The sequence below is a fragment of the Eumetopias jubatus genome, unplaced genomic scaffold (genome assembly GCF_037043125.1).
Source record: "Eumetopias jubatus isolate StellerSeaLion01/CBP00866 unplaced genomic scaffold, mEumJub1_p1.0 scaffold_15, whole genome shotgun sequence".
NCBI lineage: Eukaryota > Metazoa > Chordata > Mammalia > Carnivora > Otariidae > Eumetopias > Eumetopias jubatus.
The window spans coordinates 60,679,278-60,966,711 of record NW_028274821.1 but is presented as its reverse complement, the minus strand read 5'-3'; the positions used below and the strand labels follow the sequence as shown (position 1 = coordinate 60,966,711).

Sequence of the window (287,434 nt, the reverse complement as noted above, 5' to 3'; positions counted from 1 at the left end):
CACAGGGGCAGCTGTCTCACAAAAGCAAATGGCCCTGTGTGGTCAAGTGGCAACACCCATCTTCCTCTAGTGCTTCCCTTTGGGCCTGAACAGGAAGACTGCTTCCTATCACAAAGCTAAATTCCCAAGATAAAAACACCCAGGCCTCAGACTACTGGAAGGGAGGAACCAGTTTCACAGAGCAGTGTGTGCAAACCAGAAAGGAGGCTTGTGGACCCCACTCCCAGTCTGCAGCTAGCTCACAGAGCCTTGTCAGAAAGGCAGCAGACATGGTGGCATTCTAGAACCCTCTGGGCTGCGGTGGGCCATTACGAAAGGAGAGTTTGGAGCAGGTCTCTCAAGGACCCCCAGTTTCATGGCTCTTTAACCCTGTGAAAGTCTTTTGGGGCACTGGGCTGACCCAAGGTCTCCAGTTTTATTTGAAAGCAAGAAAAGCCTTGCCTAGGGTTTTAGCCATAACTCTCCTTTGTCGGAGAGGGACCATTGCACCCATCCCAGGAAGCCAGAAAAGCGAACGTGACTCACTGGCTTGACAGGCTCCAACAGCCTGCGTTTCTGCTGCTACCTAGCTCCTTAGTGGAGTGGTGAGACCAGTGGCCTGGGACCCCCTCTCAGCTCTGCGCCTGCCCCGTGGGACCATGAGCGGGCCACATTGAAGGGGTCTGATGCCTGTCAATCCAAGTTTGAAATCAAGGAAAGCTTCTTTTGTGCCTATGTGGCCTGACCCGCAGCCTGACAACTCGCTCCCTTTTGGTTGAATTGTTCAGTTAGATTGGAGGACATTTTAAAAGTACAGCGGAGTCAGCCCCAGCAGGAACCCAAACCCACATCTGGGGAAACTCATTCCCTTTCTTTTAACTCAGAAAATCATCAGCCTCCACTCAAGCCCCCTGCTGGCCTTCCTGACTTGCAGGGAGCCCTGGGTAGCTTGGACAGCGGTCACACTGCCCAGTGCTGGTGGCTGGGGCCTGTGGCAAGCCGCTTGGCGTGCTGGATAACTGCCTGCTCCACTCTCTTAGCACCTGGTTAAACTTTTACTCCAAAAACCAGGACATAATTTTGCGGAAAGGTCAGGCAGCTCAGTGAGTGTTTGCCAAGTTTCAGGTTGCTCAAACCTCAAATTCCCTCCCCTCCACCAACCTCACTTTGAAGCTGGAAAGCAAATTGATTAAATATACATTTTAGGAACCTTCCGATTTGCTTCTTAAACTAACAGAATTGTAAACTTCTTTTTTTTTTAATGGAAGGATTTTCAACTGTCAGCAGGTATATAACTGGAACCATATGTCAGCAGGGACCAGGGGCTTTTCCTGGTTTTAGGATTTGTAAATTCTTATTGAAACGGAAGTAAGCAGGGCAGGCAGCTGGGGTCCCCCTTGACAACCTGAGCTCAGATCTCATTTTAATTAGAAAATACAGATAGTGTCTGCTGAACTGAAGGCCTCCCAGAGCTCCTGTCCCAGGGCGAACAAAGATTTGGTTTATATCCTGCAAGCCTTCCCTGTTTGCAAATTACAGAGCACTTCCGAGAGGAGCTGGAATGTTGATTTCTAGATTGTGGAGACTGCAGCCCACTCCCTCCCCTGTCCTCCCCTTCCTCAGCTAATCCCCCCAAAATGATTTGCTTTTCTTGGAGAAATATTTGCTCCCTTCCTAGAGTAGATGGAAGCCGTTCATGTTGAAAAGAGAGGGTAAGGAAATCCAGGATGAGAGAAATGAGAGTAGAGGTCATCTCCAGTGGGCTTGTCATTTTCTCCATTTGGACTTCTGGTTCCTTGAACTCTTAGACACAAAACCCTAGATCAGATCAGCCTCTTAGCTCTTCTGACAGTGGTTCACATGTGTAATTTTCTCCCTAATGTATTCTGCAAATGGTAGAGTAGAAATATCAAAGGAAAGACATTGCCAGACCCAGTGCTCCCCCACCCCCATCTTTCCCCTGCCTGGTGTTATTTGAGCTCAGTGAGTCTCAGGCCACGATGACAATGTCAGCATCTGGAAGTGTCCCCTCTGGGACTCCGAGCCTGACCCACAGCCGTGATGAAGCAGTGGCAGGCGGTGGCAGGCGCTCTGGCCCCGGGTCGTTCACTGATAAGCTTGCTCTTGTTCGGGGAGCGGTGGCGGCTGTGTGCCACACCTCCCATCAGCCCCCAGCCACACTCCCGTGACGGGGCTCCTGCCCGCTGTCCCTCTGCGGGCATCACATTCCTGGCAGCTGAAGGTCACTCGCTCACCCTGCCAGGGCTGCCGCCACGAGCTGCCATTTACCAGGCAGACAAAGGGTGATTTTCCCTTCCCCTGGGTTTATAGGCCCCTCAAATGCTTTACATTCCAGGAGCTGGGAGAGAGAGAAGGCTCCTGTGGTTTCTAATTAAACCTACAATTTAAATAACAATTCATGTAACCCCAAGGGTTGAGAGAAATGCTAACCTATCCCCTCCCAAGAGAGGCAGCTGGGTGGCCCAGGCTGAGAGGCTGAGGACTTGCCCTTTGCCAGGTGTGACCAAGGGGGCAAAGAACTCAACAGAGGTCACAGCGAGTTTGCGGTGGAGCTAGGGTGCTGTGACAGGGAACGGGTTGGATGGGTTCCTGTCCTATCCCCACTGGTAAGTGTGCCCTTCATGAAGCTTAGGAAGTTAGAAATGGGAGGAAAAACTGCCATGTTTACTCTTAGCCCAAGAATTTTTATCCTCCTCCAGGGAAAATGTGGAACTTTGTCTCTGCAACGTTCAAATCTCAGATTCTGGCATAGTCCTAGGACTCACCTCCCTGCTCTGACTGCCTACCCCAGGGGGACCCTGTCTGTCTGTTTGCCATGGGACTTTGATATATTCTTAAATATGGACAAGTGAGGAGTCCAGGAGAATGACCCTGGGAGGCAGAGGATCTGGCTGAGGGTCTTAGTCAAGCCCCTTCTCTCTCTCGACCTCAGTTTCCCCATCTGTTATAGAAGGCCCTTTCTCGCCATGGCAGTCTGTCCTTCCCTGAGCTGCTTTTGTGTTTTCATTGGGTCTGCCTGCGGCCATGGTCATGTTTGCAGTTTGCGCTGATCTCACCAAATTGTTGTCCGATTACCCAAGGCATGCTTGTGTTCCAGATTCGGGGAAGATGGAACGCTGAACATAATTATCTCTAGACAGACCAGTAGGACTCAGCCAGCACCAGGAGCCTGTCAGCATCTCTGGGCTTTCTGCTATCTCATTTCCAACTTTCCTCCATTTCCATTCCTTTAAATTGAGCAACTCACATTCCCCAAAGACACCCTCCAGGTTCTTGCCTTTGTGCTTCTCTACCCAGATGCCCTTCTGTTCTCACGGGGCTGTGCCTGGAGCAGCCAGGCTGCAGGCATAGGCTCAGAGGCAAGGAGCTCTGCCAGTGTGGGTCTCTCTGATACCCGTCCGAGAATGGGAGCTCCCCAAGGATGGGCACCAGCTCTGTTTCCTGTCTCCAACCCCTGCTCCTTGCTGGTATGATGCAGGCTCCATTTATGTTTGTTGGAGCGAAGCCTGGCTGTGAAAGAAGTGAAGCAGAAAGCCAGAAGTGGACTCATACTCCTGCCATCTTGCTCCTTGCAGGTGACCATCGCTGATGACTATTCGGATCCCTTTGATGCCAAGAATGATCTCAGGAGCAAAGCAGGAAAGGGAGAGAGTGCTGGTTACATGGAACCCTACGAGGCCCAGAGGATCATGACAGGTAAGCAGACTCGCAACTCAGCAGGGAGGCAGAGGGGACACTCTTGGGTGGTCCCCAGCTAGCATCAGCAGGGGAAGGTTTGTGCTCTCATCATGGTGCTTGGAGGGCAGTGCTGTGTTGAGTCTTCACCCCAGTTCACCAGTTCATGTTTCACCTACATCAGGAAGTACCTGGCAGGGCACAGTGGAAGTCCATGTACACGGTACCAAGTACAGTTAACCAAGTCACCCCCCCCCAAAATGGGGAATTTCTATTGAAGAAAAATACAGCATTTGAGATAGAAAACTTCCCTGGAGCTTCCTAGCAGCCAGGGCAATAAAAGAAGCATGCAGGGTCACCTTGCTTTCAGTATCTAGCAGAAGGAGGTAGGTTAGATCACTGGGGACAGAATTATCCCTCGCCCCTTACCAGGAAATCTTTGACATGTGGCTGGAAGCAGCGTAAAGTCCCTTGGACTATGTGGCAGGTTTATAGAAAATACAGAGACTTTCCTCCTGTGGCTGTTTTCCTGTTGGCCCCTGACGACAAAACCTCGTCCAAGCAATTGTATGGGACCCAGAAGAAAGTGGCCATGCGTGCAGTATCCTGAGGGTCTGTTTTCATCAGGATAATGCCTGGAGCATCTTTAAGGAGTGAATGGTTATTAGGTTATCTGCCATCTCAGACAGACCCTGGGCATGAGCAGTGCAGTGGGGAGAAACCACCCATGTGGATCCTCCTGACTCAGGAGGACAGTCCAGAGACAGAAGAACAGTTGTGTGGGTTGGTCCCCTCTGACCCCACACAAGACAGGCACATGAACAGGGGCACCACATGGGTCTAGAGGGCAGGAAGGTGGCCAGGAGTAGATTGGGAGCCCCTCTGAATTTTGAGGCTTAGTGCATTGGTGCCCTGTGTGTCTTGGGACTTGGGGTACAGATGCCACTTTCTGTGGCCCTCTTACTGTTCACTTGGTGTTCATGTCTTTGAGCACATTCTCTTGATTCCTCTTGAATTAGAAGAAAGGAAGCAACATTGACTGCGTGCTTAGTGTATGCTGGGCCCGTGCTAAGTGCTAGCTCATGGGGCTGCAGAGACCTCATAGGACACTTGCTAAAGGAGATGGGTACACATTCAGACCCTGCCTCTAGGACTCTGCCTTGTGCTCTCCTGTTCCTGGAGGTTGATTGTCTGACCACCAGTGTGGCCTCCAGAACGCTTGGCCACTTTGTAAGGGGCCAAGGCAGGGAGCGATGAGGCCAGACTTCTGTAGGGCCTCATGCTCTCTCCTGATCTCTCCTGGCAGAGTGGCCTCTGTGGGCAGCAAGAGGGAGCCGGGGCTGAGGTCGGTGTCCCTCCAGTGACTTAAGGAAGCAAGTCTGCTGGTGGGATGTTCTTCACCTCAGGACTGTAGTGACACCCACCCCCGCTGCCGCATCCCATCACCTCTGCCGGGCTTGGTGAAACATCAGCTCTGTGGGAGTGCTAGGGGGTGCCAGCCCGGGGCCCTGCTCCAGCCAGTCTTGCATTCGGCAGGTGTTGGCCTGGGGTTAAAGGAATGGTGGTTACAAGAGTGCCTTTGGGGCCCTCTGGCACGTTCAGACGTCAGGCAGCAAAGGATCCTTCAAGGTCATTTGAACCCAACAGCCTTGTGTGATAGATGGGGAAACTAAGTCTATGGAGGGAAAGGGACTTGCCTGAAGACACATAGTAAGGTGGCAGAAAGGCAAGGTGGCCTGTGCCTGGCAGGGCAGTCTGGGGTGGAGCACCGGGGGAAGTGTATGTTTGTGCTTGATGCTGGGAGATCTGGGACACGAGGAAATGGCAGGAGCCATCTGAGGCTGGAACCCTTGCCAGGTTCCAGGCTCTGTACTGGGCCCTTTAACAGACATGGTTTTAAGCTTCACCCATGTCCGTGCAAAGGAAGTGGTGCTTCATTTTCCACGTGAGAAAAACAGGACAAGTCACTTCTCGAGTCACACAAGTAGAAGCGAGGGGCTCAGACCTGCATCTGCAGATCGTGGGACCAGGGGGGAAGGGGACCTCTGGGAACCCAGATTTTGTGGACACTACCTGGTGTCTTCAGAATGCAGCTGGTTCCTTCTGGGTGCTGCCATGGACCTCAGTGTCAATTAGCCACTTAGCTGAATAGAACTGTCCTGTGGGACTTTGGCTTTTTAATGAGACACACCCACAGCGGCCGGGTCCAAGGCAGGGCAGATTGATTTAGAGATCTGTTAAGATCTCATGCATTCTGTCTCCAAAGAGGCATCCTTACTTTTGCTGTTCTGGACTTTCTTCTGAGCTTAGAGGCTATGCCCAAATTTACTCACATTTTCTGTTTCTCAGGAAATAGGTGGTTAAACAGAATGTTTTCTGGCTGTAACGACCTCACTACAGCTCCCTTCGACTCAAAATTCTTTGTGTGTAACGTCACTGCGGTGACTGATGGCAGGGCTAGGGGGCTGGGATGATCCAGCGCCGTGTAAATGTTCCAGGAAGCAGCTCACTGAGCTGCCATGAAGGTCCTCAGGGAGAAGGGGGGCAGTGGAGCACGGGGGTGGCACAGAATAAGCTACGTTCCATCTTTAGGTTGACCTTTATTTGATGCCGTAACATTTATGTGTGCACGTAACTTCTAGGAACAGGGCAGGCACCTTTCGTAGATAAGAATAACCCTGCTGGGAAGAGCATGCCCTCTCTGCCCGAGATGGCATGCCTCTGTATGGTGCGGAAGGGGCCCAGGCTGGAGTCAGTCAAGCAGATCTGAGATGGCCACTTGCCACCTGAATGATCCTGAGCCTCAGTTCCCCTTGTAAAGCAGTAGCCTTAGGGCAGGCAGTTGGTCATAGTTCTAGCTACTTTGGGCTGCAAACTGGCTGTGTGACCTTGGGCAGCATAGTTTGTGCCTCTGTTTTTCCCTACATGTAGCATGATGGGTCAGTAATGACAGCAACAGCAATGGGGGCCACTGCTAGGCTCCCACACCCATTGACAGCACTTGATGTGAATTCTTGTATCCTCACCATCACCCTTTAAAGTGTAGTGCCTTTTTACTGATGCAGAAACTAAGGCACAGAGAAATAAGTAGCCCAAGGCAACCGAGCTGGGTCGTGAATTGTGGGGCTGATTGCCAAGGCAGTGTTTCTGCACTGAGCCCTGGGGTGCCCCAGCTTGATTTTCAGACCCCCCCCACCAGGTGGCTGACCTGGTCTGTGATTAACTGATAAGGTTTTGTTCTTGTGTCCTTGGTTCCATGCAGCAGGTGGGGCGCAGAGGGAGTGCTTGGGGAGGTGTGCTTTTGTGAACAGAGAACTCAGCCCAGCCCCATAGGCTGTGGCTACAAAGGAGGGTGGGGAGAAGTGTGCCCATTTTCTCAGGGGCTCCTCTCACCTCTTCCCTCTGCCTGCCTCAGTTTCCCTCTCCACAGACTCCCATTTGTGTCACCCACAGGAATTAGGTTCTGGCTCCAGATGGAGGTATAGCTGTCCATAGAACCTCACAACCCAGATACCCATGGATTGCCTGGATCTCATTCTCTGCCCCCATTGCCTCTCTCATCCCAAAAGTAGCTTCAGAGTAGCTCCTGAAAACCCCAGGGCTCTATGGAACCCAATGGGGAAGCTAGCGACCCAGTTCAAGCTTTCCATTTTATAGGTAGAGAAACGGGGGCTCAAAAAAGTCATAATCCTTTAGAAATGCTTTTTATTTTTTTATTTTTTCAAAGATTTTATTTATTTATCTTAGAGCAGGAGCAAGGGGAGGAAGAGAGGAAGGGCGAGAAAGAGGAACAGGGAGAAGCAGACTCCCTGCTGAGCAGGGAACCTGATGCAGAACTCAATCCCAGGATCCTGGGATCATGAACTGAGCCAAAGGCAGACACTTAACAGACTGAGCCACCCAGGCATCCCTGAGATGTTTTTTTAACCCACTGATTAACTATGAAGCTGGCCCACGAGGCCATGTGTTGCCCATCCCTAGAGGTATCCAAGCCAAAGCAAGACAGCCTGCATTAGGAGATGACAAAGGTAGTTAGGTTACACATGGGTGGTTGGCTCAAACCACCTCTGAAATTTAGTCACTGTGCATTGCATCATCATTAGACACCCAAGACCAGCCCCACAAAAGGGAGTACCTGAGACCAACTCTGAATAGGAGAGGATCTGGTTGGGGCTGGCAGCTTCCCTTCTCAGACCAGCCTGGCTTGTGCTAACTGTTCAGCCCTAGTTCTCCTTTTCATCTTGCTTGGCCCCTCCCTTGAGGTCACATTCTGGCCTTGGCCTTTTCCACACTACCTGGGCCTCAGATTGCTCCTGTGTCAATTGAAGCGGAAGAATCAGAGGACTTCTCGTGTCTTTCGTGTCCCCAGGTTAACCCTCCCTCCAAAGCCCTACCTCACAGCCCATTCTTACCCTCTTCCCTGAGTCTTCATCCCAGGTTTGAGGGCCGGAGGTGCTTGGAGGCTGCTGATTTGGTGAGAACGGCTCTGAGCTCCCAGTCAGACTGACTTTTGCTTAGCCTCTTGAGGGCCACAGCATCCTCTTTGTAAAATAGGGCACGCAACACTGATGTGAGTCTCAGGGGGAAGAACAGCTTTGCATGTGTGCGGGAGATTGTTACTGGGGCATTCTGTGCTGGTGAGTTCTCTGGCTGTTCTTTGTAGGGGCCCCTGCGCACCTGGAGGTGGGCAGTCAAAGCAGCAGGACAGTGGGGCAGGTGGAAATCAGGCCCTCTGCAGTGCACTTGGTTGTCCAGCCTGGAGCCCTTGCCCTGCCCTATTGTGCCGAGGACTTGACCTTGTCAACTAGGCGGATATTGCCACTGCCTCCACCCGTCCATGAAGCAGGGAGCCGGGCCTGGACCCAGGTGGTCAGTGGTGGGTGCACGGAGGAGATGAGTGGGTGAATCTCCAGGAGCTCGGAGGAGGGACGAGGGCTTCTGTGTGAGGTGGCGGGGGAGTGGGGGTGGGGAGAGAGGTGGTAGGTGGTGGTGATGAGAGCCAGGGCTGGCAGCCCAGGCAGAGGGAAGGGCTGGAGCAAAGGCATATGGAGGCGTGGGTTCTTTCTGCTGGAGAGGAGTGGCAGGAAATGAGGCTTTTGATAGGATAATGACTGAAAAAACACATGGGGCAACAGCTTGTAAAGACTGATTGGATCATGAGGCCCTAGTGGACCTAAAGGCACAGAATATTTCTCAACCGGGACCCTTTCTCCCCAGGCCTTCAGCCCAGGCACTCTCAGAGGTACCCAAGGCAGGGGTGGCAACTGGGATGGTGGTCATTCATCTGTATGGAAGGCACTGCTCCAAGGATTAGCTCATTTAATCCTCATAAGGAACCTGTAAGGTAGAGGTACTTCTGTCATCCCCATTTTACAGACAAGTCTACTGAGTCTCAGAAAGGTTAAGTAAGGGGCAAAAGTAATGCTCTTAGCTGCAAATAAAACACACACATCTGTCCTGTACTCCCAGAGGGTCTGCAGAAATAACTGGGGATTGTACACTCACTTAGGCCCCCCTTTTAGGTATAATTCCCCCATCATCCTTTATAAAGTTGTGCAAAGTATCATTTCACAGGATGAATCACATAAACATTAATTGAAAGCATTTTCCCATAATTTTTATTATTATAAGCAATTACACATTAAAAAGTCTTTAGGATGTTTTCATTATTAAATCAATTTTATAGCATAATAAGGAATTTAAAAGAAAGCCATTTCACACAGAACCCTGCTGCCTTGACATGGCCATTTTCCTTGCTCACAACTTGCCTGCTCCTCTTTCCTATGTGCTAGCAGGTACGTCCAGGTAAAACCAGTCACGGATTTTTAAAGGCAAGGTGGGGATAGCCTTCCGTATCTTCTCATCCTCTGGTACAACCTCTTCCAGTGGTAGTGTGCTTTCTGAGAATGGGGCTACGTACCATGTTCAAGTCTCTGCGTTCCAGCTGTGACCTGTTTTCTGGAGGAAGGAGGCGGGCAGTGGGGTCTGTCTCTGCCCTGGTCTGCTGTGTGACCTGAGGCAGGTTGCTTCCCCTCTCTGGGCCTCCATTACCTCCTCTGAAAAATCAGATTTTGCCTTCTTCCCTGGGTGCCTGCCTTCCCTGGGTGCCATGAGGGCCTTTATAAACCCTTCGATTCCCTGCTGCTGTGGTCATGTTGGGCTTCTCCATCCTGGTCAAAACTGTACGTCCTCTCACCCCACCCCCATTACTTCCATGTGGCACCAGCCCACGCCTTGCCAGATGGGAGGAAGAGCTGGCCCTAGCAGCCTCCCAGGAGCATGCATGCTGTCCTCTCTACTCTCAGAACAGACAGGGCTGGGAGCTACAGGTCTGTACTCTGAAAGACCTGCAAACACTCCTCAGAGAAGGGGGCTTTTGAGTTTTGACTAGGTGTAAGAGAGGCCGATTCTGGCTACCCTACCTCAGATTTCCACCTTCCTTGTGTTTGACATCATCTCTGCCCCCTGATTCCGGGCAGCACTGTTCTCCCTGTCCTGATAGCTGTGAAAGTAAAGGGCCTTTCTGCTGGGCCCCTGAGTCTAGGCCCTTCCCAGCTCTGCAGTACCTGTGGACTCTGCTCCCAGAATGTCCATGCATTTGTCTCTTCTTCGCCTAGCCTGCTCTGCACAGCTCAGCTCCCCAAACCATTACTCCCTCTCACCGACCTGCCTCTCACCCTCAGCAGGCCCTTTACCGCCCCGCCCCCAGCCCTTCTGCCCTCTCCCCATGCTGTCTCAGGCTTCAGCCTGCCCTGGTGGTCGCAGCAGCTCTCCCGGAGCTGAGAGGTGTCAGGATAGAACTGTCCTTGAAGAGCAGTCCTTTTTTCCACCCAGAATCATTTTCCTGCTTGAGGCCCAGAGAGGAGCTCGAGCTGGTCAAGGTCACACATCAGCAAGCTACAGAATGGGTCTCCCCACTTCTAACCTAGGGCTTCTGGGCCTTGTTTTGAAATGTTTTGAAACCTGCCCTTCCACCCTCTCACCTGGCTTGTCATGGATTGTGCAGAGTTCCCTAGCTGGTCTATCATTTACCAGAATGACTTACCTACTGGACAGGAAGGAGATAATCAAGTGTAAATAGATTTTGTATTAGTCACCCAATGACTTTCCTGTTCTTGAGAAACAGCAGGGCTCACACACCCAGCCCGGTGGTGCTCACCTGCTGAGTTCCCCAGTGGGGAGCGGAGATCGAGGACCCTGAAGCCTGGGTTTCCGTGGTGACCACTGGGCCCACTCTGGCAGCCCCTTGCCTGTTCTCTCACTCCACACGCACCTCTCCCTTTGATCCCCCCACTCCCGGAAGACACTCAGCTTGCCCACCTTTTTAGGAAAGTTGGCAACAGGACTGGTACAGGCCTCAGAAAGCTAACAGTTACTGACAGCACACCTGCTGTGTGCCAGACATTGGTCCCTGGTGCCCCCTGTCATGTGGGGGAGGTTGACAAGGACTGATGTCTGTAGTATAAAACAGGCAAAGAGGAGTGTCCCTGCTGGGAGACAGAGGAAGGGGTAGTACTGTCTCCCGAAGACCAGTGTAGATGGCACCAAGAAGGTGGCATTGAGCAAGGCCACACTTAAGGTCTTGACTCAAAATGACCTTTCCACCAAGTCCTTCCTTGGCCACTTGTCTTAAATTTCAACCCATCCTCAACACTTCCCACCCCCTTTCCCTGTTTAATTTTGTTCCTTAATAACACTGGTCGCTATTTAGCACACTCTGTATTTTACTTATCCTTTCTCTTGTTTATAGTCTCTCTACCACTAAGATGTGGGTTTAACAAGGGCAAAACATTGTTCCCTGCTGGAACCTCAGCACCTAAAGTAGTACCTGGCACAAAGTTGGTGCTCAGTAAATAGTTGTTGAGTGCATGAGTGTGTTAATCAATTCCAGGGACCCAGGGCCGGTGTCCAGACATGCTGGGGCCCCCTCAGGATCCCAGGGACCTCCCACCCTCCTCGGAAGATTGCCAGATCTGGAAAGTCTGAGTTTAACCACTTGCTGAATGGCTGGGGAGTTGGGAAAGGAGCTCATTTGGCCTTTGGGTGGGAGTCAGGCACTGCTCTGTCTCCATGCTGGGGGACTGCGTGGGGGTGCCTGGTGGCACCTCTTCTCCCCGCCTCCCTCCCTGGGCCGAGAGCTCCATGGAAGAAAGGCCTGGGTCTCACCCATCTTCCTGTCTCCTCTGGGCCCAGGAAATATTCATCAGCAGAATGACTGAGGGTAGGAATAAAAGTCTATATGGAGAATAAAGAATATATAAAGAAAAGAAAAGGAACAAACAGTAAAAAACTACTTGCTGTAAACAGCTTTTCCCATTTTGCCAAGAATCACTTGCCTGAAGTTACAGGCCCTTAGTGAGCGAGGTGTGATGCATTTAATCATTGAATGGGTGTTTGTGGGCATCTGGTACGTGTCTCTGGGCACATGTTCTGTGTTCTAGGGGTTGTGAACAAAACAAAGTCCCTGTTCTCATGAAGCTTACACTTGAGGATCAAGGGAGAAGTGTTAGCAAATTGTAATTCTCATAAACTCATTTCTGGAAATGCTGGTATGGCAAGGTCTGTTTCTAAGACACTGCTGCCTCTGGTCACAGCAGCTGTAGGTTACTGAGGCCTAGAAGTTAGAGGCTTGCTCAAAGTCAAGAGCAGGGTGGAGATTGTCCCCAGGGCCCTGGCCACCTTCAGGAGGCAGGATGGTCTCCATGGATGAGGGGCTCCGCTTTGGCCCAGTGGCTGGCAACTGTATTCCTCTCTTACTGGCTTTGGTGCAGGCCAGGACTCTAGGAGTTGCCATGGATTTTTCCAGAGCAGTGAGTGTCGTCCTATGCTGCTGGCACCTACCCTCATAGGTGTGAGGGCCCCTAATATCCTCCTGGGGACTTGGCAGTAAGGGCCCAGACCCCCAGGAAAATGGCCCATAACCCCTTTTCTTTCCTGGAAGCTCAGAAAGAAGCCAGCATTCTCCCACAGGAAGAAAAAAAGGAGAAGGAACGTGAAATAGAGGAGCTTACCTCCCCACCCCTGCCCTTTGCCTTTCAGAATCCCAGAGAGACATTAAAAGATCTGAAGGCACAGAAACTGTTGGTAATGCCTGTCCAGAAATGGATTCAGGGAGACTCATGTGGATCGGCAGCCAAGCTCCTGGCACCCTTTAGCCACCCAGCAGCACCCCGTGTGGGGCAGACTGTGGAGGCTGTGGGGAAGCACTTGCCTGTTCCCAAGCAGAGGTGTAAAAGCATTAGGAAGTTGTTCAGGAAGTCATGCCTTCCTGGGTGCGTAGGGTGGATTAGAGCCGAGACAAGCAAGAGGCAGAGGGACTGGTTCTGTGGTTGTGTGGCTACAATAGTCATCTAGGCCAAGGGGTGGGGTGGAAGAGCTTGCCAGCCATTGGGGTGCAGTGGGTAAGGGAGGGGCCGGGATCCTGGTGAGTGATGAGAGAGTTGGTTACCCCAGAATGGGGAGGACAGTTCTTGGGGAGAAGTCAGTGCATTCAGATGTGGGTACTTTTGCATTCAGGTGTTCAAGAGGTCCTGGAGTCAGGTCAGAGAGGGGGCCGGGATCCTGGTGAGTGATGAGAGAGTCGGTTACCCCAGAAGGGGGAGGACAGTTGTTGGGGAGAAGTCAGTGCGTTCAGATGTGGGTGCTTTTGCATTCAGGTGTTCAAGAGGTCCCAGAGTCAGGTCAGAGAGGGGCCCTGAAGTGCTCCAGTGGCCTGAGGAGAGGAGCTGGTTGGCAAGGGCTATCCAAGGAGACCACGGGCCCTGGTTCCTGTCCCTCCAGAAGTCTTGAAGAAGGAGATTCAGTGATTTGCCCTACACCCTATTATTTGACTGATTAATTAGTACCCTCCTCTAACTCGGGCTCAGGCCAGCTTTCTGGAAGCTTATAGAGATGACAGAGGGCTGTATTTAAGGGCACCTTTTGTAGATTATGCCAGGAATCTCCCTAAGGCTCTGGGAGGAAACAGTGTGATTATTTCCATTTTGCAGATGAGAAAGCTGAGTCATGGATGCAGACTGGAACTGTGCCCCATTCTGAGCCCCCCCTCTCCCTGCAGGGCCTCTGCCTGGCTGTGTGAGGGAGGGATGCGGAGGATCAGCAGGTTTAGTACCACCCCCTCCCCCGTAGCCCTGCCTTTCAGCTTCTTTCACCTGGCTCGGTCCACGTGTTTTAATGTGGTACACTGCCTCAGGTTCTTTCCCAAAACAGGCAGCATGAGCATAAATAAAGAAAATGCCACTTCTCTGCCTTCCAGAACCCAGGCTTGTAATTATACCTGGCAACCTAAAAAATGATGCACTGGAAGAAGGTCATCTCCCGGGCCCACGCTTCGTTGTGGGTCCTCCCCGTTTTAGCTGCCACGATCACTCTTTGTACAATCACGCTGATACAGCACTTAACTGTGCGGCGGCATCATTCATCTGCCAGACTGGGGGCCTCTGGAGGGCAAGGACCACAGGGCTTAGAACTCTTGCCCCCAGACTGTCGGCGCCCAGTGTTTGAGATATTGGCCTGGACCTTTGCAGCAAAGAATGTCCCCAGGTCAGAACTTGCTGGTTCTGGTGGAGTGTTGTGCAAATGATCGTAAACTCTTCCCTGAAGATTAAAGGCTCTCAGGAACTAGGATTGTCTCCCTAGCCTGCTCACCTCTCAGTCCTTGCCAGCAACTCCACATGTTCCTCCCTTGGGTCCTGGCCTCACGCCCTCTGGCCTGGGCCTCTGTAGGTTCACACCTGTCACCTTGAGTCCCCATGAAGGGACTGGCACCTGACACTCATGTCCCTGAGCCCCAACCACTGAGCCCTCCATGAAGCCACCATCTCTAGCATCCTGTTAGCAGCCTGGGGGTCCTTTCAAGTCTTGGCACTGTCCTCACTGCCCTCCTGTGGCCCCCAGTGTCGCCACCTTCCCCTTCCTGTCCCCTTCTAGCCGAGTCCCTGAGCCCTGCTCATCCTCACCTTTCACCAGGCCTTTCTTCAAACTAGCATCTTGCCTGCCAAAGCTGGAACAGCCTCTGCCCTGACCCCACCTGGCCTTCCCAGCCAACAATCGTGGCACATAGTGGGGTCACAGGGAGAGTTTGTCCTGTTGATGTCTTCCTCACTTGGCTCCATCCCCGTATCTTTGCTCACGTTCTGCCTTTCCCTTCTAAAACCCACCTGGCCTGCCAGCTCAGGGTCACCTTCCCTTAAAGCTCTTCTGCATGCTTCTGTCCTCCTGCCCTGTTTCCCCACACTCCTGCAACTCCAACCAGAACCAGCCCAGTTCACATTCATTCAGGAACCCTGCCTTCATAGCACCTGTCCTCCGCTTCCCTGAGGCCCAGAGGAGGCCATTTGTGGGACTGTTTTCCATTTCACCGATGAGAAAGCAGGAGTAGAGCCTCGAGCAACTGCTCTGGTCATGAGGGAGGATTTCTGGCATCCTGGGAACTGTGTTCTGAAAGCCAAGCAGGAGCAGGTCAGGCGGTCAGTGGGGTAGGAGGAGGATCCCAGGCTGAGGGAACTCTGTGGGTCTGAGCATGGTGGTGACAGGGACAGGCAGCTGTGGGGTCAGATGGGCTGCAGCTGTGGGGTCAGATGGGCTACATCCATGGGGGCCAGTTCTGCCCTCCCCAGTAACAAAAAGCAGAAGCCTGAAGTGGGACAGGAGACCACACTAGCAGCAACTTCACAATCCAGCCAAACTGAGGAACAGCCAGTGGGTGACAGCCTCCCCACCACTCCACCCTATTCCAGCCCCAGCTTCCTTGGCCTCTTCTACAGCTTTATTCCAGTTCCCTTGTTCAGCTGCTTCTGCTGAGTCTTTGCTAAGGAAGAGTTAATGCTGAGCTACCACTGGGGGAAGGGAATGGGACTGGTTGGAGACTGTGTCAGAGCCTAGTCAAATAGAGAAGGGGCAGCCCACCCCAAGTTCCTCTCCCCGCCCTTCAAGGTGAAGCTGAGGAGGTAGCTTTGCCTAGCGTCTGTTGAGGCCCTGCTGTGCTGGGAGCTGGAGCCCACCTGGGCCTTGCCCCCAGGAGGGTCACTCTAGTGGGAGGTGGCCATGTGATGTGTAATGGTAGTCAGTCTTTGAGGTAGGTCAGGTGTGGGCATGGAAGCCTGTACCTGGGGGCTAAAGGGGAGGGGATGGTCTGGTCCGCTTGGGTTGGGGGATGTAGGTTAGAACAGACTTCATCTGGAGACTGGGCTGGCAAGGGTGGTAAGAGCAGGGGCAGCGAGGGGGATGGCCTAGCCCCATGATCTAAGGGTGGACCTGGAAGGAAGAGCTGATGGACTGTCCTCAGTAGGACCCAGGGAGGCCCCTGTGTTGTGCTAAGGGGGCCTTATCATTGAGAAAATTTTCCCCCAGGACAGTTGCTTCAACTGTTGGCTTACCCACCTCTGCCCCATCCCAGCCCCAAGCCCCAGCCCCAGCTCAAGGAAAGGAGCCTTGTTGAATGGAGCCTCAGAGGAAACTAGGCCATGTTTCCTTTATTTTCATGATTTACACCCAGAGATTAGGAGGAAAGGTTTGTTTGTTATTAATGTACTAAGCCTGTTTACCCCCTAGCCTTGAAATTAGTTTTCATCTGGACCAAGATTTACTATAAATTCCCAAGGCTCCCGGTGCTGGGCTAGGGCGCCTGGGTGGCTCAGTCGTTAAGCATCTGCCTTCGGCTCAGGTCATGATCCCAGGGTCCTGGGATCAAGCCCCGCATCGGGCTCCCTGCTCGGCAGGAAGCCTGCTTCTCCTTCTCCCACTCCCCCTGCTTGTGTTCCCTCTCTCGCTGTGTCTCTGTCAAATAAATAAATAAAATCTTAAAAAAAAAAAAAAAAGAAAAGAAAAACCCTGGGCTGCCTTTATGGGCTCCAGCCCCATGCCCCGTGCTCGGTCCCAAACATTGGCAGAGGTGGCGAGTCTCTGGGACTAACGCTGAGTTGGGGTTGCCTTTGGTTCCATCAAGCTCTCAGGCCTCACAGCCTCCATGGGGGGACTTGATGCCGTATCCTAGAGGCCCGGGAGCTGGTGTCACTGACTTTGGCCTGCACTGCCTGTGACTGTTTGGAAAGCTCGTACTCAGGTGGTAAGACCTTTCCACTCTCCGGAAATCTTCCTGCAGAGAGGGCGGGTTGTGGAGCCAGGACTGTGTGGTCACCCCCTTGTCTTATTATGAAGAAACAGACGGCCTGGGGGTGTGGTGGGGGCTGCCTGGGGCTGCCAGGTGAGCAGTGGAGAGGGGAAGTCCTAGCCCAGGCCTCCCTCTGGTCCCCACTATGTGGTTCCGTAACTGGTCAAGGCCTCCTGCAGCCAGTGTCCCCTTGCTTCTGGGGAGTTCGTTACCTATAAACCACTTGTCTTCTTTCCTTCATGCATACCTGGGACTTTGCCATGCTCAGACCCTTGGGAGTTGTCACCTCTGCCCAGTCATGAGAGAGAATGAAGCAGGCCCTCTCCCCACTCCATCCCCTCCCAGGAGCCCCATCTAGGTGGGTCCATCGCTCTGCCACTAGAGCCCCTTGTGGTCTGCAGGGAGTGATGTGTTTTTCCTCTTCCAGGGCTTGAGAGTCGGAGGAAAGCATCTTCGTTTCAGCAAATCCGTTGGTCTGTGTATATTTCTAATTAATGCCGTCAGATTAGTTAGCCTTTCTCTTAATTTTTTCAGGACCTCCGCTATCGGTTATATGTGTAGGGTTATTGTCATTACAGTTGATATTGACTTTTCCTTTTACTGACGGCAAGATGCTTTCTTTTTTTTTTTTTTTAAAGATTTTATTTATTTATTTATGAGAGAGAGAGAGAGAAGCAGAGGGAGAAGCAGGCTCCCAAGGAGCAGGGAGCCCAATGCAGGACTCGATCCCAGGACTCTGGGATCATGACCCGAGCCGAAGGCATACGCTTAACCATCTGAGCCACCCAGGTGCCCGCAAGATGCTTTCTTAGACATTAACTCATTTCATCCTCAGAACCCTGACAGCAGCCCGCCCAAGGTCACCCAGCAGCAGGACTGGGGTGTGACCCCCCCCCCCCAAGTCCAGTGCTCATTTTGCTGTATCACATCAGTCTCTGAGCCAGATCTTTTGGGGAGGGTTTGAGGGGATTAAAGACAGTCACAGAAACTCCTGCTCTCCAGAACTCACAGAATGGATGGGAAGGGGTCCTCTTATCTACAGAGGCTTCAGTGGCTCTGTGTGGGGACCTGTTGAGTTGCTTGAGTCCTTGGTGGATGCTGGGGGAGAGAGAGAGAGCCCTGTGTGCCGGTAAGCATGTGGTGTTCAGTGGAGCTAACAACCGTCTGGAGCTGGCCAGTCCTTTTCCCTATCTCAGGTCAGGGATTGCCTGTCGCCTCTGTGTCCCCAGCAAGGGAGGACTGCAGAGGACCCAGCTCAGCGCCTATCTAGCCCAACTCTCCTAGATGAGGCTTCCAGGTAAAAGCATCCAAAGGGCTTGGCCCCTAGAAGCCACCCTTGGCTACAGGGTGGAGCTGTGCAGGCTCTCCCCATCCACAAAGAGCCTTGTGTGTTTTCGAACACAGGACGAGAAAGCCGCAGTCATGTCTGGAAAGAGCCCTGGGTTTGACACTAGACGCAGAGCTATAATTATCATCTTTAATTACATGACAGTGCCTCTGCCAGGGAAACGTGCTTGACGATTATCTCCTCTCCTGACATGGGTGGTTCTGTCTGCCTTTATAAGTACTGACATAAACATACATGCTCACTTGGGATTTCAGAATTATAAAGGGCCATTCAGAGTTACCTACTGAGGATGCCTGGCTTCTTTTCCAGGAGCAATGGGCAAGCCAGTGAGCCACACAGGTGCCTTCTTGCGTACTGCAGGAAAATAGTTACCTCTGAGTTGACTTGATCTCTAAAACTGGAAGAAAAGAATAAACCTTTTCCTGAAGCTTAAAAAAAAATACATAAGGAGAGCAAAAATCTGTGTAATAGGGTGCCTGGGTGGCTCAGTCGGTTAAGTGTCTGCCTCCGGCTCAGTTCACGATCCCAGAGTCCTAGGATTGAGTCCTGCATCGGCTCCCTGCTCAGTGGGGAGCCTGCTTCTCCCTCTGACCCTCCCTCATCTCATGCACTCTCTCTCTCTCTTACTCTCTCTCTCTCAAATAAATAAATCTTTTTTTTTAAAAATCTGTGTAATAGTAATATTGTCTTCTCATTGATAACACTGAGTAAATCTGCTCTCCTTTGATTTTCACCCCACCCCCACCCCCCCGCCAGGAGGTAGGCCTGGCATGCAGTCCATCCCTGTTCCATAGCGGGAAGAGGAAGGCTCAGAGAGGGTAAGGGACCCCCCTTTTAGTCCCCGTAAGCCAGGCTTCCACACTCAGAGGGCAGTTTTGTGTGGTTCCTTTTGTGAGCTGTATTCCCGACTTACTTTGGGCCTCGAGTATGGTGAGTAAAGTTTGGAAGGCAAATTGTACCTGCGTCCCCAGATGGACGGTACACCTTAGCTGCAAGTTATAGGCAGAAGTGGTCTGCCCGGCTTCAGAGCAGGAGTACACAGTGCAGGGATGTGGAGGCTCAGGGGGACACCTGCCTTTGCCATCTGCCCTCTTCTGCTTTCTCAGAGGCCCCTCACCCCAGCCAGTCTCTAAAACTTAAGGAGTGTTGGTCTGGCACCCTGTCCATCACCCTGAGTCAGGGTGAAGGTCAAGCTGCCCTGAAGATCCATGAGTGCAGGGCCTTCCAACACCCATTTGTACCATACTCACATGGGGAAGCGAGGGTGAGGTATGTGGTCAATGTTGAGAATACGAGTCCCTAGCTCTGCCCCTTACAGGCTCTCAGTGGAGCCTAGGGATCTGCATTTTAATACAGGACTCCATGATTATGGGGCAGATGGTCCCATGGTTTAAGGGGCCCTGCTTTAGCCTAGGATCTCCTTAAATTCCTGATGCCCTGGTCTGTTCTGCCAGCTACATTGTTCTCCCTGACTTCTTGGCTCATTCTCTTTCTGCCTCCATTGCAGGGGCATGGACATGCATTCTGGTGTCTCCTTGACATTCCCCATGCACGTCCTGAGCACCTGGGCCTGTGGAGAGGAGCAGAAACCCCCATCCTGGTAGTGTGGGAGTGAGGGCCCAGCTTTGCGAGATCACCTTGTTAGCTTCTCAGAGCTGTGATCTTATAGCTAGAACCTTGTAAATCTTTGAATGGCCAAATAGAGCAGGGTTGGGTGCAGGCTGTGGTATGGTTAGGGGGAAGAATCTCACGATCTCAGCAGGTCATCCCAGCTCATCCACTGATTGCTGATTTGAGCGTGGATAAGGCATTGCCCCTCTTGGGCCTCAATGTCCCCATTTCTAATGTCAAGGCTCTGACCTGATCCTAGGGTGACTTTAGTGCTAACCTGTTCCAGTGGCAATGAGACAGATCCTACTCGGCTCAGAGACAGGAACTCCCACAAACAAAAGCCTTTCGTGTGCTGACCATTGGGTCTGGGTAAGTCCCTGGGTGCCTTTCTGATCAGACCTCTGTACAGCACGTGACACTTGGTGTTGGCAGCTTCCACCCAGCACCTTGGAAACCTGTTTCCGAGCTAAAGTCACACTAGACTCCCTGGGGGATGTCTTTCCACAGAAGACTGCTTCCAAATGGAGCATAATTTCACTGTGCCTACTTAACAAAAATTTTTTTTCTTATGTATTTTAAAGAGCTGTCATTCTGCACGTGCATCATCCTCGTCAACAGGAGCAGCCCTTGAGCTCCTGAGTACCCCATATGTACACCACTGTCTCTCATCTTCACGGGGGGCGGCTCTCAGAGAGGGGAGCAAAGCCAGATGGGGGGGTTCAAGGACCAAGGAAGGGGCCATGTGCCATTGCTCCCCCTCATTGTCACCAGATGATTTTCCCAGGCATGGCCTGCATTATTCTCCTGCTCAGAGACCTTCATTGGGTCCCACAGATCGAAGTGCAGACTTCCTAGGCCTTGCGCAAGCCACACCTCCCTCTGTATCCCCCTTCGCAGGGCCCCAGGGTACCAGGCAGCACCTCCAATAGCTCTCTGCTCTCCTGTGTCAATTCTCAACGTCGCCTCCTTCCAGGAGCCTTCCCCAGGCTCCTTGCTCCCACGGCTCACTGAATACTTACCCTCCCCCTCTCTCATTCTTGTTCTTAGGTCTAAGTCCCGAGCCAGCCTCTGTCTCCCCCAGCAGCATGGGCAGGGCCTGAGTCACTTGGTTCCTTAGAGGCCAGCACAGGGCCTGGCACTTGGGCAGAGCTCGTTGAAATGGGATGAAAATGAGCCTTTCCTCTGCTTCCATCTTAGCCTTGCCTTTGAAGTTGATTAAGCAGTTGGACTTTTGGATCTCCTGTTTGTCCCTGAAAAATGAGCCACACACACAGAAAAAGGAATGATTTTGAAGCTATCGGAGCACATGCTCTCCTGAATTTGAAAACAGGCAATGCAGAGATGGTTTGTCTCGCTCTGGGGGGAAATGTTGTGAGTCTCTAGGGCGCCTGTGGTTCTGGGAAGTTTACAGTGTATGGAGCTATTCGTGGTTGGGAAGCTTAGGCCAGCAGGGTAATGGTCTGGTCTGGCGCTGTCCCTAGTGCTTCTCCTCCCCCACGTTCCCTCCTTCCCTCCTCCCTCCTCCCTCTTAGCTGGTCAGTGGTGCCTTGGAATTATAAATCTGAGACCTTAGAGCAGTAGGAATGCTGTAAATCCCCATCGCCTTCCCCTTTACAAGAAGGCAGGTGAGCAGGGTTTTGCTTTACAAGGGAAAGAAGCTCTGCCACAGCAAAATGAAAGTGCCTGTCCCACAGCTTTCCCGCCTCCTGTTTCTCCTTGCTTTGTTGAATTCAGTGGGCACCATGAGCCAGGAAGAGGCATAGCTCATATTCGTCCTCACCCTTGTTTCAGGGCCCTCTGTTCCTCAGCAGGGTCTCCTGCTGTGACCTGGGGTCCCCAAGGCCCTGTTGTCTGTTCTCCCACTTGCCCTTGTCACAGTGAGAAGTTTCTGTCCACTGTGGTCAAACTGACTATCAGCTTTGGGGTGAAGGAGCAGAGATACCTCTTTCTGTGTGTGGCATGAAAGGCACAGGACTCCGGGCACTAGACAAGAGGAAGATGGAGCTGGACATCACTGCTGGGGCTTCTCAGGTCAACCACAAAGATAGATGATTTGGGGGGTGTCATGGCAGTACTCCAGGAGAGCCTGGTCCATTCAGTGGTCATTTTGCAGCCCCCATGTGCCAGGCACCAAGGGCACTAACATAAACGGGACCCTGGGAGGCAGCCGTGGACCAGGTCAGGCACCAAAGTGTCTCAGACTTCATTTTGTCGGGTGCAAGTCCCCACCCAGAGATGGCGTGATCATACAGGTTCCAAGGGAGAAGGCAGGAAAGGCTTCCCAGGAGTTGAAGCTTGACCCAAGTCTTGAAAGACAAGCAGGTGGGGAGGAGGGGATCAACATGGTGGCCCTGGGGACCCAGCAGCAGGTTTCCCAGAGGCGGGTGCTCTGGGGGGGGTGGGGAGAGGGAGAAGGGGGGGGATGGCCTTGCCAGGGGAGAGGGAGACAGCTTGTGGCATGCCCAGAAGTAAAGAGGGCCACCCAAGTAGCCAGTGTGCCTGCAGCATCGAGGCACATGGGGAGGGGTGCAGCTGCCAGGTTGTTTGACCCTCCATTCATGGAGGGCTGTGCTAGCCCCTGGAAGGAGTTTGGGCTTTACCCTGGGGACCGTTGGGAGTTTTTGAACTGTAAACGGCCCCCAACCACTTCCCATCCATCAGCTTATCTTTTTCCTAAATCAAATCATTGAGCTCATTGAGACCCCACTGATACCATGTAAGCGCTGGGCCACTTGGGGCACACAGATGGATTCCACAGAGCCTCTGTTTTAAAACTGAGGTCAGGTTAGAAAGTTAGTCCAGGTAATGAGGTTGGAGACATAGAGTCACATGGGAGTTAAAGCCAGCACTGAAAGAAATGTCTTAAGGCCTCGTATGATTAATTGACATATGAATTGGACGAATAATCATTGCTAGAGTGGGCAGCAAAGGGGCAAAATGCCTGCCTGGGGTGGCTAGGGTCATTACTTGAAGGAGGTAAGATGTAAGCCCAGCCCTGAAGGCCTTTGGTATTGAAAGAAGGAGCTGAAAGGAAAAGTCATTGCTGGTCAGGGCGGTGGGGAAAGGGCTCTGCCCTTGGCCCAGGGCCTGGCACAGAGTGACGTGCTGATGTTTGTGATTCCAAATCTGTATAGCATTCAAGGGATGCGGAGCCAGCCAGTGTTGAAGAGATGAGAGTTTTATTTTTTTTTTAATGTTTTATTTATTTATTTGAGAGAGAGAAAGAGAGCATGAGCTGGGGGTGGGGCAGAGGGAGAGGGAGAAGCAGACTCCCCACTGAGCAGGGAGCCTGACGTGGGGCTCTATCCCAGGGCCCCGAGATCACAACCCTAGCGGAAGGCAGATGCTTAACTGACTGAGCCACCCAGGTGTTAGTTGAATTAAAGAACTATTGCAGTACTTAAAATAAGGCTATACAGAGAGGACACCGTATGCATTAATCACAGACTCTGCACACAACCCAGGCCTTGGGATCTGGTTTAGGGACCCTCCATCCCAGGCTGGCCAGGCTGCAAGGCCATCGTCCCAATGTGCTGCTGCTCCCCCTTGAGCAGGCTTCCCCTGGGAGCCTCAGCAGGGCTCAGAGGTTGTGAGGAGAACCAGAGGTGAAAGCCTGGGACAGAGGTGGGCTTCAGAGCCTCCTGAAAATTGAGATGCTCAACCAAGCCTGTGGATGGGAGGTCACCCTGTTTCTGCTCCCACCGGGAAACCATGGCTGGCCTTGGGCACACAGAATGACAGCAGTCAATTCTAGCTTGGACACTTCAAAACAGCCATTTCAGGTGGTCCACCAGAAAGAAAAATTTTCGGGCGCCTGGGTGGCTCAGTTGGTTAAGCGACTGCCTTCAGCTCAGGTCATGATCCTGGAGTCCCAGGATCGAGTCCCACATCGGGCTCCCTGCTCAGCAGGGAGTCTGCTTCTCCCTCTGACCCTCTTCCCTCTCGTGCTCTCTATCTCTCATTCTCTCTCTCTCAAATAAATAAATAAAATCTTTTAAAAAAATTAAAAAAAAAAGAGAAAAATTTTCACAAAGCACCCCAGTATGTATTTAAAACAGCAGGAGCTTCCTGGTGAACCCTGTAAAGAGAATTAGTTGCAAATTAAACCCCCCAGGAAACAGAATGATTTGACCTATTGTATAGAACTGTTGGATGTGAGCCAATTAGATGTTGAAAGACATCTGCCTAAGATGATGATTTGGCTCTTAGAGTAATTGATCTTAAGCCGTTCCCTCTGGTAGATGTAAGGGAGTGCAACTGAGAGTCCTGACAACAGCGACCTTCTCCACAGATAGATAAGAATGACAGGAAATTAGCCGGCTCCCTTTCGGTGTATAACTAGAGCCCCTGCCTGTGCTTGTGGGTTTTCTCCATACATTTGTTCTCCTCTTGATTTGAGCGCCCCTCTTCTCTCTGCTGCTCCTGCCCTGTCCCCCCACTCTATTATTCCGACCATTAATTGTACTCGACATTATCCCTGAGGAAAGCAAGATAGGCTGAGGAAGCCTTCTTTCAAGTGGAGACGAATGAGATTTTAAAGTGGACCTTGGTGGCAGGAGTCTCCTCAGCAGGCTCCCTGAGGTCCTGTCCTGCCTCAGGCTTGGAGCACACTGTGACCGCTGCCTTTGGAGGAGCCTCTCCCAGACTGCAGCCAGCCCCCAGCCCCTCTGAGTTGGTAGTGAGACTCAGCACAGCACAGCCTTCTCCCAGGCAGCGGGGGGCAGGTGGCTGACACATCCGGCCCAGAGGCCAACAGGTTTAAACACCAGAGGGGAGCTTGCACTAACAGGGAGTCGAGAGATTCCTTGAGAGGCTGGGACCTCTCTGGGGGAGGCACAGCCTCTTTGTCTCACTAGGAGGACGAGCGTGTGGAGTCCCCAGTCATGTGGCCTGTGGCTGGTGCCTCATCAGGGGGACGTGAGTGAAATCTGAAGTGCGTGTCTGCGTGGCGCGGCTGTACCATGACAGCTGCCGCCCTCCCCCCACTTCTTCCTGGCTCTTGCTGCCCCCACCCCATTTCCGAGCGAGGAAGCCTGTCTGGCAGCACCGACTCAGCTGTCATACCACATCAGTTTTTGTAGGTTCCCAGCTAGTGGAAGAGTGCCAAAAGCGAGCAGATGATCTACTTAATGAAACGCTCAGGAAGAAAGCTTCAGTTCCAGTTATTAGGGGGTTTACACATGACATAAAGGCACTCCTTTTCCCAGAGCCTTTCCGAATTGTTTGTGGTAGGTGCTGTACAAAAACCGTGTCATGTTTCTGAACCCTGGAATCCGATCGTGCCTTCTCAGAACCCTGTCACACATTGCGGGGTCCTTCCTTTTGGGGGCAAACATTGAAAATATTGAATAGCGAGGTAGAAGTTGATTCTATTTGTTCATCCTCAGTGAAAGGCACAGTATACAACTGATACTACAAAAGAAAAATGAAATGAGATGTCTCCTTGTGGACATAAACCAATTGAACAGCGAGTCATTTATACCAGATGTCAGCTCAAAATCAGGTCGTGTATCTATCTCTGCACATGTATGTGTATGCTGCTCTAATCTGTAACATCTGCATAGGGTTTTATGGTTTACAAGACTCTTTTATATCCTTTGTCTGGTTTTATTTTATAACAGCCCCATGGAGTTGGTATTAGTATTCTCCCCACCACACAGCTGAGGCTGCCGAGGCTCTGCTGGGACAAGTCACTCCCCACAGGGTGTGAGCTGGTAAATGACAGGGCCCAGGCTCGAAGTGAAATCTCCCAAGTCCGGTTCCAGAATGTACATACCAGTATACAGAGTTGCGGATGTATTCGGTACCTGGGATTGAAGCACACTGTGTTCTTGGGCAACGTAAGAAGTTAATCATTTGCATTACATTTGCATTTATTCCAAGATGGTCAAGGTGTGAAACATACTAGAGTGAGGGGTGGGGCAGAAGACGCATGCACAGTGCTCTTCGTTTGTTATTCTTACTTGGTGAGGTCTAAGTACATCATTTGGCTGTTGAGAAGCTGGAGGCCCAGAGGGGTTGGAGGACTCACTAAGGTCACCCAGGTCAGAAGCAGCCATCCGATCCCGTGGACACTTTGTACTCTCCCATGGTACTGGGTTGCCACAACCATATAGAAGTATAAAATGGAAATACATTTTATATGAAGAAACAAAATGAAAAGGGGGGAGTTCAGTAAATCAGTGGGCCCTTTTCCAGATGAGAAAGCAGTGAGGAGAGGCCTGCTTGGGGTCTGCTAGCAGTGAGCTTGAGACAGGCTCCTACCTGGGCCCCCCCGACCCCCGCCGCCCTGCCTGAGTTGGGCCCATTGCCTCCTGGGTCTCAGCTTCAGACAAAACTTTGGGTGCTGAGTTTTCTGTAGGTCTTTGAGCTGGCAGGTAGGAATGCTCCTGAGGTTGATCCTGTTCTCTATCGCCAGCTTCACAGTTGGAAGAGAACCCTCTATTCCATACTGCAGCAACCCTCCCTACCAAGTGAGACTGCAATCTCAAGCTCATATCAAAAGTTCCATATTTCTCAATGGTGAGTCCGTATTAGGACTCCCAGTTATTTTTAGACGGGAACTTGATATTTTCTGTTCTGTCCCACTTTGTTTTCCCGCCTAGCTGGGGTTATATTTTCTGTCTAGCAATAATTTGGAACTGCCTTATTTTTAGCTTTGTTTTTCTTCCCGTGATTTCCTTTCTCTTCCAATTTAGTACACACTCAAATAGGCTTCCTTTCCCACCCCACCTTCCCCAGTTCTCATTCACTGGGTCACAGAACCTAATCCAGAAGGCAAGTGCTCAGCCTCATCTCACTGTAGGCAAAAGCAAGAGGAAGAATCTTCAGCAAGCCCTGAGTAGCTGCTTGTGACCTGGGCTGCAACTTGTCACTTTATGAAAGCTGCTTCACCTGTCATGCACCCCATGTGTCCCTGACTCCCTACATGTGTATGCACCTGAGAAAAAATGCTTCCGGCCCCTGCACCAGAGTGAAGGGGGTGGGTCCGAGGGGCTCCAGCATTAGGCTGCTAGAGCACCTCACGTGTGAGCGTGTAATTCTGTGCATGCGTGTACGTACATAAAGTACACACACCCATACACGTACCTTTATATACTCTGGTGCTCCTTAAGCCCTGTCTCCATTCTCAAACCAGTAACATTTGACTCTGGCTCATGGCCACTTCACAGATACCACTTGCCATAGGACCCGTGGTTGTTACAGCACATTGCCTTTGTTTACTTCATTTTTGGTGCCCCGTGTGCAGTGGCAAGGCAGCACTGAGAATCCAGTTTAAAACTTGAGGAAACAGGCCCAGGGACGCCAGACTAGCCCAGCCCCAGGCACGAGATAAAGACCTGGGGCCCATCCACACCACTTGGCGTCTCCCAAGCCTTTGACGGCGCCCTGTTGCCTCACCACTAAAATACGAGACTCTTAGGCTAGCAGTACTTTGAAAAGGTTGTGTTTTAGGCTGTGAGCTTCTTTAGGGCAGGCACCAGGGTTGATTGACCAACATTTCCCCGTCAACCAGCAACACAAGAGCTCAGGAGGGTGAGGGAGTAAAAGAACGAACTAGTTAAACTAGTTGCCGTATCTGGTCCTCCTCCCTTGTGCCCTCTAACCCCGGGGATTTCCAGAGTCTCGGCTCTCAGTCCATTTCCCAAAGTACATTTCTTGTGTTGGGACCTGGAGTCCTGTGGATAAGAACCCTTGTACTGCTTGTAATCCCTTCTGATCCCCTCGGCAAGGAGCCATCTTTCAGGAAGCAATCACTTCTGTAACTGGGCATCAAGGTGTAAACCCCATTCATCCCAGAGCATGCCCCCCCTCCCCAAAGGGCAACCTGTATGCTTATCACCCATCGAGTTGATTCGGACTCACAGCTTGCTGATCACAACATTGGTTGATGGGAATTACCTTGGCTTGTGACCTAGAAGGATGGATAACAAACTCCCGGGAGGGTGGGGACCCTTTGCAGTGAAACCATGGGCCCCCAAAAGCGATCAGACCTACTCTCACGGCTGTGTGTCTTGGGAAAGCTTTCATCTTTTGTGGTGCCCAGACTGTAACTGCAGATCTTTCCTGCATCTTTAAAACTCACGTGCCTCCGTGGACGACCAGGGCTCCATTTGGGGGTCATGTTATAATTAAAACGCACGTCTTAGAGTGAAAAACCGAGACAGAACTTCCTCTGAACTCTATTTCCTAAACTTCAAGTGTGTAAACATGACATGAAATGGAAATTGTTTAGAAAGAGTCACAAAAGCAGAAGCTGTTGATCTAAAAGCCTGTTCCACCGGAATGTTAAGTTGAAGATGAGGGAGTCCCACAGCTGGTGCTTCCCGAAAGCAGCAGAAAGCAGCAGGGAGCGAGTGATAAGGACTGTGTGCAGGGGCTCTGACAAAAGCAGATGTGGCAGATCCCACCTCCCCGAGCAGCCCGAGTTACCTGCTCATTCCAATGCCCCCGTTTCCTCATCTGTCCTGGAAAACTCCTGGCACAGTGCCCGGTGCAAAGCAGATCTCAACAAGTGTCGTCCCCACCACCACTAACAATAACAATAAGGAGGACGGTTTCACGTGCCACGTCGGCACATGAAACTTCCTTTTTAAATGTCTTCAATTTTTAAAAAACTTTAAATTAAAAAAATAATGTGCTCTGTGTGAGAAGATTCAGCATATAGGCAAAGAGGAAGTAAAAGGTGAAATCTCTCTCCAGAGACAAAGATTGTCGTTAATAACCTGTGTATTCATTTGGCCTTCGCCCATTCGCTTCCAAAACTACACATCTCTGCATATTACAAGCATGTTTTCTACATAAATGCTCTCCTACTAAACACTGTTCTGTATCACAGACCTTGTCCAAGGTCATCCATTGTTTTTGTCTTTTTAAAAATATTATTTGAGCGAGAAAGGGCATGAGCGGGAGGGGCAGAGAGACAATCTCAAGCAGATGCCTCACTGAGTGTGGAGCTGGACTTGGGGCTCAGTCTCACAACCCTGAGATCACGACCTGAACTGAAACCAGGAGTTGGACGCCTAACCGACTGCACCACCCAAGAGCCCCACGAGGTCGTCCTTTCTTTTGAGTGCTTTTCTATTGTGACTGTGGCACAGTGTATTCCGTCATTCCCCTACTTGTAGACTTTTAACTTATTTCCAGTTTTTTGTTCTTATATTCTGAAGCAAACACCCATGTATATATACTTCTGCATGAGGGTCTGGGTATTTCTGTAGGATCGATTTCCAGAAGTGGAACTTCAAGCCATGGGATCTTTAATTTTTGTTATGTCCACCAATTTTATCTCTGAGAAGGCCATTTCCAGTTTCTGCTCCCTCCACTGGTCTATGAATAACGTTCCTTTCCTCAGGTAGACAAATATTTTTAAAATATTTTTTTTCTGTGCTAAATTATGAATTTGCAAAAGGCTCTTTGTTTCTGTTCCTCAAGCAGTATTTACAGAGCATCTGCAGAGCCAGATTCTGTGCTAGGAATTGCAGGGGATGTGTCTAGAGAGATTGGAGTTGAACTTGGCCCTCAGCAGCTGGGGCGGGCATGGGAGCCAAGCATGCAAATGGCTAGAACCATGGTAGAGCGTCCCAGGGTCCCTGGGCTGACTGCTGATGTTGAGGATGCGGGGCGGCAGGGGTGAGGGGAGTGGTAATAGACCTCAGGGACCCCATCCCGGCTTCTTGAAGGGAAGTGCTAGCGAGAGGCTTGGGTGCACGTTTTAGCTGCCGCATCGCCACTAGCACACTGAGGGGGTTCAGTACATAGTGCCCCAAACTGAGCAGACACCTGGGACTTGGGGCTCTGAGGCAGCCGTTGCAGGCCTGGGCACCCCGGATGGAGCCAGTGGAAGAGGCACCAGTGGTGAGGGGGCTGTCTCCACCAAGCATCTCAAGGTGCCTTTGCTCTCATGTTCTCAGCGTTGATGGCACCCGTGTGAACACGGTATGGAGTCTCTTGGGACACCTTCTTAGGGTTTTGAGGAGGGGCTGTTCTTGGGCTTCCCAGCACAAAAACATCCATTCTGCAGATGTTTCTTTCCAAATACTTCTTGGGATGGCTGTATGGATGGTATAGTCTGTAGTAGCTGCTCAGTGGAAATCAGTGCTTGGAAGTAATTCTGGACAGTGGCGGTTTTCAGGTCCCTAAGTCTTGTGTGTAGCAGCACCCACACACCTTCCCCTTGCCCACTTTTCTTTCAAACAGAACAAAAAACACCTCCTTGGGTTGCTGTTCTATGACACCAAGAAATACAAGATGTGACAGTAAAGTTGTAAAAACCAGTCAGGTGGGAATCATGCTGATTTCTCACTCTGACTTTGGCAAGTCCTTTCCATCCTGGGTCTCCCATTTGCCCTGTTAAATGGGGGTTCTGGCTCTGCCTACCAGGATCTGTCTGCAGTTCAGTGGTTATAAGGTTCAAATAACAAAGGGCTTGGGCAGCCAGAAAGTGCTGTATGGAAGGAAGGGAATCTTGCTGTTGTTTTTTTTTTAATTGAATTTGGGTTGACTCCTGGGCCGGGTAGGGATCCCTGCCAAAATTCCTGGTCTCATGGTGGCAGGATTCTCCTTGCATATTGTGGTTGAATTTTGGAGGAGTTTGCTGGAAGTTAAGTTAGGACGCCAAGGTCAGGGACCCCACACACTGGTAGGATGGGTACTCTCGTTTATGTCCCCTTCTTGGCATGCCGAAGCCACAGCACTGGAACAAGAAGCATGTGTGAGCATCCACACTTACCGAAAAAGACCAAGGGACTCTGGAGCCAGAAAGGCTTCCAGGATCTCTGCATCACTCCCTCCCACCTCACCTGTAGGAATCTTAGCCCCTATGGATCAGGCAGCTGGCCAGGGTCACAGTTGGTGAGCGGAGGCCAGGCTGGTCCCAGGCTGGCCGCCTTATCATCACCATCCAGAAGGCTAAGGTTGTCTAAGTCCCCAGGGGGATTAGTTCCTCTTGAAGCAGTTCCAGGTTGACGAAGGCAGAGAGCTTGCCAGATCTCAGCAAGTTGCTTCCGGCCAGGCAGCTGCACCGGCCACAGGGCACAATGCCAACAACACCCCTCAGCATGAGGCAGTGACCCCCATGGCTGGCTTCAGGGCTGCCACCACCACCAAGTGGGTATGGGTGAGGTTTGACCAATTTGGCTACCAACCTGGCATGTGGCAAGGGGTGCTGTCAGGTAAAGGTGGAGGGAAGGGTTGTGCCTGGAAGAAGTCTCTGGCTCTGCCCTGGGAGGCCGGCACCCTATACGTTGCTTAGGACCAACCAGACTGGAGCCAGAGCCTGTGTTGGCCACCCCTCTAAAGATGAGGATGCACTTGAATACCTCTTTAATGGTCATTCCTCTTCCTCATGACACCTCCCTGTGCTTTCTTTTCTTTTTTTAAAGATTTTAAGAGAGCAGGAGCGGTGGGGTGGGGGGTATGACGGGAAAGGGAGAAGCAGGCTCCCCACTGAGGAGGGAGCCTGATACAGGGCTCCATCCCAGGACCCTGGGATCATGACCTGAGCCAAAGGCAGACTCTTAACTGAGCCACCCAGGTGCCCCCGCCCTGTGCTTTCTGCTTAAAGTGCCTGACCACAATGATTACTTTAGGGACCTGTGTGTGGTCCTAGTCAGATAAACCCTGAGATGACCCAGGTACCCTTCCTAGTGAGCAAACCGATGACCAGAGGGAGGAAGTGGCCTGCAGGCATCACTCGGCCACAGTGGAGCCAGAACTCTGCTCTTCTGCTGCTTTCTTCCCTTGCTGACCTGAACTCATTCATGCGATTGTGGACCCAGAGGAGTGCAGGGAGCCCCGACTTGGCTGGCAAAAGCAGCGTAAATCGTTGCACAGTTCAGAACTTGGACTTTGGAGCCAGACTGGCTCCATCACTGGCTTGCTATGTGATGGCCTTTAAGACGGTGATGTCAGCAGCACCCCCTGGTAGAGCTCTTGTGGGAATGAAACAAGGAGCCAGATGCAGTGCACCTAGCACAGACCCCACACACAGCACGCACCTCCGCACAGCCTGCACCCAGCACTCAGTCATTCTTAGTGTGCATTGTAAAGAGTGGAGCCTTTGAGACCGAGGATGAACCGGTCAGCTTGCCTGACCTGCGGATTTCTTACCAGTCAGGTGGGGAGGGAGCTTGGGTTTGGTCATGGCCCTTCCAAGACTTGCTCTCTGAGGTTCCATGAAAATGGGCCAGAGACACTGCTCGGCTGAGGGATGTAGCCGTGACTGGTCTGGCGTGAAAGTCTGTCCCCTGTGGCTTTATCACATTAGTGTGTGGCTGGAGGCCTCTGTGGAAGCTGGGACCTCACTGCACCCAGCAGACTGGAAGATTGCACGGCGGAGGTGGGGGTGATGGGCCCTCTTTATAAGTACTGTCCTTCAATACCCAGAGGACGTAAGATGGGGCTTGTGTCTGCCTCCATTTGCTAAGGCCCCAGGTGGTCCCTGCAGGGCCCTGGCCTCTGTCTGCAGCACAGGGGTCAAGGGAAACCTGCCCCTCTCAGGATTGACTTGAGAAGGCTGGTGCCACCCTCACCTCTGCCCCTCATCTGGTGGAAATGCTTGCATTTGGGTTGTTTGCAGAAGCATGTCTGTCTTTCTGGAGCACTGGGCATCCTCTATCCACTTCTTGAAAGGGTGGAGCCCTAATTGTTTGCAGGGTCAGACCCTCAGATCATCAGCAGCTGATTGCCTCACCCTGGTATTTCCTGTCAGCTTCTGAAAAAGGCTTTTTGGGTAAAAGTGCAAACCTGCTCAGTGCACCTGATCCACTTTTTCCAGTTTCCTGCCCTTTCAAGTATGCACCCCTCCTGGCATTTAGGGCCCTCCGTAGCCCAGCTCCAGTCTCTTTATCTAGCCACTCCCTGTCCCTTCTTTCTCATGAGCACTGAGCCCAAGGCAGCTCACAATATGTCGCTCTACCTCAGAACCCCTCGAGCTTTCCTCTGTCCACGACTGCTGGTGCTTGACATGCCTGGGATGCCCTTCTCCTGGTGCCCCTCATCTTTATCTGTCTGTCCTTTCCTTGACTCTACCCAGGGCTCACCATTCACTGTCTGTGAGACCAGGCAGATCCCTGGCCCTTGAGGGGCCTCCTTGCACTAAGACTTGAGATTCTGTGAAATGCCATCTCCCTGAAGGTTTGCAAAGTCCCTGGGACAGCATTTGCTTTCTGCCTCCACGAAGTTGCCACTGTCTGTACCAGTTTAGGGTACTTGGGGCCTGTTGGAACTGGGTTGGTCCCAGCTGGGCCTCTGAACCCGAGCCTCAGTTTCTGCATTCTAAAATACGGTAGCCCTTGCCTCTCTGTGCTGTGGGGATGAGGAATGATATACAGCCAATGCCCCGGTCCGTGCCTGGCCTCGGCAGGTGCTCAGTAACTCATAACTGTTAATCACTCAGTGCTTATGGATGTTGGCATCCTGATTCTCCTTCTAAACCGTGAGGTCTGGTGGGGAGCGGGAAGGAGCCTTGTCTCACACCCTGTGAGTGTTCAGCATTTGGCCTGGGGCCCACCTTAGTGCACAGTAAGGGCTCAGTGGATGCTAGAGAAAGAAGAGCAGGCAGGCTTCCTTGATTGCCTGTGAATTTGGGTCTTGCAGTTAATGTGGAGTCAGAAAGCTGTCTCTTGAGGAAGTTGCCGCTCTAAATGGAGACTTGTTTATGCACTGCTTTGAGCCTAGAAGCAGCCAAGATCCTGGAGCAGCAAGTTCGCCTCAGTGAGTCTCCACAGGGGATGGCGACAGAACTCTGGCCTGCAGCTTCTCTGAGGCCTCGGCACGCCAAAGCTGTCTCTGGAAGAGCGCAGAGTGACAGGCCGCACTGAAGGACTCAGCCATTATTGCAGAGAAGGCCTGAGAGCTCTGGGAGGAGGCCCATGTGGCTTTTGAAATCATGAGGGAAGCATATGTGGTGTCACCAGGTGTGCGTGCTTGTCTCCCCGCTGGTGCCACACAACGGATCCTCAAGGGAAGACCCCATCACTGCAGCTGACCGAGGGAAGGGAGCAAGCTGGGCACCCTGGCTCAGACCAGGGCCTTGCCCTCGCCCTTGCGCTGAGCATAAAAGAGCAAGTGGTGCAGGTTCTGGCGGGCATCGGGCAGCGACAGCCCTCTCTGCTCCCTCCAACATGACCATTGTTCTTGAGCCCTTTCCCCTGCGTCCACAAAGCGCGCCCTCCACGTCTTGGGTGTTTCTGTGCAGGTCTGGAAAAGATGGTAAGAGAACTCCAGTTAGTCAGCCTCCTGGCTTCTAGACAGCTCCGGAAACCAGACTAGATAGAGGAGGAGGAGGTGGGGCCTCCTGCATGTGTTGTGTTGGGTTTATCTCCAGGCTCCATCTCCGAGCCTCCCTGCCCCGCCCTTGCTGGCCTGCAGCATCCTCCCAGGATGATTCCTGCTGCACCATGCCGCCACCTCAGCCTCAAAGGGCTACCTGAACTCCGACATCCGTTGAAGCACCTCAGTCGGGAGTCGGGCCTTTCTCCAGCAAATGTTTTAACAGTTCAGATGGGGATGAACGTCCCCTGTCTTCCCTTTGATGTGGTGCCCTGGAACTTGGCTGATTTTCAGCTGCATGCCTAATTAGGAACAGCACCCCGCCACTCCTGAGCAGCTCCTTGCTCGGTCTGTGGTGCTGGGTGTGATTTTAACACCTCAGACCTGACTGAAATAGATGCCCCTGCCTCCAGAAGATTAAGAACTAGGCAGTCTGATAAAAGAGATGTCAGGGAGCGTCTGGGAAAGGCAGGAGGAGGAGTCCTGGTCCAGGATTTAGAGGACCCCTGGCCTCATCCCTGGTACTTTTTTCCCATCCCAGGTCTCAGTTTCCCCATCTGTAAAATGTAGTGATTAGACTGCTGATCATTGACACCTCCCCTGTGTGCTTCGTGTGATGCATGAGAGTCGATCCAGAGCAGGGGTCCCCCGTGGAGGCATGAGATTGCCAAAGCAGCAGCGAAAATCAGAAGTTTGTATCCAGAAATGGAAGTAGGTTTGGAGGTTGGTGTTGAAACCCTTCCATTTCGAGTGCACGGTTGGCCTGTCGGATTTCAGGAAGCAGACCTTCCATGGTTTTGAGGGATGAAGGGCAATCTCCGAGGAGGAGGGGTCTTGGGCTGGTGTTCCAAGGAAGCCCAGTAGTAGTAACTTGAATAACAGCCACATCTCCAGAGTGCTTTCTGTGCGCCAGGCCCCGTTCTAGACGCTGAATGCATGTGAGTTCATTTAACTCTCATATAACATCCTTCCAAGGTGGATACTGTCATTCCCCGCCCTCCAGAGATGTGGAAACAGGGGCGACTAGCCTGGGTCCTCCGCTGGAGCCAGGCCTCGACCCCAAGCAGTCTGGTGGAATCTGTGTTTTCAGCCACTACACTGTTCTGTGGAACCTGTCACTCACCCGGACAGGGCTTCGCCTCCCTCCAGGTGGATGGTACAGGCAGTCAGTGGAAGGTTCATTGTTCTAGTAATGCAGCCCCGAACTTCTGAGTCTAGTCTGCCCCCAGCCCTGGCATCTCAAGCATGGGTACTGGTGCCTTCCACGCCGTGATGTGGGAGAGGTCTGGTGGCACAGCCAGGCACGCCCACCGCTGGCTGAGGAGAGGTTTTTTTGGCCTGGGATGGAGGCCTCGTGGGCCACACGTCCCTGCTGAGCTCCCAAAGCCCTATGCTTTGGGATCGAGTGTCTGTTCTCAGGCAAGCCCAGCGGGGACAATGATAGGTGAGGGGCCTGACGGCCAGCGTCTCTCGTTTCCAGTTAGGCTTCTGCACGCCTGTGCCTGCATCTCCCCGCCCAGCTGCGCCCTGCCCGGAGGGTCTGAGGCACCTCTCCTTAGACACTCTTGGGGGTGCCATCCCGTGGCAGCCAAGAGCATCCAGAACCCACTTCCACCTGCCTCCAGCTGCCTCTCCCACTGGGCCCCCTGGACGGTCCACCTCCCCCACATACACCTTGTGCTTCCAGCTCCTGTGCCTTTACTTCAGTCCTTCCCGCAGCAAACGTCCACTTTCCCTGCCGCGCACCACTGTGCTATGACCTCATGTCCAGATTCCTTAAAAGTCCCTCCCAGGCTTCTCCCAGCTGAGTGATAGTAATCACATCTGCTCTGGCCCTCCCTTGCCAAGGGCTTCTTGAAAACCAGGATCGTGTCTCCCTCTGGCTCTTGTGCCAGGCTTCGGTAGATGCCTGGCTGGGTACGAGGAGGGGTGGATACCAGTGCTGCTGGAGGAGACTGGGTGTGCCAGGGATGCACACGGATTTCCCCGGCCTTGGTCTCCCAGAGACCTCCTTTTCCTGTTCCTCAAGGGAAGGTAAAGAGGTAAAGAAAAGGTTTCTTTTCTTCTAGTCTTTTTATTAGTAAAAGATATTTACCATAAGGTGTGTTACACATTTTTTCATTTAGATGTGTATCTATCTGCTTCCAAAATAGAGATTTGAGGTTGTCCATCATTTTTTTAAACGTCTATAATGAGGCCATTATAATAGAAATCAAAATCCATATAGAAGGAAGGGCGAATGAATCTATACAGTATCTAAGACAACATACTTACTGAAGTTAAGCAAAATTAACTCTGAGCTTCCTGGCAGCCAAAGCAAAGAAAAGGAGGGTGAGAAGGCAGTGGCACAGAGCTGGTGAACCCTGGAGTAAAGTGTCGCTTGTTGCTGTGGACTGAGGGAACTGTAAACCCTCATCCAGTCCCTTGGAGTTTGCGCCAAGCTCTGTCCTGGGCTCCTCACTCAGACAATCCCCTGGCCCTCGCCTCTCCACCTGCCTGCCGCAGCCCTTCGTCAGCACACCTGCCTCACCTCCTGGCTCTGTGCCTTTGGTGAGTGCTTCCAGGGTCCCTTCCAGATCTAACATTCTCTGATTCTAGAGAAAGTGCTGATTAATTAATTGATTGAGTGATTATTTTTTTTCTCTTTCTCTATATGTAATTGCACTTGACAACCTTTCTATTCCAGAGGTCAACAGAAATCCCCACCCTGTCAATTTAATGTTTCTGCTCCCTGCCGAAGAGGCATGAAATCACAGCCTGCCACTGATATTAAAGGTCATTTTCCATGAATTTATAGATGGTAATGTCCAGATAACTTGTGACTTAAAACATATGGTCACCAGCTCCCCTATTAAATTAGTCTCTCGACCCTCACAGATCAGTCTGGGTAATAAGGAGGGGTGGGCCCGGTCATTAGGCAGGAGGCAGTGACGTCTGGTGAGCTGGCCTGGTGCAGCGGCCCTTGACTTCCCAGGGCCCTGGGCGAGCCTCTCTGGGGAGAGAAGATGCTCCCGAAATGAGCGTTTTCTCAGGGAAGGGCAGCTGCTTCCGAAATGCACATAGCTCCTGGAAGCCCAATCTTGCTTCAAACCATATTTACTTTCACGGTCTCCTGTCTGTAATTACATTTTTTCTTTCCTGGCGTCCCAATTCATTATTTAAAACAACTTTCAAAAATAATTACACAATAATTCCTTCCCCCATGCACAGTAGCTGCTTACCTGTGTCAGGTTGTTGGCCCTTTATTCATGCGTAGCTGTTCTGACAACATTGCTGTCATCAGAGTCTGCGTATTGTGGGCCAAGTGTGTGATGACAGTGCTCAGTAACTCCTAAACAAGGAGTAGAATTCCCTTTGGGGCCTCGTCCACGGTGGCCAGGACTTGTTTAGAAAGCCCACATTATGCAGTTTGCTCAACACATAAACAATCTTGTATTTTACTTTTTAACTTAGCATAATTTCATGCACGCTTTTCCATGTAGCTACATAATCTTCTGATTTATCATTTTAATGCCTGCTTAATATTCCATCCAGTTAGCGTGCCATAATTTACTTAACTGTTCCCTATTGTTGCAGCCTTAATGAAAATTTGAATTCACCATGTACTACAGGGGGAAGCTCATTTTAATGATTACCATTATAACATCCCCTGACCTAACTGCATGCCATTACTAACCCAGCTGTAGGAAGGCACAGATGCCTTTGGAACAATAAATTCTGTATGAGAGGTGTAGGCACAAGTCGCTCTGATTTAATAGCTAATCTGTTCACTGCACATGTTTTCCTTTTATGCTGGTGTTTATATAGAATATCCATCTCTTCTGCATATTGTGTAATACTAAACTATGCATTTGGCATATTGCTCCACATACTTTATCACTGCTCTCAGGGACTTCCATAAATTAACAGGAATTTGGGGGTAAGGAGTGAGTTTCTGGCTGTCAGTTGTCATTCATTTATCCCACCCACACTCATTGAATACCTGCTTGCAACCAGGCTCTATGAGGGAGAGAGCAAGGGCACACCTGATTATTGGAAGCCCACAGATGTGCATCTGTGAATTGCTTTGTGGTACCCAAGATTAAATGGTGATTCTCACGCAAAGTGCTTTATAAACTGTAGAGTGCATTACTGGTCGCTGGTCCTGCTTGTAAAGTAGGGTGAAGAGGAAGGTGGTTTTCCTGGGGCAGTCAATGCCCATCAGGTGCAGCCCCATTGTCCTCAGACCTCGGAATTTTCCAAGGACAGGAGGCTAGAGTGCACTCGTAGAACCAGTGAGAGTAACGCGGATGATGACAACCCCACAGAACAGATTAGATAGTTTGGTGGGTTTAGTGAGTCACAGAGTCATCTCTGGTGTCTTAGTCGGTGTTCACTTTCAAGTGACCAAGTCCTACCTTTTATAGCTCTTCTCTTTTCTTCTCCCTCCCCCATAAAAAGGGAAACATCATCCTTAAAACTAATAAATGATCCCAATTTACTCAGGGGACCCAGTAAAGCCATGTTTTGCCAAAGTATGGGACATCTTCTCGGAGGGGATGGGATTTTAGGAGCCCTGAGAACCATATAGTGAGAAGGCTTTTTCCATTTTGTTCCTCTCTCTTTCTAAAAAGAGAAAGTGACTATTTGCCAAAGAAAGTATCTCTGCGTCCTGCTTGCACCCCACTGGCTCACTAGCACTTGCTCGTGTCCCTTCTCAGCAGATGGAAAGCGGGCTCTGCGCTAGCTCCCCAGTGGGCCAGAGGACCTACCTGCTTGGTTTTGTTCTCATTCATTTTACGCTTATCAACTTTTTAGTAAAGGATAACGACTCGTGGGTGGTGATAATAAAATTTTTATCATAAACTTACAAACTCTAAAAAGTGAGGCAACATAAGTAAAAATAGAAAAGAATAACCCAAGCGGTACTTGAAAATAGCAAAATCATGAAGTTGGTGTGTGAGTTAATGAAGTCTGGGAAACACTACCGTAATGTTGGTTAATGTCAACACTAAGCACTGGCACAGCGTCAGCTGGCTTCTGTTGTATCAGGGTGTGTGCGTGGGGATTTTTGTCATCCCCGTGAGCTGGCCCTGGAACGTGAAGCCCAGCCTGAAAACAATGGTCTTGCTCAGAAGGGCTGACGTCACCGGGTGTTTTATCAGCTGCTCTTCAAGGCACGTAAGTCCTAGGGGCTTCTACCGTGTCTTTATGCCATTTGAACTCTGATTTGGAGAATGCCTCAAGAGTCCTTTTAGGGGGCGCCTGGGTGGCTCAGTCAGTTAAGCGTCTGCCTTCAGCTCAGGTCATGATCCCAGGGTCCTGGGATCGAGCCCCACATGAGGCTCCCTGCTTGGTGGGGAGCCTGCTTCTCCCTCTCCCTCTGCCTGTCGCTCCCCGCTGCTCATGCTTGCTCGCTCGCTCGCTCTCTCTCTGTCAAATAAGTAAAATCCTTTTTTTTTTTTTTTTTTTTTTTAAACAGCTCACTCTCAACGACCCTCACTCCTTTAATGTCAAACCTTACCTCTCCCCTCTCACCTCCTTGGACCCAGTGCTCCAGCAAAAGTGGACAGTGAATAGACCTACAGTTTGATTCCACCTCAAAAAGAAACAAAATTCTGACACATGCTACAACATGGAAGAACCTTACAAACATTATGCTAAGTGAAAAAAGGCTGTCACAGAAGGACAAGTACCATATGATTCTCCTTATATAAGGTGTCAGATTCATGGAGACAGAAAGTAGCCTGGTGGCTGCCAGGGCCTGGGGGAGGGGGAAATGGGGAGTTAGCGTTTAATAGGTACAGAGTTTCAGTTTGGGAAGATGAAAAAGTTCTGGAGATGGGTTGTGATGATGGCTGCATAACAGTGTGAATGTACTTAATGCCACTGGACTATATAATTAAAAATGGTTAAAATGGCAAAGTGATGTTATGTACATTACCACAGTGAAACCGAAAGGCAGTGAGCCTGTCCGTCCGCTCCAGCCATACCGCCTTGGCTCGCCTCGGTCCCACCACAGAGAATGCCAACCCTCCTGTGTTCAGTTGTCAAGAGTTCACGTGTCCTCTCTCTCCTTCTGCCTCGTCCCTTACAGGCCCTGCACTGAGCCCCTTTGCCAGGGGAATTATAGTGATTTAGGTGCCTGTTATACCTCTTCTGGAAGCAGTGGGCTTCCTGAGAGCAGCCTCTCCAGTGAGCCCTCCCTTCCATATGTCCCATGCAGGCCCTTCACACAGTCAAGCAGGTAAAGTGTCACTCTTTGACTCAGAAGCACCTGATTCTAGCATCCTGGCATCCATCTTCAAGCCACCACTGGCCTCTCAGAAATGAGCAGCAGCTGACATGATGTCCCCTGCCTGGGGCCTGGTCTAGACAGGCGGTCACCCCTCAGCCCACAGAGGGCCAGGCCTTGGCATCCTCTCCAGAGGATTAAGAGTTTTCCCCCTTTATTTAGCAGTGAAACTGGACACGTGCTCTCAAGTCCCTCGGATGTGCTCAGTGTGTTAGAAGACAGGCAGGCTCTGGGGGAGGCAGAAACACAGGGAAGGGGGTGCTCATGGGGCTTTATAGAGGAGAGGATGGTGGCCCTGGGAAGGCTCTTGACTTGTTAGCTGAAGGAAAACTTGAGGATCATTTGGCCTAATTTCATTTTTCAGGTAGAGAATGGAAGTCCAGAGGATGGGGAACAGTCCTAGTGGGGAAGACCCTGTTCATCTGTAAAGCAAAGGGGTGAGGGCTCTTTCTGTTCCAAGCTGATGTCAGAACACACCTGGATGATCATGTGCACGTCTGGGCCCTGCCCTTGCAGACTACAGTGAATGAGCAGATGGTGGTGGTGGTGAGCCTTCTGGTTCTTTCATTAGGTCCAAGAACCTGAGATCTGTGTGAGGAAGCCTTGCCCTGTGAGAGCAGAGACGCTGCATTCAGGGGATGGGGAGGGACAGTTCAAGCTCAGAAACAGGGTTCTGTTCCTGTGCAGTTCTCCCCTCTTTGGCTGCTGACAACTCCTGTGGGTGTCACCTGGCAGATCCCAGGTGAGAAAGTACATGCTGCTCATCTGTTATATCTCTGCTTCCTTCCTTTTGGCCTGCAGAATTTCAGAGGCAAGAAAGTGTCCGGTCCCAGCACAAAGGCATCCAATTATATGACACCCCTTATGAACCTGAGGGCCAAAGCGTCGACTCGGACTCCGAGAGCACCGTCAGCCCCCGACTGCGGGAGAGCAAGCTGCCCCAGGACGACGACAGGCCCGCCGATGAGTACGACCAGCCATGGGAGTGGAACCGGGTCACCATCCCGGCTCTGGCAGGTAAGGAGCCAGTGGCCCCCGTCAGAGGGGGCTGCTGACCCCACACTCCGTACTCATCTTCGGTAAAGGGCATACATGCACCAGTCCCTCCTGCTCGGGTAAACCACAGGACTTTGTTTGATAATCCATTTGGCCTGGGCTGTCCTCTCTTCTAGTCCAGCTGGGTCCCTCAAAGATGATGAGGGAGGCCAGGTCAGGCCAAGGGGAAATCCAGGGTCTGGCCCCGAGGGCCTCAGTTCCAGTCTCCCTAGTCTTCACAGACGGCCCAGATGATCTCACAGTCTGACTCTGTCTTGGTCCTGTTGGTGATGCTCTAATTCACTGAAGCCGATTTCAGAAGGAGTTTTCTTACAAACTAAAAGAAGACCAACTTGCAAAGCAGCTTGTGCTGGGCATGAGGGAGCCCAGTGCTTCCATCTCGCTGTACGGCTGTGATAGGGCTGCATGCACCCAGGGCTACCACATCTCCTGTCCCAGCTCGGGCATGAAGCCATTCACGGAGCATAGGCATGGGCGCATCCTGTCCTCAAGCCGGCTCTCGCCCTGGCCAAGAATGACTGAGGTGCGCCCCTCCGCCTTGCTCTGAGACTGGTTCTGCAGAATCTGGATATCTGTCCCAGCACTAAAACTCCTCTCACACAGCCTTTTGGAAAGCTGCCTGCCACATGTGTTACAGGTCTTAAGCTGATGTGCACACCCTTTGATTCTAAGCCCAGCCTTTAGGATCCATGCCAGGGTTATGATGGAAAACTCAGAAAAGGCATTGTTTATGATCATGAAAGGTGGGGAACAACCTGAATGTCCAGTAGACAGGGATTAGTTAAATGGAATATCATACAGCCACTAACAGGTGATGTTGACAAAGAGTTTGTAATAACTGAGGAAAATGCTTCTGTTTAATGTTAAGAGGTGAAAAGCCAGATGCAAAACTCAGATCTAAGAGTTAAGGCATATGAAAAAAAAGACACTGAATGACTCATTTAATTCTTGCCACATTGAAGATCCAAAAGGGCAAGTTTTTCTTTTCTTTTCTTTTTTTTAAGATTTTATTTATTTAGCGCACTCATGCAGGGGGAGCAGCAAAGGGAGAGGGAGAGAGAGAATCCCAAGCAAGACTCCATGCTGAGTGCACAGAGCCTGACATGGGGCTCAATCCCATGACCCAGAGATTATGACCTGAGCCGAAATCAGGAGTCAGATGCTTAACCAACCGAGCCACCCAGGTCCACAGGGGAGTTTTTATTTTTAATTTAAGATTCATTTTTGCCTGAAGTCTCCCCTTTTCATGCACAACTAGACCCTTCCTTTCTAGCCCCCAGCAGTGAGGCCTCTGCCCTACCTCCATCCTGATTCCCTCAGTTGATGTTCCAGTCACATACTACTCACAGTTCCCTGGACGTAGTATGCAGTGTGCAAATCCATTTCCTTCTGCCTATATGTCCTTACCTGCCATGGCAAAAATCCTGTGCCTCCTTCCAGACCCAGCTCAAATATCGTCATCTCTATGAGCCCTCCCTGAGACACAGCCATGTATCCCAAGGGCTTTTTTACTGCCTCTCTGGGCCTGTTGAGCTTCTTGCACTCAACTCTTGTAGAACGTTTCTTTCATCATATGGTTAATTCTGCTAGGTGCTGGTCTCTGCCTGCCAAGCTGTGAGCACCTGGCCAAGAGCCAGAGACAAACACAGTTGTGTGGTTGAAGGTCAGGTTGCCCCTGTGCATTTTACAGCCTCCTGTCTTGCCCTGGCACAAGGGAATCCAAGGACTGCCCCTGTCCCCTGGCATGGCTGATAAGGGGCTTTACTTCTCTTGGGCATGAGAGGAGCTGGAATGGGGCCAGTGCCATCCAAGAGCTTACTCTTTGCAAACACCATTTTGATTAAAGGGTTCATGTGGCAGCTCTCCCAGACATCTAGAGCCCTTGGCATGAGATAGTGTGATGGGGCCTCACACTGGACTGACCACCTGCAGGTCACTCAAGGGTGGTGTTACCTTTGATGCTCTAGTTTGGTCTGGTGCCATGCCGCTCAGAACGTGGTCCCTGGACCAACAGCATTTCATCACCTACGAGCTGGTAGGAAATGCAGGGTCTCGGGCCCCACCCCAGACCTACGGAGTCAATATCTGTTTTAACAAGGCCCCCAGGTGATTCACATGCATGTTAAAGTGAAATGCACTTAACTCTTGGACCAGAACCTGCCTGCTTCTGCCCAAAGCGGGTTTTAGAACTCCTGTACATTCTTTACAAAGGATCACAAGGTCTCAGCTAGAACAGTCTCCTTGTAAGTTTCTGGGCCACAAATATCCATTCTGGGCTTGGCTTTATGTCACTGCGTTGCTGTCACAGGTGTCATTATAGGTCTGCTTCTTAGGCTGCCGATAGAAGACAGACTCAGAATCAGGTCCCTGTCTCTCATCAAGTCACTTGGTTCTGCGTGGTCTGCTCCAAAGTGTATACCGGCTGTCCTCTTCCCAAGAAGCTTTTGGTTTGGTCCTGATTTCTGGGGCATAGAAGGAAGCGCTTTCACTCGGGCTGGAGGGATGCTGTAAGCACTAGTCTTTAGTCATGACCGGATGCCTCCCCGTGTCTGTGGACAGAGCCTGTTGGTGTAGTGTTAGTAGGCGAGGAGCACTCTTTGGTATCCTAGCCCAGAGTGAAAATGGAGTGAGAGGTGGATGGGCCACCTTCCAGGTAAGGAGGATGAGTTGAAACAGCTCAGTTGGATAGCTCGAGTGCTGCTGTGGGCTCGTTTGTAAACCCAGAAGTGTGGCTGCCCAGGAATGAAGGACAGTGTTCCCACGTGAGTCTGTAGTGTTTGTGCACACGCATGGGTATGTCCATACGCACGTGCCTTGTCATTGGTGTTGTCAGGGAGCAAGGCAGTGCTTGGCTAGGCCCTGTCCTCCATATAATACCTGTTTGAAATGTGCCACATGGTTTTTCTAGACTTTCAGGAGCTCTCTGATGGGCCCTGGGGAGTCTGGGGTGCAGGATCTGTAGCTGGGGAGCATCTGTATGGGATAAAATTGGCTGGGCAAAATCATTACTCTCTCTTTCCACCCCTTGTGTTCTCTGGTTCTGCATTTTTAGCCTGGATGAGGGAACCTGGGCAGTGTTTTCAAATTTCCACAGGGTGTGGATTGTGAGGGAGCCCCAAAGGGCGGAGCTGGGCCCACCAAGAAGGAGCCATGGGGATTTAGGATCCAGGTGAGCGGTAAGAATGTCATTTATACCTGGAAGTATATGAGCTTCCCCTCACTGGGAATTTGCAAGCAGAAGCTCATTTGAGGCAAGATTGCTGGTAGAGGCTTTGCCCAGAAGTGTGGGGGTGGCCTGTCACCTCCAGGATTACTTCCATGTTTCAGCACCCCACCATGTTGATCATAGACTGGGAGAAGGGCGCGCCTCTGAATTATCTCCATGATTCAGTCTGTGAAACAAAAGTGCTTACTGCCTTTCAAAGTGCTGTCCTGTATTGCATTCATGGCAAGAGGCATTTCTCAAAGGCGGGCTTTGGCATCTCCATAGAAGTAACCCTTCTCAGGCAGTGGCTCCAGACCAGCCTTTATGGAAGTCAGACCCTTCCCATCTCAGCCATACTCTGAGGCTCTGGGGACTGCTGCCTCAGGAAGGCTTGATTATCACTCCCTGATTGTCGTGAGAACAGCTGTTGCAGGGTGTGAGGTGGTTCTGGCTTCTTGGGAATGAAAGTCTTCCCACCTCCTGGAATTCTGTGACCAGGTGAATGAGAAATACCACAAGGTCTCCAAAAAGCCTTGGGCCTTCATTGCCTTCTCTTCCTCCAGGAAGCCGACTGTGGCCTTAGCCAGAACCTCCAGCCACCCAGCACTGGAGTCCCTTCCCACACACGTGGCCTCTGTTGATCCCAGCCCCCTGGTCAGGTTTCTGGCACCGCCAACTACCGGGAACAGGCAGGGTGCAGCTGGGCCATGCACGGAGAGGTGGTGTGGCTTCCATCAAACTATCAGCTCCTTTCCCCCCTGGCAGAGACACCTGCCTTCAGAGCTGGTGGTTTTAGGTCCTGGCTTGCTTCGACTCACCCCCTGGGAGTCTTTACAGCAACAAATTGCAAGGTGGCAGGTGGGTCTAGAAATGGCCTTCCCGCCTAGCCCTAAGCCCCCAGATGCAGCTCTGGGCCCACACAATGGCTCTGTGGAACTCTCTGCCCAGTAGTGGGGCAGGAAAAGCAGCCTCGGGTGATTCCATGCTGTCTTGGGGAGGCATGGGTGGGTCTGGAGGGTCTAATCAGCCCTGGGCATTGTGTCAGGGTCTATGACATGGACAAACGGAGCCTGCACAGGAGGTGGCCACACAGGGAAAGGCAGAGGAGCTAGGAGCATAACCTAGAGAAGCAGACATGGGCTCAGGGTGGCATGGATTAGGTGTCTTCACATCTCTGAGGGGCCACTGGGAGGACAGGGATTGAACCTGTCATAGGAACCTCGGTTTTCTCACCTGGGAAATGTGCCCACTGCAGACGGTCCCAGTGAGGCTTAAGGGAACCGCATCACAAAAGTGCTGGCCATTGACTGAGTACTTTCTGCCTGCATTGTCTCATCGAATCCCACAGCAACCTTCTGGGAAATGAGTTTCCTCATTTTACCGATAAAAAAGCCTGAGGTCCAAAGAGAAGGGGCCCATGGCTAGTCAGCCACAAAGCCAAGATTTGAACTTGCGAAGTCCAACTCCAGATCCAAGCCCGAACCCAGTGGATGTCTGGGCTCCCTGCTGCTGTCAAAGATGCTGCACAAAATATGGGTGGAGCCCACAGGAAATGTCACATGCCTTTCATTTGCCCTTGTACAGATTTCTCCCTCTGGGAGGCTACTTTACTGGGATGTGTGTGCCCACCTAGAATGGTTCCAGCAGAGGATCCAGTAGGAGCCCAAGTTCTGGAAGTTCGCACCAGGATGGGGGGGTGACCATAGCCACCCCACGGGTTAGTCATGCTCTGCCACCATTCAGCACAGGGAGGGGCTCCCACACCATGGCATCCCACTTCTCCTTGTCCAGCTGGGGAAACCAAGGCCCGGAGAGGCGAGGAGAACTGCCCAGGACCTCATAGCAGAGCCAGTCAGGCCGTACACGGAAGATAGATCAACGTTTCCTTTTAATCCAATGAGTAGAGTTAACAACCACATCCTTAATGATTTGTAATTGCCTTTGAGAAGCAAATGAACAGAGTGCTTGCTCAAGGAGCCGGGCGGCAGGGCATCCTTGAAATCTTTCAGAGGGGCAAAGTCTTCTCATTTTTTCATTTTCCACTCACTGAAGATTCGTCTCCATTGAAGCTACTTTTCAGGCAAGGCCCTGGGTTCAGCCGGCGACAGGTCTACCTCCCAGCAAAGATAGAAGACAGACCTATGACTCAATGCTAAACATAGTTATTTTGGGAATTTGTCCGTCTTCCCCACCAGCCCCTCAGCGAGGCGCTCTGCCCTCGAAAGCCCTCGTCAGTGTTATGCGTGCCAGGAGTCCGTGGCACAGTAGAAGGAGTCAGACAATCCTAAGTCCATGTGCCGGCTTCACCACTCACCAGCCGTGGGGCCGCAAACAGGCTGTTCCGTCTCCCTGAGCCTTCGTTTTCCCATCTATAAAAGGGGGATACAACTCTTGTCACGCTGTATCTCCACAATGATCAAGGGAAAAGATCTGGATGAAAAGACTTCATAAGCCCTAAAGGGTCACACTTGTGAGAATGGTTATTGTTGTTCAGGGAAGGCTTACTGTATTAAATAAAATTTAATTTAATATGAAAACAGTACTACTTGAAGAGGTACCTGGAAGGCACAGAGGCCCCACTTTACAGAGTTCATTCCTCATTGCGCCTGGCACCGAGCAGCATGGATGCTGTGGGAAGCAGTACTTACGTAGGGGGTCCTAGTCTCCGTTCCTGCGGTAGTTCTAACTGTGAGCCACCTAGTTCTCCCATTCTTTGTTCAGTCCTTCCCAAGGATTAGACCACTGTCCCTGGGCGTGAGAGGGTCCCCTCTGTCGCCCTCCCCATTCTAGCCATGACACACTCGTGGATTGGTTGGCTAGCCCAGAGCAAGTAGGGAAATCACCCAAAGGAAACATTAAATAGATTGTGGGGTCCCACTCCTCAGAGTTCCTGATGCAGTAGGTTCTGGGGGTGAGGCAGGAGAATTTGCATTTTTAACAGGGTCCCAAGCATTGCTGATGCTGCTGACCTGAGGACTTTACATTGGGCACCTACTGTGTACCTTGTACATGTTATGTGTTAGGTACTAGGGTCAGGAGGTAGAGGGCATGTCACAGCTCAGCTCAGTGGTAGCAACACCACCTCCTCCAGGAAGGAGGTGGACACGTGCAGTCCCTTCCCCACCCTCATCCCAGGTTGGGCTGGGACCCCTCTGTGCTCCTATCACACCCTGTACTGGGGGTCCGTTAGTTTATAACGGAACAGCCAGATACACCCTAGCAGGAGAGGTGCTAATGCTGTGTTGGTCCCACCTTAGCCAGGCACCCTCTTGAGTTCTGACACCTTCCCAGCCTCATCAAGTAAAGCTGAAAGGGCAGAGAGAGGGCAAGTAAGGTCCTGGGTATGTCTATTTCCTAAACAATTGTGAGTCATCTCCAAAGCAGCTCAATTGGCTAATTTAAAATAATCCTATTAAGGTAAGGGGGGAAATGGGGAAAGGACAGGAAATTAACATTTAGTGAGCACCACTTATGAAGCCCTGCAAGGTGGGTGTGGTTTCATTGTCATCACACAGATGCCAGTACTCGGGCTCCGAGAGGATGAGCCCCTTGCCCACAGTCACCCAGCTAAGGAGCCCAGGTCAGACTGACTGCAAAATCTTTGCTCTTTCCACTGCTGCCTTGTCATCTCAAGTGAGGAAAGGGCAGGTCGGAACATTGCCTTTACCTTGTGCTGGTGCCATGTGCCTTTGGTCACTGTGAAGGCAGAAGCAGTGGCGCCCACTTCGTGCTGACCTTGTGACTTGTCACTGTCAAATGCAAATGCTCCAGAGCTGGGAGCGCTGATGTTCTGTGCACCAGACACTTTCTCTGGGCTTGCTCTTCCCACCGAGCCCCATGACTCATCCTCGTGCCCTCAGAACAAACAGGCTCAGCCTCTGCAGAAGGTTCCTCAGGGAGCCTTAGACCTGCCACCATCACCTGGCGCACCCAGACCCTCCTCTCCCCTCCCCATTGGCCCCAGTGGGGCTCCTGTGATGCTTCCTGTCCCTTGCACAGCTTCCCAGTATGCCTTGGGTCTGCGAGGAAATTAACAATTTTGTTTGTATGGGGAGCTTTTTGCTATATAATGAGTAACAGTTGTAATTAATGTTTAACACATACGAACAGCAGGTCTGCAGAGAAAAGGGGGATTTAAGTGACTACGAAGAAAACCGGGATTACTCGCTTCCTTTGGCTAATATGTTACTGAGGGACAGGTTTTTCCAGTTGGTTTTTCTACTTGACATATGAATGAATTCATTTAGTAGCCCCTCCCCCCCAAAAAAAGAAGAAAAAAGAAAGGAAAACACTAGTGTTTAATAGCTTTGGTTTGTCTACTAATTATATTGATAGAAATGTTCCTTCTAGTGCCTTTGTCTCCTGTATGAAAAAAAAAACCACAAAGATTTGATAGAATCTTTGCTGTTCTGTTTGGCAGGTCAGAAATCTTCATGTGGATAGAGATTGGTTAAGCTCTGTGAGGTCAGAGACTCTGCCTGCCTAGTTCACCCCTAGGCCTATACCTAGATCCGTGTCTGGCACATAATGAACATGCAGATATGTGTTAAATCATTGAGTAAATCCTGTCTCAGGAAAACCAACCCCATGATTTCTTCAGGACACTAGAATACCTAGGTAATGATGCAGCCTACTCACACAGGGATAGTTTATTTTCATATCATTCTTTCATGCCATACGCCTGTCTTCTCTCCAAACGAAGCTGAGGGACCTGCAGCTGGAGGGGCATTTTTTACACAGCCATTAACTGCCACAGTTGCCACCTCTGGTCGGAATTCCTAGGAAGAAGCTGCGAGTACGTCTCCGCCTGTCTGAGGATTGGCCCAGGCGTCCAGATGCCATGTTGTAGGTGGAGAGAGTGGTGTGCTAGCGGGTGGCATGCAGCCCCCTGAGAGCCATCCACCTGGCTTGTCCCCCCCTGTCGCTCTTCCTTTCCCTCGCTGCCCTCTACAGAGGGACGGCAGCAGAAACCTATACACAGCTTGGCTGGGGCTTTGGGGCTCCTGGATGGGGAGACGCTTTTCCACAGATGCCCACCATGCAGGTCCTCTGAGGCTTGTGGATGGGGGAAAAGTCTAGCCCTAGGATTCTAAGTGATTGTCTGTGGGTGTCTGTAGGTGTAAGCATCAGGAAACATGCTGCATCAGACGTGAGCAGGCATTCTCCACCTGACAGGTGAGCCCGGCCCAGAACTAGCAGAGTGCACATGAACTCAGATGCCAGAGCCACAGGATCTGTATTTAAAGCCTTGTGCTGCCATTTGCTAACAGGGTGACCTGGGGCAAATTGCCTCTGTTTCCTCATCTTAAAATGAGGTGGAAATTGATCTGAGAGTCGGGACAGTGAGTGCTCAGTGGACACTGGCTTTTGGTACCACTGTCGTTGTGAACTACTATTTTTTGACAACATATTGCACTATAGACAGGATTTGTGCTGAACTTGTTAAAGTCCTCTGGGATGCAGAAGACTTGGGTTTAAGTCCAAGTTCAAATCTAGCTGTTGACTTGGGGCAAATCAGTCCCATTTCCAGCCCTCTGATTCTCATCTGTAAAATGAATTATGATAATAAAGATGGCTTGCTTCAGCAGCTGTAAAGGTCTCTGCATCTGGGTCATTTCACCATTTTCATCAGGATTTATCCTTCAATTTCCCATAGCCGAGCAGCAGCCCTTGGGGTAGGGTCTTTGCACCAGACAGTGGTGCCTGTTTCCTATGGTGGGTGCAGAATAAGGGGACGAAGACACTACCCACCCCCCACCCCGCCTTGTTCCAGGGCCTCCTTCCCCAGCCCAGGCTTGGGTGTACATGCATGGACGCTGTTCCTGGAATCCGGATGGTGTTCCTGGAACCCCAGCGGCATCCCGGCGCCTGCCTCACAGCCTGTCCAATGCCCTGCTTCTCGGGGAGTCGCCGCTGCCTCCTTTCACAATGAAGACCTCTGTTCTCAGCACTGCCCACGAGATGTGGCAGCGTGGTGCCCTGGGGCTTGCACGTGTCTGGGAGGTGAACACAGAGGCCTCTTGTTGGCAGTCCTGGAACACAGACCAAACATTTGCTGAGCCGCCTCTTGTCTTACAATACCTGGAGGTGCAGCTCTCACGCACAGGATGGGTCGGGGGAGGCGGAGAGTGAGGCATGCTCTTGAACTGGAAGGGAAAGGGGCCTCACCTCTCTGGGCTTGTTTCTCCATCTGTAAAATGGGAATTCTAATATTGATCTTGCACTGAGGAGCAGATGAGGTAACTCAGAATGTATGTTTAGAAAGTCGAAGCAGCAAAGCCGTTGTCATGGGAACAGTTTCAGTCAGTTGCAGGTGTTTGCACATTATCGTGAGTCTGTGGTGTTTCTAGAGACTCCGGGGATCACGTGGTCCAACCCAGCTTCCCAGACCACTGCACTGCCTCCCTCCTTGCTCCCCTTGGGGGCTACAACTGCCTAGGCAGCAGCCCCTTGTGTGCCCCTCCACCCCTGCCCTTCCTACTCCCTTCCACACACACACACACAAACACACACAGACGGAGGGATCAGTGCCAAGGACTGTGCAGAAGGGGTGCCTTTGGCACCTTCATTTTGTTCTCTGTGCCCTTGTGTTCTCAGAGCATAGGGCAGGCCCCTCCTGTGAGCCCCATGTGGTTTGCAAAGGCGCCCCATATTCATTTCTGCCTCACCCGCAAAAGGCCTAAAGAAGCCTCTTCAGTGGGCTGAGAGCTCCTTGCACGCGTCCTCTTTTCAGTTGTCTGATCCTTCTTGCCTCTGCTTAAAGGAGCCTGTCCTGTGTGGATAGCTGGTGGGTCAGAGACTCCAGGCTAGCCAGAGAGCTGCAGCCACTGATCTTGGAACACACCACAGGTCTCGCTTGGGGCCCAAGGTCCCTGGGCCCCCTTTGCTCCTTTCCAGCTGGCTTTGAATGGGCCCTGTCCTCTGGGGCCACCGTTCACACCGTTGGTCAGCTGGGAGGACTGAAGGATGTTGGCCAGGCCACTGACTTCTTTCCCTCCCCCTCCCCAGGGAAAGGTATTCCTAGGGTACCCCCCACCCCCAGGTGGGAGGAGGCCTTCCAGGGCTTAAATCCCAAAGCAGAAGGGGAGCAGGTAGGGGCTGAGGCTGGCTGCCTGATGTGGCAGGTCGCTCCTATCAGCTTGGGCAGGTTACTTGACTGCACCAGGCCTTGTTTGTGAAACCTGGACAAATTGCCCTGACATCTCCTAGGCTTGCTGTGGGGGTCAGAGGAGAATGTCCCATCAGGTCTCATGGATGCCTCCCCATGCACAGGAAGCATTCGGTAAAGGTTAAGCCGTCTTCAAAATGTTTTAAAATAATTTGAGGAGATAGTCCAGCTCCCAAGTTTCCTTTCTTGATTGATGCATAGAGGTTCTATGGTCCTGCTGACCCAAGTGGAGATTTACTCACTCGGTAGATATTGGGCATCTGCTATAAGTCAGGCACTGTTCTCGGCACGCATTCAGCTCTGAACAAAGCAGACTATGTCGTGCCTTTGGACCTTCCAGCTTAATCAGGAATCCCAGCAGAGGCTACGGAAAAAGAATGTGGTTTCTGATGCAAGGCACTTTATCCTCCTCAGTACATGAGAGAGGAGTATTCAGAGCATTGGGTGTGACCATGGGGAGAGAGTCACCACTTACAGGGACCTGCCTGGACTTTGATATGTCATCTATTACTAACTACCTCCATAATCCTTTATGATATAAGAATAGACAATCCTGTGTTACAGAAGAGGTAGCTAAGGTTCAGAGAGGTTTAGAAACTTGCCCAAAGTCACACAGTAATGGCAGAGGCAGGACTCAGACATGGGTTTTTCTAAGTCCAGAGTCCATACCCTTTCCATGATGCCAAGCTGCTGTGGTTCCTCCATTCTCTGGCCTTATTGCAACCCATAGGTTCTTCTTGTCGGCTGCATGTTGGCCATGAGGAGAGGTTCAGTGGAGGCTGAGTTATAAGGCCCCATTTCCATCCGGTTCTGAAAAGACCTACCTGCCACGCTCCTGGAGACTGGGGTGGGATCAAACAATGGCATAGACCAGGGGATGCAGGGCACAGAAGAGAAAGGAATTCTACCTGGGGATCTAGGGCAAAACCTCCACTAGAAGGTAACATTGGAGCTGAACCTTAAAGAATAGCAAGGATTTGTGCACCCAGAGATAGTGAAGAAGGATTCCAGAGGGCAGCTAAAGGGCAGGTACCCAGCGATAATGAAGGAGATTCCAGGGGGCAGGCAAAGCAAAGCAGAGCCCTAGGGGCAGATGGTGGATTTGGGGACTGGCCATTCTTTGTGACTGGAGCCTAAGGCTGGGTGTGGACCCCAGAGGGGTTTTGTAAGGGAAGATGCATCCAGAAAGTTGGGTTGGTGCCAAGTCACTGAGGATCTTGAACACTAGAGTGAGGAGTTTGCCCTCCATCCGGGGGCACTGGGAGCCAGCAAGAGTTTGTGAGCCCAGCAAAGCTGTGCTTTAGAGGCCCATTGGCCTTTTGGAACTTGTTTTCTCTGGCCAGCCCTGAACGATAAACAAGAAGGAGCTGGACCCTGAAGGAACACATTGATTTCATCTAAGCAAACATTTACTAAACACCCGTCTCCATAACAAGCACTGCATTAGGTTTAGGGGCAAACAGATTGGAGAGGGGAAGAGAAAGAAAATCAATCCCAGGCACTGCCCCCACAGAACACCCCGACTAACTGGGGAAGAGTAGGAGGCGGTGCCATGGAGCTGCAAGCCAAGTGCCAAGTGCTTCTGTGGAGGAAGGGGCTCTCAGCAGGCAGTATAGGGGAGGCTTTGTGGAGAGGTGGCTTTTTGCCAGGTCTTGGAAGCTTCTAGATGTCCTATGGATGGAGCAGGAGGGTGGTCATTCCAGGCCTAGAGGTGGGAAGCACACCACAGACTGAATGAGGGGTGCACAGCCCCTTCCACAGGGAAGAAGGATCTGAGGGGGCCGAGGGGGAGCTGACCCTGGTGACCCATGGCCTGGGCTCAAGCCTGGTCTCCCCCACCCCTTAGCTTTGAGACCCTTTGAGGTAAGTTCTTTCTCACCTCTGAGTCCCCATCCCTCACCCATCACCCACAGGGTGGCGGGGCTATTGTGAGAGTCCGAGCCAACGTGGGTACCTGGGATGCTATCATCCATTATTGGCAGTGACTAAACGTCAGAACCGATTGGTATAAAATCTGTCCTGCAAGTAGGAAGGGGACCACCAGAGTTGGATGCTAATGTGGATGGAGAAAACGCCTGGAAGGGCAGTAGTGGGGGCACCTGAGTTGGGTCTTTAAAGGCTGAGGCCTGTCATTAGACCGGAATTTTTGGAAGGACATTTGGGGCATGGAGAAGGGGCCTCCTCACCTGCCCTGGAGACAGGCTGGTGGTACATCAGTGGGGCCATGTCTCCCACTGTCTCCGCGGGCCTGGTCCTGCCCCCAAGTCTCCCCACCCTCCTGCACAACTCTCGATTCCATTTGTAATTGCCTATAGGTGCAATTAATTAGGTTCTGTCATTCTAATGACTCACAGGGGTGGCATATTTTTTTCTCTAAATGCAGATATTCTTTTGAGGGTTTGTGTCTTTATCTTTTGCAGAAAATCACTAAATTAAAAGAATTGCCATTTTAAATTGCAGATTAAAGAGAAACTTAATTAGAAGGAATGAAAGCAGTTGTGTTTGGAGCTTTTGTTCTTAAATTTTTTTTTCTTTTGCTGCTGAATCACTGCACTTGGAGTTTGTGTATTTTATTTTAGGTGAAATGATTTGCCTAATTAAGCCTGTCATTCATCACCACCTGTTCCCTCTGAAATATATGGCTATATTATTAAGCTTGCAAGCGAATGTATAAATTAATTCAGTGGAGAATTACAGTGTTGACTGGGATGTTATTAGGTTTTATCGAGTTTATCTGGTATAAAAACCGGTATTTTTTTCCAATAAAGTAAAACAACAGCTCATTAATTTTCTTCATTCAGTCATTCATTGGATACCTGGTAGGTTGCAGGCATGTGCTAGGCAAGGGGCGCAAAGGCACATGTGGTACAGCCCCTGCTCTTGAGGGGCTCATGGGGCACCAGACCAGGAAACTGGCCATTAGGAGGCCATAGACTGAGATCAAGGTGAGTCTGGGGAGGGCGTGAGGTCAGGGAAGTCTTCCTGGAAGAGGTGGTCCCTGAAGGGCAAGTGGAGTCAGTTAGGTGAGGGGACTGGTAGAAGGGGATGGGGTGGTGGTAGTTCAGGCAGAAGACATGGCCTTGAAGTGGCCGTGGTGAGACCTGAGGCTGGACAGGCAGCTGGGTCATGGGCTGTGCTGAAGAGCTTGGGTTCCTTCTATAGATGGTGTTCCATGTTTCGTGTCTGTCCTGCCCCTTCTGTGCCAGGAGGTATGTGGTGGGGTTTTATATTGGCAGAAATCTCCGAATTCTAATTTTAGTCAGAGGTGAATATCTTACAATGTCTTACAAGGAAATGTCTTACAATTCATTTGGTCTCTCCCTTTCCTTAGCCTGTGGCAAAACCGAGCATAGAACTTCATCTCCCCCCAGCCCCTTCCCACATCATGCCACTTCACTGCCCACCTCAGGACTTGTAGCCCCCAGGAGCCAGGGCCTGCTCAGCAGCCTCCCTCCATTCCTGACAGAAAGTTAGTGGAGGGAGGGACTGAGGAAAAGTACACGCTGGTCCCATGGTCCCTGGCCCCCCTCTCCTACCGCACCCTGGACCTCCTCTCAATGGAGCATCACACAGGGGCCTTCCCTGGCTCAGGCCATGAGTAGTCGAGTCCTGTTGGCATCACCTCCTACATCCCTCCCATCACGGAGGGATTCAGCCTCTGTTACCTTCCCTAACTGGTCTCCCTGCCTCCCTGGTTGCCCCCCACATCCCATCTCCATCAATAGTCAGAGACCTCTCTAAAACCCAATCTGAGAGTGACATTCCCTGACTGACCCATCCATCGGATCAAGACCCAGCTCTTTAGAAAAGGGCTGTGTGACCGGGCCCTTACCTGTCCACCTGATCCCAGTGCTCACCCCTGCCCAAGGTCACCCATCTAGGACTCTGCAAGACAGATGGCTCACCTCTTCCTAATCCCCCTACCCAAGAACATATATGCCATTTGACTAGTTGCCATGGGGCTACTAGTTGCCTGGGTGAAGAAGCCCAGGGCTGGTGTGGTTCAGAAGGAGGGGCCCTGGTGGGAGAGCCGGGATGTTGGGAAGCCAGGCAGGGGCCCACGGTGCCATGTGTGCTGGGGCCCCAGCTCTAGGCTTCACCCTCTTCACTACTACCGTGCAAGCCCAGGTTATTGACCAGATGGAAGAGGGCTCTCTCAGACACCCAACGCCAGGACCTGTACCTTAGAAGGGCCTTGTCATTGCTGTGTGTCCCTGTGGTTGGGACCCAGGAGAGAACCGTAGCCTGAGAAGAGGGCAGAGCCCCCAACGAGTCCTCACTCTGTCCCTGCTCCATACTGCTGGTCGTGGCCTCACAGGCTGGGGGTGTCTCTAGGTTGGAGTTTGGCCTCCCTCCTGCTTCCTCACAGATTTTAATTACAGTTTTCTGTGAATCTTTACCTCCTGAAGAATGCCAGCCCCATCCCTCCAGTGCTCAGGCCATAGGCCTATAGCCTCTCCATCCTCTTTCCCAATGCACAGACAAAGCCTGCACGACCATCCTCACTGCTGTTGTGCATTTCTCTCTCTCTTTCAATTAATAAACTTTTTAAAGAGCATTTGTAGGTTCACGGCGAAACTGAGCGGAAAGTGCAGAGAGTTCCCATCTACCCCCATCCTCCCATCCCTTTTCAGCACAGCAGTCCTGTTTGAAAATGCCGGGTCAAAACCCTCCCCATCAAAACCTCAGCGTGCCTCCCCATATCTCTCAGAATAAAATCACAGTCCTTTGCAAGACACAGCGCCCGATGACCTGGTACTGTTTCCTCCCACTGCCGTCCATATCCCCTGGGCTGTGTTGTTTCTGTCACCTGAGGCATGTTCCCACCTCAGGGCCCTTGAACTTGCTCTTCCCTCTGCCTGAAATGTCCTTCCCGCAGGTTTGTCCACGGCAGTTACTGCAGCTGGTGTGCATTTATTGTGTCTGTCCCCACTCAGACTTGGAGCTTCACAGGCAGGGATTTCTCTGTTTCTCCAGCCCTACCTTGCCTGGCGTATGTGAGGGAGTGTTGAGTGGGGCAGGTGCATGGGCAGGCCGCCGGCCTCTGCCGAAGTCATGAGAGTGAGCGCACACACATGGGTCCAGCATGTCTAGAGCCTCCCATTGGCAGGAACCTCCCTTCCCATTGCTTTCCATAGTGGTTAATGGAGAAGAGTGTCTTGGAGGGATGGAAATGCTTTGCGGTCCTGATGGATGATCTTGGTCAGCAGCTGAGACATAGAACAAGTTCATCCACATTCCATAGTCCCATAGACAGCACATCACTATAGTCAGGGCTGGGGTTTCCTGGCCCCTTCGTGAATGGGAGGTTGATTGCCGTGTGTCTGGCCAGGGTAGAGGACAGCTCACCACATCTTTGCTTGCTCTTTGGAGAGGAGATTCCTGCCAGTGTGTGTCTGTGGGCCTGCAACTGGACCTGGCTTTAAGAGCCTTATTCTACAGGGCCTGGCCCATTCACTCGGCACTCCGTGTGCTGGGCCCTTACGGTTTGTTCTCTCTGATCTTTGCAGTTATGTGGTGAGGTAGGAAATGGAGCCTCAGAGAGGTTGAGTAACTTAGCCAAGGCACACAGCAAGTTACTGGCAAGCTTGGAAGAGGAACTCAGGTTGGTTCGGACGCTTACGTGAAGTACCTAGTACCGTGTCTACATTGAGCAGAGACGATAATAAAAGTAAATATTTATAATAACATCAGTTGAGCAGCGACTGCATGCCAGGCACTCTGCTAAGATCTGGGTGACATCACCTGATTGAATCCTCACAACAACCCCATGAGGTGGGTACAGTCATCAGAGAGATAACTTGCAAGGTGGACTAACTGGTCTCTAGGAATGCTTCTGGCAACTCCAGGTTCAGTTCAGTATTTTCCGCTCTTTGTGGGCTATCTTTGAGGTCCTGCCTTCGAGAGGTATCCTCCCCAAGCCTGTGGAGGTAAACGATGCTCTCACAGGCACAGGGCAGGGAGGAGGCACATGGCAGGGCCTGCCCACTGTGCTGCGCACTGCTTCAGCCTCACCTGGTGCTGGGTCCGGGACTGGGCTCGCTGCGTGTGGGGACCATGCAGAGGGCACTGAATGAAGAGGAGCAGGCGTGGGGGATGCAGCATGGCCCTTGATTGGAACTCTGTAGGGTCATCCCAAGAGAAAGGGGGCAGATGTGGCCAGTATGCCCTAGGGGGCAGTGGAGAGAATGGGAGGAGAGGAGCCACTTGGAGGCAGAAAATGGGGAGCAGCTGCCTCCCTGAGAACTGTCCAGGGGACTGAGCCCCTGTGGGAGTGCCATGCCCCCGCCCCTTGCTGGAGATTGCAGGGGGCATCCTTTGGGGATAAGGCTGAGCTCAGTGGCCTCTGGAGGGAGACTCAACCAGCCCCTTGAATGCACCATCTGGCTCTGACAGCACCTGCTATAGGAAACTCAAGCGTTTTGAGCCATGTTCATTAATTGCCGGGAACTCTTCCCCTTGTGAATCATAAAGCCCCAAGGGGAGCAATCGGCTATTACCCTACTCTGCACCACCCAGTAATCCGTTGGGCTGAGCTCTGGTGATCATGCGCTTTCTCTCTCCCCCACAGCCCAGTTTAACGGCAACGAGAAACGGCAATCCTCCCCCTCGCCTTCCCGGGACCGGCGGCGCCAGCTTCGAGCTCCCGGAGGGGGCTTCAAGCCCATCAAGCATGGGAGCCCTGAGTTCTGTGGGATCTTGGGAGAAAGAGTGGATCCTGCTGTCCCGCTGGAAAAGCAAATGTAAGTTCCAAGGGATCAAGGCCCAGCCTCAGCTCCAGTCTATACAGTCACTGTTCAGGCTAAGAGAATGTCAAGGCCACCATCAAGTCTGATTCCTAACCCTGGGCTTTCTCCCTCCATGCCGTATTGCCGCCCTTACTTTTGACTACTATAAATTAGATTTGTTTGTTAGCCACAGTGATAGTTTTGCCTCACATCTGCTTGGTATTTGTTGAGCAAGGCTTTGACACTTTTTTTTTTTTAAGATTTATTTATTTGAGAGAAGGGGGGCAGAGGGAGAGTCTTTTTTTAACTCAAATGTTTTGGCGTTAAGATTTTTTTAAAACTTTATTTATTTGAGAGAGCATGAGAGAGAGAGAGAGACTATAAGTAGGGAGGGGCAGAGGGAGAGGGAGAAGCAGGCTCCCCGTTGAACAAAGAGCCCAACATGGGGCTTGATCCCAGGACTCCAGGATCATGACCTGAGCTGAAAGCAGCTGCTTAACCAGCTGAGCCACCCAGATGCTCCTGGCTTTGATGCTGTTGATTTGGGTTTTCTCAGCCCCTTTCCCCTGAGATTTCCCACCTCCAGTTGGTGGCCCAGGCCCATCCCTGCTGCCCCCTTCCCTCCCTGCTCTTCCCCAACACTGTCAGTCAGGCCCTTTACCACCCCTCCCCTTGACCTCCCTTCTCACTGTGCGCAGGTCCCTGCTCAGCTCTGAAACCTTCAGTGGCTCCCCATCACCTCCAGGATAAAAGTCTTATCTCCCCAGCCTGCCACTTGCTCTGTGAATTGCCCCCACACTGCTTTTTCAATTTCTCACCATTCCATACACCTGGACTACAGCCAGCTTCTCTAGAGACTTGATCAGTCAGGTCCTAGATCTTGTGCTGATAACCTTCAGGTGTATCATCTTCTTAATAAGCAAATATGCGATAAATGGTGTTATCCCCGTCACTTAGATGAGAAGTCGGGACTCCAAGAGACACAGAGCCTTGGCCAGAATGTTACAGCTCACAGTGCAGAGGCAGGATTGGAACTCCAGCCTTGTGACTTGGCCCCACACTCTCCCCTTCCTCCCCCTCCCCATACACACTCTTCTTCCCAACCCTTCACACATGTCTGACACAGAGTAGGCACTCCATAAAGACAGGAGATGAGCTGACAGCAAGCCGATCCCTCATGAGACTGTTCCATGTGTGTCATGTACTATATTAATCTCCAGCGGGGGATTCTGGCCTCAGCATAGCCGGCAGTGCATCCCTCACAGGAAATGCTCACTCGGCGAGCAGGATGCAGGGTTTTCCGAATGATGTCATGTGCTATGTGCCCCCTTTTCAGCATGTGCTATCATCTGGGGAGGGCCTCAGCCTCCTTCGTGACACCCTGTGCCTGCTGTACCAAGCACATGGGGGAGCACTCCCAGCGGGCGTCTTTGCTAACCGTCTGTCACAGCTACCCAGATTGGGTGGTAGGTGTTGCTTGTTTCTGATCACTATGTCCTTTTTAATCAACAAACAAAATATGATCCAGAAGTGGCTGGATCCAGCATGCATCCTGCCCTTGTTGGAACATAAGCTCTGTGAGGGCAGAAACTTCTCTGGGTCACCACTGAATCATTGGTGCTTTAGAATGGTGCCTGGCATTTAATAGGTGTTGTCCAGGAAATGGATGAAGTCCCCAAAGAGCTGTCAACCTGTCTTCCTTCCGTCACCTCCCATTCTCTCTCGCTGAGCGCAGAAGCAGCTCCCTCCTTTGGAGACACACTCTGCTCCTGGTTTTTCCTCTGCCTCCTTGGCCACCTCTTCTGTCTCCCCTCCTGGCTCCTCACCTCAGCTTTACCTGAAGGTTGGACTGTGTGGGGCTCAGGTTCCAGCTACATGCTCTCACTGGGTAGTCTCCTCAGGATCCTGGTGGTGAGTCACCAGTGCGCATCCCTGGCCCACACCTCTCCTAGAACCCCCAACTCCTACATCCAGCTGCTGTCTTGGCATCTGCACTTGGCTGACGAATGGACATCTCAAATTTAGTGTGTTTAAAACTGGGCTCCTGATCTCCGGACACTCGCTCCTCCCCCAGCTTTCCCACCTCCATAAATGGCATCACATGTACCTACTTGCTAAAGCCACCAATCTGGAGTCCTCTGGATTCCCTTTTTTTACCTTACGCTAGCATCTAATGCATCTAAACTAGCAACTTCTGCTAGTTTTCCACCCAGAATATAGGCTGAGTCCATCTGTTCCTCTTGTCCCTGAACCAGCTCCCGTCTGTACCACTGCAGAAGCCCCCTAGCTCGTCTCCCACTTCACTTCCCCTCTGGCCCCTCTTCAGGAGAACTTGGTTGGCCTTTGGCAAGACCATCGAGAGCGAGTAACATCCTCTTTTTAAAACACATTGCCCTCTGCTATGCTTAGAATGAAATCGGACTTCTTCCCTTGCTCACAAGCCTCAGGGAATTGGGCTCTGCCTCCCATTCCACCCTCATCCTGTAGCACTCCCCGTGCTCACAGAGCTGGACCATTCTGGCTGCCTTTCTGCTCTGTGAACACCCCCAATGCATTCTACTTCAGATCCTTTGTAGTTGTTGGTTCCTCTGCAGAGAACGTGTTTTCTTGGGCTCTTTACATGATTGGCTCCTTCTCACGATGCAGATTCTGAGGTCAAATGTCATCTCCTTGCGGGCTCCCCTGTCTGTTCGTTCTAACATAGGCACTTTCCCTGCCCCAGTCACTGCCTAGCACAAACTCAGGATTCCTACATAGCACTTGTCACTTTCTGAAATTGTGTCCTAAATCTATTTATTGACTCTCCCTCTTCCCTGCATCAGCCCCATGAGATCAAGGATGTCGTCAGTGGTGAGGAAATATTGGCAGAGCTAATGGGTACTGCACAGGCTGCATGGCAATGGCGGGGTCTTCTCAGTCCCCACGATTCTGGCCTGACTGGCCAGCTCTGCAAAGTCCAGCACATCCCCAGAGTGCCTCCTGCTTAGATTCTGTTTTCAGTCTAGGCAGAGCCTGCTTGGGCCCAGCAGTTGGCCCTCAGCCCCCCACGGACCACCCAGGCCCACCCTGTCTCCTGGTGCCCAACCTCATGCCAACCAGCTGGCCAGTGGCTGGCCCCAGCCCCATGATCAGCTTGGGGCTTGCCCCAAACTAGCTTTGGTCTCCTGTGAATCTCGACCCGAGTCCCTGACTGTCTGTGTGCAGTAGCTGGGGCAGTAGGGAAGGAGCCAGTGGCTTATCCTGTTGACCCTCCAGGCATTACCGTCAACCAGGATCCCGAGCCTCTGGAGGGGCCATCTGCCACCAGCTCAGCTCCTGTGCTCAGGGAGAGGTGCAGGGCAGACAGCACTTCCCTGGAGACCTCTTCTAGGCCTTTCCCTGAGGATGGCTCTGCTTCAAATGGCTGGAACTTGTTTTCCTAATAAAACAACATGTTTGTCAGCTCACTGGGGATGCGTTACACGGGTGAAATTTCCCAGAAAACAACCTTGCCAAATCTGTTAACTCTTAGTTCTGAAGTCTATTCCATCCTTGTCTAGCTGTTTCTCCAAACTCCAGTTGTGTATACCTTCTAACATGTGACTTCAGCCCTCACATCTCTGGAAGTGCTTTCACTATGGGATCCCTTGCAATCCCTAACTTCATATTCCTCTTCATTTCTACGTACGTTTAGAAAGGAAGGCGGGTCTACACTCCTCCTACCCTTTCCCTTGGCAAGTCTCCCCTCCAGATGTCCAACCCCAGGGCTCACCTACTCTGAGTGATCACCTCCTAGGCGGTCAGCAACTCACGTCCATGCTCAGCGGGCAGGGACACTCATATCCACTCTCCAGTCCTTGCTTTCCTGAAGCAGATTGGGTTCTGAGGTTATCATTATGACATCACCACTGCTGCTAACTGTTCAGAACGCTGCCTTGTAAACGGCAGAAAGGGTACAAGGTAAGGAGTCCCCTGTTTGTCCCCACGCAGAATGTCTGTCACAGAACTCTCAGAGGCCCTGTCTGCCGGGCACTCCGGGGCCGGGGCCAGGAGACAGCAGCACCCCTGCTTACACCTGGGAATTTGAAATGCAGCCTATGGGTGGCCAGCAGCCTGAATAATGACAGTTGGGGGAGTTACCCATGGCCAACTGCAAATTCACTTTCTCTTGATGCTCAGAGCTGCCATTTGTTGAAACTCACCCATCCCAGGCAGCCCTGCTATGCATCCTCCCATTTAATCCTCACACCCTAAAATGGGGGTGGAGTGACCTAACTCTAGAGAGAACCGAAGTGCAGTCAGGTTCTGCTGCTTGCCCCTGGCCGCCCAGTTGGCGAGTGTGGCAGGGCAGTCTGTGCCTCTGTGGCCATCCAGTGCCTACGGTTCTCTTCCTGGCCCCGTCTTGCCACGGTCCCACTGCCCCTCTACCGTAATGTAAACAAAAATGCATTCTGACTCGCATCTTGCGATCTTCGGTCTTCCTCCAAAATTCTACCTTCAGCTCTCCCAATCTCGAAGATCAGTGTTCTTCTTTTGTCCTGCAGCCAGGGGCCTTAGTCAGGTCATCTGCCACTGTACCCCTCCCTTCGGATTCTGCCACTGACCGCGTGGTATCTGAGAACAGTGATGCTGGGCTTCCCGCCTTCCCAGCCGATGCCAGATTTGCTTGACAGGAGCATTGGTTGGCTTTCCCGCCCAACCTCCTAGTTTCCTGAGTGATGAGCACTGCCCACTTGTCCCGCAGATGTCACAGAGAGGCAGCACATGTCCCTCCTGTCAGCACCCTGTGATGACCTCCATGTCACTCAGACGGAGAGAGCCAGGGTCCTCTCCCTGTGCACGAGGCACCCTGACCCGGCCCTGCCCGGTGGCCGCGTGGGTCACACTGCCCACCCCACCCCCCTTGGGTTCTCTGCCACTGTGCTGGCCTCTTAGCTGTTTCCCAGGCACATCAGGCACTCCCTCCTGCCTTGGGCCTTGGCTGCCCCACCCTCTGCCGGAACGCTCTGTCCCAGCTACAGGCCTTTGTGGCTTCCTCCCTCACCTCCTGCAGGTCCACACTGAGATGTCACTCCCTCCGGAAGGCTTCCCTGGCTACTGCTTAAAATAGCAGTCCCTACCATGAGCTCCAAATCACACCCCACCTGCTTCATCTCCTCCTCCTCCTCCTCTCCCCAGGATCGCACGTGAGCAGACACATAATTCTGTACTGAAGAACTGAATACATGCACACCCCCACACACGTGCCCCTGCCTTGTGACGAGGACACTGGGACAGGCCAGCTGCCCTCCGATGGGGCCGAGCCTCCCCAAGGAGTTCGCAAGGGTATCAAGTGCTCTGGGGGTCAGGTCTGTGTTGGGTTCTGACCCTCTCCCTTCTCCCCAGCTGGTATCACGGAGCCATCAGTCGAGGAGACGCCGAGAACCTTCTGCGGCTCTGCAAGGAGTGCAGCTACCTTGTCCGGAACAGCCAGACCAGCAAGCATGACTATTCCCTCTCCCTGAAGTGAGTACAGCCTCACTCGCCCTCTCAGCCTCCCTCAGCAGCCTCAAGTGAAGCGCTGCCTGGCTCTTGTGTCTGGGGCACAAGACTCGCCAGTGTCCCCTCCCCCGGGAACGTGCCGGCATGAGTTATTTCAAGCCTTTTTTCAATTTGAACTTACTCTCCTGGGAGACAGAGGAGGTTTTTAACTCTGTCCCAGAAGAGGAGGGACATTTTCCTAGGATTTAATATTAAATACCCAAGAATAGCTTTCATATCTGCTGTGAGGCAGGACGCAAATGAAGCTCTGAGCATACCTCATCCATCTCTCAAACCTCACAACAGTCCTCTGATGAGAAACATTTGTCTCCATTTTGCAGGTGAGGAAACTGAGGCTCACAGGGGGGATTGGCAGGCCCAAGGGGCAGGGCCAGGAGTCAGGACCGGCTGTTTGACTCTCCACGGCGGCCCGCTGCCGCTGTGGGAACAACCCTTTCCCTGTGTCCCAGGCTGCTGTTGGGACAGGTCTAATGTTTATGTGTGTTGCAGAGGTGGTGAGGAGCGCTGCGAAGAGCCAGGAAGAATCCTGCTGGTGTTGTCCTCTGTGGCTGCTTTGTAAACTGTTGGGTCTTTCTGACCCGTGAAACATTGCTGTTGATAGGCAGCCCTGAAATAAGAGGGTTTTTTGCTTGAGCGCTTCATCATTCAGTGCTGTTACTGAATGGGACCCAACAGATTGTCTAAAACCCATTTTACAGGGACACCTGGGTGGCTCAGTCAGTTGAGCGTCTGCCTTCGGCTCAGGTCATGATCCCGGTACCCTGGGATCGAGTCCCGCATCAGGCTCCTTGCTCAACAGGGAGCCTGCTTCTCCCTCTGCCTGCAGCTCCCCCTGCTTGTACGTTTGCTCACTCTCTCTCTCACCCACGCTCTAACAAATAAATAAAATCTTTAAAATAAATAAATAAAGCCAATTTTACAGATAGGAAGACTGAGGCCTAGAGAGAGGAGAGATTTCCCAAGGACACAAAGTTAGTGACAGAATTGGGGTTTAAGGACCCCAGGCCCTTTGGCCAGCACAGACTAGCAGGAGCAATGAAGCCCTCTGCCTGGCTTCCTCCCTGCTCTATCACCATTCCTAGAGGCCATGTGATAGAGAAGGGGCCTGCTGGGATGTGGCTGCCGGCCGTGTAGACCATAGCAGCAGTGCAGCCACAGAGGGAGAGACTGGCCTGCTCTCTCTGCTCAGGACTGGCCCCACCCTGTCTGCTGGGCTCTGCCCCGAGAGGGACCGTGACAAGCTGCAGTGCATGGGCAGCAAACAGAGGCACTGAAGTCCGCCTGGAGAACAGAGGATGTGTGGAGACATGGTGGAAGCCACAGATTGCTCCAGGACGATCAGGGCAGAGGAACAGCTGCGGTTGGGGGTTCCCAGGTGGGAGTTATGGGCGGGCAGATTCCAGCTCAGTGAGAGCAAAAGTTTTTTAACAGTCAGATCTGATCTGGAATTAGAGCCATCCAAAGCTGCCTCAAGAGGTAGTGAGTGTCTCATCGCTAGGGGTGTACAACTGGGGCTGGATGGCCCTCTTCGGGGAGAACATGGAGGGGATTTCTAACCAGCTGGGAGGGCACTCAGGACAAGCAGCACCTGTACTTCGTTGTTCACTGTCAGACCCATTGGCTTGAAGAGTCAGTTCAGTTATCTCAGCTGAAAAGAATTCAATACTGAACTGCAGCTGGGCTGGGAGGCTGGGCTGGAAGTGAGCAGAGTTAGAAGCCCGTCATGGATGGAGGAGAGAGCGGCCATGGGGGACAGGTGCACACCGTGGGCCATGCTGACAGAGACCAGCAGGTCCTCAGCTGCTCACAGCTCACTGCTCCGTGCAGCCCCGCCTCCTCCCTCACTGTCCAAGGTAACCTAGTAACCCAGGTGCTCTTGAGCCATTCTTCCTGAGTTTTGCCTTCCCGCCTCAAGGTGCAGTGTGCTGTCCAGGGCTGGGAGAGGTTAAAGGAAGCAGGTGACATCAGAGACGGGATTCAGCGTCACTGCCCTTCCACGCTGACTGAGGCAGCCTGCCTACCCCCTAGGCTTCCTCAGAGCGACTTTCCTTGTGCTGGCACTCTAGGAGTTGCTCTGTGACTCTCTTTCCTCCTGGAATCCTGTTGTCTGGGGCCTGGCCAGAGGAGTGTTCCCAAAATGGCTAATTTGGAGCAACCATACCAGGCCTGGCGATCCTCCATGAGGGCCCGGGCCCCACTAAGTTCCTATTTATTTGCTGGGCAGACCCGGCTGGACACTGGGGCCCCATGGTAACCCCAACACAGCTCTGCCTGCAAGGGAACTTGGCCTCCTGAGTACCCAGGGTGTGTCACCGTTGAAGCAGCAACATGGGACCATATACGGAATTCTCAAGCCAGTTGCAGAAGTGACCATACCACGTTACCTGCGGGATCCATTTCCCAGTTTCCTGTGAAATGTGCCCTTTGTGATGCAAACAGGCCTAAAATCCACCTGTGATGGGTCTCCAGGAGAGTATTTCCATCACAGCCCCGAGAGTGCAATTCTTTTTCATCCCGGGTGTGCCCCATTCCCTGGGTTGGACTACTGTTGAGGGACAGACAGCACCTTGATTCTGTTTTCACAGTAACGGGCTTGGAGTCCAGGAGTCGGGGATGCTTGCGGGTGGAGAAAGTAAGGGACAGGCCTCCCCACTCCTTGGCCTTATGGCCTTGGCAGTCACAGCACCTTTTGGAGCCTTTTCTGTGCACAGGGGGTGACGATGCTCTTCTTCCAGAGGGAAAGCACCTCTAGCCCAACCAGTGCAGTGTAACCGCTATCTTCTATCAGTCCCATCCTGCTTGCCCAGTTTCTCAACCTGGGAAACTGTAATGGTTTCGTTAAAGGCCGTTTTTAAGGGCAGCAGAGAGGACCTGTTGACCAGAGTTCTGGACAGGAGTCCTGACCTATTAATCACTGCTCACTGTGTGACCTTGGGCAAGTTCCTTCCTTCTGGGACTCAGCATCCACATTTGTTCACGGGACTTTGATGACTGCTAAGGATTCTTCCACCTCTGACATCGAGGTGTCTCTGACTCCCTGGATTTCCCGTGTCCTTGGACTCAGCTCCTCCCTGTCTGTGGAGCACTCTGGCCAGATCCCCTGCACCTCCCAAGTCAGGGAGGAGGTGGAAGAGACTGAGGGCCAGGGCCAGCAGCCTGTGCCAGAACCCCAGATAAGAACATCTGCCATCAGGCCTGAATTTGGATGCCCACAGGTGCTGGAGGTTTAGTTTTGCATGTTTGTCTAAAGCCATGAGATCCCAAAGACCAGATGAGTGGTCTCACGTGGTCAGATTTCCCTTGAAGAAGCCCAAAATTGAGGAGGTGGGCTAGGCCATCCTATGGCTGGGCAGGGCAGCCTGTCTCCCCCTGAGTGGCCCTAGTTCATGATGACCAGGTGCCAGCCAGGGAGTGATACCTGGCATTAACCACCCTGACCACAAAGGGAATGGCCCTGGTACTGAACGTCACGGCTGCTTGGACCGAGTGCCAACTTTGCCAGCCGCCATGGGAGGTACGAAGTCTCTCAGATCCCTGAGACCTATGCAGTGGGGGCAGGATAGGATTGGCATTCTCCACGCACGGTGTTGTCAGGAGCGTGGTGCAGATTGACATTGGAATTCCAGCTATGTTTTCACATGAACCCTAGGTCCTGCTGTGAGGATGTCCTAGGGTGGAGAAAGGATTTGGGGGAATCTGGCCTCAGAGGACGGGCCCTCCACCCCATCTGTCCATCTCTCAGCAGATATTTATCAGAGCCTCCTGTACCAGGTACTGGGCAGGGCAGCATAGGGAGCTGAAATGAGAACAGCTCGGCTCAGGCCACAGGAGCTCATAGCCTGGCCCGTGCAGCCTGGTCTTCTTACACGCAGGTCTGCATGGGCGGCCTTGGGGACCCAGAGTTGGCACGGGGGGGGGGGGGCAGTCCCTGCCATGGAGGGTTAGGAGAAGCTGCTGGTGCACTTGAGCCTTAAAGAGAGGGTAAGTGGTCTCAGGCAGGGACCAGGTGGGGGGAATCTCAGGTGAAGGGGATAGCCCAGGCAAAGCCCTGGAGATACAGAAGAGCCGTTGGTGGGTCCTGTGCCTCACAAAGGAGCTGAGACTCCATTTTTAGTGATGGAGCCACTAAAGTGCACTCTGAGGGACCTGCCTTTATGCTTAAGCCCCACTTCCTGACCCTGTCTCCCTGCATATCTACAGCACCTTACATTTTAGAAGGCCGATGTGTTTGCCCCAGGATAGCCCCACCAGGTGGCTAGGACAAAAAGCATCATCCTCTTCATTTTAGGGTAAAGGCAGCTGAATGAACTTCCAAGACTGGAGTGGAGGCCATGGACTCCCAACCTGGTCTCTTCCCACCCCTCCCAATTATACCAGGTCAGAGGTCATCTGGAAGCGACCTTAGAGGCCCATCTAATCCAGCCTTTGCTTCATGGGTAGGGAGACTAAGACCCAGACCACACTGACAAGAGATGGTGACTGCTTCCCACTGTGGGGCGACAGGCCCACACTGCCAGCCATCTGCCACCAAAAACCCTCTACACTCATGGCAATCCAAGATGGCTTCTGCACTCCCCACCCCCCTGCCTCTAGATCCCCTCCCTGGCAGACACCCCCACCTATGGAGCAGTCTTACAGAGATCCTGACTAGCTGCTTTGGAACACTACCCTTATCCCCTCCTCCCTGCAGAGCTCTCCCTCTTCCCATTCTCCAGCCTGACTAGGCTCCCTCTCGGCCGCTCATAGACACGTTGGCCTTCAGAACACTCACTCCAGCCTCAGGGAAGCAAGGGGTTGAGCATTTAGATATTGGCAAGAAAACACCACACTCTAACAGCTTCCTGTCTGGAAAGGCAGGCAGTAGGGGAAAGGGATGAAAAGTCTTGAAAAATCTCATTAAAAGGGTTCTTCAGGCAGTTTGGACTACGAATGACTTTTTGCAAGTTCCAGTTTCATGAGTTTTCGCAAAGGAATCTGGACACGATGAGGGAAATAGGACTTCAAAGACAAGGGTTTGCAGCTGGTGGGGGCAGGGAGGCAGGGTGAGTGCCAGGGCTCCCCTCCCCAGATGCAGGGCAGGCTCTGCCTGCATTGGGCCCATCCCTGGGAGCAGGCAGACAGAGTGGCACTTAAAGTCCTCGCAGGGGGGCTCCCAGGTGGCACAGTCAGTCAAGCATCCAGCTCTTTGATTTCAGCTCAGGTTCTGATCTCAGGATCGTGAGATCGAGCCCCCCATTGGACTCTGTGGTGGGCGTGGAACCTGCTTAAGATCCTCTGCCTCTGCCTCTGCCCCCCTCTCTCTCAACAAAAAAAAAGAAAGTCCTTGTAGGGACACCAATACTCCTTTGACAAGAGCCCAGGTCCAGCTTTCTTTAGGCAGTGAGAGTCCCAACCCCAGTGGGAGACATGGCCCCAGGAACCCCCACAAAGGGGCCTTCACCTTTCAAATCCCCAGAGAAACTGCACAGCACCCTTGCAAATATGGCCCAGATTCTGACCTCAGGAGATGCTTTTGGGGTCTGGCCTGTTTCCCTCAATTTGCAACTCAGTCTTGATCATTCAGGATCCCCTCCCATAAGCTCTGCCCCATTCAGTACCCTTTGTGTATTGGATTCAAGCCCTCCAGGAGTTCATAGCCCAAGGGGAGAGCATATGTACACGTGAACTCATATACTCATATACTTGCAGGACTGCTGTAGGGTTACTCAAGGCAGAAAGAGCTCAGGGCTGTGAAAGAGGGAAGGCATCTGAAGAGGGGGTATTTGGAGGGTGAGCAGGTCATCCTGTAGACAGGGCAGCCCAAGCAGAGGAATGCATGGAGGCAGGGAAGTGCAGGCCCTATTTGTTGTGCAAGAACAACAAATAACACTTCCACAGGAGCTGGGGAGAGGTGCAGCCCTACTCTCCAGGCTAAGGACTTGTGACCCTCTCCTCTAAGGTAGCAGGGGTCCCTGAAGGTTCTGAACAAGGAGCAGTCATGTCCTCAGAGCTGGATTCTAGAGCCATTAGTGAGCCAGGGTGCACCATGAGTATTATCCAGGAAAAAGCCACCGCTTCTGCCCTCCCGAGCCCCCCTTCCCTCCCCCATGCCCACAAACAGCCACTCAAGCTAGCACAGTCTAAGAGCCTGGGAGGCAGGCAGCCTGTGGGCAGGCATCCCAGGGGCGGGCCGTTCCAGGGCAGCCCTGTTCGAGGTGTAAAAGGAAGAACATGGGCTCTGCAGTCAAAGATAACCTGAGTTTGAATCCTGGCTCCATCTTTTACCTGCTGTGTTATGCTAGGCAAGTGACTTTGCTTCCCTGATCATTGCCTGGAAAACTGTGTCGGCCACTCTCATAAAGCTGTTGTAAGAAGTAATGTGGCTCTGCGGATTGGCCCGATGCATGGCCCACAGCAGGTGCTCAGTGTAATGCCGGTCTCTGCTCCTCCCAGTTTTCCCAGAGCTTATTAGACATTGGAGGCAGACTGGGCAGAGTGCTGGGCCAGGTCAGAAGCCCTGGGAGCATGGCCTGGCTGTATCTGCTCCTGGGTGCTTGGGCCAGTGCCTCCCTCCTGCGTCCAAAGAATGAAGGCCTGGGGTTTGATCAGTAAATTTGCTTCCAGGTTACGGGCTTCACATAGTTAGGATGAGGTGCCTTTCCCCTAGGTTCCAAGGATGGTGGGAAGACTAGGGCCCCATCTCCTCCTCCAGGTAGGGGAGGAGGGGGCCGGACCATTTATCCAGAACATGCCTCCTGCTCTGATTGCTTAAGGACACCCGGCTGGTTCTGGTTCGTGCTCTGCTCAGAGCTACAGGTTTGTGCTGTGTGCTGGGCAGCCAGTCTCCATCAGCAAAGGCTTCCCGGGGCTCCAGGGGCGGGTGGTGGGTGTAGCTCAGCCAGGAGGAGCAGATGGGTTGCATTCCAGGGGTGCTGGGGGCCCACTGCTGTTAGAGTTGTTTTTCTTCCTCCTCTCCCTTCATTGATTTATATAGTAAAGGAGAGAGTTTTCAAACAGAAGGCATGTCTGGGTCTGGGCAGGCAAGCAAGTGATTAATCTTAGTTTGTTGCTGCTGACAGCCAGGAGCAAGAAATAATAAAGGTTTGCAGGGTGAGGAGGCGGGGGTGGGGGGTGGTGAGAAAAGCCTGCTCAGGCCTTGGCCTTCAGTGAGGAGCACAGACTTCACTTCCCTCTACCATGGAAGCATCCCTTGTTGGGTCAACAACTGAGGCTCCAGATACTTCAGGGTAGCTGCCTGCTCCCAAGGGAGAGTCCCAGAACAGTCCCTCCAACCACACCAGGGCCTCCCCAGTGGTTGTTGAGCTCTCTGCACTGCATGACCTCCAGCCCCAGAATGCCTGGACTTCCTTCATCAGTGCCCTTTTCCCAGCCCTGCCCCTGAGGCCAAGGCCTAAAGGAAGGCAGGGTTGTGCACCCAGAGGACGGCCCGGCTCTAATGAGAGGGACCCTCGGACTCCACACCTTTCCGAGCTGCCAGGTGGGTGTGAGGGCTGGAGGAGGGGGGCCTACAGAAGAAAGAGGTGGTCAGGCAGATAGTGACCCCAGGAGGTGCTGGGCCGGGGAGCAGGGTATGAGGGTGGGAGGGAAGGGGGGCTTTGACCTGATCCAGGGAAGATTCAGGCAGTTGTGGGTGGGCAGGGTAAGGCCCTACCCTTGCTGGGGAAACAACAGCACAGGAGAAAAAGCTTCCTACTTTTCAATGCACAGTTACTAATATATCCCGTCCACCAGGAAGCACCCTCTCCTGCCCCTGTGAGATGCCGCTCTGGCAGCAGAAGACATGGGCTCTCGAACCCCAGCTCTGCCTCTTCTTTTTCCTTTTTTCTTTTTTTTCAGTAGACTCCACACCCAGTGCAGAGCCCAACACAGGGCTTGAACTCATGACCCTGAGATCAAGACTTGAGTTGAGATCACGGGTCAGATGTCTAATCGACTGAGGCACCCAGGCACCCCACCAGCTCTGCCTCTTAATAGCAAGGTGGTCTTGGGCATAAGAGTCTTAACATATCTGAGCCTCAGTTTCCTCATCTGTAAAGTGGGTTTTACAGATATATTAATGAAAAGACAGTATGTGTGAGACACTTAGCATGTGCCTAGCATGTAGTAAGTGCTCAGTCAGTCAGTGAGTGGTAACTCACAGTCTTTGTTATAGACTTTGGAGAGCTATAGGTTGTTGAGGAAAGAGTTCAGTGCGGTTCAAAGCCTTGTGGATTATCTGGGTCTAGCCTAGAAGTCTCTGTCCACGCCCACATCCACTTCCCTTTATTAGGGTGGGATTTTAGAGTTTATGCAGGCTGCAACTTGAAACCCTGCATTGCTGTGACTGAGACTTCAAATCACACAGAGCTAGAGTCAAAGCCTGGCTGTGTGACCTTGGGTAAGTCACTTAACCTCTCTGCTTTCCCAGCTGGAAGATGTTGAGCACCTCAACAGGCATTTCCTCATTTTCTCATGGGGAAGCATTTTTGTGGCAAGCCAGGGCAGCAGCTCTGGTACACTAAGCAGAAATCTTGGGATTTGGGGAACAGAAAGAGGGTTTTTTTAACTTAGGCTTATTTATTTATTTTAGAGTGCGTGGGAGTAGAAGGGGCAAATCCCAAGCGGACCCCCCACTGAGCATGCAGGCCCACACAGGCCAATCTCACAGTCTCACAAGCCAAAATCAAGAGTCGGACACCCAACCGACTGAGCCACCCAGGTGCCCCCAGAAGGAGATGTTTTAGATCACCTGGCCCAATGCCCTGTACAGATGGAGAAACTGGGACCCAGAGAGGGGAAGGAGTTGCCCACCTCCTGGCTTCCTGACCAGGCCCTGTTTTCTGGCAGCATTTGCGTCGGGCTGAGACAGGGCAGCAGCAGGGACAGGGCTGGAGCTGGGGGAGGTCTGTGTCTTTGCTCTCACTATGTGGAAGATTTCACTTCCTTTATGGGCTGATGGAGGAAAAAGGAACTTTCTGCTCAATTAGCATGCAGTGTGCCTTCTTCTAGAAGGTTTAAAGGAAATGCCACAGTTAGGAGCTGCTACTGTAGGCCAGACGGAGGCTCCTCAAACGCTCCTTGCACGGACAACTGACAACAGTGAACCTCTGAGTTCTACATATCAAACCCTCCCGCCCTGGTAGTTAGCATGCGGTGCAGTGAGAAGGGCAGGAAGGATTACCTTCAGCTTACACATGCAGAAACGGGGGGCTCACTCTGTCGCTGCGAGTGAAGAGCTGGGCTTTAATCAGTGCCCCCTTTCTGCTCTCTGGGACCCTCTCTGAGCAGAAACCCCCAACCCTTCCCCTCCACCTGGGCCCAAGAAGCCCAGCCAGGGCCCCGGGCAAGTGTCTGTAGCCCCAGGACCACAGCCGGAGTTTCTGAGCAGGACCTGGGCCACAAAGCCATTGCCTGGCATTGCCTGGCAACTTCCCCAGGGTGACGTGTAGATGGCCAGAGACCCTAGGCTCCTTCCCTCGGCTTGTGGGAATCTGAAAACATTGGGGTTTTCTGGCTCTGAAGTGACAGTGTCAGGATACATGACCCAACTTCAGAGTCCACTTTCTTCTCTGGGTCCACTCTCAAGCAGCAGAAGCTGGGGGCATCTGGGGATCTGGTGGCAGAGAGGGAAGTTGTTGAGGCCAGCTCTCAAGGGACAATGGTGGCCTCCGTAGCTGGCGAGACAGGTTTTCAGAAGACCCATCTGACCATGGATGTGTCTGGAAGGCAGATCAGGGTGCAGGCTGGCTGCTGGGGGGCTGCAGGAAAGGACTAGGGCAGCAGGAGGAGAGGGGAGCACATGTGGTGGGACTGATGGGGCTGAGAGAGGGCGGAGTCAGGACCTCATCCAGCTTACTGAATGACTGATGAGCGGCGGTGTCACCAGTTGCAACATGGACCTGGGGTGGCCAGTTTTGAAAAGACCCTGGAAAACACGCCCCCCTAACTCAGCCGCACTCTGCACTGCTGCCCAGAACTCAGAGGCGAGAGGCACCTGCATTCACACTGCCAGCCTGTTCTCCAGCGCTCCTGCTGGCCCGCCAGTGCCGAGCACGCCCACTGACAGGCTGGCTGTCCCCCCCCACCAAGCCACGCATGCAGTTTTTGCTCCTCTGAGAGCTCCCTTGTCCCCCGAGTCCATTTCCAGATGGTTTTTAATTATCTCATATCAGCCCGCATAAATCTGCCCATGTGGCTCGCCCGCCAGGGGAGTCTATCCAACTGCCCGTCGGTCGCCAGGAAACCTCTCGCACCCCCGGACAGCTTCTCTGAGGCACTGGGTGGTCTCTCCAAATGAGAAAAACATTTCTTTCCAATCATATTTCTGACATCTTGTTAATATGACTTGTTTAATAATATTTTTGCAAAAGCCATCTGGGAATGGCTTGGTTGGGGACTTGGGGAGGGCATATGGGTGCTGCGGGGACCGGCCATGGTGACAGATATAGACCTCGCATCTGCCGTCAGCGAAGGGGCAGCAGCATGGAGAAGGATGCAGCGGGGGCCCAGAAGCCCTGGGTCTGAATCCCCCACTGCTGCCCCCTGCGTGATGGTCACCCAGCAGGTGGCTTCACGGCTCCCAGCCTCCTGAGCCTCCAGGCTCAGGAACACGGTGGGAGGAAGGAAAGCTCTCTGTCAACTCAGAGGCTGTGCTAATGCAGGTGGGATTATTTGCAGAGCTTCTGTGCTTGCCCCAGGAAAGGATTGTGGTCTTACTTTGCTCCTAGCTAGGTAAATAACTCGAAGGCCCCCTGAGGAAATAACGATTAGCCCCCACTTAGAGGCATTTGGCAGGACTTGAAGCAAATAGCTTCGTACAGTAAAATCTCAAGATGTGGGATGGCTGTTCCCTGACCTTCAGGCCCTTAAAGTCAGAAGGGTCTTGAATCATCAGGGTCAAGACCCTGGCTTTGGGATGGGAGAGGCAGGCCCAGGAAGGGAAAAAGACCTCCCCAGAGTCCTGTGGCAAGTCGCTGGCAGAGCCCAGGTACTGTCACCCTCTGAGCCCCAGAGCGCTGTATTTTCTTCTCCCATTTTCTGCATAAGCGTTCTTGGTATTTGAGGCAGATTTATAAAAGCGGGTGTCAGATTTTATAGCTCTCGTCTTTGCTCCCACAGTTGAAAGGTTAAAACTATAAAAATGGTGTTTTGCTGTGTACGAGTGTGTGTGCGGTGTCACACTCACAGATATGCACACCCTTCCACTTTGCTGGGGCGGAGGCCTCCCCACCCCGGTTCTTTGTGCCTCAGACCTTTGTCCTGGGAGCTTCCCGAGTGAGCGGCCACTGTCTGCTTTCCAGCCAGGGGTGATTTCTGCCACTTTTAATGCCTTTTTTCCTTCTTTTTAATATTACTTCACCCAGGAGGAATATCAGAAACAATTGGTTTGGCAAAGCCAGCTTATTAGAAATGCTTTAATTAGAACTTTTTTCCCCCCTATTTTCCTTTTGAACGTGCATACGCTGCTCATGGTCCCAGGCAGCATGGGAACCAGCCTGCCATGTTTCAGCAGACTTTCAGGGCAGGGCCAACAAACAAGTCAGCTAGGGCTGTCAATGCTGTGATCCCACTGTGCTCCAGGCCTTTAACTGGGCAGGGAGACAAAGGCACGTTAGACTCTAAGCTGGTAGTCTGGGCAAGGGGACAAGCAGGCAGGTGAGTGCTGTGATATAGGGAGATGTGGCAGAGAATAAGTGGAGGAGGAAGGAAGTTAAGTTTGACCAGGGGCATCTTGGAAGGCTTCCTGGAGGAGTTGGCATTGGATCAGGGTTGTGGAGGATGATTTTTTTTATTGAGAAGTAACAGCAAGGTAGAAGGATAGTTAATTAAGTTTGGGATTGGAGGAGAGGTCTCTGCAGTATCCCTTCTTACTCTGGTCCCAGCTGGAGTTTTCAATTGTCCCTACCATGTGAGCCCTCGGACTCCCCAACCCCAGCCCAGGGGACCAACACTATTATGGACAGACATGCCTTAGAAACTCTGAAGTCCCGTCAGCTCTCTCTGGCTCGTCATAGCATCCCCACTTCGCCCTCAAGGAAACAGGCTCAGCAAGACATGGCACTTACCTGTGGCCACGCCAGCATTCCGCATTCCCAGGTCTTCGTTCTTTTGATCTCCCACTTTGCCAGAGGGCGGGCTGTGTGCCTGTCCTCTCCACTTGACACTGAAGGTGTATAGCGCACCCAAGCTGGATGTAGCGTCCCAGGGAGAAATGCGTTTACACAGTGCCCAGCAGGCTTTTTGCAGTCCCAGGTACCTAGGAGAAGTTGATTGGAAGAGGCCTCTGCAGAGTGTCCTCTGAGGCAGGCAGAATTATACCAATAACTGATGAAAAATGCGGGACGGGAGAGGGGTTCTGACACCATGAGAGCCAGTGATCTGGGCACACCCAAATTTCAGACCCACAGTCTTCAAATGTTAGCATAATCCTGCTTGGACTTCATACTTTGGGGCCAGAAAAATACCTTTTCTGTCTTGAATTGTTCTAATCTTAACCAAAAAGTATGTATGAAGAAATAGGGTGGACTGTTTTACTTTTGTGGGAGTTGTGCTTAAAAGCAATCAGTTCCATATAGTAAGTAACTTTTTGGAACCCAATTACTTGCAGCCATGCTGAAAAAAACTGTAATTAATGTGGTCAAATCCTAGCCAAATAATAAAATGAAAGCTTTGTTGTGTATCAAGGCAGAAATCAATTTCATTAGGGAGCAAAGAGCTGGAGATTTAATTTTGAGAAAATTCTCCACCCTGTGGGCAGAGGTTGTCAAGAAGCTGCCAGAATGAATGTGCAACACCAGAGGACTCACCCTCCAGAGCCCAGATTACTGAGGGCTGACTGACCTTTCAAAATTGCATTTGCAAACCTTCTGAGTATAGCCAAAGCCAGTGGGCTTTTGCTTCTTAATGTTCTTGGACCTGGTGCTCCTTTTGGTTTTGGTCAGGAAGTGAATGTTATCTTCACCTGATAACACTTGGCATGTCTGAAAGATCCTTTCCTTTGGAACTAGGGAGGACGTGGCCTCAGGAGGTCAGCAGACACCAGAAAGGAGATTAGCAAAGACCTAGGGTGTCCACATTGATGATGGGGTCATATTCAGACAGCAGGGCTGAGGGCAAAGCTGGAAAGACCCACCAGGGACAATGCCAGTTGCAAGACCCAGTGCATGAGAGATAGTGAACAGCAGATGTGACCAGGATGGGAAAGGAAAGGAGATTCTGCCCTGTGAGGACAACTGGAGAGAGAGAGCAGCCCCGGGTCTGTTCCTGCTTCTTCTGTCTTCTGAGGGGCTCTCCTGGGGTGGAAGGAATGGCTGTGGCCTGCAGGAACCGGAGCTTGGAGCTAAGGCTATGGTCAGTGAGCTGCACTAAGTCCAAGAAAGACTTTCCCATGGTCAGAGCCATCAAAGTTTGGAAGGGGTTGGCTCGGTAGGGAGTAAGCTCCCCAGTGCTGAGGGTAAGGGACAAAAGCTGGACACTAAATGTTGTGAATATTACAAAGGTGTTTCCATCATGGGATAGAAGTAGAATGGGGTCCTGAAACCTGAATGTACATCCGAATCTCAGCATATTAAAAGCAGATCTGATTCTAGGGACACCTGGGTGGCTCAGTTGGTCAAACATCTGACTTTTGGATCAGGTCATGATCTCATGGGTCGTGGGATCAAGCCCCACATCGGGCTTCATGCTCAGTGGGGAGTCTGCTTGAAAGATTCTCTCCCTCTGCCCCTCGCCCCATCAAAACAAATAAGTAAATCTTAAAAAAAAAAAAAAAAAGACAGATCTGGTTCCAAAGAGGCCCAGGGAGCCTCAGGTTTAACAAGTCTCGAGGGACTGTGATATGGGCATTCTGAGACACGTTTGAGAAACATATACTCTTCTTCCAGCCCTGGGACTCTGGGGCATCTGTAAGGAAGGTGAGTCCTTTTGTTTCATATCCAAGTAGTCATTCCTTCTTCATCATGTAGTGTGAGCTTCTCCTATGTGCCAAGCTTCAAAGGTTTACAGGTTTGCATGACCTCAGGGGTCCTCTAGTCCTGTCCCTTCATTGTACAGATGGGGAAACTGAGGCCTGAGAGGGCAGGAGCCAGGGCTGGGACCAGGTTCCTGATGTCTAGTACCAAGCTCTTTTCACTTGCTTTCAGTGGACTTCAGGGAACATTGAAAACTACTCCCCATTTCACAGATGAAGAAACCAAGGCCCAGATTCCAAGGACTGTTGGGAGTTTTTCCACTGAGAAGCACTGTCATTTATATGATTTGCAAAGGCCCTTGGCCAGGATGTTTGGGTGGCTTGCAGTCAACCGTGTGCCTTTGAAATTACAGAGAGGAGAAAACTACCCTCAGGTTAGGTGCAGGGTCACTGAGCAGATGGATCTGTTTTAACTTGCAGTCTTTAAAGACCCCGTTGGATTTTCTTTCTTTACTTTTTTATTCTTTTTTGAAGCAAAACTGTAAGTTGGATCAGGTGCTTTGTGGGCAAGTCCCTTCCTTGCTGTGCTAATGGATGCCCTCTGTCAGTAAGCAAGGGAAGCCCCCACCAGGACAGGAGTTGGGTTGGGAGGATAGTAGGGGCCAAGCCCATGATTTAAGGAGAAGGATGAGATTCAGGGTGTGGATGATTGCTGCTTCCCTCCTCCTCTCTGACCCCTCCCAAATCCTCACCCTCCACTTTGCCTTACCCCATCCCTGCCGACAAGAGCCTATAAAGGCTACTGGTGGTGGCCAAGCATCCCTACACCTGATGGCATGGGGGTGGGTATGGGGGAATTCCAGCTGCTGATTCACTGGGAACTTAGAACAAACCTCCACCCCCTCTGGGCCTCTCAATCATCTGTAAAATGAGGGCAGAGAACCAAATAGTCTCAAAAGCCTCTGCTTGGTATCTGTCTGCCTCAGAAGTGGTGAATACAGAGCAATACACATCATAGGTACTTAATAAATACCACAGATCATGTATGACCAGTATTTTTTTTCAAGATTTTATTTTAGAGAGAGCCCTAAAGAGCACAAGTGGGGGGAGGGGCGGAGAGAGAGGGAAAAGCAGACTCCCCGCTGAGCAGGGAGCCCAGTGTGGGGCCCGATCCCAGAACTCTGGGATCATGACCTGAGCCGAAGGCAGATGTTTAACCAACTGAGCCACGCAGGTGCCCTTGACCAGTATTTTTTAAGCACAGAAATTTCTTTCCTCATCTTTCCTATTCTGTTTTCATGTGGACCCCTGTGTGTAACAATGTGCTTTTGAGAATGCTATGAAATACCACTTGATGTTTGGGGAAATTGATGTCAGGGAAGTATACCCTTCCCGATGTCACCCAGTGATAGAGCTGGGGCCAGAACCTAGGCCTCCTACCCTAGCCGGGTAGGCTGCCCAGCTGGAGGAGGTGGTCCTGCAGCCAGGAGTCTGCCTGGCCATCCATGGCTTCTAGGCTGCCAACATGGCAATGAACGATAGACCAGACAGACGGGAAGACACATTCACTGCTCAGCCCAGACCGCATGGAGCCAGCAAGACAAACCAGATGGGCAGTAACTTGTACACAGCTCCTGCAGAGCGGGTGGAAACAAAGCCATGTCAGAACCCCGAGCCTCAGCACCTGCCAAACTTGCTCATGCACTGCCCAGCTCAGACAGCCCTTGCAGGGGACAGGGGGATGAAAGCTCCATTCCACAGATGCAGAAGCTGAGGCCGAGGGAGCCACAGCTTGGGGTGGCAGGAGAGGGACTCAGACACGGGTCTGGAGGACCCTGAGTCCACAGGCCGTGGTTCCTTCAGGAGCTGTCCTGCTTTCCTTGTGCCCCTCCAAGTCCTCTCCTCGGCCGCTGGTGCTCACCCCCACAGCTGCCTTTGCCCACCACCTGCCTGGTCCCTGTTCCAGAGCTTCCTTCAGGCTGGCATGTCCCCCTGATCTGCTGGTTGCGGGGGAGGGGGACGGTGGTTGGGCCTTGAAACAGCTTGGAGCCCTTTGCAGCCAAGCTGTTTGGCCAGTTCTGTGTTGCGTCTCAAGCCCTCAAATGTGGAGCCAGACAACCTAACCTTTATCAGGCATTCACACTTCACTCACAAGGACGTTCTCACTTACCCTCATAACTACTGTTGGGGGGGACTCTCATTATTCCCATTTCATAGATGCAGATTTTTAGGCACTGGAAAATAGTGTAGGCTTTAACCTGTTGCCGCTGGAAGTTGGGGCTGGACGATTCTTTGTTGTAGGGGCTGTCCTATGCGTTGTAGGGTTTTGAGCAGCACCCTGGGCTTCCACCTAGATGCCAGCAGCACCTGAGTTTCCAGGCATTGCCGGATACCCCCAGAAGGGGTAAACTCACCTCGGTGGAGAATCACTGCCCTGAGCAGAGTGTGGACTGGGGAGGGCTTGTCCTGGCAGATGGAGCCCACTCTGGGCTGAATGCATTCTGTCCATCTGTGGGCACAGGCATTAGGACTGCTTTTGTCATTGTGCTGTCCCTAAGCCTGCGGATCTGCTATGCCCAGCGCTCTATTGGTCTTGCATGAGGGTAGACATCCTGCCCTGCCTTAGTCCTCCCGCCTGCTGCTGGGGTGGCCCCCACCCACCTAGAGATGTCCCTCACTGGCTTGAGAACTTTAGTGCCAGAGAGACCTCCTCCACCCTTTCCAATGGAGACACTGGGATTTGCCCAGCCAATGACATCAATGGGATCAGAGTTTGAACTCAGGCCGGTCTGACTTCGGTCCAGCCACCCTGCCAACCCCACCTGTCCTAAACACAGAAAGGCATTCGAGTTCCTGGAAAAGTCCTCACTTAGAAGTAAAAGGGGAGGGCGCCTGGGTGGCTCAGTTGGTTGAGCGACTGCCTTCGGCTCAGGTCATGATCCCGGAGTCCTGGGATCGAGTCCCACATCAGGCTCCCGGCTCAGTGGGGAGCCTGCTTCTCCCTCTGACCCTTTCCCCTCTCATGCTGTTTCTCTCTCTCTCTCAAATAAATAAATAAAATCTTTTAAAAAAAGTAGAAGTAAAAGGGGAAACCAAACAAAACAGTCTACACTGTCTTGCCCCTTTCCAAAGCTCTCACATTTCATACATGTCACCCCCACCCCTGCGCCTCCACCCCTCCTCCTGCAGTCTTCATGTATGCTTGGCTGAGCCTGAGGACCGCTGGGAATACTGAACAAGGGGCCTGCAAAAGTCACCTGGCCTGACCCCCAGGCATCATTACCCTCCTGCTTTCACACCTCCAGTAATGGGAGGCTCACTCTCTTGTCAGCCTTGATCCTTCAGATCCTCCTGTCTAAACGTTGTTAGTCTTCTCCTGAGAAAATTGCCCAAAATGGATTCATTTTGGCCTTCCTGCTGCTTTGTATGGCACAAAGCAAACCTTATGCCTCTCCATGTTTGCTAGGAGAGGCACCTGCCACCTCTCCTGCTTGCAGATGGCTGTTTGTCATGATTTACTGAAGGGCCTCACCCTGAGCCACCCGCTTAGAGCTTGAGAAATGCCCAGGCGGCCCAGGAAGCCTAATCGCTGCTGATGCATTTATTGAAAGTCTAATTATTTGGTTGTAAATCAAGTCGTTGAGCTCAGCAGCATTTACATTTAGACGTTTGTTCGCCATAACTTGGCACGTGCAACTTAGGCTTATCACTGAAGGATATTTCGGAAGGCAGTGGGCGGCATGCAGGTATTTGCCAGGTGACCTTTTAAGCCCCTTCCCCCAGCTCCCTTGACTCCTAGACCATGTCAGCTGGAGGCAGCCTCCAGTCCTCTGGCTCCATGCAGTGCAGTTGGAGACCCCCATCACACGGGTAGAAGAGCTCACGTTCTGGCCCTTGGGCTCAGAACACCCTCATGTCCCCTTGCTGTGACCCGGGCAGCTTGCTTCTCCCTCCAGCCCTTGGTCTTGTCATCTGTGCCATGGCTGTCATGCAGGTAATGCCAGCCCTTGCAGCATCTTGCTGAAGCCACAGATCGGTCCAGTTGTGGACTGAGGGGGACTGTTAACACTGTCGTACATCTTTGTGTGCCCGGCTCCGGGCCCTTTGCTGGAGGGTCCCAGCATCTGCGGATGCTAGCCTGCACACAGTAGGCCCTCGGGAGATGGCAGCCAGGTTCCTGTCCCCTGAGACACTTGAGTTCTGAGTATTTCTCTCCCACCTGGCCCAGGGCTCTCACAGCATGTTTCTCTGGAGTAGCTACACACTGCTCACAGGTATGGTGACAAGAATTTCTGTGTAGACACATACCCAGCAACAGATCCAGTCCTGCTGGAGGTCAAAGAGAAGGTAGGAGGGGAGCAGACGTTCTGAATCACAGAGCCGTCTATCTGAGGTATCTTACCTTGCAGAGGCAGCATTGCCAACCGCCGGGCGGAGTTAGGGCAGGAACGCCTTTTTGCAGGCCGCTCGGTGGTCACGATGGTAGGAGGTACCTTGCCATGGTCGCCCTCCAGGCCGGCTCCCTCACCCAGGGTCACAACAGATCAGCGTTAGGGGCCAGGTGTTTTGTTTTTTTTGTTTTTTTTTTAAGATTTTTATTTGAGAGAGAGTGAGAGTGAGAGAGATCACAGAGGGAGAAGCAGACTCGCCGCTGAGCAGGGAGCCAGACGTGGGGCTCGATCCCACGACCCTGAGATCATGACCCGAGCTGAAGGCAGATGCTTAACCAGCTGAGCCGCCCAGGCGCCCTATCTACCCCCGCATTGATTCAGCACAAACATCTGTGTCCGTCTCTGCCCCAACAGAGGCCTGGGCTCTGCGGGTGAACACTGGTTAGCGTTGTGCTCACGGAGGGCAGGGGAACTGCAACAATTCATCCCCTGATGAACTGATTGTTGAGGGTATTTCAAATGCCCAGGAAGACCATGGCTTTAGGAGGGAACTTGTCTTCTGTTTGTGTCTCCTATTTTCTTTAGGCCTGGGCAGGGGGCACTGGCTGGCTCAGTCGCCCCTGGAAGGATTTCTTATAGAAACTGGGGGAAAGAGGGGCTTGACCCATTCTTCCTTGTGACCTCCCTCAGGGAAGACTCCTCTTTCTGACCTCTGGGTGCTCCTCATGGCTCTGCCCCTCTCTAAGCTTGCTCAGCTGGTCCTCACTGGCTGTCCTAGCTTTTCCAACAGAGCAGCTACTGTATCCGGCCTTGGGGGTGGTAGTTTCTACCCTAGCTGGGCCACACTGAGGGACAGGGCAGGACAGCCACCAGCCTGCCCTCAGGAGCTTACAGTCCAGAGGGGAGGATATGTAGGGCCTCATTGCTGGCTCAGGACAGACCCTCAGTAGATAGCTGATGGCTGGATGGATAGTGGACGGATGGACCAAGTACACAGCTGTGGGCCAGGTAGGTGCCGAGGGCCTGGAGGGAAGTAAAGCTGGCCTACTGAGGAACGTCACAATGAACAGACAGGATGCTTGACCTCAGGAGCTCACAGAGCTGCAGGGAACCCACATCTCAAGGCAGAAGGAGTCCAAAGGCCCACCTAGACACCTGGATCCATCTGGTTTGGTGGCTGAGCCGGGGAAGATGAGGCTGCAGTGGTAGCTTCAGATCCCTGAATGCTTACCTCAGACTAAGAAGAGAACGTAGGCTTTAGAGTTGGACAGCCATAGTGAAATCCCAGCCCCACCACGTCCTGTGGAACTTGGCATCGGTTTTCCCATCTGTAAACAGTGGTAGTTACACCAGCTTAGCGTTGCTGTGGGCTTACGTGAGCTAACACATAGCACCGGCTCAGCTGCATGCCTGGTGCACACTGGGGGTGTGAGCAGCATGGGTCGCCTTCCTTATGCGGTGGCACTGGGGAGCCTTGGTTGGCTCTGAGCCGAGGGACAGCATTCTGGGAATCTCTGTCAAGGGAGCCGTTCCCCAACCACCTTTCAGCAGAGGGGAACCAGAGCTCCTTGCTGTGTGCGGATTCCTGTAACCAGGTCCTACATGCTAGTCCCAAAAGGCAATTTCCTTGCCTTCTCCTGCATAAATATTATATGCAAGTATTTTTAAGTCATTTCATCATGAAAAGAAGCGATTTAACATAACTATTACTCAGAATTCTTCATGAAATATGCATCAGGCAATTAGGTCTAAAAGCGAGAGGTGAGGCCTTGTACCCTGCTCGGGCCGGCAGCTGCGGGCTGAGTGATGTTTTATTAAAGCCCATGATTATGAGACGAGGTGGGGCCTGTTATTAGGCCCGGCACACCAGGCACGTTTGATAATCCTGGTGATGAGGAGGTGCTTTTTGTGATGTTAATGAGCAATCTAAACGCAGTGACAGCCCCAGCACCCCCAGCCTCCACCAGCCATACATGACTCATTAGACAGGTCAGCCACCAGAGACACCCCTAATTGTGACTTTGCTCTCAGAAGATGTCCTATCAAAGGAGGCAGGACTGATGCAGGAGCCTGGTGGCGGCAGCAGCCTATCCAAGCTCCCTGGGGACCAGTGCCCTCCCAGAAGTGATGATGGGGAGGTGGCACGGCCTGGGAACTGGCCCGTGAGGTCCTGGATGCAAGGGCTCTGGGTTCTGGCTGTAGCTACAGCCCACCTTGCTGTGTGCCTTGGGCCAGAGTGTTGCTCTCTCCAACCTCAGTTTCCTCCCAAGTTCCTCAAGAGGGTGACGGGAGATGGTCCCCAGGCAGCTTCTAGCTCCAGAAGCTCTGTCCAGAGCAGGCACAGCATCCCCGGGCATGCTCGTCATCTGATGCACACTATGTTCTCCCTAGAAATTCTCATTTTTTTCTCTTCTCATGCTACACGTCTTCTGTGCTGAGTTAGGAGTCATTAAAGCCATCCCTTCCCAGCTGTTTAAAACTTTAGCTAGTATTGGGTAACATCTCACTCGTGGGGACCTTGTGGATCACCGATCAGCATGTATTAAAAAAAAATAACACATTTCTTGGGTGTGTGTTGACAAGGTTTTACCTGGCCTTTTCGTGAGTCAGAGTTTGACAGATTGTCTCAAAAAGCAAGCCTGCTCACCTCTCAAGGCCTGCCGACCCCATGTAATGGGTCACCACCCTAACCCCATAGCTGGGAGCTTCAGCAGTCAGGACAGGCCATCCCCAATGCTTGGGATGACCTTTCCGTGCCAACCCTGTCCCATCTGGCCCACCATCAGCTCTGTGGGTTAAGCACCTGCGGACTGAGGCCAGAGTTGAGGAGTCTCTTGTGCAGGGTCAAATGTCTCTCCCCTACCACCTTGCCTGGCCTCATGTGGAACGCAGAGGGCTAAGTAGGATTCTTGCTTAGATCCGGATGGTACTGAGGTCAGGAGCATGGACCCTGGGAAAGGCCCAGCAAGGAGGGGAGCAGCCCCACTGCTGATTGCTGTGTGAGGCTGGGTTGGCCACCTTCTGTCTAAGCCTCGGGGCTCAGCATACAGCCTGGATCACAGAAGTGCTCAGGAAACATGGACTGTGCTGACCATTCGGGCCAGTGTCCCGTGAGAATAAGACGGAGCCGTGGGCAGCAGTGGAATGGGGCATGAGGCTGCCTCCAGGTGCCTTCTTGCAGGACGCCTTCACAGAGTGGGCAACAGCTTATGCTTATACACGTGGAATCCAGGACCTTAGGCCCAGAAGCACCCTAAGAGGTCATCCAGTTAGCCTGTCCCACAGATCAGTGGATGCAGGGACAGAGCCCAGCACCCCCAAAGGACTGCCTCAGGTCCAGCGAACCATGCGGCTTCTTCTGTCTCTGGCTCTGTCAGCTGTTCTCATCATCCCTGCCCACTTCCCTTGCTGCGTGTTTTAAGAACGGCCACTGTAAAAACGTCCCATTAAACCATATGAGTTACTTTCCTTAACCTCCTTAAAAATTAAATCCGCTCTTCCTGCAACTTCCTACCTGTGTTGTGAGCACAGCTGTGACATTCTGACTGGGCCTGTGGCGAACACATCCTACGCTTTGCACCCCAGCTCTAGATGTGTGACAGTCGTTAAAGCCCAGTGGTCTGGCACCCAAAACATCGCCCCGCGTGAGCCACTCACACAGAGACACACGACCGTCCCACCACACCCGCTCTGCTCCGCCGCTCACCTGCTCCAGCCCGCGCTCTGCCCCGTCACACCACTTCTCCAGGTGTCACACCCCTTCTCCAGGTGAAGGAGCTGAGCGCTTTGTAACTAGTCCCAGTTTCCTTCGCCACACAATTTCAGCACTTCGTTCAAGCAATTCCCGTCCTTTCCAGGCTGGCCCAGCTCTGTGCTCTCTCCAGTGTGGTGGGTAGCTAGTCTTCACCTAAGTGGGGTTGTACCTTTTTCACGTGATGCACACCGCTTCCTTTTAACAGCTGAAGCAAGCACGCCTCCTGCTTCGCAGACGTGTCAAGGCAATTCTCCAATGAAATGACCCTTTACTGAGGAGCAGAACTTGCCACAGGCTCTGTAATTAGAACATTGTCAGCCTTAGAAAATCTTGATTTAAATTTTAGTTCTTTACAGGAATTATTCTCTCTTGAAACATAATTGCTCTCGGAACGATTTCCTTTAAGCTGAGGGTGACATCTCTAAATACATTATTATGAGCAGATGTATTGCTCAGTGCCCGCACTTCATTAAGCATTTGCTCTGCCATTTGAAAATGGTCCTGGAGTCCAAATTGACACATTAATAGAGCAGGCGCTGGTGAGCATGGGGAGCCCAGTCCTGCCTGGAAAAGATGTGTGTGAGCCCTCCACTGCCCCTGTGGGAGCTGCCGGAGCAAGAGAGCTGGAGCTGAGAAGCCTGCAAACTTGTGTCCACATGGAGCTCAGCCTCGGTGTCCCGGAAGCCAGGCCCCCAGGGCTGCTCACAAGTTCTCAGTGCCAAGGGACAGGGTCTAGAGAAGGCAGCAGGAGGTCAGAGTCCCAGCTCTCTCACTAAGTGACAAACATGAGGTAAATTGGACTGTGCTTTGGAAACCAGGCATCAGCAGATGTGGCAGCAACACATCATAAAAGGCCAGGCTTGGAGCTGAGTGGGCAGGGAAAAGGCGGCTTGGACAAAGGCAGATTGACAGAGGAGTGATCGATCCGATGTGGCCAGACACCTGGGGGGGAAGTGGGAGGGGTCTGCTACGGCCAGGCGGAAGCAGTGTGGCCATTGCTATCCGAGAACTGTGCCACCCCAGTGTGCTGATGTAGCTAGCAGGCTGCATGGGGTACAGGGACTGGGCCCTGCTCTGGGGAACTCTCAGGAATTAGGAAGATAAATAAGTAATTGCAGTTCAACCAAGTAAGTGCTGATGGAGGCATGAGTATGCTCAATGCAGTCAGAGGAAGAAAGGAGCCCTACTTGTGGGAGCCTGGAAGACTTCCTGGTAGAGGAAACAATCGGGTTGGGCTTTGGAGGAGGAGGCCAAGTTCACTGAGCAGCCAGAAGAAGCCCAGAGAAGAGAGTGCCTGCATAGGGGCAGAGCTGGGGGAAGAACACAGGTTCTCACCGTTCCATTGGCTAAAACTAGTTACATGTTTGCAATGGCTGCAAGGGAGGCTGGGAAATGTAGTCCCTGGCTGGGCCACCCCTTCCTAGTGACAGTAAGTACTATGGAAAGGGGAGCATCAATTTTTGGAAAACAGCTCGCCTGTCATCCCTGCCACACTGTTTCCTCATCTGTAAACTGGGGGTGATGACCTGTCCTGCACGCTTGTCAGGGAATTGGGGACTTACACATACATTGCACCTGTCATGCAAGCCTTAAATACTTGTGTGTATCAGCAATAGGAAGAGGAGCCGAGTCTGGGGGCTTGTTTTCCTTTTTTTTTTTCTTTTTCTTTTTCTTTTTTTTTCAAAGACTTTATTTATTTATTTGACAGAGAGAGACACAGTGAGAGAGGGAACACAAGCAGGGGGAGTGGGAGAGGGAGAAGCAGGCTTCCCGCTGAGCAGGGAGCCCGATGCGGGGCTCGATCCCAGGACCCCGGGACCACGACCTGAGCTGAAGGCAGACGCCCAACGACTGAGCCACCCAGGCGCCCCTGGGGGGTTGTTTTCCTGAGGAAGGCTCCAGAAGCTCTCGGGGTCCAGAAGACTCTCCAGCAGTGTTTGTTGCTGGTTCCTAGTCCGTGCTGGGCTTGGGGGAGCTGAGGTGCAGCTACATTTCATCTGGGCTTGAGCAGCATGGCTGTTTGTCACTCTGCAGATCCTAATAACCTCCGTGTTTTATTCACAGGAGCAACCAGGGCTTTATGCACATGAAACTGGCCAAAACCAAAGAGAAGTACGTTCTGGGTCAGAACAGCCCCCCGTTCGACAGCGTCCCGGAAGTCATCCACTACTATACCACCAGAAAGCTGCCCATCAAAGGGGCCGAGCACTTGTCCCTCCTCTACCCGGTGGCCGTGCGGACCCTCTGAGCCGACCAGCCCCACGCAGCTCCGTGACAGGGCCCAGACTTGGAGGAGCCAGAGGCCCCCGGCCACCAGCCTGGCCGCTGTTGCGGGCCGCGTCCGATCTGTCGTGTGTATGGTACTAGCACACCACTGCATGTCTCTAGAATGCTGTTGCCGCTCACGGGGGCTGGAGAAAGCCTGGATAAAGACAGGAGGACAGTCAGTGCGCCAGCCCAGCCCCCCACCCCCACCCCCTCCTTGAGTTTCTGTGAATTAAAATATTTGCAAACCCAAAGAGATGCCTTCCAGGGTGAACAAAGGAGAGCAGCTCCAGAGGGGCGAGGGGCGGGGCGGGAGCTCCCTGGGTTGCAGCTCTTTGTTCTCCAGCTGTCACGAATTCACACCTGTGGGAGGGGGCACAGTTTCCCACCAGGGCCCCGCTGGTGCTGGGTGACAAGTGTGGGTGCTCTGAGAGCCCAGAAGACCCCAGGAGTCCCGCCTCCCCTCTGGTGTGTGTGTACGTGTGAGTATGAGCACATAGGTGAGAGAACATGGTCACACACAGATGTGAGTAAGCCCACTAATCCACTTTTAGTCACTTCAGTGTAATCATTAGGAGATCTTCAAGGAATCATTGTGCAGTCACAAAGAGGATTCAATTATTTATGAATAGGGTGTGTAAATAAAATAGTCATTTAATATATATTCTTATCCTTTTTTTTTTTTTTTTTAATATACTACAGAGGGTCTCTGAGGGGGAGCACTGCTGGTTTCATTCCCAGAGCAAGGTATGTCTCTGGGCACGTGTGGTATGACAGGCCCTGGGGAGGGAGCGGGGGCAGAGCCCTCAGCTCAGGGCTGAGGCAGTCAGTGGAGCAGAGGGGTTTTCTTTGCCCCCTGAGAGCCAACCTGTGGGAAGGTGCAGCCATGCCCTGCATTCAGGCTCCAGCAGAGGTAGCCTCGGGTGCTGACCCACCGGCCAAGCTCTCCCTTCTGCCTACCGCGGACCAGTGATGGCAGGTCTGCATAGCACCCAGCGGTCCACAAAGGGCTCCTCCATCATCTGGTCAGTGCCACCCTGTGAGGCATTTAACGTGGGGAAAGGGTGGCACCGAGAGGGAAAGTAATCTGCGCAAGGTCACATAGCTCATAAGCAGAAGAGGCTCTTGAGCCCAGACTGGCAGGCTCCAAGGCCAGTGCTTGGCTCTCCACGGCCTCGCTGTTACCCTGCTCCTGGGGGAAGACAAATCCTGACCTCCTGGGGGCCCTGGAGTTCTCTTGCTCATCCACACTGCTTCCCACAAATACGAACACGCACGTTGCCACACCCCACCTCTATCTTACTTCCGTCCTTGACTGGAGCAGCGGTTCTTCCTACACCTTCAGGTTCTTCCCACATTCTTCAGGGCAGACCCTCCTAAGGCTGTGAGGTTGCTGGCTCTTAGCTCCCCCTCCGTCCGCTCCCATTCACGCACCTCCATGCTGTGGTTAAATGCTGGTGGAAGAAATAGAAGTATCCGGGGTGCCTGGGTGGCTCAGTCGGTTAAGCCTCTGACTCGGTTTCGGCTCAGCTCACGGTCTCAGGGTCGTGAGATCGAGCCCTGCGTGAGGCTCTGCACTCAGCATGGAGTCTGCCAGTCCTTCTTCCTCTGCTTCTCCCCCTGCTTGTGCATGCGCTCTCTCAAATAAATAAAATCTTTTAAAAAGAGAAAGAAAAAGAAGAGTCCCACCCAGCAGCATGACAGACACGGCTTCCATCTACCGACGGAGGTACAAGGGTCCAAATAACGGCATGAGTTGCAGTGTCTTCATCAAGCACACATCTTCCTACCTGCCCACCTGATCTGAATAGAATGGAAGCCTGGTGACCATAGTCCCCAGCACGAGGGGCTGAGTTCGAACATCACCAGCAGTTCTAGACATTCAGTACAGCCCAGGCTTCAGAGATGCTTCCGGCATACTGTTCACATGCAGCCTCAGAGGCCCAGCGAAGAGAAAGGACTTGATGCAGCCACCTGTCAAACCAGGCAGAGCAGGACTGAGAGCCATGCCCCTTTAGGGGGCTGCCGTGGATTGCCAAGGTTTGTGGCCAAAGCTGTTTCCTTGGCAACCGGTCTTTCTGCCCAGTCCACCCCTTGGGTCACCCTCCCCGGGGCTGTGGGTCCCGGCAGCCCCTCCCGGCCTGCGGATCCCACAGGCCGAGCTGCCTCATGATTACCACTTAGGCCACAGCCTGGGTCTGGTCTCCAAAGACTCCATCCCGATTTTTGTGTTTTACATTTTCCCAGACGTCCTTTGAGGCAAGAGAGTACCTGGAGTGATTCACATTTCTCTCTCCCTCTCTCTCCTTCTCTTTTTTAGTGAATGAGAAAATGAGTGAGGAATTGGCACTTGTCCAAACAAGTGCCAAAGGAGACTGGATCCCAAGGATCCACTTAGAGGCTGGGGACGTGGGAGCAGCCCCTCAAGCTGAGGTAGGGTGAGCCAGCATTAGCTTTCTCCCCCACCCCCAGGCCCAGATGCCCACGGGGCACTCCAAGGCTGCAGGGTGGGGCAGTACAGGAGCTGTGGGAACCTTCTCAGTAGACATTCTTCCACAACAAATTCCTCGTCAGAAAAGGCTCTGTGCCTGTCGTCTGAGGAGGAGCTAGGTTGCTTTGCTGTTGACTTTGCTCTTTTAAGGGATTCCTGGGTCCTCCCTCCTCCCTCCCCCCCCACATCTTCCTGAAGTTTCCCTGGGAGGCCCAACCTCCAGCAGCCTTAGGGACAGGCCGGCAGAGGAGCCAGCTTACAGGATGGGAGCTGCCAAAAGGAATTTTTGCCTTAATTTTACGAACCTCTCCCTCTTCTTCCTCTAATTGTGACCATTTCCTCTGTCGGTGTGTATTCATGTTTTCTTGGATATCTAACAATTGAAACGGCTTTTCCCTTTCAGAAACACTCACATTCAGGTTACCGGCATTGCTTTGGTTTTGGTTTTGGCTTTTTTTTCTTTTTTCATCTGCTGCCAAGTAATGGAAAAAATGAGCTGGATTTCTTTGAGAGGGAAAAAAAAGCCTCCCTGCCACACAATATCTCGCCCTCAGCATTTTGTCTCAGAGCACAACCTCCAGCCACTAACAGGCCGAGTTGCTCAGAGCCACAGGACTGGGTTGTTTTGTTTTGTTTTTTGTTTTGTTTCTTTCTTTCCCTTCTTTGCTGGCCTCATTATTGGCCATAATGCCGTTACCACTTCAGCAGCTCTATCCTTGAGCCCTGAGGAGTCAAGGGCCTTTTTGGTAACCCCCCACCATAAGATGGTGGCCACAGAAAGAAAGGAGGCTTTGTGGGGAGAAAGGGCCCACCTGCCTGTCAGGAGAGAGCTTCATGGAGCAGCCTTTCTAAGGAAAATGGTGAAAAGGGTCTGGGGTTTCAGGAAGGTGGGGCCAAATGGAGCTGAGCTATGCATCCCCTCCCAGGGCAACTCAGGCCTGGTGCCCCTCTGTGGCCAGTGAGTGAGCAAAGAGGAATCCTTATCTAGCTTCTAGCAAGGGCCTTCAGTCAACAGGTAGAGCCCTTGGCAAGCATTCTGCTTCTACTGCGGTCACAGGACCTGGAGATTCCCTTTTTAAGATTTTAACACCAAGCTCTGGCAAGCTCTCCAGGACACTCTCAAAAGCGGTTGCTGTCCCTTGTCCAAGGGCCTAGCAGGGACGGATGGCCAGGCTTGCCATTTGCTCTCACAGACCCTAGGGAGACCCGGCAGGCGGAGCAGGCTGACATTGGAGTTGGCCCATAGATGCCCATGAAGCATCCCGGCTGGATCGGGCGGCAATCCAGCAAGCTGCCATGTCTGTCTCTTTACCCTTCCAGATTTAGTCATCAGCACAGACCGAATGGACCAAGATGTCCAGAAGGAGCCAGCTCAGCCCAGAACCTTAGCTGTCTGAGCACCTTCCAGAACCCCATGGAGATCCACTCAGGTGCTCCTGGGGCACGGGTAGCAGCCCTCAGCTTATCCTTCCCCTCTCTTCAGGGCTGTGGGTCACTGCCAAGAGCCTGTGCCAGCCACCTACTGCTAAAAAAGTGTCCCGTAAAGCTCTAATTCTGTGTGATAAGCTGTATAATAATGTATGTTTAATGTGAAGTTTTAACATACAGTTGTCTTGTTTAAATGGACCTCATTGAGCACACGTGTTATTTCTTTGTAATGCAACCATGTGCCCTAGAAATCTAGTTTGATTACCTTCTGCTTGCAGAAGCTGAGGTTCTGCCATCATCCCCCAAAGGTGAATTGTTACAGGAAAAACAGAACCTCCTGCTTCCTAATTAAGAGGAAGATAGAGCCCTAATGAGCTCGTTAAATGAAAACAAATTAATTTGTTCAGCAAACATTTGTTGAGTGCCTGCTAGTACTCGGACCTGGTGGATACACAGGTGAATGAGACCCAGACCCTACCCTCAGGAAGTTTCCATTGTGGGGGAAAAACAGAAAGCTACACCTGGTGTAATAGGATGGGGCCAGGAGCGGAGGAGGCCCAGATGGGGGAATTGAATCTGCCTGCAGCCGTCAGCAAAAGGGCCTTGAAGGATGAGGGCTGGGCGTTCCAGGCAGAGTAACAGGTGCTGGGATCATCCTGGAGAGTGGAACGGGCCGGCAGGGTGCAGCCTGCCACAGCAGGAAATGACAAGGCTGCTGGGTCTCTGAGGGCTTCATCCTGTGGAGGCAAAAGAACAGAGCAGGGCAAGGGGAGGGGCCTTCCTTCGTCTCCTCTAGTCAGGAAGCAATTCCCTGAAGACTTGGGAGGTGCTGGCCTCCTGTTTTCTGGAGGGGGTGATTACCAAAGGAGAGGCACAGGGTCTCCCATCATTTGCCCTCACCCTAGCAGCATGATGACGTCATCATGCAGCCTGAGGTAGGAAGGGCGAGGGACGGTCTACGGCCCAAGCCCACCCAACAACGACCAGCACCTGTGGAATGGCCACTGACCCCCACCTCACCGTGTAGAAACTCATGCCTCTCCTGCCCCTCTCTCCCAGGGAAACGGCCTTCTGCCCCCCCAGCAGGCCCCGTCCTCCCCCACTGCCCCCAGGACTCAGGCTTTGGCCCTCCCCCTCCCCTTTTCCAATAACCCCAAATCCACTCCTCCAACTCCCCCAATCCCAAGCCCCTCAGAGCACGCCCCACACCACAACCACACCATACCACACACCACACACACACACACACACACACACCACCACCACCACCACCACCCCCGGCCAAGGGCAATGCCAGTGTGCTCTGCAACCAGGAATTTCCTGAAGGGCAAGGAGAAAAGGTCTCTGGTGGTTGCCTCTAAACTCCTGTTTTATGTTCTAGGGAGTGTTTTATTTCTGTTTCAGTTCAATTTAACAAACACGGAGCATGCAGCAGGGCCTGTGACAAACTGGGGACCTGGAGCAGGAAGTTGGGCACAGGAAACATCCTCAACCAGAGCCGACAGGAAGCAGCCAGTGAGCAGCCAGATGCCCGCCCCACAGCATCTCTGCACAGAAACCCAGCAGTGCAGGCTGGAAACTGAGGTCCAGAGAGGGACAGGGGCTTGCTTGAAGCCACACAGCAGTTCCATCCCAACATGCCGCAGGTGCTTGAGGGGGGGCCAGTTCGGAGGGTCACCTTGGCCAGCATAGCTCCGCAAAGACTGGGATAGGGGTGGGGATTCTTCTCGGACAGAGTTTATAATCCAGTTCTTTCTCGCTGGCTCCCTCCTGAATGGAAGCATCCCAGGCCTGCAGTGATTGGTGTCCTTCCTCTCTCGCTGCGGGGGGAGGGGGGGGACAATTTTGAAGGGACCTTGGTGCGACTGGGCCGCAGGCGGTCACCAGTGTGGTTCTGGCGCCCTCATGTGGTTCTCTTCGGCATTGCAGCCAGGTCCAGGGCGGGGCGAAGGCAGCTCCAAGTCACTGGGCCTGTTACAGAAAGAGAAACAGGCCCAGAAAAGGAATAGGCAGGCATGTAAATAGATAAACAGCAGGCCAGTGGAGTGGTGGGCGATGGGAGCTGTAGCAGAAGTATGGCCAGCAGAGGAAGGGACAACTGAACCAGGCATTACATGCAGGGGTAGGGACATCTCAAGGAGAGGAACTGGGAGTGAGCAAGAGCAGGGCAGGAGGCTTCCTCTGACTCCCAATCCAGTGCTCTCTCAACTGCCTTCTATTCTAAAGCCCCACTAATCCATGACACCTGAGAAAGAAGGTCAGGCAGAATTAGAATAGCTCAGCACAGAATACTTTGATGCAGTATTTTTTTTTAAATTACTGACTTTCTGATGATAAAATTAATATTTATTCACGGAACTAGACTTGTATTTCAGGAAAATGTAAGGAAGAAAATGAAAATTATTCTAAACTCAAAGAAAAGCACTGTTAACATTCTGTAAGTATCTTCTCAGTCCTTTGTTTTCTGTGCATACATATAATTTTTTTCCAGCTTTATTGATGTACAGTTGACATATAACATTGTGTAAATTTAAAGTGTACAAATATGATGATTTGATACATGTATATATTGGGAAGTGATTGCCGCAATAAGATTAGTTAACACATCCATCACCTCACATAATGACAATTTTTTGTGTGTGTCATAAGAACATTTAAGATCTACTCTCTTAGCTACTTTCAAGTGTATTGTTAACTATAGTCACTATGCTGAATATTATATCCCCAGAACTTACTCATTTTATAACTGTACCCTTTGTACGCTTTGACCAATACCTCCACATTTTGCTTCATCCCCCAGTCCCTGGCAACCACCATCTACCCTCTGTTTCTATGAGTTGGCTTTTTTTAAATTTCCAAACATAAGTGAAATCGTACAGTATTTGTCTTTCTCTGCCTGACATTTCACTTAGCATAATGTCTTCAAGGTCCATCCATGTTGTGGAAATGGCAGAATTTTTTTCTTTTTATGGCTCAATAATATTATTTGTATTTAAATACCACATTTTCTTTATCCATCCATCAAAGTAGAAATCTAAACTTAGATTGTACCATGATTTTATTTTTTTTAAAGATTTTATTTATTTATTTGACAGAGAGAGACACAGCAAGAGAGGGAACACAAGCAGGGAGAGTGGGAGAGGGAGAAGGAGGCTTCCTGTGGAGCAGGGAGCCCGATGCGGGGCTCGATCCCAGGACGCTGGGATCATGACCTGAGCCGAAGGCAGCCACTTAACGACTGAGCCACCCAGGCGCCCCTGTTTTATTTCTTAAGGTTTTTGTTATTGTTGTTCATTTAAGTACTCTTTACACCCAACATGGGGCTCGAACTCACGACCCCAAAATCAAAACTTGCATGCTCTTCTGACTGAGCCAGGTAGGCATCTCATAAATAAAACTGGGCTCATGCTGTGTTTATATAGTTTTTTATTTCATTTTCTACTTAAAATAGTGTCTTCATGTTATTAAATCTATGATATGATTTTTTTTCTTAGCTGCATGATATTCTACTTTAACTCATTCAAGTTTTTGTATAGCCAGCTCTGCAGGGAATATCTTTCTTCGGAAATCACTGTCAAAACAGGGGTGGGGGAAGAAAGAAAAAGAAATCACAGTCCATATTTCTGGGTTTTTTTCCTTAGGAGAAACTCGTACAAGTGGCATTCCTGGTCAGAGGCTAGGTATACCTTTAAGGTTTCTCATCTTCCAGAGAGACAAATTTATATTCCACTGCTATGTCCCCCCAAAGTAGAGCCATTTGGCTACATTAGAGAACTTTCAGCAACTTAGACTTTGCCTAAAATGTGAGGCATGAGCTAAGCAGTTTCCTTTCATCAAAGCCTGAGTTTTGGCATGGGGCCATAGGGGCGGGACAGGAGGCTGCCTGGGGTCTGCTTAGAGGTGACCCATCATGCGCCTCTAGCCCAGGACTGCAGAGCTCTCCAGGATGCAGGACTCTCCGTGCCCAAACTGGGATGGTCTCAGGCAGACCGACACAATTGGTCACCCTCACCACCAGCTCCTGGCATAACCCTCAGCCGGCCCCTAACCCTCTGCCCCTGTGAAGGTGACATCCTGGGCCGGGGGCGGGAGATAGGGGCCCTGAGAGGCTGAGAAGGAGCCCTGCCCTCCTGGAGTTTGGGAGGCAGATGACAAGAGGAAAAGCTGTCACGCTAGGGGAGCACTGGGGCAGGGGGCGGGGGGAGGGCAGGCCCACATCCGAACCGAACTCCATCCTTTCCAGCTGTGTGACCTGGGCAAGGTGAAAAAGCTTCCATTTCCTCCACTGTCCGACGGCAGAAGTGACCTCCCGCGGTTATTACAAAGATTACAGTGTTGGATGAATGCCCTCAGCAGGCGTAGCTTCATCAGCCTCCAGAGAAGTTCAGCTAGATCAGGTGAGTTTTATACAGGAAAGGCAGGGCCCATTACAGCCACAGAAGTTCAAAGGAAAGAGGGTCTGGAAGGGCCTCCTTTACAAGGTGAGGAGGGAGTCTGTTTGAGAAATTAAAAACATCGCAGCTCTACTAAACATCTGCAAAGTAAGGGGCAGAGTTTAGGATCCTTTTCCTCTCCAGCCTGAAGTCCAGAGTGGTTCTTGCCATACTCCTACTTGGACATCTTCTAACATCTCATCTTTGTGATTTACATTAATGCTAACACATTATAGTTATAATTTAAATAACAAGCGTCCGTTGTGTTTACCATATAAATAACTACCACATTTGTTGTTTGCTTGAATATTAAACCTGTGTGTTGTCTTTGTTATTTAAATATCAAATCTATGCAGTGTCTTTACTGTTTAAATATTAAACGTGTATCCTGTTCATGATCTACCCTCTGCACCCACTAGACTGTAACTAGAATATAGACGCCACACAAGCAGGGATCTCAGAGAGCTTCTGGCACACAGTAGATGCTCAATAAGTATGTGTTAAGTGATATAATGATGATAGAAGTCCCCACGGATGGCGGGCTTACTCTGTGTTCCTTCGCCTTGTGCACACATTGGTTTCTCCCGATGAAAACCCCACTGTACAGATGAGAAACGGAGGCTCAGAAGGTGAAGGGACTACGAGGAAAAGCAGAAATTAGATTTAGCAGTGGCTGTCCAGAGCTCGTGCTGTGTACCTCACACCCCAGAGGAGGGTCACAACCCACAGGGAGCAGGAGGTAGAAGGAACTACATGGTCCCTTCTCAGGAGCATGAGAGAAGGGTGACATTTAGAGCTTTGGGTGACCCAGCCCCTGAGCTCCACACCCACTCCATGAAGGAGAATGAGCCTCTGTCCTGCTGGATCTGCCATCCTGGGGAGTCCCTTCCCAGCGGCTCAGAAGGTGGGCACCAGCCAGGACCTTCATTTTGAAGATGGGGGTATCGAGGCTCAGAGAGGAGGAGAGCTTTGCCCCAGGAACACAACCAGGAAGTGGTGGGTCTAGGATTCAAACCCAGGTGTGCTGACCTTGCAATATGCTGCATCTCTTGTAAAATGCAATTCCTAAGTTCTTCCTCTTGGAAATCTTGATTTAGTAGGTCTTGGGTGGGCGCCGGAAACCTCTATTTGTAACAAGTTCCTCAGGGAAGTCATATGATCAGAGAGTCCTGGGTAAAGGGCCAGTCTGTCCTCCAGTCACCATCCACAGATCTTTTTCCCAAGTGCTAAGCACCAACTGCTCAACTGTGCTTCTGTTCTCAAAAATGGTGGACACGGTAGGGTCCCAGCCGCACCTTTCACTAGGTACTAAACTCAAGCAGGTCACAGGGCTTCTGTGAGCACACAGATTATGTAAAAATTAGAGGAAGTAACTATCACGTAACTGCTTGGAAAGCCCACAGAGTATTGTGCAAATGTTTGATGTTATTTTATTGACTCAGCCCTTGCTAGATAAAAATGTGTTTGTATTTCACAAAGTATGTGTCACTTAAATACCAAGTAAGGTGTTCCATGATCCCACCCAGAGGTCAGCAACCGTTCTGAGCCCTGAGAGCTACTGGAAGTGTGCCTGGGACAAAGGCAAAGTTGGGGGATAGGAACAAATCAGGGAGAATGAGAAGCCTGGTGTCTCTTTCCTTACACACTCCTTCCCATCTTATGTTTATTCTGGAGGGTACTTTATTTAAATTCCAGTCATGATTTGTAGGTCACCTCTCCCAGGTAGCTTTCCCTGATTGCAGCCAGTGCATTTTCGTTCTCCTGTGGACACTTATAGAACTTGGTATGTGCCTGTCTCAAGTGCTGAGTGTTTCTCCTTAGGGCCAGACCCCAGTTTCCCCTCTGGGCTGCATGCTCTTTCACTCACACCCACTTGAGCCCTGTGGGCCCCTGTATTTCGAACTTTAGGTCACTGTTATGAGTCGGAATATCAATGCAGAGCTGTTGTTCCCCAAAATTGCCTGAGAAGAATCTACCGGGACTTGTGTTAAATTCACACAGGTCAACTGGCCTCTCCCCTTGAGATTCCGATTTCGTAGGAGGTCTGACTTGGGACTGGGGATCTATTTACCAACCTTCCAGGACCTGGAATCTAGCTTTTCAATCAGTAAAGTGCATACAAATCGTTTGATCTCAGTAATACAGATCCTCATGTCCTAGGGTCTGGGGCAGGATGGGAAGAATAGTTTTGAACCCGCCCCCGGAGGGATGCGGAGGCTGCAGGTCCAGGATCACAGGCGATTCTTACCTTTAGGCCTGCTAGAGAAGCCAGGATTTGGTGCTGTTCTCAACCTCAGCAAACCTGGGTAGCTTTTAAGACATACTGAGTTCAAAAAAGAAAAAGAAAAACAAAAATACCCCACAAACTATACTAAGGTCCAGATCCCACTACAGACCAATTTAAATCAGAATCACTTAGGTTTTTTGGTTTGGTTTTTAAAGTTCTGAATGATCAGGTGTTGAGACTCACTGATTTAGTAGTTCCCCACCAGCACAGAAATAAATTAATGAATAAATGTAATAGGATAGACCATCCCATAGACTTGTGGGCTAGAAACTTTGACTCGATTATGTGCACTGTATATGCAGCTCATGTGAGTTGCTAGATCAATACGGGTCTGAAAATGAGTGGAAAAGCGACTACATCCTGGAGTTCACAGACCAGCCATGGGGACAGACAGACTGAAGGAATTCAAGGACACCCCGGCTCTGCCCCCCCCACCACCACCCTGACAGCACAGTGGGGGAACTCTGCAGCATCAGCAGTGAGGTCACGGTCAGGGAAAGCAGCAACAAGCCTCTGCATAAGCTGAGCAATGATGAGTGAACAGGACTTTGTCGCAAAGCAGGCAGGGCCTTGGAAGCCCAGAGGACGAAAAGTACGCAGTTTGGAGGTGGGTGAAAGGTTCAGGGAAGGGAACTGGCGATGGCTGGCCTTGGGTCTGGAGCCTGGGGGTGTGAAGGGGAGTGGCAGAGGTAGGCCCAGACAATTGCAGGGACCTGGGGAATGTGAGCAGAAGAGAAAGGAAGGTCACTGACCCCTCGCTAGGGAATGACCGCAGGTGACTTTATCTTGGCTCACAGTAGCCGGGACGCCACTGATAGATTGTGTAAAGCTTTCTTTGTGGACATAAGGGCCCCACGGAGCCTAAGGGCACTACACAACTTTCTAGAAAGCATTTGGCAGGAGTGGGGGTAGTAAAGGGTGCTTAAGCAAAGATCCATCAGCAACACTCCTATGTCCCTTCTCCCAAGACCCCAGACCCTCTTGGGCAAACACCCTGTTTGCCAAGCACTGAGTTGGAGGGCCAGAAACAAGGCAGACAGCTCTGCCCTAGTGAGCTGGCAGTGAGAAAGGATTCACCCTCATCAATGCCTATAACATAAGGCAGGAGCTCGGAACTGCCCCAAACTTTGTGCTATGGGAAGGCAGAGGCAAAAGCCATCAATTTTGCCTGGGTTGGTCAGAGAAGGCTCTTCCGAGAAGGCTCTTCCGAGAAGGCAAAGAGCCTTGAAGGGTTAACATGTTTAATTGGTGAAGAGTTGAGGCACCTGGGTGGCTCAGTCAGTTAAGCATCCAACTTGTGATTTCGGCTCAGGTCATGATCTCAGGGTCGTGAGATTGAGCCCTGTGTTGAGCTCTGCACTGGGCGTGGAACCTGCTTAAGATTCTCCCTCTCCATCTCTCTCTGCTCCTCCCTACCCTCTCTCTCTCTCTCTCAAATAAATAAATCTTTATATTTTTATTTTATTTAAAAAAATTTAAAGATCTTATTTATTTGTCAGAGAGAGAGCACGAGCAGAGGGAGTGGCAGGCAGAGGGAGAAGCAGGCTCTCTACTGAGCCAGAAGCCCGACACGGGGCTCCATCCCAGGATCCTGGGATCACCACCCAAGCCAAAGGCAGCTACCTAACTGACTGAGCCACCCAGGTGTCCCAATAAATAAATCTTTAAAAAAAAACTGGTAAAGAGTCAATGGTGAAAGGGGAAGAGGCTTAAGGAACCAAGGATTTGCAAAACACTGAGAGACTGCATATGGCTGAAGCACAGAATGTTGTTGGTCATGAGGTAGACAAACAGGCAAGAGGGGCCAGGACACAGATCAGCCCTCATGCCAAGTTAAGAAGTTTAGATTGACTGAGGAGTCAAGAGGAAACCACTGGAGGTTTTTACCCAGAGGAGTGAGATGATCAAAGGTAGGTTCTAATATCCTCTAGGATCTTATTTGACAGCTGATATGGAGGCTAGAGGTATGGAGAAAAATTTAAGAGGCTGAAGAATGAAAGAATTGGTAGATGAGGACAGAAAAATGAAAGGCTACCTTTATGATGAATCCTGAATCAGAAAAGAGAAGGTTTTGAGTTCTAACCTTCCTATGTCCAAGAAGAACCAGTTAAGGGCCTGGGGGTTTCTGACCAGGAACTAAGAGTTGGAGGGGCAGAGGCCTGCACTGTGGCCTGCAGCATGAGAGAAACAGACTGGCACAGCTCCAAACACACATGTTCCTGTTGGCCTGGGAGCTCCTCACTCCTTTGAGTCCATTGTGCCTCAACTGTATATTTAATTTCAATCTTTCCCTCCTCTTCAGGTTTTACCACAGGAGACTAAGTCCATTCTAATCTGGAATAAATTATTTATGTGTCTGAACACTCTGGATGCCTGCCTGATTTATTTTTCGAATAATACATCTGAACAAGAATTCACACAAGACAGGACAAACATAATTTTGAGGCGAATGCCCTTCCCCAACTATTGCCCAATCTATCATTCCAAACCACTGTGTGGCCTTGTCATCATCCTGTGGAGCCCTGGATCTATCCCTGCACACTAATTAGATGCCAAGTGCCTCTGACAGTCGAGATTTGCACTATCAGACCCCACTACCTGACCTTTACAATCTTATCTCCTGCTACTGTGACTTTCTCCACTGGTCCAAATTCCAGTCATTCAACCAAGGCCCAGTTCAAACACCTCCTACCCTATGAAGCCATCCCTGGTTCCCTCTCAAGGGGGAAGGCCCCTCATGCTTCCGAATTTCCAGAGTCTTCTGTTTTTATGTCCCTCATTAGACTCTTAAGATCCCCCAGGAGAACTTGGGCATGAACAAAGACACACAGCAGGTACCTCAGGAGAGTTAGCTTAAATTAGCGGGCATGGTCTCCCACATTCCAAGCAGCAGTTAAACAGGCCAGCTCAAGCAGACCGAATTTTGGAGTCGATATCTATAAAGTGCTGTCTGGACAAGTGGGCAGGGAAAGCCACCCACCTAGAGCTAATCTCTGACTAATGCCTCTTGGACTAACCCCAAGTGAAGTGCATATCCTTCACACATATTTCACGAGCCTCCTGAAGAGCTTCTCCTCTCCAGGCTGACCTGCTTCCTTCAACCCCTCACACCTGTTGTGTGCCTTTCAGTTTAGGAGTTAGAGTCACGTCATTATTCCTAGTGATGCTGACAAAGGCCAAAGGATGCATGCAAGGTAGGCATTATTTTTCAGATACGGATTTGGGGCTTAGGAACCAGTGACTTGTCCAAGGTCACTCCCAGAATTGTCAGAGCTATTACTCCACCTAAGCCTTCCATTTCCCAGTGCAACAGAGTCCAAGACCTGCAAGTTGTCAAGTTGAAAGGAAAGAGACTTGAAAAGCGATTTGTATGTCCTAAAGCATACAAACTTGTTCCTCTGTGGCCTGCAGTACCAGTTGCTGACAAAAGGCCACTTTGAGGGTTTGATGGAATCTAACCAAGGCTACAATGGGGAGCCAGGAGAGGCACTTTCAGGTTTCTGGCGTTTGCACCCACAACTGTTCATTCCCACTGGCACTGCCTCAGGCTGCACGCTGGAGAAAGCGTTGACTAGTTGTGGCACGGCACGGCCACCGTATAGCGCCAAGGGAACGGTGCTCTGGTAGGTGGCGCCCCAGTGCCTTACGACAGGTGTGGTGGGTGACCCTGCACCTGCCCCGCCGGGGCCAAGAAGACCTGGTCGGGGGTCACCTGACTCTGGGTTTAAGGAGAGGCGGCGCGGCGGCGTCTGCCTCACGTGATCGGGCTCGGGCAGCGACGAGCGCGTCACGCTACGCCCCGCGCACCGGGTCGGTCAAGGTCTGCGCCTGCGCGGCCGCTGCTCGCCGGCTCGCCGACCAGCGGGTTGGCGGCTATCGGGCGCGGAGCCGGGCGCCCGCTGCAATGGGTGAGTGCGCGGGCTGGCGGCACGGGCTTTCCCCTCGGCCTGTACGTTGGAGGAGTGGAAGCACGAAAGAGGGTCTGAGGAGGCCGCCCCGCCCCGGCCCTCTGGCGCAGCCGCTGGGGCCCACCCTCTCCGCGCGCCCGGGCGCTCCTGCGAGCGCGCCCTCCTGGGTGGGGCCCGCAGGCGCGGGAACCACAGGAGCGGTGCTCCCGCACAGGGTCGGTTCTACGCCCCCGAGGCCCCCGGGCTCTCCCGCCAGCCGCCGGGTTTCGCGGGCCGTCCTGGGGCTTCACGGGGCGAGGGACGCTGTCTGGGCGGGCGGAGCTGGCCTTTCCGGCGAAGAACGCTGTGCGTTTATTCGGACGCGCCCCTGCTGGGGAGGGGCCTCCCACCGCGCACGAACCGGAGGGCGGGGAGGGCCGGGCTTTGCCTGCGCCCGGGGGCGGGCGGCGCTGGGACAGCGGAAGGGCCCCTCCCCCCCCTGGGGTCTGGGATTGCGGGCCCCCTGAGCTTGTTCACTGTCGGAGACGGAAGGGGCCTCGGTGATCCTACCCAACCCCCGACCCTCTTATCCCAGATTGGGGAAATGGACGCCCGGAGGGCGGTAAGTCCGGCCACAGCCAGGCAGTGCTTATTCTGCGACACCATGTTGCATCGCGTTGTGGGAAACTCAATTGTACAAGGCTTTTGGGGGGCGGGCAGGCGGGCGGTGTTGTTCATTGTAAATCTCCGTGCTGATTATTTAGCACCGAGCGTGGCTAGATCAAGCATGTCGATGCCTCAGCTGTATTTACCCTTGGGGCATAACCTTTATTTTGCCCCGTCAGCTATACTCAGCTCGTCGTAATTCCCACGCTCTGTTTCTCTACCTGTAAGCAGTGAAACAGAAGCCCTGAAAGTATATGGGTAGTGACCTTGCCAGTTCGAGCCTCCTCCACCCTCGTTTGGAAAGGATTCAATAAAATCAAAGGGTACTAAAACTGGTCAGGTGTGTCCCCTAGTGGTTCCAGAGCACAGGTTAGGCACTTTGGATCTGGAGTCACCCTTAGTGCATCTAAAGAAAAAATGATAAGCTATTACCTCTCAGTTGAGGTATCTGGTTTCTCCTTTGATAGATTAAACCCAGAGAATCGGATTTTTAAATTAAGGACCTTGCTTTGACTATAGCAAGGTAGTGTCATAACTAGGACTGGAACCCAGACTGATCTTGTTCTGATTGCTGACTCAGACCTGCTGACTTAGTGGGAGTTCACATCCTTTGAGAACTACATTTGCCTTACCCCCAGTTTTTGCACAAAGACCTTTGTGCTGGGATCACATCTAGGTCTTGCTTATCCATGTAGGCTGTAAATTACAGTGAGTTTTTAAGACTTTTACACTGTTTATGCCACAAATGTTTGATACTTGTAGTTGCTTAAAAGTCAACCTATTAACTGTGCTTCTTACTGTTTAGATAGCTTGAGTGTTTTAGGTAGCAAACAGTTTAAAATTAGGGTAAATAAGTTTTGCAATAGCGAAGAATTACCCGTGTTAAGGAATTTAAATATAGAGATCAGTTTAGTAAAGAAATTTAGCTGTGTTCACAGTATAGTATATGTGCTGCCGAAGTGAGCACTGTGTTCACAGTATAAATAAACATATAAAATTCTGAACTCCATTGCCACAGAATACTGTGCACACTGTCCTTACTTCTGTTGCTGAATTAAGAATCTATTCATACCATCCTGGTGTGTAGGATGAAACTAGAGGGAAAGCGTTATTTTTTTTTTCTTTTCACATGTGTATTGGTGGTTTCTTTGAAGACGTAAGTCTCAAGAGGTTAAAATTTAGAGGGAAAGTTTTAAATCTGTGAAGTCTAGGAGGGTTTCATGACCTTCCTTTTTCTATGCACAGGCCTGTTTTTTAAAGTTTGAGACTAAATATACAGTGATGTTCTTTTTTTTTTTAGATTTTATTTGAGAGCAAGAGTGCACAAGGTTGGGGGGGCAGAGGGAGAGGGAGAAGCAGGCTCCCCGCTGAGCAGGGAGTCCAGTGCGGGGCTGGATCCCAGGACCCAAAGGCAGACACGCAGTCGACTGAGCCACCCAGGTACCCATACAGTGATATTCTTAAAATATCTTAAAATCTTTAAATATAGGGGTCAGTAAACAGTTAATTTGTGCTAGCCATAGTTTTCTGCTTAATAACAGTCTCCATTATTACAAACAGCTGTGACAAACTAGTTGAAGTAACTTTAATTTGTAAAATTTTGGGAAGTAAATCATTCCAGTAAAAATTTAAGGTGAATATGGACAGAATTTGTTGGTCGGGTGTACAAATAACTTAGTTTGTATTATCAAGGAACAGTAGATTGCTAAACAGTTTGCAGGTGGTAACTTTAGAATTTAAAATATTGTTATGTATTCAGTATGTAAATGAAATTTCTTAACATTCATAAATTGTCACAACATATTATATAATCATATATACATTAATCAGAGTATTCTTGTTATTTTATCATTCTTTAGTCCTGAGACTCTGAAGAAGAGCAAGGGATTACCTAGATATAAAGCATTTGTGTGCTAAGCTGTTTTTAAAATGTTAATCGTAGATTGGCAATTGTAGCCCTAATAAGAGTTCTTAAATTCATGTCTGTCAGCTGAAACAGCAAGAAGTAAGGATGTAGAAGACTAAGTGATTAATAATTATCAAACTCTACCCTGGCAAACTTCTTTTCAAGCATCTTCAAACTTTTTTTTTTTTTAAGTAAAAATGCCATTGGTTTCTTTAACTGGTTAAGAGCACAAAATGTAACAGGCAGAGATGTGTTTTAAACAAATTAAAAAGCTGTGGGTGGTTTTTTGTTGTTTTTTCCCCAATTCTCCCCAAGTCAGATAAAGACATACCCACAAAAATGGTGAAGGAAAGCTGTCCTACATAAGAAGTGTATCCTGAATTAAGGGAAACTGCTGTTGAAACAGGAATTAACATAATAAACTCAGCACTAGGTTAGCAGTGTTAAAAATTGAGTGTTCAGGGTGCTTTGGCTGACTCCGTGGAGTGTGCAACTCTTGATCTTGGGGTTGTGGGTTCAAGCTTCATGTTGGGCGTAGGGATTACTTAAAAAAAAAAATCTTAAAATAATTGAGTCTTCAAATGCTGCATGGCACGATGCTATACTATATAAACTACTGAAATACTGCTGTGTAGGAAGGAGGAAGTCTGTATGGCTTTTAGCAAAAATGGTTTTCCAGAAAAGCAAATCAAAACAATGCAGTCAGCAGATCAAGGAGGCTATAGCTAGATATCAGAACTATGGCTTCTCATATCTGTGCTAGAAGATCCTTTGTATCCAGAATGGACTAAAATTTCAGGACGAAACAGGGACTTTTAATAAACATTCTTTATTCATTTTAAGTTCTCTGCCTCTTTCCCCCTCCCCCTGCATTTCAGCATTATCTAGCAGAAAGATGGCTGCCATTGGCTATTTTATTTTTTCTTTCTGTGGCAAGACTGTCATGGTGCCTGGATATTTCAGGTTTGTATGCTTCTCTTACCGTTGTCCTGTTGTGGTCAAAAAACAGGAATGGGACTTAGTGTACTTGGCTTGCCGCTCCTGCTTTATTCTCCCACTAATGAAGGTCAGCTTCAGGGTATATTTATCAAATATTTTGAGACTGGAGGACAGTTGCCAGATATTAGGATCTATCCTTTTATGATCTTCTATGGGCCACCAGAAAGATGCTCTTCTCCTGAGCATAAATAGAGGATATGATAAGACACAAAGCCAAAACAGGTTTGGATTCTGGAGCTGGGCACATAAAATCCCAAATGAAAGCTACTATGTCAAGATGATGCAGATGATGAAGCAACCATCAATTAGACCAAAATTCTCCATAGTGTATCTTAAGTTTTGCTCAAAGGGAAATACATCACCTTAAACATTCAAAATTATGAAACAAAGAATAAAAATAAGCATCTAACAAGAAATTAGAATACTATAAACCTAGACAAAACAGGAGAAAAGAGATGGAGGAAAAGCAAATTTAAAGACTGAAAATAGTAAAACTGGTAACTTCAACAGCTGTTTTTTTTTTCTGGGATGAGAGGAATGTAAATTTGACAAACTGGCTACCAAGAAAAAAGGGAATGTAAGTACACAAGACTAGAAGTATTTTTTAAAAACAAGTACTGTATAAGACTATATAAGTAAACCAGAACTTTTTTTTTTTAAAGGAAATCCAGTATCAAAATTGCAGAAGAAAGAACCTAACAGACCAGTAACAATGGAAGAAATTGAGAAAGTTATCAAAAAGCTACCATCCCCCAAAACACCAGGCCCAGATGGTGTTACAGGTGAATTCCTTTAACTATGAAGGAAAAGGTAATTTTGATAAGGTTTAAATTGTTCACCAACATCAGGAAGGAAAAGTTATAGATTGTTTTTACAAAGCCAATAGAACATTGATGCCTGAACTTGGCATGAAGATAGTACTAAAATTGAAAATTTGGTATGTTCTAGTGATGTGAAATTTTAAAATATTAGCAAAATGGTATCTAGTGATGTTTTAAAAAACATATTTCACCATGGCCAAGGAGGATTCATACCCTTATTATAAGGGCAAGTAATTAACAAGAAATAATGTATATACCAAATAAATACATTAGTGAATAATAGGTCATCCTTGTTGAGCACCTCTAGTGCTCTAGACTACTCTCCAGGATGCTGTACTAGTAGTAACTCAAATAACTGAACCAGCCTATGAGGTAGGTAACATCCTTACTGTATAAATGAGGAAATTAAGCCATAGAGACATTGAGGAACTTGAAGGTCACACAGTGGATATGTGGTGGAGCCAGGATTTGAATTGAGGCTATTAGCTGCAACTCGTAAATATTACACTGGTTCTGTCTCCAGTATTCATGTGATCATCTCAGTAGCTCCTTAAAAGCATTTGACCAAAGTTCCTGATTTAGTGGTGGTAGGAGGGGTTGAAGGTGGTTGACATGCAGTAAAACAGGAATAAATGTGTATTCCCTTCCCATGTTTGAAAACTCTCTAAGCCCTTATCAGTTGATATCTAGTATTAGAAAAATGGAATGCAGTTTTAATGTGAAACATAATTCCCTAGTAAATAGCAGGGGGATGGGGGCTTACATTATAATTGAAGGTATACTAATTGGTAGGATGAATGCAGAATGAAGTTTTGGGGTTTTTAATGTAATTTATCTGATGAAATGTGATAGCACTGGAAAGACGTACTTTACCTCATATTTGCAGCACAAAGGTGGGTAGGGATAGATGGTGAACAGGGAAGGTTACTTGAATGAGTACAGATTTTCTAGGGGCTAGTTCAGTAAGCATTTTTGTGTCGTGATGATCTGTTTCCCTAAGTAAACTTGAAACTACTAGGACTTGGATTATGAATACTCTGATGACAGCTTCCTGTTTCTCACCCCACAAGCCAGTGTCATGCTTAATAGTAATTCCTAGCAAAGTTCCCATAAGTGTCAAGAAAAATATAAGGATATTCACTATTATTATAATTTAGATTTGTTCAGGAAATATTTGTGAATCTAATAAGAAAGATACATATTACAATGGAGAAGTCAATTATTTGTGGTATTTTATATAGTGGAAGCTAAAGCAAAGCAGTCCAAAAAACAAATTGCAAGAGGATTTGATAAGTTGGCTGGTTCTAACCTTAATATACAAGAATTGGGAGCTTTTTCATATGCAGACAAAAGGCAGTTTGAAAATTAATTGGAAGGAAACGGCCCATTCATAATAGCAACCAAAAAGATAAAATACCTAGGCATAAATATTCAAGATCTGGGGGTGCCTGGGTGGCTCAGTCAGTAAAACCTCTGTCTCTTGATTTCTGCTCAGGTCATGATCTCAAGAGTCCTGAGATCATGCCCTGTCTAGGGCTCTGCGCTCAGTGGGGAGTCTGCTTCTCTCCTTCCCCCCCTCCCGGTGCTGCATGCTCTATCTCAAATCTTAAAAAAAAAAAAAAGATCTGTATGAAAAAATTTTTAAATGCTACTAAGATTTGTAAAAAGACAAGTAAATAGGAAGACATCATATTCCTGTAAAGTATGGTTTAATTTTGGAAAAGTGAGAGGTCTTTACATTTATCTATTAAGTCACTATCTCTCTAAGATACCAACAAGATTTTTGGGAAGAATATGACAGAGATCCACTAGAGTTTACCAGGAGAAGCGTAATAGCCAGGAAAGCTAATTCTCAGAAGAGTATGGGGAAGCCCTATGAGATGGTGACACGCATCATACTGCCGTAGCAGGTCAGAGCAGGTTGGCACTCGAGAAGCGCTGGGCTGCTGGCGGAGCAGAGCCTGTGCAGACATACATGCACACAGCCACGGGCATTTGGATGATGCTCACCGGTCACTTTCATAGGCAAGCTTTTCTCTTTGCCTCCTTATGCTGAAATTCCAGAGAGATTACAGTATGGCTGGTAAATGAAACCATGAAGGTTGTAGAGGGAAGCATGGATTACTCGTTCATACTTTCAGAGTAATGAAGGCCTTCTGAGGACATTATAAAGCCTAGAAGCCAAGATCATAGATTTACTATCCAAATTAAGAACTTCAGTATCACAAAAATGATAAAGTAGGGAAAGTATTTGCCACAATTTGATTAATAGAACCAGGAATGATTTTCTTCATATATGAAGAAATTTTACAAATCAGAAAAGGTTTTTCTGCCTATTAGAAATACGGGTAACATGAAAATTTATAGTAAAAGAAATTCAAATGGTCAAAAATGGAAAAATACTGTAGTTTATTTTTTTAAGCAGACCCCTCCACTGAGCAGGGAGCCCAACATGGGGCTCGATCCCAGGACCCTGGGATCATTACCTGAGCTGAAGGCAGACTCTTATTAACCAGCTGAGCCACCTAGGTGCCCCAAAATGCTGTAGTTTAATCAAAAATTTTAAATGACAAAATGCAGTTTTTTTACCCATGAAATGGTACAGGAAATGATGGGGGACCTGGGTACTGACATACACATAATGGAAGTATAAATCCTCATTAGTTTTCTGGGGGCAGTTTGGAGTAGCTATCAAATTAAAATGTATTACTCTTTGAGCCAGCAATGCCATTTGAAAGATTTATCCTATAGATAAACTTGCCAGAGTTCACCCAAGCAAGGTGTAGGTATAATGTTGCCCAGTGCAGAATTCTTTAAGAGAAAAAAAGGAAAAAAACCTAAACAAAAAACAGGGACCGAAGTAGAAGATAGAATAAATTACTTATAATATGTCCAATTGCTATACAATCATACAAAATACTGGGGTATCTCCATGCTGTTATTAGAAGTTTCCAGAATGCATTGTGAGTGTCACTAGTGGCAGGTTGACTGGTAAAGAGGCTTTCCCTCAGTCAGGCTAGACACAGCCCTGAGCTAAGGCAGTGAGCCTGGAGAGGGGAGATGTCTGTATATTTAATAGATTTAGAACTTTGTTTTTGCTTAAAAAAAAAATCTTTTTTAAATGTTTATTTTTAATATGTCAATTTTTTTCCTAAAAAAGTAATACGCTTCTTTTGTGAATTTTCATTGAAATGACTCATTCGTTGTTTTACTGGATCTGCAAGCAGCCCAGCTCCAAGGAATCTGGCATCTCTGAGTCGAGCATCCAGGTGACTTTATAATCTAACTGTTCTAATACCTGCCAAGGTGAGAAATACTTCATGTCTCTGAGCCAGGCCTTACTTTGATGATTTACATTGCAGGGGAACACATTTTTGGAACTCCGGGGAACAGTTTTTCCTGCCCCTTTAAACCAATTCATGATGGTGCTGAGCAGATTTCAGCTGTAAGTCCTGCTGCTTCCACTGCTTTGCCAAAGCGGAGAGCATGTTCTTAATGAACAGAGTGGCGCCCAGAGGTGGTGTGGCTCCCCTGCTTGTGGGGGCTGGCAGTGAAAGAAAGCACCCCTGGCACAGTTGGGTTCTGTCGGTACAACCAGGCGACTTAGTGGCGAGGAAAGTTTCTTGACCCCTTTCAGGACCTTCCTTCCCGCAGAGTTCGGGCCTGCAGTGGTTTCCAAGTTTATCTTTTCTAATAGAAACATGGAGTAAGCCAGCTGGAACTCCAGCAAAACAGACTTTGGGCCAGAGTGTTCATTGTTGATTTTCCTAGTGTAGTCTGTCTTGTGGGAAGAAGACACACAGACCCTGGTGTGACATACTTAAGGAAAATAGCTTGTTTGCATTTGCTTCACGTGAGAAAGGAAAAGAATAGTACACAGTAACATCAGAGTGTCTTGGGACCCTCCTGAGGGTCTCTCGTAACCCTGGTCCAAGCCTGCTTCCCCATCCACCTCTGCCACCCACCCATCTTCCCCCCACATTCTGCTCGAGCAGAAGTACTCAATTCCTCGAGAATGCAATCCTGCTGCTCTGACACAGGACTTGCACCGTAGCCTGTGCCTCCGCCCTTAGCGGATTGTGCTTCACCTATTTGCCCACAGGTCCTATCCTGCCCCGTCATTGTCTCCAGACAGCTAGCTAATGACCCCTCTCTCTGCGGGGCCTTTATACACCTTGTGCACATTTCCGTGCATGCATTTATAGTCCATTTGTTTGCATGTCTTATCTCCCCTGAAGCCAGGGTTCCCATTTATCTCTAATCTCTGACTTGTAGGGCAGTGCCTTTGAATAAGTGGGTTGAATTTAATTTTCTTAGTTTGCTAGTAGGCCAGTGTAAAAGCAGGCAAAGAGGAAGAAATCCCCAACAAAAGTAAATGAAGGTCTTCTTGACAGTGTTATCCTGTAAGTCTGAATGAAACAGAAAAACATTTTTTTAAAGATTTTATTTATTTGGGGGAGAGAGAGAGGGAGGAACAGACTCCATGCTGAGCAGGGAGCCTGACACGGGGCTCCATCCCAGGACCCTGAGATCATGACCTGAGCTGAAGGCAGACTAACCGACTGAGCCACCCAGGCACCCCAGTACTCTTATTTTTGATATCATATATATATGACATCCCATCAGGTGGATACATCTTCATTTATTCAGTGGGCCCCTTACTGTTGAGCACTTAATTTTTATTCAGTACTTCTCAAGAGCATTGTTGCGACTGTCTTGTAGTTCAGTCTTTGTGTACATCCTGTATGAATAACTTTTTCCCTAGGCTGTACTCCCAAAAGGGAAAATTATTGTTGCAGATGTGTGTTCCATATTTATATTTTGTTTTTTTTGTTTTTCTTTGACAGAGACACAGCGAGAGAGGGAACATAAGCAGGGGGAGTGGGAGAGGGAGAAGCAGGCCCCCCGCCAAGCAGGGAGCCTGATGTGGGGCCCGATCCCAGGACCCCAGGATCATGACCTGAGCCAAAGGCAGACACTTAACGACTGAGCCACCCAGGCGCCCATATTTGATGTTACATATCTGTGGCTCCTGTAGATATAAGCTCCCCAGGAATTGATTCTGATTGTTTTCTGTGCTTCAGCTCTGCACTGTACTTTATAGTGATTACATTCGTCTTTTGTCCTGAATGCTCAGCAGTTTATACACCTATTAATAACTCCCTGTTCCTCCTTCCGCAAGCCCCTGGCAACTACCATTCTACTTTCTGTCTCTGATTTTGACTACTTTATGTACCTTATATAAATGAAATCACACAATATTTGTCCTTTTATGACTGGCTTCTTTTACTTAAGGTCCTCAGGGTTCACCCACGTCCTAGCACATGACAGGATTTCCTTCCTTTTTAAGGCCACATAGTATTCCATTGTACGTATCTATACCACGTCTTATTTAACCATTCATCCGTCAGTGGACATTTGTGTTGCTTCCACCTCTTGGCTATTGTGAATAGCACTGCTGTGGATGTGCACGTGCCTCTTGAGACCCTGCTTTCAATTCTTAACAGACACCTAGAAGTGAGACTGCTGAATCACATGTTAGTTCTATTGTAAGTTTTTGTAGAACTGCCATTCTGTGTTTAGTGGCTGCAGCATTGTGCATTCTCACCAGCAGTGCGCAGGGATTCTCCTCCACATCTCCACCAACACTTGTTATTTTCTGTTTTTGTTTTTTTAAATAGTAACTATCCTAAGGGGTGAGACGATCTCATTGTGGTTTTGATTTGTATTTCTCTTTTGATTGAAGTTGAGCATCTTTTCATATGCTTGTTGGCATGAGTGTGTTTTACGGTTTTTTTGGTGTTTTGTTTTTTTGTTTTTATTTATTTTTTTATTTATTCATGAGAGAGAGAGAGAGGCAGAGGGAGAAGCAGGCTTCCCACCGATCAGGGAGCCCGATGCGGGGCTCGATCCCAGGACTCTGGGATCATGACCTGAGCCGAAGGAAGACACTTAACCATCTGAGCCACGCAGGTGCCCTGTTTTTGTTTTTTTTAGATTTCGTTTATCTGAGAGAGGGAGAGAGCAAGAAGCGGGGGAGGGGGTGGAGGAGGGAGGGAGAAGCAGACTCCCCACTGAGCAGGGAGCCTGCTGATGCGGGGCTCGACCCCAGGACCACAGGATCGTGACCTTTGTGACCTGAGCTGAAGGCAGCCACTTAACGAACTGAGCCACCCAGGTGCCCCCGTTACGCAGTTTTGTAGGTTTCTTTCATGTCTGGCATAAAAGGTGGAGTCCCATATCTTCTGTGTATCTCCTTTGGAGAAATGGCTGTTCAAGTCCTTTGCTCATTTTTAATCAGGTTATTTAATTTTTTGTTGAGTGGTCTCATAAATGTGGTGTTATACTGTTGAGGAATTAAAATCAACTTAAAAATATTTAGCCTGTTGGGGCACCTAACCAGCTCAGTTGGTGGAACGTGTGACTCTTGATCTTGGGGTAGTGAGTTTGAGTGCCATGTTGGGTATAGAGATCCCTTAAAAAAAATCTTAAAAAAAAATATTTAGCCTATTACATCTAACATACAATAAAATTGCCATGTAGTCCCCCAGTAAAAGTTATTTCTGGGCTGTAGGATTGTCCTGGATGATCCAGCTATTTGGATCCTTTGGAGAAAATCAGACTGAGTTGCCTGGCAAGGGGTAGCCTTGCCATTTTAAGGACGCGGGTATGTTCTAGGGGAGGACTTTACCTTAGTTTTACTCGGTGGGCTAAGCCTGTATATTTAGGCTTCAAATCTTCAGCAGTCTGATGCAGCCACTTTGTCAAGGGCAGCCTCCCAAAGTCACTGCCATGCTTCGGTATGACCGGGGGAACATGCGCCCTGCAGCCAGGCAGACTTACGATGCCAGCCCCACCGGTTACTTTCTGTACCTCAGACAAAGGAGACAGTGTTGGTTTTTTCATTGGTAAAACTGGGAAAACAGCGTTTATTTGATGGAGTTGTTTTGAGAATTAAATATATGAAAATACAGTGTATAGTACATACCTGCAGGCCTCCCTTGACCCTGTTCTTCCAGTCTCTACCTCCCAAAGTACATGCTCAGTGTCCCTTATCCATAGCACATATTTGTCATACAAGGTATTTACACGGGGGTATATTTGTTTACCTTGGCAGTCTCTTGTTAAATTGTGAGTTCCTTGCCTTTTTTTTAAGATTTTATTTGAGAGAGAGCGCACGAGCTGGGGTGAGGGGCAGAGGGAAAGGGAGAAGCCAGACTCCCTGCTGAGCAGGAAGCCCAATGTTAGGCTCGATCCCAGGATGCCAGGATCATGACCTGAGCTGAAGGCAGATGCTTAACTGACTGGGCCACCCAGACACCCCGTGAGTTCCTTGCTCTTGAATCTCTAGCACTTGGTAGAGGGCCTAGTCCAGAGTAGACACTAAGTAAGTGTTAGTGAACAGAATGAATGAATGCATGTTTTGCTCTTTTATTTCTCAAGGGAGGACTTTGAATCTTTTTTGGAAGGATAATGGTATATACCATTATGTAGTATAGTACGTATGAACTAGTCCAGTAGTTCTCAAATATTTTGGTCTCAGGACCCCTTTACACCTAAAAATTACTGTGGACCCTAAAGAGCCTTTATGTGAATTAGTATTTCTGGTCTTAGAAATCAAAATTTAAAAATACTAATTTTATTTATATATTTATTTTAAAGATAAATTGCATGGGAGAGGGGAGGAGGAGAGGGACAAGCAGATTCCACACTGAACGCAGAGCTAGATGCAGGTCCCGATTCCACGACCCTGAGATCGTGACAGGAGCTGAAATCACAAGAGTCGGACACTCAGCCTGCTCAACTGACTGAGCCACCAGGCGCCCCTCATTTGCTTTAAAGATAACGCGTTAACATATATAACACATTTTCAGGAAAAATAACTATTTTCCAAAAATTTACTGAGGAGAGCTTGTTTTCCAGTTTTGCAGGTCTGTGTAATGTCTGGCATAAAAGGTCTGCGTCTGCATTGTGTCTGTGGTGAGAAGTTGTTCTGGTTAAAGTAGATGCAGAAAATCAGCTTCACACAGGTACGTGGCTGGAAAAGGAAGGACCTCCTGGACCCCTGCGAGGGTCTCGGGGACCTCAGGGGCCTCTGAAAATGCTGTAACAACTACTGATGTAGTCTAACAGGGAAAATGTAAGTGTCCAGAAATTAAAGGGTTGAGGAAATAAGGAAAAATTCCACATGTTTAGCCCTGTATATAATGGCTTAGCTACTACTGTCATTTTGTTATTTGTAGGTTAAAAGTATTCTTCATGAAGAAGAAAGATCTTAAGCAACATGGTGGATTCGGAAGCTCATGAAAAGAGGCCGCCCATCCTGACCTCTTCAAAACAAGATCTGTCCCCTCATATCGCTAATGTTGGTGAGATGAAGCATTACTTGTGCGGCTGCTGTGCGGCTTTCAACAACGTAGCAATCACATTTCCCATCCAGAAGGTGCTCTTTCGGCAGCAGCTGTATGGCCTCAAAACCCGGGACGCGGTGCTTCAGTTGCGGAGGGACGGCTTTCGAAACTTGTACCGCGGGATCCTGCCCCCACTGATGCAGAAGACAACTACGCTGGCGCTTATGTTTGGGCTGTACGAGGACTTATCCTGCCTTCTCCGAAAGCACATCAGTACCCCTGAGTTTGCGACCCGCAGTGTGGCCGCAGTCCTCGCGGGGACAACAGAAGCAATTTTCACTCCGTTGGAAAGAGTTCAGACGTTGCTTCAAGACCACAAGCATCATGACAAATTTACAAACACTTACCAGGCTTTCAAGGCGCTCAGATGCCACGGAATTAGAGAGTATTATCGAGGCTTGGTGCCTGTTCTTTTCCGTAATGGATTCAGCAATGTCCTTTTCTTTGGCCTTCGAGGTCCCATTAAGGAGCATCTGCCTACTGCAACGACTCAGAGCGCACATTTGGTCAATGATTTTATCTGTGGAGGTCTGTTGGGGGCCATGTTGGGAATCTTGTTTTTCCCAGTTAATGTTGTGAAAACTCGCATGCAGTCTCAGATTGGTGGGGAGTTTCAGTCTTTTCCCAAGGTTTTCCAGAAAATTTGGCTAGAGCGGGACAGGAAGCTGACGAATCTTTTCAGAGGTGCTCACCTGAATTACCATCGGTCCCTCATCTCTTGGGGCATAATCAATGCAACTTATGAGTTCTTGTTAAAGATTATATGAAAGAAATCATCAGTTAAGTGCCATTTATTAACTGGATAGACCTAAGAAGAATACGGTTTGGCCTTGTTCCTAATTGGCGAAATACGAGTTGGTGTCAGAAGTTCAGGGCACAGTGAATTATGGGCAAAGCTGTTTTCTTGAAGCAACAACAAATTCAGAATAAAAGGCTCTAATAGGAAGATGTAAGGGGTTTTTGGTTTTGTTTTTTCATTATTATCTGAGAACTTTAGGCTAATTGCCTCGTTAATAGCTATCTATCTGACTGCTTTTGACAAGGAAAACTAATAGCCAAGGTATGATTCTTTTTCCCAAAAGTCTTTAATAAATCTTCTGTATTGAAATGTCAGTGGCCATGACCAGCTAGAGAAAAGGCTCTCAGAGCTTCATGAATTCTCAGGCTTCCTTCTCTTGCTCCATTTCTTGCTTCTCTGCTTTTAGGAGTTGCAAAGGGTAGTCTTCGTTAAACATAAGCATGTACATGTAGGACAAAGAACAGAGGAGCAGAACAGCTTATTAGGTGTAGGCTTTTTATGGTAAATTGCTTGTATTACTTTTGAAACTAAGTACCTGTTGGGATAGCCATTATCTAGACTATTCAGACATGGTGTGGCAGAACCAAGCAGCTAGTCAAAGCTCCCATTTTGCTATCAGGTTGCAAGGTTTTGTGTTTAGTTCTGAATGTGAGCTTAAACCCTCCCCAGATGTCCTTATGTTAATTTCAGTTATTTCATTGCCAAAACATGGGGAGACTTATGGTTCATTACAGGCGTTTCTTCATGTGAAGAAATTTCATATTAATTGCAAACTGGTTAATTCAGTTTTTTGATTAATTGTTGCCAACTTCAGGAAGAGCTTTGGGAGTTTGGGGAGTGTTTTTTCTTTGAGTCATAGTTTGTCATATTGAAGTATCCTGTTTTCTTAAAACTCTCCTTAAAAAAAAAAAAAACTTCCATAAAATTGTATTTTGGAAGTATATTAACAGGATTCTAGATTTCTCTCTCCTGGCTTCTAAGCATTACAGAAAGGGAAAAAACAAACCTCAGGCTAGCTTTCACCCCAGTGTTAGCTTTTTTATTTGACTCTTGGAAATAGAGACCTCTATTAGGATTTTTACATTTTGGGAACCCAGTTTTATCATTTTATCATTAAACAGTAAGATAGTTTGAGATAAAGATATTTGGAGGGTTAATTTTAAATGCTACTAGTTCGTAAAGGCTGGCTAGCATACTCATCCCTTAGGTGACAGAAAAACTTGTCAAAGGAATCAGATTCTTAAAATATTTTTTCCAGATCGATGAAGCAAAATGCCTCTCTTTACTGGTTGAATGATTAATAAAACTTGAAACATTCTAGAAAAGAGTTTATCAATCTTTTAAAAATCCACATCTGTAAATATGTAGTTAAGATTGCCAACATCTGACATGGCAGAGTAGTTAGGTTTCTTAATGCCAGTTTTTCATCATTCTGGGTAATTGCATATGACTATATGCACACACTGACCAAAATAAAATCAGGGTCTCAGTTGGTAGTTTACTCAGTTTCTGGGCAGATAGTCCAAAAGAAATGTTTACCTCTAAATGCAATATGACTGGTCAAATAAGCATCCTTCCAACCATAAAGGATTGGGAAGCTTTATCAAGCACTTGGCAGGCAGTAATGAGGCTCAGTAACTTTACAACAGCCCTGCTTGAAAATGTTGTGTTGGAAATGGCAGTTTACTTTGGAAACCAAGATGCAGAGGTGAGGATTTCAGAAAGAAAGGATTTGACACCAAATAAACGTGAGTAGCATCCTTTGGCTTACTGACTAGAGTCTGGCTTTGAAAAGGGTTGAGTTTGGGGAAATGAATGACAAAGGCACCGTGGTCAGTGGTGGTGCTTGGCCCAGGGCCCCCCACACCTTGCAGCAGGTGAGTTAGCCTGGGGTCATGCCCTGGGGATGGGCTTCCTTTTGTCTTTTATACACTCCTGTGAGGTGACAGATAACCTAAGTTCTAAAGCACTTGGTGAAATACAAGTGAGAATTTGAAAGGGGATGCTTTGGTTTCTGCAATCTCAAACTTGTGGTGTTTAAAAAATATTTTTAATGTTTTTAACTCATATTTGGATTTCTTTGTCACTTTTTACAGCTTTTGGAGACCAAACTGTAAATACATGACCAGGGATGGTTTTTTGCTATCCTATAGACTTCTTAAATTTGACAAAAAAATTCAACAAACTTGCTTGTGGTAGCCAACAGCTTTGTCTGAACCTTAAAAGAAGTCAAAATGTGTTATTAATAAGAGATTCTAACCACTTGTTTTTATTTTCAGTGTGAACTAGTAATAATTTTGAAAAGGCAGACATGATCGAATAACTATCTGAAGAGCTTTAAAAGTGGCCTTTCTGTTACATACGTGACACAGATGGTTTATGAGCACAGGGAGCTTCCGGCCCTGCCTCCCACACTTTATCTCTGATGCCACCAGAGATGTGTTATGGATTCTCTATTTAACACGCTTGGGGTGGTATGAGCCCTCAGGACTGCATCACAGAGTAAACACAACCTTTCTGAGGTGGCAGATTTGTGTGTCTTTGTTTCATTTGTGTTTGGAGACAGTTGATGTTTTTGTCTCAGTAGTCAATATTATTCTTACCTTATGGTTGGTCATGTAATCACCTGCTATATATTGTAAACTGTGCAATAAAACAGAATTGTGTATCTAGAATCATCTTTGGAGACCTGAAATTTCCTAGCTCGATTACAGTGGTAATACTCCATTCTCATGCTGTGCAAACATAGAATCATGGGCGGCAGACAGGATGTGCAGAATGGGACCCGGAGGCCTTTGGGGCCGCCGATCATGCCATGGGGGAAATGGCAGGTCAGTGTGGTTGAAGTTCTGGAGGGAGACGTGTACAGTCCAAGTGAAGGCAAGACAGGAGATCACATGTGAAGGAAGGATGAGCACTCAGACTTGATCTCCTTTAAATTAAAATATTCTTTGTTTTCTTGTATGTATAAATGCCTATCAAAGACTTAACAGGCGTTCTCCTTAAATTTGAAGTTTTCATTTTTAATGCTGTCTTTTTGTTTAATAGTATTTGCTTGCCTAAATGGCTCGCAGATTGTGGGGGAGTCTACATGTTTTGGGTTTTTTTTTTTTAAGTTTCAGTATTAAAAGTGGTTAAGCACACTGTTTTTGTTTAATATTTTTTGAGTTTTGTGACTGAGTTTAAATGAAACCTGTTAAATGTGTCAGTTGGCATTCTTTTGCTAATTCTGTTTGGAATAAAGTTGGTTTTTTTTTGTTTGTTTTTTAAGTCCATTCTATTTGGTCTTCTCTTGTAGTTGGGTCAGGGTTACTAGCACTTTTTTGTGGTTTAAGTTTGTCTTTTTGTTGAGAAAACATTTAGCGTACTACTTTGACTCTTTAGCACCTTCCCCTGATAACTGTGTAGGTAGAACAGTACTTCATTTATCCATCTTATTTGGTCAAGAGGAGTTCCAGATAAGTTAATTTTCTAGATAGCTTAACTGCAAAGCATTTTGTTTTAATGGTTTTTCTCAAATGAAGTAAACTTTTCCCTACTGAGTATAAACTTAGTATAGTCAGTTTATCAATAAATTTCTGTGGTATAGCATACCTTCTGGTCATGTTTACCCCCAACCTAAATGATCTGGATGTTTGTTTTTTGAGTTTTTTTTATATCTACTTTTAACTTCACAGCTATTCCTTTCTGTTAGGAGATTGAAATTATATTAGCTACACGCTGTTTCCACATGAAATTTTAAGGTGCTTCCTGTCTCAAGGGAGCGTTGAGGCGGTCTGATGAGGACCAGTAGGTAAGGGAGTGATTGCCATCATGCTTCTAAAACTCCAGTTTCGGGTTGGAATTCATCATAAAAGTGAATATCCTGAACTTCAGAATTGATAAAAGGGTGTCCTATATATCATCTGATGTGACGTCATTTCAGCCCCCTTCCGCAAGCTGTCCCACAGCTGTCGTAAAGCACAGGGTGTGGGGAGTGGGGGGGGGTGTTTCTCCAGGTGTGACGGGGAGCAGGCCCAAGGGAGCCCTGCGGAGCTGCGGGGTGCTCCAGATCTCAGAGGCGGGTGCCCAACTTCATCCCTTTAGCTTCTGATGTTTCCAAGGGGGAACTTTTTTTCAAGTGAGCATAGCTGATTTTGAAGTAGAAATTGAGGCTAAAATAGGATTTCTCTAAGTTCTCTCCCTTCGATCCATTCTGTGTATCGCTGTAAGAGTAATTCTGTAGACACTGATCCGGGCCCTGCTCAGTCACTGCCCTCAGCTGTGGGGACCTCCCTGCTCTCACTCTCGCTGCCTCACGCCCTTGCCCCTGCCTAGTCCCCTTGCCCTGAGCACAGCACTCTCCCCCCACCCCATTCACTTAGTCACCCCTGTGGAGGCCTTCAGTGTCACTTTCTCAGGGAAGCCAGGTTGCACTTTCAGGACTAAGGTTCCCCTCTTGTACATTCTTATGCCACCACATTCCTGTTTTTCATAAGCCCTTCCCTGTTGTAATGGGGCCGATTATTCGATGTTTCCTTCCCCTTTTGAATGCCAGCTCCATAAGGCAGGGGCTCTGCTGGAGTGTCCCCTCCTTCAAGTGCCTGGCCCCGTGCCTGACAGCAGGCCTGGTGAGTCAGTCAAGAGAGTGGAAGGACACATGGATATTCAAGATCATAGCATTCTGGAATATCCTGTCAGACCTCCATTTCCCGATGGGTCATGGAGGTTGTTTAAGGAAAAAACTTAAACTGCTTGGGCTGCGATAGTGAAATATCAGACTAAGTAAGTGGCTTAACCGACAAACATGTATTTCTCACACAGTTCTGGAAGCTAGGAAGGCCAAGATCAGGGTGCCAGCAGCTTTGGTTCCTGGTGAGAGGCCTCTCCTTGGTGTGCAGACTTCACCGAAGGTCCTTCATAAGAAGGACCTCATGACCTCATCTAAACCTCATCCCCTCCCAGAGGCCCCATCTCCACATCCCCTCACATCGGGGTTAGGCCTTCAAACATAACACATTTTGGAGGGGACACAAACATTCAGTCCATAACATGGGTGAGCCTAAGTGATTGATGAGCCTAACGATTATTTCCTTAGAATAATTAGTGTCATTGACTGCCACTTTGTTAACTGTAGAAGTGTCATGAAGGCAGTGACTAGTTAAGAGCAAACTGCTTCGGGGCATCTGGGTGGCTCAGTCGTTAAGCGTCTGCCTTTGGCTCAGGTCATGATCCCAGGGTCCTGGGATTGAGCCCCGCATCGGGCTCCCTGCTCAGCGGGAAGCCTGCTTGTGCTCTCTCTCTCGCTGTGTCTCTCTCTGTCAAATAAATAAAATAAAAAAAAAAAAGCAAACTGCTTCAGTAGTCGCCAACAGGAATGAAAGTTTCAGTTCCGCCACTCTTTGGGGAACCAGTCCTAATCAGTTCCTTGTGGGTAAGGCAGTGACCTCCTGATCTGAAGCACCCCCCAAAATGGGGAATGCGTTTAGTTCCGTGGAGAGGCTTCTTGTCTCCTATGACGCTGGGAAAATGAAACCAACTTCTCTATCAATGGTCGTCATGTCTACAGGTGCTAGGTAGCTCCTGGTATTTCAGCTTCCTCCCTTCCTGTGGGCAAAGAGCCGCTTTGGAACTTTCTTACTCCTCATACTTTTCTGGGAAGAGAGGAATTGAACAAGAATTTTCCAGGTTTTCTTGGGCTCCTCACTCCCTGCTGAAAATAGCCATAGAGTTTTGAGGACAGAGTAGGAGAAAGTATGGGAACCAATTACTTTTCATTTGTAATTTGTGTGTAAACGATGAAGGTGAAGTAGAGTAAAAAACTGGCAGGGGTCCTAGGTTTGATAGGCCTTGAGAAAGTGAAGGTGAAGCCCAAGATCAGAGGTTTGCTGTCGATGTTTGGAGCGCTTCAAAGCTTCTGCTACTTGTGGGCCAGGAACAGAAAAGCATGTTGTTCTTATGTTTGAGGGCAGTACTACATGTATCTGAGTTTGTGTTAACTCGAACTAGAGAAAAACATAATCGTTAATAATTTGCGCCTTTTATAGTTTTTTCCTGGTTCAGCAAATTTGCCGTACATCCATCTGCTCAGTACTGGAAAGCTGCCCTTTAAGGACAATAATTTTAAATTAGAAGATTCTAGGCTTGTGGAAAATACAGAACATCGGCTGCCTGAGACAAATGCCAAAGTAAAAATGTAAACTTCCCTTGATTCCCTGCTGGCTCCCAGGCTGGATGAGGTCGTTTCTGTGGCATACGATGGCTGTTTCCCCTGGCACGCTCTCCATGATGTTTGTGCTGTATCCTTCAGGACAGTGTGAACTCACTGAAGGCAGGGACTCTGATCTTTGTATCCTTAGGCTAGAGGTTCTCCTAATAAGTATGTTAAGTGAATGAATCATAATCTGATCCTAGATGTTTTCTTTATCGCTATTACTCTCCCTGTTTCAGAGGCACTTTGAATCTCTTAGGAATGTCTTTTAAAAATCTTCATAGTGAATGCATACTGTATGATTCCATTTATGTGACTTTCCAGAAAAGGCAAATAAATCTGTGCTGGGGGTGGGGGGGGAGACACTGGTTGCCTCTGGGAGGGAGGGGAAGGAGCCTGGAAGGGGTACAAGGGAACTTTCTGGGGTGGTAGTAATTTCTATCTTGATAGGGGTTTGGGTAACATGGGTGTGTATGCTTGTCTAAACTTAGCAAACATACCAGTAATACTTGTGTACTTCATCATGTGGAAAATTTAAAACAAAAAGATACTGAACTTCAATGATAGGTATTGCTGAGGATTTTTAGGAGGATGGCTGTAGCCATCTGCAATTTATTCAAAATATATCAAAAATTAAGATGGATTGATGGATAGAGTATTAGATACGTGATAAAACTGGAAGACGATAATGGTAGAATCGTGGTCAACAGATGTTCACTGTAAAATTCAACTTTGCTCTATGTTGAACATTTTCATAACGCTGAGAGAAATCATCAGGGAGTTTATCACAGGATCTGCTGTCCGCATTGTATTGATTCAGTTTAATTCTTTTACTTTTTATTTTTTATTTTTATTTTTTTTAAAGATTTTATTTATTTGAGAGAGAGCGAGCACATGAGAGGGGATAGGGTCAGAGTGGAGAAGCAGACTCCCTGCTGAGCAGGGAGCCCAATGCGGGACTCGATCCCGGGACTCCAGGATCATGACCTGAGCTGAAGGCAGTGGCTTAACCAACTGAGCCACCCAGGCACCCACTTTTTATTTATTTTTTAAAGATTTTATTTATTTGACAGGGAGCACAAGCAGGGGGAGCAGCAGAGGCAGAGGGAGAAGCAGGCTCCCCACCGAGCAGGGAGTCCAATGCGGGGATCATGACATGAACCAAAAGCAGGCTCTTAACTGACTGAGCCACCCAGGTGCCCCCAGTTTAATTCTTTTAGTGTGTTAGTTCTTAGACTATAAATGAAGTCACGGGATGCTAGAGAAATCCTTCCTAGAAGGGAATAGCAGCCTGCGGCAGCCACCACCCCCACCACCCACAGATGGTGCCAGGGCTAATCACCTTACCTTCTAAGACTGCCCCAGAAGCAAGGGCTCTGTCTACCTGCCCCTTGAAGGGACAAGGGGAAGGATCATGATTTTCCTGCCAGTGAACTGCAAATTTCAATAAATGGCAGGAAATCCTTCTTTTAATTACATACATTCATTAAGTGCTTGCACGCATGTGTGCGGCACACAAAAGACTGGGTAATAACTGCTTCAGAATAAATACAGCATTTCCAGAACAGATCCGATGCTTTGTATTTCACTTTTAAAAAAGTAATCCTTTGGGGCGCCTTGGTGGCTCAGTTGTTAAGCGTCTGCCTTCAGATCATCGGCTCAGGTCATGATCCCAGGGTTCTGGGATGGACCACATGGGGCTCTGTGCTCAGCAGGGAGCCTGCTTCTCCCTCTCCCACTGCCTGCCTGTCTGCCTACTTGTGATCTCTCTCTGTCAAATAAGTAAATAAAATCTTAAACAATATTGAGGGGGCGCCTGGATGGCCCAGCTGTTAAGCGTCTGCCTTCGGCTCAGGTCATGCTCCCAGGGTCCTGGGATCGAGCCCCACATCGGGCTCCCTGCTCCGCGGGAAGCCTGCTTCTCCCTCTCCCACTCCCCCTGCTTGTGTTCCCTCTCTCGCTGTGTCTCTGTCAAATAAATAAATTCTTTAAAAAAAGAAAAAGTAATCCTTTCACATTGCAAGTTGGATCCTTCATTTTACCTGAAAACTGATCTTTTATAATAGTGAAGGACTTTTGTGAATTAATGTCAACACGGCAGCCCAGTGCACCCGTAATTTAGATGGCTTTCAGTGGAGACCACTGTGTCCCCAGAAAAGGTTTTAAAAATGTTTTGAGTTGTGTATGCCCTGGTAAAAGTTTCGGGTGTTCCTTTTGTGGATTTATTGTGAGCAACAGCTGCAGCTGTCTACAGCTCACCCCAGAGAGGGTTTCTGTGACAGCGCTCCTCTGGGCTAGAAGAGAAGCCACACAGCACCAAGTCTGCCTCAGAAGGTAAGATGGTCTGACTGACTGCCCGCTGACTTACGTACCGCGGTCTGACTGACTGCCCACTGACTTACGTACCGTGTTAAATGGGGGAGGCTCAGCTCTCACTGGAGTGCCCCCCTGACAGTGTACTGAGAATGGCGTGCCGACGGACGAACCGTTGTCCATCTGTAATAACCTCCAAAGTTAAGATGTTCTCTTAAAAAAAAAAATGCTTTCTAAATTGGCTTCCTTTATCTACATAGAGATCCCTAGGATCTGTCATCCATGAAAAATTAGACCCTAACTGCATTTTCTTTTTTTTTTTTAAATGTGTGTGCACACATGCATGGGGGCAGGGAAGCGGCAGAGGGAGAGAGAATCCCAAGCAGGCTCCACGTTCAGTGTGGGAGCCCAAGGCCAGGCTCGATCCCACCACCGCGAGATGGTGACCTGAGCCGAAGCCAGGAGTCGGCCGTTCAACCAACTGAGCCACCCAGGCACCCACTAACTGCATTTTCTATACTCGTAGGTCTCAAATCATGGTGTCCAGACGTACAGCTTCAACTAGGAACTGGTTAGAAGTGCAAAATGGGGGCTCCCACCCCAGACCTTTGAAATCAGAAACTCTGTCAAACCAGCGGTCTGTATTTTAACAAGCCCTCCAGGTGATTCCAACGCATGCTGGACTTAAAGCACCACTTTTCATATACTGTGCTAGAAGGGAAGGGCTTGGAGGGAAACTCAGTGGACACGAATTTGTGTTGTTTTGTTTTAAATTTGTGGGTTTTTTTTTTTTTTTAGATTTTATTTCTTTGTCAGAGAGAGCACAAGCAGGGGGAGCGTCAGGCAGAGGGAGAAGCAGGCTCCCTGCTGAGCAGGGAGCCCAATGTGGGGCTCGATCCTAGGACCCTGGGATCATGACCTGAGCCCAAGGCAGATGCTTAACTGACAGAGCCACCCAGGCGCCCCAAATTTGTGTTGTTTTAGCCACTAAATTTGTGGTAGGTAATTTGTTACATCAGTAATAGGAAACTAATGTAAATCATTAATTTATTAGCATTAAAGCATGCCAAATAATTGTTAAAAGAAAATTTTTTAAGTAGTCCAAAACAAGTCTGTCAGAGGAATAACTGAAATAGTGGTGATTAATGCTATGGTTAGCTAAATCAGTTTATCGAAATAATTTCACAAAATAATCTGAATTGAAAGGGATTCACTGTTTTTCTCTTCAGTGACTTATTTTAAAAAATGAGTATCCCAAATACGATTGTCCTTCTAGTGAATTAAAACAGTATCATAAAATGAACCATCACCCTATTAAATTAATATAACAAGAAAATGTCATTCAAGGGAACACTGAAAAATAGCATGTTCTAAGTGTACCTATATGAAAACAAATCAGTGTGTAGCTTGACAAAAATTTATCCACAATGCTTCTTATTGATACGAATACAATTTTCACTGAATAATTTATGACTCTATAAAACATGATTCATACTGAATAAACTTGTAAATGTCCAGAACATTAGTGAACAGATGTGAACAAACCAGATCTTAGTAAATGTGTGTTCAGTGTAAAATGCCAATTCTATGTTTTAGAATGGTGGCCTTCACAAAATGGAATGTGCATATACCCGGGGGAGCATAAGGTGATCCCTGGAAGTGCAAGAGGTAATGTAGAACTTTGATTTTTAAAACTCCTTTTAAAATTGCCTTTCTCTCTGTACATGTTTTATAATCTACATAGAACTACAATATTTTATATATATTTGTATATGTGTGTGTGTAATATATATACACATAACATCAAAATTTGGAGCGTGTGCTCTAATTTTTTTCAGACAGGGGTTATAGGATTTAAAAGTGCAGAATACCCCTACAAGAATCACCAAGCCACTGCCCCTGTCACAGCGTGATGCTTGATTCTGGTCTAAAAATGAACACCTAAGCAATTTAAATAAAAATTTCAAACTACTGCTTAATGCAAGCTTGCCATCAACCTTTCAGACAGGCTAAGCACAGAAAAAGTGTGTCAGATGTTTCAAAGTAGCATTTATTTTTTTAAAAGCACGTTATGAGGTAGACTTACACTGAGACATTCAGTGCGTATATCAATAAAAGTTTTACTGAAACCTTAAAATTGCACGCAGGTGTGTATGTATGTAGATGCAATCACCTACAACTCTACATTCATCCGTATGAAGTCCTCAAGAGAATTCAGTTGAAACAGTAAAAGCCAATTACAGTTGCAGAGCTTTCCTAATTCTGAAATGATCTGTGAAAAAATTTGTGGGAGGGAGGGAGTTCTATTTTTAGATTTTATAAGTTATTTTACTAAATCATTCACTTTATGGCTAGTTTTCAATGAACGTGAATATCTTTACTGGACAGTAGATAAAAGATACTATAATTTTTATTGTTCCCACCATGTCAACATGATAATATCGAAGCAGGGCCAGCTATATAATTTGGAAGCCCAGTGCAAAATAGAAATATGGGCCCCTCATTCAAAAAATTTGAGAATTTTAAGATGGCTTCAGCAGAACCTTACACCAAGCATGGGGCCCTTCTCCCTGCAGGGCCCTGTAGTACTGCGCTGGCCACAAGCTCATGAACAGTGCTATAGCCTTAGTTATCCCTAGTACCGGACAAGGCCTATGGTGGGGATTCAATGGTGAATGAAAAATTGAGTTTTGCAGTTTTCCAAATCAATGAGAAATGCTTAGTTTTTCTGACCTATGGTCAGAAAAAATCTTACTCTGATGAAGATTTCTCTATTTGCACATCACATTCTGGCTTCACAGAAATTTGGGGCCACATATGGCTAAGGTTCATTTGGGTCCTACAACAAATAATTTATCGAACAACTACTCTGTCAGATCCTGTACTGGGCATTGGGGATACAGGAAAAGTAAGACAGCCCCTGCCCACAAGGAGCTTACAGTCTAGCATGAGAAATTAACAGTACCTCAGAACCTAGTGAAAAAAATTTCTGGTGTCTAGGATATTATCTGGAACATTCCCAACTTTCCTAAAAATATGATTCTAAAATTTACCAGAAAGCACATTTTAGAAATGGAAGATGCAGTGAAATTTAAAATATCCAAACTTTAATGTAGAAAACATGAAATTGAAATAAGGAAGAAGCATAGGAAAGCTGAAGAAAATTCTATTTTAAATACTATGAACAAGACTTAAATTTTAAAGTTATTTTATTGTCTCTGGATGACATTTCATTTTGTAGTAACATTAATATACACATACATAGACGAGGTGTGCATATGGGAGATGTGTTCCTTGGAGGTTTTGATAAATCCCATATTTCCATTATTTATTCATTTACAACTAAAGCAGCATACAGGTAAATTTGAGACTTTCCTTTTGATAATTTCTGTTGTCATTTGAATGGGAGAAATTCTTGGGGTATAAATTTTGGTATGATCTTCTGCAGTGAGACTAAAACTGGCTTTGTCACAATGTGTGATAATTTAAACGTATCTTAATGGCTATTAACCAAGTTTAATGGCGTCAAAAATACTCAAGTCTATCTGGATTTTATTTTCATTGTTTTTCCCCCCTGGATTCTTTTTTTTTTTTTTTTAAAGCATGAAGGATCCCTGTGCAAATAGAGCCTTTGTTGTTACTTGGCTGTACTTTGGTACATTGCTGTTTATTCCTTAATCTAGCAGCATCCTTCGTCTATAGTATTTTACTTAGCGGCAACTGAAAAACTCACTAGCCTAGGCTTTACCGGGGTACTTCTATTATCCAGATGGTTACTGTGAACCTGTCAGAAAGCCAGTGGTTTCAGAGACTGCACGCAGGGCTTGTGCAGCTCTTTAGACACTAAGCAGGCTTGGTTATCTCATGTCCCAGCTCATAACAGATGAACACAGCACGCATGATAGCGAGCCTGTTAGAGGCAGGCATGTGGATACTGTGGTAGGAGACCGAACAGACTACTTAGCAGATAGAAAAATTTTTAAATAAAAAAAATCCCCAAATCCGAGCAACCTGAGGCAAATGATTATATATACCTCAGGGCTGAGGGAATCACTTTATAATAATTGATATTAACTCATATTTGTTATAGCCCTTTACAGTTTATGAAGTATTTTACATACATCAGAGCTCATTGGGTATTTGTAATAACACATGAATATAACTTTTACTTTTCATCACGAAAAACTGTATTTTACCAAGCATGCTGTTTAAGAAGGCAGGGAGGTATGCTAACATATCTGAAAGACTTGCATTAAAAATAATTTACAAGTTTTAAATTTTGGCACTTAAGAGATATGCGTTAGTTATCCAAAAATTTATATGCTTTCTTCCATGACCAACACTGGCTATTAGTGAATTTTCGTAGCTCTCCGTGGCTGCTGGTCATTTTATTTACTTACTTACTTACTTACTTACTTATTTATTTATTTATTTATTTATTTATTTATTATTTTTTGCTGCTGGTTAAATAGGGATGATTGTCATCAGTGTTATCAGACTATTTCTCCTGCTAAACACAAGCTTTAACAGATACTTATGGATGCCAGTACCATATATTCTGACTAATATGGGAAACACTAGGCTTCTAAAAGATTCTCAGAGTGTTTTTCCTATGTTGCACTTTCTAGAAAACTAAACTTTAACCATGATATGATGTGATCGTGGTTCTAGACAGGAGTTGGGAACATTATCCTTGTTTTCCTAAAATTTTTGGTATAGCCTCATCTTGGATGTAACAAGGAGAAATAACAAAATACACATGTTCTTTGGGCTTCTAAGAACAAAGATCACATACATTTTCAAAAGATTAAGAGGTCTTGTCTGCTTTAGCCACTTCGTTTTCACAATTAAAGATAAGGAACTACTAAATATGTGATGTTCCTAAACTTACTTAACATAGCATTTCTGTAGAAAGCTTTTTCAAGATTTCTTCTAAGTACAATCTACCCCTCAAGGTGGGGCTCAAACTCATGACCCCAAGATCGAGAGTTGCATGCTCTACTGACTGAGCCAGCCAGGCGTCCCTGTAGAAAGCTTTTTAAAACAAGTATAATTTATACAACATCTACCAACAACTATACCACATTACCATTTATAATACATTCACCAATTATCATGAATAAAAATGACTAAATAAAATTTAGAGTAAAAAAAACACCAGATTAGATTTTATGCTCTTAAGTGAAATGAGACCTTGAAATTCTAAGATGCAGTTTCCTCCAAGAGTCTAACATTCCTGATGCCCTGTAATTCCTGGATTAATATCCCATGATGTTTTGATCACGGCCGTACCTCAAAAAGAGGACAAAGGTGGTTTTGTTGAGTTTGCTAATTTTTAATTCTCATCTGTGTGGCTCCGTTTTTATAACAAAGCTATTTATCCCACATTTTTCTTTACTTTACAGCTACTTATCCTGCTCGAAGTCTTTTAGTTAGGAATGAACTGTATGTATGCCCTGCAGTTTATGGTACTAATTCTAATGGAAATTTTCAGCCTTACAAATGTTCTCTTGCATGGTGCAGAAGGTAAGCCAGCTCTGTAATAAAGAATTTACAGAGGATGCTAAACAAATTAACAGGCCAGTTTCCCATCCTGTATAAACAAAAGGGCAAAGTGGTAGAGTAGGAAGCACACAGGCTTTGGACTAAAACAGCTAGGTTTGAATCCCAGTGTTGCCCTCCCCCCGGTGCCCGCTCTGTGACTTCCGGCAAATCACTTAACCTTTCAGAACCTCAAAAAAAAACAAAACAAAACAAAACACCTTTCAGAACCTCCATTTCCTCCAAAGTAAATTGGCACTCATGTCACCTAGCTTGCGAGGTACTTTGTGAGTGAGGGTTAGTAGTAAAGTGTGTAGACTATTTGACACCATAGAAACTCTCTAATGGTTGAAGAATCATGGACTGAAATTCGGGAGTTGGGTGACACGTGGGCCCAGCATCTGACATGCAACTCTCTAAAAAAAGGTTCCATATATTGCATCCCCTTTGATCAATACAATTATTGTACTTAGCTTATTTTGAATGTTAAGATTGGGTGCTTTTGCCTCCGAAACTTTATTTTCCTTTAAATATGTGGGTTTTTAAAAAAAAATTATGGCAAACCTGTGTTTTCATTATATTTTGTGGTAGTATTCTTGACGGCTAAAAAATTTCCAATTCTTTTTAACATCCATGGTAAAATGATCTAATTTTTAAAATTTGTCCTAGAGCCAAGATTGTTCCAAGTGAGATGTAACCTCTGCATGTGTGTGTGAATGGCTGTCTGGTAGGTTGTACAAAGATGTCATTTTTATTCATGTATTTGGGTTGCTTAAACACTTCTATAAGATTTAAGATCCTTTTCTTCTTAGGGCTGGAATTCTGAGCATCTACTCCCATGCCTTTTTCAATCTCTCAGCCAGTTTAAGGGTAGTCACAATAATACAACTTAAAGACAAGATAAAGTGTTCATAAATAAATCATTGTTTTAACAGCCAGCATAATACATTAGAAATTGCCCTGAGCAAGGAATTAGGAGACTTGAATTCCAGTTCTGGCTCTGCTGCTAATTTTGTAAGATGACTTTAGGCAAGTCACTTGTCTCATTCATCAGATAATGAGATTGGTTACATTTTCTACCTCTAAAATGGATTTCATTTACTTATGATTTTTTTTTAATAATTAAAACACCTTCTGGGAGTTAAGCACCTAATAGGTACAGAAGTACTTACTGATGTTTAAGGTAGTGTTTTTTAAACTCATCCAGGGACCACCTGAGTAAAGATCACTTGAGGTTCCTATTAAAAATAGATTCCTGTCTTCTCCCTGGCTGAATCAGAACCTCCTAAGGTGAGGGCCAGGTTTCTGTGTTTTCCACAAGCTCCCCAATGATTGTAATGCACCCTAATATTTGAGAACCACTGGCCTAAGAGAATGTGATCTGAGAGGGAACGAGCTAGCATGTGGCTTAAATTACTCCAGCCTCTGGTGGATCCCTTATTAAATATAATACCATTTCAAGTGGAGACTAGAAGAAAGCTGCTTTACTTCAGCAGGCCAGTCAGCCCTGTGACTGACCCCTCTTGATGTTTTTTACTTGCCGTGTTCCATAACAAAATACAAGAGGTCTTCACGTCAGCTCTTTGTCTTGACATCCAAGTCGCTGACTACTGTAGTTAGGTCACGCCTTAAACAGGACTGCAGTTCTGCCCTCCCTAATGCTAAGGGTCGAGTTTGTGCCACCTGGCTCAAGGAGTAAAGATGAGGAAAACACAACCTCTTTACTCTCAGTACCCCCTCCACCCTAACACCGTAACATGGCACCCTGTGTGAATCAAACAGTCTGGCAGAGAAAACAGATACTAAGCCACATTGTTCTCATCACTCTGACTAGATAGTGTACTAACTTAATCCTCTTCTATATAAGAGAAATGATCAAAGCCCATTCCTTCTCTTTTCCTTTCTAAATGCTATTGACAGGAACAAAATACCAAATAAGGACACATGCTAGAGATTTTTAAATTCATACAAGTAAATTACAAAGAGAGGTGGTAATTATTTTTTCTAGAGTTTTACAAGAAAATTCCCCTCACGGTGAAAAAATACGTATAATTTTAACAGGAAACTTAAAAGACATTTTTGTTGTAAGACTGACAGTTATGAGAATAATGCCATTAACTGTGCTCATCACAGAGAAACGTAACAGCAACTTTAAAAGGCCAGGTATACTGATAAGTGAAGATGAAATTTCTTTTACAATGACCAGTATGCTGCCATCGAACTTCTGGGTTTTATTTAGTACCAGTGTCACGGGTTTCTCCTAACCCAGCCAAAACTCCTGCCAGACGTCCACAAAATTCACACTGAAATCAAAAAAGAAGAAAAGAAACTTGACAAGAGCTACCATGCAAAATAACCAGAAGAACTGAAGTTCCGGTGGCACAGATGAGCAGGAGCAGAGGAATGCGGCAAAAACTGCTGCTGCGTCGACTCTAACTTGGTGAGGCTCCTATGATGCCGGATGGCCAAGTCCTCAGGTCACAGGTGTGTTCGTGGACCCATAAGAACTGGGATCTTGACCCAAACTTTTAAGATCTTCTAAAAAGGAAATACTTCACCTAAATTGAAGTAATTTTTAAGTCAAACACCAGAGGAGTTCCTTATTTGATGTTAAGTTGTGCCTAAAACTTTGGCTGATACAAAGAAACCCGTCCACTAAGGCACCCTGAGGCAATCTGACAATGTGTTGGAGAGAACTTTGTTGTCAGTACCACATCATTATGAGAGTACAGAGAACGGATCACCCGCAGAGGACTGGCTTCTTTGGGCAAACAGTCTATAAGTTCACTGCACTGTTTGTCAAATCCCAACAAGCGAATCCCGTAGCCATGTGGGGAAGAGATCATTCGCCCATCAGGGCTGAAGCAAAGTTCTTTGATATAACCCCTGCCTACATTGGCTTCTTCAATGTAATGAGTTAATCGTAGAGAACAGCGAGGTGAGACAGGTCGCACGGGAGCTCCTTCTTGGAATTCATAGACACAAGTCCACTAAGGGGAGAGAAGAGAGATAAACCAAAGTTACAGAGCCCCAAATAACACTAGATATTTCTTTTTGTAAAAAGCTCAACAGGCTGCTAAAGCCACAGAACTGTTGCAAGAAATCAGATAACTGCTACCCCTCTCCCATCTACTAAAATGTGCAGGCCCTATACCTTATCTTCATAAGCCAAGGTTATTCTGTGTACTGTGATGTACTATGACTAAAGCCTTTTATTCCCTCAGGCTTCTGTGACTTCTGTGGTAATAATTCCCCTTTGTGAAAGTAACAACAATCTTGATACTTAAAATATTCTAAAGTTTAGACATCTAAGCCCTAAAATACCTCTCCTCCTACATACTTCAAAGGCTCTTCTCTCTTTTCCCCTAGTCATCAGTTTAGTCTCTCCCTGGTTTCCCCTGGTATGATTTGAGAGCAAGGACAAGCAGGGGGAGCGGCAGGCAGAGGGAGAAGCAGGCTTCCCGCTGAGCAGGGAGCCCAACTCGGGATTCGATCCCCAGACGCTGGGATATGATCTGAGCTGAAGGCAGACACTTAACCAACTGAGCCACCGAGGCGCCCCTCCCCTTATTTTTAAAAAGAGCGAATTCTAATACTCAATTGGCTTAGCAAAACCTTATATTTAGCCAGCTTGGCGGAAGCATCTCCATCTAAAGTTTACTATATAAAGGGCATGTGGCAAGATAAAGGGGGCAAGAATGAAGAAGCTGGGCACAATCTGAGTTGATACGGGTTTAAGGTATTTCCAGTCTGCCACACTGGAAAGGAGGCGGGAGAGGAAGGAGGGGTTCAAGGGATAAAGAAACCATGAGCGTACACGGCAACGGCTATTTGTTCAGTCAGCCCCGTTGAAGGTGGAGTGCCGCTGCCCCTACCTCCTGATCATCGGTGTTGCTTGAGCACCGAAGGAGAGCGGCCCAGCCTTTTGGGTGCAGCTGTAAGGACGTGATGCAGTTTCCACGGTCTCTCTCACCAGGAACTTCAGGAGTTAAGACTTCAAGACTATTTCGTGGTGAAACTCCTGATAAGAAAATTAGGATGTGAAATGTGTATTATCAGAGGACTAAGGCAGCTCATCAAAGCTTTGATTTCTGGCAGTCACCCCCGCCCCCAACCTTAATTCTTTCGCCAGCCCCTTGTACTACCACATGTAAAAAGAAAATCTGGGCATGCTTGGGGGGCACCATCAGTTAAGCAGCCAACTCTCGGTTTTGTCTCAGGCTGTGATCTCAGGGTTGTGAGCTCAAGCCCCGCATTGGACTCTACACTCAGCATGGTGTCTGCTTCAGATTCTCTCTCTCCCTCTACACCTCCCACTCATGCTTGCTCTCTAAAATAAAAAAAACTTAAAAAAAAAAAAACAAAAACTATGGTGGTGCCCCTTGATGCATGGTGTGCATGTCTTTGGGGTGGGGGTATGGGGAAAGGTTATGACCAGAACTAAAGAATCCAAGTTCCTGCAGCAGGAATCCCAGTAACCTAAGACTAGGGATCCTTTTGATTAGGATTTACATCTCAGAAAACTAAGATAAAGTTATATGACATGAAAGGAATCTGGAAAAGTAAAAGATAATTCTCATCTCAGAGGACCTGGTGCTCTCTAGTCCAGAGAAGGAAATACTTGGAAGCCATGCAGATTGCCCTTATCAATAAAAGGCTATTATTATGTGTGCAAGGAGCAGGACTTAGGGCCCCCAAGAACAGTACTATAAATGATAAACGGAGCTATAATTTTGGAGGCAAGGGAAGATACTTCACATTCCAGTATGTCAAAACGAGGGGTTGGGAGACATTGCTGATCATACACACGCCTGGTACTCTGTTAGGGCCCATCCCATCCTCCTTCCTAGCCCATGAAAGTGACTGCTACAGCAAGCCGTTACTACTGGGAGTCACGTCCTATCCCTCAGGTATGTGGAGAACCACTTTCACAGACGTTATAAAGAAGCAATTTAGAAATTTAATATCAAGAGAAATATTTCAACGCTTCTCTACCTGCGGAAGGAGTCGCTTTGAAGATTATGAGCTCCCTCTGTCAGACCCTTTGTGAATTGTTTCTCAAACAGATGTGTTATCTTCTTTAAGAGTCCCTTTAGATTACTACAGCATTGATGGAAACCTGTGAAGCTCTAAATTACATTGTTACAACCAAACTCTACCTAAATAATGATTTCACATGTGACTGAATTTTAATAACAATTTTAGAGAAAAACAAACAGCTATATCAATTAATTCTGAAAACTGAACAAAAGCAAAAAAGAAACCCATCTAAATAAGTAGTGGTTTTTAAGCTGTGCTCCTTGGAGGTTCCTCCAGAACTGGCAAAAGGAGGAACCACATGGGGATGGGAAGGGAAGACTGGTCAAGGAACTCCCTAATTTCACTTGAGCCAGAGTTTTTGCACTTTATCTGTGCTAGAGTCCACAGCAGATTTCATGTCAGAATGAGAGTTTATGGGGCACCTGGCTGACTCAGCCGATAGAGCATCTGACTCTTGATCTCAGGGTCTGGAGTTTGAGCCCCCATATTGGGTGTGGAGATCACTTAAAAAAAAATTCTAATCCTGGTTTGAGTTTGATAGCCTCAGCACTGTAGAGCTACCATATCTGTCAAAGTATGGTGCTAACATTCCGACACCCTGAAGACCCAGGATTGCCAACATTCAGAACAAGCTTATGGGACGCCTGGGTGGCTCAGATGGTTAAGCGTCTGCCTTCGGCTCAGGTCATGATCCCAGGGTCCTGGGATCGAGTCCCGCATCGGGCTCCCTGCTCCTTGGGAGCCTGCTTCTCCCTCTGCTGCTCTCTCTCTCTCCTCTTCTCTCTCATGAATAAATAAATAAATAAAAATCTTTAAAAAAAAAAAAAGAACAACCTTATGTATGAGCCCCACCTTCTTCTCTACACTCTGGCTAGGCTCTCCACACATCGTTGCTTCTCCCATTCCCAATCTCTATATCATGAAACTGCTGTGTAGTTTGGTTTTGGGGTTTACCACTGCAACAAGCAGTTAACTACTCAAGTTTTTTTTTTTCCCCCTCATGGACGGTTTAGTTCAATAAAGATTTTTCTCAATGATTACTAAGAGCCTTGTCTTAGAAGCCAAAGTAGAAGAACAGGTAGAATCTATAAAAGAAGTTTCTGCTACAAATCAAAGGAAAAATGTTACACATCTGGGCATAAATCTCTAATGGGAATTTTTAACCTTAAATGTCATAGTCTTGAATATCCAGAGGAAAGTAGATAGGCTGTAGGTTTAGGAAGAGCTCTCAAACCACTCTACAAACATAAGTAGTCATGCCAAATAATCAAGTATGCAATTATCAAGTACTTACCAGGTGAGGCCACGCAGGAAAAACACAAATTAGAAGTATAATGGATAGCTCCTCCCCTGAAGACCTAGGTAGGAGCTATGCTCATCTCCAAAAGGTGACCCAAAATTACAAAAAGACCCACATCTGGCTATCAGTCCACAAAGAAGGACAAAAAGTGCGTAGATGTGAACTGGTATGGAGAAGTAAATGAAGTCTGCATAGGTAAAAAGCCTCTCATTTAGGGGGTGGAAAGAATGGGCTAAACAGCTACTTCTGCCAGAGCGGTGGGGGGAAACGGGCAAAGCAGAGTAGGGCCAGAATGTAGCCCACTTTATCCCACAACTCCTCTAAGGCTGTCAGGCATTGCTCAGACAAAGAAATGGCAGAGCAAAATGCCTACTGGGCTGGAACCAGGTGACTCACAAGCACCTGACAAACTCATCACTTTATACAGCACCGTCATGTGCATATCTCATTTAATTTCCATAACAACCTTGATTGGAATCTACATGTCCAAACTACTTTTTCTCCAATCTAGACCAAACTAAGTTCAGTAAATAAAGCCAAAGCTCAAATTCCGACAAAGATGTAAGCCCAAGATATCCAACCATAGAGACTGGTTAGCTTTTGAAAATGACTGAGGGTCAAAGAATAGCCTCTTCTTTATTGGCTTTTATTTGTATAGATTTAAACTAAACCAAAGAAAGCTATTTGGTAGAAATCTGTTGTTGCAAGATTATAAAATACCACTTTTAACCTACCTTCTCTTTGTGATGCTCGTGACATGTGTTTCTCAGAAGATGAGTTAGAATCACTGGGATGACAAGGTGAACCAGAAACTCGAGGACCAGATGAACTTGATGAAGTAGTCAGATCTTGAAAATACAAAAAGTTCTGACAATAAACTTAGCAAAACTCTAGTAGCATCTCAACTTTTTAATCAGCTAGTTGAAGCAAACTGTTAAATCCATCTGAAACATGGCAAGTACACGCTCACTTAAAGCTGGCCTATAACTACGACCGAGGTAGGGAGGACAGCTCTTCGAAGTGTTCTAAGGCCTGGGCCCTCTCTAAAATCTCTTCTAACAAAGACTTGCTTAAGTGAAATAAAAATGACAAACCAAATACACATAGGAGCATCTTTGGGTTCCCCATCACTTCTGTAGTAAAACAAAACAAGAAAATTCAGTAAACATGAAAACTGAGCTGTTCATCAGCCCATTTAATCTTAGAATAGGGTCCAAATACCAGGTTCATTACTGAGAACATTAAATGAGCCTTCTTAAGCATGCCAAACAATTCTGTTACCATTCATGAAGTTATGTGAATACTATCTTTGAAATGCAATACAAACTTTATACTGAAATCTGAAGAAAAACAAAAATTGAGTATTAGATAGTTGGGTTTGATATGTTACTCCAAAAAGCAATCTCTATTACATCTCACTCTTCTAGTGGCCCCACACTTTTCTGAGAATTTCTTCATCTAATTCCCTTTGATGTTGTTATCAGAATTACCCTTAGAAGACAAAATGTTCTTGGTGGGTTTTGTTTTTGTTTTTGTTTTTTAATTTTATTTCTTTGAGACAGAGTGAGAGAGACAGCACAAGCAGGGGGAGCGAAAGGCAGAGGCAGAGGGAGAAGCAGACTCCCCACTGAGCAGGGAGCCCGATGCGGGGCTCGGTCCCAGGACCCTGGGATCATGAACCGAGCCGAAGGCAGAGGCTTAACTGACTGAGTCACCCAGGCGCCCTGTTCTTGGTTTTTGAATAAAAAAATACCAACCAGACTTTCTAACTCACTACCCCTTTCTAAGCTAAAGTTGACTATTAATGTTTAACCTAAAAATACATTTCTGAATGTAAAAGGATTATACTCACATATTTATGAAATCCCTTGCTTTGCAAATAAGCTGGAAAAACTTAAATTTCTACTTTTAGCAGTGAAACTGGGCAAATGCAATTAAAACAGGGCCTGCACTTTCTCAGAGGAGTCTTCAGATATGGCCCTATGGCCCTATGCATACAGGAGAAAGAGTCCAACCATCTGAAGCTGATTTTTAAGTAGCAATTTATAAACATTGTGTTCCAAATGCTTGTCTTTTTTTCTGGGTTCTTGTTCATAAATGCAAAATTATAAATAGGTATGTTCTTGGAACAGCCCTCTTTTTCTCAAAGGTGATGAAATATAGCCTCTATCACATACTGTAGACATAGTGCATGTTTTTCTGAGCCCCAATTTCACTGAAGTCTAATAGAATCAGCAACAGGAAAAAGAATACAACTTTAGGGGCACCTAGGTGGCTAAGTCGGTTAAGCGGCCGATTCTTGGTTTCAGCCTGGGTCATAATCTCAGAGTCCTGGGATTGAGCCCCGCCCCCCCAATTGTGTTCCCCGCTCAGCAGGGAGTCTGCTTCAGGATTCTCTCTCCCTCTGCCCCTCCCCTGCTCTCTCTCCCTCTAAAATAAATAAATCTTTTCTTAAAAAAAAAATAGCTTTAGCAAGAGGATGTTTAGAGGCTGTGAAATAGGATGACACCTGCTACCTGGGTATAGACATCTGGAATTCTAGGATGTAATACAGACTTAAAAGTAAAGCTCTATATTGAATATATCTTAAAAGCTCTGCTAGGGCGCCTGGGTGGCTCAGTTGGTTAAGCGACTGCCTTCGGCTCAGGTCATGATCCTGGAGTCCCGGGATCGAGTCCCGCATCGGGCTCCCTGCTTGGCAGGGAGTCTGCTTCTCCCTCTGACCCTCTTCCCTCTTGTGCTCTCTATCTCTCATTCTCTCTCTCTCAAATAAATAAATAAAATCTTTAAAAAAAAAATAAATAAATAAAAGCTCTGCTAGGTAGGGTGCCTTGGTGGCCCAGTGATTTCAGCATCTGACTCTTGATCTCAGCTCAGGTCTTGATCTCAGGGTTGTGAAATAAAAATTAAAATAAAATAAATAATAAAGCTCTGCTGGAAGACTGAACCTACCTTGGGCCACCACTAATTTTTGAGATAGTGATGATTTAGAAATACTGATAAAAGATTTTCTGGATAGCAGAAAGCGCTAAAAGAAAATATTTTTATAGTTAGCAGTTCTTCCTAGATCATTGGTGATACAGAAGCACAAATTAACACTATGTCAGAGATTCATATAGGTCATACTTTCTTGGGAAAAAAGCTCTCAATGAGCTTTCCAAAAATGTCTTATAATTTCCTTCCCTTCGTCCTATCGTTCTCAGAATGGGAACATATACCCTCCCTTTGTGTGAGACTCTTCGGAAAACTTTTTTTAATCAAAAAAGAAAAGCTTACCTGAACTTGATGTAGTTCTTCTTGCTCTCAAAATGGGATAGCTGCCTACTTCTAAAGACTTGGTTAAGTCAAGATCATGCAAAATCAAAAGATATCCAGAGGACGTGGAGATCAACATTTTGGAACAATCTGGTGTTAATCTCATTCGCATGAGAAAACGTGTGTGAAAGAATTTCTTATGTGGACACCCATCTTCTGTACACCTACAGAAGAAATCAAAACAAAATCTAGAATTATCATAAATATAAGGACTCGGTAATAGTCATATTTTGGACCTTCAAACCAGAATTTATCGTCAGTGTGTTTTTAGCCTTTTATACATGATAAACATTTTTTTTGTTTCTGCTCACCATTCCTTCTTTCATCTCCAACTTTCCATTTTATTCTTTCTGAAATATACATTTTTAAGTTAAGATTTTGTTGAGGTAAACTGTCACTTTATGTTGTTCTGAATATTGGGGATAATATTCCATTGAGTCCTGGCTTCCATTGTTGCTATTTTTAAGTCGGCTATTAGTGCAATTGTTACTTTGGACAATTTATCCTTTGATCTTCTCCTTGTCTTTGGAGTACTGCAGTTTCACTCTGATATATGTTTAAATTTGGATTTCTTTCTAATTTATTGGGATTCATTTGACTTTCTAAATCTTAAGATTCATATTATTCATATATTCTGGGAAATTCTCCGTCATTATTCCAATATTGCCTCTCACATATTTTCTCTATTCTTTTGGAGCTCCAAATAGATGTTTGAAACACTCACATTTGATTCTCATCTCATAGCTGCTCTTTCTTATATTCTATCTCTTCATTTCTGTTACATTCTGGATAATTTTTAATATCTAGCTTCCAATCTATTTTTTAAAGTTGTGTCTAATCTGCTACTTGACCCATCCTGGTTTTTAAAAAAAATTTTTTAATTACTAAAAACTATATGCTTTAAATTTTTTAATTGTTTCTTGTGATAAATAGGAACAGTACTGATTTTTACATTTTGATCTTAGCAATCTTGGTTAACTCTTACTAATTCTGATAATTTGTCAGAATTTCTAAGATTTACTATATAGACCAGTCAGAACACTGGTCTATGGGCTAAGTCTGGACTATTGCCTGTTTTTATATAGAAAGTTGGTTGGAACACAGCAATATCCATTTACGTACTGTCGATGGCTGCTCAGAGACTATACAGCACACAAAGCCTAAAATATTTATTACAGTCTTTTATAGAAAATTTGCCAACCCTTCATATAGACATATCATCTGTGAATGCGTTTTTCATTTTTTTTCCTTTCTAATCCTTCCATATTTATTTTCCTGTCCCGACTAGGACCCTGTCTTCTGCCACCCCCAAACAGTGGTATACAGTAGCAGTAATAGCAGCCATATTCTCCCTTCTTGATTTTATAGAGAAAAAAAAAATTTTTTTTAAGTAAGCTCTATACTCAATCTGGGGCTTGAACTCACAACCTTGAGATCAAGAGTCACATGCTCTAGTGACTGAGCCAGCCAGGTACCCGTATAGAGAAAACTTCTAAAAGTTTCACCATTTAAAAATGTCCTGTAGGTTTTAGTGTACACTTCTGATGAGTTTCCTTCTATTTTTAATTAAGTTTAATAGCTTTGAGATATAATTTACATATCAGAAAATTCACTCATTTTAACAATTAAGTGATTTTTAGTAAATTTATGGAGTTGTGCAATCAACCCAATTTTAGAACATTCTCATCATCCTAAAAAATCCCTCCTGCCTACTAGCAGTCTCTCCCTGTTCCTATTCCCAGTCACAGGCAGCCATTAAGTAGTCTCTATAGATCTGCTTATTGTGGACATTTAATATAAATAGAATTATACAAGTGGTCTTTTGGTTTGGCTTTTTTCACTTAGCATACTGTTTTTTGAGGTTCATCCATGTTGTAGCACATATTAGTATCTGTTCCTTTTCATTACCAGTATTCTATTATATAGATATACCACATTTTGTTTATTCATTTACCAATTGATAGATATTTGTACTGGTTCCCTTTTGGGGATATTATGAATAATACTGTTATAAGCATTCACGTACAAATCTTTGTGTGGTGATAGGTGTTCATTTCTCTTGGGTAGATACCTAGGAGTGGAATGGCTGGTCAGATGATAAATCTGTTTAACATTTTAAGAAACTACCAAACTTTTCTCAAGTGGCTGTACCACTTTACATCCCTACCAGCAATGTATAAGGATCCAGTTTCTCCACATTCTTGACAATACTTATTATTGTCTTTCTAAATTAAAGCCATCTTAGTGGATATGAAATGGTTCCTCATTTTGGTTTTGACTTGCATTTTCCTTATGACTAATGATGTTGATCATCTTTTCACATGCCTATTAATCATTTATATTATCTTCCTTGGTGAAATGTCTATGCAGATATTTTGCCCATTTTAAAGTTGAGTTATTTGTGTATATTTAAAGTGACTTGCAAGAGTTCTTTATATATTCTGGACACAAATCCTTGATCAGATGTAATTTACAATTATTTTCTCCCATCCTGTAGTTTTTCTTTTCACTTTCTTAATGGTATCACCCGATACACAAAAGTTTTTAATTTTAATGAAGTTCATTTTATCAATTTTTTTAATCACTTGTGCTTTGGTTTGCATGAAGATTTACTTCCATGTTTTCTTTGAATTATGTCATTTTATCTCTTACCTTCAGGTTTAAATCCATTTTGAGTTTCTTGTTTTGATGTAAAATAAGGGTCTAAATTCATCTTTTTGCATGTGGATATCCAGTTGCTCAGGTATCATTTATTGAAAAGACTATCCTTTTCTGAACCACTGAATTACCTTGGCACCTTTGTTGAACTGAAAATCAACTGATCATAAATGCAAGGGTTTATTTCTGTACTTTCAAAATTCTGTTCCTTTGATTTATATGCCTATCCCATGCCAATAAACACTGTTTTGATTACTATGGCTTTGTACGAAGTTCTAAAATTGAGAGTGTGAGTCTTTCAACTTTGTTCTTCTTTTCAAGATTGTTTTGGCTATTCTGGGTCATTTGTATTTCCATATAAATTCTAGAATCAGGGGCATCTGGGTGGCTCAGTTGGTTAAGCGACTGCCTTCAGCTCAGGTCATGATCCTGGAGTCCCAGGATCAAGTCCCGCATCGGGCTCCCTGCTCAGCGGGGAGTCCGCTTCTCCCTCTGACCCTACCCCGTCTCATGCTCTCTCTCATTCTCTCTCTCTCAAATAAAAATCTTTAAAAAAAATAAAAACATAAAAATAAAAAATAAATTCTAGAATCAGCTTAACAATTGGTCCAAAAAAGACAGCTGTAATCTTGACAGGGATTGCAATGAATCTATAGATTAACTTGGAGACAATTGCCATCTTTAAATAAATTTTTTGTTTGTCCTCTGTAATCTTATTTATTTTTTTAAGTAAGCTCTACACCCCATATGGGGCTTGAACTCATAGCCCTGAGATCAAGAGTCACATGCTGTCCTGACTGAGCCAGCTAGGCACCCCTAAAATTACCATCTTAATGATGCTGAGTCTTCCAATCCATGAAGATGGAATGCCTCTCCATTCATTTACATCTTCTTACATTTCTTTCAGCAATGTTTTTATAGTTTTCGGTGTAAAAATCTTGTACTTTTTTTGTTAAATACATTACTAAGTATCTTATTTCTTTAGATGCAATTATGAATGGAATCTTCTTCATTTTTAGATTGTTCATTGCTTATAAGTAGAAATACAATTGATTTGTGTATATTAATCTTGTAACCTTGCTGAACTTATTAGTTCTAGTATTTTTGTGGAATCCTTAAGATTTTCTATATATAAGATCATATCCACATATGAAGATTGCTTCTTCCTTTCCAATCTGGATGCCTGGTATTTTTTTTTCTTGCCTGACTGCACTTCCAGTGCAACTGTACCTCCAATACAATATTGAATAAAAGTGGTGGGAGCAGACATCCTTGCCTTGTAACCAATCTTAGGGTAAATGTATTCAGTTTTTCAACATTAAGATGATTTTAGCCAGGGGCGCCTGGGTGGCTGAGTTGGTTAAGCATCTACCTTCAGCTCAGGTCATGATCTCGGGGTCCTGGGATCGAGCCCTGTGTTGTGGGGCTCTCCACTCAGTGGGGAGTCTAATTGTCCCTCTCCCTCTGCCCCTAACCCCCCACTAGGGTATTCTCTCTAATAAAAAAAATCTTTACAAAAATGATTTTAGCTATAAATTTCTCAGATGTCCTTTATCAGCTGTCTAGGGAATAAAAGTTCCCTATTATTCCCAGTTTTATTACAAATGGGTATTGGATTTTGTCAAGTGCTTTTCTACCTTTCTTGAGATGATCCTGTTTATGGGTTTTGACCTTTATTAATATGATGTATCAATTAACTGATTTTTGGATATTAAACCAACCCTCTATTCCTTGGGTAAATTCTACTATTGTGACATATAATCCTTTATACATGATGCTAGGTTTGATTTGCTAATATTTTTTTGAGGATTTGGTATCTATTTTTCTTCTTTTTGTTTTTGAGGAATATTGGTCTGTAGTTTTCTATTCTTATGATGTTTGTCTGGTTTGGTATCAGAGTAATAATACCAGCCTCATAAAATGAGTTTGGTAGTGTTCTCCTCTATTTTCTAGAAGAGTCTGTGAAAGATTGGTATTATTTATTCTATAAATGTTTGGTAAAATTCACCAGTGAAGACTTTTGGGGCTGGGCTTTTCACTGTGGAAAGATTTTTAAATTACCAGTTCGATTTTTTACTTGCTTTAGGTCTGTGGGTCTATAGATTTTCTATTTGTTCTTGAATCAGTTTAAGTAATTTGTGACTGTCCAGGTATTTGTTTATCTGAGTTGTCTGATTTGTTGTCATAAAGTTCTTCACTGTATCCCTTTATATTCCTTTTAATCTCTATAAGACTGGTAATAATGTCCTCTCTTGTTTTTAATTATGATTGAACGTTGAATTTTATTCCTTGATTAAAACAATCATATGGACTTTGTTTAATCTGTTAATGTGATAAGTTATATTAATAGAATTTCTATTGATAGGGGCACCTGGGTGGCTCAGTCGGTTAAGTGTCTGCCTTTGGCTCAGGTCATGATCCCAGAGTCCTGGTATCGAACCCTGTGTCAGGGAGCCCGCTTTTCCCTCTCCTTCTGCCTGCTGCTACCCCAGCTTGTGCACGCTCTCTTTCTGTCAAATAAAAAAAAATTTTTTTTCTATTGATTTATCTTTTTTAAGTGACCTATACACCCAATATGGGGCTCGAACTCACAACCCCGAGATCAAGAGTTGCATGCTCTTCTGACTGAGCCAGCCAGGCGCCCCAGATGTATCATCTTGTCATTCCTGAATAAACCCAACTTGGTCATGATATTCTGATTAATATCTTAGAAGTTTCAGTTTCTTCTATTTAGAATATTTGTATCTACATTCACATTACAGATTGACCTTTCAATTTTTCTCTTCTAATATTATCTTTGTTGAGTTTATATATTAAGGTTATACTAGCTTCATACATGAGGTAAGGAGATTTCCCTTTTTCTGGAATGTGAACAACTTAATAAAACTGGAATGTTCTGTTTCTTGTACTGTCTTACGGAAGTCACCTGTAAAACTGACAGGCCTGCTGTTTTATTAATAGATAAATTTTAATTGATATTTTCCATTTCTTTAATGGCTATGGCAGAGGCAATGTTTACAATATTTAAATAACCAGCAATGCATGAAAATGAGCCAGTCAGAATTGATGCAGTTGGCAGTGTTGGAACTGAGTCCTGGAATTACTCTACTGTAAGATCTTAAAACTTCCATCAACAAAGGGTGCCTCTCAGCAGTCTATAAACCAGGGGTTTGACTCTTGGCTCATAATTTACTGTCTTATTGACAGTCATGTGGGCAAGATACCCAATCTCTCTGACCTTGGTTTCCTTAGCTCTAAAATGGGATAATAGGGGTGCCTGGGTGGCTCAGGCATTAAGCGCCTGCCTTCGGCTCAGGTCATGATCCCAGGGTCCTGGGATCGAGCCCCGCATCACTCCCCCTGCTTGTGTTCCTGCTCTCGCTATCTCTGTCAAATAAAATCTTTAAAAAATAAATAAATAAAATGGGATAATAGTTATCTAACTCATGAGACTGTTCTCAGAATTAAATGAGATGCTGAACAACCAAAAAAAAAGTGGGGGAAACGGGGTAGTTTAAGGGGGACTTTAGCTACTAGATCATAGGGAGATCTTGAGGGAGGTATCCCTAAAAGAAGGGCCTGGGTAACCAGAGGGTGCCAGGATATGACTGCCCGGGGATGATTCAGGATAGTGGCTATTTATCATTTAACTACAGTTACCACATTTAACTTCTGTATTAACTACAGAAGTAGTTTAATATTTTAACAACTACTTCACCTCAATCACTGCATATTGGTTAAATATCAGTCCAGGTAACAGGTGTATTTAGGTTTTCTATTTCTCTCTTGATCAGTTTTGCTAAGGTGTATTTTTTGAATAAACTATTTCATCAAAGTTTTCAAGTATACTGGCATAAAAGTGATATTATCATATATATATATTTTGTCTCTTTTTTTATTAAGATTATTCTTTTGTCTTATTTCTCTGGATGAATCCTACCAGAGATTCAAAAAGCAGGCTTAAAAAAAAAAACCTTATTGTACATTCATTTTCAATTTTACTAATTTCTGCTTTTATCTTTATTATTTCCATAATCTTTCATTGGGTTTACTCTTTTTACCTTTTTCCAGTTTGAGTATAATGCTTAGTTCACTAATTTTTAGTCTACTGATTTCCCGATGAGTTCTTCTTCAATCCATGAATTATTTAGGAAGTGAGTTTATAAATCTCCAAACATGGGAATTTTTAGTTACCTGTGTTTTAATTAACTATACTGAGGTCAGGAAAAATCATTTGTGTGATAACAAATCTTTGATATTGGTTGAAACTTACTTTGTAATCTAGTACATGTTCTACTTTTGCTTCAGAGGATGTATTCACTATTTGTTGGGAGAATTCTAAATATGCCTAATAAATCAAGTTTATTACTGTAAGACCTCCTATGGTCTTACTAATTTTTTGGTCTATTTTATCTATTAGTAAATGAGAGAATAGTGTTACTATTTTCCACTGAGATGGGGATTCTTAGTTTTTTCTTGTAATTCTGTCCATTTTTGCTTTTTATGGTTTGAAGCTATGTTATTAGGTACATTTAAGATAAGAATTCTTTTATGTTCTAGTGAAATAAACCTTTTAGCACAGTACCTTTTTTAACCACTAATAATGCTTTATGCCTTATATTCTATTTTGTTTGTTATTAATGTAAATATAACTGTTTCTCTTTGATTTGAATTTGCCTGTTATTTTTTTCCCATGCTTTTACTTTTAGACTTTCTCATTTGCATGTTTTGGGTGTGTTCCTTACAAAGAACATAGTTTGGTTTTCTTTTTTAATCCAATCTAACCCTATCTATCTTTTAACTAGCTACTTTAGTCTACATATATTTACTGCGATTATTGATATTTGGATTTTCTGCCTACCATATTTTTGTGCTTCCCAATTTACCTCTTTTTTAAAAATGATTTTCCCCCTTCTCTGCTTCTGTTGGATTGATCATGTTTTACTAGCTTTTGTCCACTAATTTGGAAGTTACCATCCATATTCCTATTCAAATTTTATTTCTAAATTAAAAAAAATAAACTTCTAAATTTTAACAGGTATGCTTGTCTTAGTCTAAAGAGATCTGTATATCCTCTGCTCAAACAATATGCATAGTTAGAAATCTTTAAGAATATCCTCTCTCTTTTTACATATGACCTCTGAAAAGAATATTTCAGAAATGGTCCTGGTGTATTACTGCATTGTCATTTCACCATGGCTAGCAATAGGTATGTTTTAATTATTTTTCAAACTTCAACTCTATTTTTCTTGATTATTTTATGTAGGCACCACACCCAACACAGAGCCTAACGCAGGGCTTGAACTAACGACCCTGAGATAAGACTTGAGCTGAGATCAAGAGATGCTTAACCAACTGAACCACCCAAGTGTCCCAAACTTCAGGGTTTTTTAAATAATCAACTTCTCCATAAGGAGACATTTCATTGAAGTGTTTCACAACAGCGGCATTACAAACATTTTAGATGGGACTAGTCTACTGTGCAAAATGTTCCATGCAGGATGTTTAGAAACTCTGATCCCTGTTTACTAAATGCCAGTAATCCTCTCTTCTCCTCCCATAGTGACAACTAAAACTGCACCACACATTATTTCTAAACATTCCCACTGAGAAACTATTATTTTAATGCATGAAAAAAAGTACAAAAATTACAAAATAAGTAAGTTTAGAATTGAAGGACCGAAGAATGAAAAACATTTCTGTTCCACAGAGGAAATAACAAAAATATTTTTCCTTAAATTCCTTAAATTTAGGAAACTCATCTTATAAACCAGTTTTCATCATTAACTGTACTACTTGGTCTCCTTTCCATAAACTTTTCTCCAAATGTTTTAGTTGCAATATATGACTAAGAGCAAGTAACAAAAGATGGAATCATTTTTGATTATTTTTCCCGAAGTCAGGTTCTTTCTCCTAAAGAGATATGAAAGCTAAGACAAAACACTGAATTTCTCTACCATTTTAAACAAATATTTCTGGGGGGCAACTGGGTGGCTCAGTCAGTTAAAGGTCGAACTCTTTGATTTCTCAGGTCATGACCTCAGGATTGTGAGACGGAGTCCCACACCAGGTTCTGCGCTCAGCAGGGAGTCTGCTTAAGATTCTCTCTCTCCCTCTCCCTCTGCACCCCCCCCACATGCTCACTCACTCTCTCTCCCTCTCTCTGACAAATAAGGAAATCTTTAAAAAATTTTTTTGTTGTTGTTCACAATCCTAACATGGTTTCCTATTCACAAACCTGTTGGTGTCCCAAATAATGACATTTCCATCAAATCCTGATGTTACTAAGAGTCTTGTATTAGTATCATATTCGATGTTCTTCACCCAGCTAGTGTGACCATGTAAAGTGCATACTTTGGTGTTCAGTTTTCTCAGATCCCATAGTGCTATTGTAGTGTCATCAGAGCAGGTAGCAAACAGCCGGTTATCAAGAAATCTACAAAGCAGAAAAGAAAAACTGATTTATTTAACCTCTTGTTAAAGAAAACTTGAGAAACAGTCTCTGTATTACCTAATCAAGAAAATAAACAAAAAAGGACTACAAACTGACTGTATAAACCCAGTGATATGGATATCAATAAATAGTAAGCATAATTCACATAATCACAGGAAAGGACACTATGATTTAAGGAGGACCACAATGTAATTTTATCAATTTGCTTTATATTATTGATTTTTATTTGGAAGTGGATATAGAGGTGGATGTTTGGGGAACAGTGCTAGAGAGAAAAAAGAACTTTAGAATCTGTATAGGAAACACAAATGGTGAGAGACAATTTAATAGGAGACAGAGGAGATTTTGAAGACTTGATTGCAGAGGGAGATATGTTAAGCTTTAAGGGTTCATAATTATGAGAAATATTTACCCTGCTACAAGTAATGTCTTTCTATTTAGAACACATTTACATATAAAAACTACTAATAAAATGCCATATTTTTAATCTATTAATTCAAAGGCATTCCCCCAAATAATCATACTTAGCAATATTTTATTAGGACCAGTTAAGATTACAAGATATACCAATAAAATACTCTGTAATTCAGACTTTTAATTATTTTACACTAATTTCTCAATGCTTAGTGAGAATATATTCTATACAAATACTTAAAAAACAACAAACCTACCAATCACACTTGAATTTCTTTTATTTCTTTTTCAACACTTGAATTTCTGCCTAATTCAACATTAGGATGCTTTCTCTAACATATGCTGTTATATATTACTTCCTAATCTCTTGTAGAGAGAAGAAATGAATTCTGGAACTTCTTCCAAGATAAAATTATATTGAATTATTTTTTATCAGAAATCAACCTCAGTATCCATAAATACCATAACAAACTTCCTAAAACTTAACACAGTTTTAAAATTCCCAGCTGTTGTACAAGCTGTTTCTACTACTTGAAACCACCTTCACTCTACCCCTTGACCTGACTAAACACTTCCTTTCTTTTTGTTATTCAGCTATCATCCCCTCCAGGAAGACTTCCTTCTCTATCCAGCTTGGGATAGATTTACCAATCTTCTAATCTCCAAAGTACTCTCTATTTCTGTCATAACACTTAATATACAGTGTAAGGAATAACTTCATAAGGCTATAAACTCCTTGAAGACAGGGGAACTGTCTGCATAGTTCATTGTTAGATCTGTAGTACCCAACACACACAGTGCCAGGCACGTAATAAGTACTCACAAAAATTTATTATGCATGAGATGGGGGTTCACTACCTAGTGGAAAAAAATTATAAATACGTAATTGTACAAAATAATTGCATGGAATAAGCAAAGAAAAGGGTGATCAGGGGCGCCTGAGTGGCTCAGCTGGTTGAGCCTCTGCCTTCGGCTCAGGTCATGATCCCAGGGTTCTGGGATCGAGTCCTATGTCAGGCTCTTTGCTCAGTGGGAAGCCTGCTTCTCCCTCTGCCTGCCACTGCCCCTGCTTATGTGCTCTCTCTCTCTGACAAATACATAAGATCTAAAAAAAGAAAAGAAAAGGGTGGTCAGGAAAGACTTCATGGTGGGGTCATTTGACCTGATTTTAAAAGATGAGGCAGGTACTCCCTAAGTGACCAAGGGATAAGCAAAGGTACAGAGGCATGTAAGGGGATGGTATATACTCTGAGAGGCAACAGTAGTTAGAAGTACTGTGTGTTGAAAAGCAGAAATAAGAGGAGAATATATCATGGATTTATTCTGTAGTGATTCCCAGTAACTTTTTTTTTTAAAGATCTTTGCTTTTTTTTTTTTAAGATTTTATTTATTTTTTGACAGAGAGAGAGCAAGAGAGGGAACACAAGCAGGGGGAGTGGGAGAGGGAGAAACAGGTTTCCCACTGAGCAGGGAGTCCGGATGTGGGGTTTGATCCCAGGACGCTGGGATCATGACCTGAACGGAAGGCAGATGCTTAACGACTGAGCCACCCAGGCACCCCTTTGCATTTTTTTTTTTTTAAGATTTTATTTATTTGAGTGAGCAAGAGAGAGCACAAGCTGGGGGAGGGTCAGAGGGAGAGGGTGAATATTTGTTAAGATTTTATTTATTTGAGTGAGCAAGAGAGAGCACAAGCTGGGGGAGGGTCAGAGGGAGAGGGTGAATATTTTTTAAATGGAAAAAAAGTCCACAATAAAAATAACCACTGTTACTGATAGCCTAATTCTTATATTTCAATAATAAATGTCATGTCATAAATATTTTGCCATGTTACTAAAGATTTATTGACAAAATCATTCTTAATGGCTGAATAGCTTCACTGTATGAATGAACCGTATCTTGTTTCTTTTTTAAACTAATAAGCAATTGTTGGGCGTTTATATTGCTTCCAATTTTTTACTATGGTTTGCACTAAAACCATTAAATGGTTTTATTTAGTGTAAAAATTTATGTAGTGTAAAAGAGTTTACACTAAAAAACACTATGATGAACCTAATAGCTAAATATTAATCACATCCCTAGTAATTTTTCTAAGTACATCCCCAGAAAAATGTTTTGCTAAGTAAAAAGGGATTTTAAAAAATGTAAGGCTTTTGATATATACAGCCAAACTATCCTCAAAAGAACATACTGATACGTAGTTCCACCAGCAGTTAACAGTGTCCACTTCTCCAAGCCCTGTCACACAGATTATTTTTTAATTCTGCTAAGTGTCAGGGGAAAAAAAAATCTTAAGTTGAAACTTTTATTTTTAGTAAAGTTGAACGTTTTTCATATTAATTGGAAGATTATTTTCTCTTGTGAATTGCTATTCATATTCCTTACTGATTTTCCTACTGCTGTATTATTTTTATTAGTTATAAATTCTCTTTATAGTAAAGATAATATACCTCAGTTTTTCAAAGACAGTATGTTGAAAAAAAAGACAGTATGTTGAATATATTTTCCATATATACTTTTATCTTATTATGTGGTTTATATATTTTCTTACTATATCAAAATTTTTACAAATCAAAATTGTCAAGTCCATTTTTTTCCCCCTATGGTTTTATCTTTACTGATTAGGCTTTTTAAAGTAAAAATATTTTAATGACTTCCTGACAGGAATTAAACGACTGAAAAAATACACCATGACAAAAGGCAACTGGAAAGTCAAACTTTTAAAATAAACTGTTCATCATCACAGAGCATCTTCTTATGTTTAAAAAATTTAGGGAAAAAATAAGATATTTTACTTAGTCTACAGAAAATACTTAATGCACATATGGATTCAAAACCCCAGTGGCGGGGTGCCTGGGTGGCTCAGTTGTTGAGCATCTGCCTTCGGCTGAGGTCCTGATCCCAGGGTCCTGGGATCGAGTCCCGCATGCTCCACGGGAAGCCTGCTTCTCCCTCTCCCACTCCCCCTGCTTGTGTTCCCTCTCTCACTGTTTCTCTATCAAATAAATAAAATCTTAAAAAAAAACAAAACCCCAGTGGCATTATACCACCTTAGGCCACAGTGGTCCACCCTAAAGGCTTTAGGCAAGAAAAGGAAATGATAAGAGTTTCAAAAAGATCTCTGAGGTAGCTAGTTTCCAAAACTCTTGGATTTTCATAACAAATAAAATGAAGTGGGGGATCAGTTTTAAAATTTTTGTCAATAAGGCCATTGAAAAATTACCATTGTTGCATGGAAAATATTTTAATACCAATAATGTACAAAGAATATAATCTTGGAATAAAAGCTAATAATTTGAATTGAATAAATTTACCTTAATGAAAAATTCAACACTTTGACTTTAGTTTTCTCATTTTGCCTCAAAATTTTACCTGTTAAAAATCTTGGTATTGAAGAATCATTGGTGAAGAGAATAAATTATAGAAAACTAAGAATGTAGATTAGGAGACCAGTTAAAGTATCCACAATTCTTATACTAAAGCAAGCAGATGTAGAGAATGTAAAGTGTTAAACAAATTCTTGGAGATCTGGCTCAATCTTCTCAAATTAAAACTCAGTCTAGCCTAATAATTTAATGATTGTGAAATGTTTTTAACTCCATAGTCTCTAATAAACAGGAAACACTCCATACACCCTGAAATCTATGAGTTTATGAATTATAAAACTGCTCCATATGTTCCCATCAAACCCCAACATATGACTATAATAGTTCTGGATAAACTGGACATCTGGATAAATTGAAGTCTTCATTATCAGAGGATAATTGGTGAAGGATAACAGCAATTGAAATAGAATTTCTTTAAAACAGGTACCAACATTTCATTGTACAAGGGAAAGAAAGTGTTGTCTTTATCTAAAAACTAAAATCATAATAACTTTTAACATTTATCTTATATTTATATAAACATATGCAAATTTGTAGAATAAGAATAAATTAAATGGGTTTTCCTGCATAATCTTTCCAATAAAATTATGACAGCAAAATATAACACCCTTACTTCATATTTGAGTCTTGTACTACAGAGAGTCATTTCTATATAAACTTCAAGGGCTTTATCCATTTTCCCAAGGGCCTTTCCTTAGTCCCATGAGATATTCACATAATTCTCTGAATTCTCTGAATAGCATGTCCTCATTTCTGTCATTTCCTTTTAATTGATAACTAGTCTAACTCAATCAGATCTTTATTTGTCAATGATTTTATATGTAATTGACTAGTTTTCTAATATCACTCTCAGGGTTTTGTGCAATTCCACATCCTTTGCAAGGTAAGAAATTTCATGTTCCCAGTGATAAGGACTGCATTTACATTATAGTGTTTGAAATATACCAATCAGGAAAAGACCAACAAAGACAGTGGGAGGGAAAAGTAGATCCTGGAATATTTAAAAGAGGCACTGAATACTTATGATAATCTCAACTGCCCTTGTAATCTCATACTGGGGGGGCCTTGATTATCAAATGGACTCTTAAATCCATATATTTTACATATATTTATGAATGAGCAGTAAGCCTGTATAATGGGCTTAAGAATTTGTTACAGATTTTTCCCTTACTTTCCTGAAGTATGAAGCAACAGAAAATACCCTTCCCAACTATCAATATTTTTATTTTACAAGATAAGCAAACCTTAAAAAACTAAGAAATGAACTAGAAGACATTACTAAGTATGTGTAAAATCACTATCTAAGAAATGCATGCCCACATCTCTGAACAGTACAGTGAGTTGGTCTAATTGAACTGAGCATGAATTCCAGCTCTACCACTTGCTACATATTAAAGATATTGAGCAAATCTCTTTATCTGAGCTGCAATTTCTTCATTCCTTAAATGAGTACAATATCTGTTTCACATAAGGATACTGTGAGAATTAATATTGTATGAAAAGTGCTTCACAAAAGGTTTGGCATATGGTAGGCACTCAAAAAAATGGAAGTTAATATTAATAAGTAATGCACACTTAAGCTCATGCCAGAGGACCCCTCAGATCCTCATGCAAAACTCTTAAGTGATATGTACTTCTAAAAAAGCTTCAAAACCTGGTTTTCAAACCAAGAGATAAGCAAATTCAAATCTGTAGGTGTGGGGTACTAAAGCAGACATACAGATAGCAGCAAATGAGAGCTGACATTGATAAAGAACAAATTCTAACAGCAGATTAGTCAGAGATCATTCTGAGTAGGGGCAAACAACTCAACATCTTTTCTTTTTGGGTAAGAAAAAATAAATTGTAAAATATTAAAAACATAGAGAAAACTATGAAGAATATAACAAAAACCTGTGATACCCACCACCCAGCTTTATCAAATTTTAACATTTTGTTATCTTTCAGATTCTTTTGAACATTACAAACACAACTGAAGCACCCTGAATATCCCTCCCCAATCCCATTCCCCTCCCTCCCTCTCCAGAGGGAACCACTATCCAAAATTTGTCACTCCCCATGCAAGTTTTTAATATCATGAGATTCTAAGTATGTATCCATAAACAATGTATGGTTTTGTTTTGCATTCAATTTATTCCATAAATATTTAATTAGCACCCACTATGTGCTAGGCACAGTTCTAGGTGCTGCGAATAGAGCAGAGAACAAATAAGACAAATACATACCCTCATCAAACTTATGTTTGTATATTTTCAGATTTTATATAAATGGTATCACACTGTATAGCTCATTCTACAATTTGCTTTTCTGGCTCAACCTGGAATTTCTGAAATGTATCTCAGATGCTGATGCTTCTAGTTCATTTATTTTAACTGATGTATAGTATTCCATTGTATGAGTATACTGGAATTTATCTTCCTCTTGATGGAGATGTGTTTCCAACTTTTATTACTAATGATGCTATAACGAACCTTCTTTACACATCTCCTTATTTACACGTGCCTTAATTTCTTAAAAATCTGTTTGATCTTCAATTTTACCAGATATTGCTGAATTGCTCTTCAAAATAATTTTACCAATTATACTCCATCAATGTCCAAGGGTTTCTACTTCTCAACATCTTTGCCAATACTTAGTATTTCTTCATTGTTTATTTTTATTTGCATTTTCATAACTAGGAAGCTTGAAAAATTTTCCATTATTTATTGCTCATTTTAGCTTCTCTTATATGATTCTCTGCCTATCTTGCTCCAGGGTAATTGTCTTATATATCCTGCATACTAATCCTTCTTTGGCTATGTGCATTGAAAATATCTTCTCCCACCCGCCTATAGCTTATCTTCTCACACTGTTATGTCTTTGGTTAGAATGAAGTTTTCAATTTTAATGCAGTTGAAGTTAGCAATCCTTTAATGATCTGTGTTTTTTGTATCTTAAAAAATCCTTTCTCGGGGCACCTGGGTGGCTCAGTCATCAAGCGTCTGCCTTCGGCTCAGGTCATGATCCCAGGGTCCTGGGATCGAGCGCCACATTGGGCTCCCTGCTTGGCGGGAAGCCTGCTTCTCCCTCTCCCACTTCCCCTGCTTGTGTTCCCTCTCTCGCTGTGTCTCTGTCAAATAAATAAATAAAACCTTTAAAAAAAAATCCTCTCTCAGAACATAAATATATTCTATATTTCTTCTAAAGCTTTAAATGGTTTGCTTTCATAATTAGGTCTTTAACTTGCAGTTATTTCATGTATATAACCAATTCTCTCTTTTCCATTTTCCCTGCCACTGATCTGTAATGCCCCTGCAGTCATCTATCAAATTTCCATATATGCATGGGTCTGTTTCTGGAAGTTCTACTCCATTTCATTAGGCACTTAATCTATCCCTGTCCTAAGACTGCGTTTGATATCTGGAAGACTACCATCTTAGTCTCCTTCAAAATTGATATTCTTGGCACTCTGCTATTCAATATGAATTTTTAAGTTAAAAAAAAAAAACACTGTTGGTATTTTGATTAAAACTGTACTAAATTTAGAGACTAATCTGGAAAGAACTGACTTCTTTATGATACTGAGTTTTCTTCCCCAGAGAAGATTTGCATTTGTTTTTGCAGGTACCTGGCAGTACTATCAACCTGCATCCAATTTAAAATTGCTGGCTAGATGGTTTTGGACCATATGGTAGTGTGAATTTGGGCCCCACACATGCATGAAGACTGACTTGTGGTCAGACATTCACTGAGGAGATCTTCTGACAACCCTCTACCAATGTCATAGTCTACATGGACAAGGTGGTGTATGTTTCTAGATCACCTTTATGCTGTAAGTGTAGCTCTTTGGAGTCCCAGCCTTATGCAGTTTTCTACTAGACTTCTCATCTTCAACTGGCCATAGAATTAACTCTCCTGTCCACTGTTAACTCCTTATACATATTGAAACAGAAGCTCAAGGTCACCCGCATTTGGCAGATGCCTCCAGGGTAAAAGCCAGCTGAATACTTGTTTAGTTCTTTGCATTCTAGCATCTACTTCATTTTTGGCCCTAGGATTCCTTTCTTTCTTATCAGCTCAACTACACATTTAAAAAATATATTTTAAAAATCTTATCCTGCATTTCTATTTTTAGTAGAAAGGTTGTCCAAGGTATTTTAAAATCTTCTATAGCTTAATTTTTATCTACTTGATTTATGAGTTTGGGATGGAAGTGTATTAAAATCTCTAACTATGATTATAGATTTGTAATTCCTTATCTGTATTGTTTTTGGTTTTTCTGTTTTTTTTAAAATATACAAATTTCAAGTTATATACAAAAGTTCATCATTATTTTATGTTCTTAGTTGATTTTTCCTTTTATTAATACGTACTGTTTCACTTTATCCTTATTAAAGCCTTTAGTCTTCCATCTGTCCAATAATGATAATCTACATTAGTTTTCTTTTCCCATTTTTGGGCAGTTTTAGTTTTGGTATCTCTATAATGAATATACAGATGATTTCGGTTTTTATTCAAATTGCTGTCTCCATGTCTTTTAATAAAGATCACTTCATTTATACTTACTATGAACTACTCACATACTGGGTCTATTTCTACTTCTTGTTTTCTACTTATCATCCCTTTCCTTTGTTTTATTTATTTTTTTACTTTTTTAAGCTTTCCCATCTTCCACTGAACTGATCATGTTTTCAACATCCCCTCTCCCACTTCTGTTTTGGAAGCTAGTTATACTTTGTATGTCTACTATTTTAGTTACCTTTAATTTAGTATTTTTTTCATTGTATATATTTAATTATATATTGTTCTGAAAGAGTCTGAAATTACTTAATATTTCTATCTTCTTCTTGAACATGACAGGAACCTTACCATATTACACACAACCTATTTGTTTTTACTATTTAAAGCTACACTGTACAGTTTGGTAGCCATTAGCTACATGTAACTTTTCAATCCTTGACATGTGGCCAGTCTGAACTGGGTTGTGCTCTAAGTGTCAAAACATTGGATTTTGAAAATTTAAGATTAAAAAATGACACTAAAATATCTCAATAAATGTTTTAATGATTACATGTTGAAATGGTATTTTATTCCTATTGGGGTAAATAAAACATTACTAAAACTTAATTTCATATTTTTTCCTTTTTAATGTTACTACCAGAAAATAAATCTAGACTTTAGTTTTAACTGTTTTAAATGTACTCCCCCCAAAAAACTAATTATCTTTCTGCTATTAATAATTAATAACATTTATCATTTCACCTAATTAAATTCTTCATTATGGAATAACAGTTTACCTGGATATGATATGGCACTGGGCATTATTTTCCCTTAGTATTTAAGCTACTACTTCATAATCTCCTAGCATCAACTGTTGCTGATGAGGTACCTTCTGTTATAATGTTGAACTATACCTCTGTAGGTAATCTGGCTTCTAACTTTGGTGGCTTTTAAGATTTTCTCTTTTCCTTTGATATTCTAAAGTTTTACTACAACCTGTCTAAATGTATATTTATCTTTATTTAACCTACCTGACACTCTAGGGTCTACTTTTGATTCGAGGATTCAGGACCTTCCTTAATGCTAAAAATTCTCCGCCTTTGTGTCTTCAAAAATTAGTTCTCCACCAATCTCTACATCTTCTTTTTCTGTAATTCTTATTATATATATACTGGACACTCTCAATTAATCCTCTATGTCTTTTAAGTACTCTTAGTATTTTCGAACCCATTAATTCTTTCATCAGCGGTGTAAAGGATAAAATTTATCCCATCTTTTAAGTTTTTTATATACTAAGTACATTTTTAATTTCTAAGAGTTGTAGTTGGTTCTTTTCCACATTAACCTGCTCTTGGTGCATTTCTTTTGTTTCATAATTTTGAGTTCTCTTTAAATGGAAAGTATCAATTAACTTATTTATTTGAGCATCCTAAAAATGCTTTAAAGTTTCTTCCAATCAATGGAATACTATGCAGCCGTTAAAAAGAATAAGATCATCCATAGTACTAATATGGAATGATCTCTAAATATGTTATTAAATGAAAAAGCCAAGGTATATAATTGTGTGTGTAGAATGCTACCATTTATATAAAAGTGTGTGTGTGTGTGTGTGTGTGTGTGTGTGCGCACGCTTGTACATGCACAGACTCTCTCAGAAAGGACAGCAAGAAATTGGTATAGTGGTTGCCTCTGGGGAGGGGAACTGGGTGGCTAGGGGACAGAGGTGGGAGACAGACTTACTTTTCACTGTTTACCCTTTTGTACCTTTGAATTTTGTACCACGTGCATGTATTACCTAGTCAAAAAAAAATAAATAATTTATTTTTAAAAATAAAGTCTTTGTTGGACTACTCCATAAAATTAATTTCATCCAGAAAATATGCTTGTTTTAGTTGCTGAATTTGTTATGATATTACTATTAGATGTCTTCATGAGTTTCAGAATTTTGGTTATAGGCTTATTTTAAGTAAGAAAGGTTTTTAATTATTTTTTCCTCTTTCCTATTTAATGGTTTTATAATTGCCCCCACTTGGATTTCTGAACCCCTAATCCACAATTAGGCCTTATAATGACATTAAGGCCTTCAGTTTCATGATGAGATTGGAGCTATCACACATAAACATTCAATCACTGATTCAGTAATGGCTTCATTGAATTCCTGGCCATGAGGTTGTGTCTTAATCAGCCAAAATCCATGGCCTCAGGTAGTGAATAGCTTTTCCCTTTTTTTCAGCCTTTCACAAATGGGACAGGCATTCCAGCCAATGCATTGTGTAGTATTTCTGGCTCTGGTTCCTGCCTCATATGAAGCACTTTAGTACTTTTGATTCTTGACAGGAACTAAAACCACTACACATCAGTACCAGACTCAAAACCCAGTGGGTTTGTGGTTTCAGCCCTATAACAGCTTGTGTCTCTGTTCCATTTCTGGCTCACAAAAATGTTTATGTTGTTTCAAAGCCTGGCTGTATCTTTTGTGCTATTTAATCTGTCATTCTATGTGTTTGGAGCATAGAGGTTACATCAAAATTCAGTATGTCACCATAACTAGAAGTAATTTCCCTATTTCTTTTTTTTTGAACATTTAAAGGATTCAGTATAAAATGAATATAATCTTATTACATAATGTTTAAAAAACAGAAAATTACTTATCATCCATTCATTCTAACCCACCCCATGTTAGCATTGAAAAATACTTCCTTATCTTCTGCATCATGTCATATTTGTAACAATTTTTATAATGATTTTAACATATTTGCCCCAAGCATTTGTCAATGTTGATATGTAGTCCCTGTGACCATCATTTTAATGACTGCATATTAATCCACCAAGCTTTCAACTGTTATTTACTTCCCACATTATTGAGAATTTAAGGTGCTTCCAACATGCTTTTAGAAAGAAGTTCTCTGTGCATATGTGTTTTTTCCCCTCAACAGTTTGGATTTGGGGGATAGGGGTGAGAGAGGCTTAGCAATGGGACTGCCATAATTCTACACAGATCATTAGCCCAAAGACATTGCAGGACTATCATAATACATGGCTGAGGTTCATAATGATGACCCTGATATATGAAGAGAAAAGGTAAAATCATATGGAAGTAAAAAATACATTTCAGAAAGATTCTAATCCAAAATGGTTAATAGCAAGTTTTGTAATTAAAGGAATAAGTTTCATAAGGGATAAAATTCACAAATCGCATATGCGTATCTAGCGCTGCTGGGCAAGACATTACAAATTTTCATTAACTTCCAAATTAGATATTTTGTGTCACACTAATAAACTTCACTATTTCACTAAAATACTAACCTGATATTATTTACACAATCTTCATGAGCTTCAGAAAGTGTTTTTATGTGCTTTGAAGATATAGGGTCAAAAAGCAGAACTTCAGTCTGTTCACAAGCAACAGTCAGCACTGACCTGAAAGCAAAGGACACATTTCCCTTTAGTTTTCTAGCATTCTCTTATTATTGATACTCACTTACTTATAATTACACAAACTATAATGAATAACTTCTTTTTGTCCATGTTAGAAGCAAATATTTACAAGATTGAAACTATCTGTTCTTGGCAATAGTAGAAAATGGTACTCTCAAACATTATGGTGGAGCATAAACTGGTACAGCTTAGGTTTGGAGAGTACCCATATCTACCAAACTTTTAAATGTGTGTACCTTTTGACTCAGCAATTTTTTCTGGAAATTTAATCTAAAGAAATAGTCATTTATAAATACAAAGAAGCATATATAAAGATACACCTCACCATAATGAGAAATCAAAAGTAACCTAAATGTACATGAAAGAAGGAACGATTGATTATATAAGCCATGGTATGTAATACTTTCCAATATGGTACAACATTTAAAAATATAAGAGATAGTTTCATATGGATATGAAAGAACTCCAAAACATTTTTTCTTTTGAGAGAGAGCGAGCGAGCGTGTGTGAGAGAGCGCTGGGGGGTGGGGAGGAGCAGAGGAAGAGGGAGAAAGAGAGTCTCAAACAGGCTCCATGCTCAGCGTGGAGCCCAATGCAGGGCTCTATCTCATGAGAAAGCAGAAAGCAAGAGTCAGACACCTAACCAACTGAGCCACCCTGGCACCCCCAAAACATATTTTTAAATGAGAAAAGCTGGTTGTAAAAAAAACATGCATAGATGAGGCAACTTAGGGAAAAAAAAGTCATATATGACAAAATTGTATATTTATCAGTATCTATTAAACTGTACTATAAAAGGTTTGGTATATATCCTACCAAACCAGTTAGATATAATCAAACTTAATCTTTTCCTTTACAGTTTTTAGTATTGTCTCTTGTTTCAGCCCCTTCCTATTACGAAGTTATATTATTATAAACCTTTTATAAGCCCCATTTTGATTTCTGAAAATCAGGGGCACCTGGGTGGCTCAGTTGGTTAAGCGACTGCCTTCAGCTCAGATCATGATCCTGGAGTCCTGGCATTGAGTCCCGCATCGGGCTCTCTGTCTTTTATTTACTTTAAGTCTTAGTTTTTTGTGGGCACTGATCTTTCAGATTCAGATCTAGCAAAAGAAATCCTGAGTCTTGGAAACTGCAGGCCTTCCCAATTTATAGTTCCAATAACACATGGAATTTGTACATTTAAGATGAAAATGAGACAATTAAAAAAAATTTTTTTTTAAGTAATCTCTATACCCAATGTGTGGCTCAAACTCACAACTCCAAGATCAAGAGTCACATGCTCTACCAACTGAGCCAGCCAGGTGCCCCAGGATAGAATTTTAAATAGCCAAAAGTTTCTATTCAGAACAAACTTTTTTTTTATTTTATTTTTTTAAGATTTTATTTATTTATTTGACAGAGAGACAGCGAAAGCAGGAACACAAGCAGGGGGAGTGGGAGAGGGAGAAGCAGGCTTCCTGCTGAGCAGGGAGCCTGATGTGGGACTCGATCCCAGGACTCCGGGATCATGACCCAAGCCGAAGGCAGACGCTTAATGACTGAACCACCCAGGCGCCCCAGAACAAACTTCTTAGATAAAGTAGGAGAGGGGAAAAATCTAAATTGAAGTATTTTCCATATTTAGTAATCATGAAATTGTCCTTTAAAGGGTGTCTGCTCTGCATAAACCCTTTTTTGAAATATCTGGACTTCAAAAATTTAGTATCTGAAGGATTTTTGTGCTAGTTGATCAGCATGAGTTAAAATGTTCAAATTAATATCTAATTTTAGAAGATAAATAAACAGCCGTTTCTTTTTGTTACAAGAGTCATGGAATGAACTTTACTCCTTTTTGTGCAAAAAAGTAAATGAATCATGGGTGCTGGTGGCTCAGTTAAGTGTCCAACTCTTGTTTTCGGCTCAGGTCATAATCTCAGGGTTGTGAAATTGAATCCCGCAGCAGGAGGAGCAGGCTCCTCTGTGAGGGGCATGGAGTCTGCTTAAAATTCTCTCTCTTCCTCTCCCTCTGACCCTCCCTCATCACCCTCTACACTCTCCCTCTCTAAAACAAAGTAAATGAATTGGCGATTCTGGGAGAGTCCTAAACTTTCTAAGAGATTTATAAAACTGATAGTCATTGCTTTAATACAATCTATTTTTGTACATGGCCTGATTTGTAACTTTTTAAAATGAGTATCATTTATCCCAATATCAAAGCCTATACTTTTCTCATTGGTTTGAAATGTGATCTATGTTATGTTTTTGGATTCTATATCTTATTCTATGCAACATCACCATACTATTTTAATTTCTTTTTTTTTTTTTAAAGATTTATTTATTTATTTGAGAGAGCGAGAATGAGAGAGAGAGAGAGAGAACATGAGAGGGGGGAGGGTCAGAGGGAGAAGCAGGCTCCAGGGAGCCTGATGTGGGACTCGATCCCAGGACTCCGGGATCATGACCTGAGCCGAAGGCAGTCGCTTAACCAACTGAGCCACCCAGGCGCCCACTATTTTAATTTCTAAAAGGTTTCACATATGCAAAACAAGATGAACATTACTTTATGAACTTTTTTTTGAAGGGCTAATATGCTTTCTCAGTGGGGTGGGGGGAGGCTAATAATATGCTTTGTCTTCCAATGAATTTTAGATATGGCATGTCAGGTCCTACTAAAAAATCTTGTTAGTATTTTTACTGGGATGCACTGACTTTACAAATTAATTCGGTAGAATTTGTATCATTCAATACTGAATCATCCCATCACTAACATGTGTATCTTCCCACATATTTTAGATTTTCTTAGCAAGAGTATCTTAGCAATTCTTGGGCCTTTAAACATCCTTATACACTTCGAATCAACTTAATCAAGTTACGTACACACACATACAAATACAGCTACAGATTTTGAGACTGTAATAAATCTATAGAAGAGTTTGCATACAGAGCACCTGGGTGGCTTAGTGGGTTAGGTGTCTGACTCTGGCTCAGGTCGTGATCCCAGGACCCTGAGATCAAGCCAGATTGAGGCTCCCTAGCTCAGTGGGGAGTCTGTTTGTCCCTGTCCTTCTCCTTCTTCCCTCTGCCCATTCCCCTACTTGTGCTCCTTTGGTCTCTCTCTCAAATAAATAAAATCTTAAAAGTTTGGGGGCGCCTGGGTGGCTCAGTTGTTAAGCGTCTGCCTTCAGCTCAGGTCATGATCCCAGGGTCCTGGGATAGAGCTCTGCGTCAGGCTCCCTGCTCCGTGGGAAGCCTGCTTCTCCTTCTCCCACTACCCCTGCTTGTGTTCCCTCTCTCGCTGTGTCTGTCAAATAAATAAAATCTTAAAAAAAAAAGTTTGCAGAATCGAGATCATTACAATACGAAGTCTTTCAATCTATGTGCATGGTGTATTTCCATTTACCATGGAGATTTTCTTCATATGGGTCATGCCTACCTTCTTAGATTTATTCCTAGGTATCCAACACTTTTTTTAAATGATTTTGTAAATGTTCTTTTTAAAAATGTGCTTTGTTTGTTGTTGGTGTACAGAAATGCAATTGATTTGGGGCACCTGGGTGGCTCAGATGGTTGAGCGTCTGCCTTCGGCTCAGGTCATGATCCCAGTGTCCTGGGATCAAGCCCCACATCGGGCTCCTGGCTCAGCAGAGAGCCTGCTTCTCCTTCTCCCTCTGCCTCTCCCCCTGCTCCTGCTCTCTCTCTCTCTCTGTATCTCTGTGTCTCAAATGAATAAATAAAATCTTTTAAAAAAATGCAATTGATTTTAAAATTATTTATCCACCAATCTTGCTATTTTAATACTTTATCTGTAGGTTATTTTAGGTTTTCTTTGTCAATAATCATATCATGTACAAACAAATGCTTTGGTTTTTTTTAATACTTTGTTACTACACTAGCTAGGACTTTCAGTATAATGTTAAATAGAAACGTTAATATTAGCAGGCACTCCTCTTATTCCTGATTTTCAAGAATACCTTCACCGTTTCATCATTAAGTACAATGTCTGCTGTGGAATTTTTCTTTTTTGGGGGGGTAGATTCCTATTATTGGATTAAGGAGGTTCTACTTCAAATTTGCTGGGGTTTTTTTTTCATTATTTTCAATGCATAAAAGTTGGCCAACATTTACTGAAATTACCCTATATTTTTCCTTCAGTATGTTAATGTAGTGATTTACATTATTTTATTTTCTACACTTTTCATTTCCACCATACTGCTTAATCAGTTGGCTAAAATGGTGGGCTCATATTTCCGGCTTCCCTCCTTTTGTAGATCCTGGCCCTGCAATTTACTAACTGCCTTAATTCTCCAATCTCTTCAAACATAAGCTTTTTATATCTTAAACATTTTATATTTTTTCTAGCTTTTCTAATTATTCTCTGTTGAAGAGTTGGCCCAAACCACCTACTTTTACTACTTCTGGAAAGCTAAAATCTCTACCTCTTGCATCTGAAGTTATGTTCCCTTTTCATTCTGAATATTGTTTACTTGGGGATTCTTTTTTTTTTTTTAAAGACTTTATGTATTGAGAGTGTGTGCAGGAGAGCGGGGAGTGGTGCAGAGGGGGAGGGACAAGGAGATTCAGCACTGAGAGCCCTAGATGGGACTTGATTCCCCACAACCACGAGACCATGACCTGAGCCAAAATCCAGAGTAGAACACTCAACTGACTGAGCCACCCAGGTACCCTGGGGATTCTCTTAATCAATATGAGTGTTTTTCATTTTTATTTGTCTTTTCAAAGACAAAATTTTCTGTTGAGTATTTGTATTGAAATTCTCTTTGTTACTGTATTTCCTTTCTTCTGCTTTCTTCAGACTTACTTTGCTATTATTTACAGATAACTTCACTATTCTCTATTTCTTGAGATGGATACTTAGCTCATTAATTTTCCTTGTCTTCCTTTCCAGTTTATTAATGACTATAATTTTCCTAGTAAGTACTGTTTTACTTATATCCTACAAGTTTTGAGACATATGGCACTTTCATTATCATTTAGTGTTAAATATGTCTAACTTCCATTATCATTTCTTATTTGGCCCATGTTATTTATAAATGTTTCTCAACTTGAAAACACATGGAAGTTTTTCTAGTTATCTTTTTGTAATTCATTTCTAATGATCACATTGTACTGAGAAACTGTACTTCCATGATAACCTTTTGAAATGTGGCCTTTTAAGTGAAAATTTGTAAATCTTCCATTTTGTTTGGAAAAAAAAGCAAGCAGGAGATAGCTGTTACATATAGTCAAGTGTGATATTTAAAAATGTTTAACATTCAACAGTAATATAAATTAACATATGAATAAAAATTTTAAAACATTTTCAAAATAAACTAACCTATAATTATGTATGCCAAGTGATAGTTCTAATTAAGTTGCTCATCAACTTAATTTCCATTATTTATTAACTTTTGGAAATTATAGCCATAATCTTTTCTTTGACCCAGATGCCCTTGTCTGCACCATGAACAGACATAAGTAATTGCATAAAGCGCCTCCACGAATGTCCGCATTAATTGGTAGTCAGTAACTTGGAGTTTTCGTAAGTAAAAAAATTATTCAGTATCAACAGAATTGTTCGTGGAGCTAAATCCTCTTTTTAGCTTTTGCTGAAGTATAATTAAAAATTTTTAACACTTGAGGGCACATTCTGCATGGAGCACTGGGTGTTATGAACAAACAATGAATCATGGAACAGTACACCAAAACAAATTATGTAATATATGGTGATTAACATAACAATAAAAAATTTAAAAAAATTGTTAACACTTATAATGCTTGCTGTTAATTTTGTGTATTAAATATGTATTCAATATTAATAACTAAGCCACAAAAATAATCTGTTGATGTATCATGTTTAATTATATCAGACCTAATCCTTCAGTCCAGATGAGAAGTAATACAGCAGTTAAGAGCATAAGCCAGGGTACAAATCTTGTGTTTAATGACCTTTCTGCTTCTGTTTCCTCAACTAAATGTTCCTGGTTACTGAGATTTATGTTGGTGGTCAATTTCATTAATGAATGTTGGGACTCCTGGGTGGCTCAGTCAGTTAAGCGTCTGCCTTCAGCTCAGGTCATGATCCCAGGGTCCTAGGATTGAGTCCCGCATTGGGCTCCTTGCTCAGTGGGGAGCCTGCTTCTCCCTCTGCCTATGCTTTCTCTCTCTGACGAATAAAAATCTTAAATGAGTGTTATTGACACCCATGATGGACAGGTATTTAGTGGGTTTCAGCAAACTTTTCCCATTAAATAATGGTGAAATTCAATAGGAATGATAAAATTAGGGATCTCCATCCCAGGAGTGATGACATCCATATATCAACCCTAGAGGCCCCATTCAGCTGCCATGGATTCTATTCTGTCATGGGAGTGCACACTATGCCAAGAGAGTTAATGTTTGGATGGTGCCCACAGTAGTGTTACGACTTCCATCGGACTGCCCTCTTCATCTCTCTGGATCTCTTTATGAGAGGCTGCAGTTCTCACAAATGACTATGTAAGAATGACCAGGAGAGTGCCTGTGAAAGGCAGGCAGCCCCACACTAAGGGAAGCCAAATGGTCACTGGGCATTTGCCTACACATTTTTTTGTGGTGGGGAGGGTATCTAGCATGGATAAGGAACAATTTGCACCGATGCTATAGCTCTCAAGTAGGATGTTTGTTGGCAGCTTGCAGTGCCAGCTCTTAACTCTATAGTTGTTATACAATGGGTTACTCTGGGTGGTTCCATGGAAGACACTCAGTGTACTTGGAGCAGTAACTATTCAACCACTATGGACATGTATCAATATTTTAACAACTGCTACAGCTGAACCAATGTGTACTGAGTATCAGGCCTGAATGCAGTATACTGCTCTTCAGAGCAAGATTTTAAGTGATGTTTTATTTATCTTGTTTTGTGTCTGCCTGTGGTATACTAGGATGAACATTAAAATCTTCCTCCATGATAAATTTGTCCATTTTCTCCTTGAAGTTATCAGTTTTTGATACATATATTTAAATTTAAAACTCATTCAAGTTCAAAACTATTTTATCTTCCATGTGAACTGAACTTTTATCAGCATGAAGTGACCTATCTCTAGTAAATTTTTTTGCCTTAAAGCCTAGTTTGTATTTTAATATAGCTCACAAGCTTTTGTTTAGAATGTCTGATATATTTTTGTTTATCCTATTGAACATTTAGTACTATTATAGTTGTTATAATTAATAATATTTGGACTTATTTTCAGCCATTGTGTTTTTTTATTATACCTTGTCTACTTTTTTTCTTTCCCTTTCTTGTATTCTCTTGAATTTTTTCTTGTTCCATTATTTTTTCCTCTAGTAGGCTAGAGATAATATATTCTTTCTTATCTTTTAATCTTGCAAATTTTAATATGCAAACATTAAAACCAACAGTTAATATGTCAAATACTCCCTGAAGAAAACAAATTTAGAACATCCCTTCATAATTTATTATTTTCTTCAATTTTAGTTCCATCTTTGTTAATTGCAAAAGACAAAACTGAAATTAGATTTAGTTTCACATACATATTTCCCACTTTCTTTGTTCTTCATTCTTTCTACCATCTCAGACCTTCCAGTTGAAAACTCCTCTATGAATGTAGAATTCCATATTGAAGGTCTGGTGGCAAACTCACTGGGCTTTGCTTGTGTATGTATTTAATCTTCAATCTTGACAAAAATGAAGAATCCATCTTTGATGGGTATAGACATCTAGACTGGCAGTTTTCTTCCCAGCATACTGAAAACAATCACTTTCTTCTGATTTGCACTATTATTGATGACTAATTGGCTATCACTCTCATAATTACCCCTTTGAAGGTCTTTTTCTCTAGTTTTTAAGATTTTAGTATTTGTTGTTCTGGAGTCACTGTATGTCTAGAAAGGATTCCTGCTTGGGGTCTGTTGGGCATCTTAAATCACGGCCTGCTGACTTTCTTCAGTTCTTCAAGTTCTCAGCTATTATTTCTTAAAAAAAAAAAAAAAAATTTTCCCCCCCATTATTTATCTCATTTTCTTCAGGAGCTGACCAAATATATAGTATGCCTTCTCTCTCTATGCTTCAGGTCACTAAACCTCCTTCATATTTTCAATCTCTGCATCTTTCTTATCTCCATTCTAGATAATTTCTTCATTTCTATTTTCCAATACACTACTTATCTCTACAGCAGTGCCTAATGTGTTTTCATAAAGGATAGCTTGACAAAGTCCCACATATTTCTATTAACATCGAATTTCATTTTTCAAAATGTTATCTTAGGACGTGATACACTTGTTTTGATAAAACTGTTACTGTATAATATTTTTGGAATTCTTTAGAAATTACCTCTACTCCATGTATCCTTTCATTTCTTTTTTAGTGCTAAATTTTTTCTAGTCTGGTCTCTATTAAATTCATAATTTTAATTCTTACCTTCCATGTCACCTCTCCTTCTCTGTACTGAGAAGTCCTTATAAATGACAGCGATAATGGTACCCAGTAAGTTGATTTAACCCAAAAAACATAAGAATATATGAAATTATCTCATTTAACACAGATGTCTTTTTTCTATAAAATTAAGTCCTGCAAAAATCTGGAGCCTATTAGTAAATGTAGTAAGAATAATAAAAAATTATAACACAACTATTTTCACCTATCACGTTCACATAGATGAAAAAAAATGGCAATGTGCAATGTTGGCAAAAGTATGGGGAGACAGGCACTTTCCTATGTGTGTGACAGGAATTAGTAAAATCTTCAGAGGGCAGTTTAATAATATGTATCCAAAATCTTCACCACCTTACACTCATTCTAGAGAATTATCATGAGGACATAAATCTAAAAATTTTGTTTATAGAGGTTTTATTTAAACTAATGAAAAATGTTAAATAATGTAAAAAGACATTAACATAGGTAATTCACAATACATTGTATGAAAAAAAGCAGGCAACAAAATAATATGATTCCATGTTTATATTAAAATAAACATATGCAGGGCACCTGGGTGGCTCACTCATTAAGCATCTGCCTTCAGCTCAGGTCATGATCCCAGGGTCCTGGGATCGAGCCCCACATCAGGCTCCCTGCTCAGAGGGAAGCCTGTTTCCCCCTCTCCCACTCCCTCTGCTTGTGTTCCCTCTCTCGCTGTGTCTCTGTCAAATAAATAAAAACCTTAAAAAATATATAATAAAATAAACATATGTAGGGGCGCCTGGCTGGCTCAGTTGGAAGAGCATGTGACTCAATCGCGGGGTCATGAGTTCGAGCCCCATATTGGGTGTAGAGATTATTTAAATAAATAAAAACCTTTAAAATATAAATAAATAAAATAAACATACACACACAAAAATTTCCTTGGATAGCCATTCAATCTCTGGGATTATAAGTGATGTTTAGCTTCTTTTTGCTCATTTATTGCCTAGGTTTTCTAGAATGAGTATGTATCAATTGTAAATTAAACATCATTGAATTATAATTATTTACATTATTGAACTATTTTAAATACCAGAGTACCTAACTACTTTTTACAAAAATGTTTATAGGAGACAATATTGTCCGGATTCAAACAGAACTATCAGTAATTTATTCCTCATTCTAATAGCAGTGGCAATGGGAATTCCTTCTTTTAATTCATTCTACCCCTCTCAACATGCACCTAAAATCTCACTTCCAAAAAGTAGAAAACAGCTATTTCTGAGAGCCTGACAAAATAGGCAGGAGGGTGGGAGGAGAAGAGTTGGGGTATGGAGAAGAAAGGAACCGAATGTTTACGAGAAACAGATTCTTGGTATTTTGGGAGAAGCTTTAGGAAAAGGGCTTTGTTGGAGAGAGGACTGGGGAGGGGAGGTTACATGAATAAACTTCAGTAGTTTCTCCTCTCTTACCTGTATTCAGGTGAACATTCACTGCTACAGGTTCCACGAAACTGCTGTTAAGTAGAAACCCCAGAGATCCTAGCACCAAGTGTAATTAGGAAGATGCATATGCATCATTGAAATGGAATATGATGTACCTCCTCACTGTGATTCCAAATTCTGCTACTTTTCTCCTTTCTCAGCATATTTTAGGTTTTTCTTTAGCAAAATATTTTGCTTTGTTAAGCCATCATTTTTCAGCTTCTCTAACATGACATAGTGGCCCTTCAACCATAGGTCCTTTGACATACCATTTTCTCCATCTGAAATACTTCTATCCCCTCCCCACCCTATCTTGGTTAATTCATCTTCTTTCTATTCTTGGTTAAATATTATTTCTTCAGGGAAACCTCAAACACCCTAGTTGTACAACCGGTTCCTTCAAGCCTTTACCTCAATTTATACATATACATTATGAAATACTTAGTATGGTTATTAAAATCTAGTTGAACCATTAAGTTCCCAGCTTAGTAAGAGTGGTGCCATTAGCTGGTTTTGCTCACCACTGCAATCTCCGCATCTGTAACATAGCAAGTGCTCAACAAATATTTGCTGAATGAGAGAATGAATAAATGAACTAAGCAAATGACTAGAATCGAAAGACCTTGATCAGGTAAGAGTTATATTAACTATGTCTTCTCAGAGTAGAACTGTGTGTAATTTTTTTCCTTTGTTGTTTAACTTGTTCGTGTACTCACCAAAGTTTTAAATATACATATTATTTTGAAAATTCCCCATAACGCAAAGTAAACCGAGACCAAACATGAAATATTTAATCCGCCAGGAAAAAGGCTGGACACCCGTAACAGAAGCATGTAGTCTAGCCTGGGGAGTTCACAAATGCCCCACATCCTAAGACACCTCCCTGCCGCGTCTTAGTATCCTTCAGGAGCCAAGGAAAGCACACTTGTCAACCCTCAAGGCAAGTCAGGCACAGAGTACATGGAACCTGCAGACTCCTACCCTTGCCAGAAGCTTCGGTGAGAAAAACACAAGCCTGGGATGACAGGGAAAGAATGAGTATTTACTCAAAATGTATTTGCTGGGCATGTACTGTGTACCAGAGACCCTAGCTCTAGCCTGGCTCTGGCAGACCTGCCGGGTGGAGGGCCCTAGGTATTTCTGCTTCACAGAGCTCCGCGTCCCGAGGTGCACAAATGAGTCCCGGGCCTGCCTACCTCCAAGGGCTGGGCCGGGACCTCCAACAGCCACAGAGCGCTTCAGAAAGTGCTGGGGTGCCTGCAGGCCGGCGGCCCCCAAGCCGGGCCGCCGACCACGGGCAGCAGAGGCAGGCGGAGGCGGGCACCCGCCCTCCGAGGGGCCGCGCTTACCCGTCGGGCGAGTACTCGAGGTTGAAGACCGCGCCGTGGGTGCGGGTGCTGAGATACACCGAGTCCGCGGGATGGATGGAACCATACAGGTTAGTCATGGTGCGGAAATTGTCCCGCGCCGGGTCCACGAACAGCCCGCGGCCCAGGCTGCGCTCTCTCAGCCACCCGAACAGCCGGGCGCCGGGGCCGCCCAGGCCGGCGCCGAGGCCGTGGCGGCCCCGGCTCCCCGCCCTGCAGTCTGGCCCGGGTCGCCGGCGCGGCGGGGAGGGCGGTGACGGCTCTCCCTGAGCGGAAGCGGCTAAGGAGTCTAGAGCTCCGGGCGGCCTGAGCTCCCCGGCGCGCGCGACCAGGGGCAGCGAGGGGGCGCCGGGGCCACGAGGGCTCCGGGAGGGCGACGGGGGAGGGGCTGCGTCAGCCCCGGGCTGCGGCGGCGCGGACGCGGAAAGGAGCGGCCCGGCGGCTGCCGCCTGCCCCGCACGGGGTGCCGGCGCCTCAGCCCCGGTTCCGGCCGTCCCATCCCCTTCGGGACTACCGGGCCCGAAGGTAAACATGACCAACGCACCCGCCCCCCGCACCCGGCCGCAGCCCCGCCGGCCGACACCTCAGCGCTCCCGCTCCAGCGGCCACTTCCGGCGTGCGACCGCCCAACCCTGCCGGCTGGGAAACACGCGCCGCCCTCGGCTACCATCCGTTGGGGACCGCGAAAGCTGGGACACCGCCCATGGCGGTTGCTTTATCCCGGAGGGACGGTGATCGGCAACGACTAGCTGTGTTTGAGCGCGACTGAGAATGCTCAGGGCCCGGGCTGCATGGGGCAGTGGTAGCATCAGGGCACCCCTGCGACAGTCGGTAGTTGCCAGTCATCGTGACTGTGTGCCTGGGGATGAGTGGGCCTGAATAGTTAAAGGGGTGGACTATGATATGTACTGTTATCCCCAATTTAGGCAAAGGTCACAAGGGGAAGAAATTACCATATCATGTGCAGGTCCCACACAGTAAGTGGCACGGTGTACTGCCTACTCAGACGGGGAGTCTAAGGCCTCAGGTTCACTATTGTGCTAAAAGCCAAGGCCTGGGGCACCTGGGTGGTTCAATCAGTTAGGTGTGGGACTCCTGATTTCAGCTGAGGTCAGGATCTCAGGGTGGTAAGACCAAGCCCCTCCCTGGGCCCTCGGCCCAGCAGGGAGTCGGTTTTATTTTTTATTTTTTCTTAAAGATTTTATTTATTTATTTGAGAAAGCGAGAATGATAGAGAGAGAGAGAGCATATGAGAGGGGGTAGGGTCAGAGGGAGAAGCAGACTCCTCTATGAGCAGGGAGCCCGATGCGGGACTGGATCCCGGGACTCCAGGATCATGACCTGAGCCGAAGGCAGTCGCTTAACCAACTGAGCCACCCAGGCGCCCAGGGAGTCGGTTTTAGATTCTCTCTCTGCCCCTCCCTACTGCTCTCTCAAATAAATAAAAAATCTTAAAAAGTAAAGAAAAAATAAAGCCCAGGTCTATACAGGAACTGGAAAATGGGGTCTACTGGTGCCCCCTGAATATCTGCCCAACTCCCAGCTACTGCCCAGCAGGTCAAGATTTTATCAATGCCAGGGACGCCTGGGTGGCTCAGTCGGTCTGCCTTGGGCTCAGGTCATGATCCCAGGGTCCTGGGATCGAGTCCCTCATCAGGCTCCCTGCTCATCAGGGATCCTGCTTCTCCCTCTGCCTGCTGCTCCCCCTGCTTGTGCGCTCTGTCTCTGACAAATAAAATCTTTAAAAATAAATAAACAAAAAGATTTTATCCAGGCCAAAGTCGTCTTCTTCCTCAGGAAGGAGCATATATCCAGCAGGAGTCACCGAGTGGAGCTGGAGATCTAAATCAAATCAACTGTACAAGCAACAGAGCCCAAGGTCAAATCCTGTTTATATGTGCCAGGCAGGGCACAGAGGGCATGACAGATGCAAGGCCCTTCACCACTGCTGTTAAAGATCAATATATAGAACTCGTTTATATAAGAAAGTTAACAGGAACTGGGGTGGTTCTTGGGAAGGGAAGGAGTCTTCAATAAAAAGCTTGAGGTACAAGGAAAGGTAGATATAAGAACTGACAACTCTTCTAGGCCTTGATCAAGAGCTATGTTGTAGAAAGCTCACATTTGATGACTGAGGATAAATCTGGATCTTTGCAGGAAGAGCTATCTTGTGAGGACAGATCTGAAGGATCTCTACAGTAAGGGAATGAGATTCAGAGGGCTGAACATTCTGCAGGTCCTCCCACCAGGAAAGTTAGTAGTTCTTCAGCGCTCTTGTCCATGAGCTGATTGAAAAAAGGGCAAGAAGCATCCATCCTGAGTTGAGAGATCAGGCAGCCATTCCTCATCCATCCTGAGTTCAGAGATCAGGCTTCAGGATACTCTCCATGTTGCCCCCACAAAGTAGAAGGGGTAGAGATCTATTTTGTAATTAAATAATGTTCCTTAAAGACCCCCAACTTCTGGCTGCAACAAATACTTAATAGAGGCCCTCTGCTTGACCCCTAAGTTTGTTTTTTGTTGTTTTTTTTTTACGATTTTATTTATTTGAGAGGGAGAGAATGAGAGATTGAGAGAGAGCACGAGAGGGAGGAGGGTCAGAGAGAGAAGCAGACTCCCCACAGAGCAGGGAGCCTGATGCAGGACTCCATCCTGGGACTCCAGGACCATGACCTGAGCCATTAAGCAGTCGCTTAACCAACCAAGTTATGGCCAATGGCTAAAATTTCATGGTCTATAAAACTGACCATTCACCAATATTACTAAATTTTTAATAGGTAAAATAAAACAATTTTAAAAGGTTACAAATTCCAAGGCATTTAAGATATAATTCCAACAGAAGAACACAAGCTCTGCAATGAAAGTTTGTGCTGCCTCAAGAAAATCAGATTTCACAGTTCAGGCAATTCAAATTTTTTTCTTTCTTATGCTTCTATTTAAAATGTGAGTCCTCACTTATCAAATATTTTCTGCTAAAAGCTAAAATAATAAATTACATAAGGACTAAAATTCTACTGAGATGATCATGAATGTACAACCCATCAGTAAAATTAATAGACAAAATAAATAAAAATTTACTGGAAGTTAACTGAGAAGGCACTAAAGATAGATTAACTGTGACTGCTCCTATTTACCCACTGCCTTTGAGAGCCTTTAAATACAACCATGTCATGTTAACAAGGAATTGACTGCAAATCACAGTCTATACAGACCAATTTCTATGTAACGCTATTTTTTTAAAAGATTTTATTTATTTGACAGAGAGACACAGCGAGAGAGGGAACACAAGCAGGGGGAGTGGGAGAGGGAGAGGGAGAAGCAGGCCCCCTGCCGAGCAGAGAGCCCGATGTGGGGCTCGATCCCAGGACCCTGGGACCATGACCTGAGCCGAAGGCAGACGCTTAATGCCTGAGCCACCCAGGCGTCATGTAACACTATTTTTGAGTGCTAAAAAATTTTCAACTTCAACAGCTCAACTTCACAGAAAAGCATCCCCTGGACTTCTTTGCCCTGATGTTCCTTTTAGATCACAACACAAGGAAACAATTGGCAAACATTTCCCCTAGGCCCAGGTATCACATGTCCCTGGATACCCCCAACACTTTAGGATCTAGCTCTTTGAGCAGGCAGGGAGCAAATTCATTTACTTTCTTTCCTATCCACTGACTAGATGTTTTTAAAAAATTACTTCCCAAGTAATGTAGTGTGCCTGAAATATAAACACTAATTGTTCTGTTTAGGCTTTTATACTTTGGGAGCAGCAGCTGATTCACTCCTGATGTCTTTGACATCATTGGTACTGCCCATCAAATAGAATTCTTTGTTGGGGACAAGATTGACAAAATGAGCAAGGTGGTTGGACATGGCAAAAAAAGCTGAAATGGCAGCGACATCCCAAGCATCTTCTCGATTGAAGCCATGCATCTCTTAACTTTTTGAAATGGTCATCTGTTATGTCATCAGCTCGGGAAACAGCAAGTGCAAACTCTAGCATTGCCTTTTCCTGAGCAGGAAGGTCAGACTTTCTCCAGTTCACACAGACCTGCAAGAAAACACAGTCAAAAGCAGAATCTCTGTTCATCACAATATAGCTGATAAAACAAAAGGTCTAACAAAATGAAAAATCCTTTAGAATAAAGGGGCAAAGTCAGGACAAAATACTTTCCAATGGAATACGAACTTGAAACTCTGGCTCAGCCCCACCTCTGCCAAGACGTCTTCTTTGCTCACTACAACTATAAGCACGTCTTGCTCCTCTAAATACTTACGGCTCCAAAAATCTCAGAACCAAGACTCAGAAACTCTAAGTACATAAGGACCCCAAATCCAAACTTTTTCTAAACAAGAAACAATATCTGCAAAATTAATAGCTGACACCAATTACTATGTGCTAAGGATGTGCTCAATGCTTCGTATTATCTTATTTCTTATAAAAATTCTAGGAAGTAGTATTTTTATTATTGCCCCCATTTTATTGGCAAAGAAACCAAAGCTCAGGGAGGTCAAGCGACTTCCCCAAGGTCATACAGTTGGAACGTGGCAGAGTTGGGATGTGAATCAAAGTGTATTTGATTCCAAAGATTATACTTATAATCATTACCCTTGCTCAAGTAAAATACTGAAAACCACTAACCATCTAAAAAATAGAAGAACAGTTCAGCAAACTATGGTGTGACAGCATACACTATGGCCACCAGGGAAACAATGCCTAGAGAATGATCTTGGATGAATAAAGGTCTGGCAACTAGGCAGGAGGCTCTCAGCACAGCAAAGGTGAGAGGATGTACCTGTCCTGAAGTTATCTTCAGGGTGGCAACAGGGGCCCTTCAGGAACAGTTTGCAAGGTTTCCACTCAGGTGCGGTCAGGAGAGGAAGCTGGGGGGTAGGAAGACCGATGACCCTCAACCTCAGGAATAAATGCAGAGAACAGAGGTTTCTGTTCCCCAGCCCAGAGGATCCGGAATTTCACTGTAGGGATCAGTAGGGCTTTGTAAGTTTGGTCTGCTGTGTCTTTACCCTTAATCCATTTCTTTGGGAAGAATTAGCATGACCTCTGACACCCAAAGGGCCTGATTTTGGACTGAGATAGTAGGCTGTTGGCTGGGAGATTGAGACCCATTTTCACAACCAATCTCGGTGGGAAAGAGAAGATGGAGGCAGTTCTATAAATGAGAAGCAGACAGATGTAGGCTTGGGGCTAGCAGGAAGAAATAGAAGAAAACCTAAGAAACTCATTTGGGCCCATTAGGAATAATTAGCTAAATTCACAATGGCAAATGCAAACAATATAATGTAGCAGAAAACAGTGCAAGCTTTGAAAATGGACTCTCATATTCTAGTTGCATGCCCCATGTTAATTTACACCTCTGAACCTCAAGGATAAAATGGTTATTAATAAGGCTCAACTTAGGGGGAGCTGTGTGCATTTGAGAGAATGTATGCCATGTATCTAGGGTCAGGTGTGGCACAAAGCTATGGTTCAGCTAACCCCTAGTCCCAAACATCACGTACACACAGAAGCATGTGGGCACAGTGATGGGACTAGAAGGGAACTCAAGCAATGGGAAGAGCTGCAGGGGGAGGTGTTCCCTGAACCATATAGTGGCATGGACCTTTCCCTTTTCTTAGGTATGAAGAAGCCCTGAAATTGGCACAGGGGAGGTAGGCACCAACCTGGTCAGAAAGCACTGGGTTCTTTGACCCTGTACCGGGCACTATGGACAACCATGCTGTATGGGCACCTGTTGGCCAGGCTGGTCACCACAATGATGAGTTCCTTGTCAGCTCTGCTGAGCTGGCCTATGGAGGGAGAGGGGAGGAGACCTGTCCATAAGCCTTGGGTAGCAGCTCAGAAAGAACCTAGACAGGTTCAGCCATACTTTAGCAACAGAGGTGCCCACCTTCTCACCTACCCCTTCACTTATGCATTCATTCCCAGTCTCTTGCTACTAACCACCCTATTTTATTTTCTTCATAATACTTAACACTTCTGGAGTTAACCTATTCTTTTATTTTTAGTTGTTCATTCTCTTCTCCTCTCTAGAATATGTCTGAAAGTATAGAAATTTTTCTGACTTGTTCACCAGCATATCCCCAGAGGAATGCCTGACATATAGTGGTTGCTCAGAAAATATGTGTTGAATGTATTTCTAAAGTTCCAGAAACATTTTCTGAGGCCCATCAGATACTGGTCTAACACTTTCAAAAGAGGAGGGAAAAGAGACTTCCTAACCTCAGGGGACCTACTACATGGGGTCGGGAGAGGCAGGAGAGGAAGGATTTCATTTTGGCACCTGGTACCATTCTGGGAACTTCACATATATAATCTTATTTCATCCTTGTACCAGCACTGCAGAGTGGGTATTGATACCATTTTATGGGGCGCCTGGGTGGCTCAGTTGGCAAAGCATCTGCCTTCAGCTCAGGTCATGATCCCAGGGTCCTGGGATCGAGTCCCACATCAGGCTCCTTGCTCAGTGGGGGAGCCTGCTTCTTCCTCTCCCCTTACCCCCTTCCCCTGCTCCTTCTCTCTCTCTCAAATAAATAAATGAATAAAATCTTTTACAAAAGACCATCTTACTAGTAAGGAAACCAAAGCTTGGAGACATCAAAATCCTCTGTTGAAGGTCACGAGCGTCACCCATGGCACAACTCAGATGTGATCACAGGGTGTGTCTCTTGTCCCCAGGATGGAGCCGCTGTGGAAGCTGTGGGAAGGTAAGGCAGAGCACGCCACTGGAAAAGGAGAAAGGGTGCTGTGGGAGGTCGGATGAAGAGTCCGTTATAAGTAAAGGCAGGTGAGATATGGACTTTGAAGGAAAGATCACATTCACAAAGCATGGGCAGGAGAAAAGGCATCTTAGGGGCCCAGCAGAGGGTGAACTAAGGTAAAAAGTGGGTAAATCATGAGACCTGAATGCTGCAGAGTAAAATCTGGTCCATTTTGATTCCAACAGCTAGAACACTATCCCCAGTTTACAAATGATGAAACTAAGGCCCAGAGAGGTTGAATGACTTGGCCACGCCATGCCAAAAGCAAGAGGCAGCGTTGGAATTTTGACTTTGGATTTTTAGTGTATTTCCTAATGGGATGTTATGGCAGACAACTATTGCCTGCTATCCAGTAGCTATCCTTGACAACAGAACCTGGATATTGTTCACATATCAGATTGCCACCAGTTTCAGGGAAGGTTAAGTCCTTCTCCAACCCTAGTGGGTGAATCCTGATTGGTCTAAACCAATTATGGTTATTCTATTCCAATTCTTGGTGATTGGTCTAGGAATGGTCATGTGACACCATCCTGCCCAATAAGAAATGAGGGGAAATCAGCTGGGAGCTTTTTTTTTCTATCTCCAAAAAGAATATAAGGAAGAGATGCACTCTCCTAACCCCTTCCAGGAGTTGTGGAAGGATGTGATGTTTACTGCTGCTATAGCCATCTAGTGAGGAGGAGGAAGACAGAACCAAAAAAATGCTAAGAACCTCATCCTGTTGTATCACTTAGCCATTGGATTAAACAACCCAGGAAGCACCCTGTCTCTGGATCTGTTGTGATGTGAGACACTGAACTGTCCTTACGGTTACATGAACTGGATTGTGTTTTCTCTTACCTGTAGTTGAAAGCACCCTGATAACAGATGCTAACAGTTCATTACTGGGCCAGAAGACATAGTATAAAGAACCGTATAAGGGCACCTGGGTGGCTCAGTTGTTGGGCATCTGCCTTCAGCTCGGGTCATGATCCCAGGGTTCTGGGATCAAGCCCCACATCGGGCTCCCTGCTCAGCGGGAAGCCTGCCTCTCCCTCTCCCACTCCCCCTGCTTGTGTTCCCTCTCTTGCTGTCTTTCTCTCTCTGTCAAATAAATAAATAAAATCTTAAAAAAAAAAAAAAAAAGAACCGTATCTATCAGCCAGGGGCAAGGATTGGGGAAGTGGTGGGGAAGTGGAGAGGTATGGACAGGTGAAGGTGGTACTGAGGCAGAGGCTAAGGCTCCAAACCTTTCCCACAAGAGCATGTGGATTTTTATCTTTTTTATATAATGGAGTTCCATACAAGATTTTGTTTGGAAAAAAATCATCTAAGTTCTACCACCAAGTTTGAAAAACAAAAGCTTATAGCAAATGTCTATGCTCAAAGAAGGGTGTTATAATTTGGCAACATAGAGCACCAACTTTAAAAAGTACCCTGAGGAAATAATTCAGGGATGTTCAAAAAGATAAATGTACAAATATCTGTTACAAGTTCTAAATGTCCAAGATTGAGAGACTGCTGAAATAAATTAAAATATCTCTATTATACAGTACTATATTATACAGCCACTAATTATAATGATGCTTTGACTGGAAAATGCCCATGATAACATGATTTCATTTAAAAAAGTTACATGTATAGGGGCACCTGGCTGGCTCAGCCGGAAGAGTGTGTGACTCCTGATCTCAGGGTTGTAAGTTCAAGCCCCACACTGGGTGTAGAGCTTATTTAAATAAGTAAATAAACTTAAAAAAAAGTTACATGTATATGTACACAAAGAAAATAAGGAAGAAAACACATCAAAATGCTAATAGTGGCTGACCTGGGTGGAATCAGATAATTTTTACTATTTTTGAATTTTCTGCTCACTTAATTTTTCTTATTTTTCAACATGTAATTATAGGAAGAAGCAAGGTACCTCTCACTCTTGTTTAAGCAGCTAGCATGTATCTCAGTGGTTCTATCTCCATACCATATTACAGGGCTAAAGGAAAATATAAACAAACCTCACAAGTGGGTAGAAGACTGAGTGACAAAGAAGAGTCCCAGAACATAAGAGCCTGTGCCTAAGAGGAAAAAGCATGTCCTTCTGACTGGGATACAAGTGGACCCCAAAGGAAGGGTCTGCCCACAGGAAAACTTGGGCAGACTAGAGCGACCAATTCCAGGGATTCCACCGCAGCTGACAGAGTCTGCGCGGCGGACTCCATGCCTGAGGGGAGGGGCTCACCTTCTTTTCCACCTCCTCCATGAGCTCTACAATGTCAAAAGGCAGGTCCTTCTTGTAGAGAGTAGGGTAACGGCTGATGGGTTTGGACTTCTCTTCCTGCTGAGTCTCATAAAGGCGCAAGTTCAGGATCACCACAGGCAACTTTTCCCAAAAGCTATTTGTCACAGGGTGAAGACGAGACTGAAGGGAGAGAGAGACAAGTTTGGGTGGGCTACTGAAGGCCTGGCTTGAATGGCTAGTCTATGTACCTGGGCCTAAAGGAAAGAGATGGCAAATAGGTTTCACCTCCTGGCACAACTCCCACGGATTATAAATCCCCTGTCTTGAGCAATCATGAAAAGGATTCTGGGCTCAGTAAGAAACAACCCTGTAATTAATTAGTGGTGTCTGACATAGGTAGGCAATATGAGGGCATGGTGGCCCAGGTAACATTATTTGCAATAGGTTGGATAAATGTTCGAGCCTGGATTCAAGTCCAGAACTGTCTGATTCCAAAGTCTATGTTCTTCCTACTCTGTAGTCCTGTCTCTTGAAAGAAAAGTCTAACTAAAAAATGTCAAAAACTAACAATATTCTAAATGAAGAACAGGAAACAAACATAAATTTGAATGGGCAGCCCCTTCATACCTTTTACCACACAAAGTTCTAAGAGGGGTACTTTTCTGAAAGCTCAGTGTGGTCAGGTCACCTATGAAAAATAGTGTAATCAGACAGCCTGGATCCAAACCCTGACTTAGCAAATACGTGAGAAGAGGCAGGTCCCTCAGCTTCACCTATAAAGTATGGATAATAATAATATCAAATTCACAGAGCTGTTATGAGGATTTAATGAGTTAATACATATAAAGCTCTTAAAATAGAGCCTTGCTCTTAGTATATACTATATATTAAATAAGATGTTACAGGTTTAAAATAAGGGTGCAATGAAAGTATATTGGGGTATGCTTGCAAATCTATCAATTGACATTTGTTTACATATTCAATACTAGACCCACAGAAAAGATTTGGACACCTCCCCTCGCATCCTCTAGGAACCCTGGATGGGCCCTATCTACTGGAGCAGCCCACATGCCTGACCTTCACATCTGACACCTCAGCTCGGTATATCCTACTGAAGGGGAAAGTAAAGGCTGTCAAACTTTGTAGCTTTTTAATTTCAGCTTCCCCTACCCACTAACTAGGATTGGGCCACTGATCCCATGAGGCTCCCAGGCCAAAAAGCTTTATCCACACGGATTCATACTCTTTGGAAGCTGAACTGAGAAATCAGAAGTGAGTTAGCTGGCAATGAGAGTTTGGGATGAAAAGTATGAGTAAGGCAAGGCCACTGGAGTCATGATGGTCATGAGCATACCAGTGAGAGAGAGATCATGAGTAAGCAGTTATGAGGGAGAGAAAAAATTCAGGGTGGAGGGTAAGGAAGAAAGTTGGTGGTAGGAAGAGATGCAGACAGACAAAAAGAGAAAGACAAAGAGCAGCTGAGACTTGTTCATGGCAGAGTTCTCAGGATCCTGCTGCAGAGGTCCCTTGAAGTACCAGAATTAACGCTCAGTGTCAGTTTCCATGTGGCATGATTGCTTGGTTTCCCAATACTTGAGATAGAGCATTGACAAGAAGAATCAGAGATAACCACCAAGAAAGTAAATGTGTTATTTCAGTCAGGGAGCCTTCTATAACTCAAAGAAAACAATGTAGTCAGGAGTGAAATGGTCCTACCATATAAACTTAACAAAAAATAAAATAAAAAGCAAACACTCATATAATACTTAGTATACATGCCTAGTATTTTTCTGGCTGCATATACATATGCCCAAAGGTTTTATTTATTTATTTGAGAGAGACAGAGAGAGAGAGAGAGAGAGCATGAGAGCATAACGGGGGTGGGGTGGGGGGAGCTGGAGAAGCAAACTCCCCGCTGAACAGGGAGCCTGACTCAGGGTTTGATCCCAGGATGCTGAGATCATGACCTGAGCTGAAGGGAGACGCTTAACCGACTTAGCACCCCCCCGCCCAGGTGCCCCCTGGCTGCTTTATATTAATTCAAAACTCAAGTTATGTTGGTATGTTATTATCCCCATTTTAGAGATGAGAAAACACAGCTACAGAAAAGATAAGTCACAGAGCCTGTAAGTGGTAGAGATGGGATTCAAATCTAGGCAGTCTAGCTCCAGAGTCCACAATCATAACCATGTGCTGCGATACATGTATAGAGCTCACTAGCAAAGATGGCAACTACTTTTTTCAAATCCCTAAGTGGGTGCCTGGGTGGCTCAGTTGGTTAAACATCTGACTCTTGGTTTTGGCTCAGATGATGATCTCAGGGTCATGAGATCAAGCCCCGCATGAAGCCCAAGTCTGCTTGAGATGCCTACCTCCTCCCTCGCCCTCTGTTCCCCCTACCCATGCACGTGCATTCTCTCTCTCAAATAAATAATCTTTAAAATAAATTAAAAAAAAAAACCCGATGAATCACAGAACTGTAACCCCTGAAACAAATAATACATTAAAAGTTAATAAAAAAATAAATAAAACCCTTAAACTCCAAGTCACTCTACAATCTCAGGTCTAGTCCTTCTTTCCCTCTTAACCCTTATATTTTCATTGTGAACCTTTGAATAACCAGAATACTATTAAAAAGAACAACTTCCCTTTGAGTAAAGTACCACACCGAGCTTACTGGTAGGAGTTTTGTAGGCATTGTCTTGGAACCTTAACTTAATATCACGATTTTACCTCTCTCCACTGGGGCAGCCAGGTTCTGTTACCATGAGGGAAAGCCAGCTCAGTAATGCCATTTGCTCTTTCAAAAGAAGATGAATGTGGAAGTTCAGAATGAGGCCTGCTAGTAGCCTAATGAAGCAGCAAGAAATAGGACAATGTACCTGGCACAGTAAAGGAGGTGTTTCGTGTGACTGTGGGTGGACTTTGAGAAAAGACAGCCACTCTGCCACCTTTCAGTTATATAAGGGCACTAAGCTCTCGCACTCATCCCTGAATGTCAGACACCTCTGAGACGGTGGAAAGGCAGGTGTATCCTTGATTCTGGGCACTCTGCATGGCTTATTTTCTGGTTTGATAGTAAACCGAAATAAAAGCAACCCAAAGGTGATATTATTCTTGCCAATCTTTGAACCCATACTGGAGGTTCTGGATTAACTCATCAGAAATGAAATTTTCAAGTGAAATCTGATTATTGAGTGTTAACTCAATTGTTTTTCCCATGGGTGTACATGTGGCAGCACTGGGGGCCACAGAGGCTGTATACTGGCTACGTGGAAGTTCATTATAGGAATCTGCCAACTTTTATGTGTTTGGAATCATCCATAATAAAAAATTAAAAGCTACACTTAAATTACTTTTTAAAAACCTGTGGAACAAATATACACACGTAAGTCTGCAAGCTGTCAGCTTACAAATGTTAGCTTAAAAAGCCAACTATGAGAGGGGCGCCTGGGTGGCTCAGTCGTTAAGTGGCTGCCTTCGGCTCAGGCTCAGGTCATGATCCCAGGATCCTGGGATCGAGCCCCGCATCCGGCTCCCCGCTCCGCAGGAAACCTGCCTCTCCCTCCCCTACTCCCCCTGCTTGTGTTCCCTCTTTTGCTGTGTCTCTCTCTGTCAAATAAAATAAAATCTTAAAAAAAAAAAGCCAACTATAACAGCATCTGAAGTATGAACATGGCACAGTACTTGACATTCTTAGGTGAGTGAATAAATGACAGTTCTTTTTATTGGCGAACTATAGTTTAAAACTTGGTTTTGCAAAAAATCAGAAACTTCATGATTATAAAATATAGAGACTAGAAAAAAAATAAAATATAGAGACTGGGTTCCACTCCCAGTCTTCATAGTACAGCACAATCCAAAAAGAAAAAATTAGTAAAAATTTTGATGTCATCAAAATTAAAAACATCCTTCAAAAGATACTGTTACAAAAATGAAAAACAAGCCACAGAGTGGGAGAAAAAAATTTGTAAATCATGTATCTGATAGAGGGTTTATATCCAGAAAACATATATATATATGTTTTTAAAGATTTTATTTATTATTTATTTACTTGAAAGAGCCTGTGCAGGGAGTGGGGAGAGAGACAGAGGGAGAAGGAGACAGTCTCAAGCAGAACTCCATGTGAGTGTGGAATCTGACACGGGGCTTGATCTCATGACTCCAAAATCATGACCTGAGCCGAAACCAAGAGCCGGAAGCTTAATGGACTGAGCCACCCAGGTGCCCCTATCTAGAATATATTTGAGAGTATCTTATAACTCAACAAGACAGGCAACACAATTTAAAAATGGGCAAAAGATCTGAAATAGATATTTCATCAAATAAGATATACAAAGTCCGTTAAGCATATAAAAAGATACTCAACATCATTAGTCATTAGGGAAATGCCCAGTAATTCCACTCCTAGGTACCCTATCCAAGAAAAATGAACACATACATCCACAGAAAGACTTGTATGCAAATGTTAACTGCATTTTTTTTTAAGATTTTATTTATTTATTTGGCAGAGAGAGGCAAAGCGAGCAGAGGGAATGGGAGAGGGAGAAGCAGGCTTCCCGTATAGCAGGGAGCCTGATGTGGGGCTTGATCTCAGGACTCTGGGATCATGACCTGAGCCAAAGGCAGATGCCTAACAACTGAGCCACCCAGGTGCCCCAGCATTATTCATAATAGCTGAAAAGTGAAAACAACCCAGATAGCCATCAACTTGTAAATGGATAAACAAAATGTGGTGTATCCATACAACAGAATACTATTCAGAAACAAAAAGAAATGATTTACTAATGCATGCTACAAACATAGACGGAACTCAAAAACATCATGTTGAATAAAAGAAGCCAGACACAAAAAATCTGCATATTGTATGATTCCATCCACATGAAATGTCCAGAAATGGCACACTAGAGAGACAAAGTAGATTAGCCATGGGGCTAGAGTAGGAATGGGAACTGACAACAAATGGGCATGAATGACCTTTCTAGGGTGACTGAAATGTTGTAAACTGAATTTTGGTGATAGTTGCACAACTCATAAATCTACTAAAAATCACGGAATTGTACATTTAAAGTGGGTGAAATTTATAGCACCTAAATGACACCTCATTAAAGCAGTTTTTAAAGTGCTGCATGTAACTGGCAGGATGGGGAGCTGAAATATCACATTTGGTTTTAGAGAGAGATTTGGGGAAAGTTTCACAAGCATGGAAGAAGAGCTAACCTCTGTGCCTTTTCATAGCCGTTCAAAGGCTCTGACAACCAAGGAATGCCTAGAGTCTGACCCAGGTGTACAGGAGATTTTGAGTTTCTCAGCTTGAACAACAACAAATGCCGTGCTAGCAGACTTCTGTTAATAAAAAGACAAATGGCCCATGCAATGGTGAACTGGTCATACACTCGGACAGTAAAGGAGTTTTTTAAAAAGGTATAAATCCACTGTACAATAAGAACAGAAGAGCAGACAACAGCAGATGAATGTTTTCAACAAATGTTTGTAAGACAGAAAATGGAAAGAGAAGTGGTATCTAGTAGAGAGGAGATACGTTTCCACCTGAAATACCTTCAGGTGGACTTCTGAAGACAGGTGAGCCTGTGTGCTCCACAGACTCCCGGGAAGGCTCAGCTTTTGAAGGGACAGACACTATCCGCGGTAAAAGGCTGATAGCAGGTAAACAGCTCAAGGCTGTACACCTCTTGACCCCCTAACCCAATGGCCAGGCTGCTATCCCCACCTCCACCCCCAAAACAATGCCTAGTTATTTTCTGACAAAATGAACTGCAGGTGAGGGTGGTTGCTTCTGGATAGGAACTAGAGGAACTTTTTTCACCTTCCCATCTGAAACTCTGTACCCATTAAACAGTTATTCCTACTTTCCTCCTCCCCCAGGCCCTGGCAACCAGAGCTGTTTTTCAAAAAGCCTTGTAGACTTTTATCTCCACAAGGCTTTTTGAAAAACAGCTATAAGCTTGGGAATCACTGTGTTGTACATCTGAAACCAACATAACATTGTGTGTCAACTACACTAAAAAAAAAATTTTTTTTTTTAAAGACTTGTAGACTTTTAGAACCATTTATCTACATTATTTAGATGAAAATTAGAAGTGAATTGTTGGGGGGGTTCATATTACTGTTTTTCCTCAAACATACTGTTTTTAGTCTAGAGATAAAAGTATGTTAAGTAGGGCGCCTGGGTGGCTCAGTCAGTTGAGCGACTGCCTTCTGCTCAGGTCATGATCCTGGAGTCCCGGGATCAAGTCCCGCATCGGGCTCCCAGCTCAGCGGGGAGTCTGCTTCTCCCTCTGACCCTCTTCCCTCTCGTGCTCTCTATCTCTCATTCTCTCTCTCTCAAATAAATAAATAAAATCTTTAAAAATAAAGTATATTAAGTAATCCCTGAAGGAATCTGTGACATAAAATATAAAGCTGAAGAAATATTTAGCAAGTTTAAGTTAAGAGCTCTTTCTGGTACAGAAACTCCTTCACAGACTTTCATGCAATGCCTTTTGATATACTACATTCTAGGTATGTGTGTGTGCATGTATACAAATTTGGTAGTTTCGATCTCATATTTCCTGCTATGGTAGATTATGGATAGTGAGCTATGGAAACACAGACAAGGGACAGTTATCTCCAAACCAGGATCAGAAGATATTCCCTGGAGGAGCTAGTGATCCAGCCCAGTTTTGAAGGTGAAGTTAAGAAGGGAGAGGGAGATTGGTTTGTTAAATTAAGAATTTCAAGCAGAGGGCATGCATGGCTTGAAGGATGGGCACAGATCAGGGCACATATGTGAGAAATTTATCGGTGACTTGGTGTCACTCAGAAGAAACGAAAGTCAAAGAGAAGCAGGATGAGGGTGGCAGGGTGAGCTGAGGCCAGGTGTCACAGAAAGTCTTGGTTTTTTTCTTGTAGGTGACATGATGCCCCCTGGAGAGTTTAGGCAGGAGAAAGGCACGGTCAAAGCTGTGTTTATTTTTTTGTTTTGTAATAACTTTTTTCATTATTTGCTTCACCATGCTGAACAGTCACCAAGAATGTATCTATTTCGCCTATCTCCACACTATTTTTTTAATTGTGAAAAATATCAAACAAGAGAGAATTAAAAAACCAACCCTATGCCCATCATCCAGATTCAACAATTACTAGATTTTTTGTCATATTTGCTTCATATATCCCTCTACTTTTTCTGTGGAAATATTCCTTTTATTGTGGTAAACACAAAATTTACCATTTTAACCATTTTTAGGTGTACAGTTCAGTGGCATTAAGTACATTGAGTACACTGTGCAACTGCCACCCCCATCCATCCAGAACGCTTTTTATCTTCCCAAACTGAAACTGTACTCATTAGACAGTAACTTTCATTCTCCCCTCTCCCAGCCCCTGGTAACTTTGTGTCTCTGTAGATTTATCTATTCTGGATATTTCATATAAACTGAATCATACAATATGTGGCCTTTTATATCTGGTTTCTTTGTTAGCATCCTGTTTTCTAGGTTCAACCATGTTGTAGCACTTATCGATACCTTTTGTTCTTTTTTAGGGATTGAATAATATCCCATTATATAGATATGCCACATTTTGTTTACCCGTTTATCAGCTGATGGTCATTTACATTGTGCTTTTTGGCTATATTTATATGTGACTTGGTGTCACTCAGAAGAAATGAAAGTTTTGTGGAGACATAGGCTTTCAGTTCTTTTGGGTACATCCTTAGGAGTGGAATTGTCATGTTATATGGTACCTCTATGTTTAACATTTTGAGGAGCTGTCAAACTTTTCCGAAGTGCCTGCATCATTTGACACTCCCACCAGCAATATATGAGGGTTCTAATTTTTCTACATCACCACCAACACCTGTTATTATCTTTTTGATTATAGCCATCCTAGTGGGGGCAAAATACTGTTATCACTGTGGTTTTAGTTTGCATTTCCTGGACTAATAACATTAAGCACCTTTTCATGTGCTTACTGGACATTCATTTATATTCTCTGCAGAAATGTCAATTTGAGAGGCACCTGGGTGGCTCAGTCATTAAGCGTCTGCCTTCGGCTCAGGTCATGATCCCAGCGTACTAGGATCGAGCCCCACATCAGGCTTCTTGCTCAGCGGGAAGCCAGCAGGAAGTCTGCTTCTCCCTCTCCCACTCCCCCAGCTTGTGTTCCCTCTCTTGCTTTGTGAAATAAATAATCTTAAAAAAAAAAAAAGTCAATTTGGATCCTTTGCCCATTTTTAAAATGGGTCACTTGTCTATTATTGAGCTGTAGATGTTGTTTATATATTCTAGATACATGTCCCTTATCAGATAATTTTCAAGTATTTTCTCCCATTCAGTGGGTTCTCTGTTCATTTTTTAAAAAGTATTTATTTATTTTGGTGGGGGGTAAGAAACGTGGGGGGGGGGGCAGCAGGAGAGGCAATTACAAGCAGACTTCTCCCGCAGCCCAACGCAGAGCTCTATCCCAGGACTCCCAGATCATGACCTGAGCCGAAACCAAGAGTTGGATGCTTAACCAACTGCACCACCCAGATGCCCGTGTTCACTTTCTTAATAATGCCTTTGAAGCACAAAAGTTTCTAATTTTGATAAAGTCCAATTTGTTTTTCCTTTGGGTGTTTGTGCTTTTGGTGGTAACATATCTAAGAAACCACTGCCAAATCGAAGGTCACAAAAACATGTTTTTTTCTAAGAGTTTACTCATCATTTTTATGTGAATATCCAACTGGTCCAACACCATTTGTTGAAATATTTTTCTTTCCTCACTGAATTGTCTCATCCCACCCATAACAAAAATCAGTTGCTCACAAATGTAAGGGTTTACTTCTATGTTCCGAATTTTTTCCTTGATCTATGTCTATCCTTGTGCCAGTACTGTCTTGATTCCTGAAAGTCTTGTAGTAGGATTTAAAATGCCTTGTAGTAGGATTTAAAATCAGAAGTGGAAGTTCTCCAGCTTTGTTCTGATTCTCAAGTTTTTGTCTGTTTGTTTTTGCTATTCTGGATCTCTTGAATTTCCATATTAATTTTAAAATCAGTTTGTTAATTTCTGCAATGAAGGTAGTGGGGATTTTGACAGGGATTACTTTGAATCTGTACATTAACTTGGGGAATATTATCTTAACAATATTAAATCTTCTGACCCATGAATATGAGGTAACTTCCCAATTATTAAGATATTTAATTTCTTTCAATGTTTTGTAATTTCCAGAGTTTAAGTTTAGTATTTTTGTTAAATTTATTCCCAAATGTTTTATTCTCCTTGATGCTACTGTAAATGGAATTGCTGTCCTAATTTCAGTTTTCCAAGTATATAGAAATGCAGTTGATTTTTGTATATTGTTCTTGAATGTAGCAACCTTGCTGAACTCATTTGTTCTAACAGCTTTTTTTAATGGATTCCTTAGAGTTTTCTACATACCAGATCATATCACCTGCAAACAGAAACAGTTTTACTTCTTCCTTGCCAGTCTGGATACCTTTTTTTGTTTTTCTTGCTCAACTGTTTCAGATAGTGCCTCCAGTACAATGTTGAATAGAAGTGAAGAGAGCAGACATCCTTGTCTTCGTCCTGATCTTATAGAGAAAGCTTTCTGTCTTTCACCACTAAGTATGACGTTAGCTGTGGGTTTTTGTAGATGCCCTTCATTAGGTTGAGGTTCCTTTCTAATCCTACTTTATTGAGTGTTTTCATCATGACAGTGTGTTGAACTTTTAAAATACTTTTTCTGTATCTATTCAGATGATAATGTGGTTTTCACCTTTGGTAGGGTATGCTAATTGATTTCAAATGTTTACATTCCTAGGATAAATCCCATTTGGTCATGATGTATAATTCCTTTAATATAATGCTGGATTCAGTTTGCTCCTATTTTGTTGAGGATTTTGTGTCTATATTCATAAGGGATATTAATCTGTAGTTTCCTTTTCCAGTGGTATCTTTGGTTTTGATACCAGGGTAACCCTGGCCTCATATAGAATGAGTTGGTATATGTTCCTTCTTTTTTTTGGAAGGAATTTGTGAAGAATGGGTATTCTTTAAATGTTTGGTAGAATTTGTCAATGAAGCCATCTGGCTTACTGCTGTTACTGACAAGTCTGTTGATCTCACAACTTCATGAGACCATGAGCCAGTTATCAGTGTACTGCCACAATGCTCTAAACTCACCCTTACTGCTCTGAGAAAATGAATCTGGGCCTTTAAAAAATGTTTTCTTTGCTATCTAACACAAAGACAAGTTTTGTAGGTATAAGGCCCTGAAGAAGCATTTCAGGAGGAATAGGTTGTGCTTACTGGTTCCAGTGTTCATTCTGGTATACTCCTGCAGCGTGGCAGCTTCTCCACCATCTGCTCCGGCTTCTCTCGGTGGCCAGAGGCACCCAGCAGCCAGCAGTTTTCCTGAGCACCCTATCAGGCAGTTTTGTAACAGAGCCTTCCAGGAGACACTCCCCCAGGAATAGCTTTCCCCAGAACCCTAGCATTGTCAGCAAGTGCTGGAGGGTGGATTTCTTTTCAAGATTTTATTTGAGAGAGAGAGAGAGCAAGAGTGGATGCACAGGAGCGGGGGGAGGGGCGGGGGAGGAAACAGACTCTCTGCTGAGCGCAGAGCCTGACTTGGGGCTGATCCCAGGACCCCAAGATCATGACCTGAGCCGCACATTTAACCAACTGAGCCACCCAGGCGCCCCTGGAGGGTGGATTTCTAAGCAAGTTCCACTGGCACAGGTTCCCAGTGACTTCTTACTATTTAATGAACCAAGACCATGTCCTCTCCAACAAGGTCTCAACCAGTCCTGGACAGCAGGAAGAGCCTTCCTCAGATGTGCTAACTCACTACTAGGCATAATGGCTGTTCCTTACATCAGCTATTCTTATACTCTTTAAAGCTCTCGTTAGTTTTACTTGCCATGATTATGTGTGATTAAAAACACTGGTAGCAAGGAGACTCACTTGTAAGTGATAATTGTAAGCATTTACATTTAAATTCTTTATTTGAATAAAGACACAATACTTACATGGACTCTTTTTTTTTTTAAGATTTTATTTATTTATTTGACAGAGACAGAGACAGCAAGAGCAGGAACACAAGCAGGGGGAGTGGGAGAGGGAGAGGCAGGCTTCCCGCCGAGCAGGGAGCCCGATGTGGGACTCGATCCCAGGACCCCGGGATCATGACCTGAGCCGAAGGCAGACGCTCAATGACTAAGCCACCCAGGCGCCCTACATGGACTCTTAATATCTGTATATAAATCAGCATGTAGATCGTTTGTAATTTGAAAAAGAGTTAAAATTTTTTGTTTTGTTTTTAAAGATTTTCTCTTTATTTCAGACAGAGAGAGAGCACAAGCAGAGGGAAAAGCAGGCTCCTTGCTGAGCAAGGAGTCCGATGCGGGACTCGATCCCAGGACACTGGGATCATGACCTGAGCCGAAGGCAGATGCTTAACCAACTGAGCCACCCAGCTGTCCTAAGACTAAAAAAATCTTAAAGGTTCACTCAGGTATCACATTCTTTGGGACACCTATCCTGGCACCTTCCTCCCCACAGAGTGGTAACCATTTCAACCTCTCTACCCTTGGGACTGACACCCTAATCAGGTTGTTACAGCCACCCTAACCCTTGATATTTTCATGTGGAGACAGCAAACTCCCCCAGGGCAGGGGCCATGACTCAATAGACTCCTCAGCTCACTTCCCGGCTCAGAGCAAATGCCAAATGCCGACTAGTGTTGTTGATTGAAAGGAGAAAACAACCCCCCCCCCCACCGGCCCACTCCTGTGCCTGGGTGGCTCAGTGGACTGGGTGTCCAACTCTTAATCTCAGCTCAGGTCTTTTTTTTTTTTAAGATTTTATTTATTTATTTGAGAGACAGAGCGTGCACTAGCGGGAGTGGGGGGAGGCAGAGGGAGAAGCAGACTCCCTGTTGAGCAGGGAGTCTAGGCGGGGTTTGATTCCAGGATCCCGAGTTCATGACCTGAGCCACAACCAAGAGTCCGAGGCTTAACCGACTGAGCCACCCAGGCGCTCTCGGCTCCGGTCTTGATCTCAGGGTCTAGTTCAAGCCAAAGCCTAGCGTGGACCCTACTTAAAAAACAAACAAAAAAAACCTAAACAAAACGGCCCAATTTCACCAGTCAACAAAGAAAAGCAACCATGAAATGCTACTTTTCCAGCCTGTCAAGTCGTAAAGATTTCTAAAGAGGAAGTTTTGGGAAATCGTCTGGACGGCTACGGTCCGGCCCAACTTTTCCGAAGATCAATCTGGTAATTTTGTGGAAGAAAATCCTGAAAGTGGGGAGGTGTACACCACAAGCAATCGAGGACAGCACCACCCTTACAGCTCCGGCTCCAAGCGGGCCGCTCCCAAACAGGGAATGGGCTTAATCCACCTGGGCCGATCTGCTGGGAAGCCCCGACGCGGGGGCTGGCAGCTTAAGCTTGCTCTCCACCCGGGGAGGCCTGCATTAACTGCATGGGCCCAGGGCCCAGCCTCCTCTGCATTTCCTAGCCCCACGGCCACTTCTGCATCCAGAAACGGCAGCACGCGCCGTTTGGAAACACAAACTTCATAACCGCGGCCCAACTGGACCCCAAGGATGAACCGCACGTAGCGTCAGTCCGTGGCCGCAGCAAGGAGCGTTAAGGCCTCCACACACTCGCAGGAGGCCACGGCTCCCCACTCGCCCGCACGCTGGCGGACCTCCGCAATCCCCAGGCCCTACCTGCCACGCCAGCCCCGGCCGTGCGATTTCACTCACCTGCGGCCACAGGGCACGGAAGCAGCGAAGCACCGACCCGGCAGCACACGCCTCAAAACAAAGCCGCCTTCCCGCGAGCCTCGCCGTCTGGGCCCGCCCCTGGAGGCGTGTAGGGAGGGCACCACCCGCGAGGCGCTGAGGCCGGCCCCTTCCGACCCCAGCTTCCGGTCTTCAGGCGACTGCCCACCTCTGGGCCTCGGGTTTCTTCTGTCGACTTGGGAATGAGCCAAGTGCCGCCCCCAAAAGGTGGTGGGCTTTAAAGGCCTCCTTAGCCAGCTTTGGGCCAACTTTCTTCCAAAGACTTCTCTCTCAGTATGGGGTGCGCGAGGGACAATCCTGGCATCATTTACCGACCTCTCTCTCTGCTTGGCCCAGACCAGAGGCCGTTGAGCCCACTTTGGGCATGGCCTTGGGTCAGCCACGATTCAGGCAGTCTTGGTCATCGAATACCTACTGGTTGCAGGTCCTTTAGAGCTGGGTTGGAGTGAGGAGGAGGGAAAAAATATCTGCACCATTCCTCCTGCCAGGGTAACCGATCAAGATATGCTCCTACGACAATCTGACTGCAAAACAACAAAATCTATATTTCAGTTTTCCTCTTAATACGCTTACTCAGTTGGCTCGCCAGCATTTTGCCAAATTTGGAAGGTAAGTTAGAGATGATCTGTCTTAAACGTCCCCCAAATCTAAAAATTCATCTTGGAAGCCAATGCCTCAAAGAGATAGGCAAAGCCAAGCCCTCCCAGTCCCCACAAGCACTCAGCCCTGCTGGGGAATCTGACCAAGAGCTAATTGGAGATGCTAGTGTACAGAGGAAACAGTGATTTCAAGTAAGAACGATCCTGATGTGCTATGGATTTGGAATTCAACTGCTTCTCACCTGGGCAACTAGTGTGCTTCAGGGAATGTAGCTGCAAGGATTTAGTTGCAGTTACTGATTTCCCCCAGGCCATGTAGGGGTAGCTCAATTATGTGGAAATGCTCATGTGTATGTGTATATTTTCAGGGGAAAAGTTTGGGGAGAAATACACACCAAAATGTTAATATGCACTCATTCATCAGGTACTATCTATTTAGGTGCTAGACCCTGGGTTACAAAGTGAGAACGAGCTCACAGCCTCGCAGGAGACAAATGCGGGGCAAGACTAATACCTTTGGTTTATTTTCTTTGTATTCTCTGTTTTCCACAATGTGAACAGATATCTTCTCTAGCAACCACCAAAAAAGGTTTTATTTTGAAAAAGGAAAATACTTTTCCTTCTGAGGGCGGAATTGGAAGGAAAGGATCAATCCCGAAGTCCCTCTGCTCAGTCCTCAAGGTTCCCACGGAAGCATACGTGGGAGCGTGTTAGTATCCTGCGGTGCAACCCGAAACGGCGGAAGGGATCTGCCATCGATTTAAGCTGTGTTCCTCGTACTGTTCTGCAGAAAGACCGCAAGATGGGTGACGGGCGAGAGTTATCACAGCCACCGTAGCAGGACCCCAGCGCACAGAGATCAGGTTTCACAGACATAGGTTCAATTCCAATAGACCGCTACTACCGGAAACGGAAATCCTTGAGCAGGCTGGCGATTGGACAGGGAGCCGGAAGCGGAAGCTGAAAATTGCGTTTGGTGGCTCCCGATATGGCTGAGGCGGTGAGTGTTGTGGCCGAATCCCTTGCAGGAGATAGGGCACGGGCGGCGCGCAATGTGCTAGGTCAGGTGGTGCTCCCGGGTGAGGAACTGCTGCTGCCCGAGCAGGAGGACGCTGAAGGCCCAGGAAGTGCTGGAGAGCGACCGCTGCGCCTGAATGCGGGGACGCGCTCCCGGGGGCGCGTTGTGTGCGGCCCGGGCTTGCGGCGCTATGGCGACCGCCTGCTGGTCACCAAGTGCGGCCGCCTCCGTCACAAGGAGCCCGGCGGCGGCAGCGGCGGTGGCGTGTACTGGGTGGATTCACAGCAAAAACGGGTGAGTTGGGACTCCGGAGAGGTGGTACTTCCCTCGCTCTGGGAAGAAGCAGGGGTGGACCCCGGATCTCTTCTGTGTTAGTGCTAGTCTAGAGCCACCGTAGTCATGTGCCCACCTCTGCATCCCCTTTGGAACACTGTGAACAAATGAAACGTGGCCTGAGAAGGGCGACCAGGAGAGAAAGGAGACTGGAAATCTTGACGTCTAAGAATTTAAGGATTGTAAGACATGGTCATTCCTTTAAAATCTCAAAGGCCAGGGAGCACCAGGCTTGTCTTTTGGAGTCCCAGAGGGCAGAAATCCAGGCTCAATGAGTGGATGTTCCAGGGAGTTAAATTTCTCTTAGAATAAGTAAGGACTTGAATATGGGAAAAACTGTCTAACAGTGAAATAGCCTTCCTTGGTTATAGGATCCCCTGTACCACTGGACTTAATATGCCAGTAGAAGCTCTAGGGACTTCCTAATAAGGATACAAGACATACGGGATACTGGCTGAAATGAACAGAGTATTAGAAGCTGTAAAGAGAGTTTATGATGTGATTGTTTTTCTTTTACTGAGAGTAACATCAGTTTGTTGTTGATTTGTATTAATTTGTAAACTTGAATTTCAAAATATTTTCTAAATAACTCTAATGACAGTAAAGTAACCAATAAAGACTTGCTGAAGATATCTTCCAAGATACCTTGGAAATGATTTTTTCGTTTATGGCTGTTCCTTTATTCTGTTTTCTTTTGTAGTATGTCCCAGTGAAAGGAGACCATGTGATCGGCATAGTGACAGCTAAATCTGGAGATATATTCAAAGTTGATGTTGGAGGGAGTGAGCCAGCATCTTTGTCTTACTTGGCATTTGAAGGTGCAACTAAAAGAAACAGACCAAATGTGCAGGTAATGATGGGAGCCTTTGGTTTCAAAAATAAAAGTATGGGGCACCTGGGTGGCTCAGTCATTAAGCGTCTGCCTTTGGCTCAGGTCATGATCCTGGGGTCCTGGGATCAAGCCCTGCATGGGGCTCCCTGCTTGGCGGGAAGCCTGCTTCTCCCTCTTCCACTGCCCCTGCCTGTGTTCCCTTTCTCTCTGTCTCTCTCTGTCAAATAAATAAATAAAATCTTAAAAAAGAAGTAAGTATAAAAATATCCAGAAACACTGAAATATCCAGAAGCCTACCTGAATTGTCTCCTAAGTGTGACCTATTTTCCCAGTTCTGTGGGGTAATCTCTGAGCATCTGTGTAATTGCTTCAGGCTCCAGGAGTTCCTTCCAGTGCTCCAGCTCTGGGACCAGAGTTACATACTTACTTTACATTTGCTGTATTGGGGGTGGTTTCATCTCTACTGAGTTGAAAGGTTATATCTTTTGTTATCTGTTATGTCCGTATCCACTGGACAAGGAAGTAAGCCATAGGCTTGGGGAGGTAGGAGGGGTAAGTAGTGCAAATTGCTATATCAGCCAGCCATGCAGCCTGATTGTTAAGTCCTGGGCCTGGCATCTCACAACTTCAGTCACGTCACTGTTTCCCGACAATCTCTTCTTGGAGCTGACAGAGGAGCAGTCTTGTTACCTCAAGTTTTCAATTTGGGCTTTTCAGGTAGCATAGCCACACTTTGTCCACCTAGAAATTTGGTGGTTTCTTTGCCCCTTCTCACTAACATTTCATTTGTGTTTAGTTGCTTAATCTTTACTGATCCTGTTTGTTTCTATCTCTGATGTTCTGCTTATTCATCCATATATAGCTCCATTTTGCAAGTTAAGACCTTAGCTACTTTTTTTTTTAAAGATTTTATTTATTTGAGAGAGAGAGAGAGCACGAGCAGAGAGAGCAGCAGAGGGAGAGGGAGAAGCAGACTTCCTGCTGAGCAGGAAGCCGGCTGCAGGGCTCCATCCTAGGACCCTGAGATCATGACCTGAACCGAAGGCAGCTGCTTAACCGACTGAGCCACCCAGGCACCCCCAGACGTTAGCTACTTTTTGATCAGACTCGGTCAGTGACCTCTTCATTAACATTCCTGCCTGTACACTTTTGTTCTTCCATCTGGGCTTTTTGAGAGCTGACAGCCTCACACACTTCCCTTTCTCAAAAAAAAAAAGGTTTCTTTAAAGCCTACAGATTGCATTGGCATTACACTCCAGAAGTTTTCCCTCATCTGTATCTTCTATGTAGCCATGCTTGAGCCCCCCCACACCCCGAACTATTTAATAGCACCACTGAATTCATAAGTACCTTTGTTCATGCTGTCCCCTCTGTCTGGATTGCTCTATCTCCTTAGCCTGTGGAACAGATGCTTATTTTTTGAGACCCAGGCTAAACACCACCACCTCTGTAAAACCATCCCTTATCTACAGGCACCTTTGTTATAACTTTAGCACCTACAAAGTCTTAAATGAACTTTGTTATTTATATGTACATCCCCACTGCCCTCCAAGACCAAATGCTTCTGAAGTGCAGAGAAGGTTTTTGTTTCTCTTTAGTTGCTAGTCATCGAGGAATAGCAGATACACAACAGAACAAGTTCTCTCCTCTGTTCCCTTTGTTTCATAATTTTGAAGTTCAACTCTGAGGTTTTTGTTCTTTTTTTTTTTAAAGATTTATTTATTTGAGAGAGAGAGAGTGGGGAGAGAGAAAATCTCAAGCAAACCCCACACTGAGGGCAGAGTCCAATGTGGGGCTTGATCTCACAACCCTGAGATTGTAACTTGAACCAAAATCAAGAGTTGGATGTTTAACTGATTGAGCCACTGGCACCCCATCTGAGGTTTTTAAGTAAGTCTTGCATGAAGTATCAGTGAATTACCATTATTCATTTTGCTTTGAATAATTTGCATGCCAAGGGTTTCCAATCTTCTGTAATTCCCTAGGATAGTGCTGTCTACTAAAACTTTCTGTGATGATGCTAGTGTTTTACATCCGCACTGACTAGTATGGTAGCCAGTAGCCACATGTAGCTGTTGAGCACTTGAAATGTGGCTAATGTAATTGAGGAACTGATTTTTAAATATCTAACTTTAATTAATTTAAATGTAAGTTTAAATAACTACGCGTGGGTAATGGTTACTATATCGGATGGTGTAACCCTAGAGGATGTTGTCTTGAGATAGCTGCCAGTCTGAGGAGGGTACACATCTTAATGTTGCCCTTTTTTTTTTTTAAGATTTTATTTGTCAGAGAGAGAGGGAGCGCGAGCGAGCACAAGCAGAAAGAGCGACAGGCAGAGGGAGAAGCAGGCGCCCTGCTGAGCAAGGAGCCCAATGTGGGACTCGATCCCAGGACCCTGTGATCATGACCTGAGCCAAACAAAGGCAGATGCTTAACCTACTGAACCACCCAGGCGTCCCTTAAACGTTGCCTTTTTTTTTTTAAAAAGATTTTATTTATTTGACAGAGAGAGACACAGCGAGAGAGGGAACACAAGCAGGGGGAGTGGGAGAGGGAGAAGCAGGCTTCCCGCCAAGCAGGGAGCCCAACGCGGGGCTCGATCCCAGGACCCTGAGATAATGACCTGAGCTGAGGACAGTCGCTCAACCAACTGAGCCACCCAAGCGCCCTAACGTTGCCTTTTTAAAGACAACTCCAGAGTGACTATGGGTATTCTGGAGGATAGTTGGTCCATTAGCCACAGAAGTATAGATGGCTGGCATTGCTGCCTGTGAGAAAGAACCATAGCAGCACCTATAGAATGATTTGCTGAGGGGCACCTGGGTGGTTCAGTTAAGCAGCTGCCTTCAGCTCAGGTGGGCTCCCTGCTCAGTTGGGAGTCTGCTTCTCCCTCTCCTTCTCCCTCTGCCTCTCCCCTCTGCTTATGCACTCTATCTCTCTCAAATAAATAAAATCTTTTTTTTTTAAGATTTTATTTATTTATTTTGACAGAGAGAGACACAGCAAGAGAGGGAACACAAGCAGGGGGAGTGGGAGAGGGAGAAGCAGGCTTCCCGTGGAGCAGGGAGCCTGATGCGGGGCTCGATCCCAGGACCCTGGGATCATGACCTGAGCCGAAGGCAGACGCTTAATGACTGAGCCACCCAGGCGCCCCAAATAAATAAAATCTTAAGAAAAAAAGGGGGTGATGATTTGCTGAGAGGAAATGAACTGTTTTTAAATTATCATTTTAGGTTGGAGATCTCATCTATGGCCAATTTGTGGTTGCTAATAAAGATATGGAACCAGAGATGGTCTGTATTGACAGCTGTGGACGAGCCAGTGGAATGGGTGTGATTGGACAGGATGGTCTTCTTTTTAAAGTGACTTTGGGCTTAATTAGAAAGTAAGTCCTAATGCCTTCTGGCTCGCCTGTCTTTTATAATTATACTTTCTTGGAAAGCTGACTCATCTTTAGGGTTTGGATTCTTTGTAACAATGTCTGAATGTCCTCAAAGTTAAAAATCAGTATCCATTTTCAGCACAGTTATAAACTCATGCATTTAGTCCCATTCTCTCTTCGTGTGAATACATTAAATTCATATGTATCTGGTGGTGTAGTTTTTGTGTTGATATGTGTGGAGTCTGGGCTTCTCTCCCAGAAAGTGCGCTGTTCCTTATAGCTGATATACTCAATCCAAATATGAAAACTGGCATTTCCTCCTTCTAAGTCATTTGAATACAGATGCAATTTACAATTGTACAAAATGACCAGATTTTTCTAGTAATGGGGGTCAAATGCAGGTAGGCCGGTGTGCTCTAAAATTTTATGTATACATTCACATAAGGCTCATGCTATTCTGTCCTGGTAGATTTAATGGTTCCCAGAGGTAGATTGTTAGGTGTTTAGACCTTTATCTACCCAAAGCTGTGCCCTATTAAAGAACTTTACTCCTAGAGCCTTAGAGCTCAGTGTTGCATGCCTCTCTTTGTTACTTATTCTGCAGATTTGGACAATTCGTTCAAGACAGAGAAGCATTTTATTAACCAAGCAGCACCCTTGTGGTTTGAAAGTCAATGCTTCTCTCCAAGTACTGAATTTAATACGAGGGAATAACTTAACAGGAAAATAAGCTTAAACTGTTCTTTTAGCACCGTAGATAATAAAAAAGCTAGGATTCTAAAGCCTACAAAAAAGGTGCTGACAGTATAGGGGAAGAACTTTACATTTTTTATAAAGTTGGTGACACAGGGAGTTTGATTTCTTTGTAGAGGATATAACCACTGTTGTGACCTGTGGTATACGGCTAACTGTGCTTGGATGAAAGGGGGCAGCAAATGTCATGTGCCTTGTTCTTGGATGATGTTGGTGGGTTTTTGAGTAACTATGGAGAATTGTCCAGAAACTAGGAATCTTCTTTTAAGGAGAGTCAGGTCACACTCTACCACTTGATTAAATTTAGTTTTTCCATTTCTTCACCAGGCTCCTGGCTCCAGACTGTGAAATCCTACAGGAAGTGGGAAAACTCTACCCACTGGAGATAGTATTTGGAATGAATGGAAGAATATGGGTTAAGGCAAAAACCATTCAGCAGACCTTAATTTTAGCAAACATTTTAGAAGCTTGTGAACACATGACGGCAGATCAAAGAAAACAGATCTTCTCCAGATTGGCAGAATGTTAATGGAATTTTTTATGGGTCAGTTGACCCAAGAGACCATGGGTTTCCTGGGGAAAAGTCTTTCAGGGGAACCTCTCCCCATTAAACATTCAGAAGACAAAATGTGAATGTACATATTGTCTTAATTAAAGTCCTAAATAAAATATTTTTATAAAAATGTTACTAGTTGCCACCCATGTTCTTGTGGGTGAGAAAAATCATTATAAAATAATGGTGTTTTTTTTTTTCTTTACAATAAAGTTTACTAAAAGTATTATGGTTTATTTGGTGTTAACTCCTTTAGTTTTGCTAAAGTGCAGCTTTTATAATAAACGAAGTAAAGATTAAAAAATTATTTTCTGATAATAGTAAAACATGTTCACCAAAGAAAATGTAGAATACATAAAGAAGCAAATACACTATAGACATAGTGTATGTATTTTTCAAATTGGAATTAGGATTCTACTTTATATACTACTTTGTAATGTACTCTGTCCACTTCAAACATTTAATATATTTCTTCTATGATTGCTATTAAAAAATGCAATAGTTATATTTAATTTTCGTGTTATAGAATATTTTGGGTATGTCCAGTTTTTTGTTCTATACATAACACTGATGATACTCTTTTTCTTTTTTTTAAGATTTTATTTATTTATTTGAGAGAGAATGTGATGGGGGAGGGTCATAGGGAGAAGCAGACTCCCTGCTGAGAAGGGAGCCCGATGTGGGACTCGATCCCGGGACTCCAGGATCATGACCTGAGCTGAAGGCAGTCGCTTAACCAACTGAGCCTCCCAGGTGCCCCAACACTGATGAGATTCTTGAAGCCAAGTCCAAAACTCCTGTCTAGGTTTTTGAAAAAATGGTAGAGGTGATAGAGTTGGAGAGGAAATTCTCCCATGCTGTTTGGGGTTTTAAGAAAAGCCTTTAGAAGTGAAAATGAAGCCTGACAAATGATCCAGGTCAGTGTTCCGGGAGGCAGAGACCTCCCTGGGAGTATGAGTTACCCCTGAAGCCTAGCCATAGGAGGTCCCTTCTTGGATGACAGAGATTATAGAACTCATTCAATATGGTGATAAAGACCAAGGAGCAGTATATATTCCTAAAGATATTTCCTGAAGACTGGGCTGTTTTTAATAAAAAGATACTGACATAATTTGTAAGGTGATCAAAGCTCCTGAAGGATTAAATTCTGAAGGGGAGGGGACAGAGCAGAGAGGTAACACTTTGGTTCTTTTGAGATCTAGAATATATTCTCTGAATTTGCTAACAGCTTTCAAGTTTACCAATCCAAACTGGTTAAGTATTTAGAGTAACTGAAGCAACTGTATGTAACTAAGATATGAGAAAAGGGATCACTCAGATTTGTGTAATGAGAGGTTATCCAACATGCTTGTGTCAGAGGCAATGTATTTTCTGGTTATTTTTAAGTTAGAGTTAATACTGTGTTTTTGCTTTTCAATTTGACCTGTTACAAATGTATATGAAGAATCTAGTTTGTACAAGGCTCAGAAGGATACAAAGATACTCCCACAAAATGTCCTGTTAGGAGGCTACCGTAAGGAAGAGAGAAACCCTCCACTCCATACTCAGAGCAGGAGAGACGGGGTGGGAGCCACAAGTGGGAACAAAGCGCTATGGGGGCTTAAAGTAGGGCTAGGTTAGGACAGGCTGATCCTGCAAAACATGTAAAGTGTATTACTGAGTTGGGGAAAATCAGCACGCTCAGAGGAGGCTGGAGAGAGTGCTACAACTTGATGATGCCAGTTCAGTGAAAATTAAACTCTTGATATAACAATAACTATTTAATTGTTAAGCTATCTCTAAAGAGTAGGTATTTCACAAATAGGTATATAAAAGATGAATTAATACATCCAAAGCCATGTAGTTGAGGGCTAATTCCTCGTTATGTAAACTTTTTAGTCAACATATATCTGGGCTCTTCCTGTGAGCTAGGCACTATGGGAGATAGAAAAGAGCATAACATGTGGTCCCTGTTACTAGTAACTTACATTCTAGTGAAGATCCAAGATGTCAAGTACAGGCAAGTGTGTGCTATCGCCAGCCTCTGTTCTGCTATTCAGTCAAGACACCTCCAGCAACTCTGCCTTCTGCAGCTCCTTAGGCTGTCCATCATCCACTGAGTTCTGAAGAACATAGCCTTTTCTGGAAGAAACTCCTTTCTTCAATGCTTCAGGCCAGTTTTGAGTCTCAAAGTATGTGGACAGGATATCAAATACTGTTAGAAGGGTAAAAAGAAAACACAGTGACCATAATGAGGAAAAAGAACTAGTAAAGGACTAATGAGGAAAAGGGTGTTCTGGAATAGTTCATTCAACAAGGCTACTCTGCACCACACATGGACCCGCTTGCCCACAAGGACCTCAGCCTACACGGAGAGATATGAGCCTGTGAAGGGACCGTGCCACAACTCTGAGAGGAAAACAGTACAATGGGGTCACCAAGGAGAGCCCCTAACATGGCTGAGAGGGGGAAGGAGCAGCCGAGATGCCCCTGGACTGAATTGTGAAGGACAGATAGGAATTCACTGTTCAATGATGGGTTGAACACAGGGCATTTTAGGCCAAGGGAAAAATTTCAACAATCTTTAACATAGTTGGGATCTAAGAAGAAGATGAAAAATGCCTCCCAGAGGCCAGAGTACCTGTCACAAAGTGCACGCAATAAAATCTGAGCACATCAGTCCCGGTGGCCAGGGGCGTGGGGGGCTGCTTCAGGGGCCATTTATACTTAAACACAATGCAAAGAAGTAGCACCAGAACTAACACACGTTAACTGTGGGCCATGTCAGCAGTACCTTGATTGATGGCTAGTATCTCTGAATGATAGTTCTTCTCATTCTGGCATCTGACCATGTATTTCTGGATCGGCAAGCGGGCTGTGTTGACAGAATGTTCTCGGGCTTTTTGAAACGTCACCTTCTGTGAATCACAGTTAAATATTTATCTTTTAAAACTGACGAAGATATTCTCATTGTAATATGCATAACAAATCGTGAGAAACCCCATTTACCACCATTCCAATTTCCATCTGTAATTGTAATTAAATGATAAGTGTATTAAAAATCAGTGGCCTACGGTAGAATGGAAGAAACTTCAGATAATGAAGAGTACTTGTTCCACGTAAGAAATGGCTTGTGCAGCAAACATCTCACTTGGGAGTCATCTAGCCACTAGTTTCCATTTACAACCACTTACAACCAAGAACAAATTAATTCAAGAGATCTGCATCCAAAAGTTCAAGCAGTCTAAATCAATCAGAGCAGAACACTCCTGACCCTAACTCAGTACGACACAATTCTGGATATCTGGAGTTTTCAGCTTCTAGCCATTCGGCAGCAGTAAATTCGACGAGAGAGAGGATTCAAGTCAGATACACCACAAGCAATAAGACAACATTAAGGTGTGAGAGCACAGAGCCCAACTAAAAGGAAGGGCTCTAAAAACTGCAGAAAGGTGTCATAAGAACTCAACAAACCGGGGCGCCTGGGTGGCTCAGATGGTTAAGCGTCTGCCTTCAGCTCAGGTCATGATCCCAGGGTCCTGGGATGGAGTCCCGCATTGGGCTCCCTGCTCCTTGGGAGCCTGCTTCTCCCTCTGCTTCTCTCTCTCTCTCTCTCCCCCTCTGTCTCTCATGAATAAATAAATAAAATATTAAAAAAAAAAAGAACTCAACAAACCCCCAAAATTTGAGGCCATTGAGGATCGGAGTACAGTAACTAATATCCCTTTAAAGATGTCCCTGAGTCATGAACTGAAGTTTAAATTGTATTTGCTACCTTGTAAGAAGTTCTGGAAAGATCATCTACCTACTTAGAATTTCAGGATTAGGGCGCCTGGGTGGCTCAGTTGGTTAAGCGACTGCCTTCGGCTCAGGTCATGATCCTGGAGTCTCTCGATCGAGTCCCGCATCGGGCTCCCTGCTCAGCAGGGAGTCTGCTTTGCCCTCTGACCCTCCCCCCTCTCATGTGCTCTCTCTCTTTCTCTCTCTCAAATAAATAAATAAAATCTTTAAAAAAAAAAGAATTTCAGGATTAAAAAGAAAGGTTTAGATTATTGGGATAATTAACATCCTTGGGTTTGGAAGGGGCCTCAATAGTTAACTATGCCACTCCAAACATCCATCCAATCTTTGTCTGTCCTCTATGGCCTCCTTCCCCAGTGGGCTCTGTCCTTAAGTGGACAATCCTTGTGACAAGGAGTTCCATGCATCCTGGGGAAACCTATTCCAATTTTGACAGTACGGGTTAAAAGGAAATTCTTGATAGCCAGGTTTTCTGTTTTCCCTGAGCGTTCCACTCATTTGTCCTAATTCCATCCCCCGGGGCCACACCACGCAAGTAAAATGGCTCCTCCACAAGAAGGCCGTTCAGGTACTCAACAGCAGTGATCTGTGCACTCTGTGCACTCTGCCGGTAGTCTCAGTTCTGTCACCTCTCCCTTGACTACGACTTAGTCTTGAGTCTCTTCATCATTCATGCCAAACGTTTCTGAATTGGTTCGAGCTTGCTGATGTCCTTTCCTACAGTGCTATAACTGACTGGCCACCCTGAGTGCGGTGTAACCAACTGGAGCTGCATGAAGCAGGCCTAGCACCTCTGTTACAATACTGGATTACTTGCTTCTCAGACTCACATGAGACACAATTCCAAGACAGAACTTCCAAAATGTGTTAAGTGATGCAATTAAGAGAAGATAAAGGTAGAGCTGCTCAAAGACTTCTTTGAAGAATAACACTCCTTTGCATACAAGGTCTATTATTTCTTGGTCTATATTTTGTTTTGTTTTTTAGTCTATTCTTTTGCAATCATTTTGACCTGGAGTACAAGAATTCCAAGTTAGCAGGAGACTTGGATGTTGCCCTGGAGGAGCTCATAGTCTAGTTTCTGTTCTCTGAACATTTAAAGATAAAACGATTCCCCCTTGAAATGTGCTCAGCATATTTTCTGTGAGGAAGTCAAACTCTCCAGTAACAACCAAAAAGTTCTATACCTCTGGCAAATTATTATGCCAATTATTTCTCAATTTAAATATTGCTGGAGAGATAAAACAATGTGTTAAAACTGCGTATCTGTTGATCATACACTGCTCACTGACCCTTTAGACTTTGCCTCTAAAAAGGGGCTGTCACTCTGCTGTGGGAGACTGCATTTGGCTACTGTTATGTCCTTTTAATGTCTTTTAAACTGTAACAGCCCCCCTAACTATTTGTTTCACTACACCGGCTTTTTTGGAAGTGTGGTCCAATTGTCCCGCAGAATGTCTCACATTCAGTTTCCCCATGATTAAATGTAGTTTAAACATTTTCCAGTAAGAATACTTCCCAAGTGAGATTCCATCACATCGGGAGGCACATAATGTCACTAGTGGTGATTCTAAGTTTGAACATTTGGTAAGATGGTGACCTCCAGATCACTTCATTGTAATGGTACATTTTTGCCTTGCAATCTGTGGGATGATACTTTGAGACCACGTAAAGAGCCAGTTCCCCCACAACCTTCCGTTCAACCAATTCCCTGAAACCATGATTACCCTAGGAGTGACAAAATAATGATTTTTCAAATTCTATTATGTATTTCTCATTTAATAGCTGGCATTCTTAGAATTCCACCTCCACCCCCCACCTATTTTTTAGATTATCACTATTGAGTCATGGAACACTGACCTTTATAGAATATGTGCAATTCAGTTAAGTATCTGTATTAAATATGTGTATGTATCTCATACAGATATGGAAAAATATATAAAATACACTTACATATATGAAAAAATATATATATGCATAATATAACCACCAACAAATACCTGTGTGATCACAGACTATATCAAGAAGGATACACAAGAAAACAGTGGTTGGGGCACTTGGGTGGCTGTCAGTTATTCGGCTCAGGTCATGATCTCAGGGCTCCGGGACTGAGTCCCACATCGGGTGCCCTGCTGAGCAGGGAGTCTGCTTCTCACTCTCCCCCACCCCTACTCATGCTCTACCTCTCTCTCTCTCAAATGAATAAATAAAATCTTAAAATATATATATTTAAAAAAATAAAAGAAAACAGTAGTTGCCTCAGGTGGGGGACACTGCAGGACAAGGATGGGAGGGAGACTTATTCCTCACTATTTTTTTCTTTTTATACACTTTAACTATTATATCATTATTTATTGTGTAGGCAATATGTTAATTAGTAATATAAACTAAACAATTATCTCAATAAGTATATAACAGAAACATATTTCAAAACTCCAATTATTCCAATGAAATTTCAATTCAACACAAGAAATCTGGACAGTCCTACTGACAATGAGATTATGGGATAAGTCTTATGTCAGCAGAAAAGATGGCCTAAGAAGGAGCAATCTCCTCCTCCGCAAAGAACAAATAGCTGGTAAGAATTGCGAGTCAATGCTTCGTTGGTTAAGATCAGAGTTACCCTTGCAGAACTGAAGAGAGGAGAAAAGAAAGGCTTTCAACATGGCTATGTATGTAATTACCCAACACTCCCCATTCCAGGTCCTAACAGGACTGTCAGATCAGGGGATCGCTAATGCTGATGAGGACAGGGAGCTTTACAAGTGGAAGGGCCAACCTAGGCAGGATAGGCTCCTTCTTCCTATTCTCTGAGTTTTTACGCCTTTTGCGTAAGATTATGAAAGGGCAGCTGCCTCTGAAAGTAAGCCCCGCTTTTCAAAATATAGTTGTTAGGTCTAAAATGTACATTTACCTTCTGAATGCTTTCGTCCACAAGTCCACCAAGGATGTAAACTTTGTTTAGATCAATATCTTCAAGAGCTAATGAAAAAATGAAGGCCATTGAGATCAAATCAGTTTTATAATTTCTAAATCCAAAGAAAGTAAAAGGAAAGAATTATTAATGATAAACGTAGAAATTTAATGAAATAGAAAACCAAAAGGTAACAGATTTGCTCATTCTCTGAAAAGACAAAGCTCTGGCATATCTAATCAAGAAAAAAAGGGAGTCGATTCAAATCAACATTAGGATTCAGAAAGGAGATGAAATTAAAATAACAGAGGAATGTGAAATAATTAGAAAAGAATACTAAGATCAACTTGATACCAACAAATTTGAAAATTATGTGAAATAATTAATTTTCTGGAAAATATAGGTATCTAACATTGATCCAAGAGGCCAAGGAAGGGAGCTGACTGGGGAAACTGGGAAAGATTGCAGGGAGCTCACAAGGCCCGGCTGAGGCTGTAGACCCTAGATCTGTACCGCTGTGCGCACACAGCAGCACATATGGAAAGCAGAGTGATGTATCCACCCATAAGAGGTGTGCTATTAGTGGTCATTCCTTTTTTTGTTTTTTTTTTAATACACCTTGGGTGGCTTTAACAAGTTCTGACACAGGGAATAATCAAACACAGGGCTAAGAACAAAGTGCTACATGAATCCATGCAGTAAAGTACATACCGTGTTCTGAGTCAGGAGTCAGGTACACAAGGGTTTCCAGAGGAAATAAACTAAAGCAGTCTTCCTCTGTTATGTCTAGCTGAAAAATGTAAATAATCCAATGTAGTGTGAACTAGGTTACGACACTACCCACACTGCAGCCACTAGTTACCAGGCATCTATTCTCTACTAGGCATGACCCTATGTGCATCACGGGGATACATGTCTGACAATCTGTTCTCAGAAAGTGCTCAGCTGGGGAGGGCAAGTAGAAAGGACAGACATTCAACCCTACAAAATGAGACAGAGTAACAAGAGACCCTAACAGATGTACAGGAAGGCTGCCCCAGGACGACAGATGAGGAAGTGACAATACCAGGGACGGCCTTCTACTGAAGGGAATGCTGGAACTCAGTTTCTGAAAAGAGGTGAGATTGACTGACACATACAAAAGGAAGAAGCACTGAAAATGGGGAGAATCACCAAAGAAAGGCATGAAGACAGGAAAGCAAGGGAACTTCGTAGCCCCAAGAGTGGGTCTGTTGGGCTCACATACAAGAATCATAAAACACCCATAGAGAAGAAAAGCTGGAAATGGTTGTATTATAGGACAGACTGTTAAGATGGTAACAGCTACCACAAGTAATTGTGCAGGACCACACAGGGTACCTCTCATGCTCACTGCCTCTGTGGACCTCCCTAGGAAAGTTCACACCACCCAGGTCCAGCTACATCACACAAACACACAAGACATTTTTAGTGGCACTTTTTAGGAAGTGATCTGGACTGTTGCCTCTATTATAATCACTGCATTCATGAGCCCTCAGGGAAAGAGATAAAAAATAACTGAGGATTCCCTAAAACTCATCTTGAATCCATATTACTTCCATAAGGATTTTCTCTTCCCCCACAACTCATGTTCCCTAATCCTGCACTAGTGTGAACAAGAAAGGAGTCATGGCATTTCCCCAAAACATTACTGGAGTATACAGTCTAGCATACAATACAAAAGGTACAAAACACAGTCCTAGAGACTGGTAATATTAGTTTGCCAATGCGGTAGAAGGATAGAAATTTAGAAATATAAGAACTGAGAGAGGTTCTAAAGTTTTTTAGATTGCAATAGTGAAAATAATTCACATATTTTTATATCAAAATATGAAAAAGTTAAAAAAATTTAGTATGACCACACAACCTACTTTTCAAAGGACACTTCAAATAATATGCCCAATAAGGCTTACCAGGTAACTAGAAAATCCATCATTCATCCTCAAACACTCTTCGTACAGGGGACTGTCTGTTGTGAATCCAGTGAGGTAGATCCAGAATGGCCTGTTGGCTTTTTTATTTGAACCATACAACCTTCGGATCTGTCCAGCCAGTCTACTTAATTCCTTCAAAGAAATTAGGACAGCTTAGATTGGAAACATGCCCACTCTTTCTAAATTCATTATCAAACAAATGGTTACTCAGTAAGTTCACTGAATGCTACTCTGGGAAATCTCATGAACTAGAATGGCCCCTTTTATTCCAGGAGCTAGTATGTGTTATGTGTGTGCATGTGTGTTACACCCCATGGCACACACCTTATAGATCACAGTTAAGGTAATGATACTAGCCTGGAAATAGTGAGTTAATGCAAAGACTGAGCACTCTCCCTCCTTCTGGATCTGCTGTTATATATCTCATAAGGTATATGGAATTGTTCTTTTAGTTCATATCTAAAATCTTACCATGTGATATTTACTATTCACTTTAAAAAAGTTAGATTACTATACAGACATTTTTTTTTATACTCATCAAATAAACTTAGCACCTTCTCCCTAACTCTAGAGATGGACTAGGGTCGGAAGTTTTAATTTTCCATCCTGATTCAGAGACAAACCCCTAAAGAAAGGTAGTTTCACAATCTGGCCTGATTTGGTTCAGGAGAGAAAAAACACTTTGGGTTTGATTTAATCTGATATCTCAATATAAACAGTAGAAAATTCTTAGTTGACCTTTTCAGAGGGCTATACTTAGAGGTTCCATGTAAGAACCCCAGATCTTCAGTCTTCCTAATCTCTCTGAAAAACATGCAAACAGTAGCACATATAACAGAGATGTTGGCAAACAGAAAAATCCATTTTGTGGTGTAAGGCCTAAAATGAAGGTCTACTACTGTGTGTTGCCTAGACATCTGGTGAAACCAGGTGGGCCCTGAAAAACCCAACTGCAAGTTCTCCCAATTCTGCTCCCTTGTATAAGGTCCCCTAGCTAAACAATCCTTTCTATAAAAGGAACCAAGTATAGTTCCTGCTTATCCCTAAGTAGTGGGTTTTGATTCCCCACTAGCCCAAAGAGTTATTCCCAGCAAATCAATCACATCTTCCTGCAGGAACCAAGGGGTACTCCACCCTTGTGACACTACAAAGCCTGCCTCCCACAGCCCGTGGTTGTTCATTCTATTCCCGAGTGTAATACCACATGGCCCTGCCTAGCATGCAGTGTCATCTTCCCCCTGCGCTGAGTACTGGTGACTAATAAACTGCTATCACTCTTAGCTGTCCAATGTCAAGTGTGTATTCTTCAGCCATCCCTAGAACCCTACGGTGGAATCCCTCCTTCACAATAGGGTGAATGGAAAACGATTAAAACACATATATTGCAGGAAGCCGTCCCACCAGGTCATCTCCCAACATGCAACCAGGCAAGTAGTCCTCTTCCCAGTAGAAAACCAGATTTCATCTCTGGAGAGCTGAACATGAAAGACCCCATCTAGATTGTGGACACCATAAACACAGAGGCAACAGTGTGGGGCTCAAAACAGAAGATAAAATAACACTTTGCAAACTAAACCAGAGCATATCTATTCTCTTTCTGATTCTTAACAATAGCCATCTTGGAGCTGAATAGCCACGTGTAAAAAAACTAAACTTTTGCTGGTTTACTATGGAATTACAGAGGCTGGAACTGGTTATGCTCTTTGTCAAAGCTGCTCCCTTCTGGGGGCGCCTGGGTGGCTCAGTCGTTAAGCATCTGCCTTCGGCTCAGGTCATGATCCCAGGGTCCTGGGATCGAGCTCCGCATCGGGCTCCCTGCTCCATGGGAAGCCTGCTTCTCCCTCTCCCACTCCCCCTGCTTGTGTTCCCTCTCTCGCTGTCTCTCTCTCTGTCAAATAAATAAATAAAATCTTTAAAAAAAAAAAAAAAGCTGCTCCCTTCTGGACCTCCCTCATGTGAGCAGGAATTCGGAGCTTAATGGATGTCCTACCTTCTTAGACATGTGGTGGGTCATACTCAGATCAATACAGAGTCTTGGTCCTGAGTGTTTGGCTTCCCAAAGTCTCTCCTTGGTTAAGGATCTCAGAAAACGTTTGCTGTGCTGGGGGCAGATGCCTAGAGTAGAAATATCAGAAAGAAATAAAAGTGGGAAAACAGAGGAATACATTCAGTAAGAAACAAATCTCCCCAGCCAAGTGAGTACTTTTTGCATATAAAGAAAAGCTTGAAACTCATATAAGGTATTCATTCATTTGGGGACAGCAGAGTGGTGTGGAGTGTGGGCTCTGGAGCACAATGCTAAGTCTAAATCAGAGTTCAGCCCATTCTTTTATTACTATATGATCTTGGGCATGTTATTCAATTTCTAAGTCTCAGTCTCTTTACCTACAAAATGGGGATAAGAAAAGCACCTACCCTTTAGGGTAATGCATGTAAAATTCTTAGCAATGAACCTAGCACATAACACTGAATAAATGTTAGCTGCTAATGTTATCATTCCTTCTACTTCTGAGCTTATAAACACACATGTGCCCTAGATATGTGAAGCCTTAAATTTTGCTTTCACTGATACTTTGATTTCCAACAAAATAGAACAATAGGTTCTACCTCCAAGATGTTTGTTTTTACTTAAAAACAACATTCCTACTCTCCTAGGAACATGCAGATACCAGTCTGCTAAGACATAAATATGATTATGCCAGCAATCTGATGTATTGTTACCTGAATTTTCTACACGATTGGCCTTTCTTCTTTCTTTTTCTTGCTTTCTTTTGCTCTTCTTTGCTGCAACTATCTTTTCCCAGTGTCTCTGTTTTCTTTGGACATTTTTCTTACGTTATCCAGAAAACAAAATTGAGAACTTCATAAGCACCAAAATGGAAAATGAATATTCGAAAGTTACTTATTTTTTTAAATGAGATTTAAAATTAGGAGAGAAAAAGGATATTAGTGTCAAAAAAAAAAAAAAAGACTGGATTATGTTCAGAGAAAGCAGAGCCCCAAGAAAGAGATGTGAGGTGCCCAAAATAAATGTATTAGGGACAGGGCCTACAGCAGAGTTTAGATTTCCCGACCCTTCTGAGGTATATCAAAAATTCCTCTTGAACTTGATTTACTCTTCTTATGACTCAAGTGGAACTGAAACCTGTAACCAGTTAACAGGAAATTCATCCAATTTTGGAACACACCAAACTCATTCCTAGTCTTTTTGTTACTAGGACCTACCCTTATACAAGGGGTCTCTGGGACAAAGCATCATTCCAGAGCCCACGGCCGGGCAACTCTCTGCACTTACTGAGCACCACATTGCACTGCCTGCAGGCAGCGTCTCTCCCTCCCGATGCTCGCATTCCACATCGATCTGTAGAAGCCGGAAGCTTTCAGAGATGCTATCTTCTCCTGTGTCCTCTAGGATGACCTCTTGCTCCTGTAGCACACGTGAGTCTGTTTTCTGAGCACTCCCTTCCAATTTCCAGTCCATGTGCTTAGTCTTCTGTCCCTTTCACCCAGGTTAGAGAAAGGCAGAATGATGTGAGACATTACATTATTTCCCTTACAGAGCTATTTCCCTATGTCCAAATGTCAAATAGTGTTACTGTGTTGCCAAAGGAGTAAAAGTGTGGAAATATTAACACAGATTTGTTGAAAGGAGAAAAGCATCTGTGTCTTCCAGAGACTGAAAGCCACAGTCACCGCCATGACTATTAATGACTATTAATATCCATCAGAGGTGCTGAAGTAGGAAAATATGGAGAACCACTGCTATGGCACACTTAACCAATGCCGTAGTTTCAAAGCGCTGTTCAAAATCCCAGGGAAGGTTGTGAGTAAAAAATGTTCTAGGGCGCCTGGGTGGCTCAGTCGTTAAGCGTCTGCCTTCAGCTCAGGTCATGATCCCAGGGTCCCGGGATCGAGTCCCACATCGGGCTCCCTGCTCAGTGGGAAGCCTGCTTCTCCCTCTCCCACTCCCCCTGCTTGTGTTCCCTCTCTCACTGTGTCTCTATCTGTCAAATAAATAAATAAAATCTTTAAAAAAAAATGTTCTAGTCTATAGCTAAGTGTCACAGACAGAACAATACGTCCACTGCTTCTGGCTGCTCCTCTAAGTCCAGTGAGCTACCACCGTCTTTGGAAAAGTCTATCTTTGCAAAAGCAAATCTATGTAATACGATCCAGGCAGATGAAAGAAAAATAAAGACCTATTTATAATGAAAAGTAATGATCCTCACTCCAACCCCTCCCACCTCTAGTGGCAACCTGTTAACCAGGTGTTTTTAGTTCATTTGGTAATTGACTCCTGAACCTGAAATCATATACTTTCGTTACTTCTTGAATCATCAACTTGGAATTTTATCAACTCCCTATGAAACACTAAAATTCAAATCACCTTATTTTTTATTTTTCTGTTAGTTACACTGACCTTTAAAATGTTTTTGAGGTATAATTTACATACAGTAAAATGCAAAGATTTTAAGGGTATAGCTCAGTAATGTGTGTGAAGGTTAAATATACGAGTTCAATGAATTTTTGACAAAAGCACAGGGCCTTACTCATACCCTCATCAAGATATGGAACATTTCCGTCACTCTAGAAAGTTCCTTGCCTTCTGCACTTTCCAAGTCAATCTCCATCCCATTCCCACAACCAGCCAAAAGCAACCGTTGCTTTTTTCTATAACCATAGATTAACTGTGCCTATTATAGAACATCATATATATGGACTCAACCAGTGATGTTGACACTTTCCCCCTCAACATGTTTTGAGATTCATCCATGTTGCTTCATGTATTCGTAAGTTTATTCCTTTTAATTACTGAGCAGAATTCCATTGTTTGACTGTATCACAATTTGTTTATTCTCCTGTTGATGGACATTGGAGATTTTTTCCAGTCTGGGACTATTATGAATAAAGCTGCTATGAACATTCTCTTACGAGTGTTTTTGTGGATGTATATTCTCATATCTGTTGGCTAAGTACCTAACAGTAGAGTTGATGGGGCATAGGATAGTTGCCTATTTAACTCATAAAAGACGGCCTTCACTTTCCCAAGGTAACTGCACCATTTCACAGTGCTGTCAGCAATGAAGGAGACTTCATATGCTCTGCATCATCACCAACATTTGCTGTTGTTAGAGTTCTTAATCTAAGCCATTCTTGTGCAGTGGAACCTAGTTGTGTTTTAATTTGCATTTTTTTGATTGTTAATGATATTGAGCACTTTTTCTGGCAATTTATTGGTCATTCATAATATATCTTTGTAAGATTTCTGACCAAGTCTTTTGCTCATTTTTAAATTATCTTTTTATTAATGAGCTGTGGAAGTTTAACATATTTCTAGATACAAGTCCTTTTTCAGACATGTGTATTGAGAATATTTTCTCCCAGTCTGTGGCCTGCCTATTCATTTTCTTAACACTGCTTTTTTGTTGAGCAGAAATTTTAAATTTTAATCGTCTAATTTATCATTCTTTTCTTTTATAGTTAATGCTTTCTGTAACCTCTAAGAAATCTTTGCCTACCCTAAAAACACAGATATTCTATGTTCCTTTCTAGAAGCTTTATAATTTTGGCTTTTACCTTTAGGCCTATAATCCACCTTAAATTCATTTCTCTCAAGGATAACAGGCTTATCCTGCCTGTTCCATGCCTGAAAACAGTTTCTTCATATAATCTGTCCAATTTTACAGCTTTTTTTATCCTAGGAAGGTAAGTCCAATACCCATACCTCTGTCCTGACAATTATCAGAAGACATCTTTACTATGTTTAAGAATATCTTTAAACTTCTACTTCTTGTTCAACAATTTCAGGGTTAGGCTCTGAACATAAACACCCTTATCTTTCCCTCTTTCTCTCTTCTTCCTTCAATGTTCCAATTTTGGTAAGCTGAAGCTTTAATTTTACACGTTCAAGACAGATTCTACATTGTGTCATCAAATTAATCCTTTTGGGCTTTGTCTATCCCCTTGGTTGTTTCTACAATTTGTAGATCAGTAAACTGCATTTATATTAACTATAAATATTACCCACTATAGAGCTGAGTAGTAGTGTCCGAGGATTATATTTTGTTCTCTAATGTGGTTTTTTGGTATTTATTTGAGAGAGAGAGTGCATGTGCACACACATGTGTGCAGGGGGAGGGGCAGAGGGAGAGGGAGAGATTCTCCACTGAGCAAGGAACTTGACCTCAGGACCCTGAGATCATGACCTGAGCCGAAACCAAGGGTCGGACGCTAAACCAACAGCCACCCAGGCCACCCTGTTCTCTAATGTTTAGACCAATGTTCATAGCAAACATTTTTAGTGTTGAGCTCATACTGTTTTCTTGTACTCCATCAAATGCTCAAAATCAGGCCAAATTTTAGTTTTGTTTTTCATTTAGACATAATAGGCTGTTGTAGTGGAAACAGCAATCTTAGGATTTAGCTGTGCTTCTCAGCTTCCTACCTGTGAGTAGTGGGATAATAGCCTAAACTGTTAACTCTTTGTCACAGATTCTATGAGATGGGATAATACTACATCCCAGGACCGTTGCAAGAACTAGACATATGTCATTTACCTGACATGGAACAACTACTCATGAAATACAGGTTCTTCAAACCCCTTCAGTGTTGTTTTTTTAGTTTTTCTAAAAAGGTAAGGTTCTGAGCAGTTTTGGGTATTTATCACACATCATGTGAACAACATATGACCACTAGATATATTCCTGAAGATGGCCAAGTAAATTACATTCTAGATTTTCAAAGTTATAGATTAGACATTTGTGTTCATTTTCTTATATAAGCTAAAGTTTACTTTTGCTCAATAATCTAATACTCAGTACAAATTTTAATATATTTATACCATTGACTATGTCACTATGAATTTATGGCATACACAAAACTTAGTAGTGTATATTATTTCTAGAGAAATGAGGAAAATACCAAGTTATTCTTAGACATTTCAGAAGTGCTGCACTGTTCACATATGAAGTGATGTTGATTATAAATACCTTTTTTAAGAAAAGACAGCCAGACCTGTTATGACCATTCCTTTAGATGACTGAACAAATCTTACTGTGCCTTTTTTCTACATTTTTCTACATTTACGCATTCAAAAAAAGAACAAATGAAAACTTTAAGATAAACTGGCTCAATACCTAACCGCATTTTATTAGGGTAAGAAAACAGATCAATTTGTTAAACGAATGCCAGTTTGTTAGTAGCCATGTGCTTTCCCTCCTCTCTACTCCACAGCATTTTGTATTCTGTTTGTCCATTCATTCAGTCAATAAATATTCATTGAGCTCCTCCTCTCTGTCAGACCCTTTTGGGGAATGACTGGGAGGCAATGAATGTAGATGTCTCATTGGAGAAGTCTGGCTGGGAAGGAGAAAAGAGAGCTAGGGTTGGAGTAGCTGGAGGGGCTGCAGAGTTTTCCACTGTTGTTTAGAAAACTGGAAGGTCTACGTTCATGTTTCCTCTCCTACCAAACTGAATTCCTCTGCAGGAGGGACTGTGTACTTACATTTGCATAAATACTGTAACAGCTTACAATATAGAACCTTGCAAACAGCAGTGTTTGAATAAATGTTTGTTGCACTAAACTGAATTTTACCACTAGCACCCCCATTCCCTTCTTCCTATTCCCCTCTTTGTATCTCACATCTCTCCAAGTTCCTATAGTCCCTGAGGATGTTTTTCAGGAACCCGGGATACAATATTGAAAATCAAATGAAGGCAATTCCAACCAACACCAGAAGAGTCTGAGATATAGCAGACTGGGCAGGAACCACATCTTTTTCATCTTTGTATCTTTAGTGGCCAGCACAAGGGTTGGCACAAAATGGAAGCTCAGTAAATATTCAATAGAAGCTTGCCACCTATTGATCCTCAGAAAGCTACCGTGAAATTAGGCATCACAGAAGAACAAATCTTTTTAATCTGTGTGAGACGTTGTCTATGCCCAGATTTAGCATTTCATTTCTTCATTGAAAAGTGTTTTCTGGGGGCACCTGGATGGCTGTCAGTTGAGCGCCCAAGTCTTGATTTCAGCTCGGGTCATAATCTTAGGGTCCTGAGATTGAGCCCTGTTGTCAGGCTCAGCACGGAGTATGCTTGGGATTCGCTCCCTCTGCCCCTCTCCTCTGTGTGTGTGTACTCTCTCTCAAAAACACAAATAAATCTTAAACAAAGAAAAAAATGTGTTTCTGAACCTCTGTTACAGGCCCAGTACAGAGTGCTGGGTTATTCAATTAATTACACTAATCATGTAACAGTTACTAAGCACCCAATATAATAGTACATGCTGAGGATTTGAGACTGATGTCCATTCTGCCTTTACAGGGGTCCAATTATCTGACTCAGCCTTGCATGACAGCTGGTCTGCCTGTTTCCCCACTACATTATAAGCCCTTCCAGGGAAAAGAGGATAAAGAATTCAGGTGCACACCCCCAGTATCCAGTACTGAGCCTTGCAGAATAAAAGCATCTTAAATGTTTGATAATTATGTTACCCTTCTGCTCAGAACTATGCAGTATTCTCCATTTCACTTAGAGCACGTAACTGAAATCCTTACAATGGCCTATATGATCATTAAGGTCTACCTCCCCCACCAAGTGTCCTCTGCACTTTCTGGTCTACTTGCTGCTCCTAACATACCAAGGATATTCCCACCTCAGGGCCTTTGCCTTTGCTGTCATTTCTACCTCCAGTGCTCTTCCCCTAGATAATTATATGACTACCTGTCTCATTCTATTCTGATTTTCACTATCCAACATGGCACATGTTTTACTTACTTTTTATCTGAACTTCCCCATTCCTATATTCCACCTGCTTAAATGCAGGTGTTCTGTCTGCTTTGTCCACTACCCTATATGCCTAGAAAAGGGCTTGGTACACAACAGACACTCAATAAATACTTGCTGACTTAATAAATTCTCCACCCCCCCACCTCTGAGTTGACAGAGGCCTCAGATGTTTTCTAACCTAAGTCCCACCTGATGAGCATATCTCTGGGTGCTAAGTGATGGGCCAGTCTCTGTTTGCACGCTTCTCTCATTTTCTAAAATTTAGTCAACCGAAGCTAACTCTAGTCCTCTGGAACTAGAACACCCAGACCCCAGGCCTGAGAGTACCCCGCCCGTGGGCCACACCGGCTGCTAGTGTCAGGGGAAGCAGCAAGGGAAAGCACCAAGGTGGAGGACACGAGGCGACACGACGGTTGAGGGCTGCTTCCCGGCGTCTGCCCCGCCCACGAACGAGGCGGCAGTCCCAAGCCAGACCCCTCCAGCCCCAGGCCGGCCCCACAACGAGCCCCGGGCGTACCTGAACCCCTCAACTCAAGCGGCCTCGGCGGCGCACACCAGGACCCGCCTCCGGAACAACTTCCGGTTCCCGCCCCCTCTCCGAATGGCATTCTGGGAGTTGTAGTTCTCAGCCTGGCAGCTCGGCGAGCAGGGGCCAGTGGGAGGCTTTGCCTTCCACCCACGCTGGCACCACCGAGGTGTGTACCGCCCAGGTATTGCCTCGCTTGTCTGAGCCTGTTTCGCCGGCTGTGAGATGGAGATTACAGTTCCAGCCGCTTGCCGACCTCACAAGGCCGCGGCAGGCAACCGGGGGCTTTGATGGCTGTCAAGGGCTGGTCGTTGCGAAACTGGGCTGAAACCCGTCTTGAACCACCCCCTCATCTCACAGCCTGGGGGCCTCCCCGACAAGCAGCAGAGCCCAGGAGCCGACACAGCCTTCCCTGAGCACACAGCTGCCCTCACCACCACCTGGCTTTCCAGGCAGACACCAGGGATATCCGGGCTTGGACCCTTAACGAATGAGTCTAGCCTCTGACCGACCATTCTCCTTTATCTAACTCACCTTACAGATCCACGGAGAAAGCGAGGCTCAGAGAACTGAAGAGACTTCTCCAAGCTTTGGCCTGAAAAAAACTATCACCCACTCTTCACTCTTCCCTTTATTCCTGCAATCGTAGGGGTCTCACCCTTTCAGAGAGAGCCTAGCATGAATGAGCCCGAAATATCTCCCGCCCAAGAAACCACAGCCCTGTTGGATCCCTCCTTGACCCCACACTTTTTCCCTCTCTGGACTCTTCTTTCGACAGCGCCTGCAGCACCTCCATCCTGCCCCTAGTCCTTCAGTACCATCCTTTATCTCCTACTGGAGCAATTTTTAAATGCTAAAAGTAAACATTCTTTATCTCCCAGAAGGCTTTTCCTAAAACCCAGCGCTAACCTCTCTTCTCAGCTCAGAAGCTGGTCCTGGCTTCCCACTCAGCAGGGCTTGCAAAGTGGCTGAAAGGGTCTTCAGTGGCTCCTACCAGTCCCTACCAGTCCTACCAGTCCACACCTGCCAGTCCCTGCACTTTGCACTCAGCCAAACTGGATACCTCCCTCTCTCCCAGCCACTGCTCTAGTGTCTCTTCACCTTTGAATGAGCTCATGGCCATCCCCACAGAAAAGTCCTCAGAACTGCTCCTCCCACCCCTCCTACCCTGTACCCCCACCCCCCAACTCCCACCATGCAGCGGACCTCCGTTTGCCAGATGATTATGTGTCTCCCCTATTTCAAACCCTAGTGGCTTCCCATTGTACTTGGATATAAAGTCTAACCTTCCCAAGGCCTTCCTGGCCTGGTTCCTGGCTGCCCCACCAACCTCACCTATCACTCTTCCTCTGGCTTGCTGTGTTCCAGTCACACCTGTCTTCTTGAAATGCTTCAAATATACCCAAGACCTTTGCAGATACTTTTCCCATTCCTCTCACTTTTTCCATGGCTGGCTCCTTCTTATCCTTTAGGCTTCAGCTTAAACCTTCCCTCTTCAGAGAGGCCTTTACTGATCACCCAGGTAAGATAAGTTCATTCCATCCCCATCTTGGCACTCTTCATTTCTTCCTAATAGCAATCTTTTTTTCTGTGTCTTTCCTACCAATTTTAAGTTCCTGAGGGAACATCTATCATGTTGATGATTTGATTCCCAGTACCGCTGCACAGTAAAGATTTGTTGACAGAACTACCAAATGAGTGATTTTTTTCTTTCTTAACACATCCAAAACTTACCTTCCTATCTACCAAATCCAGGACAGGATGCTAGGTAGCTACTCAATAAATACTTCTTGACATAGTTCTAATTAATGCTGCCTCCTACAGGAAGACTTCCATGATCACTACTCTGTCCCCAACTCCAAAATGACTTCTCTCCTTTGAGCTCTCATTGCACCTTATCTGTCCTCTTTGGTCGCCCTGAGCAGACAATGCCTTATATTGTAGGTCTCTATCTCTACATGTCATCTTATCTCTTAGACCAGGAGCTCTTGGAGACAGGATTCTTACATCCATAATCCTGCATCAGGCATCACTTGGGATGGGTGTAACAAATGTTTGTATAAAGAAATGAATCAGCCATTGTGATGGTGAGTGGAAAAAGGATGGAAAAGTGCAAATGTCTGCTAGTTTCTTAGTCATTAAACAACTGACTCTTGCATTGTATTCCACTCTGCTTATTTCATGTAGGGGGCTGTGTATCTCAAAGAAAGCGCTAAACAGGACCCCATCCCTCGTTGTAGCTTCTTAACAATGAGGGATTTCCTGGAACTTCTGGAACTTAGTACTCCTCATGGGAACTGCAGAGCAACCTACTAACTCCATACAGTAGCAATCCAAGAGAGTTAATGGATTTGAGGGGGGGAGGAAGCAAAGAAAGACAGAAATAAACATTTGAGTACCTGTGCCAGAGGCTTCACAGTCTTCTTCCTGCCTTCATGATTATTTCTCACAATAATGCTGAATGTGTATTACATAACAATCTCTAGTTTAGGGTGTTGTCCCATTGATAAGAAAATATATTCAAGGTATCTAAAGCATCTGGCACACTGTAGGCCCCCACTAAATGAGACTAGTAATAATTCCTTTTGTCAGTTGGGGAAACTGAGGCCCAGAGAAGTGCCTATAAGAACACTGCCAGGATTCAAGCCCTGGTTGAGCTGAAGTCCTGAGCTCCTTCCTTCAACTTTCGAACATATAAATTATGCAGCTCTTCACAGAGCTTTCTGCTGGTAAAAGTGTTCATGTCCTGTTTAACACCATATAATTTTTTATTATTTCAGTGTCCTATTGTTCCCACTTTGGCCACAAAAGCACTTCAAATCTATGTTCAAGAGCCTTATTTAAAATTTTATTCAAACTATTGTGTGAAAAGAAACAAGCCTCTAAGAAAATCTTTTCCTGGCACAAGGACTGGTTAACTGGTTAGTTAACAAGGGGTTTTAGAAGGGGTCTTTTCCCAAAATACGGCTTTGTTCTGATTGCCAAGACCTTAGGTACATAACACTCTGATTCTGCCCCCGGCTTCTTCTGGGTGAAGGAGAGGAATCAAGGGGCCAGTGCAGACCCACCACTGATCAGGAGTACCAGAGGGACAAAAGGACCACTTGAATGAGCTCTAGTAGCCCCAGGTGAGCATCCAAGCCAGCTTTAGCCTGGCCAGAGAAGCCAGGGGAAAAAGACATCCCAAGGGTATCTTGAAACCAGTTTTGCTGGAGTCTGAAAACAAAATGTAGGAAATGGTTTCACACTAGGAGATGTACCCATAAAGTCCGAGGGTTATTACTGACTTTTACTGAGTATTTACTAAATTATTTACTAGATTTCTACACTGCAAGCAGGAAGTCTTCATATTTAGGGAGAAAACCAAAGCACGGAGGGGTGAAGTAGCTTGTCCGGTGTCCCAGTAAGATTAACGAGGATTAACTGGCTCAACTGGGATTAGTGAGAAAGGTACTAAATATATTTCTTTTGCTCTAATATTACTCTTAAAAAAGGCAAATCTAATTCAGGGCTTTAATATTTGCTGTTTTAGACATTTACAACAGAAAAACGGTACAATATTCTGGTGTGCAGTCAATTTCCGAGGAAGCCCAGGGCGCACACTCCTGGATGTGGGTCACCGTGAGACTAAGAACTTACTGCCACCTAGTGGCAACCTATGCTTGTCATAGCGAGGGGGCCAAGAATTACCAGGCCTGTGCGGCAAACCAAAATTTACGAACGTAGAATCTATCCAATCTGACATGTATTCACTCCTATTTGTGAAGGTTATTGCCAAATCAGTGTGATATTAGCAGTCAAGACCATTTTTCAGTGACCCCCCCACCTTCCTCCCTCATCCTTGTCATCTTGGGACAGTTTGTGAGTTCCTCTTGCTTCCACAACCCCAGAACTCCTAGTCCGTACAGCTTACTGAGGGCAATCTACTTATCTGTATCCCCCTGAGGGTCTGTGAGCACCCTGACCAGGGGCAGGGACTTGTCTTATTCATCTTTATATCCTAAGTGCCTACACATGGCCTGAACCAGAGGAGGTCCCTAGTGAATGTTTGTTGAATGAATACAAATGAGTGCTTTTAACCCAAACTTATCATCACTCTGTATGATTCAGGCCAGGATGAAGCAGCAGTTTATTTGAATACTCTAGTAAACATTTTGGAGGGGTGGGCGGAGGAATGGAGGGGCTTCTCAGGACAGCGTCCACGGCAGGGCAGGAGCCTGGGCCAGCAGCCCGTTCACAGGGCAGCGGATGCCCGGAACTTCTGGGTCAAAGAGAACACGGCAGCCGTGAGGGCCGTGCACTGACGGGCCAAGAGTTTCACACTCAGGTCGTGGTAACCTCTCTCACAGGCCAGCCTAGCAGCCTCCACGAACTGGTGGTAGGTATACACCACATCCCTCAGGTACCCGGCCGCCTCCCGGTGCCGGCCCGAGCAGCGGCCACAGTCAGTGAGCTGGAAGCACAGGCCGGCCAGCTGGACCAGGTGCTGGAAGGTGTCCCGCACGGCACCCTGCATCTCTTCAGGGGACTGGTCCATTCTGATCACATGTTGACAGCTTGACAGGAGCTTCTGGGAACCCATGCAGAGGCGGCTCCGGCTTTCTGAAAAGTGCCAGGTGCACTTCTCCGGGGGGTGTCTCTTCCCATGTCCCCAGGAAGCTTCTAGAATATCTTGTAATTCCAGTAAGCTCTCTGTGAGTTGCACGAAGCCCTCTGGGCTGCTGGCTGGGGCAGCTTTCAGCTGTCTCAGAGCCCTGGAGCAGTACTCTGGCCAGATGTGGCTACTCCTCGACAGGGCCTCAGCGCTGCAGCTGTGGGCCTGGGCAGGCCTCCAGGGCAGGGCCAGCCGGCTGCCTGCAGAGGGCGGTGAGGTGAGGGGGGCTGCCATGGGGTATGCCTCCAAGTCCCTGTCTTCTTCCTCTGCATCTGGCTGCAGGCCCCGGAAGCACGTGGCGTAGGAGAACTGGCAGCTGCACGGCTCCATCCCAATGCTAGGGGCCACCGTTTCATTCATACCCATGAACCCCAAAGACGTGGCCATCCTGAGGCTGGCAGAAACTTTAGGATGACTTTCTGGGGCAAAGCACAGGAAAGACTTCTCAGCAGAAAGGCAGATGCTAGGGCTTTTGCCTTTGTTTTCTGACAGTGAGCAATGGTTTGAACCTTCTAAGTGGGGCCCCTTTTGGGGACACGCTAGTGGCTTTGGCAAAGAAGGACCTCGATTAAAAGAGATTTGCTGTGGAGGGTCCCTAGAGGCTGTATCTTCCCCCATCACATGGTTAAGTGGCTCGGCCTTGACCCCCTCCGGAGGGAAGACTGATGGAATGGTCTGGTCCCCAAGCAAGAAATCAGGGTCTAAATCCAGCTCTTCCGATAGTTTTTGCTCTTGGGCCTGGCAGGCTTGGCTTGGGGTTTCTCTGCTTTGTCCTTTGGGGTCCGTGGGGGAATGTGGCAGGATCTGCTCAGTTCCTGTTACAGGAAACTTCAAGGAGAGCATGGCTATTATTCCACCAGCTGGGGCACTGACACCAGTAGTCTGTGGCATAGCATTCGACAGGCCACTCCTGGAGTCACCTGAATCTTGCCCAGATTCATCATGAAATAAACTGATGCCATTTTTGTTTGCAACTTCTCCGTCATGTCCCAGAGAGAGCTGTCCTTGTTGCTCCTCCTCTGTAGGAAAAGCAGCCATCTTCTTTCCTGAATTTATTCCACATTCATCACTTCTAGGCCTGACTGGAAGAGACAACGAAGGCTGTGTGTGCTTGGGGGCAGTTTCTTGCAGAGGATTTGCAGACAAAGATCCCAGGCCTGTTTCCAACTGGACTCCTCCCAGCTCTAGAGTGTCTGCTTGAGAGGCATTATGCAGCCCTGGGCTGATGGGCAGGCAGCCTCTATCTGGGTTTGGGTCAGCACTGGAGAGGGAGGAGGTGCTGTCCCCAAGCTCTAGGGTGAGTTCTTTGGGGGCACTGCCATCCGAGTGTTGAAATGGAGACAAGGTTTGGGAAGGCTCTCCCTGAGCATTATCTGGACCAGATGAGCCTGGATTGGAACAGTGAGGGGTACTTGCCGGGGAACTGGCAACAGTGGCAGTCAGGGGGGCATCCCCAGAACTATCTTTATGGTTGAGGTCAATCCGGAGGCGAATAGCAGAAATAGAAGACACTCGAGAGTCGATGACAGACTTGGTTTCCATGGTCTCAGGCTCCATCTCCATGACCCGGGAGGCTGGGTTTTTGCTCTTGGTCTTCCTCAAGGGACCCAGCAGCCCCAGGGCCTTCGTCTCCAGGAGGCCGGGCTCACCTTGCATGTCCTGCAGAGAGGACACAGTCGGGGAGGGTGCACCAAGGGCCAGATAGGGCTCCCTGTTGTAGTAGCACACATCGTCCACACTCTCCAGGGAGGCTGAGGGCACCAGGGGAAATGACACTTGACAGGTGTAGTCGGTCTGTAGGAAAGACCTTCTTTTCCTCAGGGTCTTGGCATACTTCTTCACCCCTCCCCTTCTGGTTGGTTCTCTTCCATCCGGCCCAGGATTCAGGCTATCCTCAGGGGTGCAAGTGTTAAACTTATTCTTCAAGCTTGTGGCACTGACTTCTGCAGCAGGAACAGCTCTGGGCCCTGAGAATCAACAAAGGAAAGAGTACATGAAATGAAGAAAAACAAAGAGACTTAGAGAACTTGGGCTCAGGACTCAGGGTTGCCTGGGTTCAAATCCTGGCTGAGCTGGGTCACCTTGGGCATGCTAAATCTTGACCTCCTCAATTTGCTCATCTAATAAATGGGAATAATAATTTTTGATTCTTGGTTGCCCACAACCCATTTTATTGTCTTTTGGTCACAGTACCAAATGAAATGAAAATCAGTACCAAAATGAAAATGAGATGAATGAACTCTCCCCCAGTGGTTACAGTCTGTTGGAACTCTTCATGATTGTGCCCTATCCACAATCAGCCAAGTAGCCAGATTTATGACCTAGAAAGTCAGCCACAAATTTCCTAGATTTGGAAATTGCACAATGGCCGGCACAGCAAGTCAAAGCTGAGGGCATGGATGGCAGTTGGCTGGATTCTTTGGAGAACAGTGCAAACTTGCTCCTAAGTTTCTCCTTCTCTAGGGGTGTGGTCAATTAATGAACTCAGGGTAGATGGTGGAGAGTTCCTTCATTCATTTAGCAAAATTGCCAGACACCATGTGCTGGGCACACAGGGCTGAGTGTGAAATACGCAGCTCCTACACTCTAAGGAATTCCTGTTTTTTTTAGTGAGGAAGAGAAACATCAACACAAAAATCACACAAATAGACAATTATAGGCAATGCTAAGGGCTAGGCAGGGAGCCCCCAGGAGGCTACGAAAACACAGCCCAAGTCTTGGCAGTCTGGGTCATGTTTCGGGGGAAGTGAATTTCCAGGTGGGACCTGATAGATGAGTGGGCATTAACAGCCAAAGACCAGGGTGAGGCGTGTTTTAGGTGGAAAGAGCAGCACGACAAAGGCCAGAGGTAGGAAAGAGCACGGCACTCTCCAAGAACAACAAGGAGGTCTCTGTGGTAGGTACGCAGAAAGAGGGCTCAGGAGGACGGAGAGAGAAAGAAAGACGCCATGTCACAGAGGACCTTGAGGTGCCCCATGGGGGCTGCTCAGGAGCTGGCCTCTCTCACACCAACAACAGGAAACCACTGGAGGGCAGGGAACAACAGGGAAAGGCTGAAAAAAAAATAAAAGGGCTGCAGCTTCCCCAGCTTCTGCTGGGTCACCATCAATGTCTGTGAGCTATTTTCCAATTTTTTTCTCCTTCAGCATATAGTGTGTGTGTGTGTGTGTGTGTGTGTGTGTAAGTGTCCTGCAAGAATCTCAAGTCAACTCAGGAAGTCACTCTATGTGGAAAGACACCCCACAGTCTTTGTGGTGGAAAGGATAAGGAGCCAGAAAGAAACAGGACCAACAGATCCCCTGCCTTTTCTTATGTGTGAGTTTCTCAAGGGGCCACCAATGGCCTCTCAGGTTCTTCTTGCTTCAAAGCCTCACTTAATGTAGCGTCAGGGTCAGTAATGACGCAGCCACTTCCTTCTGCTGAGCACTCCTGTCAAACCCTTTTCTGTGTAAATTCTGTCCACCACACAAGGCCCAGTGCATCTGCCACCTCTTCTAGGAAGCCTTTCCTGTTGAGTAAGTGCCTCCCATCTTTGCTTGCCTACAGTTCTCTGAACCTCCCTTGTAGCACTGACTTGAAGTTATGACACTTATAACTTGGTCCACTGAGGCCCGCTGGGCCTTCTCAAACAAGGACAAGGACCCTGCTTTACTCATGTGTTTTCCCCTCCAGCTTGGTCCTTGCCCCTGCTGGGTGTTCAGGAGCTGCCTGCCGAGTCTGCAGACCTGCTGGGGAGGGCTCACCTGAGAGGGCATCTGGGGGTGTGAGCTTGTCAGCGGCATCATAGTATTCCTCATCCGAGCTACCATCCTCCAAGGCCAGCGGCAGGTGCGGGGCCAGGGCGTCCAGAGTGGAGCTGGGCTGCTGACGGCAAGCCGGTGGGCCCGCGCCCTGCCGGGAGGCTGCACTCTCCAAGCTGTCGCTCAGGTGGCTGGCTAGCGAGACACCAGAGCACAGACTATAGTAGTCGGTCTGGCTGCCCTCATACAGCCTGGGGTCCAGCCTGACTGCACTCAGTTCTGGTCCCCAGCTGAAAGTCTCAGGAGCGGGACTCTCAGAAAACTCTGTCTTCTGGCATGGAGGACTGGCTCTCTGGGCCAGGTCCAGGAGACAGAGGAAGCCACTGGTTTCAATCCCGCTTCTCTCCTCTTGGCTGTTGGAACCGAGAGTCTCTGGGAAGCCCGGTGAGCTGGAGTGGAAGAAGCCAGACCTGCTGGAAGAGCAAGTGTCCAAATCATCCTCTTCCAGGGCATCCATGGACTCACTGGAGCCACTGGTCCTGCAGCCTCGGCTCTCGGTGTTGGCCGAGTCAGATGCCTCGGACTCAGCACTGTCTGTCGTGCTGCTGGCCCCGGAGATGCTCGGGCCCCTCCTGGCCACCTCAGGCGTGAGGCTGTCCCCAGGAGGCAGCTCCTCTTTGACGAGCGGTCTGCAGGGACCCAGCTTCAGCAGTTGTCTGTCAGAGAGAGGCTCCAGCACGCAATCCAGTTCAGAGGACTCCTCTGAGTCGCTGCACGCCCTGGATTCGTAGCCTGTAATGAAAGGGACCCCGGGAGTTAGGTGACAGCATTCAGGGACTGACAGAGGTGTATGTCCTCCCATCCCTCATTCTGCCTGCCCTCCCATTCTCCAGGGCGGCCAGCCAAGATCACACTGCATTGGCTGACACAGGACGCATGGGATTCCAGAGTCCATGTTCTCCCCGCACATCGGGCTACTTTCCCGCATCTCCCTGAACTGCATAATGGAGACAGGACTACTTCTGAGGAGAGCTGTGGGTTCACGGAAACATGGAGGTTATGTGGCTGGATTGCACTCTGCTCCGTGCAGCATCACACAGGTTTGCCAGGCCCCTCCTCAAATCCCAGGTCTGTCCTGTCCCCAGATGGGGAATCCTATTTAAAAAATCAAACAGATCCTCAGCCCTAACCCTGATGTACTAAGTCAAATATCTAGGGAATGGGGCTGAGAATCTGTATTCTTAGCAACTTATGTGGGATTCTGAGGCTAATAGGCTGGCACCATTTTGAAGCCTGGCCTTGGGGACCCACTGGTGCTACCGGGCTTTTAGGACAATCAAAACTCATCTAGCTGCTGGTACTCAGGAAGGATTCATGGCAGGAAGGTTGAGGGCATTGACCCAGGTCTCTAATTTCTCCTCTACCATAGCTTCCAGTGTGATAATTCTAAAAACTTCTCTCTGATCACATTATACTCTACTTAAATCCCCTGATGGCTTCCTCTGTCTACAGGGAGGAGCCTAAGCTCTCCCACGGGAGTTAAGGCCCCTCACAGGGTGGCCCCAACCCCTCCTCAGCAGCTTGGTCACCCCCTCACAGTGTGGCCCCCAACTCCTCAGCAGCCTGGGCACCCCCTCACAGTGTGGCCCCAACCCCTCCTCAGCAGCTTGGTCACCCCCTCACAGTGTGGCCCCGACCCCTCCTCAGCAGCCTGGGCACCCCCTCACAGTGTGGGCCCGACCCCTCCTCAGCAGCCTGGGCACCCCCTCACAGTGTGGCCCCGACCCCTCCTCAGCAGCCTGGTCACCCCCTGCAGGCTTCACATGCTCCAGCCACCACAGAGAGCTTCTCACAGATCATGACCTTGCCCTTTGTGTCATGCCTCCATGTTGTCCCCTCTGCTTCAAATGATCTCTCCTCTCTTCTTTGCCTGGTTAATTCCACCAGTCTTTCGAGATCTACTTCAAACATCCCCCCTCTGGAGTGCCTTCCCCCCCACTGCCCCCTGCCCCAGCAGAAGCAGTCCCTCCCACCACCAGACGTTCACAACTGCTCCTACTCTGCATTGTCTGATAAGACTCTAAGATATCATCCCTTGTTCATAAACCATGTTAAAACCAAAACAAGTACCCAAAACTCATCACTTCCTAATTATTTTACTATTATCTAATCCCTTGAGATTATTTATGACCACTTGATCCAAATGGCGGAAATGCTACATAATGTTGTGCTACTGAGCATCTCTTCCCATCTCCACATTCAGTGACATCACGTTGGTAGCCTGAAGTTAGCCGTAGTGGGAGTGTTTCAACATTTATCAGCAAACCAGTGGGAAAATGCTGCATCAACAGAGCTGAAGCAAAAGTCTGAGAGAAACTGGGAGCTGGCCCCGGAGCTGTTCATCTCATCTGGCCTTCACCACTTAATTCCTTATATATGATTTCGAGTTCCTTTTATCTCCCGTATCCCCTTCTTCTAAACACGAAAGGTTGAGAATTTCTCTTATAATTCAAGAGAATGCAACAGAGCACCTAGATGTAGAATAAAAACCTAGGTCATCTGTACTTTCTGAATAAATGAATAGCATTTTTTTTTTTTTTTTTTTTGCTAAAATAAAGACAATACAGTGGATCTTAGAGATGATTTTAGGAAATACCACAGGGAATCAGAGACGTTCAACAGCATTTTGTGGCTTTAAGGGGACTCTCAGCTACAAAGAAAGCCTCTCTATTTAGGATTTTAGAAAGATCAACTGTTTACCAGGAAATAAACGGGAAAATAGCTCTCATCCACTTAGGTGGAAGTCTCAGCTCAACTCAATTCACTCCCTCCCTTTAGGCTGTGAAAAGGGCCGGTCCCTATAGGAGCAAGCCTCAGCACCTCACCTTCTTCAGCAGATACCCGGTGCACTTGTTTGTTTCCTGGCCAGAGGAAAATGGAGGTATCTGGGTCAACAAACAGCCTGTAGTACCCAGCAATCAGGCAGGCCAGGTCTTTTGCACTGTTAGATTCCAGTAGCAACGTCAGAACCTTTGAAGATAAAGAGAGCTCTTATATAAAAGGGCTAAGGGACAGTCCAAAGACTGATAACAAGACCATGTGGGGTCAATGAGAGATTCTAAGTAAGTCCAGCCATGGCCCACAGGCAGACCACCTGGTGTCTCCTATTCTCAACTGCAAGACTCGAAATAAGCATACATGTACATACACACAACCACACGTGCACGTACTCACACACTCACAGACACACAGTGGGTTCTTCCCCTTGAATCTCTACCATGTCTCCTGCTTCTTCACCCCCTAGTCCAGCCTCCCCATCCCAACCATCCCACCCCACCCCACCCTGTTCATTCATGCAGTGGGGCCCCTTCGAGACCTGACCTGGAAAAAGAAAAGGAAAGCAAATGAAGAAGGAAGAAGAGGGTGATAAAAAAAAAAAATAACGCAATAACAAATAATGCACCCTTGAGCACGTCAGAATTAAAGCAAAGGAAGGGCAATGTAGGACCTGGCAGAGAGGCTAGGGAAGTACTTTGCATCATTTGCCCATTTTCATTGCTGCCACTCGAAACTCTTGGGCAGCCATTCTGGTCCCATACATGTGATAAAATCATCTGGTGTGCCCATCTAAGTTTTTAAACCCATCAGAAAAGTATATATTCCAAGCTCAGTTTACACCACACACACACACACACACACACACACAAAACCCAAACCTTTTTAGGACCTTCCCAAGAAAATGCACCCTGTTCATTACTCTCCTTTTGATGATACAGGATGGATGATTCATCCTCTTCAGCAAATGCTGGATATTAGAGTTTGTTAATATCCATATTCTCATAAACTACCCTAGGATAATTGAGCCTCAAATTCCAGAAGTTGGATTCAAAATCTCTTCCCCATGCATTACCTTGACATCCTGAAGATACACTTTGACCATGCTCACTTTCTCGGACTCTTCTGTCAGCTCTACACGGCTGATGTTTGCAAACTCTGCCAACGTGGACATGATGTTGAGTTTGCTACTGATAATTTGGCTAATCCCATATTTGGCTCCAACTAGAAGGGCAATATACGACTCTCTATCCTGTAACTGCATCCAGTAGAAGAGGAATTAGTTTTCATTCACAAGTGAGTGAAAATACATTGCACATGCAAGACATGATACCTCTCTCTGCAAAACTCCATGATTTTTATTTCAGATCCTCCCTCACCACCTCTTCCCTAGACTGCCAAACTAGGCAATGGCCCAACCAGGGCCCCATCTACAGCTAAATTAAGTGTATCTCTTACAAGATGCTTCACAAGAGAGAGCCAAACCATGGGACTATTACCTGTTTTGTAAACATAACCTGTGCTTTCACACCAACGTGCCCATATTCATGCTGTGCCCTACTGAAATCCTGACCCCTCTTTACAAGCTTCCGTCAAGGGCGCCTGGGTGGCTCAGTCGGTTAAGCCTCTGCCTTAGGCTCAGGCCAAGATCCCGGGGTCCCTGGATCAAGTCCCAAATTGGGCTCCCTGCTTGGTGGGGAGTCTGCTTCTCCCTCTCCCCGGCTCCTGCTCTCTCTCTCAATTAAATAAGAAATCTTGGGGTGCTTGGGTGGCTCAGTCATTAAGTGTCTGCCTTCGGCTCAGGTCATGATCCCAGAGTCCTGGGATCGAGTCCCATATCAGGCTCCCTGCTCAGCAGGAAGCCTGCTTCTCCCTCTCCCACTCCCCCTGCTTGTGTTCCCTCTCTCGCTGTGTCTCTGTCAAATAAATAAATGAAATCTTAAAAATAAATAAATAAATAAATCTTAAAAAAAAACTTCCATCAAAATCTACTACCTATGGAAAACATCTGCTCCATCTGTCTCCTCAAGCCAGAGTAGCCCCTTTCCTCTGCATTGTTCCCACACCACAGCCTCTGTCCTGCTCTGGTAGCACTGAGCTGCCACTTCTCACTGTAATTATTCGTATCTGAGTGCCATGTTCACGTTAAGGTCCCTGACAACAGAGCTGGTATTTATCTACATTGGTAGCCCCTCGTGCCTCGCAAGCACCCTGAGCCAGTTCAATGTGGCTGGCATCTCCCATTACCAGTTCTCACCTTACACAGGAAAAGTCAAGGGGGGCTGGGGACAGGAACTTGACGGCTGGGAGAGGACAGGAGTAGCCTGTGGTAAAAGTGCAAGTTTTTCTTGTATCTTCAAGCCTTCCTTTCTGTGGTCTAGTCTCTTTTCCACCTTTTCGTCACCTACTTGTACAAAGACTCAACTATTTTTCCCTTCCCCTATCTGATGCTCTTCCTTTCTCTCCAAACATTGATTCTCTTTGTCCATCTACAGTGGTAGGTCAGCAATGTGATTAAACTGACCCATCACTGTAGACGACTGAGAAGCACACCAAATACACACTGAGAGGAGCTTTGTTGACATATTAAAAAACCCTCTAATGGGCAGATTGTCTGGTTTTGTGCTGGAGGGTTCTGGGGCTGTCTGAATAGTGCCGTCAGGGAGAGTCCCTGTAAGCCACAGCCCACCTGCTGAAAAGCACAGAGCTCGAGGCCTAGGCTCCAGAAAGCAAGCTGGGGGAGGAAGGAGTACCAGAGCAGACAGCTCTTTGGCTTCTCTTTTCCCTTTTTCAGATCCACCCTCAGTTCTTTCCTTCTGAACAGTCAGGACGCCAGCCTGGCAGTCAATCTAACATTCTCATCTTTGTTTCACAATTTCCCATTCTTCCTTTTCACCTTCCTATCCCCAAGGCACCAGCGTAAACGGCCTACGTTTCCCTTCCCTCAGAATGCCTTTCCTCCAGACCGAAAGCTGGCCAGATCCAACCTTCCTGCTTTTCCCTAATCCTTTCTGCCCACCATACTCAACCTGAAGCCGGCAAGGTGCCCTCTGTCTTCAAACTCCACAGCAAGAGTCCAGTGCCTCTCCCATGGCTTCACTTGGTCTGTTGGGTACTTTGTTTCATTGTTTGAGGGTAGAAATCATGTCTTACTGAGTTCTGTCTCCCCCTAGCATCTGTCACAGGGTTGGCACCAAGCATGATAAACACTCCCTGATGATGTAATATTTCACGTCCCAAATTCTGGTACATGACAGGGTGCTCATGAATTTTAGGCTAAAATATACACCAATCTTCAGAGGACCTCTAAGTCTCTCATAAGAGTAGGGGTCCACATTTCTAGAATACATACCATTAGAGTAGCATTAAAGATTTTTCCACCATATGTCTTGAGTTCCCCAAGGATCTGTAGATAATTTAAACGTAGCTGGGCAGCAGAAATAAGTTGCTTACATAGGGGGAGGAAAAAAAGACTTAAGTTAGAGTTATTCGCTTGCCTAAAATCCACGCAATACTGAAAATGCTTTCTCTGAGGTTTCACTACAGACAGCTGGGGGTAGGGAGTAGGGTCGGTGTCAGCAGAGGACACATTACCTTTTGTCGGGGTTCCAGCAAATTCTGGTTCCTCTTCATGTGGAAGCTAATGGCTTTCTTGATGTCTTTGCCTTTCATGTTTCGGAGTAAAGTTGGAGATATAAAGTTCTCTATTCCCCAGTCCTTCCTGCCATGAGATATTGGAGACACCATTTTCACAGTATACTTGGCTCTAATTAAGAGCATAATTACTTTTGATTCAGGAACCGATGTTCCCAGAATACTGCAATCATGAGCTTCTTTCTCAACAGAAGATATATACATATACATATACATATATATATACACATGTGTGTAAATATACATAAAATTTATAAAGGTCATATATTTATATTTATATATATTTAATATACATACACTCTCTCCATAAAAACCACAGCCATTCAGGAATTAAACCCCACCTGTCTTTCTGGGAGCTGATTATTTTTGGTGTGGTATGATATTCTTTTTTTTATGATTTTATTTATTTATTTGAGAGAGAGAGTACGTGCAAATGAGTGAGCGCAACGGCGGGAGGGTCAGAGGAGAAGGGAGAAGCAGACTCCTTGCTGAGCAGGGAGCCCGACTTGGGGCTTGATCCCAGGATTCTGAGATTATTACCTGAGCTGAAGGCAGATGCTTAACTGACTGAGCCGCCCAGGTGCCCCAGTGTGGTGTGATATTCTATTAATCAGAACAGATCTCGATCTTTTTTTCCTACAACATGTGTGAGAAATAATGATCACACATGTATAACATACTTTTGCGGGGCAACACAGAGCACTTGTGAATTCCTGAGGTCATGTTTCAGAACGGTACCAGCCTAACAGCCTCAAAATTCCCCAACAAACTGGTTAAAAATATAGATTCTCAGGTCCCACTCCCTAGAGATTTGATCCAGTATTTCAGGAACAGGGCCAGGGATCTGTTTTATTTTTTAAATATGAGTCCCCGACTGATTTTGATGTCCAAAAACAGGACAGAGTTGAAATGTGGTGAGTGGGTTAACAAACCTGGGTGATGCTGCTCAGAGCAAAGTGAAAATTTAGGCTAAGAATCAGGCAGTGTTGGAATCCCAGGACTTGAGACTGTCCTAATGAGGAATAAAATTCAATACAAGTGTCTCACACAAAATTAATTTCTAAGGCATGTCTGCCCTCACAAAAGCTTTACACTGACATTGTCAACTGATTTCCCAAGACATTCTCTCAAGAACTGGGAATTTACAAAGGGATCCTGTGTCATTCCATCTGCCGTTGGCTTCTGCCCCAGAGGGAGCAGCCTGATTCTGACATCTGGGGGAGCTGGGTTGGGTCAGAGACAGTGGGGAGGGAGATGGATGGAAAGGCAACAGACAGACAGGTAGGTAGGTGAGTATCAGCTTTCTGTGGAATCTGGCCATCCTGACCAGGGGCAGCCAAGTTATAAATGCAACACAGCTGCTGTTGATGGGACCTAGAAGTCCCCTGCCACTCACTCTATGTACTTCAAAGAGATCTTCTGTGGCTGAGCGCATGCGTAGATCCGCTCCTGGATGTGCAGGGCTGCGAGTCGGAGTGCAGAGCTACATTTCATTTCTACAGCAAAGCGCTCCTGGAGCACATCGCTGCAGCTCTAGAAGAGATTACATCAGAGGAATTGGGAGACAAGAACAGATGGATTATGTTCCTAGTTCTTTCCAGCAAAAGGCTTTGTGACCTGGCCGTGTGACCTTGGTTAACTTACTAAGACTCAGAACATTGATGTCTTCCCACTGCTAAAGGAGGATAGCCAAGTCTACCTTCCACAGTCTCTGTGAGGTTTAAATTAGGTAACACACGAAAGCGGGTACCAGGACACAGCATTATACAATGATAAAGTAGTGTTGTTATTTGCTGCCACCATATCTGTAAGATTTGGGCAAGTTAATCCACCTAGTGTGAGTTACCTCATCTGTAAAATGGTCACACCTCCCAAATGATTCTTCCTCATCAGTATAAAAACGACATGATAAATCTCACCCGAGCAGGCGAAGTAGGGGGAACACCAGGCTAGGGGTCAAGGAACCAATTTTTGCCTCTGCTACCAAATGCATGACCCGGGCAGATCACGTGACCTTCCCAAGACTCAGTTTCATCATTTCTAAAACAAGGCTTTGAAGCACTAACGCCCCCTTGTAGCCATAAAAACCATAACTCTAAACACTAGTAGAAAATGTATCATCCACAACGAGGACTAAGCCTAAATTTCATTAATACATAGCAAAACTCCTAACATAGCAACTCAGTGACAGAAAGGGAAATTGTGAGGGATAATCAGGCCTCTTCTCCTTCAGATAAAGATAATCCCTACCAGGGAGTTGCTTAATTGCCTTAAGCTTGTGTTCAAAATACCCCAATGTGCCATCTTTGAGAACAACCACAGTTATTTTAGGAAGGGCAGGTCCAGTCACCTGCAGATAGAGGTATTCAAAGGCCACAGGGTCCTCTTTCAAGAGGTCCAGGGGGTCCTTGGGAACAAAACACACCCTGAAGAGGCAGCGGTAGTCTTGTGACTCCTCTCTTTCTACCACCTGCAATGGGAAAGGGAGACACGGTTAATCTGCTAACCACCTTTGTTCTCACAGCTATTCCACAACGCAACTTAAAATAAGAAGAAGAAGAATGAAAGTCCCCAGAGATTTCAATTTTAATGCTTCCCAAGCAGCTGCAGACCTTTGCTTTGCAGCTGACTTTCCCATGGGTATAAAATGTAAAAGGCTCAAAAGAGTAAAGTTTCCCACTGACCCCATCAAACTGCTCCCATCTCCAAAAAAAAATCTGCTTACAGTTTCTTAGCTGTCTTTTCAGAGACAGTCTATGTGTATATATGCTTCTACCTATGTGTATCATTTTCTTTCCCACAAATAATAGTCTAGTATACATTGTTATTATATTAGGCACCTCACTTTTTTTTCCTAGTTCAACTATCTTGGGGATTTAATTTGATTTTCTTTTTTAATGCTAATGGAATAGAAGTGTTAAAAAGCTGGTACAACAAATCACCGAATGGCCGAAGACTGAGTGCTACAGACAGACTGTGCTCTGTCCATCCAGCAGGGGGTCCAGCTCAGGGGGTAAGTCTCACAAAAAGAGCTTAGACCCAGCAACAAATTCTTCCCTGACTTCTCAAAGATCATCAGAGCTGGAAGTGAAAGATGGGGCTCTATTGGTTTCGTTACCTTCAGTAAGTCACCTTCTCCTTCTAAGTCACTGTCTCCACATCTGCAAAATGGGACCCCACATACCTATATGAAAATCAGTCCTGATTCTCGCCCTGTCATCTCCAGGCCGAGTGAGGGCACGAGAAAGTGCGTCAACACTGCAGATGTGCTGAGCCCTAATCCCAAATGTTCTGGCTGAGGTGCGAGGCTTGCCCAGCCCGGATCTCCTCATGAGGAACAGGCGTACCTGCTGGATGAGTTCCTCCTCATGCAGCAGGTGCAGCCGTGAGATGTTGTACTGCTCCTCCAGGGCCAGTGCAAAGTACTCCATGCTGCGGATAGACAGCTTCTCCTTCACAGTGAGGATGATGTCCTGCCAGATACAGAGAGGCATAAGGGTCACCCGAGGGGCAGGCTGACTCTCAAGCTCAGGCACAGAGCCGAGAGGACCTCCTTGGCCTCCTCTCTGCTCCTCAGTGCCACTGGGGAGAAAAAAAAGCCCGTGCGGACAGGTCCACTGCCAGCTTAGGCAGCCAAACCTTCACAGGTTGCATGTGGACTTCTCATCGCCCCTCGTGGCCCTCCACCCACAGCTCCCCTCTCCTTGGGGCTCCAGCACCAACCATACATCCATCCCGTCTTGCATTATTGGAAGGCTGAAGCCATGCGCTGAAGGCTTATGCCTCTCTTCAGGGTCTCTGGATTCATCCTCTTGCTGGGCAGTCTGCATCTTCAACTGCTAACCAGACAGAATCCCACCACCTACCCCCTCCGCAACTGGGAAATCAATCTAACATTCCTCAACCTCAGTTTCTTCCTGCAAAATGGAGGATAACAATGCCTATGTCTCAGAGTGGCTGATAGCGTGGAATGATCATTACTGCTGTGTCATTAGAGTTGCCGTGCCACATTCCCCTCCTTCACTATAGTGGCCTTTTGTCATCACAAGGCCTTTGCTGCCACAGGGCATTTGCACATGCTGTTCCCTCTGCCTGGCACACTTTTCTAACTACTCTTCACAAGGCTGTTTCCCTCTCTTTGGTGAGGCCTTCTCTAGTCACTCTATCTAAATGTGATTGCCCCCGCCATTGTGTGTCTCAGAGTCCTGTTCATTTCCCTCATCGATATTTAATACTATGTGTTTCAGTAACAGCTACATTCTTTAGTAAGAGGCAGTACAGTCAAGTTAAGTGAATGGGTTCTAGACCCAGACCACCTCTACTAGCTGTGTGTTCCTGGTTAAATTCCTTACTCTCTCAATGCCTCAGTGTTTCCATTTGTAAAATGGTAATAATAACACTTATTTCATGGGGCTGTTTTGTGCGTGAACTTCCCCAGTTAAGGCACTTAGAACAGTAACTAGCAGATGGCAAGTGTTCAATATATGCTAGCTGCTAATAGTTGTTTTCTTGCTGTCTTTCTTTCTTAGTTTTTTAAAGATTTTAATTATGTATCTAAAAGACAGAGAGAGCACAGTGGGGGTGGGGGCAGAGGCAGAGGAAGAAGCAGACTCCCTGCTGGATAGGAAGCCCAGTGCAGGGCTCGATCCCAAGACCCTAGGATCATGACCTGAGCCGAAGGCAGATGTTTAACTGACTGAGCCACCCACGCACCCTTGCTTACTTTTTCTCACCCACTAGACGGTAAACTCCTGAGAACATGAACCTTGCCTGTCTTGTGTGCCATTAGATCTCCAGAACCTGGCATTCAATGCGTTCAGTGAACTTTCACTCAATGAATAAATAATCATCACAGACTCATCAGAGTTGTCCTGCCAAAAGCTCAGGTTTAGTAAATGCCAAACTTTCAGGTGCTACCTGCTCCTCACGATCCTCAGTCTGAATCCTCTTTCCACTTGCTCTATTATGCTCCATAACTCACCAGTAACTACGTCCTGAAGAATCTATCTGCTTCCGTAACTCAACATTATCTCATGCCTGCTTTGCAAGGCCTTGATGGAGAGCCCATCTCCTGACTCTGTTCCCCCTCTCCATCCTCCCATGTCTACCACAGTTTGAGCTCACCCATTTCTCCACTTTGTAGGCCGGTATCCTAATGACCACCCTACTACCCATCTGACCTCCACCTTTTATCTAAAGCTGGGGTTGGAACACCCATAGGTCGGATCCAGCCCACTGCTTGCTTCTGTAATTAAAGTCATATGGGAACACAGCCATGTCCATTTGCTATAATGGCAGAGTTGAGTAACTGCGACAGAGACCCCACAGCCTGGAAACCTGAAATAGTTACTATCTGCCCTTTACAGAAAAAGTGTGCTGACCCCTTTCTACAGAAAGTTGCTAGGCCAAGACTGACTGTGTACTGATTGTGCTCCCTTGCTCAAGAATAGGGGACCCCCACGGCCTGCTAGCCCAAATACAAACCCCTCAGCTTAATACTCAAACCTCTCCAGTATCAGGTGCCAATCCACTTCTCCCACTTGATCTGCTTACATCACCCAGTTACCAACAGAGTACCCATCACCCAGTTACCCCATCTCCCCACTCCCTCCCCTCCAGCAACCCTCAGTCTGTCTCCTATGATTAAGAGTCTCTTATAGTTTGTCTCCCTCTCTGATTTTGTCTAGTTTTATTTTTTCCTCTCTTCCCCTATGATCCTCTGTTTTGTTTCTTAAATTCCACATAACAGTGAGATCATATGATAATTGTCTTTCGCTGACTGACTTATTTCACTTAACATAATAACCTCCAGTTCCATCCATGTTGATGTAAATGGTAAGTATTCATCCTTTCTGATGGCTGAGTAATATTCCATTGTATATATGGACCACATCTTCTTTATCCATTCATCTGTTGAGAGACATTTGGGCTCTTTTCATAGTCTGGCTATTGTGGACATTGCTTCTATAAACATTGGGGTGCAGGTGCCCCTTCAGATCACTACATTTGTTATCTTTGGGGTAAATCCCTAGTGGTGCAATTGATGGGTTATAGGGTAGCTCTATTTTCAACTTTTTGAGGAGCCTCCATCTTGTTTTCCCGAGTGGACAAGCCCGCTACTCCTGTCAAAAGTTCCGATCTTTGGGTCTCTGTTGGTGCCATTCCCCATGCCCCGGGTGCTGTCTTCGCACCCCATGCAGGGCCTATTCCTGTCAACAGTCCATCCATCTTTCCAAGTCAGCCTCCCTGGAGGCTTTTCCTTTTTCTCCAGCTGGCAGGTCTCTGTGCCCCGAGGCCTCAGCACACTGTTTTCATATCCCATGTTCATGATCCTGGGCATGTTGCACCTTTCTCAGTGCATGGTGAGTTATCCCCAGGTCCCCTGCCTCTTCCCAGCCACAACACGAGTCTGGGCTCCCTTTGGGTGTGACCCTGGGTAATATATTGCTGTGTCCCTGACAGCTTTGTGGGCACACAATTGTTCACCGGGTCAAATGACATATTTTTCTTGACTTAGAGAAAGGGGGTTTTCTACTGCGAGAACTTCGCTTCCCTTGGTAAGGCAGGCAGGGAAGAGAAGTCAATCCGAACAGACAGTGATTTTTCCTTTTTTTGACTGATGGGATTTGTTTCTATCCTCCCCCAACCCTCTCTGTCATAAAGAACTAAAAGATTTACTTTTTAAAAATTTGGTTACTACAGATAAGTAAAATTAAACAGTATTATACCAGCTAAAACCTTGCTCATTTCCCCAACTCTGTCTATCATCTGGGGTCTAATTCCCCTGTGGTGTGTGCTTTTATTGTAAATCCTCTCAGTCTTCTCGGCCACCAAAGTGGGACTCACTTTAAATAAATCATGCCTTCCATTCCAAAGCACTTGGATCAAAGATGGCAGAGGTAGAAACCTTGTCTAATTCATTTGCAAAACTTTTGGTGCAGAATGGTAGTGTGGCAAGCTCCAGGGCAGGCTTCAGAAACAGACCAAGTTTGAAGCCAGTTACCAGCTAGCTGACCTTGATAATTTGGAGGTCTCTTGGGCCTGGGCTCTCATCTACAAAATGGGGATAACACTCGTCACTTCACAAGGTTCCCGGGGGCATTAGATGAGATAGTACACAAGGAAGTACCCGGGAGAGCAGGCCTGTAGTAAACACTTAACAAATCCATTCCTCCCTCCTCTTCCTTCTCTGAGCAAGGGCTTCCCAGGTTCAGAGAAGCTTTCTCCAGCTTCTCCTAAGTCATGCTGAGGCAAGAATGGGACAGGGCATTTGAAGCAGCTCTAGGAATTGCCAAAAGAAAGCGACAAAGAGGAACACTAGCTGTGTGCCTGTATGTGTGATGCGGGGTACGTGTGTGTGAGTGTAAGTGAGAGTGTGTGTCTGTGTGGGTCTCGGCTACTGTCCATCACCTACAGCTGCACTGGCCCACCTGAACCCCCTTTATTTGCTTCTTCACCGGAGCCTCGTTCTAACACCATCTACTCCTGGTCAGAAGCTGTCATGCCACTCCCCACTCCCTGTGAATAAAACCCAAACTCTGTGTCCCATCTTCAGTGCCCCCTGCAGCCAGCCTGTGCCATGTCCCCTCCTCCCACCAGCAAATGGCCTGTGCGCTCATCCCGCTGGACAGATCACTACTTCCTGGCTCTCTGCATTAGTCGACGTGACTTCCTTAGACTGCTGTGCGCCCTCCAACCCCCAATAGCCCTGCCCCCCCTTCCTTTGTTGAATTCTTGGTTGCCCTTCAAAGCTCAGCTCAGGTCCAGCTTTTTTTGCAAAGCCTCCTCTGACGTACTGCCAGGAAGGAGCAGATGGTGCTCTTTCCCCTGCATGCAGAGCACTTCCTTGTCCCTCTCTTTGCAGCCCTTATTTCATCCTGCCCTGGACTCTCAGGAGCTCCTCGAATGTCTAACATCCCTCAACTAGACTGCAAGCTTCTGGAAGACAAAACTACTCTTTACCTAGTCTGTGTCCCCACTCCTGGAGCATCTCCCTCAAATGGAGGAACCAGTGGATATAAGTTGAACTGTCTTCAACCCAGAACAGAATATGCAGATGCTTGGGCCCGCTCTGACATGTTGCTTAAGTTTTTAGCTGCACTAGTCTTTTGGGTAGCTGGTGGAGTCACATACAAGAAGCAGGGAGCCCAGTGGTTAAGGGTGAATGAAGGCTTACAAGCTGGGTACTTCATCCCTCTGAGCCCTGATTTCCTCCCCTGGAAGATGGTGACAAAAACACATCTTGCTGGGTGGTTGTACAGCTAATGAGATAACACAGTGCTTGGCTTACTGCAGGTACCCAGACCATCATGGTTGTAGGAGCACCAAGGCAGCTGCAGGGCAAGATGCCTGGGGGTCCTGGGAGCCAGCAAATTCTCACTGGGAAAGAGACTCAAGTTTACTCTTAATACCTTCACAGTTGTGTTTGCCTCAAACTTGAAAGCTTTGGTCTGTCCATTCTCCAAGTATAGCTTGAGCACATTGGGCATGCAGAGCAGAGAATTACCCTGGAAAACACAAGAGTAGAGTTGAAACTGGCCTTTTCTTTCCCTGGGTGTGACAAGTCCTCAGCTCCCTTGCCCCATCCAGTGTGGAGAACAGGATCTTCCCTAACCTCCTCACCATGTCATGGGCTGATTCTTGGCATCGGGAGATTTCTCCAACGGACCCGGTCAATGCCACATAGAGATAGGCATGCCATGTTCCAGAATATCCACTACAGGTGTCAGACATGAGATGGTGGAGAAGAGTGAGCCCTGTCACAAGCATCCCAATGGCACTGCATGAGCCCGTATGAGGTCTCACAACCATCAGCTGCCACTTCAATACATTTGCTTGTTACCCTCATGGAATACAATTTAATAAATCAGACGACAAGCACGCACACTCACCCCAGAGAGCCTTTCCTGGTGGGGCTGTGGGGGTGCTGATTGGGGTGGGAAGCTCCCTCAAAGCCCCCCCCGCCATTTTCCTGCTGCACTCCTTGTAGTGAAGCATTACCAAAGGGCAGAGGGCTACTCCCACCCTGACGCATCCCAATCATCGCCCTAGGCTTGTGGAATCGCCTAAGGGATGCTGCCACTCTTGGAGGGTTTTTTGGGAAGCAGGCACAGGACTGATCTGTGTTTTGTAACCCCATGCCAGCCAGAATTCCTGGGATGGGGCAAGAGAACGCTCCCCTTTGGGATTAGAGAATCCCCCCAGGGCTGGCTCTCATAAAAGTGACCTCTGAGTGCTTAGCTGCAAATAAAGAAAGCCCTGGGGGTTGATGTCTTCCAGAATCCGTGAGCAAGCAGTTCTAGAGTCCCCAAGATTTGAGCTAAAACTGCCCCCAGTTTTAATCTCTGCAAAGAGTTTGGATATAAAGCCCACCTGGGTAGAGAAGCCTATCATCTTTTTGCAAAAAAAATGGACAGTCCACCTCAGATGAGAATTTTGCTTCTTCTAACTATAAGGGCACTCATATCTTTTCAGTAAGACTCACACTCATCACTCTCTATAACTAAAAAAAACCACAGTTTTATGGAGGAAAGAGGGGTACGTTCAGATTGCAGTGTCGCTTCACAATCAGGGATGAGGAACTGCAAACTGCTTGCTCTGTTCTCTTCTCACTTCTCCGGTTTCGGGTGCTTAGAATGACCTTCATCTTTGGATCTCCCAAGGGCAAAATTTCTCCCTTGGGACTTTATTATTTGGGACTTCCAAAAAATACATCCACAACAGCATCACATAACTATCACCATTTACTTCTAAGACTTCTTCCAATTTTTATCTATACCTGTAAATCGCTTTTAGAGAGTGGTAACAGAACATGCATGATTTCTATCTTCATTTTTTACTCAACACGTATTTCATACACTTTTTCCTGGGAGTTTAATGTTTGTAATTTTATTTTTTTAAATATTTTATTTATGTATTTGAGAGAGAATGAAAGTGAGCGAGATCACAGAGGGAGAGGGAGAAACAGACTCACCGCTGAGCAGGGAGCCCAATGCGGGGCTCGATCCCAGGACTCTGGGATCATGACCTGAGCTGAAGGCAGACACTTAACCAACTGAGCCACCCAGGTGTCCCAATGTTTGTAATTTTAATGGACTTAGAATCTTCTACTGGTTTGAAATATCAGAATGGATTTAACCATTCTCGGCCCTACACATTTAGCATTCTTTTCAATTTTTTTTTCTAATTTAAAGATCCATACCATAGATATCTTTGAACACATGGATTTCTGCGTTTAAATTATTTTATAGACTAAATTAATAGGAATGTGATTCTTTTTTTTTTAAAGATTTTATTTATTTATTTGCTAGAGACAGAGAGACCATAGGTGAGAGAGAGTGAGCGAGAGCACAAGCAGGGGGAGCTGCAGGCAGAGGGAGAAGCAGGCTCCCTGCCAAGCAAGGAGCCAGATGCGGGACTCGATCCCAGGATCCTGGGATCATGACCTGAGCCGAAGGCAGCTGCTTAACCTACTGAGCCACCCAGGCGTCCCAGGAATGTGATCCTTGGGTCACTTTTTTATGGCATTCATTATGTTTTGTCTTCCCCCCCCCACATAAAAACAGATGAAATCAATTTACAAAGCCACCGGTTAGTGCATGACTGTATCTACTTGGTCAGCAACAGGCCTTACAATTTTTTCTTTATTTGTGCTCATTTACTAAGTGTAAAGTGGCACTTCTTCATATTTCCCTTTGCAATTCTTTAAATGTTGGCAAAGTTAAGCATTTTGCAAATGTTAGCTTACCATTTTAAATTTTCTGGGGCCTTATCCTGCTTTCAGGGGAAAGGTTAACAACCAATTTCATCATCTTTTACTTACTTTTAAAAAATATTTATTTATTTATTTGGGGGGGGGAATGCGTGTGGGCAGAGGGCAGAGGGAGAGAGAGAATCTCCAGCAGACTCCCTGCTGAGTGTGGACAAAACCTAAGCAGGGCTGATCCCACAACCCTGAGATCATGACCTGAGCTGAGCCCAAGAGTTGGACGCTTAACCGACTGAGCCACCCAGGTGCCCCAATTTTATCATTTTTTAAACATTTGAACGGATGAATAGGTAGGTCACAGTGATGAACTCTCACTGGTTTTGCTGTCTCTGCCTTATGTGGCTGATACAGAGACTTGGTGCTCTGATCTACAAGTCTACCCAGAAATACCTTTTTAGAACCCTATTTCTCTAACCTCCCACCCCCTACCAAAACTCTGGACCATTTTTTGTAGCCAGTTCAGGTCAAAACCTGTCCTTACCTGGTCTTCTCACAATACCAGTGAGTGGGGATGGTAGCCATTTTAACACAGGATCCAAGTGATTGGGTTCACATCTGCAGAACTATTATTCTCTTCCTGTCCTGTGAGCTGGTTCTAGCCTCTACCTCTCATCCCTGTGTATTACTCTTAGAAACGACACTGAATCTAAATTTAATTTGCTAAAGAGGCTCAATCCATTTCCACAAACATGGACAGACAGAGACACAAACATGGCCGGGTGACAGGGTCTCAGGCATTAGGCCTCCCGCTGGTCCCTGCATGAACAAATCCACCTCCCCCTCTCAGGTCTAACGAAGGTGTGGTCTGTTAAGTAGCAGGCAAGGTAGAAAATGAGGTCTCTGCAGATGTGAACAAGATCGCTGGGACCCTTTGTTAAAATGGCCACGATGCCCCATCTACTGGTGTCTACACAAACAAGGACAAGCTCTGACTTGAACATTTCAAAGTCTAATATTGATTGAGGAGTTCAAAATGGCAATAGTTTCAGACCATTGGGAAGAAAATGTGTAAACTATGAGTAAATGAGTCTTTAATCCAACAGCCCACATTAAAAACACCAAACTCCAGGCAATACTTTCCCTTTACAAATTTGTCCTCTGAGCCCCCAATCCTGGACGCCTCCATAACAAAAAGGACTAGACAGGATGTTACAGTGGAAAACAAAAGAACTGAAGTCACACAGACCTGGGCTCATATATTTTCTTACTATATGTTCTTAGAGGTTAATTCTCTTAAAATCTCTAAACCTCTGCTTCCTCATGTGTTAAAGTATCTCCCTTGCAGGGTATCATGATGACTAAGGATTATGTACCCAAAAAGTTTAGGTTTACATAATAGAAGTTCAACACATAATGGGTTCTTGGGGGGGCGGGGGGAAGCCAATCTCCACCACTATCGTCACTATTATCGATACAGAAGGAACACTAGGTTCAAAGGTTCAAAATGAGAAATTAGCATTTAGAACCTGTTGACATTTCATGGGCAAGAGAATGGAGTCATGGAATAACAGACAGCCACACCCCGTGCTTCTCTCCCTGGCTCTCCCTGTCCACGGTCTGCCAGCACCTCACGGAGGGTGCTCAGACCCTCTAGCAAACCTACTGCACTCCCTCGGTATCCTCTCTGTGCTGCAAGAATCCAGAGTCTCAAAGAGGTAGGTGCCAGGAGGCGGCTCGCCGACTTCATGGAGAGTGATTTCAAGCCCCTGACTAGTGACGCACCTGGCTGTGTCCACTGACAAGCACTTCCTCAGCGAAGTGCACCTTCACGGGGTTGGTCTTTAGCCTGGCTCTCTTCTCCTCCGTCAGGAAGGATGACTTGGGAACTCCCTGCAAAACATTAACATGACACATTTTAGAACCGGACTTTTGTAAAAGCCATTACACATCTCCTCATCTCTTAAAAACAAAAGCACAAACCCTGACAGCTGTTGAGACCTCAGTTAAAACCTACAGAGGACAGCATCCCATTAGAGATCTCTTTTCATAATATCTAGGGATCCCAACCCAGACAACGTTCTTATGTGTCTGAGAAGAGTTGAAGATTCAATATGATAGCAAAATGGTTGTGTATAACAAAGACAAGAACTGGCTTATGAACAACAAGACAAAAGTTCTGCTACTCAACAGTTGTGAGAACTACCTCAAACACAAATTCTTATGGAAGAAAACCAGTTTTTGTGTATGTGTGTGTGTGTGTGCACGTGTGTGTGTGTAAAACAAAACAAAATAACTCTGTGTGACTTTGGCCAAGTTATCGGTCCTCTTTGGCCTTTAGTTTTCCTATGTACCATGTGAGAGTTGGATCCGAATAACTCCAGGGCTCCCTGAAGCTCTGACCCCTTTGATTTATCCTTGGCCCCTCTTTGCTCTTCTCATCTTTTGGGTGGTACCCTCTTTCCTCAGAGGTAGAAAGAGTCATCACAGGTTGGCATGAGTATGTGATGAAGCCCCTTGCCTAGACCCTAGGAGATTAAATTGTGACACAATGAACAGCAACTTGCATGATCTAGACCAACAGGATGTGATCTTCCTGGATGGAATCTTGATATGTTATTCCCAGCCTGGCATGCTACATTTCTTGGTCTGGATAGTCCTTTAGGCCAGGCTCTAGAAAGGTACATGTGTTAAGAGTCTCAAGATGGAGCTCTGAACCACATTTTATGTAGCTGATGGAAGACAGATATAACAATCAGAGAAGCTACAGGAAACAATGCTCATAGCCTCACATATCAACAGACCAATGCCATTAAGCACCTGAAGTGAAGAAGTGACCCTGAAATTTTAATGCAAGATAAGTTTGATCTTACAAGTAACTAGAGCCTTGGTGTAACAAGGTTCATTACTATGATTCCGTATCTCAAATACATAGTTTGCTTTTTAAAAATTTAGTAAAAGGAGAAGGGGAAATAACAATGTTTCCAGGGAAGAGGTATACCTGTGTGGTAATCTCTCAACTCCAGAAATTACTTAACCTCAATTTGCTTTCTTCTTCAAGCAGAATGATTTTTTAGTCAGAAGAAACAGAATAAGGGAGAAAAGAAAGTTACAACACAAAACTGATGATAAAACTATCAGCCTGCTTTGAATGAGCTCAAGACACCTATACCAGTAAATCTAGGGGCTGGTAGACTATCATACGTAACAGTTGGCATCATCCACAGAAGAGAAAATGGAAGAAATATTAGGAGACTAAAGATGGTTAAGTATCAAATTTCCCAGAAAATGAACATGGAAGATTAAGGAAAACACATATTGGTAAGCTTGTCATTATTTCTTGGCAAAATTCAAGATAAGAGGTGGTCAGAGAGCTTTTAGTCATTGATCACTAATAACCAATATGGAGTTACCAATAACAAGTCAGAGCCAACCAAGTTCATTTTTCTTTTGAAGATGGGATTCCAGATTGGTAAGGCAGGGTCCTGTGGATAGAGTAGTATTCCTCCATTCTTGTAAAGTGTTTGATAAGGTCTCCTATAATCCCCCTGTGGAGAAGGCCAGATGCAGAGCCATTAGGAGGATTCAAAACTAGTTGACCTATGCTCACAATTGTCCTGATTTCTAACTAAGCAACTCAGGCTCCCTTTGGCTCAGTCTCCAACAATGATGGTTAGCAATGCCTTAGATGAAGTCAGAGAAAGTGTACTTACCAAACCTGTGAATGACACAGAGCTACAAGGTATCATCAGATCTCAGGCAGCAGAAATTCAGAAGGAAAGGTAAAGGAACTGGATATCTAAAAGAGGTGTGTGGAAAACTTGAGGGGCGGGGGCAGCTATGGGCCAGGGGCCAAAAAGTCACTAACAACAAGCATAAGAGGGTACAAGAGAGCAGGGCTGTCAAGAGCTGAAGGGAAAAGAGTAAAGTGAGGGGTCTAAGTGACAGTTACAACCATCACTACCCTAAAGACTCAAAGGAATGAGAAGCTAGGGGCAGAACAGGGAGAGATGCAGAAAGAAAAAGAATGTGTGGTGGGGGTAGGGGGGGAAACCGCTATTCTCTCTCCCCTTGGGGACAGCAATCTTGCAAGAGTGAGGCCCAGAGCTGGATCAGACTAAAGAAAAGCCACTGGCCGGGTAATGGAGGAAGTGGGGGAGGCGTGGGAATAGATAGATCCCTGACGGGAAGGGAGAATGAGCACAGCCGATGACTGCACAAACATGCCCTTCAGTTCTGTGCTTCCCTGACTGTCGAATCTCAGCATGCCAGAACACTGGGCCAAAGCAACATGATCTGACAGGGATTACTGTGAAATGTGGCACTGAGGATCAAAAAAAAAAAAAAAAAAATCAATTGCACAGCATGGGATGGGGTCTTGGAAGCGATTCATTTGGAACCCAGCCTCGGTTTTTGGTCAACCACAAATTTCACCCATGCCAACAGCGTGACCAGGCCTCCTAAAATCTTAACCCCATCTTGGGCCTCGCTACCATTTTCAGTGCGCATCAGAAGTGCGCCCTCTGTGCCCTGGGCACTCTCTCACCCTCTCACCAGTGGACCCTAGGCGGAACTGTATTCCTTTCTGGGTGCCACCATTTGGGAAGGTCACCGTGAAACTGTCCAGAGAGCTATAACAGAAGTGAAGACTCAGAGAAGCATCTTATGATGAAGAGTTGATGGAACAGGAGTGAGCCTGGAGAAGAGAAGGCCACAGCTCCAAACCTTTGCCAATCTATTTCATTCAAGGTAGACTTGCCCTGACGAGCACTAGTTGGTGGGAATCACAGGGAAGGAGGGCCTCTCTCATATTTGGAACCACCCAACCATGAAACTAGATGCTTTGAGAAAGAATACACACACTGTCACAGAAATGCCCAATCCACAGGCCCCACCGTGGGTCCTACACTTTTATACCTGAACAGCAGCTCTGCTATCTGTATACCTTGGCATTTAAGCATGTTGCAAACCACTCACTTGAGCCATCTAATATTAAAAAGAGATTCTTTAAAGAAGGTGAGCTTCTTATTATTCTAGGATATTTAGATTCTCCCTGGGTTCTAAATTAATCCATCAGAGAGTAGACCTGAGCTGATAAAAACTTTCTCTGTACATGTTTTAGCTGAACTAAGTTAATGCTTAAAAGGGCATCGAAAGGGACAAGTGGAAAAGTTCTATATCTTTTTCACTACTCTCCACCCTAGATTGGCCAATGTCATTTCATAAAGACAGCAGGGTTGGGGCGCCTGGGTGGCTCAGTTGGCTAAGCATCAGACTCTTGATGTCGGCTCGTGATCTCAGGGTGGTGAGACTGAGCCCCACGTCGGGCTCCGTGCTGGGCGAGTAGTCTGCTCAAGATTCTCTCTCTCTCTCTCCCCCACTCTGCCCCTGTCTTAAAATACAATTAAAAAAATAAAGACAGCAGGGTTTAAGGAGGTAGACTAGCATGACGCTATTGACTATGGGTTCTGAAATCTGACTACCTGGAAAATAACCCAGCTCCACTGATTTCTGCATGTGAGACCATGGACGTGTGAGGCCACAGTGTCCTCAACTGTAAAAGGGGGATAACAAATATATCTACCTTGTAGGATTTTCTTTTGGTGAAGATTTAGTAAGACATTAAATATCGGTATTAATATAACAATATACTATAAGCCATGAATTAAATACAGCTCTCTACAACTAATATATATAACATACATATATCATATATATGTTATATATAATGAATATATATACATATATTTTTCCCCATAAAATTCTACATCCTACAGAAGCAGTAATTACTATTTCAACTTCGGATTTTACTTTGTTTTTTTTAAAGATTTATTTATTTGACAGAGAGAGACAAAGCGAGAGCAGGAACACAAGCAGGGGGAGTGGGAGAGGGAGAAGCAGGCTTCCCGCTGAGCAGGGAGCCCAATGCGGGGCTCGATCCCAGGACCCTGGGACCGGGACCTGAGCCGAAGGCAGACGCTTAACACCTGAGCCACCCAGGTGCCCCTTTATTTTACTTTTTAAAGATTTTTAAAGTAATCTCTATACCCAACATGGGGCTCAAACTCACAACCCTGAGATTAAGAGTCTCATGCCCCACCGAGTGAGCCAGCCAAGCCCCCAACACGCCCCCCCCCCAATTTTGGATTTTATAATTCTTCATCAATTTCAAGCCATTTGAGAACTCAAAGAATCTGCTATGGCAAAGATGAGCATCCTTGTTGAAGCAAGACACATTCGATCATTCATCTTATGATCATGTAACTGCTGATGAGAGGCCTGAGTGGGCTGGACAACATTCAGGGCATTTCTCAGGACATGGGTCAATATCAGCTTTCCCTGCAGGAACCCCAGAGCACAACATTTGCATCCTCCTCTGCTCAGGAACCTCAGAGGAATCTCAGGAGTCATACTGGAACATGTTTATTTTCCTCTCCCTACACTTTTCATTTTTAAAAGGATGCAACCATAAGCTGTTTCCCTCTTATTTACTTAACAAGTGTTTTGCTTTCATTTCTTCAAAACAGCAGGGGAAAAAAAAAAACCCCACCTAATTAAGATTAAGATGTTCTCCATTGAGATGCTAATCAGCTAAATAAAAAGAATCTCTTACCACCTGCACAACCATTTATACTGATTAGCTTTCAGTATACTTTTTTTTATACATTGGTTTCACATTATTTCATAGACAAATTCTGTTTAGGAGAATCTCCGTTTATTTATCCATAAAACATTTGGTCTGTCATATTTATGGTAAACATCTTAATCCTATTTAGGTGTTTTTTTTCCCCATTCTATTTCCCAGAAATAAAAACAAAAAACAGTACTTGTCAAAAATGAGAAGAGACCACAATTTCTTTGCTTTTTAATGTTCTGAAGTTTTTGGACCAGAGAAATAAAATTTTCTCACATAATCAAATAGCTGTTTGTTCATCGTGCTTCCTCCCACTCCCTATATAGTTAGGAATTCTTTCTATAACCTATGACCAGAGAGACACTCATCCATATTACCTACATTTTAATATTTTTATATTTATTATTACATCAAATGGTGTGACGAGACTTTTTTTCCAAATACTTAAAGAAATGTCCTAGTATGATTTTGTGAATGATCATCTTTTCTTCTAGTAAAATGGGATGCCATATTTTTCACATACTAAATTCTTATATCAGTACCTATTCTAGGACTTTCTATTTGATTACACTGACATGTGCAACCATTTCATCAATATCATGCTGTTTTAATTATTTTAGCTTTATTAGTTTTAAAATCTGTTACATCAAGGCCATCCTCATTACTCTTTCTTAAAATTTTTAAATTTAAATTTTTTTTATTTTTTAAAGATTTATTTATTTGAGAGAGAGAGAACGAGCAGGGGGTAAGGGGAGAGGGAAAGAGAATCCTCAAGCAGACTCCCACTGAGCACAAAGCCCGACACAGGGCTCAATTCCACCTCCCTGAGATCATGATCTGAGCTGAAATCAAGAGTCGGCCACTGAACTGACTGAGCCACCCAGGTGCTCCATTACTTTTTTTTTTTTTTAAGATTTTCTTGATAAGGGATACCTGGGCGGCTCAGTTGGTTAAGGGTCTGCCTTTGACTCAGGTCATAATCCCAGGGTCCCAGGTGGAGCCCTGCACTGAGCTCCTTGTTCAGCTGGGGGTGTGGGGAGCTGCTTCTCCCTCTGCCTGCCACTCCCCCTGCTTGTGCTCTCTTGCTCTTTCTCTGACAAATAAATAAATAAAATCTTTAAGGTGTTATGCACAAACAATGAATCATGGAACACTACATCCAAAACTAATGATGTAATGTATGGTGATTAACATAACAATAAAAATTTTTAAAAAATAAAATCTTTAAAAAAAAGATTTTCTTGATGTGTCCCTTCAATAAACTTTGCCAAAATTCAAATATAAGTCCCAACGGGAGTTTGAATTTGGAGTAAGAATATATATTAATGAGAATAACCAATGTATTTATAACAGTCTTCCCATTAAAGAACATGGTCTGTATCTCTTTTTATATTAAAAAAAGTGTTTACATCCTTCATAATATTCTACTTTCCTTCACATAGGGTCCACCTATTTCTTTTCCTTGAAGATTTCCTTTTTTCTTATTTTTTCCCTTAAAGAACTGACTCTGGGATTTATTAACTTTACAATTTTTGTTTTCCAAAGCATCATTTAGATTTTAACTTTTATCATTTTCTTTATTCTGCTTTATGTTTTATAGTCTTTTCTTCCAACTTCTTGCACTGAATAGTCACTTGACCTACTTCCTTATTCAATAATGAAATCACCTAAGACTATACATTTTACTCTGAGTATAGCTTTGACTGCACATAAATTTCAAAAAGCACACTTATAATTTTATTTTTCTTAAAGATTTTATTTATTTATTAGAGAGAGAGCAAGAGCACAAGCAGGGGGAGCAGCAGAGGGAGAGGGAGAAACAGGCTTCCTGCTGAGCAGGGAGCCCAATGTGAGACTAGATCCCAGGACCCTGGGATCGTGACCTGAGCCAAAGGCAGCTGCTCAACTGACTGAGACACCCAGGTGCCCCGACACTTCTAATTTTAAATTTTCTTCTAACTAGTCTATAATGGTAGTTTTGCTTTTCTATCTGACCCCATTTTACTTGGGAGATTGCATTTTTATTTCCAAATGGCTGGACAGTTTTAATTAAGTTTTTGGTAGTTATTAATTTCTATTTCATTATATTCTGGAAAAGAGACTTATATAGTTTCTTATTTGGGGAATTTATTGAGTTTTTTTGATAGAGTGGTATGTGGTCGATTAGATTATTAAATGCATTAATGAAATTCTCCATGCCCCTATTTATTTTTTTATCTTTATGTGCCCAAGGCTAAGAGGTATGCATTAAAGTCTCTCAGAATGAGAATTTTCTGTCAACTCTTCCTCCTTGGTAGTTCTTTCTCTTAGGACTTGATTATATACTTTCCCCTAGATCACAGAGAAAGGGCTCCTTGGCCTGTGGTGTTTGGGATTGCCATTTCCTCCCAGCGCATCATCTACACCACACCCTTGCCTTGTGATGAACCTCAGGGCTGACAAGACACTTTCACATCCAACACCTCATAACGACCCATTAGAGAGACAAGACAATTATTGTCATCATCACTGTTTTACAAAAATGAAAACTGAAAGTTAATGACTTGCCCAGAGTCATAACACACAAATTTATCTTAAAACTTGTAGTTTGGTGTCCTTGTCATCGTCCCGCTCTGCATAATCCCAGATCTGTCTCCTTAGCTGGACCACAAGTTCTGGAAGCCTGGACTGATCCATACCTGTCTCCTCTACAGCACTGACTCATCAGCTGTCTTCAGGCAACGTTGACGGCCTGCCCACCCATGTCCTGGCTGCTGTTCCCTCTGCATTTGCCTTCCCTATTTATTCTCTGAGGGATTATCCCACTGGGGACTTGGAGTCTCGAGGCCGAGAAAGAGAAAACTAACAGGACATAGAAAGAGATTTACCGACGTGCAGCGAACAACTGTGATTGAAAGAGAGTCTTCAGCTTCCCTGAAAAAAAAAAAAAGAATAAAAATAAAACCATTTCATCACTTTGGATGATGTGCGTGTGCGTGTGTGCGTGTGCGTGTCAGGGTCAAAAAGACTGGCAGGATTACAAAGCAGCCTCTTTTGCTTCAGCTTTTTTGGTTCAGCAACATTGAGAAAGACGTTGAAGGAAGCAGGGGTCCGCAGAGGAGCTGAACCTGCCCCAGAGTGCCCCCCCGCCATGGAGGGAATCTTTATTAGACACTTGCCTCTACAATCTAGTCTATACCTGCAGCCACTTAGTTAAGTCACTTAGATTTAATTTAGTCTTTATGATGGAGAACTCATGCAGTTTGTATGATCACTAGCTAGGTTTATGTCCAAAAAAAAATTTTTAAGAGAAAACATAGCAATAAGACAGATAACTTAGGTTGCTATTTCAGACAACTTAGGCTAAACATTTCACTAGATTGAATGAATGAATGTGGATTGCATTTATCAGATAAAAGCCAACCAGCTTGTGGTGTTTGGGCACACAAAATCAGTGTAATGAGCCAAATCATATATCAAGATACTAGACATTTCTGTCTTGTTATTATCTCTTAGATTCCAAAAGTGACAAAAGTCAACCAGATGCTGGCCAAACTTCCATTTTGTACTGGAGAACAGAACTGAAAAAAAATCAATTCATATTTCCTTTTCCTTTGCCATCGCTACATAGAGAAGCTGTTTGCAAATAATTTCATTTGACTTCTTGCAATATGAACATTTAGGCCAATCGCTGCTGGTGTGTTGCTTCCTCAAATGGGTAAAATCAACTTGCGGTTTCTAAGTGTCTAGGGATTGCCTCTTTTCCATTTTATAGAAGAACAGGCCTTTCCCAAGATAATTTACAACAAACCAAGGTTGTTATAAATTGCTCTTAAAAGGACATTAGGTCTCACAGTTATCAGGAGGGATTAGAGAAGTTTCATTGTGCCATGTTTTGCTTGGATTTTTCCCTTTATAAGTGGCAATGGCAGTGGGAACTAAGCTTAAAAAAAAAAAAGCAGTCCTGGGATTTTGCACATGCAGTGTATGACAAAGAGCGCAGATGCACAGCACACATCAAGTCACATCCCTGCTGAGAGTCTTCAATGGCTCGCCATTCCACACGGAGACTAACACCTGAACTTGCTGTGTCAGCATTCAAGACCCTTCACCATGTGGGCCTCACTTCCCAGAACTTTCCTCTAGGCCTCTGGTGCCTCAGGCAAACTGACCTTGTCAGCATCTTCCCCGCTCCCCACCCAGTATTTCCTACTTACCACTTCTTTGCCTGGTTCATCTTTCACCTCCACCTTTGTGGGCCAAATTCTACCCAGCATTAAAGGTACACCTGAAATCCTTCTGGACTCCTCTGTTTTGTCAAACCCAACTTCCCCACAAGCTGGAGGAATCTGTAACGTTAACAGCCCCTTTCCTCTGGCTTCCTGATGCAATGTCTTCCCTCAACTTCACAGGGGTGCACGTGAGTCATTCCTGCACTCCCAGACTGCAGCGTGTGGGGAGTGCAGTCCCTTTGCCCCACAGGGCTCCTTTCCCACACAAGGTGCTCAGTAAACAGGCTGGGTTCGATGTTACCCACACACCCACATTCCGACCTACTGCTTTAAACTGAGAATAATTTTGCTTGTTAGTCAGAGTTTGATCTAGCCTGGCAGAAATATTAGTATCACTGAAAATCTAAACTTAATTTGTGGGCATTGATCATCTTTGAGAAAATCACCCCAATAACTGGGAAAGCAAACTTCATGATTTCCATCACCATGCTTCATTGTGTAGAAATGAAATCATCAAATCCTATCTGGGCTGTCCCACCCACTCAACTTATTCTCTGGCAATCCAGGAGCAATACTGGGCTTGGCTGAAAGGATTCTATTTTCTACACTTTGATGGAGTCTCTGTAAATCGTAAGCTACGTATGTGTGTCTCTCCGCAGCAAGACTGTGTGCCTCCTGAGGGCGAAGACTGCATCCCGCATTTTCGTCTCATTCTGGCTTTGTCACTGTTCCTCACCATTCAGTGTGTGCTGCCCATGAGAGGCCCTCAGAAATGAAAGCCACCCAACACCACTCACAAAAAAGGCATAGTAAGTATCTTCAAGTTGGCTTTCATGTAACTCTATTTCTCGTGTCTCTTTATTTAAAGTCACCGAAACAGTGTTGAGTGACAAACTGGAAAGACGAAGCCCACAGGTGCCGACGCGATGTCTGTCAGCGCTCTTCACTCCTATCGCTGACCTTCTTCTGTCATAAAACCAGGGTCAGCAACTGTTGGCTCATTCAACTGAGCGCTCACTGTGTGCCAGCTCTGAGGGAGATGCCAGTCTATCCAGAAAGTGAGGCGTTGACGCAAGTCACAAAGCCAACAGGCAGAAGCAGAGAAACTACATATACACCAACCAGGCATTTAAGGAGAGCTCTCAGAAGGGTTAAAGAAGAACTAACAATTTGGCATCGGTTTAGTCCAGTCTTTGGCATATGCTACAACAACCCTAGAAATCCTTACCATGTATTATTCCTAACTACACTGCCTGCCGTGCCCAGCGTGGGGTCTAGCATAGCAGGGGGTTGATAGATAGAGCACCCTGTCCTTGCCCCCCATCGCTTCTCTAGGCGGATGAAGCACACGGTAACTGAGACGGAATTCTCAAACAAGGCTGCCACTTTAAGGAGACGGGATCCTACTAAAACCATGGGGAGATCAATTATGTTATTCCTGTCACCCATCTTTGCCCTGTGATCATCTGTGTGACTCTGCGGATGATGGAGGCAATTTAGTACCTCAGTATATGGACTGCTCGTTCACAGGAAAGGCTTTCGGCAGGCTCGTTGTTCATTTGGAGGATCTGATCACCAGGGAAAAGCTTGCCATGAGCAGAGCTTCCTGTTGGACAGAGAAGTAATTGGTGTTCATGCCAGGAGGGCCAAGACCCCAAGATGTCATAGCCACACAAATGAATGGCAGGTTGATCCAGTCCCCTGGGCACCAGGTCACTCCCCTCCCCACCCCCACCCCCATCCCGCTTTGGGTTCACATGGATCTATTTTCCTGTTTACAAAATGTGAATAATGTACCTATCGTCCCATCACCTTCAAGGGATATTAGGAGACTGCCCTGGGAAAGAAAACTAGCAGAAACCCCCAGAATCAACAGAGCTGGCCGGTGAATCTACTACATTCATCTATAAAGAACTCTGGTGTGTGTGTGTGTGTGTGTGTGTGTAAACTGAAATCAGTAGATTTTAACTAGTTCCAGTGTGTGTGTGTGTGTGTGTGTGTGTGTGTGTGTGTGTGTGTGTGTGTGTAAACTGAAATCAGTAGATTTTAACTAGTTCCAGATCTAACATCAATACATAGCTGATGTATGAAAACAAACACTAGACATTTCCAGCATGCTCTTCTTCACCCTGAGAGAGCCTATATTTTACAAAGACTCAAGTGAAAACAAATCAGTAAGTTCTATTACTCTCTGGCCAGCAACTCTCCCCAGCTCGGAGCATGCAGGGTTTCAGAGAGGAGGGCCAGCTGATCCAAATACCGTCACTGCCCTGAGACTGGCCAGGGAGCCACGGGTGGGCAAAGCCCTGGTCCAGGCCAGCAGGAGCCTGGGGTTCCGATCAGCAGGTGCACTTGGGGCTTCCTCCCTCTCCGCACCAAAGGAAGGTACAGAGCTCTAGACAGAATTAGGTCAGAATTAGATGTGCCCTTTCTAACTTCCTAGGGTGGCATTTTCGAAATTATGTTCTAGGACAGAGAGACGAGAAGAGATCCAGGGCTATTTCTCCCCTCCTGAAAAGCCAAACTCCTTTCTTGTTTCCCAGTCAGCCCCTACCTGCTGTGACGGCCACCACTGTGAGGGGAAGGCTCTCGGAAATGTGAAATCCGTAGTCCTGGAGGAGGGCATCTTTGTCTATTTTTACTGTATGTTTCACAGGGGTGAGGGTCTGGATTGGGATCCCGGGGGACCCATCAGCTGCAGCAACTTTAGCCCTGGAAGAGAAGGAGTATTATAAAAAAGAGACAGAGGGGGATTGTAGGTAGTGGTCACAAACCGGGACAGCCCTATGTATCCTGGAGGGGGACATTGCAGTGCGGAGCACACCCCAACTCTCCTCTTGACAGAGTGAAGGCACAGAAACTGGTAGAACACAGTACCAGGCTGTAAAAGAGAAGTCGTGAAGTGCTCTGGGCACTCAGAGAAAGGGGAGAGCAGTTCCCACTTTGCCGGGTAGGCGGTAAGGAACCAGGAAAGCATTTGCTGCCTGGAAGAGGGGACATTTGAGCTGCACCTTGAGAGATGTCGAGGGTATATCTACACATCCCAGATCCTGGCACACAGAAGATATTCAGTAGCTGCTGCTGAGTGGATGGAGGCGAGGATGCGGGGGAGATGCAGGGATGGGCGGGATGCAGGGATGGGGGGATGTCAGGCCAGGCATCAGGCAGGGGGCAGTGATTCAGCAGAGGTACAGAAGAGGAAAAACAGGGACGGTGAACAGGAACGAGGTGTTGTTCAGTTTGAACGTCTGAGGCTGACTAATTCCACAGATGGATTGTTTCTTTGGAGAGTTTTTTTTTTCTTTTGGGCTTTGAGATGAAATTCACTTCCCTTTCAACTTGGTAACTGTGAGGATTCCAATAGGAAATCCCCGGAGAGTGAAGATTCCCCCTAGAGTGATCTTTAAAAACATGTATGTTCTCTGTAAATCTAAAAGCAGGTAGTGTTAAAAGTTTGTATTTTCTTTCTCTCAAAACCACAAGACAAGTCATGAGCTATTTCTCATTTGTCTGTGGCAAATGACTTCTCCTCCCTGCGAGACAGCGGTTCTTTCTGAGAAAGGTCAAATGGGGATGGGATGAGGTGTTTACTGTCATAATAAATGACAGAATATAGAGGAGTAACAGCTCCCCTGGGGCTCTGCAGTTAGGCCCTATCATTTATTCTCATCCATTTACCAAATACTGTCCAGAACTCTGCTTAATGCAACAGGACCCCACTTATCTGAAAATCACCTGTCATTGATAATGATCTCAAATTTCAACAAGGATTGGGAAACCTAAAAACTGATTCACAGAGCCAAAATGCGTGTGACAAACTCAAGTACAAGATCTCATGCACATTATCCAACAAGGACCTCCTCACACCCCAGCTTAGAGCTGATTTAGGCTGTCTGACCAGATGATGACCTGACCTCACCAGCTTAGAAGCAAAGAGAGGATTTCTTCTACGCAAGCACAGGGTCATACTGAGAAGTGTCAGCAGACGGAGCTAATGAAGAGGGAAGAAGCAGAAAACTGAAAATGTAGAGTGAATAAAGCCCATAGCCATTCCTGATTAAAAAAAACCCCACAAAACAAAACCTTAAAGCTGTAAAAGGGCCTTCCCAAATAATAATATAGTATACTGAGCGCCAAAAATCACATTTACGTTCTTTTAAAAAAGAGCAACAGGAAGGATACTCTAGACATTTCTCCTATTTAATATAGCAGGAAAAAATGCGCGTAATAGTTATCAGAGAAGGAAAAACAGTAAGAGGCAAAATAAACACAGGAAATGGAAAATCCCACTTGTTTTTAAACAGATGATGATGGTACAACTAGAAAATGATCAACAAAGAGGATTGCTGGTGCTAAAAAAGTAAGGTTAGTGGAGTTGCAGGATAAAAACACAAAACACAGCCTCAAAAAGCATTCACTAACTCATTGAAACAAATTAGTTGAATGTGTATTATTAGGTGCTAGGCTGATATGATACCAAAAGCACAAGCCATAATGAAAACACAGATAAACTGAACCTCAACAAAATTAAAAACTTTTGTGCTTCAAAGGGCACAATTAAGGGGCACCTGGGTGGCTCGGTCGTTTTTTGTTTTTTTTTTTTTAAGATTTTATTTATTTATTTGACAGAGAGAGACACAGCGAGAGAAGGAGCACAAGCAGGGGGAGCAGGAGAGGGAGAAGCACACTTCCCACCAAGCAGGGAGCCCGATGCCGAGCCCGATGCCGAGCCCGATGCCGAGCCCAATGCTGGGCTCGATCCTAAGACCCTGGGATCAAGACCTGAGCTGAAGGCAGACGCTTAACGACTGAGCCATCCAGGCGCCCCTCAGTCAGTTGAGCATACGACTCTTGATTTTGGCTTGGGTCATGATTTCAGGTCATGAGATCAAGTCCCGGCTCTGCGCTCAGCACGGAATCCGCTTGGGATTCTCTCTCTCCCTTTCCCTCTGCCCCTCCCCTGGCTTGTGCTCACATGTGCGCTCTCAAATAAATAAATAAATCTTTAAAAAAATAAAGGACACAATAAAGAAAGTGAAAAAACCCACAGAATAGGAGAAAACATTTGCAAATCATATATCTGATAAGGACCTTGCAGCTAGAATATATAAAGAATCCTTGTAACACAAAAGAAAAATAACTCAATTAAAAAGTGGGCAAATGATTTATGTGGACATCTCTTCAAAGAAGATACACCAACAACCAGTAAGTACATAAGATGCACAACATTATTAGCCATTTTGGAAATGCAAATCAAAACCGCAATGAGATGCCACTTAATACCCACTAGGATGGCCCATAATCAGAAAGACAGGTCAAGTGTTGACAAAGATGTAGAGAAAATGGAACCCTGATATCATCTGGCAGTTCCTCAAAAGACTAAACGTTGAACACCATATGACCCAGCAATGCCATGCTTACATATACCCCTAAGAGAAATGAAAACATATATCCACACAAACTCGCACAAAAATATTCATAGCAACAATATTCATAATAGCCCCAAAGCGAAAACCACTCAAATGTACATCAACTGATGAAATGACAAAGAAAATATTCCACTGCAGAATATTATTTGGCAACAAAAAGGAATGAAATATGAATACATGACTATAACATGGATGCACCTGGGACACATTCTACTAAGTGAAAGAGGCCAGCCATGAAAAAACACATACTGTGTGACTTCACTTATGGGATATGTTCAGAATAGGCAAATCTATAGAGACAAGTAGTGGCTGCCTAGGGCTGAAAGCAGGGGAATTCTGGAAGGAAATGGGGAGTGATTGCCAATATATATGGAGTTTCTTTTTAGGGTAAAAAAAATCTTCCAAAATAGATTGTGGTAATGGTTGTACATCTCTGTGAGTACACTAAAAACCATTGAATTGTATGCTTTAAGTGGGTGAATTGTGTACGGTAAGTAAATTGTATCTCAATAAAGCTGTTGAAAATAAGGTAAATCAGTTTTTTAAAAGATATTTTATTTATTTATTTGAGAGAGAAAGAAAAAGAGAGGAGTGGGGGGAGGGGCAGAGGGAAAGAGAGCAAGACAAGTAGACTCCCTGCTTAGTGCAGAGCCAGACACTGAGCTCAGTCCCAGGACCCCGAGATCATGACCTGAGCAGAAGTCCAAAGCTTAACCAACTGAGACACCCAAGTGCCCCAAGGTAAATTAGTTTAAAAAAATAAAATTCTGGGGGGAAACTGGTTACGATACAAATATATGAAGAATGGGCATAAATACATGCAGTAAAATATCCAGATTTCACATGCTCAAAGCAAGTGAACTGATAACTTGCACATGAAGAAATAAAGTTGATAAATAGCACGGAAAATATACAACCTTATTAATTAAAGAAGCACAACTGAAAGGGCTACAGAGTACTATTACATGTCAAGTAAAGCACCAAATATAAATAAAAATAATAAAGCCCAACATGTGTGGGCCTTGGGATTTAAGGCTGACCATATAAATTGGCTTTTCAATCTCTCTAGAAAATAATTAGGGAAATTGTAACATGAATTTAAAATTTGATCATTTTCTTTGACCTCCTGTTACCATTCTGACTGACATTCCTTAAAGTAATAACCTCAAACAAAAAAATAAATTATTATTTATATTAGACCATGAATTTCTAAAAGACAAGGGTCATATCTATTTATTCTGTGTTCCCCAGGCCTAGTAAAGTCCCAGAGTATGAACTCAAAACACCCTACCTCTTAAATATTCAAAAATATTTATCACAGCTTCATTTAGAATAGTGGAAAAACTCAAAATAACTCAACAGAGGATAAACCAAGCATAGTAAAGAATTACTCCAAGACTCTTCATCAATGAAGTATCACAAGCCTCAGAACTTTAGACATACATGGAAACACAGCTTAGAACATACCCTTTCAGGGCATCCTCTAAACTATAGTTCAGATCCCCTTCCTAAGGGAGAGCTTGGATTATTCTAGACCTAAATACTCCGAGTGCTGAGTGAAGATCTTTTGCCCAGAGGAAGCGTTTATGCTTATTAGGTGAATACATGAGCAAAATGCTGTATACAGAAATCATGATATGAAACAGTACTTCAAATGATTGGCAAAGATGAAAATGTATACATAACCATTAATAAATAGCAGACAACTTGAATGTAAGTAACAGAGTTCAATATTTGTCATTTTCCTTTGTTTGCTAAATTGGCAATACAGCTCAGCCCTATGACTAAATAGGGACTCATCTTCTCGATGTTCCAGAGCTCAGTAAATGGTATCATGAGGACTCTTGGGAGTCATTCTTGACTTTACCCTGCTCTCATCCCTACTATCTGATCAGTCACAACACCAAAAGATCTCTAAAAATGTCCATTTTGGAGGGTGCCTGGATGGCTCAGTCATTAAGTGTCTGCCTTCCGCTCAGGTCATGATCCCAGGGTCCTGGGATCGAGCCCCGCATCAGGCTCCCTGCTCAGTGGGAAGCCTGCTTCTCCCTCTCCCACTCCCCCTGCTTGTGTTCCTGCTCTGGCTATCTTTCTGTCAAATAAATAAATAAAACCTTTTTAAAAAATGTCCATTTCTGTCTCCTCGGCCACCATTCCATTTCAGGCTGCCATTACTGGTCCTGCGGACAGATTTCTCCAATAGTCTCCAAATTGGTCTCTTTACTTTTCACTTTTGTCTCTCCTGAATGCTTCTCTATCAAGTACCCAGACTGATTTTATAAATGCAGCCCTGCTCGGATGTCTCCCTTGACTGAATGGCCTCATTCAAAATCCTTGATACGACTTAACACAGCTCTTACCCACCACTCTAGCCTCGACAACCAAGCCATTCATTCTCCTGATATTCTTGTTCCAGCCAAAGTAGTCTCCTTTGTAGTATTCCTCAAATACACTGGCCTTTGCACAAGCTCTTCCCTTTACCTAGAATCTTCCCTCAGCCCCCATAACCCCTAAAAGCACACACTCTCCAGAAATTTACCCAACACACTCAACCCCTACTCTGTCAGTCTCCTTCTTGGGAGTCATTCTTGACTGTTGAACACACCTACAGAACATGCACACCTCTTTTAGAAATATACATAATATTTGCAATGACCAACGTGAAGTCTCTTGTCCTCTATATATAGAGACTATAATTTGTGAGACAAAAACCATGTCTTTTTTGTCCCATGTGCTAAACTCAATGCTAGGCACAGAGTAAGGCTTATTAACATATGGAGAATAAAAGAAAAAACAAACCAGACCACAGGGTTAAAATATAATCCATTTGGATGCTTTTCACATGGGTAGTCTTCATTTATCTGACTTTTCCCTTTGGAAGGTTGCATTCCTCAACAATGGTAGACAAAAAAGGCCCCACTGTGTTGACTCATCCCTGCACAGTGTCAGTGGCTTTGGCTCGAAGTCTGCATTTGACATTTTTCCCAAACGCCACGTTTCAGCTTTTGTTTGGAAAGGGATTGCTTGAGAACATGACCAAACCATGGCCTCCTCTCACAAAGAATGTTTAATATTGAATGGGGAGCTGAAGGAACTGCTCTCTGAAGCAAAATTTCCTCCTCTGAAGCATCTTACAAATATCAGACTGAGCACTGATAATCCAAAATCCTATGTCTGGTTCATTTTGTAATGGCTTCAAACCACAAATCTGAGATCACTCCTATGATTTACATTGGAACAACGTAAGACCTGTGGCTTCACTAGTGGAATTCTGTCAGATAACTGGATCTAGTCTATAGTAGGACTAGAAAAAACAAACACATTACATTTATCATAAAAATAGTCTCATGCAGGGGCGCCTGGGTGGCTCAGTTGGTTAAGCATCTGCCTTCAGCTCGGGCTGTGATCCCAGGGTCCCGAGCTTGCCTCTCCCTCTCCTCCCCTCTCTCGCTATCTGTCTCTCAAATAAATAAAAATCTTTTTAAGAAAGTAGTCTCATATAGACAAATTCTATATTTTATGGGTCATTCGTTCACACCTAATTGATCAACACTGAAAAAGAAAAAATACCACACGGAAATAGATTATGCTTCCAATATTCTCTGGCTTTTTATCTGTTCTCTGATAGATCAGAAAATATATTTTCCTTCTATCTTGTAACAACAAAGAATTCACCTCTGAGTTCCAGCAGGATGTGGAGAAACTATTTTGAATCTATGTTTAAACAGTGTATTAGACTTTCAGCTTGAATGATTTTAAAAGCTTAAGACTGGTATAAACTGGATTTTTAATCTAAGGTTTATTCAAAGAAAGCAGAAATAGAGGGAGCAGTCCCTACCAGAAAGAAATGTAGCATGTAGTCATAATCATAGGACTATGCTTATGACAGTTTCTAGGGACCATGCAACAAAGAGACTGGGAGTATAGTGTTATAGGACCAAGGCTTACAGCTGAGAGAAGAAATTATTCTATTATTACTTTAAAAAGGAGATTCAGAAGATGAGGGCAACTCTGAAAGTGCAGTGCAGGAGCCTTCCAGCCTGTTCTCAGATCTTCCCGCTTCTGCCCATAGGTCAAGAAGCAAAAGTTGATGCCTGAAGTGGTCTTTCTTTTCTTTTTTTATTTTATTTTACTTATTCATTTGCCAGAGAGAGAGAGAGAGCACAAGCAGGGGGAGAAGCAGAGGGAGAATCAGGCTCCCCACTGAGCCAGGAGCCCAATGCAGGACTCAATCCCAGGACCCTGGGATCATGATGCGAGCCAAAGCCAGGCGCTCAACTGACTGAGCCACCCAGGCGCCCCTGAAGTAGTCTTTCTATATCATTCGGAATATTAGAAAGGCCAAAGAAGGCCATGCCTATAATTAGTAAATAGTCTTTTTATGGTTGTAGTGAACAAGTACATTTGGAAAACATGTAAAAGCAACAGGGAGGGCTCCTGACACGAAGACGCCATGATACCAGTGCATGCGCACACAGGCAGGTGTATACATGTGTGCTTGTGTGGATGTGTGTGGGTGTGTGCACGTGTCTGCAACATATGCATGTGTGTTCATTAGTATATTAAGATTCAAGGTAAGTTGAAAGAAATCTTTTTAAGCCCTGAGGATAAAACCAAGCACCAAGCACCAAGCTGCATTAAGCTCCTCATGTTTTTTTAAAACTGGTTCTATAAAACACATACTTCTAGATTGAGCATAAGAGAATTCAGGAAATCTTATGCTGGGTTGTTTTAATAATACAATAACATTATGCTAAAGTTTATATGCAGGAATTGCAAGTAAGGGTAAAAAAATTGAAAATTTAACACAAGGGTGTGAAAATAAGCAGATCAATGCTACAGAATAGTTAGCCTTGAAAGAGATCCAATTTCTGACTCACAGAAAGAGGAATTTCACAGATGGTAAAAGAGGGGTCATAAATCATCGAAGAAAAAAAGATCACTTGCAGTCAATGGTGATGCAAATAACTACTTACTGTTTTGGGGAAAATCAAGTTAGATCTTTATCTCATAGCCTAAAATAAACTCCAAATTAAAGAACTAAACATAAGGTATTATTAAGCTATTAAATAGGAAATTTAATTAACTATGGGATGAAGATTTTCTAAGCTTAGAAGCAATCAAATAAATCATTAAGAGAATACCATTTAACTACACAAAAGCCAAAACTTTGGTAGGAGGGAAAAATGGTATAATTAAGTGGAAAATTATACTATTCTTTTGGATATAAGATGACTTTTTTTGAAGATTTTATTTATTTATTTGACAGAGAAAGAGACAGTGAGAGAGGAAACACAAGCAAACATAAGGGTCCAGGGGACCCTTTCCTCTCCTGGGTTTCTTTGAAAAACTCTCCCTGGGGAGTCTGCCTGAGGATTGTTTCCTTTGTGCACCTCCCCTGTGCTGGAGCATAAGCCCCGATAAAGCCTTGCCTGAAACCCATTTGGCCTCTTTTCAATTTCTATCCCTCGGAGAGCCCAAGAACCGGGTTGGGTATCTCCCTGTCCATCCCCAGGCAAAGATCAGTCTGCTTTTTTTTTTTTTTTTAAGATTTCATTTACTTATTTCAGAGAGAGAGAGAGAAAGGGAGAGAGGGAACACAACAGGGGGAGTGGGAGAGGGAGAAGCAGGCTTCCCGCGGAGCAGGGAACCCGATGCGAGGCTCGATCCCAGGACCCCGGGATCATGACCTGTGCAGAAGGCAAACGCTTGATGACTGAGCCACCCAGGTGCCCCCAAGATGATTTTTATTGTGACAAATATTATACCATATATATATGCACATGTGTATATGTCAAGAAATAAAACATTACAGCCTCCCAGATACTTTCTGTGTTCCTTTCCCACTCACTGAGTCTGTCTTCATTTCTAATTTAAGGATAATATTAAATATGTATCAGTAAATTGCAATATGTAAAACATATGTGTGCACTTAAAATAGTAATTTAAAACATACACTTGTGTAAACACTACCTAACTTAAAGAATAGAACACTTCATGTAATTTATAAATCTTTAGGATGTCCCTTCTCAAATATATCCCCCACTCTATCAAACCTAAGTCTTTCTCACGTCATCATTTCTATAGTTATACAAAGCTAGTAAAAAGATGACAATTTAGTCCAAAGCAAAATGGTTAAAAATTAGGTTATGATATAATGTCACTATGTTTGCAGCTCTTATTAAGTAGATGTTATTGCATTATTTATACAGAAATTCAAAATATGTCAGTGACCATTTGTGGGGTTAGCTATTTCTTTCTCTTTTTTTAAAGATTTTATTTATTTATTTATTTGACAGAGAGAGACAGTGAGAAAGAGAGCACAAGCCGGGGGAGCAGCAGGCAAAGAGAGAAGGAGAAGCCGGCTCCCCGCTGAGAAAGGAGCCTGATGTGGGGCTTGACGCGGAGCTCAACTGGGGACTCGATCCCAGGACTCTGGGATCATGACCTGAGCAGAAGGCAGACGCTTAATTGACTAAGCTGCCCAGGCACCCTTTTGGGGTTAACTATTTCTAAAAGAGCACTGACACTATACATGTTATTTTTACGTTGGAATATGAACATAGGTGGTGGGAGAATAGTCATCTTCACAACATCTGAATAATTTTGCACACCTACAATTATAGGTTTCACTAGGCTTGCACCTACCCGAGCATACACACTCATTCTAACTGAGCACCACTATCTGAATTTGACTGATTGTAGTAATAACCACCCACTGAAACTTAACTGAAATTTTAAGAAATCAAAGCAATTTTGAAAGTTGCCACTCCTCCGGAGAAAATCACCTATTTTAAGATGCATTATAGAGCTCTAACTTAACCCCAGGTCCATAAAGGTTATCAATTTGTTTAGCAATGTTTGGAAATGGAAATGGCTATTTTGACTAATTTGCTCCTAGACAATTCAATTAGAGTCAGAAATAAAGTTTAAATTTTATGGAAAAAATGGCAATCACAAGTAAAGTAAGTACAACTAGGCTGAAATGATTGGAAGCTTTTGAAAGTCTGGAAAAAATAACAAGATTGTAATAAGGTGCATGTAAATTATATGACCGCAGATGAACTTCTAGGTTTTCTTTTTCTGGACTGGAGAAAACATGTTAATGTACTTCTTTCATTTCTTGCCCTGGCTGTCAAAAAACTCAGATCCAATGTTAGTACTCAAATGTTAAATCCCACATCTAACTGGTTTACAAGGTATAACATTTCCATCTTTACTTAAAAATTTCTACGTTTTAAAACTGTAAGTCATCAAAAATTTTCCTTGGAAGAAGGAAGGATGTAAAATTTAAATACAGTTTTTTAAAGATTTTTTTTTTTTAATTTGAGAGAGAGAGAAAGCGCATGAGAGAGAGCATGAGCAAGGGGAAGGGGCAGAAGGAGAGGGAGAAGCAGGCTCCCTGCTGAGCAGAGAGCCTGACCCCAGGACCCTGGGATCATGACCTGAGCTGAAGGCAAATGCTTAACCGACTGAGCCACCCAGGCGCCCCTAAATATATTTTAATAAATAATTTAATTCCTCATTATGAAAGCCCTTAATCAATAAAAATCTATTGAACATCTATTACATACTATGCAGTCCTCCAGGGCTGAAGATACTTTGTAAAACAAGACAGTCATGGTCCTTGGTCTCACATGTGGCAGGTAAGTTGAGAGGAGAAAGTCGTATAATAACCGGGGGGGGAAGGGGAAGTAGACAATGGATAAGTAATCAATGGATATATTATAAGTGCTATGAGGGCTAATTACTCTGAAAGGAACAAAGAGGGGGACCAGTTCTGCCAAGGAAGCAGGAAGAACAAGATGAGGTTGGAGAGTTACGCTGGGTCCAGATCATAAAGGGGCTTGCAGGCCATGGTAAAATGGCAGGTGAGCCCCTGACCAGTTTGGGGTGTGGAGGGGTGAGTATGTGGGACAGGAGTGGTATGTATTTTGAAAAGTCCACTATGGCTTCAGGGTGAGAATAGGCTGGATCACAGAAAGAGTTAAGTGACCATGGCAGTGCCACCAGGGACAGAGAGGGGGACAGATCTGAGATAATGTCTGAAGGTGAATGGATAGGAGTTGCTGATGGGGTCGGGGCAGATTGTGAGTAAAAGAGTCAGGATGACTCCAGGTTTCTTAAGCAGCTGGTCATCGGTGGTATCATTTACTCCACTCGGGGGAAATTGCAATTATTTCCCCCAAACTTAGCTTTTCGGATCTTGATCATTTTCAGGTAATCTGAGGACCCCAAGAAACCAGCCTGTAGCAAGGTTGTGAGATGAGAGATGAGAAGCAATTTAAGCAAGGCCAAATGTATCCTAGAAACACAGGAGTGATGTCTTCCATGCATATTGCCAGGAAACTTTCCCTCTTTTTCTTCTTTCTCAAGCACTTGGAAAACAAGACTGTCGAGACACATGGAAAGATGCTCAACATCATTAGCCATCAGGAAAATGCAAATCAAAACCACAGTGAGATTCCACCTCACCCACACTAGGAGGGCCACAACAGAAAAGAGAGATAATAACAAGAATGGTCAAGGACGTGGAGACATGGCACCCTCATGCACTGATGGTGCAAATGTAAAATGATACAGTCACTTTGGAAAACAGTCTGGCAGCTCCTCGAGAGGTTAAATACCAAGTTACCATGTGACCCATCTCTACCACTCCCAAGTATAAACCCAGGAGAAATAAGAACATGTGTTCAAACAAAAACTTGTACACACATGTTCATAGCAGCATTATACATAGTAGCCCCAAAGTGGAAACAACCCAAGTGTACATTAACTGATGAATGGACAAAGAAAATATTCCATAATGGAGTATTATTTGGTAATAAAAATGAAGCACTGATACATGTTATAACATGGATGAACCCTGGTCCCATAAAGCTAAGTGAAAGAAGCCAGGCACAAAAGACCACGTATTATATGATACTGTTTATGTGAAATATCCAGAACAGGCAAATCTACGGGGACAGAAAGTACATGAGTGGTTGTCTGGGGGAGGGGCAAATGGGGAGTGACTGCTAACCGGCATGAGGTTTCTTTTTATGGTATTGAAAATGTTCTAAAATTGGATTGTGGTGATTTTTGCACAATCTTGTACATATACTAAATATATACTAAAAATCACTGAACTATATACTTTTAGTGGGTAAATGTCATGATATGTAAAATATATCTCAAAAAAGATGTTGGATAAAATAACATTCCTGGGGTACCTGGGTGGATCAGTCAGTTAAGCATTTGCCTTTGGCTCAGGTCATACATGATCCCAGAGTCCTGGGATCTGACCCCACATCCGGGCTCCCTGCTCAGCAGGGAGCCTGCTTCTCCCTCTGGCCCTCCCCACCTCTCCCTCCCTCTGCTCATGCTCTCTCTCAAATAATTAAAACCTTAAAAAAAAAAAAAAAAAGAAAGAAAACTTCCTATAGGTCAATGTCACCTTTTATTTACATTATGAGAAAAGCAGGATATTAGAGAGTACCAACTCAAATATTTAGGAACCATCAAGTTAAAGTTACACAGTTCTCTTTTCTGCAGGTATTCGCGGAGGCTTTAGTGTGCTAAAATGCACTGTGTGCAAAATGCAAGCAGAGGTGGGTGGGAGTGGGGTATGGGCTGCGACACCTCCAAACCTTTAGTGGAGCAGCATTACACAGGACTAGGTTTTGCAGAACCCACTTTAGGAAACAATGTACCTAGCAGTTTCCTCACTCACCATCAAGTACTACTTGACCACTTGCAGTCAATCTCCTGGGACTCAATCACCTCTGGGTTACAGAGATGAGAGGCCCATACTTTCCCTGCGTTCAGAGCTTACTGTCCAGAAGGAAAAAACGGAGATGTGCTCAAATACGTTGAACACACCAGGAGGACTGTGCTGCCGATGCCAATCAAATGCTGTGGGGTCCCACGGGAGTGGTTAGGTCTAACTACGGGCTGGGCAACACTTCCTGGAAGACTGAGCATTTAAGCCAGACCTTGAGCTGTGGGTGGGTTCTGTATGCATGAAGTTGGGAGGAAGGGATCTGGCACAGGAGCCCTGGTCTGAGGGGTGAAAGGAGAAAAGGGGGTGCCTGGAGTAGGGGAACAATGAATAATTCCTTTAGCTAGAGTATGATGCAAAGGAAGCAGACCAGTAAGACAAACAGCTGTAAAGGACTGTAGGTCAATCATGAAGAGTCTTGAATGCCGAACCAAAAATGCTGATCCTCTAAGAACTAGGGACCCATCAACAATTTCTGAACAGGGGGTGGGGATGATCTCTAACAAGTCTTTCTGTGAGCCTCAGATGTTTCAACTATAACACAGGGCTAACTCTACCAACCTGACCTCAACGCAGCGTGTGAGGATCCCAGCCCTTGGCTACAGGGCAGCCCAGTCCTAAGCAAGGTTTATATGCTCAGCAGCACAACAGCTGTTTCCAGTTCCTTTGGAAGAATGTGTGTCTCAGAAATACCTGACACATGATATTTCATCTCTGTGGCAGGGCCAGATGGGAAATCTGAGATGGAAAATGAATGCTTTGAAACAGAACATATTTTAAGTTCTCCTGTAGCAGTCAAATCAGATCTGTATTTGATTTCATTTTATTTTGTTTAGAATGAAATAGGGACTGCAAGGAAGGAACAGCTGCTGGAAACAAAGACGGGGGAAAGAGTATAAACAGCAGATCGCCTGACCCTCACATCAAATACTAAGACAAGGGATGTGTGTGAGACAGAGAGAGACAGAGAGCACGTGTGAGTGTGTGTTCACAAGTGCAGGAGTGTATATTCCAGAGAGTAGGTGTACATGTGAGTATGGATGAGTGTGCCTGTGTGTATAAGTCCTTTTGTGTGCGAGGGTTCGTAAATGTCTGTATGAGTTTGGTGTGAGCAGACGTTGTGGGTGTCTGTGGAGAGACACAGAGGGAAGAGAGTTGGAAGGGGGACAGACAGCAAGGCACTCCAGCAAAATCACAGATCTGTTGATGCCTCCCCCACTGTATGGTGTAAGAACAAAGCACACTGGAGACAGCGATCCCCGGGTGCTGCCAAGACTGGCAAAACCTCCTCCCACAGGGACACCAAATCTTGACAGGCAGAAATCTCCGCTAGCCCAGGAGCCTTACCGGGCCGAGCTGTCCCGCGAACGCCGTAGCCATCTTGCCACCATTTGTTCTATTCTGTGTGCTTTCCGTGTCTGGAATAAACTGCTCTCCACCTCTTCCATTTACCTAAAAGGAAGGAGAGTTTTCTTAAGAAGCTAACCAAAATATTTGGAAGAGGATCCTGACAAATTATTGTGATGTTTCCTGTATTTGCCCATTTAATGACATGCTGATCAAATAACTAGGGCTCTCTTTCTTTGAAATTAACATAAACAGGTCCTCAGTGTTCCTGGAGTGAACAACTTTATAGCGGCCCGCTGCCTAAGGAGTCCACGGTCTTGTGGGAAACAGATGAGCCATTTTAAAGAGTTAAACATAAGGATTAGGGAAGAAAATAGAGAAGGTTTCTCAAACTGTGACTGTGACCCATCGTAAGAGACACCCCTTCCCGTAGGACACTGCCTGCTACCCCCACCCATGCATGGGTCCCTGGACAGCACAGCTCAGTTCTGCCTGCACTGAGAGCTGCATGGACATGAAAGCATTCTCATCACACTGTGCCTATTCTTCTGATTGCTGCTTCTTTTGCTCAATATTTTGAAGTTTTGAATAGGTAATTCATTTGTATAATTCAAACCCTAGACTGTACAAAAAAGATATATATTACTGTACTGTGCACTTAACATTTTATTAAGAGGACAGATCTCATGTTAAGTGTGCTCTTGCCAAAATAATAATTTTAAAAAGATAGTCAAAAGTCTCCCTTCTATGCTGCCCTCATCCAGCTGGTTCCCACACTCATTATAATCACTGCTCTCCTTTTCTTTCCAGAGTTTATGTCTATATAAGCAAATATAAATAAAGATTTTATATGTCCTCCTCTTAACACAAATGATAGTACATTATACACCTTGTTCCACACTGTGCTTTCTTCTCCTTAAAATATATATCCTTAGTATCTTCCCATATCAATACATAGAATACTTCTTCATTCTTTTTGACAACCCGAGTATTATACCGTATGAATGTACTGTAATTTAAAAAGTAGTCCTCTCTTGATGGACATTTGGATTACTGCCAATCTTTTGCTATTATAAATAATGCTGCAATGAATTATGTTGCACATATATCATTTCTGCATGTATGCAATTACATATCTGGATAAGTTCCCAAATTGAATTGCTAGGTCAAAGTTATGTGCATTTGTGCTTTGATAGATATTGTCAGGTTACCAAGAAAATAATACATGCGCTTGAGATTAAAGTTCCATAAAGCAGTATATATTTATATTTCTCTGTTCTAGTTCATTTCACTTTTTGAAATACTGGTCTCAATTTACCAAATTAATTTCACAACCTAATAAATAACCACACAACATAAGATATAACACTGGGAAATAACTATGGATACAGAGAAAATAAAAATGAACTATAAGAGATTATGTTCCTTAACACTACACAAATACATTTTAAAACCTTGATGACACAAATGGTTTTCAAGGAAAATATAAGATGACCCTGTAAGACACAGAAAATCTAAAAAGACAATTACCATAGAAGAGAAAGTTGATAAACAAAAAAGTTCCAGGCATGGACAGATTCAAAGGTGAATTCTTACAAATCTGTAAGATGGACCTCACTCTGATCATTTTTTAATTTTAAATATAAACGTTTTATTTTGGAATAATTTTAGATGTATAAAGTGGTTGCAGAGATAATACAGGGAGTTCCCGTATATCCTTCATTCAGCTTTCCCTAACATTAACATCTTACCTAGTCATTGTATCTTTGTCAAAATTAACACTGGTCCAATAATATTAACTAAACTCTAAACTGTATTCAGATTTCACCAGTCTTTCCACTAATGTTCCTTTTCTGTTCCAGGATCCAATCCTGGATACCATGTTACTTTTAACCAGCTTCGTTTATTTTTTCCCCAAATTTCCCCCAAATGCTGTTTTAGCAGTTCTAGAGTATAAAGAAGGAAAGCTCCCAAAATCTTTTTGAGAAGCCAGTATAACATTGATACCAATTCTGATAAATTGTGCAATAAAGTAAAAATACAATCTCTCTTGTGAACATCAAAGTAAATAAATAAAATGTTAGCAAAAGAATCTATCAACAATCAACAGAGTAATAGTGGGATCTATCCAGGAGTGCACTAGCCAGGACATAAAAAAATGAAAGCAGGACACCCAACCTGACCACTTTGAAATTGGGAGATTTACACTTCTCAGTTAAATGGCAGCCAAATACAAATTCATGGACAAAAAACAGGCCGCAACCAAAAATAAATTCCATTTAGATCAAGGGATGTGTCAGTCTAGCTTTCTTCTACAGTAGGGACATCAGACCTGAATGCTGTCTTCAGTTCTAGGTAGCTTGCTTTTTTTAAATTATAAAAGAGACAGTAGATTTCTGATTAAACATGGTGAATTCAAACTATGTCTTAATCTCTTCTCTTTCCCAAGCCTCATAAATTACATAAAAGCACTATAAAGGGGATTAAACCCATAGAATATAAGAAACAAGAGAGAAGACAATAGATAAGAGAGGTAGAAAATGTTGGGAAGATAGAAACTGTGTGGAGGAGAGATAACTGAGCAAAGCAAAGGAAACAGAAATCTATGTGCTTTCAGAGAGGGATTCTAATGAAAAAGGAGTTGATTTTCACCAAGATGGCTCAAGAATTAGAAGCAGCAAGTATGGGAGAAAGCAAGGATGAAACATATGGCTGGAAATATGGAAATGGATTTCTATAAGCAGCAATTTTATTGACAGGCCCCAGCCCATACCACTTACCCACCTAGACAACCACCCCTTCTCCACCCTACTAGAGACAAGAAGCTTATTCTCTGGAGAAATCAAACCAGAGAGGCTCCAGACTTAGGGAGACCAGGCACAACAGAGACTACAGGATTGAAAATAGGATTAAGTAAAACTCTTCTTACTGAACGACAAGATCTTCAGTCTCTTCCTTTGCCCAGTTCCCAAAATACTGGCAGCTAGGACTCTTTATCCCAAGCAAAAGACTAGAGAATCCTTTTCTGGAGAACTGAAAAAAACACAGAAAAGATCTTCAGGTATTGATACTTCTGGCAACTTGCTGCCTGATCATACTTTGAAATCTAAGCCCCCACATCTTACAAAGTTTCATTTCACTTTTTAAAATACTGGTCTCAATTTACCAATTTGAGAAAAGCCAACATTATGATATTTGATATTTGAGAAAAGCCAACATTATGAAAAACATATCAAACAGAAGAACTCAAAAGCAACAGAGACAATGCAGGAAACAGAAGAAAAATTACAGATCCTTAAAAAGATATTACATCCATGAAACAAGAAGAGAATTTTCCTTAAAAAAGAGAGCAGAGAATGAAAACACTTGAACATTAAAAATAAGATAGCTAGAATTTAAACGTTCAATGAAAAAGTTGAGAATGAGTAAGCAAAAGCCAAAGATGGGGAAAACAGAGAAGCTTAGAAATGTATAGTATCAATCCAGGAAGTCCAATAGTCATCTAATAGAAATCCCAGATGGAGAGAACAAAGGAAATGGAGGTAAGGAAATTATAATTCAATAAAATTTCCCCGAAAAACCTAAGTTTCCAGATTAAGAACATCTACTAACTGCGCAGCATAATAAGTGAAAAAAGACCCACATCAAGAAATAACACTGTAAAATTTCTCTCAAAAAGAGAATATCTTCAAAACTTCCAGAGGAAAAAATAGATTGCATACAAACAGTTGAGAATAAAAATGGCATTAGACTTCTTAGTAACAATGGAAGCTTGAAGACATTGAAGCCATGCCTTCAAAAATTACTTCAATTTAGGGGTGCCTTGGTGGCTCAGTCGGTTAAGCATCTGCCTTCAGCTCAGGTCATGATCCCAGGGTCCTGGGATCAAGCCCCACATGGGGCTCTCTGCTCGGCAGGGAGCCTGCTTCTCCCTCTCCTTCTGCCTGCCACTCCCCCTGTTTGTGCACTTTCTCTCTCTTTCTCTGTCAAAGAAATAAAATCTTTTAAAAATAAAAAAAAATATTTCAATTTAGAATTCTATACCCAACCAAACTACCAATCAAATAGTAGAGATGTTCTCAGATGTTCACATCTCAAAAAATTTACCTTTCATATACCGTTTCTCAGGATGCTCATAGAGGACACGCTCCAGCAAAACAAGGAAGTAAATAAAGAGAGAAGAGATGGGATACAGGAAATTGGGGATGAAATGCAGACAAGAGTTAAAGGGAACACCCAGGATGACTATGAAGGGATGTACTATGGTAACACCTGTATATGAGACCTAGAGAGCAATAGACTCTAGCAATAGACTGGTGCATGAAGACTGAGGTCTTAGGGAAAAAAATATGAATATAGATTATCTTAATTGTTTCTGCAGAAAAATTCACTGAGAGGCTATCAGAGAGTATGAAAAGAATTAGCAATAAGAACATGGAAAACTAAGCGAATCAAAAACAGGGAATTATAAAAACAAAATGTACAATAAAGGGAACCGAATTTTACTTGTTTTTTTAAAAATTTCTTTATTTATTTTGAGAAAGAGAGAGAACATGCATGAGCGGGGGTAGGGACAGAGGGAGAGGGAGAAAGAGAATCTGAAGCAGACTCCCCACTGAGCACAGAGCCTGACACGGTGTTCAATCTCATGACCCTGAGATCATGACCTGAACCAAAATCAAGAGTCGGACACTCAACCAAGTCACCCAAGTGCCCAAGGAAACCAAATTGTAGCTCATCATTTGTCTCAGAAATGAACAATATTTAAATCATCATAATAATGTAAACACTGAAAAATGATTTCTCAAAAGCAGCTGATATGATTTGGGGAGGAGATGGTGAAGAGAAGCTAGTGTAGTGGTATAAGAGCTAAGTCCTCATCCACCATAATAAATAATGTCTAAAATTAATGAATTAGGAAAGTAATGCAAGCATATTTCTCAGAAATATGGAGGGGAAAAATCAGAGGATACAGCTAGAAGAGCTGACAGAGGTTGCCTCTAAGAAAAGAAATGAGATGCTAAGGGGGAGTGGGGCAGGGACTGCTGATTGCTTTCTTTCTTTCTTTTTTCTTTCTTTATGTTTGTCACCATACATTACATCATTGGTTTTTGATGTAGCGTTCCATGATTCATTGTTTGTGTATAAAACCCAGCACTCCATGCAGTATGTGCCCTCTTCAATACCCATCACCAGGCTAACCCATTCCCTCACCCCCCCCCCCAAACCCTCAGTTTATTTCTCAGAGTCCATAGTCTCTCATGATTTGTCTCCTCCAGGGACTGTTGATATCTATTAGAAGCCCTTAGTACTATTTTTTTTTAACTATTTAGCTATAATTATTTTAGCTATATTTTAAAAATTGAACATATGCTTATAGTAAAACACACAGAAAAAATAAAATGAAAATAAAATCACCTATAATCGTACCTCCCAGTTATCAACTTAATTTTTCATTTTTCTATGCTTATAGATGCTACATTTTTATTCAAATGAGATATAATTTTCCCACTTAATAGTTCATGAATATCATTCCATATCAATATTTAAGCATTTACATCATTTGAAATTGCTATGTAGTGTTATTTTCTTTGGCCATATCCTAATTTATTCAGTAAATCTATCCTTGGACATTTGTGCTGTTTTCAATTTTTCAGTGTTATAAAAGCTTTACAATGAACATGCTTATTCATGGTAAATGGCTACTTCCCAGATATTTTCTTGGGAAAATTCCTCAAAGTGAAATTAATGAATTTAAGCATGTGTCATTTTTAAGAATTTGGATGAGTATTGTCAAATTGCTTCCAAGAAGGTAGCAGTTTTCACTCCCCACCAGACTTTGTGAACACTGAATAGTATCATTTTAAAAAATATTTGCTAATAGGATGGGAAGTAGCATCTAATTATTGGTTGTAATATGTATTTCTTGAAAAATACAGAAAAAAGTAAAGGTACACATAATTCCAACAACATTAAAAATTATATAAAGTATTTGGTGAGTATTCACACCAACTTTGCCCTAAATTTACACCCATCTGTATTACATATATTAAAATATACAGGCCACAAAAATAGAATCATTTTATACTCAGTAGTTCCAATTTTTTATAAAGATTTTATTTATTTATTTGAGAGAGCGAGAATGAGAGACGGAGAGAGAGCCCATGAGAGGGGGCAGGGTCAGAGGGAGAAGCAGACTCCCTGCTGAGCAGGGAGCCTGATGCGGGACTCAATCCTGGGACTCCAGGATCATGACCTGAGCCGAAGGCAGTCGCTTAACCAACTGAGCCACCCAGGCACCCCAGTAGTTCCCATTTTTTAACTTGTGAATATATCATGGACATCTTCCCATATCAGAACTCATTATAGTTTTTATTTGAAGTTATTTGATTACTAAGTACATTTGAACATTTTTCATGAGTTGTGGTCACTTATATTTCTTTTTTTGTTACTTTCCTGTTTCTATTTTTTCCTTATTTTTCTACTGGAATGTTTGCCTTCTTGTTATTGTAAAGGCTCTTTTACGATAAGGATTATTTAATGTCCCTTTGCCAAGGACACAAAATCACATCATATTTCTGTGAGACTTATCATGGAGGGTCAAGAAGGCAGGTTCTAGTGTTCTGACAACACAGAGAGACTAATCATGAAGGATAGAAGGATAAACGTCCAGCAAGGCCCACAGGATATTGTTTTCAAATACTAATTCCTTCCATCAGGCCCTTAACAGGAGTGACTCAGATGACAATTTTAGGATATGGATATTAACTTTGTTTGTCTTATTTCTGAGCATCCCACTTTCAGCACCTTCCTATAAAGGTCTAGGATAGTAAGAAGACTTAAAACCAAGTCATATAAAGACTCATTGAAAAAAAAAATCAGAGAATATTTATTTGACAAGGATTTGGAGGAGGCCTATATGATCCTGGTTCACAAACCACCAAAAGGTCACCATGTGGAAGAGACATATCCCACATGATTCTGAGTGCAGAGCCAGGATTAATGGGGGAATGCCACAGAGCAGGAGACCCTAGCTCAGGCTAAGGCTAGACCTTTCTAATGTTCCTAGTGATCCGAGGATGGAATGAGTTTTCTCCAGAATTAGCAAGATCCTGGTCAGTGAAGGTAGTTGAGTAGAGACTAAATAACTGCCCGGATGTAGGAAGGACACTGCAATGGAATATAGGGACTAGCTGACTTCTGTGGCTCCTTCCATCCACGCAATCTGAGGTCTCTAACTAGATCTAGAAACCAGGCAAGATGATATTTGTTGTGCTCGCTCTTGAAATTCAAAGACCCACATCGCCTGGACAGCTGGAAATCCTGAAGTAGCTGCAGCACGAGAAGATACAAAATCTCTGACTTCTCTGTTGTTTAATCTCCAAATGACTGCAGAGATGTCAGGCATCTCACACATATCCAAAAGCTTTTCCATTTTTTTTTAAAGATTTTATATTTGAGAGAGAGAAGAGAAAACACGAGCAGGGGGAGGGACAGAGGGAGAAGCAGACTCCCTGCTGAGCAGGGAGCCCGATGTGGAACCTGATCCCAGGACCCTGGGATCATGACCTGAGCTGAAGGCAAACGCTTAATCTACTGAACTACCCAGGCACCTGAAGTTCATCAAATTGCAATTACTTATAAGGAATTGTTACAAAACTGCTGCCAAACACAATTTAGCTAATTGATTCATATAAACATATACGGCTTTAATGATAAGAATTAATTTGCATTATATATCTGGACTATGGGTAAGGCACATGCCTTCATCCAGGGATCCCTGAAGACCAAACAAATGACTACATCAACCAAGCCATTACAAGTGCTCCCTGACTCAGCAAGGTCTGAGCAGGGGAGTTTAAAGTCAAGAAAATGACCTGCTAATGGTTTTAATATTAGCCTCTGGATTGCTGGGCTAATGGAAGAAAATAAGAGCCCAGATAATCTCCAAACATTTGAATCTCTTCTGCAATCCCACTGCCAAGAAGTCATCTGGCCTCTAAATGTTCTGTCATTCACTGTTGGACCCATCTGATTGCTAGAAAGTTTCTGTACATAAAGCTAAATTCTACCTCTCTGCAGCTTCAGTCCTCAGCAGTAGAGCTGCCCCCCGACCACTTCTCCCTACCCCTCACCACCGTCTAGAAGAAATCAGCTTCTTATTCTATACATCGGCCTTTCTGGATTTGAACATAGCAATCTTGTTGTCTTCAAGTCTCCTCTGCCCCAGAATAAACATCCCCAGTTCCTTCCACAGTTCTTCATATGACAAGATCACTGTAGATCACCCTCCTCTGGGCACACACCAATTTGGCAAAGTCCTATAAGGGGCATGAATCCCCAAACTGAACACACTTCTGGTAGTCTGGAACAAAGAAATATGAAAAGGTAAACTCTCTTAAAATATTTTGCAAATGGAGAAAAGACACCAGGGAGACAACTATCTTAAAAGCACATTTACAGTTAAGGATATAAATCCTTCAAAAAGGATATAAGAGGTTATAGTAAAGGACTTCAAGCAACTAGTACCTGTTATTGAGAAATGAAAATAACAAAGGCGGCGAAGGATAGAAGAGAAACTGGAGAGCCAAAAACCACTTACACTAAATTGAAATTTCAAAATAAAACTTGCAATTCAAGTAAAGCTATCAGACATAGAATCAGACAGGATATTCAACTTACAAACAATAGAGGCTAAAACCATGAGAGACTATGGACTCTGAGAAACAAACTGAGGGTTCTAGAGGGGAGGAGGGTGGGGGGATGGGTTAGCCTGGTGATGGGTATTAAAGAGGGCACGTACTGCATGGAGCACTGGGTGTTATACGCAAACAACGAATCATGGAATACTACATCAAAAACTAATGATAATCATCATACCTTAATGATGTAAGGTATGGTGATTAACATAATAATAAAAAATAGACACTAGGGCACCTGAGTGGCTCAGTTGGTTAAGCGACTGCCTTCGGCTCAGGTCATGATCCTGGAGTCCCGGGATCGAGTCCCGCATCGGGCTCCCTGCTCAGCGGGGAGTCTGCTTCTCCCTCTGACCCTCCCCCCCTCATGCTCTCTCTCTCTCTCTCATTCTCTCTCTCAAATAAATAAATAAACTCTTTAAAAAAAATAGACACTAGCAAAGATAAAAGCAATGCATGAAATTGAAATCAAAGAGTCAAAAGTAAATTTCTTGAGCTGAAAAATACCTGTTTCAAATATAAAGAACACGAAAATCAACTCTCCAATATATGCCTTGAGGAAGCCTCCTTACACAGCAACTAAAGTTCTTAAACTTCAAAGACTGAAGAATCATCCTTCAAACCCGTTTTAAAAGAGGAAAAGAATACGATCACTTGGAAAAGATTAGGCTCATATGTTTTGCAGCGTATTATTTAGTATAGACTCAAGTTTGCTTTACAAGTGATATTTGAAATTCTGTTCTTGAAAGACATCCCAAGGAGTCCTTCTGTGATTTTTCTAACCTACTAATGAAGGTCTTTTGTCAGCTTAGTGTTTTCTTTTTTCTTTCACTATTTCTTCTCTCCTTTTATTACAGTCAGCAACTTGAACATAGAGACCATGTCTTATGCTATTTCTCCCAGGATCTGTCACCTAGGCTCAACAAGTGTTTGTTGAATGAGTGAATGAACAAAATTAAAGCAAAAGGAGAAATAAACTGGAAAATTAGTATAAAGTTTCACTTAATAGAGACAAAGTTAATGTGGGTTAAAAACTACAAAGACTGACAGTAAACCATGGGTACAAATTATTAACAAAATGAGAAATGATCAAAGACAAACATTACAGAAAAAACTATTAGAGAGCGCTATACATGTTACACACAAGGAATTTAGGTAAGCTAAGTAAATATGGGCGGCTTTGGAAGATATATTAGGAATGTATCTTTCTAGAGTCTTCCCGGTAAGCCCTTCAATTTTCCTGAGGGGCAGACTCCTGGGTAACAAGGTCAGCCTCACAGAATGGTGTCTTCCAAGATTTCTACATCAACCTTTTAGTATGTAAGTGTATTCTTACCTGTCAAGGGATTTTTCCTAGACCAGTTCCTTGGTCATAGTGGAAGATGTATACTTTCCATGTAGGATCTTGACAGGAGAAGACTCTAAGAACCACACAAGAAGATAAAAATAGGAAGCTCAGCAGTGAAACCCTCTGGAAGCCTCTGGTAACCCAAGAGACTAAGGGGTTGATGTTGGTTTTTCCTGGATGTGCTGAAGATACTATTTGTTTTTTGTTTTTTTTAAATCCAATTCAGGAAACACTCGTTTAGTGAAAAAACAACACTAAATGCAGATGACCAAGAATGAGAAATGAGTGAAATGCAGCCCCACCTTCATGGGTCAGCTCCTTTCTTTTCTCTGACTGGTGGTGGGAGGTGCCTGGCAAAGCGGTCAACGTATGTGGCTTACTTATTCTGTGGTTTCTACAAGGCTGATCAACTCCAGGAAACTAAGGCAGTTCACCACCTTCACCTCCAAAAGCAAAGAACCAGGACTAAAAATGTGAAATAAAAATTCCAGGTAAATCTATAGCTGCAGAAGAAATTTAGAAAGTGAATTTAAAAAAGAAACATCTGTGGAAAAAAGTGCCCTACATAGAATTTGATGTTACTGTGTTTATAAAGAATTATTTCAAACTCTCCTCAAAATTAATAGATAATATTCTTCAACAGAGAATGAGCGTATGCTACCAAGTTCTTCTAACAATGCAAAGATAACCCTGCGTTTATTTTTTTATATTTTTTAAAAATTTTATTTACTTGAGAGAGTGAGCGAGAGAGAGAGCACGTGCACAAGTGGGGGGGTGGGGGGAGAGGCAGAAGGACAAGCAAACTCCCCACTGAGCAGGGAGCCTGACACAGGGCTCAATCCCAGGACCCTGAGATCATTACCTGAGCCAAAGACAGACGCTTGACCCACTGACCCACCAAGGTGCTCCTATAGCCCTGCATTTAAAATCTGACAAAGTTTCACTAAAAAGGGACATAGGTCAATCTCACTCATGAAATACTCAAAAAATTCCTAAATAAGATCATAGCCAGAAAATGTTAATAATTCTTGAAGCTGGGAGATGGGTATGTAAAAGTCCATTTTACTGTTCTCTCTACTTCTGCATGGAGAATTCTTAATATGCTTGTTTTCCTAATTTTAAGAAATTACCTCCAACAAAATCCACCTTTAAGGATAACATACCATAGTGAAGCTGGTTATCCTAAGAAAGAAAATCTCAAGTTAAGGAAAACTATTAATATATTTTATCTCATAAAAAGTAATAAAGTAAAATGATCACAAGAAAATGGAAGCTAATCTTGTTTGATTAAAAAATAGGCAGTTCAATATTATTTTAGAAAGAGAAATAGTGGGGCGCCTGGGTGGCTCAGTCATTAAGCGTCTGCCTTCGGCTCAGGTCATGATCCCAGGGTCCTGGGATCGAGCCCCGCATCGGGCTCCCTGCTCAGCGGGAAGCCTGCTTCTCCCTCTCCCTCTCCCACTCCCCCTGCTTGTGTTCCCTCTCTCATTGTTTCTGTCAAATAAATAAATAAAATCTTAAAAAAAAGAAAGAAAAATAGAAGCATTCCACTGAGAAAATAAAATTACAATGTTCACTACAATATTGGAGTTGCCAGCCAGTGCAACATGAAAGAGAAATGAGAGAGAAGTTCAGCAAAGGCACTTAAACTGTCAGTGCCAAAAGGTGGCATAATTGCATCTGGGACTCAATTTCAAAATACTGGAGAAAAATAAACTAGGTAAAATTGTTCAGTTGTGAAGACTTAGGAGAATTTATGAACCATCACAAATACTGGAATGGACTATACGTGTAACAGGAATCTGAACATGTTCTGAATGGCCCTAAAGTGACAATCCATCAAAGTTGAAGAAGACAAATTTCAACTCAACGTAAAGAACTTTTCTATTTTTTAAGGAAATTTAAAAACATACACAAAAGTAGACAGATGATTTCATTTATATGTTTCTGGGATAGGCAAATCCATACATGTAGAAAACTGGTTAGTGGTTGCCAGGGGTTGTGGGGAAGGGGAAAGAAGACTGGACTAATAATGGATAAGGGGTGTCTTTGGGGGATGATGAAAATGTTCTAGAATTAGACCGTGGTCATTGTACAACCTTGTGAAATACTAAAAACCACTGAGTTCTACACTTTAAGAGTGAATTTTATGGTATGTGAAACTTTTTCTGTTTTTAAAAAAGAAGCTTACCTCTGGCACTGAGATTCACCCTTTCCTGTGGTGCTAAGTAATACCCTAACTCTGATAAGGAAGCTGTTTTTCTCATATCCTACCCCCGTCCCCATTCCTTCTTAGGAAAACCAAGAACACTGGTTCCCTAAAAGCATTAAAGCACCTGGAGGGCTGGTTAAAACACAAATCGCAGGGCACCTGGGCGGCTCAGTCAGTTGGGTGTCCGACTCTTGATTTTAGCTCAGGTCATGATTGCAGGGCCGTGGGATGGAGCTCTGCATCAGGCTCCATGCTTAGCGGGGAGTCTGCTTGAGATCCTCTCTCTCCCTCTCCCTCTGCCCCTTGCCCAGCTCATGTGGACTCTCTAAAATAATAAAAATTTTGAAAGATTTTATTTTTATTTATTTGAGAGAGAGAGTAAGAGAGAGAGAGAGAGAGAGAGAGCATGAGCAGGGGAAGGAAGGGAGAAGCAGACTCCCCCTGAGCTGGGAGCCCAACGTGGGGCTCAATTCCAGGACCCGGAGATCATGACCTGAGCCGAAGGCAGACGCTTAACTGACTGAGCCACCCAGGTGACCCTAAAATAAATAAAGTTTTAAAAAATGTTAAGACACAAATTGCTGGGGCCCAGAGTTTTGATTCAGTAGGTCTGGAGTGGGGCCCAGGAATTTGCTTTTCTAACATCTCTCTAGGTCAAACCTAGGGAATGCTGAGAAGTACACTGAACTAAAAGTCAGGAGACCTACCTTCTCTTCCTGCCTTTGTCTCTATTAAGCCTGGAAGTATATAAGTCACCAAACCTCTGGCTATCTCTTTTATCTTAGCAGTGAATTTCTCTAAGTATCTGCCAATTCTAAAGCTGTATTATCTCACTTCCTTCCTTAGGTACTCCAAGGCTCCCCATCCCCAAAATCAAACTGCTTCCCAAATGTTCTACTCCATCTCCCACTACTACTCTCCTGACCAATTTGGAAAAGGAAGGAAACTATCATGTTTTTAACCTATAGCATGTCATTTGCTAGTCATGACAACCCCACATGGTTGGAATCCATAACTATTCCATTTTGAGGACAAGGAAGTTGGGCTTGTTGCGGTTAAAGAACTTCAAAGTGGACAAGGGGATCCAAGGCCCCATCCTCCTCTTACTATGTAATTCTCCATTCCGATGCCTCTCCGTCCCTTAAAACAGCCCTAGATGGCCCCTCCTTGTGCCTTTGTTCATGATCTCCCCACTCTCTGAGACGTATTCAAATCCTATCTAACCTCCAAAACTCAGTTCAAGCTCCACCACGTGCAGGGTGGATTTCTGCCTACTGGTCTACCATGTCCTTCCTAGTTCCCCAATCACAGAGCTGCTGTGTTATGTCTTGTGATCTACTCATCTATGCTCTTGTCTTGTGTTTCCTCACTTCCTATGGATTCAGGTCTTGTTTTTTGCCCCCTAGATTGTAAGCTCCTTGACAGTAGGAGAAAGGTGTCCTGTTTCTTTACAAGAATGCCTTGAGCTCAGTTGACATTTGTTGAATAATGGCAGTTTAGGGATGTCTGAAATGCCATGGTAAGATCAGAACACCAGGAGAAAAGGCAAGTTTATTTCTTGAATGTTCTAAGGCAAAAGAAAAAGTTATTTATAAATACTTACGGAAACTCCTATTTACATTTCTAATGTCAATCATTTGATGTTGCCTTGGTTTATTTCAGTGATCACAGCTAAGTAAGAGATAATGGGCTGGGGTCTCACATCTGCATTAATATTCTAAAAGGAATTCAGTCTAAGATGAGAAGGAAGGGGAACTTACCCATCATGCCACATTATTATTCCTCAAGTATAATTGCAACCAGGGCCCCAGGAAGGAGCGGAAACTCTTCCCTACATAGAAATCCCAGTCAAGTCTTTCACTGCAACACAGCCTCCAACATTCTGACTTCACAAGCCAGTTCATTTGTGGTCATAAAAAGGGTCAAAAGTTAAATGATATTTTATTTTCATTTATTTTGAAATAACACCACACATCCTTCCTGTTCCTCCTCCATCTTCCCTTCTTACCCCTCTTTCAGTCTCTGTTTTCAGCAGGAAGCCCTTTTTTTATAGAAAGGGCTTTGAATGCCTAAAAAAAAAAACTTTATCATAGGCCTAAGGAAATAAATAAACCAGTGTCTCATGGCAGGTTCTCCTAGTTTTCTAAATCCCTCAGCCATATAAAGGAGCTCTGGTCACCAGGAGCCTCTGCCATCTCACCTTGCATCAGGTGTAAAGGAGATGCAGCAGGTGGCCCATGGGAAAGTACCCTGCATCATCATCACCCCAGAGTGGCAGTCTCCAAATGACAGTTGACCTCAAACTGTCCTCACGGCTCTTGCCATGTCAGCAAACAGCCACTGTCACACCTGTGTAAGGAGGGATCTTTGGTATGGTACCCCCTCTGTAGCTTCATCCTAAACAGTAATATTCATTAAATCACAGGTCTGATCAGGGGTTCCTGGGAGGCTCAGTCATTAAGCGTCTGCCTTCTGCTCAGGTCATGATCCTAGGGTCCTGGGATCGAGCCCTGCATCGGGCTCCCTGCTCAGTGGGAAGCCTGCTTCTCCCTCTCCCTCTGCCCCTGCTTGTGCTCTCTCTCTCTCGCTGTGTCTCTGTCAAATAAATAAATAAAATCTTTTAAAAAAATAAATAAGTCACAGGTCTGATCATGCCAGATAGGTTTTTTTCATGGTATGCATTAAAATAAATATGCTACTACTTCAACAAAAATGTTCATTCACATGTCACCTAAAACCATCTTGGGTGCCATGTGGCATAAAGACAAGCCTTTGGGAAACACGATTTCAGGGCATTATCAGTCCACTCAGATTTCACAGGTGCCGAATAAGATTAGGCATC

General features: G+C 45.2%; 6 protein-coding genes and 1 pseudogene across 29 annotated transcripts in view; 3 read left to right on the top strand and 4 right to left on the bottom strand.

The window, feature by feature from the left end:
• The window catches only part of SHB (SH2 domain containing adaptor protein B), a 135,686-nt gene extending 46,756 nt beyond the window's left edge, over positions 1–88,930 (top strand). Inside the window, exons 2-6 of the mRNA XM_028108844.2 lie at positions 3,576–3,696; positions 41,095–41,310; positions 58,294–58,465; positions 63,815–63,934; positions 88,068–88,930. Of these exons, the coding sequence (XP_027964645.2) occupies positions 3,576–3,696; positions 41,095–41,310; positions 58,294–58,465; positions 63,815–63,934; positions 88,068–88,251 (813 nt within the window). The 3' untranslated portion in view covers positions 88,252–88,930. The remainder of the gene's footprint in view (positions 1–3,575; positions 3,697–41,094; positions 41,311–58,293; positions 58,466–63,814; positions 63,935–88,067) is intronic.
• A 13,797-nt stretch (positions 88,931–102,727) lies between these two features.
• Positions 102,728–119,671, top strand: SLC25A51 (solute carrier family 25 member 51). Of its 22 annotated transcripts, none has more exons than XM_088019254.1 (7): positions 102,734–102,815; positions 104,761–104,900; positions 106,245–106,329; positions 107,028–107,175; positions 110,347–110,492; positions 115,110–115,216; positions 115,430–119,671. In XM_088019254.1, the coding sequence occupies exon 7, from the start codon at positions 115,471–115,473 to the stop codon at positions 116,362–116,364; it is 894 nt and encodes a 297-aa protein (XP_087875380.1). In that variant the 5' UTR covers positions 102,734–102,815; positions 104,761–104,900; positions 106,245–106,329; positions 107,028–107,175; positions 110,347–110,492; positions 115,110–115,216; positions 115,430–115,470; the 3' UTR covers positions 116,365–119,671. The 22 variants fall into 22 exon arrangements, with proteins under 22 accessions (XP_027964524.1, XP_027964519.1, XP_027964522.1 ...); XM_088019255.1 differs by lacking the exon at positions 102,734–102,815 and adding an exon at positions 103,283–103,416; XM_028108723.2 differs by lacking the exons at positions 104,761–104,900; positions 106,245–106,329 and adding an exon at positions 110,549–110,631 and having other exon boundaries at positions 102,728–102,815; positions 107,028–107,147; positions 110,414–110,455.
• Positions 119,672–128,090: 8,419 nt separating this feature from the next.
• Positions 128,091–172,739, bottom strand: DCAF10 (DDB1 and CUL4 associated factor 10). Of its 2 annotated transcripts, none has more exons than XM_028108734.2 (7): positions 172,135–172,734; positions 160,793–160,906; positions 148,992–149,189; positions 140,057–140,259; positions 137,515–137,628; positions 134,316–134,461; positions 128,091–133,430 (listed from the first exon to the last, which is right to left on the bottom strand). In XM_028108734.2, the coding sequence occupies exons 1-7, from the start codon at positions 172,683–172,685 to the stop codon at positions 133,062–133,064; spliced, it is 1,695 nt and encodes a 564-aa protein (XP_027964535.1). In that variant the 5' UTR covers positions 172,686–172,734; the 3' UTR covers positions 128,091–133,061. The 2 variants fall into 2 exon arrangements, with proteins under 2 accessions (XP_027964535.1, XP_027964536.1); XM_028108735.2 differs by having other exon boundaries at positions 133,340–133,430; positions 134,258–134,461; positions 172,135–172,739.
• A 3,157-nt stretch (positions 172,740–175,896) lies between these two features.
• LOC114213463 (uncharacterized) lies at positions 175,897–183,833 on the bottom strand (annotated as a pseudogene).
• An 11,679-nt stretch (positions 183,834–195,512) lies between these two features.
• Positions 195,513–201,631, top strand: EXOSC3 (exosome component 3). The gene is made up of 4 exons (XM_028108638.1): positions 195,513–195,843; positions 196,583–196,732; positions 199,951–200,102; positions 201,180–201,631. Exons 1-4 carry the CDS (start codon positions 195,520–195,522, stop codon positions 201,379–201,381), a joined length of 828 nt encoding a protein of 275 aa, XP_027964439.1. The 5' UTR covers positions 195,513–195,519; the 3' UTR covers positions 201,382–201,631.
• Positions 201,632–203,247: 1,616 nt separating this feature from the next.
• On the bottom strand, positions 203,248–219,404 carry TRMT10B (tRNA methyltransferase 10B). The gene is made up of 9 exons (XM_028108839.2): positions 219,356–219,404; positions 213,347–213,550; positions 212,773–212,881; positions 212,042–212,166; positions 210,031–210,183; positions 208,811–208,889; positions 208,100–208,167; positions 204,179–204,302; positions 203,248–203,599 (listed from the first exon to the last, which is right to left on the bottom strand). Exons 2-9 carry the CDS (start codon positions 213,530–213,532, stop codon positions 203,445–203,447), a joined length of 999 nt encoding a protein of 332 aa, XP_027964640.1. The 5' UTR covers positions 213,533–213,550; positions 219,356–219,404; the 3' UTR covers positions 203,248–203,444.
• Positions 219,405–223,598: 4,194 nt separating this feature from the next.
• FRMPD1 (FERM and PDZ domain containing 1) lies at positions 223,599–272,434 on the bottom strand. Of its 2 annotated transcripts, XM_088018943.1 has the most exons (16): positions 272,334–272,434; positions 258,352–258,509; positions 257,301–257,403; positions 254,454–254,499; positions 248,366–248,500; positions 246,738–246,845; positions 242,659–242,754; positions 237,595–237,720; positions 236,598–236,717; positions 235,644–235,780; positions 234,188–234,314; positions 233,946–234,041; positions 231,669–231,851; positions 230,644–230,788; positions 227,762–228,550; positions 223,599–225,985 (listed from the first exon to the last, which is right to left on the bottom strand). In XM_088018943.1, the coding sequence occupies exons 1-16, from the start codon at positions 272,432–272,434 to the stop codon at positions 223,599–223,601; spliced, it is 4,857 nt and encodes a 1,618-aa protein (XP_087875069.1). The 2 variants fall into 2 exon arrangements, with proteins under 2 accessions (XP_087875069.1, XP_027964660.1); XM_028108859.2 differs by lacking the exon at positions 248,366–248,500.
• Positions 272,435–287,434: the final 15,000 nt, after the last annotated feature.

Bases quoted from the DNA above. Each gene is read 5' to 3' on its own strand.
- FRMPD1 (XM_088018943.1), bottom strand. From the start codon at position 272,434: ATGGAAGAGGTGGAGAGCAGTTTATTCCAGACACGGAAAGCACACAGA. The intron at 234,042-234,187 runs GTAATGTGTCCT...CCCCTATGTAAG, and splicing joins TGCTGGAACCCCGACAAAAG to CAACTTATTTCTGCTGCCCA. The intron at 228,551-230,643 runs GTGAGGTGCTGA...CTTTCATTACAG, and splicing joins CCGGGTATCTGCTGAAGAAG to GCTACGAATCCAGGGCGTGC.
- EXOSC3 (XM_028108638.1), top strand. From the start codon at position 195,520: ATGGCTGAGGCGGTGAGTGTTGTGGCCGAATCCCTTGCAGGAGATAGG. The intron at 195,844-196,582 runs GTGAGTTGGGAC...TTTCTTTTGTAG, and splicing joins TGGATTCACAGCAAAAACGG to TATGTCCCAGTGAAAGGAGA. The intron at 200,103-201,179 runs GTAAGTCCTAAT...TTTCTTCACCAG, and splicing joins ACTTTGGGCTTAATTAGAAA to GCTCCTGGCTCCAGACTGTG.
- TRMT10B (XM_028108839.2), bottom strand. From the start codon at position 213,532: ATGGACTGGAAATTGGAAGGGAGTGCTCAGAAAACAGACTCACGTGTG. The intron at 212,167-212,772 runs GTAACAATACAT...TTTCTACTCTAG, and splicing joins CAATCGTGTAGAAAATTCAG to GCATCTGCCCCCAGCACAGC. The intron at 208,168-208,810 runs GTATGTACTTTA...TTTTTTCATTAG, and splicing joins GACTCCTGACTCAGAACACG to CTCTTGAAGATATTGATCTA.
- DCAF10 (XM_028108734.2), bottom strand. From the start codon at position 172,685: ATGTTTACCTTCGGGCCCGGTAGTCCCGAAGGGGATGGGACGGCCGGA. The intron at 149,190-160,792 runs GTTAGTATTTTA...TCTGCTTTGTAG, and splicing joins GATTGTGTAAATAATATCAG to ATTTCTTGATAACCGGCTGT. The intron at 137,629-140,056 runs GTAAGCTTTTCT...TGTATTTTCAAG, and splicing joins AAGAACTACATCAAGTTCAG to ATCTGACTACTTCATCAAGT.
- SLC25A51 (XM_028108725.2), top strand. From the start codon at position 115,471: ATGGTGGATTCGGAAGCTCATGAAAAGAGGCCGCCCATCCTGACCTCT.